Source organism: Protomyctophum parallelum (assembly GCF_964188405.1).
Source record: "Protomyctophum parallelum genome assembly, chromosome: 21".
Lineage (NCBI taxonomy): Eukaryota > Metazoa > Chordata > Actinopteri > Myctophiformes > Myctophidae > Protomyctophum > Protomyctophum parallelum.
Genome location: NC_139713.1, coordinates 33,187,255 through 33,475,612, shown reverse-complemented (window position 1 = coordinate 33,475,612; position 288,358 = coordinate 33,187,255). Strand labels below are relative to the sequence as shown.

The window sequence follows — 288,358 nt, the reverse complement described above, 5'->3', positions numbered from 1 at the left end:
TACAAAGCTACAATTCAAGTTGAGCTGCCTTGTGTTGTTTAACCACAGTTCCTGCTTTTAATGCGAAAAAAATGATTTCCGTCTGCTAGTTCCATAAGTCTTTTTAACCCCAGCCACGTGAATTCCTTTTATATTTTTCTTGCTTGTCGGACACAGAAGATGACGTTCTACGAGTTGTCGATGTCGATCAACGCAGCGACATACAGTATATGCTATCATCGCAGTCTCTTATCTCTATTTTCTAACTTAAAATCAACGCCCATACTTGATCGTACAATCACTACAGCATAACACAAAGGCATCAAAGGTAGCAGGTCTGCAAGCTTGAAATGTGGCGCCAAACGACACGTTTTGAGCTTGTAGATCTGCTACTTTTCCCACTCTTGAATTGGTATTTGGAATGCTGAAAAGTAACAGTTTTGGCCATAACAAAGTTTCCAAAACGACAGACTTTGTATCTTCGCCTCCATTGTAGCTACCAGTGTGAACTAGCCCCATATGGTACCTCAGTCCCTACGCTCATACTGTAGCTCCGAGATGAGGTCCCAGAAGTTGCACCCGCTGAGGCAGCGTTGGCGCCTCCCCTGGTCGAATGTCGAGTGAAGTCGGCTGCAACTTCCTTGCAAAAAATTGCTAAATAACTTAGCGATTTAAATGCTTGTTTCAATCCGTAACTTGGATTTTCTTGTCCGTTAATAAAGTAAAAATTGTTTAGCTCTTTATCCGATCTTTACATTTGGGATACGATGTGCAGAAAAGGGTAAGAAATGTTCCTAGTGGAAACCATACGCCGGTTCTGAAATACAGTGGAAGGCTAAGACGGTGGGACGCTACAGTAGGGACTGAGGTTCCATATGGGGCCAAGCGTGAACGTGAACACGGCATTATGTTGATTGGCACAGAGTGAATTGCAATTGCAAATCAGTGTTTATTCACTGACCAATAAATTAAAACAAATGTAAACTAAGCTACGATGACTAAAACAGAGACTACATTTTGCCAACAAACAAAAACTAGACTAGGGGAGGGACTAGTGGAGAAGAGATCCAGAAGTACTAAAATATGTTATGCTTGGTTTCTTGGTCTCAGTGTGACACGTTGTGAGCTTGTAGATCTGCTATTTTCAGTGTGCAACCAAGTGTAAAGTCGCTAAAAAGCATTACGACGCCATCAAGGCCTGCCAAAATAGATTTTAGTCAACAAAATCAAATGTAGATTTAGTCGACTTAAACTAGACTAACATGAAAACATTTCGGATGACTAAAATATGACTAACTAAATCAAATGTTACTCAAAAAAGTTTCTGTCAAAATCAACACTAATTGCAACTGAAAACCACTTTAGCTGTTTCTAAGATTGCATATTGCTTTCACGAAACAGTTTCCAAATGATATTGGCGACATGGATGTTCAGCATGTGCACCACTGACGCCACTGTCCTTCTCCTCCCCGTCTCGGCCTACCAGGGAACCTGGGTAACTTCCACAGCTGGAGAGCAGAGTACTCTCAGGCCCTGCCCTTCTACCAGCAGTACCTGGCCCTGTCCGCAGGCCTGCAGGACATGGAGGGAGAGAGCAAGGTCTGCCACAACCTGGCCTACGCCCACTACTGCCTGGGCCAGTACAAAGACGCTGTCAGGTGGGACATATCTATAGTATCATAGTGGTGGATTATGATAATACAATTTATTTCACGGCTTGGTTGAATGCTTGATTCTGACTGGTCGATTGCTGAATTCAGCAGTGTGTTATTTCTTGATAACAGACCGCTCCGCTCTATAACAGACCGCTGCCTAATCAAAGGCTCAGAACACCTGGCTGCGCTGCTTGGATTTTATGCTGTTTCCACACACACACACACACACACACACACACACACACACACACACACACACACACACACACACAATGTAATTTACAACTAAACGTTGCTCTCAAGAATGTATTTGAAAACATATGAAGTGAGAAATAGACGTTGCAGTACCCGAAATGTACTGTACACTCACTTCCTTGTTTTCCAAGGAGACTCTGCCTCTGCGGGGCCAACTTGGAATACCTTCATTACCATAAGCAAGGAAATACTTTATTTTGTTGTCACTTTTGGGTCAATTTATTATGTATTAAGTAGCCGTGTGAGAAGTGGGATAATGATTATGCCAGCTCCGCTCCACATCGGTGGCTAATACTGTCCAACAATTAGATAGGGAGGGAGTGCAAAGGCAGTTTCTACTGTCAAAATATGACTGATGAAAAACATGAAAAACACTTTGTGTTTTAAATAGACACTAGTGCCTTCTAAGGCGTGATTTTGGGCCCTAAGGATGAATACAAAATGAGTATCAACATCCTAATACTGTCCAATCGTTAGATAGGGAGGGGGTGAAATTATTATGCTGTCAAAATATGACCCCCCAGTCAAAACACCTATGTGTTTTAAATAGACACTTGTGCTTTCTAGGGTATGACTTGGGGCCCTAAAGATGAATACAATCAATATTAACATCTTAATACTGTCCAATACTATACAATCTGTATGGTTGAGTATGTTAATACTGTACAATATCATTTATAGTGGGTGGGTCTTTCAGTACCTTCATGATGCTCAGTCACATCATAGAAGGTAGGTTTGTTTCCCTGCCCACATCCCTGTTTTTTCTACAGGCAGGTGTTTGGGTGAATTTTACCCGCGTTTAGTTAGAGAAAAGTCCCATACACCCACAATGTTTTGTCCCAGGAATGGGTGGACCAAAGGAGAAGTTCCCAGCTCCATTATTATTGTTTAATTTTTTTGGAATATTTTTTTAATAATATACCCACATGTTTCACAGATTATGCCCCCCTATGATAGAGCCCCCCATGAAATCTATTTTTATTTTTATTATTTATTATTTTAACAGTCATGATGTAATATTAAAGAAGAGTACCTCAAGTTGGCAAGTATTGCTGTAGCGGCTCATCAAAATATATTGAAGTAGGCTACAGTGTAGCCTACTTCAATATATTTTGATGAGACATATTTGTTATGGAATATATTACATTTAGTTTAATTTACCCGAGTTTAGTGATGGATTGACAATAGCGTTGTAGATTAATTCAATATAATGTATAGCCTACATACAAGTTATTACTTGGTTCAATGCTTGATTCTGATTGGTCAATCGCTGAATTCAGCGGTGAGTTATTTCTTGATAATGACCGCTCCGCTCTATAACAGACCGCTGCCTAATCAAACCCTCTGAGCACCAGCTGCGCCCCACTTGATTTACTGCTGTTTCCAACATGACAGCCATGTAAACACACACACACGCAGTAAAAATCATGTGGTAACATAAGTGTATAGATTAACCCATTCTGAACGGGCACCCATTTTGGTGTTGGCATCATATTATGCTTTAGCTATTGAAAAATAGAAGATCTACAAGCTCATAGCGCGCCACCGAGTGGCGCGCTATGAGCTTGTAGGTCTGCTATTTTTGAAAAATCGAAGAACGACTGACATTTTTTTAATCTGATCTCAGGTCAGAATGGGTTAATAATGAAACTGTCAGGATGTAATAGACATTTTTTTAATCTGATTCTCAGGTCAGAATGGGTTAAGATACGGTATGCCTTTTATTTATTGTCCAGGTACTATGAACAGGACCTAGCCTTGGCTAAGGACCTCCAGGACAAGCTGTCCCAGGCCAAAGCCTACTGTAACCTGGGTCTGGCCTACAAAGCCCTGAAGGACTACGGCAAGGCGGAGGAGTGCCAGAGATATCTGCTGTCACTGGCCCAGGCTCTGGATAACAAACAGGTTTGATTGATTGATGGATTTCTTTATTAACAGTTTGCAGAATTACAGTACATTTCAAGTACAACTCAATACGAAAAAAAAAAACATATACAGTGATGGGGAAAAGGGGTGGGTGGGGGGGATTCAGATTTGACGGGGGCCAGTTTCGAATTTTAGGTGCCCTTTGAGAGCTGTTTTGACAGGTCTACGTTCCACATTTTGGTGGCATAGGAGCAAAATGTATTTTGTCCCTTGTTTGTGCCGAATCTGGGTTGCACATGGTTTGTTGAACTCCCTCTGGTGTTGTGTGTGTGTGTGGACTTTGTTGACATTAAGGAAGTATTTAGACAGGTACATGGGTATCTTGGACTGGAGGTGTAGCGATTCTTGTGGACCAGACCCATTGCATGATGCTGTACTCTGTCGCCAACTCTAAGCCATTCCAGCCTGTCAAAGTGGGCCACAAGGTCACTACCACTGATATCCACTGTCTGTCTGCCCTGGATAACAAACACATTTTATAAGTGTTATATAAGTGACTTGAAGAAGAGAGTCACTTGGGGTCCAGCCACTAGATGACAAATGACTCTTCGAGAGGGACTTAAAATAACAGGTCACTACCACTAATACTCACTGTCACTGGCCCAGGCCTTGGATAACAACCACTACTCACTGTACTTCCCTCCTTAATGCTCTCCTTCATCATACTACAGCGTCAAACAAAAGCATCAATAGTAGCAGATCTACAAACTCAAAATGCAAGCAACACATTTTGAGCTTGTCGATCTGCTATTTGTTGCTACTTTAGAATTGTCTGCGTTTTGGGGGGTTGACAACTTGACATTGATGTCAAGATTGCTGTCGACTAAATCTACAGTTGGTTTTATCGACTAAATATATATTTTTCATTACCTGAAGAATACAATAATTCTTTACTTCTCCCAATAGGGACTACACAAAGTGGTTTTTAATGCTTCCGTGTATGTGTGTTGCCAGGCAGTGTTCAGGGCCTTGGGGAACCTCGGGGATGTGTGTGTGTGTCGGGGTGACCTGCCCGGAGCTCTGAGGTACTACCACCAGCAGCTGACCCTGGCCCAGAAGGTCAAAGTTCAGAAGATGGAGGCTGACGCGTACTCGGCGCTTGGATCAGCTCATAGGTAACCGTTTTTCTTTTTGCTAAAAGGTAATTAACTTGTACAATGTTGAGGTGGGCCTACTTTATAGAATATTACATTTTTCATACTCTACTTCTACTTCCTTTCACCCCAAAGGCAAATATTGTACCTTTAACAATAGTTTTAGTTACCAATTTGTTATAATTTGATGATTGCAAAACATGCATTATTATGCTAAGCTACCCGGCAGCACACATTCATTGAAGTCAGTCTCACCTTTACCGGCTGAGCTGACCAGAACACCGTTTAGAACCAGCGGTTCTCAAATGTTTTAATTTCAACGACCAGAGTTACTGAGCTGTAAGGTTCTAACTAAGTTAGACCCTTGCCCTTAGGGTAAGCGTCTAACTTTAAATACGGTAATGTTGCTCGGGAAGACCCCCTCAAGAGCCCCTGAGTGTCCGCAGAACTTTAAGAACCACACTGAGTATCTAACTTTATTCTATTTCACATTTACATTGTAAGGCTATGGCGTGATGCACTTAGTATTTTCACTCGAAACAGCATCATTCTACAGTACTTGTATTGTTTGGTGTGGATGGAGGGGTGGATATACAAATTAAATAGGCCTACATTTGTTTTAATGTCTGGCGGCCTTTCACAGCCCATCCCTTACGGAATTATTCAGACACAAAGATCATAGTATTTCCAGTGCCAACATGCTGACACCACCAAGGCTTTATTACAAGTAAGACGCGCAAACGCGGGAAGCGAACGCAGCTCGTGTGTGTGTGGTTGTGTGTGTGTGTGCTACAGCTGCGCCCTGTGTGTGTGTGTGTGTGTGTGTGTGTGTGTGTGTGTGTGTGTGTGTGTGTGTGTGTGTGTGTGTGTGTGTGCTACAGCTGCGCCCTCTGGTGGCGGGCGGGTGGTGTAACAGCGTGACACACACACACACACACACACACACACAGACATTCAGCCCTTGCTGTCATAGTAAGTGGCTCACTGCGTTCGCAAAAACAGAACACAAATAAAACAACTTTAAAACTCACAAGTTAAAAGACAGAAGTTAAGACAGTAGGCATGAAACATGAAAGCACGTAAGACCATCTGTAAAAGCAGGTAATCTGGCAAGATACCTACAGTATAACAAATAAGGTGTCTTTTATCGTATACACACACCAAGTCAATTTGGGAGACGTAGAGGCGTGAGGGTCAGAGGCTTGCGGTCAGATTGCGTGCACAGGTATGGATGCAGACTCTCACCAAAGCTCTGGCCAAAGAATGTGTAGATGTGATAGTTGGCATCGACATCATAAAAGGAGACCTGTCCCATGTCGTGGTCTACAAAGACCCCCACCGCCTGTGGTTTCTCCTTCACAAACAGGTTGCATGCAGAATCCACTGAGCCATATGCTCGATATTGGCCGGCATTGATTGATTGATTGAAATATTTATTAACAGTTTGTAGAATTTACAGTACCATGACCCAGCATCCATTCCTAACGGATAGGCCGACTGCATTCTTTCTGTTAACGGACAGTCTCGCCACTCCTACAGCCCAGCTATTCTTCCCCTTTACCTGAACCTCATAGTAAAACTTCCCTGATGTGAACCCTTCCTTTGACAACACTGCGTGATATTTAAATCTCTTAGTCAGGGACATTCTGAGGAGTTGCCCCAAGCATCACTGCTTTTCCATCTGGGGACACTATGAGGTTACAGTGTGCGGTGTCTGGGTCAAGGGTCACGTCCACTGCATAATCCTTCAGCCTCTGCAGGTCGATTTCCTTAGACAGTAGAGCTGCACATCTTCTCACGCAGGTGGCGTCAGGCAGTTTGAAGTCCACCACGGTTTTCGTCCTGTCCTTGTTTAGCAGAGGGGGCAGGCTCGACAGGAACAGGACAAGGCGATGGGGATCCTCAGAGTGAGAGAGATGTTCCAACTCCTCACGTTTCTTCTCGAGCTCAGCGATGTCCGCGTTCAGTTCTTTAAAGAAACCCTCCGCTTGTTGCTCTGCCGTATTACGCCGGTCCTCGATCACCTCAACAAGCTCCGGCCCGGGAGCGGATCAACTGGCGGATGAAGACCCGCGTCTTCTTGGTTGAGCGTTTGATGTCACTGATCTGCTGTGACCGTGCATTTATCACACTCTGGAATTTTTTCATCAGCTCGGGCACTTCTGCTAGTTTGGCTTCATATTCTATCTCGAGCGGTACGACACTGTGATTTTTGTGGTGCGTTTTCACGCAATCAACACAAATGCAAGTCTTGTCCGTCTTACAATAGAGGTCAGGGAGCCTGTGATGGTTCTGGCACAGCCTGTCCTCAAGACCTGCTACAGGAGCAGTTAAAATGTGGCCTCTGAGGCCTGCAACTCTCTGGTGAGGCTCCAGGTGCATCTCACAGAAAGACGCCAGGCATACCAGACAAGACGCGACAGCCTTGCCCTTCGTCACAGAACAGCCATCGCAAAGAATCCTGGCAGTAGCCATATCTGGATAGAGAGAAGACAAACAAAAGCGTGCATTTACGATATGAATCTTAAAACATTTCAGTTGTAGATACATTTACCCCTAGTGTCCCTAACATTCAGTGAAAATGGCCAATCTACAAACTCACAACACATAGCGTTACAACACTTGGGAGCTTGTAGATAGCCATTTTCAACAATATGTAGGAAAAACATGAGGGGTCCCTAGTATAGAGCCTGTTCAACCGAGTATAAGGTTTAACCCATTCAGGACGGGAACCCCTTTTTGGGTACTTGTTGTCATGTACAGTATATTAGCAGCATAACATGTTTGAAATTTTTGAATGAATATTTAAACATTTTCAGAAAACTTAGTTCAGTATTTATAAGGCGTTTTTAGAATCAGCCTCATATCAGTCCTAAATGGGTTTTAAGTGGCTAAACCTTATATGTAGTTGATCAGGGCAGTGTTGTAATTTAAGTACTGTATTTCCAATGTTCAGTACATTTACTTCTACTCCATCTCAGCAGCAAATATTATACTTTTACTCCACTACAATTATTTGAAGACTTGTTACTTCGTAGGATTAAGTGCAGTGACAATCATTACCCTCCCCCGCTCGGCTTCCATCCCCCCCCCCCCCGAATCAATTAATTGGGTTCGCGTACACGCCTGACAACGGTGGATTCGAACCCACAACCTCCGCGGTGGAGCGCAGGGAGGGACTACTGCCCTAACCTCACAAACACAAACTAACCTTCTGCTAAAGTAAAATGATAATTGTGAAATGGGACGGTCTGCATAATACCAATCAACTTTTGGTACATTGATATCACGTACTAATACTTACTGTATGTACTTTTACTTGTAACAAGAGTATTTCTTATCTACATTGCAGTGTTGATAAGTTTAATTATGAGGGTACTTTTCCCCCCCATTACTACATTGGCACCCTTTTTTGAAAATAGCAGAACTACAAGCTCGCAACACAATGTCATGTGAGTTTTGCAGAACATTTGTCCCAGAAGAGAAAAAACACTGGGCTTGAAGTGGTCAATCAAACATGTTAGCACTGTAGCACACAATGAACAAGTGAAGAATTTTACATTTGATTAAATTAATAATACCTTTTCTTATCTCGAACTGTGGGGCAAAAACTTCTAAACTAAATTCAGGGTTCAGGCAGGGTGGCTGTTGTCATGTAGAATACCTGTGGAAAGTTTTCTGACTGAGCTTTTTGAAAAGTAAACATAGCTGAAAGTAATCAAATTAATTGCGGGTGTGTGTCATACAATTAACCTTCAGCTTACCTGTCTATACTAATAAGTAGCTGTGAAAAGGGCCCATGAGAAGCACTCTAGGGTGAAGTTAGCCAGAATGACCACAAATGTCAATGTTGTTCAATATTCTGGGATGTACTCTGGCTGATCTGTCATTTTGTCATAGCCTACATTTTTTTGTCCCCACTTTCTGTCAGAATGTGTTGCTGAGCGAGCCTTTTTCCAGAATTATTGTAGTTGATCTGAAGCACTTTATAAAAAACTACATATCTTGTACAAGGCTTGTTTTATGTTCAGTTGATTTTCACATGTGTCAAGCCTGACCCAGGTTTTGTTAGGCAACGCATTGTGAGCTTGTAGATCTGCTATTTTCAAATTATTTTTTTATACATTTGAAAACTTGCAATGGGACGTTCTGCATAATGAGTACTTTAACTTTTGGCACTTCAAGTATATTTTGACGCTAACACTTGTACTTTCACTCAAGTACATTTGGCATTCCGGAAACCTTTACTAACTGGAGCATTTTTCACAATTCTTCACCATTCACCATATTGATACTTTTTTACTCAAGCAAAACATTCAAGTATACTTTAACCCATTCTGACCGGGCACCCATTTTGGTGTCAGCATCATGTTATGCTTTAGCTATTTAAAAATAGCAGATCTACAAGCTCATATCGCGCCACCGAGTGGCGCGATACGAGCTTGTAGGTCTGCTATTTTTGAAAAATCGAAGAGCGACTGACATTTTTAGAATCTCATCTCAGGTCAGAATGGTTTCATCAGACCAGTGTGTGTCCGGCGGAAACCTCGTATGAATCTGATCTCAGGTCAGAATGGGTAAATTTTTTTCCCCCCACCCACAATCTCCGCAGGCACCTGCGACAGCTGGACTCGGCGCTGTCCTTCCACAGCCAGGAGCTGACCCTGCGCAGGGACCTGGGCGACCGGGCGGGGGAGTGCCGCGCCCTGGGCCACCTGGCCGCCGTGCACATGGCCCTGGGAGACTACGTCACCACGCTGCAGTGCTACCAGACACAGCTGGCCCTGGCCGTGGGGCTCCGGGACACCCGGCTGGAGGCGCAGGTCAGTGGGGGGCCAAAGTATAACTAAGTACAGTACATTTACTTTGTTTTTGTGCTGGGGAATTTTTCATGATAAAGGCCATAGAGTGCCAAGATGAGGCAGATTTTACTCTGGGAAAAGCCCCGCCTTTCATTATCCCCCCCTAAAACCGGGAGGTGAAATCTTCCATTACTACCTCGCGCTAATTACTTAGTCTGAATCCTCTCTTAGAAGCGTGAGATGCATGATCAAGTCAGAAATGTGTACTTATACTCAAGTACATTTTGAACTCCGGACTTTTATTTGTAACAGAGTATTTCTACATTGCTGTATTGATACTTTTACTTAAGTACACGTAACTTAGGAGTGCTTTTTCCACCACTGGTGCAGGTGCACGGGAACATGGGCATCACGCGGATGAACACGGGCGTGTTCGAGGAGGCCATCGGCCACCTGGAGCAGCAGCTGGCCACGCTGCAGCAGCTCAGCGGCTCTGAGAGCATGCTGGACAGAGGTACCGTGTGTGTGTGTGTGTGTGTGTGTGTGTGTGTGTGTGTGTGCACCGCCCTTCTGCCTTTGGTGTGGTGCCCGGGTGGCGCCTAGCAATTTTTTATTTTAGTTTTGTTCATAATCTTTTGAATAGTTTTCATTTAGCTTTAGTACATTTTAGTTACCTGGAATGTTTTAGTGTTAGTCGACTAAATGTCATAAGATTTTAGTCTACTTAATCTACAGTTGAGTACACTAAAATGTATTTTGGCAGGCCTTGACGCTGTCGTAATGACTGATTTTACACTTGCTGAAAATAGCCGATCTTCTGCTATTTTCAGCATGCAACCAAGTGTAAAATGACTTATATTGGATCTCTTGTCCACTAGTGACTAGTCCCTTCCTAACATCGGGACAACCCTACCTCTCTCCCAAACACTCCCTGCTGACAGGTGCCGGCCAGCCTGTAGGATTACGTGCAGTGACAATTATTACTCTCCCCCGCTTGGCTTCTCCCCCGAATCAATTAATTGGGTTTGCGTACACGCCTGACAACGGTGGATTCGAACCCACAACCTCCGCGGTGGAGCGCAGGGAGGGGACTACTGCCCTAACCTCACAAACACAATGCTAACTCTAACCTTCTGCTGAAGTAAAATGTTAATGTGTTTCTGTGATTGCAGGCAGAGCTTACGGGAACCTGGCAGAGTGCTATGAAGCTCTGATAGACTATGAGGAGGCCATCCAGTACTATGAGAAATACCTGACGGTGGCCCAGAGTCTCAACCACCTCCAGGACCAGGAGAAGGCCTACAGAGGACTGGGGAACGCACACAGGTAATCACTAAGGAAGTCACGTTTCGATCATCACCTCCTGAACTCCCCGTTCTGGCCATGTCATAATAGGGGAACATTCAAGCTAAACAATCTGCAAAAATGACCAATCTGCACTCTCACAGATCGGCTTAATTTCAGCAATAAATCTCTAATCTTTGCCTTAGCAAAATACTTGATTCCCAAGTATCAGCGCCAAGTAAATCAATTTCGTGACCTACAGATTATTTTTAAACCCAATGCAGCCAGGGTTCAGAACAGAACATGTCCATGCCTGTCACAGGATGCCTTTCTGTCTTAGATCACAACGCATGTGATCTTGTAGATCTACTATTTTAACACCTGCAACCAAGTCTAAATAGGGTTTAAATGAGTGGTTCACCTCCCCAAAAAAAAACGTATTTTCATATAAATTGCACACCCCATGAAGCAATGAATTCATTGAGAGTTTTGTGATCATGATTTGAAACATTTCTTCCTCAGCCTAGTGAGAATGTGCATGTGCCGTTTCACCGCAAACGGACGCTGCGTTCATGAGTTGTGGCATTTTGTTAAATGGGCCAGTCATGCAAACTGTCAATCTAAAGTTATTCAGGATGGAATATGAAAAATCAAGCAGATCCGTGTTGATCACATGACTAAAAAACAGCAGATCTACAAGTGCCGCACTATGAGTGGTTAAAAACGAAGGTGACACAGATGCGTTCCCGACCCCGTCATTCTCTGCATTGCGTGCACTGTGTGTCTCTCTCTCTCCAGGGCCCTGGGCAGTCTCCAGCAGGCTCTGGTGTGTTTCGAGAGGCAGCTGGTGGTGGCTCATGAGCTGGGCGGGGAAGGGGGAGGCAAGGCCCAGGCGTACGGGGAGCTGGGCACCCTGCACAGCCAGCTGGGGAACTATGAGCAGGCTCTCTCCTGTCTGGAGCACCAGCTCAACATTGCACACACTGCAGGGGTAAGGGTTCAGATGTTCACTTTTAATCACGTTGATTTTCATTTTGGCCATACAGTATGTTTTTGTCAGTACCGCCTTTGAATTCTCAATGCGTTTGTGGCAGGGGAGAACCAGGTACGATGATCACTTTATATACAATTTAAATGTCCAGAAACTAATAAAATAATTTGCTCTAATAAATTGTTAATACATCTGCTTTATTGTTTGCTATTATCCTTAAAACAAAATATGCCAGCATGGATGTCTGGCTTTAGCAACGTGGATTGACACACACAGTGAAGACAGTAGAGAGCATCAGGGAAACAACATGTTCTCTTATATAAAACAATGACTACACAGCTGATGAATACTGGGTAACAGTACAAAAACAAAAATAAACTTTACCCTATTTCCATGCCTGAACCTTGGTCCATATGGATGTGACATTAGCATGCAGAAATGGAATGTAGCAGAGAATATCACCTGTTTGTTTTGCCCTCAGGATAAATCACTAGAAGGGGAAGCCAGCAGTGCACTGGGAGGAGTGTACCAGCTCATAGGAGACAATGACACAGCACTACAGGTTAGTGTACCATAGGAGACAATGACACAGCACTACAGGCTAGTGTACCATATGAGACAATGACACAGCACTACGGGCTAGTGTACCATATGAGACAATGACACAACACTACAGGTTAGTGTACCATATGAGACAATGACACAGCACTACAGGCTAGTGTACCATATGAGACAATGACACAACACTACAGGTTAGTGTACCATATGAGACAATGACACAGCACTACAGGTTAGTGTACCATACATATGAGACAATGACACAACACTACAGGTTAGTGTACCATATGAGACAATGACACAGCACTACAGGCTAGTGTACCATATGAGACAATGACACAGCACTACAGGCTAGTGTACCATATGAGACAATGACACAGCACTACAGGCTAGTGTACCATATGAGACAATGACACAGCACTACAGGCTAGTGTACCATATGAGACAATGACACAGCACTACAGGCTAGTGTACCATACATATGAGACAATGACACAGCACTACAGGCTAGTGTACCATACAGTACATAGGAGACAATGACACAGCACTACAGGCTAGTGTACCATATGAGACAATGACACAGCACTGCAGTATGGTACACTTAGTGTACCATATGAGATGCATGATTATGATATGAACGTTCTAGGATAGACCCGCCTTACAATGTGTCTGACTGGCTCCTGGGCAGGCACAATTTTACTGGGTTACGGTTAAGGTTAGGCTAAGGCAGAGTTTTACTGAGGTTAGGTATAGTATAAACATAGTTTTACTGAAATTAGGTGTATGCTTACTTGCTTAGGTTTAGGCATAGTTGCAAAAATGAGAACTGTCAATCACAGTGACTATACTGGCCAATGACAGTAGGGCTTTCCTAGAACTGTGGTGGGATCCATAATAACGCAACAATTACACAACACTACAGGTTAGTGACAGGAAATGGGGTTAGAGGGGAATGACACGCAGCAAAGGTCAGCCTGTACGTGCCCAGAAGGTTTATACAGCACGCCAGTCTTTCGGGGCCAATATCTGACTACGTGTGACTATATAATCTCATGGATTAAAGTGTTTAACTGACTTGTCTTCCTTGCCAGTGGCACCAGAGGGCCTTGGACATCGCGGAGCAGACGGGCTGCGTGAGGAGCCAGGGCCGGGCGTACGGGGACCTGGGCCTGACCTACGAGGCTCTGGGGAACTTCGAGAGAGCCGTGGTGTTCCAGGAGCAGCACCTGAGCGTCGCCGCGCAGACCAACGACCTCAATGCCAAGACGCTGGCCTACGGCAGCCTGGGGAGGACGCACCACGCACTGCAGAACTACACGCAGGCCGTCATGTACCTGCAAGAAGGTATAGGAGCACCTGTCTGAGTTGCAGTGTTGATTTCGCCGACTAAATCTATTACTAGCCTTTTTCCACTGACGAAAACTAAATAAGAACTAAGCTACCGAAAACTATGACTAAACATACTGACAATTTTGTCAACAAATAAAAACGGGTCGTGGAGACTTAAGCCTTGTTTATGCTTAGTTGTACCATTATGCCGTGCACCGAAAATAGCCGATCTACAACCGACAGACCCCTGTGGGACTGCGGTCAGCCAAGTATACTGTGTGTACTGTGTAGTGGTAACGAATGCAAGATTGGACGGCATGGTCCTGCTGGTAGTGTAAGCGTTGATGGAATGAGCAGATATGACTTCTCAGAATGTATGTAATGTAATGTAGCCACGAGGCCTGAAAATAATATTCATATAGCGCCTTCATCCAAGGCGCTTTACAATGATTTACAATGATACACCGATGGTGGAGGAAACCATGCAAGGCACCAACCTGCTCATTGGGAGCAATTAGGGGTCCAGTGTCTTGTTCAATTAGGGGTCCAGTGTCTTGTTCAATTAGGGGTCCAGTGTCTTGTTCAATTAGGGGTCCAGTGTCTTGTTCAAGGACACTTCTACAGTAACTCTGGGGAACCTTCCGGTTCCCAAGTGACTCTTTTCCACTCCTTTCTAAAGCATGCTGTCAAAATAAAATATATAACAAGCTTTAGGCTCTAAGCTCCTCCTAAAGCCCAGTTTAGTTTAGTTCAGTTCAGAGATTTGCCAGTGCTTTTCACCCCTTTTTCTCCTAGGTCTACATGTGGCAGAGCAGCTGGGTAGGAGGGAGGATGAAGCTAAGCTCCGCCACCACCTTGGACTGTCTCTGTGGTGCAGTGGCAATCTGGAGGAGGCACAGCACCAGGTGTGTTCCTGTCTCTGTCCACGCGTGTGTGTGTGTAGGAATTATTCTACTGTACTATTATCGTTGTTGTCGGGCAGAAACCTCTTATCTCCATATTTTAACTTTTTGTGGGGTTTTTTTTTTGTATGAATGCCCTACTATGAATGAATGAACAGATTAATGCTTCAGCGTCACACAAAACATCCAAAATCGCAGATCTACAAGCTCAAAACACGACGTGAAGTGACACGTTTTGAGCTTGTAAATCTGCTACTTTTGCTATTTTTTTATTTGATTCCTGAGAAGGTAACGGTTTTGGACCTATGAAGTTAATTTCCACCCGACAGAGACGATATATATTGTCTGCATTAATTACAAGAAGTCTACACAATTAGACAATGTAGAAGAATTTAATTGTTATTTTGATCTGCATGATTTGCATGTTGTCTCTCCTAATGTTACCAACATCAATACAGCATGGAATTGTGGACAAAATCGTATCCAATGATGACAAAAATATTCTTTAGTTTTGGGTCTGAGAGGCTAAATCTCATCAAATGGCTCAAATGCAGGATAATTAATGGGCCTTGATATGAAAAGGGTTCAAAACCACTGATCTAGCATATTATGGTGAGAGTGATCTGGTCCGTTGTTTGTGTTTTCGACACGTTCCAGCTGTACAGAGCATCTGCCTTGTTCGAGACGATCCGTCATGAGACCCAACAGAACACAGACTACAGGCTCTCCCTGTTTGACCTGCAAACCAGCTCCTATCAAGCTCTCCAAAGGGTTCTCGTCAGCCTAGGTAAACATCATTTACAAATGTCGTGCCTGTTGTATCCACTTATTTTATTATGTAAATGTACGGTATGTAAACTACCAGTGAATCACAGCTCACAAAATGAAAACGGCTGGTCCGGAATTCGCCTTTAAAGATGGAGTGCCACAATTACTTTTCCAGTTGTGTGTGTATGAGGTGACAGCACTTCATTAGACTCCATATGGGTCGTTTGTGTGCATACTTTATCATACAACTACAGCTGTGGGCGCGGCAGTTCAGGTGGATCACCACCCATCACCACCCAACAGGCAAACCAGGCATACTTAATGAGCTGGTGGGCGTGTCCTGTCCACATAAAAACATCATTTTAACAAATACTGTACACCTTTTGGAAAAATGTCTTCCTCCTTATATAACAATAAGACCTGATGATCATGAATGAATGAATGAAAATGAATGAAAAACTTTATTCTGAACATAAGTCAAATAATTAACAGAAGTACAATATAGAAAAAATAATAATAATAATAATATTCCCAAAGTATAAACAACAAGAAAATAATAATAATAATAAACAAGCCACACTGGCCGCGTAAGTATAATTGTTTTTTTCTCTTCTTTTTTATTAATATATATATATATATATATATATATATTATTATTTATTTATTTTTTTAATTAACTTTTGTATGTTCAGAAAGGAGCATGTTTTAGGGTGGAAAAAATAATGGCACTCCATCTTTAAGTGGTTAAGGCATTCTCACTTTATCAAATATTTCTTTTTGTCACTGAACTCCACGCCACTTGTGTCTTTGACTCTCTGTCTCTTGCAGGCCGCCATGACGAGGCGTTGGCCATAGCGGAGCGAGGCCGCACGCGGGCCTTCGCTGACCTCCTGGTGGAACGGCAGACGGGAGGTCAGCAGGCCATGACCTCTGACCCATACGTCCCGGTCACCGTGGAGCACATGCTGGACACGGTGAACAGGGAGAAGGCTCTGGTTCTCTACTATTCTGTTGCCGGGGAGTTTCTGTACAGTTGGCTACTGGCTCCTGAGACAGGTACAGTATATATTTACAGTGTACGGTATACGACTGTCATTGTACTGCATGCCCAAAACACACGCTTCCTATGGATGCCAAAGCCGGACATCTGCCCCGAATTTATACAAAGGAAGGTATATACATGCAGAGAGGAAATCTTCATTATACATCATTTGATTTGGGTGTTTTAATCCAATAACCACAACATATTTGGCCAGGTTTCAGTTTATCAAAATTTCTCTACCAGAAGAGCCAATTCTCACCTTTGAATCTGAATGAAAAAAGACCCCCCCTCTCTGCTTTATAAAACTTTCAGTGGTCATCTTCATATCTCATCTCATCTCTCATCTCATATAAAGTGTTAAAGATGTAATCCAAATGTGGTTATTATTTGGGCATTTGAAGTGGTCAACCTAGCAATAATGTACAGAACCATCTTCTATAAAATCCTAATGCTCTGGGATCATTTCATAATAGTAAAACATAGTTAAAGCCTCAATCTGTGATTTCTCCTTTCACACGGTTTCTCTAAATGGGACACCATTTTTCAGTCGTGAGATGGACATTTCTCCTTTACTTCACGCGGCGCAGGTATTGTGAAGTTCCACGAGGTGTACCTGGGGGGAGAGGCTCCGGGACGGGAGGAGGACAGGGCTGCAGGAGCCAGTGGCGCTGCAGTGTCCCTGGAACAATACATGTGCAACGCCAGAGTGGCCCTGGGCCTGGACAGCCATCCCAGCAGGTACTGTGACCGCCATTACTGTATCAAAAGTCATCAACAAACTGTTGAAAAAACCTGCTAAAACATTGGCCAAATTTTCTAATAATAATATAAGAAAGAGGCAAATACATTTTGAACCGCGAGGCGGTGTGAGCTTGTAGATCGGCTATTTTCACAATATTTATCTGTGGAACCGAATCACACAAAATTGAATGCCTCAACTCTTACAAGTCCAAGTGCTTGTCGGGGTGGGTCCCCAGTTCAAATATGATTATTTTGGGGATTGCGGACCTAAAAAGGTTGAGAATCTTGTAAGATCGTAGACCGGCTATTTTCAGAGCACAACCAAACATATAAATGACTTGTCTTTTAGTTCTACTGGATCTCTTCTCCACTAGTTTTTATTTTGTAGATTAAATTGTCAGTATAGGCCTGTCCCAGTCTAAGTTTAAGTTCTCACAGCATAGGTTTCATTTGGTTTTCGTCCGCGGAAAAAAACGGTAGTTGACAAATCATCACGGGTGTGTGTGTGTGTGTGTGTGTACTTGTGTGTTCAACAGAGCCTTCTCCAGCAGCGAGACAGAGAGTGAAGCAGGAGATCTCTTAGAGCAGCAGCTGGACGACCCCACAGGATATGTGCGGATGGTGTCCAGAAACAACCTGTTCAACAGGTAAACGGACCTGAGATCAGATTCATACGAGTTTTCCACATGGACACACACTGGTCTGATCAACCCATTCTGACCTGAGATCAGATTCTAAAAACGTCAGTCGTTCTTTGATTTTTCAAAAAATAGCAGACCTACAAGCTCGTATCGCGCCACTCGGTGGCGCGATACGAGCTTGTAGATCTGCTATTTTTCAATAGCTAAAGCATAACATGATGCCGACACCAAAATGGGTTCCCGTTCAGAATGGGATAATCATATTCTTTGAGACACACATCCGAGTTTTTGCGGGGTCAAACATAGAGTCATGTGACGTTGATCGCCTGCCCCTATTCGCCCGTACTAGGACATGACGTACTTGTGTGTCTTTCTCTCTCTGTAGGAGTTGTCAGAGTATGAGCAGCCTATTCAGTTCGGCTGTATCTCCAGTGAAAGACAGCTCTGCTCCTCATCGACGCAGCAGCCCCGGCCAGCCTCCTCTACGAGCCCTCTATGACTTACTGATAGCTCCGATGGAAGGGGTACGCATCAGTGTTGATTTTGTCGACGACGAAAACAAGTGTGCTGACTACCTTTTGTCACTGACAAAATCGTAATAAAAACTAAGCTAAAAACTATAGACAAAATATATTTGACAATTTCGTCAACAAATAAAAACTAGACTAAAATATCAGGTAGGGACTTGTGGAGAAGAGATTCAATAGAACTTAAAAGACGGGTAATTTTTATGTTTTGGTTGCGCTCGGGGAGATGCACTTTGAAAATAGCAGATCTACATGCACACAACGTGTTGCGCTTGCAATACGTTGTGAGCTTGCAGATGGGCTATTTTCAAAGTGCAACCAAGTGTTTTCTTATTCCTTCTCTGTCTGAGCGGGGTTGTGACTCTGTGTGTTCCTCTACCGTCCCCCCACGCCGCAGGGCCTGATGCACAGCAGTGGCCCCGTAGGGAGACACAGACAGCTGGTCCTGGTGCTGGAGGGGGAGTTGTACCTCGTCCCCTATGCCTTGCTCAAAGGCAGCTCGTCCAACGAGTACCTGTACGAGCGCTTCAGTCTCATCTCTGTGCCCTCGTTGGCCAGCCTGAGGACCACCCACAAGGTAGCTCTATTGAGAAATCCACACAACAGAGAAAATAAGTAACGTAATGTGTAGCGGTCGATAATGCGATAACTGCAAATAACGCAATACCTGGCATAAATGTACGAACATATTTCAACATGGACATTCTTATGACGATTATACAAAATGATATGATTAGACTATTGTGTACTAATAATTGTGATAGGCCTACATACATGATGATTTGTGTAAACACAAACATTGAAGACCAAGGTGAGGACACAAATAGTGATTGGCCGGAATGAGATGATGTATGATAAGAGCGCCCCTCACTTCACACGTGTGTGATTTACTTTAATAATAAATACATAAATTGTGTACATTTTAAATCAAACAAACAAATCTAAGAAATTCCATGAGTAAAACAATATAATAATTAAGTAGTAGTGAAAATAGCTGATCTACAAGCTTTGCAGCGCTTGTAAATCATCTTTTTTCACTAGTTTGTGTCCTGGGTCTCTAACCCATTCTGACCGGGCACCCATTTTGGTGTCGGCATCATGTTATGCTTTAGCTATTGAAAAATAGCAGATCTACAAGCTCATATCGCGCCACCGAGTGGCGCGATACGAGCTTGTAGGTCTGCTATTTTTGAAAAATCGAAGACACTTTTAGAATCTGATCTCAGGTCAGAATGGGTTAATAATGAAACTGTCAGGATGTAATAGACATTTTTAGAATCTGATCTCAGGTCAGAATGGGTTTTAATCTCTCTTTTGGTGTCCCCATCCATCACACGCTCAGCCCCATCCTCGGCGTGGAGGAGGAGGAGGAGGAGGAGGAGGAGGAGGAGTAGGGCTGTGCCCCGGCGGCTCCATGGCCACGGTAGTGGGGGGAGGGGGCTCTCACATGCCCTCCAGCAGCGTGGTGGACCGCTGGCTGTGGGGACCCCTCCCCTCAGCGCAGGAGGAGGCACTGTGGCTGGTGGAGCAGCTGGGCTGCAACCCTCTGACCGGCGCCTCGGCCACCAAGGAGCGCGTGCTGGCGGCCCTCTCTCAGGTAGGGATGGAGCTCGAATAAAAAAAAAACTGAAACTAAAACAATAACAAGCTTATTGAGTACCCAATAAGCTTTGGGCTTATCAAGCCCATGACGTCATGTTTAAACACGCAAGACAAGAGGCGATCAAGAACTAAATCTAATCACCCATGCTGGCACAAACATGTCGGTCTAAAAGTGTATTGATACCTGCCAACCAGTGTTGCCCAGGTAAACAAAATTACACTTTTAAAGTGACGGTACACATATTAATTAACCAGTTAACAGTTTCTTCAATATTTTTTCCCAAAAGTAAAACATTCAATTGCCTTCCGTCTGTTAGAAAAGTACTGTATTTGAAGGCCCTAGTAAAAGATACTGGTTCTGTTCAGAATTTGTCATCTTTGTCAACCACAAAATGATAGAAAGTTCTCGATAGCGGGCTCAATAAGAACCTGGCGTCATAATAAGCCTGATCGATAAGGTACTCGTTATCAATAAAAAATGAACGATCTCCATCCCTACTCTCAGGCCGAGTGCGTTCACTTCGCCACCCAAATATCCTGGAAGCTCGCCGCCGTGGTCCTTGCCCCGCCCGCTGGCCAAGAAGACCACCCCCGCCGCTACCGCCACACAGGGGGAGAAGAGGCAGCAAGCGGCAGAGCCAAGCACACAGCGCCCCATGTGGGCGTTGGTTCTTCTGCGACCTCAGGCGGGACGATGGTGGATCGGTATGGCAAGGTATGGCAAGTATTTAAGATGGTCGAAATAGTGCCCTCAACCTGACTACAGTAGGCTACTTCTCCAAAGTGAGTGAGACCCGCACAGACACAACACTAGAGGGAACCCAGATTCGGCACAAACAAGGGACTAAATTATTTTCGCTCCTATGCCACCAAAATGTGGAACGCCCTACCAACAGTCATTAAGACATGTGAATCCCTTGACTCCTTCAAAACCGCTCTCAAAGGGCACCTACGGATGGCTGCAATTCGAAACTGGCCTCTGTAAAATCTGAATCCCCCCGCCCCATTTCCCCTCACTGTATATGTATCTTTTCCCTTTTTGCTTCCTATATGATGAATTCCTGTTCTGTTCTTTAGCTACATAGAAGTGTCTATTTGTATGTCTCTAAATGTTTTGATGAATTGAACAATGTGGACCCTGTTGTAAACAAGTGTAATGCTTAATTGGGTCGTCCACTCACAGTTAACAGTCTTTGTATTGAGTTTGTGCTTAAAATGTACTGTAAATTCTACAAACTGTTAATAAATATTTCAATCAATCAATCAAAACGACCATGATCTGGGACTCCCAGATTGGGAGCACCCAATTTAGAACAAACTTGATTTGTATCACTGGTTTTTGTATACTATGTTGATGAATTGAATACATATGAATACATGTTTGTTTTTTTGCGTTCTCCTTTTAGCCTGTCTGGCATGTCTTACTGCAACACGTGCTGTTGTATACATTTCTCACTAATAATAAGGTATTCAATCAATCAATCAATCAAAAGGCCTCGCTTACGATGGGAGGAGGAGGGGGAGGAGGAGCGGAGGAGGAGGAGGAGGAGGAGGAGGAGGAGGAGGAGCAGGGGGACAGCCTGTGTGAGGTGGACAGTGTCTGTGACGACAGTCCCCCGCTGCAGGACGTCCTGCTGACCGCCGCAGACATCCTGGGCCTGAGCCTGTCCGTCAAACTGGTCGTTCTGAGGTACCGACCGCCGTTAGCGCTGTCACCATTACAAGTTTAACCCATTCTGACCTGAGATCAGATTCTAAAAATGTCAGTCGTTCTTCGATTTTTCAAAAATAGCAGACCTACAAGCTATTAGCGCGCCACTCAGTGGCGCGCTATGAGCTTGTAGATCTGCTATTTTTAAATAGCTAAAGCATAACGTAATGGGTGCCCGTTCAGAATGGGTTAAGTTGACGATTCAACAATAATTGCGATGAAGGATTGAATTGTGTTTTTGGCATTGAGCATTGGAACATTATGAATAAATAATACATTTCTGTTTACCTGGTAATAAAAAAATGCACAGGGCAGATATGACAAATAACAAAGAAATGTACAATATACAAAGAAATTACTGACATATTCATTATTTTTATACTTGAAAAAGGCTGACAACGCGTCCCTCAAGTGACACGTTGTGAGCTTGTAGATCTGGTAATTCAGCTTTTTTTTTTAAATGTATGAAATCTTTTCAACATGGATGGAACGATTATGTCAATTATGACAATATAATTGTGATCATCACTAATAATTGCGTTTAGACGATTACGTAATAATTTTGGCAAAAAATTGTGTTAACGCAGAAACCTGTGGCATGTAGAATGACGTCACCATAGGTGCGAGTCGCTGTTTGATGACATTGCGTAGAGTGGTCCTAATGGGCAAAATATTTTTTTTATATTAACTGTACAATATGTTTTATATTAACTGTACAATATGTGAAAACAGTGAGGGCAGGCTAATGGATGCAGCTGGTGGGTGGAAATGACGCTCGCGCGGCGGCTGCAACCTGCAGTTGAGGCCGCACGAGAGCGTCATTTCCATCCACCAGCTGTTTGACTCATCCATCGCCACTAGGGGGCGCAAAAAAGGCCCTGACCGTCAGTTTCTATACATTTTTTAATTTCATTTTTAAAAAAGTTTTAAAAAGGCGTTAATGGCGTTGTTGGCAGTCTGGGAGATCATAAAAAATAAGTTAATTAAAGGTTTTATGACATTAATTTTCATTTATTTTTATTTTTTATTTTAGGTTTTATGACCTCAATTACACCCAAAAAACCTGAACTTTGAACATTCAGTGGATTTTCTGTGGTCTGAAGTTTTCTTTGGGGTTTTTTGGGCCTTTTGAGCTACAATGAAAACAGGCAACACAGTGAAACAGTGACATCTGCTGGCAAATCCCATTGACATATATGGGATTTGCAGTAAGTGACTTACTGCCGGCAAATCAGAGCACCTGTTTGAGCCAGAAAACCCCAGATCACAGAAAATCTACTGAATGTTAAAAGTTCATGTTTTTTGGGTGCAATTGAGATTAGAAAACCTAAAAAAAAACAAGAACAATTCCTAAACCTTTTTTTTAATGTCACAATCCCTTTAAGTCCTCGGCAGACATTGAGTAAAACCAGGAAGAGACGCCTGTGGACTTAGGCGCCTTCTTGACGCTTCTCGGTGCGTATGTGCCCGCGTCCTTACTGACGCTACCGTGCTCTCCTCACGCAGGTTGTTCCCAGAGTCCGGAGGCAGGGTGACGGCGGACGGCGTGGTGGGTCTCACGCGGGCCTTCCTGGCGGCGGGGGTCCAGTGCGTGTGCGTCTCCCTGTGGCCCGTGGCCGTGGCCGCCGCCAAGGTGTTCACCCACGCCTTCTACACGGCCCTGCTCAACGGCACCAAGGCCAGCACGGCGCTCACCGAGGCCATGAGGACGCTGCAGTGCAGCGAAGACTTCTCACACCCCTCCAACTGGGCTGGTAAGAAGAAGAACTCAAAGCCCAAACTATATGGATACTAAGGGTTACCACACTTTTCAGGCCGTATACCACAAGAAGAGGCCTCCTTTACACGCTGTCTTATTTCACATGTTGTCGTGCGGCTTATACGTGTTCTTTTTAGGTTACATGCTCGTTGGCAACGATGTGAAGCTCAACAGCCCCATGTCTCTTGTTGGCCAAGCCCTTACAGAGATCCTCCAGTACCCAGAGAGAGCCAGAGATGCTCTCAGAGTCATTCTGCACCTGGTAAGAGAACACCCACACCAGACATGTACTGCATCATGTAAGCCACTGGTTCTCAAACACTGGGTCGAGGGGTTGGATAGCACCACGCTGCATTGCGACGTGTGTGTGCGTGTGCGTGTGCGTGTGCGTGTGTGTGTGTGTGTCGTCAATAAAGCAATAATAGGGCTTTTGAAGTGTTACCTTCAAAATGAGACCATGGCCATGCATTATTCCAAATCTTTCAATAACAACAATTGATTTACTCCGGGTATGCTGTGCATTTTTTGCAAATGATACAGGACTGTCTTCCTCCTTTCTATTCTCGTTGCAGGTAGAGAAATCCCTCCAGCGTATCCACAGCGGTCAGTGTAACCCCATGTACACATCACAGCAGAGCGTGGAGAACAAGGTAGCGTGAGTGTGTCTGTTCATCGACTTGCCTCCATGTCCACTGCACTGTTGATTTTGACAGCAAATATTTATGTAGCTTTTGTCATAGTCTCTTGAATACAATTACATTTAGTTTCACCGGTAGTCATATTTTTGTCATCTGAAAGGTTTTTGTCTTGTTTTAGTCGACTAAATCTACAATTGATTTTGTCTGCAATCATGTATTTTGCCGGGCCTTGATGGCGTCATAATGCTTGACCTTACACTTGGTTGCATGCTGAAAATAGCAGACCTACAGAACGCGTCGCAGCGCAACACGTCCTCACTAATGTTCATAATATATGTCTGTGTTTCATAGGAGGGCTATGGTCAGTTCAGAAACCTGTCCACCAGTGACATCGTCAATGGGGAATCCAAGCTAATCGTCCCTCTCCAAGCCATTTCTTGTTTAAAACAAATCTGCCTAACGACGATGTCAATGGTGGACGGGTTTCTGAACTGCCCACAGCACTTCTATGAGACACAGACTGAGAATTGCGGTATTTTATCGTAGTGAGGACCAATTATATGAAGATGAAGTTGACAAGTGGTGAAGTCGTCCTTTAAGTACATTTTGATGCCGATACTTTTGTACTTTTACTCAAGTGCATTTTTAACCCATTCTGGGCGGGCACCCATTTTGGTATTAGCATCATGTTATGCTTTAGCTATTGAAAAATAGCAGATCTACAAGCTCATATCGCGCCACCGAGTGGCGCGATACGAGCTTGTAGGTCTGCTATTTTTGAAAAATCGAAGAACGACTGACATTTTTAGAAGCTGATCTCAGGTCAGAATGGGTTAATCAGACCAGTGTGTGTCCAGTGGAAAACCTGGTATGAATCTGATCTCAGGTCAGAATGGGTTAATACAGGACATAAGTAGACAGAGTTGGGTACTGTTTACACCACAGGTCACTAAAGGCAACGTGTTGCCCCCTTTCTTTCTTTCTGCATCAGGTTGGCGGGGTGCCAGGCTGGCAGACGCTGCTGTCAGCGGTGGGCTTCAGGTTGGACTGCTACGGTGGTAGTGGTCTGCCCGCCGCCGTCTATTTCCCCACGTCGGACCCCGCTGATGTCCTCCAGCAGTGCAGCACCACTCTGCAGTCCCTGCTTGGTATACATGCATACCGTACTTACAGTATACATACCGTACCCACAGCATTTATATTGTTCAGAGCACAGGGGTGGCCCTCTCTGAAGATGGAGAGGGCCACTATATAGTTCTACACTCACTCACATTGCATAATATACTGTCGTATCAAAAATAGCAGATCTACACGACACCTTTTTGAGCGTGTAGATCTGCAATCTTTTCGCTATTATTTGAATTGAAATCCTGAATTATTGTTTTGCTATTTCTTAATTGGAATCCTGATAAATCTAAATTTTATTTAATTTTAAATGCATTTAGTTACACTTAACTAAATGCATTTGTTAACTTTATTAGCTTAAATGCAAATTGCAGAGAGAGGGAGAGAGGAGAAAGAGAGAAATACAAACAACAATAGCAACAATGACAAGAATAACAATAATAGAAGGTTTATACATTGGACATTAAAAAGTAATTAAAGTGTGTCATGTTTGCATGTTTGGAATTGTAACAGCTGAAATCATTACTATAGCAGTATTAACGCGAATGTTTACTACCACCAAATTAGTATAATTTTCGCCAGAAACCCACTGTATCAAATACGAGTGACTGACTGTCGTAAATGATACAGAGCCATGTCCCCGAGAATATCGCAGAGACAGTTTGTTTATTTTCGGACTACAATTCTTGAGATTACTAAATCTACAGTTGATTTAGCCGACAAAAAAGTATTTTGGCCGGTCGTGATGGCGTTGAAATGCCTGATTTATACTCGGCTGTGTGCCGAAATAGCAGATCTAAAAGTAGCTTTTAGATCTTGTAGATCGGCTATTTTCAGAGAGTAACACCCGCACAACAACCATGCATAAAATGACTTGTCTTCTAGTTCTGCTGGATATCTTCTCCAGTAGTCCCTCCCTACATTTTTAGTCTCATTTTTATTTGTCGACGAAATTGTCAGTATATTTAGTCAGAGTTTTAGTCATCATAGTTTCATCATTTCTTTTTTTGTCAGTGAAAAAGGTAGTCGTTGACAAAATCAACACTGTTATGTACAGGTCTAATCATCTCCTGTATGTACCTACATTCAGGTCTTACTCATCCAGCTCTCCAGGCTTTCTGCAAACTAGTGACATCCTCTGAGGCTGGTGAACCACTCATTAACAAGGTAATTAACCTGGCCTGATACTGTTGTTGTCAGCACACTGTGCATGTGATATGGACATGGATGGGTTTTTTCACATTGTCCTTCCCCCAGCCTGGCTAAAAGACAGATTGCAATTTTCATACAGCCTGGAGCACAGAAGCAAGTGTGACGCATCCTCCTCCACTTTTCCGCTTTGTCTTTACAGTCACACAAATGTATCTGAATATAAAGCAAACATCATCTATTAAGCAAATATAGCGTGCTGCTCAGCAGAAATGGAAATAAAGCATTTTGATGTAAAGATAGACATAAACACACAGTAAAAGGCATATTTTCATGAACGGAAATTGACTGTTTTAAATTGATCAATTTGTAACCAAACCAACCATTTAGTTACATTTCTGGGTAGTTTACTGTGTAGCTGAAGTCAGACCTTGTTGTTGTTAATGTTAAACTATTTATATTTTAAAATATATGGAGCCCACAGTATTTTGGGCTTTCATAAATGTATTGCCAATATGGCACTGATGCTTGGAAAGTGTTTATCTGCTTAGGTATTTGGGGCCTCCTTACCTCTTATCTTAAATTATTATCCATATCTTTATGATTTTGGAAAAAAAATTCAACATAGTTCAACTAGCCGATCTACATCAATGCATTGTGAGCTTGTAGATATTTGAACTATTTAAAAATGTTTTTCAAAATTGTAAAAAATGGCAAAAGAATGTTTAGAGTATAATTTATTTATTTATTATGAAAGTTGCCATAATGACAAACTCTGATGCCGCAAACACTTCTAAGAAGGTTGAGAACCACTGACAGAATGAGAATAACCTCATATCTATGTGTTACATGGTTTTTGTTTCCTTTGCTCATCCTCTCTTCATGTTGAACTCGACCCCATCGCCTCCTCCCAAAGCTTCACCAGGTGTTGCAGTCAGGTGACAAGGAGCAAGACTTCTCATTGGCTCCCATCCAGGTGTCTATCAGTGTACAGCTTTGGAGACTGCCAGGCTGTCATGAGTTCCTTGCTGCTCTTGGTATGTATGTTACCAGTAGACTAAACCCATTTAGCTTCTTTTTTTTTAGATTGCAGATAAAGCATTGACTAGGTGCTTGAGTAGCACTGTGGTAAAGTTCCTGGCCACCACTGCGTAAACTAGAGCTGAATTGCAATACCCCAATTTTCTAACTCGCATGGGACTTAGATGCAAGGGCGGAGTGATCGACTGGCTTTGCCTCATAGGATCGGTATGCACTACGCTCACCCAGGGTCATTTCAAAGTGACGGCAAATTCCGCAATCACTTTGTGACTTGTCACACAGCTGGATCACTGGAACCAGAGCCGTGGAACACAACCAGTGGATGAAAATAGACACGCATAGAATAATATGCAGGTATAGAATAGTACATAATGGCAGAATAGACTATTCAAACTCGAAGAAGCCTCCAAAAATCAAATTACCAATTGGGATAAAACTATTTCCAGGTCAAGCTGGAGTGATCGAGTGGGCGAGATTTGGGGTATCACAATTGGCCGTGTTTGCTTGAGGGAAAAAACGAGCGACATAGGGGTGATCTCTGCCGCTTGATTGATTGATTGATTGATTGATTGATTGATTGATAAAAGAACGCACCAAGTACAATGAATAAGTATAGAGTGGTAAGTGGTTAAACTGAAGCGATATTGATCAATTCCAAATATCATCAAAGTAGTCACCTGGACTTGCATCAAGGCACCATAGGGTACCACGGCACCTACTTTGAGAAACCCTGGACTAGAATACACAGAGAATTACCATAAGGACTAAATGGGGAGGGAAAAGCTAATAATGGAAGCCTGATGTGGCATACAATAAATCCATGTTTCTCCTGCGTCTCTTTAGGGTTTGACCTTTGTGAGGTGGGTCAGGAGGAGGTGGTCCTGAAGACAGGGAAGCAGGCTACCAGGAGGACCATGCACTTTGCACTGCAGGCTTTGCTCGCACTCTTTGGTAAGACCAGGTTTTCATATAATCAAGGTCCATTCACCATTTGATGAGATTCAGCCTCTCAGACCCAAGACTTAGAATATTTTGTCATACGATTCTGTACACAATTCCATGCTGTCGTACGAGATATAACAGGCAAACGTTGATCAAAATAACAGCTATTCTACATTCTCTAATCGTGTAGACTACTTGTAAATTAAGTAGTTTAGTTTAGTTTAGTTTATTAGCATTTTTTCCCCATACAAAAACATTCTTAGTTCTTAGTTTTTTCAGAGTTTTGTCAGAGTAGACTGAAGCCTAAGCTTATTACGTCTACCCTTTTGTCATTGAACTTAAAAAAATAAAAATATGTATACCCCTTTTACAGGTTTTCAAACAAAAACAGTTAATGTGTCTCATTTCTACTGAACAATGTAATATTCAAGTAAAATAATAAAATAAAAGTGCTTACATGCTTTTTTTTTTATGTAGTAATGTAGGTGTTTAACAATAATTGAACTGAGAGCGTAATATGAAACAAAATGGACGCGTACATGTCTATTTGGTTTCATTTTAGAGTTAAAGATCTATGAGGGTCCATTTGTTTACAGTGAGCTTGTAGTTTTCTTGTATACCGGGGGCCCTTGAAATGAAGATGGTTGAAAATCACTGCTAGAGCTGTAAAAATATTTTCAAATGGGGGTTCCGCATGCTAATGAGTATCATTTTGGGGGTTCTTGACATTAAAACGTTTGAGAACCACTGCCTTATGGACCTTGTTCCCCTCCTTTTCTCCGTCAGACTCCGCGGAGCTCCCTAAGCGTCTGAGCATGGACAGCTCCTCGTCTCTGGAGTCCCTCTCGTCCTCCCAGTCCGTCCCCCAGCAGCCTCACTCCATAGCCTGGCCCCAAGGCGCTGGCTACCCGGCCCAGCATCGTTCCCTCGCGCCCCCCCAAATCTGCCCCGGCGACAACCTCTCCGGTGACGCCGTCTCCGTGTACAGCCTCAGCTCCCTCGCCTCCTCGCTCAGCTTCCTGTCCAGACCGGAGCCGGCGGGAAGCGACATAGAGACGGAGAGACGGCAGCACGGGCCGCGGCACCCCGGCGGCGGCTTGTCGAGGGGTCGGCCGGCCAATCACGGCGGAGGAGGAGCAGTGGGCGGAGAGGGGGAGGACGGCGAGTACGAGGGATTCTCCATCATCAGCAGTGAGCCGCTGGGAGCGGCGACGGGGAAGGAGTGTGACACACTGCCACTTCCCGGGGGGGGACACAAGCTCCACCGGAGGGGGGGTGGCGGGAGAGGGTCCGCGGGGAGTCAGGGGTCCGCCATGAAGGGGAGTGTCATCTGCACCCCCACGTCTCCGCTGAAATCTCCAGCGCCGCACCTCACCGTTGCCACCAGTCCCACGTCCAGGCCTGCGATGTAAGTTGGATCATTGTTGTTTTCTTCACTCTCCTAATAAATATCTTAACCCCATTAAGAACTGAAAACTGAGGCTACAAAATGCCCACATTGGAGGAAGAAAATGGCTAGGGTTGTGGTGCATAGTAGTGAAATACTGCTTCACCATGTTTTGTTCCAGCTGTGGGAACAGCTATAGTAGGCCAGCCCCAAATGACCTAAAGGTCCAGCATATCTAATATAAGATGTAGCTGGGCCAAATATACCTCTCTATTTAACCTTTACTTAACCAGTATAAAACAAATGAATAAAAACTGTTGCTGTGTTCATTTGTTCCAGCTCGTCCTCGCAAAGGGCCGGGGAAGGGAAGGTGAGCAGCTCAGAGTCAGACCAGTCCAGCACAGAGACGGACAGCACTGTCAAGTCTCAGGAGGAAACCTCCTCCTCTGCTGGGAAGCTGGACGCCCAGGAGCTGGCCCAGAGGATTCTGGAAGAGACACAGAGCCACATGCAGGCTGTAGAGAGCCTGCAGAGGACCAACAGTGTAGAGAAGACGTCGACGGAGGCTGAGAAGCAAGGAGGCGAGAGTGTTGTTAAGCAACCGCAACCCCTTCTCCCCGCACGCTCGCTGACCTCACCTCTGAACAAAACTGGTGGAGGGCTAGGGTTTCGTCCGTCTAAGACCAGTGCTTTCAGCAGGCCCGGCAGTGGAACGAGTCTAAAAGCCAGTTCGTCCCCCCTCCTCTCCCTCTCTGCTCATCTTTCCTCCTCTCACTCAACGCCTCCCCCGACTCTGCCTAAACCGCCCTGCCGTTCCTCGTCCTTACAGAAGATCAGTTCTGGCTGCAGCAGCCCAGCGCTCTCCGTATCCTCTCCTTCTCCTTCCTTCAAAGAGCGGAGCTCCCTGCATTCCTTGGACCCGAACGCCCAACCTTTGAAATTCGCTTACGCCGCACACAGCTCACCTTCACGCTCCTCCAGTAACCTCTCTGTCTCCACCATCTCTGATATCCCCTCTCCAGCCGGCAGCGCCCCTTCCCCCGCCCTCTCCATTTCCTCTTCCACCGGGTCCACCTCGGCATGCAACAGCCCCGTGAACAGTGCCACAGAACTAAGCCCGCTCAGACAGAAGAGCGCTCCTGGCAACAAGGTCCAGGCTATTCACAACTTGAAGACATTTTGGGCGAACGCCACCCAGAAACACGAGGTGCCCGACTCCGCCAGCATTCTCCGAGGGGATAACATGAAGATGAGCACGGTTCGGAAGGACGTTTTGGGTTTGCTACATCTCTCGCCTAGACTGGAGTCTGCCAGAAAGAATCAAGAGGGACCTCAGGATCAAAGCTCTGATAGCCAAACTAACGGGCACAGAAAACTGGAGCCAAAATCACCTCCGCCACCCCCGCCTAAGTCTGGCACAAACGGCAAGGGGAGTGGTTCTGGTGATCACCCTCATCCCGTCAGACTTCCCTCAGGGAATGGTTACAAATTCCTCTCATCTGGAAAGTTTTTCCCCTCTTCTAAGTGCTGATGGTTTCAATGCATGCCCTGTTGCTTTGGGAACCACTGTGTCCGTCTTCTGTTTGATGACCGGTTTATGTATTGTTAAATTTGTTATATGCATTTATTTTTCAGCAATCTACAGTACAAGCATATTGAAGCGATACCTGCTGTAGACAAGGAAGACATTTTTGTTAATCTTTGTTATTACACATGTTGTGATGTGCCTTCCTTCTCCTGGAGAAAACTGGAAAGAGAATATGTGTCTTAAAAGGGACGTTGAATGTCTAGATGTTATTCTGATCGTGTCTGACTAGAGAGCATTATGTTCTGCCTCCATCAACACTGTAAGAGTTTTTTAACTTAATATTTACAGAAAGCATTTAGCAGGTAATGAAAAAGTATTGATGTCTTAATTAAATGCTTATTATATTTGTGTTATTGAACTACATTGGGCAGATTTGGATTTATTGCGATAGTTAAATGCCCTCATCAATGACTGTTGTTTATATTGTACATTTAACTTTCCCATTGACTTATTACATTTTATATAAACTTGACAAGCAATTGAGTAATGAAAACATTTTGATATTTGTTATGGGTGTTGGGGACAGGTTAGACAGCTCGATGGGTTGCTATGGTTACTATGGTCACGTGGTGTTGGGTGGTGTCAGACAGGTAGTAAAGTCAGCTGTTCACCGGTGGCATTTCATGAATGGAAGGAGAGAGGGGGTGAACGGGGGAGGTCCAACTTTGTTGACCGCAAATCGCTTTTACGATGCTATGATGCACTGTGGTAAACTTTAACTTTAATAAACATATACCTAAAGCAGTACTCTGGCCTGGAGCAGTGATTCTCATTATAACAACGACTGAAGCAGCGAGTCTGACAGATACAACATTTCCCCGCTTTAGCCTCTCGGCGTCATACGCTATAGACGCCTTACATTGTCAACAAAGAGTGACACAAACGCAAGGATTGGAGCCACAGAAGGACCCGATAAGTCACACGTTATTGGACGCGGAGCAAACGAGCAATGCACGACATGCAAAGTGCAAACAATGGAATGATCAAACCGGAGCGCATCACAAATGACAAGCGGTAACGTAACACAACACAACCCGACCCATTTCGTTCTGCTGTTGACTCATATTGGCTTGGTTGGAACAATTGAGCTGGGCCCGCCGCTGAGGCGAAACTGACATTGTGTTGATTACGCTGTGTGGATATGTGTGTGTGGCCCGCCGGGCTAACGTGTGCGTCAACTGTCAAACAATAATAACGTGCGCTGCTGTTTGTTTGCGATCGCCGATCGCTGTGGCTGTTTAATGTGGCTAGCTGGCTCGCATTGGATTCTCATTGTGACATTGTGTGTCATTTGCCTGTGCATTCAAAATGAGTGGAACAAATGTTGATTCAACCGTTGGGAAACAGGACAAGGAAAAAAGGAAAATAAATCTCACTGAAAAAGCTCTTGCAAATAAAATTGAATCAATTCAAAAGGAACGCAAAAGGAAAGTGGATGAAATAAAGGCTCTGACAACCTCTATCAAAGAGCTCATGAAAAATGACAAAAACGAGTCACTGGTTAAAGCGCAACTTGACGTTTTGATACAATTGTCTCACACTTCGAATGAACTGCATGCCTCTTTAATGCCGCTTGTCCCACCTGATGAACAAGGAAGGCAAAACGAATGGTTCAAAAAGGTTATCAAACACACAGATGGTCTCATTGAGGATGTTAATGCCTGGTTCAAATCCTCACAAATCAGAGGACCTCAGCTTGAGGCTCATGGCAGCCCTAATGAAAGCCCCCTGCAGCATGAAGCTGCTGGGGAGGAAAATGAAGGTGTGGGAAATGTGGAAGTGTCTCAGTCACATCAAGTTGATGATGCTCAGGAGGATGTTAGACCATGTGACAGCATATCAAATATAAGCAGCAAAACTCATGGCTCAAAATCCATAAGGTCAAGAGTGTCCTCAACTGCTTCTGAACGTATCAGAGCCGAGGCCGAGTTGGCTGCTTTAATGGCTCGGCAAAAGTTGCTTCAACAAAAGCATGCACTTGAAGATCAAGAAGCCCAAATCAGAAAACAAAAAGAACAACTACAGTTTGATTCAGACATGGCCGCATCGGTGGCGAAACTGAATGTCTTAAGAACCTCTGGGTCAGGAATGTGGAGTGCCGCTTCTAGGAAATCAGGGCGGAGTGCCACGGACGGAATGGGCTCGTACTTTGAAACAGGCCTCAACATTAACGCAGAGCCATTTATACCACACAAGGATGGAAGAGGACAACCTGCTGCGTTTGGAGGCACACGGCCAAAGGAAAAACGACCTGATGGAGCCAGACCTCCCCAGAGGCCCTCAGCGCTCACACAGAGCATGGCCCCAGAGGCTACAGAGCATCCATTGCCTTTGTATAGAGACATACAACCTCTTTCTATGAACACCAGCAGTGAGCAGAACAACATGATGTCTATAATGAACAAACAAAATGATATAACTTCAATGTTGGTGCATCAGCAATGCATTGCTTCACTGCCCAAAAGAGACATCCAGCTGTTTGATGGTGACCCTCTGCAGTATCATGGCTTTATGCAGTCATTCAAGCAGACCATAGAACGGAGGACCGACAATTCCATCGATTGCCTGCACTATCTAGAGCAATACACCAGGGGGCAGCCTCAACAGCTAGTCAGAAGCTGTCAACACATGACTGATGGCACCGGATATGATACGGCAAAGGCTTTACTCCAGGAGCACTTTGGAAATGAGCATGTCATAGCATCCGCATATATGGACAAAATATTTTCGTGGCCAGCAATTAAGCCAGAGGATGGGAAAGCCTTGCAAGCATACAGCCTATTCTTGCGAGGATGCTGCAACGCAATGAAAGACATACACAACCTATGTGACTTGAACACCTCTGCAAACATGCTTGCTGTGATTAAGAAGCTGCCCTACAAGTTGAGGGACAGGTGGCGAACAGAAGCATTTAACATACAAGAAAAGCAGCGCAAACGAGCCATGTTTGCCGATATCGTGACTTTTATCGAGCGTGAAGCAAGAATCGCTACAGACCCTGTGTTCGGAGACATACAGGATGAAAGTGGAAGAGCCAAACCAGTGCCTCGTCTTCAGGCTAGAGGGAGTAGCTTTGCCACCACTTTCACAACTGTTGAAAGAGATGCTCATTGGGAGAACAGAGACGAGGACAGACCTGAGGAAACATGTCTTTTCTGCAGAAAGAGTGGACATGCACTGGAATCGTGTACTCTATTGGAGGGGAGAGCTCACAGTGAGAAGATGGAGTTCCTGAAGAAGAAGGGAGTTTGCTTTGGATGCTTGTGCCCTGGGCACGTTAACAGAATGTGTACGGAACGTCTGTCTTGCAAGACATGTGGCAATCGGCACCCGACCTTGCTTCACATCCACTCTGAGAATGGAGATAGGAACAGGAACAACTCAGACAGAGCTCTAGTTGAAATCAATACCGGTGGTCTCACTGGGGCCGGTGATCAAGACTGTAAGCTTGCCATCGTACCAGTTAAGGTGAAGGCAAGTAGAGGTCAAAGGTCAGTGCAAACCTACGCCTTCCTAGACCCAGGGAGCTCAGCATCCTTCTGTACAGTGGGTCTGATGGAGAAGCTTGGGCTTTCTGGGAGAAGAACAAGGATTCTTTTACGTACAATGGGTCAAGAAAAGGTGGTCGACAGCTGCATTGCATCCGACTTGGAAGTCGCTGGCTTGAACAGTGACCAGTACTGTGAAGTGCCCAAAATCTTTGCACAACAACAGATGCCCGTCAACAGAAGTAACATCCCACGACAGCAAGATCTGGAGAAATGGCCTCATCTGAAGCATGTCTATCTGCCACAGATCGACGCAGACGTGGAGATGTTGATTGGCTTGAATGTTCCCAAGGCCTTGGAACCACTGGAAGTCATCCGAAGTATGGATGGAGGGCCATACGCAGTCAAGACGATGCTCGGCTGGACCGTAAATGGACCACTTGGAGGAAATGGCAGTGATGATCCTGCTATCAGCAGTAACAAAATCTCTGCTGTCACGCTTGACGAGCTCTGGAACCAGAAATTCAAGACAGATTTCCCTGAAAACAGCCAGGATGAACTACTAGGACCGTCAAGGGAAGATTGCAAGTCTATGGAAATGGCTAACAAGGCCATGGAGCTGGTTGGACCGTCACTGATCGCCAATCACAATAATCAAGCATTAGAGGATGCTCGCCAGTGGCAGCTGGATGCCCTAACCCGGCAGCATGTTACTGCCCTGGACAATCTCAAAGAGACGCATAGAGCAGAAGTGGAGGCCTTCCTGAAAGAGAGAGACCTAGGATTCCAGGCACATGTTGAAGACATGAACCAGAAAACCTCGGAGAGACTGGACGTGAAGCAGACCGAGTTGGGAGAACTTTCTGCTGACCTGGCCGAGGCGTTTGAGAATATCCATCGGATTCATGAGCACTTCAGGGGAGGACTGGAGAAAACCATGAAGAAGGAACTCAACACTGGAATCAATGCTTTGAATATGGTTCCCCAGGAGAAGAATGAACACATTGTCATGAAAAAAGAGATTGCTCTGCGAGACCTATTCCAGTTTAAGGAGGTGGAGGATCTGCGGGAGAGTTTCTCTCAAGCCCAGTCTGAGAAGACACTGGAGAACGCGAACACTCAGTTGTGTGATGTCACAGATGACGACTTGAAAGATCTGGCGCACCAGCTGGGGAACACAAAGACGGGATGTAAGCATGAAAGGGAACTGCTTCTACAAGGTTTGAAGGGTCTTCAAGAAAGGGAGCAGCAACTGCAGCAGACAAAGAAGGAACTCGCAGAGAAAGAGAATTCACACATTGGAAAACTGCATACTAAACAAGAAGAAGAGAAGCAGTCACGGAAGTTGCTCGACAAGCAAAAGGCTGCCCATGAGAGCACCATAAAGGACATAGAGGTGAAGGTGAAAGCACAGACACAGACAAAGATCATCGGAAGGATTACAGAGACTATGCCAGACAGGTCCGGATTAAGACCAGCCTTCTTTGCAGATCCCTGACAACGATCTGCCTACAGGAGTCGTGAGGGCTTCGCTCCTTTTCCAAGGATTTGGATTTACTTTTTCCCTGACATTGGGGTACGCTTCACTCCTTTTCCAAGGATTTGGATTTACTTTTTCCCTGACATTGGAGTACTTGACTTTTTCATGACTTTGAATTCGTTTTGATTTGGCGTGGGGTTCTTTTCAAGACCGGCAACGAACTATGAACTTCTTGCGCACAAAAAAATCGCAAAAAAGAAAAGGTGTGAAAAATAATGTAATGTAATCGTTTTTTAATATGAATTGAATCTATGCATTGATAATTATTACTGTCTATTATGTAATAATTAGGGGCCGGAATGTTGGGGACAGGTTAGACAGCTCGATGGGTTGCTATGGTTACTATGGTCACGTGGTGTTGGGTGGTGTCAGACAGGTAGTAAAGTCAGCTGTTCACCGGTGGCATTTCATGAATGGAAGGAGAGAGGGGGTGAACGGGGGAGGTCCAACTTTGTTGACCGCAAATCGCTTTTACGATGCTATGATGCACTGTGGTAAACTTTAACTTTAATAAACATATACCTAAAGCAGTACTCTGGCCTGGAGCAGTGATTCTCATTATAACAACGACTGAAGCAGCGAGTCTGACAGATACAACATTTCCCCGCTTTAGCCTCTCGGCGTCATACGCTATAGACGCCTTACAATGGGCATGATTTAAATGTCTTATTTCATGTGACATGATTGTCAGCCTGTTATCCTATTGTATTTTATAATGTACATATTTGTTTTTGCACAACTGCCAGAGTCAGACTACCATTTACAAAATGCACCACAGCGGTATAATAAACATGACGTTTATAGGTTATAAGAACTTGTTTTTGTGTGTGTGTGTGTGTGTGTTTGTTTTTGTTTTTTTAGGACACCTTTAGTTTACAAGCCTGCAGGTACCGGTAGCTTGAATACAGGGAATGTGGTCACCTTGGAAGAGTGGGCACCAAGGGAAACTGGGCACTAGGAAGAGTGGTAAGTACTAAGTAAGCCTTGGCGAGCCCTGAGGCCCATAGGGCAGGAGCCTATCCACTGTGTCCTTAGAATGAGGCAGCTTGATGTACAAGTACAACCCCTGGACATGACGCTGGTATGTCTCAGGGACTTATACCCCAATCCAACTTGTGATGCTGAGTGCCAAGCAGGGAGGCATTTGGTATGACTTGGCCGGGGATCAAACCCTGACCTCCCTGCAGTCTCAGGGCGGACACTGGCAGAGTGGGCATTAGGGAAATGTGGGCACCAGGAGTGTGTGCCTGAAGGCAAATCTTTTTTTGCATTTGATAATTTTTGTATTCTGTATGTATTTATTTCATTCTTTTAAAACCTGGTATTCACCATTGTTTCAGCACAATTTAAGAGTTTATTTGCCAAAAATAGTAGTACAAGAAACAAATTGAGAAAATGGTCGGCTCCTACCCAAAGTGTCCACTCTTCCGGGTGCCCACATTTACCTAGCTGTGCCCACTGCCCAGTTTTCATGGTGTCCACTTTTTTCCTGGTGCCCAGCGGCTTTATATTGCTATATGTTTGTAACCGTTTTAGAAAAGCAATAAGCCACTTGAGGCCTCTCTCTGGTGGCTTATTGCTTAAAGTATAATCCGTACAATCAATCTCACGTGTCATTCACCAAAGGTTGCGTAATGGCTTCACTTGTGCGTATCGCGTCATGTGGGAATGGTCGTAAAAGTCCGTACGCTCAAAATATGAGTGTAAATTGCTTCCTGAATCTGTCCCTATAGGTGTTTATAAGTACAGTATTTTCTGTTCACTAAAGAGCTGGAGAGATGGCGAAACACATGTTATTATCTGAATATGCTGTTAGCTGTAGTACTAGTGTAGACTGTAGAGCATAAACCTTTTAACAGTTGACAGTGAGTTCACCCAAAAATAACACTTACACCACCTTTAACAATGGACTGTCCTCTTCACAACAATTAAAATAGAGGGCTCCTTACATGACGGTTTACAGTCAAATGCTGTAATGTATCGGCACAGCTTCTAAAGTCTGTAATCTTTAGTGTTCTCAGCTGTTACCACGTCAGTCGTATCTGGTTCAGTAATCTAATGAAATAACTCCACATACTAAATGTTTTGTTTTAGGAGTTGAAATGTCTATGGCCCTGGGTTTCCCCAAAGCACAGATCTTAGTCCTGAGGATCTATGCTGGGATTAGGATAATGATAACACTAAGGCTGAGAGCTCAATTCAGTTTCTATAAATCTTGTAATGTTTTCTCCAGCCCGGTAATCGTGTGCATATAAATGTACAGCTTATTATCAAGTCTATTTAAATCGTTACCTGACTGAACAAAAATGTTGTTTGTATATTATGATGTACAGACTGTGACCCTTGAACAGAGTGTTTTCTCTCTTTTTTTTCTCCAGTGTTTTTTAAGATGGATGAATGAATGGTGATGGAAGAGAATGTAGCGTGCATGTACTTGCACTTACGGTATATGTGTGTGTGTGTGTGTGTGTGTGTGTGTGTGTGTGTGTGTGTGTGTGTGTGGTATGTGTGTGTGTGTGTGTGTGTGTGTGTACGTACGGTATGTGTACACTTGTGCAGCTTTGTATGTTTGTGTCTATGCAGTGTTTGGTTGCAATTACACAGCAAACAAAAAACCCATGTGACTTTGAAACCTCTCATGACAGATGCCATATCTTCCAAAGGAATAAGTGGTTTCATCTTGTTTAAGCTCCAATACAATACAATGTGTGCCAAGAAAACTTAACCTCTGTAAATGCAGCTCACTCAGCATGACGGTACCCCCATGTCCCCATTGATGAATGTGTATATTATGGGCGTTGATGTGAATGTGAAATGTCATTTTCACTCTGATGATGAAAAAAGCAACAAGTGCCTCTATTCATGTCCAGTGGAAATTGCTCTATTTATTTGAGAAAAAAGAATTAATCTAAAGGATTTTGCCATACCATATTGGTATAAAGATATTTTCTTTTCTTTCTTTTTTCGTAAACTTTCATGAGCTTTTAAATTGGTGTTGATGATAACACTATATTTTGGCTTTAAAGTATTACAAATGTGTGACTTAATGTCTTCTGAAATACCTGATATACCAGGGAATTCTAAATACCATAGCATGCAATACGTAATGTCTTCAGACAAAGAAGGATTAGTTTTCCTTTTTTTTGTGCATAGCCATCCTAAGTCATTCTGAGCATGAATTAAACTGCAATCGCTGTCAATTGTCTGGAAGATTCAAAATGTTTATACGTTTACATTGATGGACAATAATCCAAAAGCAGAGCTTCCTTGTGAAATCCCTTTCCTAGAACATTCAATTCCAATTCCGTTCTTACAAGTCATGAAGCCAAATTTGTTTATTGGTAAAGAAGGACCAATCAACTTCAGCAATCAACGGCCAATAAAACAAAAGGAACATAATCGTTTTTTTTGTTTTTTTGGGAGGGGCTCAGTAGTTGTAAACCCAGTGTTACTCAGTTAATGATGTTTGATGTTGTTTGTTTTCTGAAAGTGTTGTTACTATACAGTTGTTATTGTTAGCTTCACACAGAAGTCCTCATTTTTGGTTTTATGCAAATGAAGTCGGTCTAATGTAACTATACCACAGTGCTCCATCAAATGTCATAAATGTCATCATCACTACAAACTAACTGCCACATTATATGGTTATTGTTAAAATGATACAACATCTTTCTATCTTTTTTATCTGCAATGTGTCAGGGTCTACACAGGCAAATTATTGGACAAAGGTTGTCTATAATTCTGACACATCAAATCTTTTATTTCTCTATTAATGTAATCACTATCACATTTTTTGGGAAGGTTTTTTCGGAAAATATATTTTATTTATGTTGTGATCAAAATTGTCAGAACAAAGACAAATAATGTAATAATCCTAAAACGGATATAGTTGCAGAGCTGCTAGTACGATTTGTAAGCCCTATATAAATATACCAGTAAGACGCCTTAAGTTGCTTGCACGCCAGTAAGTTGCTTGCACGCATCCGCCTCGTTGATGGCAGACTGCGAGCGCTGGCACTTTTGCATTAGGGGTCAGATCAACAACGTTTCAATCTATTTGATGTTCCATCAGGTCAAGTCACATGACCTGATGAAGATGAATATAGATCGAAACGTTGTCAGAATTCTCAATAAAGAAAGTCTTTTGTACCTGGTGTGCAGGCTCCATCCATCATCTACTGAAGTCTCTTTAGCCCAGCGCCCAGCCTGTCGATGTGCGTATTCTACGTCCACATGAATTCTGTACTGGCCATATAAGGAGCATGTCTTGAGTGTACAGGGTTTGATGAGGGTCGGGCCTTAATTTTCGGCCTGTTGAGAACGCCATTTGGAGGTTTGAGGTAAAAAAAAAAAAAAAGGTAAATGGTGCATTTATAATATACTGTAGCACATCAGGAGCAATTAGGGGTCAGATAGAGTTGCTGGCCAATAGTCAGGGATCTCCATATAGGCAGGTCGCATTTACTATGACATCAGGGATCTCCACAAGACCTGGGCACCATACAGTATATGGGGGCTTTCCCATGTATGGGGATTTTGAGTGACTGACTGACGGACAAAAATGTACTGTACAATTTCATGGTAAATGCGAGCTGCTGCGGTCACAATGAATGGCAGATCTACAAGCTCACAACGTGTGTCATCATGTGCAAGACACTAGCAGCGCTGGTGCTTGGTTCCAGTTTACAGCTTACTCTGTCTGGAGCTATCTTCTCTGCAAAACTATATATGACGGTTGTCACACATACACAATGATGGATAAATTGGATAGATATGTATACCTACATTATCTTGCTTTTTAACGAACTGAAACTGTTTTTTAGCTGTCTCAACCAACTGGAAATGTAGATTGTCCTCCCTAATAGGAGTATAATATTGTTTCATGACATGCATTCTATCTATTTCAAATAATGTATCTGCCCCAATTAAATTCCCTGAGCTCAAACTCATCTCTTTGTTTTGACAGTTCAGGTGTGCATCAGTGAGCACTGAGCATGCATAACTTTGGATATTTAAATTAACAACAATCCTAACCTTTTTGCCTCATGAATCATATGTTCAAAACTAAAATCTTTATTTTAGAAGGTAAGTTATTAAGTTAGGCTTAATGCTGACTTTGTGCAACTAGTCAAGTCAAGGAGGATCTACTCAATGCACAGGTGAATACCGGTATAATTGCAAACAGATGATAGGCTATCACCAACAAAGTTAAGAGGTGTGGAAACTCCAGAGGGGAGGAAAACAACAGGTCTTGTTTATGGTTGCTCCTGCTCTGCTTCATAATGGAAAAAACAAACAATGGTATGGATGGAGTCATTTGTGAGGACCTCAGACCTGAACTTAAATCAGTATGCCAGAAAATGCCAACTTTTCTGCATTTAACTCAAGAGTTACAGCTGAGCTCCACAATTGATAGCTTGGCAATACAAGTGACACTGAGTGTGAACTGGTTTACATGTATACGTAGCTACATAAGACTGCAAGGACTTTTATCCAGGACAAGGAAGATGGAGCTGTGCTGACCTCAGTGCTAGTATACAGGTATCGTGCACTGTGTGCATAACGGTACCTACAGTATGTAACCCTGTATGTGTACTGTACGTCTTGTGTTCATAGGAGACAGAGAGCACATACTGTACATATACATTTGATATGAGTAAAGCTGATTTGAGAAGGGCTCATTCACTTAATGGCACCTTGGCTAGGCCAAGAAGAGCCAAAACTAATGTTTGTGGCTCAGTTATGTGTTCATTAGCTTACTAACACTGGAAAACACATCACAAAGGCCTTAAAACAACTGACAGATTACAACTTGTCCAAAATGCAGCAGCCAGAGTTTTAACTAGAACTAAGATGAGACATGTTATTACTCCAGTTTTGGCATCACTGCACTGGCTTCCGGTTGTTTTTAGGATTGATTTTAAAATTATTTTACTTGTCTATAAAGCTCTCAATGGTCTCGCACCTTCCTACCTACATGACTGCCTGCCTAAATATGTCCCAAACCGCCCCCTAAGGTCTTCCACTGCTGGCCTGCTCGCTTTGCCTAAAAAAATGGCAACAAAAAAATACAGGGAAGCAGCTTTTTGCTTCTACGGGCCGTCGGCATGGAACAAGCTCCCACTGTACCTTCGTCAGGCAGCCTCTGTAGACATTTTTAAAGCTCAACTCAAGACCCACTTCTACAACATGCTTTTATATTGATCTTTTATTTTTTGTTATTCATGTCCTTACTGTATTGCATTACTTCTTGTTTTTTAATGTCGTTGCCTTGCTTTTCTTTTATTCTCCATTGTTCTGTAAAGCACTTTGAGCTGCATTTCATGTCATGAAAGGTGCTATACAAATAAAGTTTTATTATTAATTTATTATTATTATTAAAACAAATAGCCCCAGGCAGGCAGTGATATTGTCTGGCTAAGCAAGGCCCAAAGACAATAAGTGTTTACATAGCTACTGTAATGTCTGAAATTGTATATATACTATACGGCAACTGCATGCCACATATTTCAATAATAAACAAAGCATATGTTTAGGCATGATTTTATTTTTTTATTTTTTCACAATATGTAGAATGGGCCCATTTCAAAAGCACAAGTCAATACAAAAACTGCTACTTTGAGGATGAAACCATGAAAAGCACTAAGACTGTTTACATCAGGGGTCTTCCATTTTAGAGAGTGGTTTTGAAGGATTCAAGGGATTCACATTTCTTAATGGCTGTTGGAACGAAATCAGAATCTGCCATTGCAATTAAAACAAATTGGCACTGCAGGCAGGCAGTGATATTGTCTGGCTAAACGAGGCTATAGAACCTACCCAAAGACAATAATAAGTATGTTTACATGGATACTGTAATGTCTGAAATAGTATACTATACGGCAATTCCGCAATTGCATATGCCACAGTCATATTTCCATAAAGCAAAGCATAGGCTTTGGCGTGAAAACGTGTAGCCGCCCTAGCCTACTATCATTTAAGGCTACATAACATATGTACGTGGAAGTTAAAACGAGCTCGTAAACAGCTAGCCTAATAGCCTTGCAAGCTAACGGCAGCATTAAAAAAATAATAATAATAGTTATATTTCTTTCATTACATGTCAGACATCAGAGCACAAACAAGGCTAGTGACAAAAAAATAAGTATTTAACTGGAAAATAAACACTAAGTCACTGACTGGGTCTTTTTGACTAGTTCACACAGGAACATAAGAAGAAATAAGGTTCTCAAATAAATTAATCTAGAGCTATTTTCTTGGATCTACTAGCTACCTATCGGCGCAGGCGTTGAGCGGGCTACGTCATCACGGCCTAGAAGAACCAATGGAATGTGAGCGTTGACCTTGAACATTTCCTCTAACCAATGGGACGCGCGTATTTCGAATCCAATAGAATACGGTATGAAGGAACTACTGCTCGAGATTTATTACTTTGATGAACAGCCTAACAGGTAAGCAGCAAACTGCCGCGCTCATGTTAGAACAAACGTTAACTTGAATGCTAACTTCTCAAACGTTAATGCTAACTTGATTGCTAACTTCTTAAAGTTTAAGAAGTTAGCGTTGATGTTTCTGTCTGCATTTTACACCAACAATGTTCAGTAGTATTTAGTAGTTTCTGGATTTCCATCGACCAGTTTGAACACACTAACGTAATGCTTTTCTGTCTACATTTCAGCATGTCTTCTGCTCGTCAGCGTCAAGGTGATAGATGCTTCTTCATGGCTTCTCAACGTCAATGGAGTGATAGATACCGGTTCTCAATGAGGGACTCCACCGGGTCCAGACTAGGGCACGTTGGGCACCGTCTCAACGGTTCCGCCCGTCCGGCGCCGTTGATTCTGACCTCGACTAAAAACTCCTACGAGGTGATGTCTTTTCTTGGCCAAGGAGCGTTTGGGAAGGTGCTCAGCTGTAAGGACACGGTAACCAACCGGACAGTGGCCGTTAAGATGGTGAAGGACAGCACCACAGGATCCAAACGTGAGGTAGGTGATCTGACACTGACACCCCGAGACCAGGCAGTTTAAACACTAACTTGTCGCTAATAGCAAAAACGCCCGTTAACTCTTGATCTTATTTTTGGGGGCAAGCGACAGCGCCCGTTAGTGACTAACGGCTGTCGCTTGCCCCCAGAACATGCAGCCAATAGATCGGCTTACCATGGACTAACGGTTAGTCCATGGTAAGCCGATCTATTGGCTGCATGTTCTGGATATATTTCAATATGTTATAGTGTTTGGCATAATATTTTTTAAGGGATGGAGTGTAGTCTAAAGAAATTAACTTTTTTGCTGTGCTATGATTATGTCATAGCGCCCTGAGTTGTTTTTATAATCTGTCTGTTACCAATATTTGGGGATAAAGAAAAAGCGTCGGTTAATGATGGCGTACTGTGCATGTTATAAATCAAATATTCTTTACATTATTACCGACCATTTGGCATTTTCCAAGGCATACATATTTATTTATTTTTGAAATTATGTCATTATGGCAGCCAAATATGGACGTTTGTTTACAGGACTTAAAAGGGGTGGGGTGCAAAGTCTATGGACTTAGTTTTAATGTTTGCTACATGGGTCCAAACATTATGTGCAAGGCCTCTATTACATAATAATAACAACAATAGTAATTAATCAAGAAAAGAGATTAATAGCAATGAAATGAATACAAAAGAAAAACGTTTCAAGTTCTACACAGCATGAGCATAAACAATGTGGTTACAATGTAATGTTTACATAAAGACTGCCATCAAGTTACTCAGTTTCATGTGTACAAACGCTGTGGAATGTTGTTTACATTTACAATGTTGTAGAAATTTCTCTATCTACTGCAATAATTAAAATGTAATGTGATGATTATTATTAAAGAACTAACTATGCATAATTATGTCTTTAATCAAATAATATTTGAATGTGAACTTTTCTCACATCATCTAAACTCTCTTTCTCTCTCCACAGTTTGAGATTCTCAGGAGGCTGCAGCAGCAGCGTTTCGATCCAGACGAACACAACTTTGTACGTTGCTTCCAGTTCTTCCAGTTCAGTGGATCTGACTGTCTGGTATTCGAACAGCTGCATATGAGTCTCAAGGAATTCATTTCCCGACGCCAGCCGTTGTCCCTAGGAGAGATACGGCCAATAGTTCAGCAGGTATGTAACTTAACTCCAACTTAGCTCACTTCATCAAATATAAGAACCATATGGATAAGTGAAAACAAAATAGTACATCTACAAGCTCACAACGCAATGTGAGCTATTTTGTTTGTTTCAATGGGGGCATTTGTTTGCATGGAAAGAAGTTTGAAACCCTCTGTCCTCTACGTTGCAGGTGGCCACAGCATTACAGATGCTGAAGAGAGCTGGAATCATCCACACTGACCTGAAGCCTGACAACATTATGTTGGTGGATCACCATCGTCAGCCCCTCAGAGTAAAGGTCATTGACTTTGGCTGTGCCTGCACCACTTCTGAAGTCAAGTGTGGCGCCAATATCCAGACACCCTGGTACAGGTCAGTGAATGTTTCATTTTATCGCTTAATATTGTATCATATCTTCTCATTCAGCACTTTGTAAACTCTTGTTTTGGAAAAATACTACATACACGTTTATAACAATAATGTTGTTACTTCCCACCTTGCATCCCTATTCTGGGCATGTCATAATATTAATAATGGAGGCATGCATTGCAATATGCATAGACCCCTGAGGGACTCTAGTCAATGAAGTATATGATGTGGTTAGTAATATATGTGTGATGTTTCTCTTCTCTCAGGTCTCCAGAGATCCTGTTGGGACTCTCCTACACAGGGGCCATTGACATGTGGTCTCTGGGATGTGTGGCAGCAGAACTCTTCCTTGGCGCTGTACTGTTTCCTGGAACGAGTGAATACGACATCGTAAGTATAGAATTAGAAACATAAGCTCATAAGTTTTGGAGTTAACGTAGGGTCCCTATTCTCTGAATGTTAGGTGACCATTTTCACCAAATTGAACATTCAACAGAAATGGATTAACAACATTTGGCGAAAATAGCTGAGATTGTAGATTGGATATTTATATATATATTTGATGTACAACAAACTAAATGATAGTGTTTAAGTGGTTAATATATCCTATAGCGTAGAGCTAATTTCAGTAAGGTTTCCTATGCAAATGTAGTGTGAACGTTCATGGATTAAACATTAATGACTTGATGTTGTGTTGTTTCTAGATGAGATTCATCACAGAGACTCAGGGACTGCCACCAGCACATCTACTCCATGCTTCAACCAAGACCAACATGTATTTTACAAGAGACTTGACGGGTGTCAGGAGGCTCAAGGTACAGTACAAACACACTTCTGCCCTTAAGGTACTATATTCTTAAAATACAGGCTACTGTATATGTGATAAAACATGATTTTAATTAGTTTTCTTTTTTCTTTTTAGACACCGGTGGAGGCAAGCGTCCAGTTTGGAGGGACCAGGGTGTACACTTTATGCTCCCTAGATGGAATCAAAGAGGTAAGTGGTCTTTTATTTTACATTCATATTCATCATTTAGCACTTGTGTGAGGATGTTTCTCAATGTTGACCCTAACTAAACTTAATTCATAAAGAATCTGCCTTCATGGCTACATTTGGTCACATTGTACATACTAGTAGGGATGCAAGTAATTCATTCATGGATAATTGATAACCTTATCGATCCATTAAAAGTTGATAAGCTGTGTTTGTTTTGGTTTTATCTGAGAAATTGAGAATCTTACAGGGCCAGGCTATAGCATCTTTTATGAGGAATACAATTAAATGAAAAGTGCAAAAGTATTTTCTGTCACATCACATGCAAAAGCTGAGACATTTCTGTGGCTTTTTTAACCGGCCCACATGTGTGTCCCTCGGCTACACACTCAGACAGCATTACATTCACAGAAAGCCGCCCAATGATAGAACCGCAGCATTTTCAATTAATTGTTAACTGTTAAGTTTAATTAAATAATTTCCTAAAGCTGATTAATTAATTGTTAACATCCCTACTCAGGATGCAAAACTATTGACCAGGAAAGTGATTGTTTTTTCTTTTTTCCTATTTACAGATCCATCCGCTGTCCACCGAGCTGAAGTCTCAATACCTGAGAACGAAGGATCGCCATCGCTTCGTGGATCTGCTAAAGAAAATGCTCGAAATTGATCCTGGGAAACGGCTTGAACCAGAGCATGTACTGCAGCATCCATTTGTGACAATGAGCCACCTGGTGAACAGCTTGCAACATAACGCCTTGTAAGTGTGTGTTTAGATTCTGTTTTTGACCTGTGCTGAAATCTCTGGATATGAAATTGATTTTGTGATTGATTGATTAATCAAGTCATTCATTCATTATTGCTTTTCAGTGTGAGGTGTTGTTATGACAAGATGAGCGTCTGCCAGACACAGAGGGTCACAGCTCCCACAGAGAGGAAAAGGCCCTCATCTGAAGCAGCAGAAAGCAGCCTGGACCGAAAGAGGAAGATGATCGTCTGCCAGACACAGAGGGTCACAGCTCCCACGGAGAGGAAAAGGCCCTCATCTGAAGCAGCAGAAAGCAGCCCGGACCGAAAGAGGAAGATGAGCGTCTGCCAGACACAGAGGGTCACAGCTCCCACAGAGAGGAAAAGGCCCTCATCTGAAGCAGCAGAAAGCAGCCCGGACCGAAAGAGGAAGAAGTGACAGCGGACACCAGGAAACGGAGGATACATTCATTGCTGATTTGGTGGTTGGCTTATGCACTGGACAGGTCAAGACTGTTGCACCCTGTCGCTCGAGCATCTGATCAAGTACAACCAGATTCTCAGAATTGAAGAGGAGCTTGGAGACAAGGCTTGTTTTGCTGGGAAGGGTTTCAGAAAATGATATAGTGGATTATCATAGTTATATAGTGAATTATAGTGGCTTAGAGAACTTTTGTTAACTTGTAAACAATGACTTCAACAGACAAACAACAAAATGAGAGACAACGCTGAATTTAATTCAGAAATTTACTTCATAAGAGATTGCTCAACGATTATTGCATGTACCATTATGTTTGTTTGCTTGTTTCAATATCTCACTTGTGTCATACTGCCATGATGACTGTTGGTGTGTGTTCTTTATGATACACATCCCATGGATTGTTTAATTCTTTAGATTAATAGATTTTATTTCAGCACATGAAGCAAGATCCATTCTTAGTGGATTAGTGAATGTTAAACACCCCATGATTTTTGTCTGTTTATTGTGATTTATGATGATTTATTTATGATTATGATGTAATATTGCTTGTTGTATATATTGTATATATTTCGAATTTTATAGAGGTATATTAAACTATATATGTTATACCCTATGCAACGTTTTGTGGATTTAATTTATGTTAAACCCTGCACAAAGGTGTTGTGAATTGAATTGGCTTGTCCATGTAACTTCCTCTATTTACTGTTATCCAAATCCACATTTTAATTAATGATGTCAGGAGTGGTTTAACACACATTTGCTGTATAAAACAAATAGAATAATGGCATGAGACATTGATATTACCAATTTACAATTGATATTTAAACAGATTCACATAGACAAAGACACATTTCTTAAAGCTGCATAAATATTTTGTTTGGCTAATCTGTATGCTACATTATGTTCGTGCAGTAATGCTAGTGCATCACATCTGCAGTAGTTGGAGGTTATCTCCCTGTAGAATAGATCCTGTCCACTACTGGTTGACTAATGGCATTGCCAGAAACACCATTTCAGTTACCAGGTAGGAGCTACAATCACTTTCTGGGAGAAAAAAACTTTATAACCACTGGTAAATTGCTATAATGTTTGAAATATACCTCAAGAATGAACCAAAGACAAGCTATTTTGCCTGTCAGGTAGGAGCTTTGGTCAGGAGTAATGCATATTATGGCTTATAAGGCAATATTAGAGGTATGTCCTTGTCCACTGGTATATCCAGTCTATATACCAGCTCAGTGGTCTTGCAGTTAGAGTTTCCGCCCTAAGACTGGGAGGTTGGGGTTCGATCCCTGGCTAAGTCATACCAAAGACTGGAAAATGGGACCCCAGTGCCTCCCAGCTTGTCTGTATTAATACGATATTAGCCCATATCTAGTTTAACCTAATGTTATGTATGTCTTTGATCATTCATAGATTGATTATTTAATTTCTGGGCCTACACAGTAAAGTACTGTATACATAGGAAATAGGCTGTTAAGAGAAAGATGATCGTTGACAGGTTCATAAATGGAGCAGTGTCACGGCCCCTTGGCCTGGCTTGCAGGGCCTGCCCTATGCTGTCTATATATAATAGTGTACTGCCCTGTCTGTGTGTTTCTCCCAAAGATCATGTGGGCGTCGGTCTACTTGAGACTCCTCATTAGGTGCATCAGGACTCAGGAGCACCTGGCCAGTGCTCCTGAAACCCTATAAAATAGGGCTTCCCAGACAGTCTCTGTGTCCCTCTCCAGATGACAGCACCCTTCTGTTTGTTTGCCTTTGCTATTTGAGTTGCACACTACAACATCCATTCATCATATTAACCACACATCCACACTGATACCACTGATCTTACTGAATTCCACATCTCATACATTCTGTAAGCATTCTTTATATTAAGTTAATATTAGTTACCTTTTGTAAATACACTATTATTTTGAACACTGCTACTGCGTCCTCCTCAATTTGTCATGGCCCAACGGGCCGGGTTATGACAGCAGTATATGGAGAATGTGCTGTTTACTTTCTATGTAGTTTACCTTTAAGCCTTGTATGTGTAATGGAGACCAATGTTCCTTTGCCTAATTAGTAACTACTAACTCCTCACCTGGTAGCCTCGCCAGGGTAGTTAATGAGGTGATTAGTTTGGTCAGAGTCAGTTCAGTTCAAGCCAGCATGGCAGCACACTGTCAAGAGCTCTCTCTCTCACTGCATGTTGAGTTAACCCTTTCTCTCAGGCCCTGGACAGTCTGTAAGTTTGTGTGTTAAACTTCTTGGCTCTTAAAGCAATATGCTTGTAAGTTGGTTTGATCTTTTCTAAAATGTTGAATGCATTTAGTACAGTGAGTACAAGATGTTCTTTTTGTAATCTTGTGTGATGCATACTTGATTGATTGATTGAAATATTTATTAACAGTTTGCAGAATTTACAGTACATTTCAAGCACAAATACAAATAACAAATAACTAATGTTTGGTTTATTGATTGTACAGTGGTGCCCACTCCAAAAATATGGTGACCGACCACATTTCCCTAGTGCCCACCGTTCCTGTATTCAATACAATTACTGCAGTACTTGTGGAAAGCCATGCTATCTGACTATTTATTACTGCCTGATTGCTTCTCAGATCCAGCCCCCCTGTATTATATCCGGTTTACACACTAAACAGTGTAAAGGGTACGCCAACGCAGACTGTTTATGTTTCCGTATCCGCTCTAGGGACAGGATCTAACTACCGGTATGTGAATTGACCCATCCCTAAACTCAGTAATTGATCCTGCAGGGGTCACTGTTGGACACACACCCCTATGGACCTTAGACACACAGCAACAATAATATCTAAGCCAATGAGATATTTCAGAGGGCGGAACAAACTTAGGGTTGCCAGGTCTGCGTATTATAAGCGACTTTGGGCGACGTTGGGTTTTTCCTGTAAAGTTGCTTGTGCATATCAGTGTTGGGTGAAATCTTAATCAAATCTATCCCCTATTGGTGGTTGCAGGTTGCTTCTTTAGGGCTTGTTTGTAAAGTGCAGTTGCTTATAGGCTTGTTGCTACTTTCTAAATGCTTTTAAACAGTGGTTTCAAATAATTTCATAATTTTCATCTGTTCTTGAGAGATTAGACAAATAATGTGGGACCCCCACATTATTTGTGGGGGTTAACAGATTCCGAGCTGTGTGGCTGAATCTGTCGGCAGGGGCATTCATAATGCGTAGGCTACTGGGAGAAATGGAAGAGGAGGAAGGAATGGGTTCCCAGACTGTTTGTCTTACAGACCCTCATCTGAAAATCTGTTGTGCCAGGGTTGCCAGGCCTACAACAAAATTAAAGATTTAGATGTGTGTATTTATAATCTTTTAAAAGGTAGGCCTATTCAAAAAAAGATTATTTCAAGATTCTTTTGAAATAGATGCAACATGTTGTAAGCTTGTAGATCTGATCTGCTATTTTCTGCGGCCGCCGCTCTCACTGGACAGGTTCACATGAGTCGAGTATACGGCAGCTGGGATGAGGATCCGCATCTCTAAATCTGAGGAAATCGATGGATTGTGCAGTCCAAGTAGGGAATGAGCCATTACCCCAGGTGGTTCGGGCATCTGGTTTGGATGCCTCTCGAGCATCTCCCTATAGGTCTTTGACCCAAATGCAAGTCTCGCTGGAAGGAGACCCCGAGGCAGACCAAGGATGAGATGGAGGAATTATATCTCCAAAATCTGCCAGGAACGCCTCAGGATCTCCCAGAATGAAGTTACTGATGTTGCTCTGGAGAGGGTCTGGAGCTCTCTAGTGGAGCTGTTGCCCTCGCGACCAGACTATACGGTTAATGGATAGGCTTACTAGTTTACAAAATAGTACAGTGGCACAATTACAATGATGCTGCTAAAAGGATAACACAAGAGAAGTCTTAAGTTTCCATTGTGGTCCTGTGCATTCTTTTTTGTTTTCATTGACCTGCTGGTCGCTTATTATATCTCTCCATCTGGCAACACCGGTTGATATAATTCCGCCAGTCAGACGATTCTCAATGCGCAGTCGCAGGCCGGGAGGAGGAGCGCGAGCGGAGAGAGAGCGAGAGAGAGAAGATGGTGAACATTAAAGAATAGTGAGTCTGAATTATTATCATTACAAGCAAACAAACCCCCTGTTTGTATTCGACGCCGACGTGTCGCATTTAAGACAGCGGGCTTAAACCCCTTTAATGAACGGAATAAAATCGTATCTTTATCGCGTATTATATGCATTATATAAGAGCTTTTTTGTGACATGTATATGTCTTGTCCTTTTGACAGCAGCAGCAGCCTAGCTATAGCAGGCAGCAGCGTTCCAGGTATACATAATACACCGGCTCTGTCTCGGAGCCAGCAGGGCCTTGATGCTAATGTGGGATGCTAACGTTTAGCTTTATGTATACATTGGGAATAAGCGTTATCATCGCGTTATTACAGCTTTGTTACAATGACGATAACCGCCCCTGCTCTCATACAAAAAGCTGCCTAATATTTGGGCCTGTTCATTATCGGCTGTTGTCTGTTTTTGTTGGAGCATGAAAGGGGTTTGCTGTATTATGGGCTTAAGCCATGGCTTTGTTATACTTCGCCCGTACGACGGCCGTAAAATAGCAGATATACAAGCTCCACAGCGACGCTCTGTGAGCCTGTGCGACGCGCTGCTGTGAGCTTGTAGATCTGCTATTTGTACGACTATAGCCCCCTTGGAGAAGTCTAGTTAGCTGTTATAGCTGGGCGGCTAGCAGGCACTGTAAAATATGTGATTATTCCAGCTAACTGGGGAATTACAGAATTACAGTTAGCTGCAACGCAATGTGTGGTTGTTGTTATTACATGGTCATAAAATGTTTTATTTTTCATTCATACATTATCATCAGGCAAGATGCAGTTTATTTCTGCAAAGCTACATATATGTTTGTATAATAATATGTTCTATTAGGTATAGGAGATTTATATTTTATTAAATAGCTCTATATTCAATTATTCAGTAATCATTGCTATATAGAGTGTTTGTTCAGTAACAGGAGCCTCCAATTGTCTCCAGCTCAATTAGTAAACATAAAATGCATTTGTCATGCAATTTTGTCCAATCTGGAGAGAGAAACATAAAGACAGAAATTGGTTTACTAAGACTGATGAATATGTCCTCTCTCTCTCTCGTGAAATGATTGGCAACTCACCTAACGTCACCTCACGTATTTTCTGTTTAGAGCTGAGGACAACTGAACAAACACTCTGTAGCAGTGATTACTGTCTGTCAGAATATTGATAAAAATGTCCACAAAAAAGGTTTAACCTAAGAAAATCACTTACACTACCCTAACGACTCACATAAAAAGATCACTTTGGTTCCCTTACTATGCAGTTCCAACACAGCAAGGGAAAAACATAAAAATACATGTAATGTTGCTTTGCTATAATATAAGGGAGAAAATGTTATAACATGCCATCAAGGCTGTTCGTTCAATTTAATTAGGCCTAATTACATTATTATAATATATATATACCGGTACACACATATTACACCGGTAGGCCCTTTATATACTGGTGTATATATATATACACTGTATATACAGTATATATATATCGTCTCTGCATGTCTCTGTCTCAAAACAACAAAAGTAGCAAAAGTTTGCGCCGCCTTTCGAGCTTTTAGATACTTGTAGCTACTTTTGATACTTTTGTGCGATTCTCTATTATAGGTAGGGCCATTCTTTTACGACGAGATCACGAGAACAAAAATACACAAAATGTTAGAATACGGAGATAAGACGTTTCTGCCCGACTGCAACAAGATATACAAAATGTAGTGTTGCTTTGATAAAATACAAGCGTAAAAATGTACCATGTAACTATGATGCATGACATGCGTTAGACACAACTGATGGGACAGATCTAATTCAAAGCAGTCCTATAAGCCCCACTAGCACACAAATCAAAGAGGAAGCTCTGTAGCCTTTATCGGCAATTCAGCATGACAGACACACGTCCCATGGCTGTTTTATTGACTGTCGGTCATGCAGGCTAACTATCGACAAATACGTTAACCACATGAACCCTAGCATCCCTGTTCTGAGGTGAACTTAAGCCGGCAATAGCCGATCTACAAGCTGTAGGTCTGCTGTTTTCGTCAAAGAAGTTTGGTGTAGAGGGAAAAAAGAGCAGATCAAGTACAGAGTGAAATGTCAAGTTTAGTAAGTATTGAGGGTTTAAGTGCACGGTTAATTGTCTGAAAATACACATTAACGTGAACACACACTGATGATAGTGCTGGAAAAGAGGGGTCCCTTGCTTCATCTCTCTCTCTCAGCTAGAGGGTCCTTGGCCTGAAAAACATTGAAACCCCATTCAAACATTGTCCTTGAGCAATCAGAATTGGCCTACTGAAATTTGACCATATTTGTGCAACATGATATTGTTACAATTGCAACCTGCCATGATGACTTTTCTTTCTCTGACTAAGCCCTGTGTCAAATTGAACTACTTCCACTGTAATACATTTAATGTCGGACTCTTTGCTATAGCAGGGTAATTACATAATTAGACTTTTTCCTAAAAATATATATTGTCAATTTATGATGCCTGTGATGCCCTATACTGTACCTCTTAATACATATACATTAATAATCCACATAATGTATAGAATTTTGAAGAAGCACTTGATCAAATTCCAGGTCTCAATATATTATCCACTAGTAGTGCCCAGTGCACTAGTATTCTCTCTCAAACCAGACATGGTCAAAGGACGAGTATAGGAAAACTGCAATATTTCTTGATAAAACAAGTGGTTCTCATGCCGTTCTCATTGCCTTGCATTTTCTAATTTACTTTGAAATAGAATACCGGTAATTCGTGCCATAGCTACTAGCGTACAGTGTCAGACCTAATGCCCAAATACACCTTGCCTTTCAAGAAATGAAATGTGTATAACATCTTTTACCTCACCTGTTTTCTTTTTTGTAATACAATTTGCAATACCAAGCAATGCTGAGTTTCTTTTTTCTTTTTTGTAAGATATCTTTAAGGGCGTTTTGCCTTTTATTGATAGATCTATAGTAGGTAGACAGGAAACAAAGAGAGAGATGGGGGACACACAGCAAAGTTCGTCAGGATCAGGACTTAAACCCGAGACACACTGTCATGCTGGACTACCAGCCATAGTGCTAAGCCGGCCCAGGCAGCCATGCTGCTGAGTTTCACTCTCTGAAGCAGCTGTCAGATAAAAGTCCAATTGGGCCAACAGACAATACTTTGATGATACTGGCACTTCCAATAGACCTGCATAAGCATTTATACAAGTTTACGATTGTCCATGCTGAGATGTTTGAGTGCTGGCCACTATTATTGGGCTACTACTGTATTATTCAAAAAAACAAGCACAGCATAAACGAGGACATTTCACATAATGATGGGAGATTAATCGGCAAACACATCGGTATCGGCCGTTTTTAGTTGTTTTTTGATTAATCGGCATCGGTTCGATTAATCAATCAGACCGATTAATTCATCTTTACGATTAATCGGTCTGTCTTTACAGATAAACAAGCCTAAAGTAACAGCTTTAACAGATCTGCAAGCTTACAATATTAAATATAAAGGTATTTAAGTTCAACCTGACTTGCCTGAGAGCATTTTTCAGAATGGACAAAATTATTATAATTTTTCAATACAGAATGAGATCATATCGACATCGGTAATATCGGTTACCGGCCATAACAGCAATTAATTATATCTGATCGTGTTTAAAATACTTGTTTTTGCCTGTGAGCTCTGCTAGATTATAGCCTATTGGGCAGTGGGGGAGTGATAAGTCAATGTGAAACTCAGCATTACAATAAGCAGTGATGTAAATAAGTTAAAATGTAATGAGTCCCAGGATGCAGGGATGGTCTTTTAGAAATGAGTCCCAGGGACATTTTATGAGTCCCACTTCAGCGTCATTAGGAGTCATATTTTGCCATTTTTACAAATTGCCGCATTTAACTCCCATTTAATTTCATATGTTATAATGTGGTTATATCCATGTGGAAAACATCAGAAGAAATGATTATTATAACTAAAGCTAGCAAAATAAACTAGAATAAAAAACAGTACAGTAGTACAGTAGTGCATCCCGTGGATGCAGAGGTCGTTGTTTTATTAACTATAAACTGCGTTTTGGGACGCAAAATGCACCTTATTTTAATCCCTGAATAAGTGAGACAATCATTATCATATATGATACAAACAACTAGAAAGATAGGGTCCAGGTTGGGGGGTGGCTTATATATCAGTTTGTCAAAAAAAAAAAGCATTTCTTTGTAATTGTATATGGAAGGCAAGACAACATCATGCACTGCATTGAATAAGACCTGGACTTTGGCACATTGTATTCCTATTGTCTTTACAAGCCAATAGCAAGGACATCTTTATTTGTGGCACCATTTGGGTCAGGTGACTTCGAGTGTCACTTATGCATGTCATGACCTTTACATGTTGTTAACTGTAGTGTTGTGAACCATTTAAGCCCTTTAATATGCGTCGTAAGACCAATAGTGAACATAGCTGACCTACAAGTAAAGCTCACAACGCTTCACACAGTACGCGTTAGAAAGTTTGAAAATATGCTGGTGTTTTCAACATTTGGACAACATTCTCTGTCACACTACAGGCCTCAGGGCTGAACACTTTATCTGGACTTTAGCTGTGGTTTAATTTACCTTTTTTTTTCTTTAGGCAGTGATGCTGCAGTGGCATCTCTGGTGTGTGTGTGTGTGTGTGTGTGCGTGTGACTGCGCTAGTGTTGTGCGGACAGGGTAGAACATAGCATTAACCACTTGTCTTAAACCCTATCATCTTTCATTGACTGGGTCCACCAGGGGACTGTACTTGACCCCCAACGTCTACACTGCAAATCTCTTCGATGAAGAGATTTACAAGCTCACAACACGTCATTCTGCATGTTCAGCTAATACATTATGACATGCCCAGAATAGGGAAGCCACTGTTCATGAGGTTAAAATATCAATAGATGTTTTTAAATCAAAACAATTACTACATCAACCTTTTTTTTCCCCCTGTTCTAAGGGTATCTGGAAGTTGATTGTTGAAAAATAATAGCCTGCTCCCCAACCCTTACTGATCTGCAAGTCAGTGTTGATTTTGTCGACTAGGACGAAATGTTTTCGTAGAATACCTTTTGTCACTTCAACTAAATGAAAAGTAAGCTATGATGACTAAAACTACCGGTATACATATATTGACAAATAAAGACTAAAGTGTTAGGAAGGGACTAGTGGACAACTGGATAAGAGATCCAGTATAAGTAAAAGACACAGCCAAGTCATTGTAGTCGACTAAAATTGATAATAAATAATAAAACTAAAATCTAAATTTGCTATCAAAATCAGCACTACTGCAAGTGGGACTACACCTCCTTAGTTTAAATACTCGGTGCCTCAGTTTAGAGCGAGTGAATCCAGATGAAATTCTATTCTCTTTCCACTGCTTTAATTTCAACAACTCTAAAAACCCTTTCACTTACTCCATTAATGACTGATGCCATAACATCTGCACAATAATGTCCCCTTTTAAGAGAATAATATTAAAATAAGGACACTGTAGCAGCAGCAGAGGTTAGACTGTATTAACTAGATTAAAATCAGAGCCATGCGCACACCACACATTATTATTATCATCGCTGAATGGGCCCAGCAGCCAGTTCCTGACTGTGCCACTATTCATGGCAGGTTGAACTACACTCGAGCGGGTTAATTATTTGCCTCAGGTTTGACGACTCGAATGCTCGAGGAGAGATACATGTAAATGGGGGGGGAAAAGAACGAAAAAAGAAATAAATTAATCCACCAGCGATTTAGCCCATCGTCGAATCCCCATCATGCATTTGTCAAGTCACCCAACCCTACCACATGCATGCATAGCAACAGACCCAAAGCGTTAGCAGTGTTTGAGGTTGTTGCTATTGATTCTCAGCTTATTACCAGGGCTGTCATTTTGTTGACATCTTTTATCACTTGAACATGGCATGTCTTTTATACATGGCAGGAAGTTTGCAACATCCATCCAGCATCAGAGTCCCCCCTGTTGGATGGCAGAAGTGAAGACATTTACGATTTAAGGCTATCGCATCAAATCCTACATTAACAGCAAATGTGTGGATACTATGCATTTTCCAGAGACAAAATTAGAGTTCCATGATTTGCAATCTCTGTCACATGAAGCTCAGTTATGTTATGTTTAGTTTATGTAATTTGACATGGCCATTACAATCACATTGGACAGACCATATGCATTGTTTGAGCACATAGACACAATACATTAACAACAGCCTATTTCAATAGCCAGTCTATTCATGTGAGCCGCATGAGAGCAGCATGTTGAGGGGTAATATGATGAATCACATAACCTTTGAGTATGACTTTTATGTTCTATGAAGTCAGCACCGTAGTCAGCACCTTTAGGACTTTAAATCTTTCACCTTCCTTTGTTCCTTTAGGCTTTTACAACTTAAATCCTACACTGGTATACGTTGTTACGTCAATAGAAAGAATTGTGGATCTACAAGCTCACAAAATGTCGCAGTGCCTATTTTATGACATGCCCAGATAGGGGTGCTACTGTAGGCTTCATTCACGTCATTAATAATAACTGAACTGCCCTGTGGTGTGTTTCGTCCAAATGAGCTGTTTATGATTATTGATGCAACATTGATCTTTTTTAACTCATCTGTCTCTCTCTGCCTCCCATCCCATGTCTCCCTCCTTCCAGCCGTGTGGTCTTACCGGTGTCTGTGGAAGAGGTAAGTGTCATAACAACAGCACAACTCATCTCAGGAAGTAGCTCAGAAGTTCATTCACAATCAATAAGGATCATTTTATAATCACCCCGCTGCCAAAAGCTTGTTGCAGCTCTAACTTTGTGGCCTCTCTGTTCTCGATAGGTCACCACATTTGGCGTTCCTTTCATACCTAAAGTCCTCTAAAGAGCTCTGCATGGTGGGATCAAGAACCAAATGGTTACATTGTTGCATTCGGTCTGGTTTGTGTTCTCACCGTTCCTGTGTTAGTAACCACGATTTGTAAACGAATGACAGATGCTCGAACAGGCCGTTCAGAGCATTTCTAGGGACAATCACTACATTGCCATAGTCACTGCTCACTGGAGGTGAAAGCGGAGAATGAAATCCGTGTTAATCTCGTGAGAAAGTGGTGCTATTTTACTAAATGCACATTTCCTGCTACTCATTTCTGTCTCTCGATCGTTGGACTCTAAAGAAGACTATCGGTTAGTCTTCTATTATGACTAGTCTTAGTCATAATCTAACTCATAACTGTACTCAGGCGCGAATAGTTCTTATAACGGCAGTGGGTGCCCCCGCCCCAGATAGTCTAAAAATGTCATGATTTGACTAATTTATCTCCAATCTCGTACACCATTGCTCACGAAAGCCAGATCCTTGACCCAATTATAGTCACTGCATCTTACCTTTTAATTAAAGTAAAAGTATTCTGAGGAAAAGGAACAGTTCTGTTCCTCGGACATTGTTTTGGGATATTTTGGCTGAGATGGGTCTTTTTCTCAAGTCTCAAGTCAGTGTGGAGATTACCTGGAGGTGTTGCTGCCCCTCCCCTCCCTCTCGGCTCATGGCTCTTTCACAGACAGGCCGACGGCACACAGACAGCAGCCTCTCCGCTGACTGTGTCAGCGTAGTGTTGCTGCAGGAACTGACAGTGAAAGCCAACTCACAGCTTCTTCTGAATTAAAAAGACTGTAGGCTATATCCATTTTTTCTCAGGGAACAGGCAGCCCCCCGTAAAGGTGCAGAGTTGTGTGCCTACAGTACATGACAAAAAAGCCAGGGGGAGCCTGGGGAGGGGAGCTTCAGTCAGTGGGGTGCTATTGGGCACACGTTTGTGTGACACTCTTTATGAAATCATAAAAAGTTTAAATATGGAGGTACGAGGTTTCTGCCTGACAACAACAAAATGCTCCTGTCATATCGTCTCGGGTGGAAACCTCATATGTTACTTTTCAGGGTTTAAATTCAAAAGTATCAGATCTACGACTGTGCTGCTGTGGCAAACAGGCCACAGCAGCACAGGGTCAGATGATCTTAGACCAGTGGTTTTCAACCGTTTTCATATCGAGGCGGCCCATTATTTATTCAGCATTTGAGCCACGGACCACCATTTGATGAGATTTAGCCCCAAAACTAAAGAATATTTTGTTGCCATTGGATAGGATTTTGTCCACAATTCCATGCTGTATTGATGTGGTACCACTACCATAGGTAGGAGAGATAACAGGGAAACATTCTTCTACATTCTCTAATTGTGTAGACTTCTAGAACTCTTGTAAGGATCCGTTTGGTTTCATTTTTCACTCTCAAGAGTTAAAGATCTATAAGGGTCCATTTGGTTACCAACTCTCGATCATTTAGCTGGGGACCAACTGGAACCCCCTCAAGGACCACTGGTTGAAAACCACTGTCTTGACTTAGACGATCACTCCGCTCCCTCTAGCATCATGACTGAGTTACCAGCTTTATGCCTGTCGGTGTTTCCAAGCACAGAGCCTCCTGCTCTAGATGCCCCACTTTTTTGTTTTTGTCTATTTACCCTTGTTGACCCACATACAAATCCAGTGCAATCTAGAGGGTTTTTTTTCTTCCCATGCTGGTTCGTTTGTGTAATTCTTATCGGTGTCCATGTGCAGGCCAATATGCTACAGTAGCCGTTACATTGTGTAACTGTTAGCATTGACAACAGTGTTTGGTTTATACACCAAAAAGGCCCCATGTGAAAGACCAGTGGTGTTGATGAATCTGTGTTGAGAGCACATCAAAATTGAGACTATTTAGGCAATATGACCTTGTAGACCTGCTGTTCTTTTGCTGAATGTTCGCCTCCGAATAGAGCTAGAGTTCAAGAGGTTAATGAGCAGATTTGGTAATAGGTGGAAAAAAGTACTTGCATGTTTTACTTAAAAGTATCAATACTGCAATATAGAAATATTCAAAATTTTTTTTTTTACAAAATTAAAAGTACTCATTATGCAGAATGTCCCATTTCAAGTTTTCAAATGTATACAAATATTTTGAAAATAGCCGATCTACAAGCTCACAATGCATCACATCGCGATGCATGTAGCTCGAAATGCAGCGCAAAGTGATGCTTTTTGAGCTTGTAGACAAGCTACTTTTGCTATTTTCTTTCTCCTCCCAGTGGGACTTGCATCGTCTCCCTAGGGAGACGCTCGAGAGGCATCAATAGCCATCTTATGTTGGCTATTAAAAACTTTCAGATCCACAAGCTTGCAGCACGACACAAAGTGACATCTGCTGTTTTTGAACTTTTTAGAAAATCTGTTTTAGATTAGATTTAGTTTGATTTTTTCAAATCTTCTCTTTTGGGCACAAAACACTCTCAGATGGGGACCGCAGACAAAATTCATTTCGGGAGTAAGTCCTTGACGTGAGTAGCACTGATCTCTAAAACCTGTGTGGTGTGTTCTTGTGTGCTCTCAGTATCAAGTGGGCCAGCTGTACTCTGTAGCTGAGGCCAGCAAGAATGAGACCGGTGGGGGAGAAGGCATTGAGGTGCTGATCAACGAACCATATGAGAAGGAGGGAGAGAAGGGACAGTACACACACAAAATCTACCATCTAAAAAGGTATGTCCGAGAAATGACACAGCACATGTTAGGCCTGTCACAAAATCACAATCATTACATAATGTCCTACTAATCAAAAGTATTTGCGATCATTGAACTGGCTGATCTACAAGCTCACCAAGCTCAAAAGCTTGGTGCATATTGTAGAGACTAAACCAAATGTAGCACCCCGGTACCGTCTTAAAGGGAACAACGGGGCGTTTGAGTTCGTTAACTTAACCTCTGTATAACCCTGTATTTATAGAATAAACCACAAGGCTGATTAACTTGACTTTAACTGCAAACTAGCAGATCTACAAGCTCAGCATACCTATTTTAAAGAGATATACCAGACCACACTTTAAATGTAAATCAGATTTACTGATGGGGTTAATAGGTTATCTGTTTTTACAAATGTGTTTAACCCTTTTTAAATGTTAAGAAAATAATAAAAACATGAAATATACAATACAGTAGACAATACAATACAAGAATGGTAAACCCTTTTTTAGAATGAACCAACAGTAGGCCTTGTAGGCCTTGTAATATAACCAATTAGGCTCAAACCTTTAAACCAGTGAAACCAAATAAACCCTACCTTAATTACCTTCAATAAAACCAAACCAAACCCAACTCTCAAAATCTGTAAGACTGTAAGACAAATCTGTACAAACTCCCTTTTACATGACTTTAACCAAAATCTGATTACTATTCCTAAATAGCAAATACAAAATGCAAAAACTCTAATCTAAACACCCAGTGGGCCCACACACACACACACACACACACACACACACACACACCAAAAGGTGCAGGCCTGATCGTGGTGATGGTGGGGTGATGATGATTTACTCCTCAGTCCTTGTTGATGATGAGCAAAAGTCCTACTCACAGTTCTTTGTCAGATCTTTAGAACAGTTCGTGAGATGGTGAGATGTGATGAAGCCGAGCAGACTGCAGGAACGTCGAATCCTCGTCAGGAACACACTCCAAAACACTTATCTCTTAGAATGAGCCAAAGTCTCCTCTTGTTGAGAAACTAACTTGCTTTCTTCACTCAGTCCAAACACATGTTACATTACCACTCACTTAAGACTTCTTATAACTCACTCAAACAAAACAGACACAAGAATCATGCACTGTGCATCAAACTATCAAAAAACTTCCACTTCACTTCTGTGTCATGTCAACCTGTGTCAGGTCATACACTCTGGTGAATCTGTTCAGTACTTTTCCACTCACTCAATATTCTCTCTCCTCCCCACTTTTTCCACAGTCTCTCCTATGCATTTTACCCTTTAACTGCTATGAACGGCATGCATCGTTTTTAAACATAAGTCCTGTACTAAAACCTATTTATTTAGAGATCTATTTATAACGGACAACTTTTTATTAAAGGCATACATTTTTAACTGTTTTAGAATGACTTTTACTATGTATTAAAAATATAAGAATAGGACTAAGGGCATGAAATAACCACTGGGCTACACAAAAAACTCATTTTTATAATTCTGTCTTTTTTACCCTTTCTTAAAGAAATATATATTTTCACATTTGAAACGACAACGTATTATAGGGGTTGTGTATGTGTGCAGCTGTGGGGTTTATAAGGGTAATCTCACTTAACTTCATTTAACAACAAAAATACAAAGAAATTATTTAAGCAAGTACTTTGCTAAAAGTACTTGTTTACTTTGCTAAAATAAATGTTTATAAAGTTTCAAATAAATTTAACTTCTTGACTGGTGATGTCAAATATTTATCATTTAATAGTTCCTCTAGTCCATAACTGTGATCTGAATACTGTAATAATTGCTCTAGAATACATCTGACTTCTGCTTTTTTTAATGTATACCTCCTTAGTAAAGTCCCGGGTTTTGTGAAGATGATCGCACCGGAAGGAGCATTAACTTTTCATGAAAAAGCTTGGAATGCCTACCCATACTGTCGCACTAGTAAGTTACCAATACATTACTACTCTTGAGGTGCATATTGATTGATTGATTGATTGATTGATGTGTGTCTTGATGCAATTGAGTGGCATGATCCAATGCAGAATCCATTCAGAAAAGTAGCTTGTTGTTTGTTGCTGCTGTGTGCCAATTTCCTGATTGAGCTACAGTACATAACACAACACTGAATGATGACATACTGTCTAGTCTACAGACTCTGATCACCAGAATAGAGTGACATGCAATGCAAGGCCATGGGGCCTATTATTATTATTATTTGAATTTTAAGGATGATTTTGTATTTAATACGTCATATAAATCATCAGTTAAAGTACCTGGCATCCATGAAAGTGCCCTGGCGGCACATCACGGCTTCCGCAATTCCAGCAACGTGTTTATTTTGAATGCGTGGGGTGTGACAGTTCCGGTTGCTTGACCCGCTAACAGGATAGTCCTTACCCCATTCTGACCTGAGATCAGATTCATACGAGGTTTCCGCCGGACACACACTGGTCTGATTAACCCCATTCTGACCTGAGATCAGATTCTAAAAATGTCAGTCGCTCTTCGATTTTTCAAAAATAGCAGACCTACAAGCTCGTATCGCGCCACTCGGTGGCGCGATATGAGCTTGTAGATCTGCTATTTTTAAATGGCTAAAGCACGACATGATGCTGACACCAAAATGGGTGCCCGGTCAGAATGGGTTAATGATCAGCATGGACGTTTTGGCTGTAATACATATGCAGTAGTAGACGGTAGCCTGACTGTAAACAACATTCACTCAACTTTGTCTTTGTATTGAAATATTGTAATGCTAATGTATTCATTATGGCAACGTCATCAACGTGTTCAATATACCTGTTAAAGTTAGTCTGTAATTCTGGTAATAATAATGATATAAGTTTTTCTCTCGTTTCCTTTCCATGTCATCTATCTCAGTTGTGACGGTGAGTTGATGTTATTGTTGACACACACACACACGCACACGCGCACACACACACACACACACACACACACACACACACACACACACACGCGTGCGCACACACGCATGTCACACACACGCATGTCACACACACACACACACACACACACACACACACACACACACACACACACACACAGTTCAAACAGTGTGCTGCATCACGCTGTGTGTAAGCATTGTAGCAGTATAACGTTTTTGACTCAAGGCACCCCTGTAAATAACCTTTTCGTCCACGGCACCTCTAAATTACACAGAATCTTATGTCGTATTACTGTAGTAAATATGCAAATCTTAGGAAAAAAAAGATACAGTATGTCATGGAGAAAAACTTGAGAGAATATCAGTTTAGTATAGGACAGACGTTATACTTGACATTTAACCCCAGGATACCCCTATTCTATTCTATTCTATCTGCACTCAAATATGGAGATTAGAGGTTTCTACCCGACAGTATCGATACACAGTATGCCTGTTTTTCCAAGAGGCTTGGTGTTCCTCCGCCCCTTGCTTCCGAGACCGCTACGCGGGGGAACGGCAAGCCTCTGGGGAAAAACAGGCATGCATACAGCATCACAGACGATATGTGTTTTTATTGTAGTTCTTAAGCTCTGTGTTTCAGTGTTGCTCTTCCCTGTGTTTGCAGAACGAGTACATGAAAGACGACTTTATGATAAAGATTGAGACCTGGCATAAACCGGACATGGGAACATTAGAAAATGTAAGTCACTCACAGTAAGATCATAACCTGGATGTTGGCGTTGAACATGTACTGCTGATAAGGTTCCACAGGGGGGAATATAATAAATGCAATGGTTCAAATCGTCACCTTCCCAAAATAATGGGCCACGTCATTTTTCGATATGTGTGCCTAAATCGGCTCTTCAGGACACAGGCCGCCTCTGGTAAATTGGCTTAATATCATTATTGAAAAGATCATGCTGTTCCTGCCCCAGTAGTACATTGGCCTATGTCAAGAGAGTGACCTAGGCCATTATTTTTATGTTGTCTAAGTCGAAGAGAATGTGACTTAGGCCAATATGTTTTGGTCTAAGTCACATTGTCTTGTCCAAGTCAGGTTTACAATTGTCTAAGTCAAAACACAAATTGGCCCAAGTAATTTAATCCTCTTGTGTAACTGACAGACAGCGTTATTTGTATGGTGGCAATAGTCCTATATATCACATTTTGGGTGAAATGATTGAGAAATATCAGTTCGTTTTGGTTCAGTGTTTTCTGAAAAATGTTAAAAGAAAATCGCATTGGCCATTATCATAGCTTTTATTATGTAATAATAATGCAACTTTGTTTTAATGCTTGTGTCAGCATAATAAAAACCTGCCTCTGGCATGCTCACAGCTCGGCCAGAGGCATCCTATTTCTTCTCGAGTTGGCCACTCATACCATACGCCACTATGTCTGTTCCATTCTTGTGAACGTGATATCTACAGGAAAGCCTTCAGGGAATTTCTTCACATTTTGTTCAAAAAGCCACAGATTAAGTGATTGTGAATACACATCTCTTGAATACGTTATGTTGACAGTTGTGAGTGACAGACAGCTATTATTGTCGTTCTCATCACAACATTTCCATGGCTTGATGTGTAACAGGTGCATGATTTGGACGAAGAGACGTGGAAGCAGGTGGAGGTGGTTCCCATAGATATTACAGCCAACGAAGAAGTGGCCACTGCGGTGAGTTTTTAGCTGGAAACAACATCCTTTTTCACAGACTCAGTGTGGTGAGTGATGTTGAAGTACTACAACCATTGGAAGATTACAGTAGGATGTTTGTCTCCACCCTCAGGATGAGATCTGTCACTACACATTGAACATGCTCTAATCTTGTGAAGAAAACAAGACTTGATGTAGAACTACTGTGTTATATACATTATGTGTGTACGTATCACTGTAGAAATAATAATAATTAGAAAACAGATTAAGCTCATGGTGGGAAGAGTTAGATCGTGGGGAGCGTTTCACTTGAGTGCATGCATGTACAGCTGGTCACCTTTAATCCTTAGTTTCTTAGCAGTAGGTGCCGGAGATCTTCAAGGATGACTCAAATTAAAGCTGCAATCCATAGCTCAAAGCATAATATCTCCGCTGCCCAAACATGCTTTCCGTTTTAGATCAGTAGCAGAAATTGTAGTGCTCAAGTTATGAGGGAGACTCGGGTTCGAAACCCGAGTCTAGCACATGAATCAGCTTTAACTTGGAAGAACACATAACTCACTCAACTGGAGATGTAGACTTATAGATTATTGCTGAAAGGCTTTGAATGTCGGTACTATGCCGATACCAGCTTAGTGGCCTTTTGGTTAGAGTGTCCTCTGCCCTGAGACCAGGAGGTCAGGCTTCATTATTCCCCGGCCGGGTCAAATCAAAGTCTATGAAAATGGGACCCAAGTAAATATGCAAATCCTTACTCCTAAAATACAGTGTGTCGCGGAGGGAAACTTGAGAGAAGATCTGCTTCCATTAGAACAAACTGAAAATAACGTGTAGTGTATATATATTTCACGTTTAACCACTTGAACATCAGCATCCCTGGTGGTGACACGTTGTTGTGAGCTTGTAGATCGGCTTTTTTTTGGTGAAGAGAGTTAGTGTAGATGGAAAAATAACTAAGTGCAGTGCAACTCAGGTCTGTCTTACTAAGTCATGAGGGTTTAAGACAAGTCGTTTGGCTGAAGTAATATTGATGAATTCCTAATATTAGTTATTAAATATTAGAATTATTCATGTTAGGATACTGCAGCACCCACTTTAAGAAACCCTTCCCTAGGGTTGAAGTTGAAGACCCTGCTTTAAAGGAGTCAAGGACACCAGGCCCCCTGCGGATGGATAAGGACCATTTTGGCCCAGGGCTGCCGCAGACCTGTAGCGTTTCTCCCCACCAGCTCTTGTGCAATAATGACTTAAGTGGATCAGCATCGAGGCCGAGGGTTAATCCGTAGGTCCATCTGCCAAGGGTGTTTGTCACTCTTTGACCACAGTGGCAATGGATTAAAATAACACATTTAAGTAGAGAGGCCCAGTAGCATACTGATACAGTAACTGTCACGATCTGTCGGTCAGGTCCTGGGGATTGCATTGTGTAGATTTTAGAGCAGGTTCTCAGAGTTACTACAGGGAGGCCGGCCATCACATCTATGTGTGATAGGACTACTGGTATCTCCTATTCTGGAGGGATACGTTCACCGGAAATAGCTTCGTTTTGTGTTGCTGCTTTGTGAAATCCATTGTTAGTTGCTGCAGAGTAAGGTATAGCCAACACCAACTCGGGATTCCTGGATCGCTGCCCTCCACAATTTCCTATCCAACATCAGGTTCTTGAGCAGTGTTGTCAGCCAAAGATGTCGCGCCGCAGCACGTCTATATAGGTGGTACGCTTCTTTCCCCTCCTGGCTTTGCCCTGAGTTGGCTCCCGTAGTTTCAATTTACTTGCCTCAAGTTCTGGGTGCCTGACACAGTGCCCTGCCTGTCCGTGACCCGTGGTAGGTCCCCATAGAGGTCCACATTTCTGATATGGTCCATCCATGTGACACCTGGTGCCATTCGTAGCATTCTTGTGTAGACTCCATCCAGGGCTTTTTCCTGTTGTACTGTGAGGGTCCATGTCTCGGCCCCATACAGCAGTACTGACTCCACAGTACCGGTAGATATGAACAGCTGCCTCTTAAGGTCTTCTCCCATATCTGATTTCCACACTCTCCTCATCCCGTGCAATGCTTTCCAGGCAAGTGCTCTCCGAACCTTCAGATCCTGTTCAGTTGAGGCAGTCCAGGCCCCAAGGTACTTCAAGTCCTCGACTGGTTCGAGCACCGTCCCGTCTGCAGTGGCAATGGTTTTGTCCTTTGTTATCTTTGTTTTCTTGGCATTGAGCTTGAGGCCGATCTCCCTGCACTCTTTTTCTACTGCCAGTAGTAGCTCCCTTCCGTTCTCGACTGTATCCGAGATTAGGGCGATTTCGTCTGCATAGTCGAGGTCAGTGACCATGATGGGGTGTACTCGCCGAGAAATTCCAGACTCTGGCATTCTGGCAGAATGCAAATGTTGTCCAGCAGGGGGAGTGGTTTCACCAGGCTAGCTCCTCACACCAAGGAGCTCAACCACAGTCAGTATTCTTAGCATTCCTGAATCTACAGTAATTAGTTCATATGTGCTTCATCCTTGCAGGACTACAAAGAAACAGAAGATCCTACTATGTTCCACTCCACCAAGACAGGCAGAGGACCTCTGAGCCCTGAATGGATGGTAGTGTATGAAATAATTAACTAAAATCAGTGGTTCTCAGAACTTTTTCATTTCAAGGAAATGGTTCCATTTGTACGCTCTCAAAGGCAAAAATATGCATGTCTATCCACTTTACAATGTCTGTGGTAGTACTAGTAATACATTGGCCATGAGTAATTGAGCAGTTGTTCTCTGTTGTAACGAAAACAATTCTGTTTATCACCTCTTCACAGGATGAGCTGAAGTCGGACTGTCCATATATGTGTGCATACAAACTCGTCACTGTCAAGTTCAAGTGGTGGGGTCTTCAAAGCAAAATAGAAAATTTCATCCATAAGGTAAAACACTATTAACACACTGTACATCATATTGGAGTGGTTTTGTTGCTTTATTGCTGTATTATAATGCATGTGATACATCACTACATCACTGTGTATCTTTGTGTTTCTCAAGTTGGTTGTATTTAAGAACAATTTATTGTTGTTTTTAAACCAGTGATTCACAAACCTTTTTGCTCAAGACCCAAAAGATTGATTTGTCTGGGACCCAAATAGAGAAAATAGCAGACCTCCAAGCTCAACTTGTAGATCGGCTATGTTCACTGCTTCTTAAACTTCTTAAAATGAACTACTACTTCTTAAAATGTGTTCCCGGAAATTGAAAATTGTATCATTTTATTTGTCAAATACTTTTGAAAAATGTTGGAATAATTTTGAATTGATGGAAAGTTGTGATGATTTTTGTTTAAATAATTTCTACAAAATTTCTAACCCACAATCCCCGTCACTCTGACACGTCACCTAACTCAAATCCCCGTCGCTCGCCCCAGGCAAGCCCCCGGGTCACCGTGACATCACATGACATCAGTCCCCTGGTCACCCCAGGTGCCCAGGTCATCGTGACATCACTGGCTCTACCTGGGCCCTCATCAAACCCTGTATATTCAATACACTGCCCCCGCTGCCACCCTTAGATCTTCATATATGGAGCTGACCTGTTCTGACATTCCATATCTTGATCTGACCTCATCACACCCTGTATACTCAAGATACGCTCTCGCCCCCAGGCGTCTTACTGGTATAATATTTTACAATATTTCTTTTTTACATTTTACAACCCATAACATTGGTCCGCTTGGGAAACTGCCATGTTTAGTGTCTCCCATAAGAGCCGGGGACATTGTGGAGAATTTCACTATGACTTTTGAATCTTCTTTGAAATGGCATCCATAATTTCAACTAAACTAGTGTGGGGTGGCATGGTTTATAAAGAATCATAGGGCAGAAGGATTCTAAAGCTCCTTACAGAAAGTCCTGTTTTCTCCCTCCACAGCAAGAGAAGCGTATTTTCACTAACTTCCACCGCCAGCTGTTCTGTTGGATTGACCACTGGGTGGGTCTGACCATGGAGGACATCAGAAGGATGGAGGCAGAGACTCAAAAAGAGCTTGAAGAGGTACGATGGCCTTTCACACTTTGTTGCGCGGTGGGGCGGTTGGAGTGAGATTGTAGAATTTCAGCGCACGGTGAAAATATGTTTTAACATTTTTAAGTGTTACTGCCCTCCTGTGATACCCTTGGCTGTTGTTTTTACCAACAGGTTTTATTTTTCTACATACAGACTAGATACAGATACATTAGTGGAAGGTATCCAACATTATGGCTTTTCCATACAGATCTGCAAATGCCAATTCATCATATTCACATGGCGGCCATTTTGCTATTAAAGGTATATTCAGTGATTTCACTCAAAAAACCTTAGGTTTCGTTTTTGGCTGTGGGACCCAGCCTTTCGTCCAATCAGGATAGAGAGTCAAAAACGAAACCTAAGGTTTTTTGACCCCCAGGGGTTAACTGGGGACAGGGAGGAACTCCTTATATGGCCAGCACACTCTATAGTAGGGAGGATTATCACAACAAAACAAAAAAATAAGTGATATTTGAATTAAGTGAAATCACTGAATATACCTTTAAGTTAATGTATTCAGAAAAATGCACATAAATTGCACAAAGACCCGCACACCGTCTGCACTTGCAATACAAACTTTATTGCATTTTTCTGAATACATTGAGCCCTGCCTACGCACCCGCCTCAGAGCATACAGGTGTGCATAAGACTTTGTTGGCTATTAACCCATTTTGGGCGGGGACCCCTTTTGGTGTTAGCATTATGTTATGCTTTAGCTATTGAAAAATAGCAGATCTGCTATTTTTGAAAGATCACAGAACGACTGACATAGAAACATATAGCTTTTTCAGAAAACTGTCAGGATGTAGAATACATTTTTAAAATCTGATCGCAGGTCAAAAGGGGTTAAGTTAATGAAATGCTATTTCTTCCCAACACGCAAATATGACGTGAGAGCACAATGGCCACAGTGTGCATTTAGTCAATATGTTCAGTTCTTCTCTACAACAATGTAAATCGTCTCTGTCGGGTGGATACCTTGTATGTCCAAGACCTAATGGTCTCGCTTATTTCATAAGCAAAAGGTTAAAGCCTCAATCAGTGATTTATTCACCTGTTGTATGTAGGGAAAATATTACTAAACATTGTAATTTCACCCAAGTCATGTAACCCTTTTCATTCCTGAATATCAACATCAGATGCGTCAGAAGGGAGACGTGCGAGGCACCTCTGCAATGGAAGAGTAGATCCCGTCCCTGTAGGTCAAAGGCTAGAGACAGGCTGAGTAAGTCTAACCGAGAAAAGGAGAGGCGATGGATGGACGCTATGTTTGTGTCATTCTCTCCGCCACCGTCTTCATGTCCTCTCTGCCTCACCGCCATGTTATCGCTCATGTTCATTTTGTTTTCGTCTTGCCGCCGTCCCCAACTAACCAGCATGGTGCATGTTCAATGCATGTCCAATAACTGTCTGACTTTACCTCATACGAACATCTCAACATAATGGTTTCCATTCTTAATTTTTTTCGTTCTCTTTCCCTCTGTGTTTCTGTGTTGTAAGTTCTCTACATGAAACCTTTTGTTTGACATTATGACTGCATGTATGTCTGTAATCAGGGCAAATACAATCCAATAAGCATTCACTAATCCCTTGACATCAAACATTTGCAATTTGACAATACGTACGTTTTCCCAAAGCAACATATAAATAGTTATTAATGATCTTAATGGATTGTTTGTAAGCGTTGCCTCACTTGCCTGCGTTCTAATTAATTTTCTGTCCGTGTCTCTGTCTCTTTTATTCACTTTAACTTCTTGAAACGCTCATGTTGTGTTTTCAGTTTGTTGCATGCTGGTGGACACACTGGGGATGCATTGAGTGTTTTGTTTACTAGGAATGATCCTTCTGAAGGTAGCAGTATACTTCTGCTTATTGCTGGAACCGAGCAAGTTCACTGAGGACAAAATTGTTTTATACTCAATCTGGCTCCGCTATGATGAGTGTTGAATATGAAGTTAGACCGCGGTCCACTGTACATATACAGTGTTGGAAAACATGGATCTGATAGCGGAAATGAAACAAAATAGCATGCTGAGTTTCTGACTAATAACCATAAAAAGGTCAATCATGCATTGACTTATATTGTGCATTTATCTGAAGCGACTTTACAATGTGCGTCACATTCACACACTGACGGCTGGGGAAACCATGCAAGGCACCAACCTGCTCATCGGGAGCAATTAGGGGTTCAGTCTCTTGTTCAAGGACACTTCGACACTCTGGGATCGAATGGGCCAATACCCAAGCGGCTGCTGTACCTCCTGTGACAGTGGCACTCACTGTGTTTTCATTCATGTCTCTGCAGTGATATTCAGCCAGTTCAAATGTTTTGTTATTACCTTGCAGAACCTCATTTCGGCAAGAAGTACAGTATGCTGCATCCTTGAACGACTGCCTTTTCTTTAATATTTAATATTTGACTGAGGTGATGGTAGATACTTACACCAACCTAACCAGTAAAAATCAACCTACTGTGTTTTCACAGCTTAGCCATGTGAAATGAAATCCAATGTATTTACTAATTTAACCCTTCACACACTAAGGTCTATCGCATTAACCACTTAAACCCTCTAGACTTCGTGAAATGGACTTGGAGTTACAACTGTACTTTTTTCTTCTTTTTCCCCCAGCCAAAAATAGCCGATCTATTAGCTCAAAACCTGATGAGTTTTGAGCTCGTAGATTGTCTATTTTTGCTGCATGTTCCCCCCAGAATAGGCATGATTCAAGTGCAAGGTTCAAATTAATCATTATTCTTTTGTCTCTTTTTACTTAACAGTCAGGTCTATAATGCATTATAACATGCTTATACATCACTATAACACATGTTTATAATCAATAAAAAAAATTATGACAACTTATAACACAATGTTTAACTTTTAATGTATTATAAGTGCTGGTCATAATTACATTATAAGCTCAGTGGAACAGCAAATTATTATAACTACCTCAACTTGGCAAAAGTTTGCTTTGGCTTTGTTATAAGTTGTTATGCATAATTATAAACAAGTGTTATAATGCTGTATAAGTGAATTATAACGCATTATAAATGTGTTACCTGGTAGTTATAATGTACCACTGAGTTTATAATGCATTATGCCCAGCACTACTTCATAAACCTTGTTATAAGTTGTTCTGCATAAGTATGAACAGTGTTCTAAAGTGTTGTAATGTCTTATAAATGCATTATAATGCATTATATATGTGCTTATAACGCATTATAAATATAAAGTTCTGTCTATATCCTGTTTTTACTGTGGTTTCCCCCTCTTCCTGTCTCGTCTCTCCAGCTGCGTATCAGAGGTCCGGTTCGTGGCATGAGTGCTGCTCATGAGCAATGAGGCAAATCAACCAATCCCTGTCAGGATGATGTCATCACCCTGTGACATCATCCGCCATGATGAGGAAGTGGCCCTGTGACATCATCCGCTGTTCTGTTCCTGTCTCACATGATATACTGGAGGGTTGGACATGATTGGTTAACAGTACTCTACAGACCATTACCCAATCACAAACCTCCATTTCACAACAAAACCTTTTTCATATATATATATATATATATATATATATATATGCAAAATATGTGTGAAATGGGGGGGGGGACTCTTTGCACAGATCGTAAATTGCCTGTAATTAGTTGATTATCAAAATGGGCTTTGTTTTCATTCAGATGTGTACACTGCAACTCTGAAAAGTCAAGCCTTTTGCATTAGAATGTTGTTCGTTCGTTTTTTTTTATTTTTTATATAACGGTTTTCCTCCCAAAAACAATTATGAAATCACTAAAGCAGGTATTGGACCATTAATGTCCTCCCTATAGATTTATCCTATTGTCTCCACCTCTAATTATATCCATCTCCTTATTACCCTGAGTAGTGTCTACTTTATTGTCCTTATTGCAATTTGTATAGACCGCCGCCCCGCCCCCACTCGTTTCACTGGCATCTCAATAAGGCAGTTAGGTGTGAATGATATTCTGTTTTTATTTCTTTTTTGTTCTGTTTTTGAGACTCATCCATGCCTGTTATTGCAGTTCTAGGGACAATGTAAGGCTTCTGCATGATCATGTTTTGCTGATATGATGAATGATATACTACACCTCCACACATATGCATGTGTTGTGGACCAACAACAACTGCCATTGCAGGGGTGTACAACAGCAATGCAGCTTTACTGATGTCCGTTGCGACCATTAGAGAGAGAGAGGGTTAGTTTGTGTCTTATTGACTGTATGTACGATTTAGGCATTTAGTAGATGTATGAGAGATTATGTATGAGAGTGTGTGTGCACAATTCATCTGTGTATATATGTGTTAGCGCGTGCATTCCTGTTGAACTTGCCTCATGCTGTCGCTGCACGCTCTCTCACTCCATTGGGGCTTTAGTGAGAGGGCTTTGTTGGACCTTCAAAAGGTTTTATTTTTTTATACTAAAACAGAGATGACACTGAGAAGTCGTGTATGGGGTTAATCAACCAAGGCAGTTTGTATTTCAGTTTCTCATACTGCCTTTTCTCGTCTCTGTCTCGCTCCCTCCCTCCAATTGGTCCAGGGCAGAAAATCAACATGCGTAGGGTATTGTACAATATGTATTGACAATTTTTAACTATTCCGCTTGTTTGTGGTGTCATATAATATTAATGACTAATGTAATAATAACCCCTACAATTTAGGTTTTGGTCAGGTAAAGTGATTTATTTTTAACCATATTAACCCTGACCAAGGGTGTCCCTATTTTGGGCATGTCACTATAGGCAAACATTCTCAAAACTATGTATACTTTATACATGTATTGTGCAGCTAAAATCGTCAGTCTGCAAAGTCACAACTTGCTGTGAGCTTGTAGATCGTCTATTTTCTTCGTATTATGGTGACTGACGGGCTTAATTGGTTAAAGATCCATTGTGCAATTAAGCTCAGTAGCGGCCCCCAATAAACATGGGGAGTTACGGTAATAACAAGCCTTTGCATTTCAAAACAAGACAGCTCTTCCCCTTCCCCTATCTCTGAAACAACTTTACACAACCAACAGATTACAGCAGCCAAAGAGACAAACTTTGCTACTACTGGCAGGCAGTTTTAATTTATGTTATCATGTCCAGGGGTAGGTAGGTAGGTAGGTAAGTAGGTAGGTAGGTAGGTAGGTAGGTAGTTAGTTCTAAATGTCATTTTACTTGCCAAGCAGCTCGGCAAGGGAAGCCCGAAGTCTTAGTAGGAGCTTAGAGTTGGGTTGGATTCTGACAAAACAATGTGACTGAATTTGAGTGCTGACTCAATGAAATCATGCAGTGTGCATTATTTTCCACACAATGCAGCTTTTAACCTCATCATATTCCACCCTTCTTTGTTTTTGTCTGCCTGTGGTTCTTCTGATTCCATATGACTTCAGGTTTGTAGCTTATCATAGCAAACATGCATTGTTTTTATTATGTCCACTTTGTTTTAACTTAAGTTCAATGCAGATTATTTTTTAGGTAACAATTATTTGTGATGTTTTTTATTTAATGTTCTTTTATGTATCTTAGTATTATAACTGTCAAAAATCTCTCTAAAGACACGACACAGCTTGGCATCATTGTGTCTCCAAAGTTCCTCTTTCATTGGCGCCTACAGTATACATGTTATTCTTGTTTGACCAAGGTTTAAAGGCATTGTCGTTGTATGCACTTCTAAATACTGTAGGTCCATTATATTTTACAAATGTGAATTTGAGTTTTGTATTTTACAACTTACAAGCATTTTCAGGTGTTCAGTTTCAGTACTGTACAAACAACTGTATAAATTCAGTAACTAAAGTATTATCAGAGTATGTGTCAGCTCTGTGTAATACTTGTGTAGTAAAGCTATTCATGCGTTCATAGTATGGGTTTTAACCGTACTTTCAACCATGCCTGTGAACGTACAGGTTTGATCTATGAGGAAGATGCACGAGTCACAGTGTCGGACTATGCAGGTCGCTTCTGAACTGTCGGGATTCGGGAAACAGACATATGTTTTTACAGCCCCTATGTTGACATGACATTGATATTGACATGGTATCACACCAGTTTTGAGGACATGTCCATTGCTTTTCATTATCACTTGCATGCTCAACTTTGTTTTTCTCCCTGCATTTTCCCCATTCTGTTTGTCAGTTTTAGGCAACTTACTTTTGATTGGCTCTTGAACTGCATTCACAACAGAAGGGAAACACTTTTTTTTTCTCCTCGTTTTGAATGGAGGGTTTGTCCTTCGGCATCAAACTGTGGATTTAGCTTTGACCTTGTCGCTTTTGGTGGGGTGAAATTGTCTGCTCTAAAGTTGCGACACCATTGTGTGACTAATCATACATTGGGCCTAAGTTTGATGGTGATGAGAATCTTCCTGTAGACTAGAACAGAACCATGTGATGTGATGTATACTTTTTTTGTAGCATTACCATGAATGCCAGCCAGGGTATTGTGTTGACGGCGGGTTAAGGGAACAGATGTGACTCCAGAGAATTAGCCTACTGTACCTTTTTCTTGTAATCATGATAAAATAAGCACTTGTAAAATCTACTGTTAAATATTTTTCTTTTTGTTTTATTTTTTAACATGGGGGGGGGGGGGGGGGGGGGAGATTCAATTGCATTCAAGTTTCTCATTTCTGATAAATTCAGGGGAATATTAGTAGTGAATGTAATACAACTAGGTTTTTTGTTGGTTTGTTTTTTGTTTTGTTTTTTCCACAGCTCTATGGCTGTGTGACTGAAGGTCTAGAGACAATGGAACATAACAGAATATCTAATAAATTTGAATGAATAAAAAAAAGAACTCTGCTGACTTGTGTTTAATTTAATTTAATGTATAAATTAATTAGATTTGTTTTTCGATTTGTAAATGTATTTGCTTTAATATGTCTAAACAAATGCACTGACCATGTTATAAACTTATAATATTAACATCATTGGATGTTGAATGATGGACACGTGTTGGCTCGCCCTGTCTAACAGTAGGCCTACAGACTGGCATCATGATTTGCTTTAGTTTACTTTAGAGTAATCTGAGTTCCCAGAAGTTTTATTTTTCGCCACTAACTTTAAAGTAACCGACTAGGATCATTATTTTGCTTTGCAGGATTGCGGATACGGAAACTGTCTGTGTGGTGGGCACACATAATAGGCGGGATCTAGACCGGATCTGAGCCTTGGAGGTGCAGCAGAGCTGTGAGCAATCCCCTCCGCAGCCAGCAGATCCGATATGGAGCGGATACGGAAACGGACAGTGTGCGTACCATGTGTGTGTGCGGGGCAATGTCCGGATACAGTAGGCGGGGCGGGGCTCTGCTCTAGACCGGATGTGATCCCTCAAACCCGTAAAAAAGTTTTTTTTTTCTTTTCGTTTCGTTCTGTGCGACCCATAGAGCTGGCGCGACCACCACCATTAGCTTAGCTTCGGCTACCGAAGCGAACGATGTGGCATTGTGCGCATGCCCAGAAACATTTACCCAGGTAAACTCCAGCAGCAGCACCATGGCGGCGGCGCGAGGCCATGTGCAGGATCCCAACGACAGAAGACTCAGACCTATTTACGGTAAAGAAAACAAAACAAATCAAAGAGGCCAGATAACGCAGCGAAAATGACACGTTGCTTGTTTATCCGCGGCGTTGTCAGAGCGACCTCTCGGTCGCGTGTTGTTTGCTCGTTACATTGACGCAGTTTCCACTGTCAGTTAGTAGTGTGTCGGGTACTAGTATTATCTCGAGCGGCCCCTCGAGCGGCTAACCATCCAACCGCTCGAGCCGCCGCTCGCGCTCACATATACGTCGAACGTAGGACGGTGTCGCGCTCCCGAAATCAGCAGACCTACAAGCTCACCGAACGTCGCTTCTGCGATGCGCGGTGAGCTTGTAGGTCTGCTGTTTTCAGCGCGAGACTGTTGCGCGAATGACAGTGCACGTTATAATTCCCCTCTCACACGCAGCACAAGACAGCAGAGTTGACAATAATCTCATTTAATAGCACAAATGCCTTCGTTGTGTTCTGTCGCGTTAATAAATTGGTCAAAGTGTTTTTAAAGTGGTATAATCTAACGTTGCAGCATGCATGCATGCAAAGCCCTCTCCTCTCTCTAAGCTAACGTTAGCTAGCTATTTGACAGCTAGCTTTAGCTATTATTAGCACTGTCTCTGCCTTAGCAAGCAGCATGCTAGTTCAGTCCAGTTTATTTTCAGCACGTTTGGACATTCAAAATACATGTATGTGCAATGTACAACAGTGCATTTATAACGAGGCACAATCTCAAATGGTCCAAGGTAAAATTTGTCAAATCCACTTGACATAAAGTGTCCAAGATGCCTAAAAAGGGGACAGGGAGAAGGTGTGTGTGTGTGTGTGTGTGTGTGTGTGTGTGTGTGTGTGTGTGTGTGTGTGTGTGTGTGTGAAAGAACTGCATCAATATGCAGCAAAGAACAAAAGACTACTACTACTACTGTTGGGTATTAATTTAAATGATTGTTTAACTGCTAGTGGGTTAATGTGTGTGCCCCATGCCTATCTCCGTTTGGAACCTCTATATCTACGTAGCAGCATAGATATAGACAAACGGAGCTAGCCCATGCCTTAAAATCAAGTGTACCGGGTAAAAGTTTCAACATGATATAATAATGGACCAAATATTTAGATGCACAACAGCAGTGAAGGGCAATAGTTTCACGTCAGGCCTTTTGTAAAGACTTAATAATTGTATTAAAATAAGTATTTGTATTATATTGAGCAGTTTTGGTTAAGCAATAGCATATTGTGTGACAGTCAAGTTCACTGGAACAGCTCCTGTGTAATGGCCCACCATGCAGCTGCAATAATGTTCTGTGTCTCTATATTCAGACAAATGAAATTGTGATGTCACAGAGAAATGACACCTTTGTTTCTCGGAGGGCGATGTTAAACAAAGGGCAAAAAAAACAAGGGCAAGTGAAAACAGGGTTTTGTAAAACAAAGCATTACAGCCCATGCCATGCAGCATAATAATCACATGATCACACACCAACTGTGGGGTACAACTTAATTTATTTCCCTCTCTACCAAAGATGGCACGGCAGTGAATGCCAAAAGCAATATACAGACAGAAAGGTGCAGATGAACTACTGCTACTAGCCACTTGCAACGTTACAACGTTACAGAAAGGACAGATTGTTAGGATACATACCGGTAGGCACGTAATGTGGAAAAATATGAAATGATAACAGCTGTCTCAGGTCATACCTCGCAATTGGAAGCAATACTGCATGGCCAATTTCTGGTGACAAGATTGCTGGTTAGAGGAGAATTTTGTTCATTTGGAATAGCCAGATAGCTTTTAAACATTTTGGCTAGATTGGGTCGATCGTGGGCCACCTGAGTTGTCTTGGCTTGCTTCACAGTTTTGTGAATGTGGGGATGTACCGTGTTTGCATTTGCAATGGATATAACCACCCCTGCCTCATCCGTCCTGTAAGGGTAAGGTCATGTCAGGTGTTCCCTGTGATTTCCAAATGAGGCCCAAAACACAAGGCATTTTCCTTGCTGATGGCATTCACATTGTTGAATGTACTGTACTAGTACTGTGTACCGTAGCTCACTGTTATTGCTGGCTAGTAGCTGCTGTTGCTATTTCAGCTGGCTGGGCATTGTCTGACTCTGTCTGCCACTACTGTTGACCTTAAGAGTGCTGCACACGCTTGATATGAAGGTGACAGTAATTGTGTCCTTACACTTGGAAGACAAAACTATTCTAACCTCATCTGATACATTGCATTGCTTGCGAACCACCTCATAGCTGATATATATGCTTAATTGCATGATTCTGAAGAAGAGCTTTACAACCCATTTTTGGGGGGGGGAACCCCTTTTGGTGTTTTAAACATTATGTTATAATTTAGCTATTGAAAAATAGCAGATCTACAAGCTCACAAGCTTGTAGGGTTAAGCAGTGTTTTCACATTGCATATGGTCAACATTATGGTCAAAGTTGAGGTCACAGAAGTCTATCTCATTGTCTTTAAGTTGCTATCTATTAAGGTCACTGCTTATGAACCCCAAGAAAGATTTATTTGCCCGCAAGCTTGTGAGCACTAGGGTTGGGATCCTTCTGATTTTTACGATTTCAGTTCCTAAACGATTCCCTCTTAACGGTCCAATTCCTTAACGGTTCCCTTTAACGATTCCTATAGGGGGTTCGAAATGGTTCCTTACAGGTCTGTAACTCTGATAATGTACAGATGGAACCAAATGGAGCATGTATATACACACAGAGTTATTATAGTTGTCCTTGAAATTAAACAGTTTTAGAACCACTGGTATTGTAACTGTATAGCAGAGAAACAGACATGAATTCCACATGCAAAGCTTCGACAGTGTGATGATGAAACCGGTTCTGTAAACTGTTTCAAATGTGATGGAACTGATTCCTGGTTCCTCTGGATTAGGATCACATCCCTAGTGAGCACCCACATGGAAGACTAATTGAGTAAAAGTAAAAAGACAGAATGGTCTTGGTACTCTCATTATCATATAGGTAGCATTGTGTTTAGAGTCTAAAAGCCAACCTACTAGTGTAGTGCATTTAGGCAGTTATGCTATTTATGGCTCTGGCACTATCAATGTTCACACACATGGCTCACTTTAGCGCATCATTAGTGATGTGATGTGTAAGTATTATTCAAGGTACAGACACTAGACTATGATATCACCACTGTAGCACAACAACATAAAAGGATGAAGGAAAGCACTACCATTGAGATTGAAGAAGGGTAGAAAGGCCATCTGTTAATCAGAAGGTCACCAGACGGTTCGCCTCCTGATCTGCTCAGCAATATGCGTTAAAGTGCCCCTGAGCAATACACTTAGCTCCTAAGTGAAGTGTCTGTCTGTGACACTCTTTCTGTGTTCAGTGTGTTGTGCTGTGTGCTGCCCTGTTAACTGTGTGCAGTATTCAGCAAAGGCTTCTTTTGCATTTACAGACATATTATTTATCGATGTGATTAAATTATACTCTTAATAGCATAATGATAGTGTAGTCTTGGACCAAAACAGACAGATATTGTTTGTTTTTAATCTAGTCTGACATTTGTGTATTTATGTACAAAGAAGTCCAAAGTGTTTCACCCAGTTAAAGGTAGAAGGGACAAGGGATAATCAATGGATAGGAGGTCTTTATTGAGAAATGTACTCTATCTGTGCAGTGCTAAACACTAAACACAGATGGAGATATCCAGTGGATATTTGGGAGGATCGACAAAGACTGACGGACATAAACAAATCTCGGTCAATATTCGTCCAAGCTTGAAGATGGTGTAAAAATTGTAACATGATGGTAGACTGCTCACACTATAGCTCTCTAATCAAATCAGGGTGATGTGACCCGACATCTCTGCATAGTGCATACATTTACATATACACTCCATAACATGATCAACATTTCTCAGTAGCAGAGTAACACGGCACCATACAGATAAAATAACCATTTATTCATTCAAATTAATCATGTATTGGAGCCAGTGATGTAAATAGGTTTTCAATGTAATGAGTCCCAGGATGTCCCAGTCATATTTTGCCATTTTTACAAATTTAACTCCCATTTAATTTTATATGGTTATAATGTGGTTATATTCATGTAGAAAACGGAAGAAGAAATTATTATTATAACTAAAGCTAGCAAAATAAACTAGAATTAAAAACAGTACAGTAGTGCATCCCGTGGATGCAGAGGTCGTTGTTTTATTGCGTCACTTAACTATATACTGCGTTTTGGGATGCAAAATGCACCCTGTTTTAATCTCTGATTGGAGCTTTATGCAGCATTTTGCCGGAGACGGTATTAAATGCAGCGTCAGCCATCACTAGCAGCACCGTGCTGTGGTAGAGAAAGCAATGTGTCCATTGAACCAAATAATTAGGTCTAAACTACTTGTGATTTACGAGTGAGATCTAAGGTATTATCGAATTGTTTGTTTGCAAACTGTATAATTCTCATAGGATTTGACACTACGATGACGATGCTTTGGGCTGTATCACCTTTTAGTTTGAACTTTGAAATTGAGTTTTTAAGTATTTCAGCTTGAGTCAGCTTGTTTTTCTGGGTTGTTGTTTGGTAGCTTAAAACATGATCCAGGTTCCATCCAGACCGGCCAACTTGAGCTCTGCTGCACCCGAAACCTTTCTGTGACAATGGTTGACTCAGACACTGACACCAGTTTGAGTTATTTCATTGACACAATTGTATAACAAAAATCACACCCGTGTGAACTGAGTGGTGCAACTCCCCTCTCCCCCTGCCCCCCCCCCATCTCTCTCTCTCTCTCTCTCTCTCTCTCTCTCATTCTCTCATTAGCAGGCAACAGTGCAGCACTATCTCTCTCTCTGTGTTTATGGCACAACAGCCCCACTTTTGCCCCTACTGCTACTCATAGTCACATAGGTTAACACGGACATTGCTGTTCCTTGGAGTGGTTGCACCACTCAAAAATACGAAATGCATGAAAGGTACGCAACACGAAATCATTATGTCTCAAACTGTAGGGTACATGCTGAAAGCCAGGCAAGCGTTTTACAGTGTAACACAATCAGTTCCTCAGTTCTTCTATTATTGGCCACAAAGAGTGAGCTCAGATCAGTGAAACCATGTCCATATGTCGCTCTGATATCGTCTCTGTCGGGTGGAAACCTCATATGACAAACTGTTACTTTTCAGGATTACAATTCAAAAGTAGCAGATCTACACGCTCACAACTCGTTTTGAGCTTCTACTAGTAGGGCTGCCAGGGCGTTAATTTACGTCAAAACACAAAGTTGAAATCTGGAGATAGGTGGCAGGCGGTTTCTGCCTGACCGCAACAATATCTTGTGTGTGTAAGGGGTACCGGTACGTGGTGTTCATTCTGTATGCCAGGCTCACGCCGACAGAAAGCTGGTGTACAGCTCTACCTTCCCCTCCTCTCCACATGCAGCCTAGGAGAGGACGACTGTCTGGAACAGTCTGAAGGTTATCCTCAAATACAGTCGCTGTCGGGGCAGAAACCTCTTATCTCCCTATTTTAACTTTTTGTGTTTTTTGTCCTACTTCATCATACTACAGAGTGCCACACGAAACCATCAAAAGTAGCAGATCCTACAAGCTCAAAACACCGCGTAAGCGACAGCAAAAATGGTGGTGGTAGGTGGTGCTATTCTGGACATATGAGGTTTTATTTCCACCTGACACCGACAGACGATATACCAAACAGCGGCTGTACATCTACAAACACAGTGATGGTGGTTGAATATATATATATATATATTTTTTTTAAATATATTATTTATAGTTACTTTTGACTTCATGACTTTATTTGATAAGAGTGGAGATTGACAGGGAATGGGGAAAGTGTCGCGTTGCGTTTTATCGTTTTCTTGTGTACAGGTACATAAGATTAACATGTTTTTGTTCAGCTTACTTCCGACAATGCAACAGCTTAGCTAATCATAATAAGTATTATAATAAAAGTAAAATTAGAACAAGGGAGGTCGACGCAGCAATGGTCCGCCGGACCCGGGAATCGAACCCGAGCCTTGCTGACACTAGGCTGCATCATTCAGAACCTATATGGTATTAAAGTGGCCTTAACGACTCCGCCATTGTTTCTTGTCACATTCCTAAGCCAATAATTTGATGACATGGTCATCGGTCAATAGCTTTGAATCTTCCGCCGGTCATCAATTTATTGCCTTTAGGAATGTAACAAAAACCTCTCCATGAATTCAAGGCTTCATAGGGTGTGTAATTGATAGAAAATAAGTAATTGTTTCTGTGAACTACTCCTTTAATGTAAAAGGAAAACAAAGATTTGGCGCCCCCCCTGTTTAAGTAAGGGTTCATAAACAAGTTGATGTCAAAAGTTCCAACGGAGAGAATCGACAGGATGAGAGACAAATATATTTTCTTTCTGGCACAGTTAATTTGGGAACCCAGCTGGCATGGAAAAAGAGGCATTCTTTGTGAAGATGTAAGGTTTATATCATTGACATAATATAGCTTAATAATCAATCTACTTGGAAGCCACACTTTCACAAACATAACAGTATGCTTCCTGAAATGTAAACGTATGAATTGCATGTGCAAATGAACACAAATTATCCTCTTTAATGTTCCCTTCATTTCCTCAGATTCTCTTGACAATGGAAACAACAAGATGGCCATCCAGCAGGCAGATAAACTGCTTAAGAAGCACAAGGACCTGCACTGTGCCAAGGTAAAGTGTGTGTGTGTTAGATCAAAGTAGAAACAAAAATCACGTGTGTGTGTGTGTGTGTGTGTGTGTGTGTGTGTGTGTGTGTGTGTGTGTGTGTGTGTGTGTGTGTGTGTGTGTGTGTGTGTGTGTGTGTGTGTGTGTGTGTGTGTGTGTGTGTGTGTGTGTGTGTGTGTGTGTGTGTGTGTGTGTGTGTGTGTGTGTGTGTGTGTGTGTGTGTGTGTGTGAAGTGAGGGGCACCCACTGTGGCTGCCATGATGTCACTGCTTAAAGCATGTTAGCGAACATTAAAAGTCCATAGACTTGGCTGGGGATATTAAGATAAGTCATTCTGGTACTTGAGGAAGTCTTGACAGCGAAACACGTCTGTGTATTCGGAGTGCTAGCTATTATTTTCTTATTGAAAGTGTGTGAGATGTATGCTTTTGCAATGTATTGTGGTTCAATCTTTTCAAGCTGTGGCCAAAATAATCACATTTGAACTTGGGGGGGACCCTGATGTGCACTTGGAATGTAGGGGTTGAGGCATTGCTATCTGTCAGTCAATGAATTGACCCACCTTAACACATTTACTGTTACCATTTATTGAAAAATTAGGATCTAATTACTGCCAGCATTTATTGAAAAATGAGGATCTAATTACTGCCAGCATTCTTTTTTTATTTGAGCTCTTATTTTGAAAAGCCGCCATTTCCTGTCAGTTAGCAGTAGAAAGCAGTTGAAAGAAATGGATAGGTGATCTAAGATGGACGATCCAATGTTGTGCTAACAACACAGCTAGCTAACAGGCTAACGTGAGTAGCATTATGGGTCGCTCGACCGAATGCACTATAAAAGTGCAATTGACTGAGATCTCAGTCAATGGCGGTCAGGGTCAGTATCAAAATTAGGCTTCAATTGACTGAGATCTTAGGCAATGGCAGTCTTAATTTCTGGTTTCCTCCCCTCTGCTCCCCAGGTCCTCAAGGCCATCGGACTTCAGCGTACGGGAAAGCAGGATGAGGCTTTCACTTTGGCCCAGGAGGTGGCCACGCTAGAACCAACCGATGACAACTCACTACAGGCCCTGACTATACTGTACAGAGAGATGCATCGACGTAAGCGGCGAGCGCACACAACACTCCTTAGGTCCCGTGTCCACGGACAACACGTGGATGAAAGTTCTCAGTCACTACGGCCGATTTCAGTCATGAATCCACAGATTGATTGATTGATTACTTTATTAGACAGAAATGTAAACGGTGTTACAGACCTGGTAGTTTCCGGTTCTATTATCTCGCACCTCGGGTCTGTTTATCATGACTAGCCCTTACCCGTTGTGAAATAGTTGTTAAATTGGAAAAAGGGCTTCGTTAAGACCTCCATATCATTATGGTCAATGCCGGTGTGAAAAGTGGGAGTGATTGGTGCAGGCAGTGAGGAGCTACGGCAGTCAGAGTGACACTCAGACATTCAGACATTGTCAGAATTATAGTATGATGATGTATAATACCCGAGTGGATCCGAGAAGACCCATGCTCAGTGTTGATCGGTAGAGAAAAGCATGAAGTGTTATGATGGTTATTAATCTGACCTGGGATCAGATTATTGCAGGGCAATATCAATCTATACCTCCACGGAATCAAAATGCTCACATGGCGTGTGAACCTGGTCTTCTTGTAGGCTGCTACATAGCTAAGTTTCATTATAATTAGTATAACTAACATCCAGCCTGTCGCATTTTAGATATGTCGGGTCTGCAATATCTTGGAACAAATGGATCTCTTTAAAAAAAAATGTTGGGTCCGCTCGGATCTCAGAACCAATGTCACTCGTGCATCCGAGTGTCATTGTCAAATACTCAGTCGGGTCTTCGGAAAAAAAACCCAGGTCCATTAGGGTTCAGGTCAGAAACGAAATGTTTTTATTTTCTTCATTTTTTATTTTTTATTTTTTAGTTTCACACTATTTGATGTTGTGGACAACATCCTGCATAACTAAATTCAGGACATGTGCGCTGTGCGGTGCAGTGGATGTAGACAGACACTAGTTCTGTCCACCTCGGCAGGTTCTGTGTTCTGTCGCTGGGTCGGCGGCAGGTTTCAGCGGCAGGCTGGCATCGCTGTTACATACAAAGACAAATTGTGCGACCTGGCGCGGTACAAACGGGACGAACCGAGGCGAATATATATATATATATATATATATATATATTCGGGTCTAATTCCTCATTGGGGCTGGAGCCCGGCCGCCCCCACAGAGACGTCACTGGTTCAGGTCGGTAATTTTGGACCTGTGAAGAGTTCTACTACAGAGTAACAAAGGGAGTCTACCAACGTGCCTCAAGCCTGAAACCGCTGATCCGGTGTTTCACAGGTACAAGGACATGAGTTGCATAAGGAGAAGAGACTGAATCAGCACGGACATTTAGAGCCTTTTATTAGGTGCTGAGTATACAAAAACGTTTCGACCTTGCGGTCTTCATCAGAGTCATGAGTCACTCTGATACAGAGTATTTGTGTGAGCTGAATTTTCTGTTTTCTTACAGCGGAGTTGGTAACCAAGCTGTATGAGGCTGCAGTCAAGAAGGTCCCACTCAGCGAGGAGTACCACTCCCATCTCTTCATGGCCTACGCTCGTGTGGGGGAGTACAAGAAGATGCAGCAGGTGGGACAAATTAAGTCATTTAAACACGCATAATGCCCATTGCCCAGCTCTAATGATGTTTAAGATTCAGTGATTACATTTGATACACAGTATGATAGACCAGTGGTTCTCAACCATTTCAGCCTGTGACTCTCCCAAAATAACCCATTCAGGCCTGACGTCGAAATTAAAAAAAAAAGTTTTCTAAATCATGACAATTTTCTGAAAGATTTGAGGCACATTTTAACGATTTTTGCAAAAATAGCAGACCTACACGTTCATAGTTCATGAGCTTGTAGATCTACTATTTTTCAATAGCTAAATTATAACATGTTTAAAACACCAAAAGGGGTTCCCGCCCAAAATGGCATGATCTTATGTGAACTGGGGACACCCCCCCCCCCCCCCACCCTGACAAGCACTTGGAATGAATTGTAGGAATTCAGGCATGAAATTATTTTTCACTCTGTTCCACAGATAAATATTAATCATAAAATAGCAGATCTACATATTGTAGATTGTCTATTTTCACAATTCTTGCCTCTTATATTATTTAAAAATGTGGCCAATACTGTATATGGTCCTGTCCAAAGTTGATGGAATTTTGGGGGAAGGTCGGGCAGGAAATACAGAAGATTTTGTCAATACATATTGTACCGTACCAAAGTTCTTCCTGCTCGGTCTATACCCAGAGGGACAGAAGATAAAGCGTAATGAACACATATTTATAGATATATGTCTTTTACAAGCTAAGAGAATGATAGCATTGACCTGGAAGAGACCAGACAAACCAAGTATTAATTTACACAGTGGTTCAGGGAATTGTCTATATGTTTACCTTTGGAAAAGATTGCATATATTCTTATGGACAAACAAGAAGTGTTTCAGGAGGTGTGGGGCCGTTTTATTAGATACATAAAGAACAATAATTTGTCACATTTAATGGATGGAGCTGAAGAGGAGTAGTGCTGTTGTTTTTTTGTTTTTTGATTATTGTTGTTTTGCTTTCTTTATAGTAATTGTATTGTCTTGTAATGTTCTTTGTTGTTTTCTGTATGTTTGTATTGTCATTTGTGTGTAAAAAAGGAAAATAAATACATTGTTAAAAAAAAAAAAAATGTGGCCAATGTTTGACCAGCACGTGGGGACTGGGGAACCCCCTTGGGGTCCAGACCTACAGGTTGAGAACCACTGGGGCTTGACACGTCTAAAGAGTATTGACGATCGTAATCTTCTCCTTGACAGGCAGGAATGGCCCTCTATAAAATAGTTCCCAAGAATCCTTACTACTTCTGGTCAGTCATGAGCCTGGTGATGCAGGTAGGTTTTCGGCACACAACTACTGTACAAGTCATTTTATGCTTGTTTGTGTGCAGGTGTAATAGCCGATCTACAAGCTCACAACATGTCACAACGCGACACATTGTGAGCTTGTAGATTTGCTATTTTTTTGCACACAGATGAGTATAAATCATGAATTTCAGCAGCATCAATGCTGCAATGATGCAATGTATTTTGGTGGCAAAATACACTTTAGTTGACTAAAACTAGACTAAAACATTTCAGATGACTAACATGACTAAAACAATATTTATCGACAATCATGTTTTTTCTTTTTTAGGCCATCTCGGCACAAGATGAGAAGCTGGCCCAGACCATGTTTCTTCCCCTGGCAGAACGCATGGTGGAGAAGATGGTGAAGGAGGAGAAGATAGAAGCGGAGGCAGAGGTAGGTGGAGTGTCTACATGTAGACATACCGTCCATGTTTGATGCACATAGTTTATTGTGACAAATGGCCAGTCTCAGTTGCCTCTGTAGTATTTACCTTTGTATTGTTTGTGTCTCTCTAGGTGCAGCTGTACTTTATGATCCTGGAGCGACTGGGGAAATGTGTAGAAGCTCTGGAAGTGATCAGAGGCCCACTTGGGGGTATTTTGTGTGTGTGTGTGTGTGCGCGTGTGTGACTGTGTACACTTGTATTAATACTATACTTGCGAGGGCTTGTAGTTTATTTCGAGCAATAGACATTGTGAGCACTCGTTTAGGCTTATGATTAGGAAAAGATTCAGGTTGGGCTTAGGGTTATGATTAGGCGTTTAGAGGGTCTGGGTTTAAGAGGTTAAATTGTGGTTTAATTGTGTTAATTGCTTAGGAAACAGTGCTAGTGTGGAGGGCTCCTTTCACACTGTTCCACAAATCCCAGACTAGGACTTGTTGGCCATACATATTTTATTCAGTCATGAGATTTTATTTAGCTTTAATCCATGCATGTGTCGCCGAAGTGAGCCGCAAGGCAAGTGAGTTGCTTGCATTGAGTAGCCAATGGCCAAGGGTGTTGGTTCGTTGGTTGGACAAAAATCCTTTCTCTCCATCCACTACCACTGAAAATAACATGTTTTTCAGTTGCTTTGTATTGATATTCTGTGTATACAATTCTTATTTTAATCTTGGTGTCAGTAAAAAGGAACATCACAGGTGCAGCATTGTGACTGGGCATATCATGTTTGTTTTTAGTTTTTTCCAAAAAAAAAGTTTTAGCAAATTCAACGGGAACAAGGCAGAACGAGCCTGCTGGTTAGTCAGTCGTGGACCAATCAGAAGGCTGACAAATGGTGAATTAAAAATGATTGGTGCATGGTTTGCATAATTTGTCAGTGGAAAAAGCATAGATGCGTCAAAATGGCTTCATTAATTCTATGGATTGTAGCTTCTAATGAATCCTCAACTTTGTCTATCTTATACAGTATGCCTTCCTCATGTGTCGTATGTGTCTTCCCATAGAGAAACTGACCAGTGTGTCTTATCTTCTTCCCATAGAGAAACTGACCAGTGTGTCTTATCTTCTTCCCATAGAGAAACTGACCAGTGTGTCTTATCTTCTTCCCATAGAGAAACTGACCAGTGTGTCTTATCTTCTACCTATAGAGAAACTGACCAGTGAGCTACAGAGTAGAGAGAAGAAGTGTATGATGCTTTATGAGCGACTACAGCGCTGGCCTGAGTGTAACGCTCTGGCCCACAAGCTCTTATTGAAGAAGTAAGTCTATAACCGAGCAATTACGTATCGTATACACCCACCATGGATATGCTGTATCCATTATGACAGATAATATATATTTTTACCAACACTTGTATCTCTCCATCTGTCTCCCTATTCAGTCCAGATGATTGGCAGTTTTATCCTATGTACTTTGACGCTCTCTTCCAACTCATTGACCAGTCATGGAACCCCCCAGGCGAAGGAGACCAGTGAGTAGAATCAAATTATTCCATTAGGTTGGGCATGGGTTCATGTGGTTCCATTTGTACACTCGGAGTTAAATGAACACAGGTTTTTACAATATAAATTCGGGTCCCAGGAATGCCCAGGAATGCCGTTAAATTGGCGCCCGTAGCTTAACCCATTCTGACCGGGCACCCATTTTGGTGTTGGCATCATGTTATGCTTTAGCTATTGAAAAATAGCAGATCTACAAGCTCATATCGCGCCACCGAGTGGCGCGATACGAGCTTGTAGGTCTGCTATTTTTTTTAAATCGAAGAACGACTGACATTTTTAGAATCTGATCTCAGGTCAGAATGGGTTAATCAGACCAGTGTGTGTCCAGTGGAAAACCTCGTATGAATCTGATCTCGGGTCAGAATGGGTTAATGCATGTCAAACTGGGGGTCCTTGATATGAAAACGGTTGAAAAACACTGCTAACGCTGTACAAATGGGCGTCCGCAGGCTTATAAATGTCAATTTGGGGCTCCTTGACATGAAAAAGTTTGAGAACCACTGTTTTTCTGACACCACAACTACGTGCACGTCTCTCTGTTTCTCTGCAGGTCCATAGAGGGCACGGTGCATTACTCTGTGGCCGAAGTGATGACTTTTGTGGAAGAGAGGATTAAGGGGGAGGACACCAAAGAATCCCGTCAGCTCAGAGGCCCTTATCTAGCCCGTCTTGAACTCATACACAGATTGAGAGAGAGGGGCTGTCCTGAAGCCAGCCAGCTAGGTACAAACAAACACACACTGTGTAACAATGTTTAAAGATTCTGTCAAATTCCTTTGGTTGCCCCTCCTGATGAGAACGCTGCGTTTCCTCATTCAGATCGGCTATGTTTGTGAGGACACACACAGCCGCTTGTTACGTGGCAGAGCCGCAGAGAAAACTGTTATGAGGGTCGACTCGGCACTTTTTGGCACATTTTGTTGCCCCCCTTGACATGTTGTGCACATAATCATATACATAGCGATGGCACTGTTCAAGGCCCACAGAATATTTCGCTCCACGACAATCGACACACGAGTGTCTCAAGACGGAGCCCAGTCTCTGCTGTCATAGGGGGGGGAAAGTGTGCCATCGCAAATTAATGCTCCGTTGCCTCTTGTTATTGGCAGTTGAATGTAGCTCGTTTTCACCAAAATTGCTGTATAGCAACAGAAAGCAGAGACATTTTTATTTGTATATATCCTTGTATATTACAATCAACGGGCTTGGAAATGTTGTGATGACGTTGACTCGCATGTTGTGGGAAGAGTGCCCTCTATCATAAACACCATCATATGTGGTGGTCTGTGCGTTGGATTGACACTTTTGTGTATATGTGCAGGTGAGCCCTTAGAGCTGATGGTGGAGTTCTTTGGGAAGTTTGGAGACAAACCCTGCTGCATCACTGACCTGAAAATATACCTGCATCTGCTGTGTCCTGACCATCACGTTCAGGTAAAGTGTGTGTGTGTGTGTGTGTGTGTGTGTGTGTGTGTGTGTGTGTGTGTGTGTGTGTGTGTGTGTGTGTGTGTGTGTGTGTGTGTGTGTGTGTGTGTGTGTGTGTGTGTGTGTGTGTGTGTGTGTGTGTGTGTGTGTGTGTGTGTGTGTGTGTGTGTGTGTGTGTGTGTGTGTGTGTGTGTGTGTGTGTGTGTGTGTGTGTGTGTGTGTGTGTGTGTGTGTGTGCGTGCAATCAATACAATCGATTCGTTTTTGTGCAAGTAGGGGAAAATGCGGGGAGACGTGGAGCAAGGGGAAGAAGGAAAAATCAAACAAAATATCTTCATATATACTGTACACAGCATATCATCACAATTATGCACTTGAGGTTAGACATACAGTAAAGTCCATGAACGTAGCATTAGGTATATACTGTGTACATTATCAGAATATCAGCGCATTGTACGAGATTAAACTGGCAAAGCATCTGTGTCATTTAATTTCTTTGGCTATTCAAAAATAGCAGATATAGAAGCTCATAGTACGTCATTCGTGTCGTGCTATAAGCTTGTGGATCTGCTATTTGTTTGTAAAATCTTGAAGATTTGCGCTAATTTATCATGGTCATTTATCATTTGACATGAAAAAGTTTGAGGACCACTGAAAACCTTTTTTCAGAAAACTGTGAACTAACTATCACTCTGCGTTTCTTATTTTCTCCATGTAATGTTTCTTTCAGTTTATTAACCGCCTGGGAGAAGCGGTTCCATTGGGCGAGGAGGAGGGTGAGGGAGGCTTCGCATTTCCAGGCGACACCAAAATTCTACAGAGACATTTATGTGTGTGTCAGCTGAGCCGCGCACTCGGACTGCACCACCTGCTGGACGTAGAAGGAAAACTGCGGCTCATCAGAGAACTTAAAGCTCATTATCGTCACGGGTTACAGTTTGGTAAGAGAGGTTACTCTCTTTCAAAGTTGCGCAGAATTTAATAAAATGTTTTCTTGACATGGATGAATTTCATGATGACTTTCAGTCATTTGGATTCCATAAGAAGTCAGCATGTCTGTGTCACGCACCGAATCTTATGCTGCGTTCACATTGGCAGATAGCTTTGTATCATTGTAGCTGAAGTTGAAACCAGCTCAATCTTTTTTGTAGCTGTTGTTAACTTGTATCTTTTGCAGCAGCTACAAACTTTGGATGTATCTTTGTATCGTCATGTCGCTGGCTTCCATTGAAAATTAATGGTAGACTGCATCTTTATATCTGCCCGTGTGAACGCAGCTCGCAGCATTTCAAGCTTACAATGTGTCTATTTTCGGTTATTAGCGCCACGTTTCCAGCTTGTAGATCTACTTTTGATGCTTTTGTGTGATGCTGTAGTTTGATCAAGGGCGTTAAACTATGGAGAGTTTTCTGCCCGGCAGCGATATTGTTTATGAAACTCAGCGTGCGTGTGTGTCTGACAAAGTCTTTCAGTTGTGAGGTTTTATTTCTGCTTGTATATAAAACATAAATATATATCCATGTCCACTAGGAGAGACGGCTCTGAAGACGGAGCTGCAGTTCTCAGACATGTATTGTCTCATGGCAGCTCATGTATACGTTGACCTCTGGACAGACACGGGTAAGTCTCACCCCCCCCCCCCCCCCCCCCCCCCCCCTCTTTCTCTATCTCTCTCAGCACTCTTTCTCTGCTCTTTATAAGTCTTTGTATAATTCACTGTCAGTAGAAAACCACCTAACTCCATTTTAGGCCACTAACAAAGTAGCAGATTTATATTGTGTATATATCAATGTTGTGTTAAATGGACAAAACTAAATGAATAACTAACAAGGTTTAGTGATGTGTTTTGCAGGGGACGTAAGCATGGTGTGGCAGGGTCTGGGTCTCCTCCATGAGGGTCTGTCTCACAGCCCCTCAAATGCCCAGTTCAAGTTGTTGCTGCTGCTCCTATACTGTCGCCTGGGAGCCTTCGAGCCTGTGGTGGACCTGTACTCCAGTCTGGATGCTAAACATGTACAACACGACACCATCGGGTCAGTCCCTGCAACTCAAATTCATTCTTAACCCATTTAGGCCTGACATCGAAATAAATTAAAAAAGGTCTTCTGAAAGAATATATGTTCAAAGATTCTTTCCGCATTTTCACAATTTTTCAAAAATAGCAGACCTACAAGCTCATAGCGCGCCACCGAGTGGCGCGCTATGAGCTTGTAGATCTGCTATTTTTCAATAGTTAAAACACCAAAAGGCCGGGGTTCCCGTACAGAATGGGTTGCATTGCCATTGGTCATAAAGAATAGCCAAGTAGTTGCCCACCACAATCTGTCTCGGTTTTTCAATCCACAGTCTATGCGAACACAGTCAACACACGCCATTTTGGAAAGAACGTGGGCCCCTTCCCTACTTCCTTCACAGGTGTTACCGATGATACTAATGAAGGCTCTGTTCCATTCTGGTCATTCAGAGTCAGGGTGCTGCTATTGTGCATGTTAGCTCACTGGGAAACACTTTGCTACACCAGTCAAAGTGGGTTCCAAATGGCCCCGTACGGGTCTGTAACTCTGAGAGTGTACAAATGGAACCAAATGGACCCTCACTGGCAGGCGAGTCACTAGGATATGACAGCAGTCCACAAATGTGTGGGGGAAGGAAATAATTGACTACATTGGGGAGGAAAAGGAAAGCTTTTAGATTTAAAATAATAATTCAGGATATATTTGGATACATTGTTCTCTCTCTTGCCCTCAGGTTTGTGTTGACGCGCTATGCAGAGTCTCTGGGTCAGTTTGCTGCTGCCTCCCAGTCGTGTAATTTCTCCCTCAGGTTTTTCCACTCGAACCAAAAAGATGTAAGTCCACCAAATGTCTACGTACTAGTAACACTGGTATATTGATTATTAGGTTTTGTTCGGACTGCAGGCAAATCCAAATAATGACATAATCAAATTGGAGATATAGGATTGACTGTCCACACTGTTATTTGCAGGTGATCGTCAGATCAAGTTTCTGTATTCATACGTCGCCGACCTATAATCTGCATTGGTTACGGCGGTAATGATGTAATGATGACATAGGCGTGAGTAACGCTTCATTTATCCTCTGCTGTACGACTGCGTCGCTTGGCAAAAGAAATTCAGATCTACAAGCTCACAACGTGTCACCATGCCATGGGTTGTGAGCTTGTACATTGGTTATTTTTGGCTTGTGACACCATCGTACAACAAAGTCTAAATCAGGCTTCAGTGTCCACAGACTGAGACACTTGTTTAGGAATGGTTGTGGTCTGGCAGAAACCTCTAATCCCCATATTTTAACTTTTTGTGTTTTTCCGTAAATGAACACTCTACTTCATCCACAATTACAGCATCACACAAAAGTAGCAGATCTGCATGCTCGAAGCGCAGCACAAAACAACGCGCTTTGAGCTTGTAGATCTGCTACTTTTGCTACTGTTGAATTTAAATCCTGAAAAGTAAAAAGTTTGGACATAGGTTTCCACCAGAAAGGGATTAAATCACATTTGGATTTTATTTCTAACCACCTAAGAGGAGTGTGTGTCAAATCGGATGAGCGTGTGGATTTGTTGCTGCTCAGATTTGATGAAACCAATTTGGTTCCAATCTGGATATAGGCCAAAAATGTGATTTGGGGTTTGTCTGAACAATGTAGCTGTTCTTCTTATGTCTTCATCATTAATGTCCCACTTTGTTAAGTCTTCCTGTCTGAAGTCTCTTTGCTTCCTTCACCTTTTCCAATTAGACCTCAGAGTATATCATCCAGGCGTACAAGTATGGAGCATTTGAGAAAATCCCAGAGTTCATTGCGCTCAGGACCAGGCTCAACCAATCACTGCACTTTGCCCAGGTGCGCACGGAGAGGATGCTGCTGGACCTCATCCTAGAAGCAGACATGTGAGTGTGTAGTGTGTGTGTGTGTGTGTGTGCAAGTACATGTACTCAAGTACTGCACTTAAGTGCACTTTCAAAGTATTTTTACTTTACTGGAGTGGCAAATATTGTACTTTTACTCCACTACAATAATTTGCAAACATTTGTTACTAGATACTTTGCAGATTTGTATAATTATTACAAAACATAGATTAACCACTTCAGTTCAGCCTACCATTTGAAAATCGTGACGCGTTAACTGATCTGCTGTTTTCATAGACTTTCTGCATAATGAGTGCTTATACTTAAGTAAAACAAATGGAGTACTTTTTCCACCACTTGTACACAACAGAACACTCAATCAACACATGAACACTTTGCACGTAAAGGATTGCTAACCTCTGTGTTCTGTGGCTCTGGCCAGTGTGTTGAGTTTGGAGGAGAGTGTAAAGGCCATGGGTTTGTGTCCAGAGGAGGATGACATTCCCTGGGCTCGTATGAGAGACAACAGAGACCTGACCGTCTGCACCAGCTGGGACCCTCAGACCCGGTGCGTACATACTGTAGACCAGTGGTTTTCAACTCTTTTTCATATCAAGAGACGCTCTTATTTATTCAGCATTTGAGCCACGGACCACCATTTCGGATTTAGCCTCACAGACCCAAAAGTAAAGGATATTTTGTTATCGTTGGATACGTTTGTGAACAATTCCATGCTGTATTGATGTTTGTACCATTAGGATAACAGGAAAAATCAAAATATCAAATTCTCTACATTCTCTAATTGTGTAGATTTCTTGTAAATTTAAGTGATTTCTAACAAAAATGTAACTCTTGAAACCAAATGGACCCATAAGAGTTTCATTTTACACACTCAAGAGTTAAAGATCTATAAGGGTCTTCTTTTGTTATCAACTGTCCATCATTTAGCTCGGGGCCACCAGGAACCCTGGACCACTGGTTGAAAACTTTATTGAAAAATGAATCATTCACACAATTAACCCCAGGGGTCTTCAACGTTTTTCAGCCCCCCCTCCCCCACACACACACATTATATATATATATATATATATATATAATGTGTGTATATTCATGCACGCACACACACACACACACACACACTATCATTGACAGCACTATCATCAGTGTTTTTTTGGTTTCTTTACATGCTATCTTTTCTATTAATGTGCGGGATTCATGTTAATGTGTGTTTTCAGAAATGTTACCAATACTACTTATGCTTCACCTCTGGCTCTGTACTTGGTCTGCTGTTTTATCCTTCTACACCCGACCTCTTCGTTGAATATAGCAGATCTACAAGCTCACAATCAGTTTTTTTGCTTTATTCCACGGACAGAACTTTAACCGAGGAGCACAGGCGCCTGTCTCTGGAGGAGGAGTCTGTGTGGCTCAGGATACGCTCCCTGACGCTCCGCCTCCTCGCCTCATTGGCCCTGCTCGGACACGCCCCCCTTTCTTCACAACAGCAGAACTCGGATACGACCAACGAGAACGGAGTGGGAGACAAGGCCTCGCTGCTCGGCAGCTTGCTCTCCCAGCTGGAGCAGACTCTGCAGACCGCAACGCACTTATCAAAGAAATGCACACAAGTATGTTTTTGTTTTTGAGGGGTGCTAGGCTAGCCCCTCCTATGCCCAGCTTTGTGTGTTTGTGTCTGTACCCCATAGCGATGATTTGATTGGCTGAGCGAAGTACGTATTGAGGATAAAAAGTGAGGATGCAAATTGTGATTGGCCGGAATGAGATGATGTATAATGATAAGAGTGACCCTCACTTCACACGGGTGTGATTTATTTTTTAATAAGACTGAAATTATGTCTTCATTTATATACCGGTACTTGGTTTGCGGAATAGCAAAATAGCAAATAGCATAGTGAGCTGTGAGGCTTGTAAATGTGCTATGTTCGGTGGCTCAACCAAGTTTAAATTATGCATATGATCTATGTCGGGTGGAAACTGTAATGCCAAAACTGTTACTTTTCAGGATTATTATAAAAAGGTTTGCGTTAGCTTGCGGATCTTCTACTTTTGATGCTTTTGTGTGACGCTGCAGTATGATCAAGTAGCACGTTAATTTACAAAACAAAAAAAACACCAAAAGTATAATTATATGGAAATAGAAGGTTTCTGCCTGACAGTGACGATATCATCTTTCACAAGCTGTGTGTGTGTGTGCGTGTAACAGACACTGCTATTCTTACTAATATGCTATTTGCTACGATGCAGTATCCATTCCTGGGCCCTCCCTCCACACGCCTGGCCTCAGCCCTGTCCAGCGGGAGCTGTCAATGCCAGCTGGCTGCCCTCCAGTTATCTGTTCACCTGCAGGAGCTGGAGACCGTCGGACTCGGTAACTAATCTGAAAAAACTATAGATAGATAAAGAAATAAATACTAGCACTGTCCAACAATAAAACAACATTTGCATGATTAATCGCATAGTAATCACATATTTGTTTATTGGCACAAACTTGAAAACAGTGCATTGTGTATTGTATACGGAGCAGGATATATACTGTACTTTTATACATCCAATTATAAAAAACAATGCTATTTATTTAATTGTCTTATAAATTATATCCTCTGGTGTACATAGACAAACAGTGCGTTTTAACAGCGGGTGAGCGTCGGGCGACACATCGCCTAATTGCCTGCTATCGGGCGAAAAGATGAATTATTTGTATCTTTTCGGGCGGCGTTCCTCCGCCCACTTTTTGACTATTAGCCGTTCGCCTGTTATCGGCGGTAGTCGCCGGGTCCCATAGACAGATTATGCACTTCATCTGGCTGTCGCCTGCTGTTAAAACGCACTGAAAGAGACGCCCTGTATTTATTTCTCTCTCACACACACTCACACACTCACACACACACACACACTCTGAGGCCAACATTTCTGTTGCGTTCATGTAACGTTATCGCCCAACATGTGTCGTTAAAGAGCTGAAGAGACATGGAGACTCCTGTTACTGAACAAACACTTAATGCAATGAGTAACAGAATATAGAGCTATTTAACCAAAGAAATTCACTTACCCAACCTTAAATATACTGTACTGTATATACTGTACGGTTCTGACACAACTGTTTTCTTTTCTCCAGATGAGTCGTCAGAGCTTCAAACCCAGATCTGTAACGGTTTCAAATCATTAATAGTACAGCTTCAAGGTAAGTAACCACTGGTTAAGACCCACTGTGATAGATTGTCCATTTCGACATCAAATCAAAACTTTATTTATAAAGCACATTTAAAAACGACTGTCATCGACCAAAGTGCTGTACAGGTTAAAAATAGGAAAGGCAACACAATACAATCAATACGATGCAATAAAATCAATACAATCAATGAAATCAATTATAACAGAACAATCGGACAGGGGTGGCGAGGTTACGAAATGAAGCTTGGCTAAAAGCCACATCGAAAAAAAGCAAAGACTTAAAAACCTCAATGGACGTAGATCGTCCATTTCGACATGCCCAAAAATAAGAATGCCAGATTGACCGTGGTTAATATGTCGTTATATCATCATGATTTAGGAAGGTTACAGATGTTTAATTCTTTTTTTACCATCCCTCCCTAATACCCTCAAATTGTAGCATTAGCATTCCAGCTGTACAGGGTGATTATTATGTTTGTCTGTTTGCCTTATATATCTCCATTCCTGTGTCCCCAGAAATATTGAATAAATCCAAAGGAGATCTATTGGAAACGAAAGACAACAGATTAAAAACGCAGCCCTCCTTATTAGAAAACTTTGTTTTCTTTGTTGAGGTGAGACGTCGGTTTTTACTACACATACTGTGATTAATCCTTTATTTGGTATTTTATTGTTTCCTGGTGTTATTGTTTAACGTGCAGAGACTCCCATCAGCCATTATAGGAATTAGTGAAGTTCTGAAGTTGTCTGTTTTCCTCCACACACAGACTTTGAGCATTGTTTTCTGGGTGGCCAGTTACTGTGCCAAGGTCCTCCGACCACTCAAGTCAAGCCTACAGAAGAAGAAGAAGAAGAAAAAGGACACCAATACCACTCTGGTATAGTAGCTGTTCCCATGGATTAAAGTCACGGCTGATTTCAGTCATTTGGATGCCATAGAAGCATGTCTTCTATGTATGGAAGCATGTTGCGCAGAGAAAGTAGCCGATCTACAAGCTCTCAATGTGCTTGTAGATCGGATATTTTCGGTAATTAGAGCATTTGAAGTGGTCAAACTGAAACATGATTATAAAATCTTAATAGATTTCTTTACCTGGTTGGCAGTATGTAGAACAGCAGGAACAATATTACTAAAACATCCATCATTTTACATATTGTGCTAATTGTTTAGGAAACGGTGCTAGTGTTTCCTAAACGCTAGCGCTGCTTTAAAACATTTTGTTCCCCCAGTCGTGATATCTTATTTTGCTTGGTTTAATCCATGCGCTAACATTTGTCCAGACTCCAAAACAGCACAATGAACCAGTTTGTTTCTCCTCCTCCATCCAGCCAGCGGTGATGTGTGGCTTCCAGGAGCTGACAGGCAGCTTGCAGGAGCTGCTGACTCAGGCTGTGGAGGACATAAAGGGACAGGAGATCACTGTGACCGCTGTCCAACTGGCCAGTCTCACCCTGGACGGGGACTCGGATGTAGGTTATTCTCATCTGTATCTAGTAGTCCAGTGATCTTTGGGAGACCCCCCGATGACAGTATAAGTGTATACAGGGTCTACAGTTGAAACCCTCTAAAATGAAAAAAAGAGACCAAATATTACTGTGGAACAGCTATTCTTTGCAAAATGCCCTGCCTAGCGGTCCGCGCACCTACAGTATGTCTCTTTCCTTGTTTCCTCTATTAATAAAGACAAAAAGCCCCAAAAATATATTTTAAACAAATGAGATATTACCGGTATGTAAGAATGAGGAAATAATTGGGAAAATTGTCTATCTACAAGTGTTGTGAGCTTGCAGATCGGCTATTTTCACAATATAAAATATATCTGTGGAACTGAGTCAAACTAAATGTAGTGCCTCGGGGTAGGGGATTTCCAGTTCAAGTCTGATTTATTTTTGGGGGCTGTGGCCTGAAAAGGTTTGAGAGACAGTCGCATTTGGTATTCCCGCTCACTTCCTGCTTGTGTGTTTGCTTTCTAGGAGATGTCGTTTGCCAGGTCTGCTATGGACAAGGTGCACAGCAGTTATCTGCGCTCGCTGCAGGAGGTTGGAGATCTGCTCAAGAAGAGAGCAGAAACTATAAAGAACCTCAAGATCTGAATAACCATCAACATAAGCGAACATTTAGTCATTGTACCACACCCACCCATCACCCCAATGGTGCCCCCCCTCCACACACGACCGCCTGTCAATCCCACCAACAAACCTACAAAAGACATATTTTCTCCCCAATTCCCCCATTTAACCCATCAGTTACCTTTTTCCACTTTGTTCTACACTCACTTTGTTTTTTTACCATATTCTAAGTCTGGAATGGATTTCATTGTGGATTTCTAATGCCTGATGCATACTTGTGGTTGTGCGCCAGTGTCACGCACAAAAACAGCCAATCTACAAGCTACATGTCTTGTAGATTGGCTGTTTTGGGTGTGAGACACTGGCTTGTAACAAAGTATAAACCAGGCTATATTCTCAGTCTATCATGCTGTCAAACACACTTGAAACGTGTAATCCAGTTTCAGCACAGAACCTTGTCAGTCACTCATTAATTTATATAGTAATTATAAGTGAAATTGAGGAAAAATATGTGCTTAAGAGTAGAAATAAATAAAAAAGAGAAAGTATCTAGACAAATTAATAAGCAATTTTAGGCTATTCCTGCAACGATTAAAGAACATCAGCTACCAAGACGATACATTTAACGAATGAAAAGATAAAACAAAGTACAATAAACCACTATTCCCTTTTTGTTTTTAGTTGTGTTTAAGCCTTCCGCTGTCCCAGAACAATGGGGGGTCTCTGTAGCAAACACAGAAACGCCCAGATGCTTGGAAGTGTTTTTTTTTCTCACTACAGTCCTTGTAGACTACTGCGTTTTACAGAAAAACTGCGGGGGGGTGGAAACGGCGGACCAGAGATATTGCTCCGATATTCGCGTCCGAAAACGCAGCAGTCTGTAAACTCCTTTACTGTTTGGACATGAGGAGGATTCTCTGTTTGATTTGAGTGCACTGCTGTACCAACGTCTGTACGAACAGAGCAGATGTCACTCTATGGAAATAATGGACAAGCTGACAACGGGGCAGAAACTGTAGAAAGCACTTGGACTGGACTTTCCCCAATGAATTGCTGGGTCTATTTTATTTTATTTTATTATCTTATTTTTCAGCTTTATTTTTATGCTGTGTGCTTGTGTGAGTGGAGCCACCTCTGTAGTTGCAGTATTATGAAACAAAATGCAGTCATGGGATAAGTTTGCCACTTCCAACCTGGTGTACCTAGTTTGGGCATGTCATTGTATACGCCAAGATTTCAAAATAAATAGTGGAAATAGCAGATCCGCAAGGGTCGTGAGCTTGTAGAACAGCTATTTTCGCTATTCCTCTACAATGCAGTATATATATATATATATAGATATATATATATATATATATATGGTCATAAGTGGTTAAATCAGCAGACATTTACGTCCAACTTTTGGAAAACTAGGAGTTGAATTTCCTGTCTTGGTTCTCATTTTAAACTTGCCTGACATGTTCTTTCAGCACACTGAAAATGGGGCATGGGTTTTAAAAGTAAGTCGGACTGAAACTATTATTAATCCAACCCTTGTAAAGAATGTTCACTGATGTTTCTGAATCCAGTGCTCTGTTATAAAATGCACCCTGTCACTTGTGATACTGCAGGTATGAACAATCAACTTTTGCCATGATTCCTTTTTCTTTTCTTTTTGTCCAAACAGCTGAAAAGTGCAAAAGCAAAACAACTCTTGGTCCATCTACATGAGTATTGATATTTGTCATCATGGGAAATTCCTTATGAAACCAGTAGTACTCTCTGGACATGAGCGACTGCATCGATATTCAAAAGACAGAATGTAAAGGGGAAAAAAAGAAATGCATGTTTCCATAACACTTTCCTGTTCTTCACAAGAATGCCAGCCATAACCTCAAAACTAAAATACATATACTTATTATTTTATAAGTGAATAAAGCCTGATTTATATTTAGTCGTACGATGCAACGCTTTCTGAGCTTGTATAGACTACTGTACAGGCATGTCATTTATGGTCTCGGAATGGCAATTGTGACCCCCTAGTGTTAACATTTAACCTCAAATTCAGTTATTTAATCCAGTGGTTCTTGAACTTCTTTCATGTCAAGGACCCCCCAAAATGCATCTCAAAAATATGTTCCAGGAACCTCCGGAAGCACAGATCAGAGTAAAAAATGTTCAGTTAAAAAATACATATTCAAACATTTGCACAAATGTTAAGAGTTTTCAAAAATTGCACATCTACATGTGCTGCACTATGTGCTTGTATATCTGCTATTTTTGAATATCCAAAGTAAAATGTAGATAAGTGGCTAAAATGATTGTTGGTGTATTAACTACTTTTACTGGGAACCTGCCAAGGACCCCTGGCCTTGGGGTTCCCCGGACCCCACTTTGCAAACCAATGCTTTTTATGCAGGTTTTCCCCAATTTAACATGTTTTTAGCAGATTAATCAGATTTTCTCAATCCATGCCCGTCCATCTGCGTACATGTATGTGACGCATGTTCTACACTAGAGATAGGCGTTTTCTTGTCTGCGACCCTACATTTAATGTGTTTGCATAACTATTTTCACCATAGGCAAACATCTCTCTTTTGCCCCTCCAATTTTTTTATTTTATTTTGCTATTATCAGCTTTATTCAGCAACCAACACCATTGTACGACAGAGCATAAATTATGCTTAAATACTTTATGGAAAGTGTCCAGACAGACAGAAATGGGGGGCAGTTGCTCTAGAAACATTTAATACAGGGATGGATGGGATGGCTCTTTTCCTGTCAATCAATCCTTGAGAGAGATTTGTTTTTGACCTATGGACCTAATTGTAAATAAAATGTTGAGGTGTGAGTACGTAGGCTGAACAATAGATGCTTTTGAAAACCGCTGTGGTCGTTTTCAGATCAGCCTTTGGATAATGTTTGTTTTATTTTTTTCATTGCCTTTTCCATTCTCAGTTTGCTTACAAATTATATAACAAAACCTTTTGCTTTTGTCAACGCATTTCAACTTAAAAACTAAATGTAGCTGCAAGTTATAGCTCTACATTTCATTTTGCGTTTGCGTGACACAGTATAACGTGGTTATCGAAGTGGTTTCCTGGGAACCCCAGGGGTCCTTGAGGGGTTTCCAGGGGCAGTCCTCGGCCACGTGATTGATAGTTGGGGAACCTAAATGCAATGGTTAAGGTCCATTTGGTTCCAATTCAAGAGTTATGGGACCCTTCCGTCATGCATGTCATGGGGGGAGGGTCTTGCAATAATGTTTTGAGAACCTGAACTACTGGTCTATACAATTCCAATGAAAGGTCACCAAGACTAAGGTAATGCAGACAGAATGCCATACTTCTTCCAATAGCCTGAGATCAATTTACCAGTGATACCTATAGGCATCTGTTCTATTGGGTTTATCTGGGATACTTCATATGAAGTTGAAGACCCCACCCACCCAACATAAACCACAGACCCCCACCCATCTGATAATGTTCTGTGCCAGGGACCCCACAGAAGAGATTTGTGTTAAGAAATTCTACATTATTCAATATTTTTCAAACCTTTAAAAAAATGTTCAAAATTTGCAGATGTAGGCCTACAAGCTCCCAGCTGTGAGCTTGTATATTTGCTTTGGATGGATAATGTCTGTGGTTAAGATGATTATGCTTAACATATTTTGCTGGGGACCCTCTGGAACCCCTCCACGGGCCTCCCCGGACCCTACTTTGACAACCACTCCCCTATACACATTGGGAAGATCCCGACTGGCCATAAATGGAACCAAGACTGGAAAATGTGATCTGACTGTAGATTAGAAGCCAAGGTGTTTGAGTCTCTCAAATGTGATCTCACCTTTTTGGTTTGTGTTGAAAATGGGGCAACAAAAACACTGGAATGTTTTTTTAAATAAAAAGTATTCAATTTAAATTGCATTTAGTCATTGGCGTTATCTAGTTATTCTAATCTAGAATATGTTATTGTCTGTTCTTTATTCTCACCAGTGACCAGAAGATGTCGCCATTCCTTTATTTTATTTTATTATTTATCCCAAAGGCAATGTTACATCCATATAGACCTAGACCCTACTGACTGGACTGAAATGGATTTGTTATACAATTAATAATCTCATGGATTAAAGTTCTCAGCCACTACGACTAATTGTGTCTGATAAAAAAGAAATAATACAAAATGCTCCATAAGAGGAAGCACACCAAATCTGTCATTTGATTGATTGATTGATTTAAATATGTATTAACAGTTTGCAATATTACAGTACATTTCAAGCACAAACTCAATACAAAGACTGTTAACTGTGAGTGGACGACCCAATTAAGCATTACACTTGTTTACAAGAGGATCCACCTTGTTCAATTCATCAAAACATTTAGAGACATACAAATAGACACTTCTATAGCCAAAGAACAGAACAGAAATTCATCATAAAGGAGGTAAAACGGGAAAAGAAACATATACAGAGAGGGGGGAAAGGGGGTGGGTGGTGAGGGACATTTGAGCTGACTAAATACTGCAGAAGACAAGACTAGGTTACTGCAATGTAGAACTACTCCGTTACAAGTAAAAGTCTGGATTTCAAAACTGTATTGGTGTCAAAATGCACTCATTATGAAGAATGTAATTTCACAAGTTTTCAAATGACCGAAATGTATAGGCCAGGGCTGAAGTGGTTAATGTATGTTTTGCAGTAATAATAATCAAAATCTACGAAATACTAACCATCCTTTGTGGGGCTCTGGATATTTCTGTCAGAAGCCGTTGAGGGCCGATTTTACGCGTTTTCACCCCAACCTTTCCTGATGTTTCTGTCAGAAGCTGTTGAGGGCTGATTTCCCCCTTTTGCGGCTCTGGCTAAAGTAGCCTATAAATCACCAGGCAGACTGCGCATGCTCCGTATGTCTCCTTCATTGTGCCCTACCATCACCACCAACCAGTGTGCTAACAGCAGCAGCATCTCTCTCTGTCTCCTCTCCTCTCTCTGTGTCTCTCTCCAAGGCTGTGTACACCCGGCTCCTCCTCGCCAAACAACATTTGCATTGGTATGAACCTGAAGTGTATTTTGTATCAATATTACTTGTTATAAAGCTCGCTAGACCGACATGCTAGCTTGTAATTTTTTGACTAACATCATGCTTAGCCCTTGCTTCTGTCCAAGCTAAAGGAAGGATGTTACGCTATACTAGCTAGCGAATAAAGAAGTTATGTAATATGATGTATAATATCCTTTAATGCTACAGGTTAATCCCCTGATATTAACTGTTTTATGGAAATTCATGTTGTGTTGGGAATTTTAGGTTCAGATTCAGATACAGGGGTGGTGGGGTGTCATTGTGGCTGGTGCTGCAATTTACTCGAGCAGTCGAGTTTATGCTCACAATCTGCTATAATTGCCAAGACCTGCTGCAAGAAGCCAAGCTAGCTGACCAACTGAATGAACAATTACAACCCTCACTCGCCCCCATTGAAGCAACTATAACCCCCCACCCCTCCCCCTTCTGTCCTTTTGTCCACATCCATGGCTGCATGTCATGCATGGCCCCATGCAGCAGGGTTGGTCAATCATTTTATAGGTATGATATGTTAATCCACTTAATTCGTCTTTTCCTAGGCTGGAGAGATCTAGTGCAGTGGTTCTCAATGTTGTCAGGCCCCACCAAGATAATCATTATTTGAAGTGGGGAGCACCCAAAGGACGACCCAAAATAATCATATTTGAACTGAGGACCACCCAAATCACATTTGAACTGCAGGGAACCACCCAAAAAAATATTTCAAATTAGTTTTAGTCTTATAATAGGCTGGCTGCAGTGCTTATCAGATAATAACATAGAATAAATAACCTATTCATGTTAATAGTATTGACCATCAACGGACAGACAGACAAAGCTGTTATCAAATGTATTATTACCAGTAAGACGCCCTGAGGGCGAGGGCGTGTGCACGCATCTGCCTGGGTGACAGCAGACCACTGGGCGAGCGCTGGTGCTTTGGAATGGGTGGTCAGATCAACATGGAATGAATTCTCTACTGGCCATATATGGAGCGTGTCTTGAGTGTACAGGGTTTGATGAGGTCAGATCAACATATGGAATGTCAGAACAGGTCAGCCCCCCCCCCCCCCCCTCCCCAAAAAAAGAGAGGAAAAAAAAAAGCATTCCGTTACCTGCTCTCCTGTCTCCACGACTACTACTCCTGCTGATTAATATTGGAATGTAGCATTTTATGTTGAAAGAATTCCCCTCTCGCTCGCCCCTCTGAGGCTCTGAACGTGGCCGTCATCAGCGCAATGAGCGCATCTGCAATAAATCTTTCTTAATTGAGCGCGTGCCGTGCAGGCATGGAAGGTGCGCACGCACAGAATTATAGCAGATCTACAAGCTCAGAACGTGTCGCCATATGTTCATTCAAATAATTTGTTACGACTTGCGCTGTCCTCTCTCTCTCTCTTGGCAATCAAGCATATGCGATTATTAATAACAGCAAAGCAAACAACTGCTCATTTTACTTTGATAACCAGTAGGCCTAATTTGGCGTGTTGGGATACTTTAGGATTTTAACGATAACGATTCCTTAACCCATTTTGACCTGAGATCAGATTCTAAAAATGTCTTCTACATCCTGACAGTTTTCTGAAAAAGCTATGTTTCTATGTCAGTCTTCGATTTTTCAAAAATAGCAGACCTACAAGCTCGTAGCGCGCCACTCGGTGGCGCGCTATGAGCTTGTAGATCTGCTATTTTTCAATAGCTAAAGCATAACATAAACACCAAAAGGGGTTCTCGCCCCAAAATGGGTTAATGGTTTATTTTAACAATTCCTATAGGAGGTTCCAAATGTACCCTTTGCTGGTCTTGTAACTCTTGAGAGTGTACAAATGGTTCCATTTGTACTCTTTCAGAGTTATTATGGTCTGTGAAATTTAAGAGCCACTGGTATTTTAATTGTATAGCAGACGTGAAGTTCCACATACCAGCTCTGACGGTGTGTTTAAACCTGGTTCTGGAAATGGTTCCAAATGTGACAGAACCGATTCTGTTTTCTCAATGTCTGATTCCCCTGGTTTCCGGATCCCAACTAAACCCTACTTGTGCTATGAAACGGTCTCATGACTTCTGTCTTTCTCATGTCCTCTCTTAGCATAATGGCTGTCCCTCCTTCATACGCTGACCTGGGCAAGTCTGCCAAGGACATATTCAACAAAGGCTATGGTGGGTATTTGAACCACAGCCATAAACACCTAATCAAATGTTCCTGTCAGAATAGGGATGTAAGGATGGGGGGGTATCTCACAAATATTTGGTAGTAACTGAGGACCCCTTTGGGGTCCCGGACACCCTGTTGAAGGCCCTTGTCCTACAGTATGTCTGAGAAGCACTGGACTGTCTCATGATGTGCAGTGGTCAATCGTTCTAGTGCTAATGTATTTATCTTTTTAATTAGATTTAGGCTTCGCCTCCTATCGGTACTTCCAAGCGTTCACTTTATCTGTTCTTCAGTTTCTTAGCAGCAGCAGCAGCAAGAAAAGTATCTTAACAGTTCATAGTACTGTAGCACCTCTGTTCCAATTCAGTTTAAGACTTCAATTAATTGCCTGAAAATAATTGAAACATCGTTTTTATACCATAAAGATACTAGTACATCTGTATGGTAGAGTATGTTAATACAATATAAGTGATACAATTGGGGTGGTTGTATTTTATCTCCCGGCTCTTCTATTGATATGCCGTGATTATGCAATAATTGTGACAGGCCTAACTGTATCTTCTTTCATCAGGGTTTGGTGTTCTGAAGCTGGACCTGAAGACAAAATCACAAAATGGAGTGGTGAGGAAACTTGTCCCTGTTTTTCATTCACCTGGTGTACCCTGCTCTCCATCTGTGTGTCTAGATAAGGCCAGACAAGGAAGGATCCTGGTCTGGCCTTATCTCTACATTGCTGCCGGGAAGAAACCTCTTGTCTCCATATTTTAACTTTTTATAAGTAATGCTCCTACTTGATCATACTACAGCGTCACACAAAAGCATCCACAATATAGCAGAGCTATGTTTGAGCTTATCCGTTTTACTCAGGTTAAGGTTAGGAATAAGATTACATTTAGGCATAGTTTTACTGAGGTAAGGTTACGTTTAGGAATGAGGTTAGATTTAGGCATAGTTTTACTCTGGTTAAGGTTAGGAATAAGGTTAAGTAATTAGTCATAGTTTTACTGAGATAAGGTTACGTTTAGGATTAAGGTTGGATTTAGGCATACCGGTAGTTTTACTGAGGTTAGGCTTAGGCATAGTTTTACTGACGTTAAAGTTTATGAGGCATATCTTTACTAAGGTTATGTTTAGGAATACGTGGTGGGCTGGTGGCAGTGGCGACCATTCCGAGGTCGCTGGATTTGACCCGGGGCGAGCATTCTTGTATTCAACTATGTACCCCAGTCCTTGCTGTAACTTTTACTGGTTGACCATAAAGATTTGCAGGTTGCCACAGGCGCTTGTAATGCTTTTCTGCTCGGATTGAATTGAATTGAATCCTAGAGAATGCGTGTCTCTCTACTGCTCCTGCTAACCCCAGCTCTGTCTCCATGTTGCTGACTCCTTGCCCCGGACCTCTCTCACTCTCATGTACATAGATGGTAAGCCCTGGTACCTAAAGCCTAAAGCCGTTCATTTGTGCTTGTGGAACGTGAAACGGATGTTTTATTTCTTTATTTACTTCTACCCACGCTATGTTGCATTCTTCCCTTCACATGGTCACTCACCACCACACAATTTCATTATTTTTCTGATTTTCTTTTTTGTGAAGTTACCAATTGTTATAATGTATTTCTATTTGTCATGCATGCTTTTTTTTTTGGTTTAAAAAACAAAAACAAAACTCATTTTAAATAATTTCTAACCACTTAAACCCCTTTGTCTCAAAAAAACCAAACGTATTCAGTGAAAATAATCCAATCTACAAGCTCTCAATGTGTCTCAACGCAACACATTTAGAACTTGTAGATTGGCTGTTTTTGCACGATGTTCACTTAGATGGTGGGAAAAAAGTGGAAAAGCGCAATTATGTCTATTTTAATGTAAATAATTAGTTTTAGCTGTGTTAGAAATACTATTGAACGGGGTGATTCTTATTCATAATGTCATCACAGCTTTCAAACCTTTTCTTTTCTAAAAGGTTATCAAACACGTTTTAATGAAATAATATTATGAAACTCTTGGATGGAAACGGTTCTGGGTCAGGACCGTCGATTGCACATACTACTTTTGTCTGAACAGTTTACATTTCTGAGAAATTACTTCTATACAATCTAAAATAGAGAGACGACTGTACTGTATGCTTGCTCTGGGTATTTGCAGTAGATAATGAGTTGATAACTAGGCAAATACTGTTATCATTAAACACAATGGTCAACTACATTTTTCCCTCTTTCTCTCACATACTTTGTAGTACCTCTGCATACCACTAGGGGGGCCCATTTATAAAACAATGTTCTACTGCAGTGGTTCTCAAATTGGGGGTGGGGAATCGGGATGTCCCCAGATGATTGGCTTTATGTCAAACGCTTTTTCTTTTCTTTTCTCACTCAACAGTAAACAAAGGCGTAGTGAAATGAAAAAGACGTTTTTCACACTTTTAGACCATATCCGTGGTCATCATTATGGGCATACCTAACAATGGATGCCAAAAAATGTTGAATTCTCATTTCTGTGTTTTTATATCAAAAGTCCATAAAAACGATTGTATTATTTATTAAAACGAAAACGTGCTGCGTGATGACGTGTAGAGATACACATCGATAAAAGCCAATAAAAATGAAGCTCACCCGTTTAATTCCCCATATTTGCGCATCCATCCAACACAGCTGCTTCTGATTACAGAAATCCTCCGTTTTTATTTCCATTCAAGATAACATTCAGACAGTGTATTACTCGGTTTCAACTTAATCATCACGCTAAAATATGTATCTGAAAACATTATAACTAGAAATAAGCCACATAACAGTAAACTGGTTGTGCTGGCCAACCATCTGATTTGTAAACAAACACATACCAGTCTTTGTATTGAGTTTGTGCTTAAAATGTACTGTAAATTCTACAAACTGTTAATAAAGATTTCAATCAATCAATCAAAACCACGCTGTTGCGCATAGCATAGCTACCGTCCCATCGCCAAGGGATGCGACGCTCTGATTGGTTCAGAAACTTCAGACCGGTGTTTCATGTTGAAACTTCAAAATAAATTGATCACCATTTCCGTTTCCCTACACCTTTAATAACAGTATAAGTGTATACAGGGTATCTGCACATTTCTAAAATACACTACTATAACATACAAAATCTGTAGAACAAAGTCAAACAAAATGTAATGCCTCAACCAAGTGCTTGTATGGGTTGTTAAAATGTGATTATTTTGGCCAGTCCTCGGTTAAAATTAGATTATTTTGGGGGGAGGTCTCAGTTAAAATCTAATTATTTTGGCAGGTCCTAATTTAAAATGAGATTATTTGGGGGGGGGGGGGGGGGGGTGGTCCAGAGTTAGTGTGACTTACCCCAGTTAAAATGACTTAAAATATGAATTATTTTGGCATCTCATGGCCTGAGAAGGTTGAACGACGAAGGCCAATAACCCTTATTATTTTACATCTGTGTTAAACTGCAGTATCTGTTGTCTACTCATAAAAATCACATGCTTTCTGTATGCAATTTTATGTTCACGGTTGTCTTGCTGTCCAGATATGTACAATGTTGCATGTATCATTGTCTGATTTTTGTCTGCTTAACGTTGTTTCACCTCATGTTCATTCAATAATCAGTTCTGTTCACAAGTTTGCTCATTAATACTAAAAGTAATCTTCTTCCTTTTTAACTAACACTACTATTGAATGCCTTTTTCCAACAGCCTCGCCACTTCTAACACCATGTACACTCCCTCTCTTAGAGTGTAGCTTTTTCTTTCGAATGATGGTGGATATTTTCCACCAATTAAACCCTATATATTTTGTAGCAGAACCAATGGCTAAATGTAGCTGATCTACATGTATGCTCACAAGCTGACAAGGTGTGTCCCTGCTAGCCCCTCCTATGATAGTATGTCCAAACAACACAAATATTGAAGACAAAAGTGAGGACGCAAATTGTGATTGGCCAGATAAGAATGAGATGATGTGTGATAAGAGCGCTCCTCACTTCACACGGTGTGATTTTTAAATAAAGAATAATTGTGCTTCATGCACTTTAAAACGAAATTGTTAAATTGAAATGGTTTGATATTATCAAACTGAAATTTGAAACGTATCAGACCGTTAACTTTTGGAACATGTAGTGGTGTTGTCCCCCCCCCCCTCAGCAAAACTAACCCTGAATATAATGGTCTATTAAAAACCCACACTGCGTCGGGACCCATTTTACAGTTTAATTTCCTACATTTTTCTTTTTAATTCAAAAAATATTAATGAATGAAAAGAAAAATATAACTTTTCAGACATGACAATCTGTTTATTTTTATTTTTTTAGTATTAGTGAAAATAGCCATTCTACAAGCTCGCAATGTGACATGTTGAGAGCTTGTAGATTGGCTGTTTTCACTAGTTGGAGTTCCCGGGGAGACATCAAATTCTCCTTTTGGTCTCGAGCTAAAACGTTTGTGAACCAGGGGTCTACAACTGGTCCACCAGTGTCCCTCATGATGTGACTCTCTGGCGCCCTCTGTCAGGAGTTCAACACGTCAGGCTCCAGCAACACGGACACAGGGAAGGCTGCAGGGAGCATAGAGACCAAGTACAAGATGACAGACCTGGGCCTCACCTTCAACCACAAGTGGAACACAGACAACACACTGGCTGCAGAGGTCACTGTGGAGGACCAGGTGTGTGTGTGTGTGTGTATGTTTACTATAATTTTGAGTCCCATATGTAGTAGAATTTGTAGAATTTGAGAAATGGATTTGGGCATTCAGAGATTGAGTTTAAAGTCACTGAAAATTGCGGATTAGATTTTCTGTTGCCTATTCAGTGCATGCATGGATTTAAAGTTCTCAGTCACCACGACTGATTTCACTCATTTCTGGACTATAAAAACCATGCATGTTTTTTTTAAGTAGGTTGTGCAGAAAAGAGAGTCTGTCTACAAGCTCTCAAGCTTGTAGACCGGCTGTTTTGAGTTGTTTTAAGATTAGAGCATTTTAAGTTTTTAGTAGCGATATGTTCAGAACAATCTTCCATATGGTTTCCCAATGGTCCCAATGGTTTATTCCCAATGGTCTTGAATATTTAATAACGGCAAAGGTTAAAGCCACAATCTGTGATTTCTTCTCCTGGTTGGCTTATGTATGTTTATAAATGGGAAAATAGTTCATTCATGCACCAACCTATGGGAAGGGTTCTTAACTTCTTAGATGTATTGCCTTAAACGTTGTACTGTGAGTTATTCACATTATACAATGTTGAGGTATTTAAAGGTTTGTTTATTGTTGACGCTTTCTTTCTTCGCCCACAGCTGACTCAAGGATTGAAGGTTGCAGTGGATACCTCATTTGTACCAAACACAGGGTGAATAATCTAAAGTCATTTGTAATCTAAAGCAATTTGTAACGTTTCACGAATCGCACATTTAGGACTTGGCCATGCAACATTTTTTGCTTTAATTCATGAAATAACCACTGCCCTGGTCTCTTTGTCAGTAAGAAGAGTGGCAAGCTGAAGACTGCCTACAAGCGCGACTACGTGAACATGGGCTGTGACATCGACTTCGAGGGTCCCATCGTGCACGCCGCTGCGGTGCTGGGCTTGGAGGGCTGGCTGGCGGGCTACCAGATGTCCTTCGACACCGCCAAGTCTAAGCTGGCGCAGAACAACTTCTCCCTGGGATACAGGGCCGACGACTTCCAACTGCATGCCAGCGTGTAAGCACTTTCACCCAGTGGTTCCCACACTTTTCATAATACTTGACTTAAAAACCTTTGCTGTGAAAGAATATATATTCACAGATGCGTTCCAGTCCTTAATGGGTTAAACCAGTGGTTCTCGTCGCCAGATGTGTCCATTTAAGGACTTTTTAATGCCTCAAAAGAAAATAACCATTACTTCATCAAACGTAATCAACAAACCACTATTAAAATTTTCAGGGCAAGACCTCGCGCGTGCCGACTCGGCCCCCAGCCTGGTACCCTAGTCAAAATATGGCCCTTGAGGAAAATGTATTGGGGAACCCTGCTGTAGCACTTGCCCTAGCCTTGTGCTTCTGCGATTGTTTTCTTTTGCTTTCTCCCTGCCGTTTGGTGCCCTGTGCTGCAGCACCTAAGCCTACACTGGCCCTGTCTATGCATTACCATGCGTTTACCTTGCTTACTGTCAATCGCTCTGGTCTGCTAAATGACTGCAATGTCATCGTTTCAGAAATGATGGGACAGAGTTTGGTGGCTCCATCTATCAGAAGGTGAACGATCAGCTGGAGACTGCGGTCACTCTGGCCTGGACGGCCGGCAGCAACAACACTCGCTTCGGCATCGCCGGCAAATACAAGCTGGACAACGACGCTTCTCTGTCTGTAAGTTCAGTGGTTCTCAGCCTCTGTCATTCCAGTGACCCCTCAGTTTGATGAGCATTAGGTCAGTGGTTCATGTCAAGGACCAATTTGATATGTATTTGGCCACGGACCACCCATCTGAAAGATGTTTGTGCCGGGGATCCCCAGAAGAAAACAAAATCCAGATCATTCATTTTTTAATTATTATTATGGTGATGCAATATGAACTACTTTTGCTGGGGACCCCAAAATTGTTTGTCCAACTATTGGGTTTATGACTGTTTGTCTCTGTTTTTTGTCCGTTTTCAGGCCAAAGTGAACAATGCCAGTCTGGTTGGAATCGGCTACACCCAGAGCCTGAGGGCAGGTACGGTTACGCTCATCACACATACAGTTCACACCTCTGCATGGAGAGCATTACAAATGACACACGTTTTGTCTATTTTAACCTTCTGACCTGAGATCAGATTCATACGAGGTTTCCGCTGGACACACACTGGTCTGATTAACCCATTCTGACCTGAGATCAGATTGAAAAAATGTCAGTCGTTCTTCGATTTTAAAAAAAATAGCAGAACTACAAGCTCGTATCGCGCCACTCGGCGGCGCGATATGAGCTTGTGGATATGCTATTTTTAAATGGCTAAAGCATAACATGATGCTAATACCAAAATGGGTGCCCGGTCAGAATGGGTTAAGTACTTCAAATAGCCGACCCACAAGCTCACAATGTGTCGATAGTCTATTATAAGATGTTTTTAAAAATGGTAAATGCCAAAAAAAGCATAAAGGCTAAGCCATATACAAATAAATGTTTGTTATTATTTTTATTTATTTTTTAAGATATTTTTTTGCGGCTTACGCCTTTTATTGATTTTTGAAGGGACAGACAGTAGGCTGACAGGAAACGGGAGAGAGATGGGGGGATGACATGCAGTAAAGGCCGTGTCGGGTCCGGGAGTCGAACCCGCGGCACACTGCGACTGGATTACCAGTCCGGTGCCCAGACCGTTACGCTACGGCCTGGGCCAATGTTTGTTATTTTTGTATTATTTCTTTAGTTCGTAGAATGCTACTGTAAGTGTATAGTTTTAGACATTGAATCCTCATTATGGGTTCAATACTTGATACATGAACCTAGTGATCACATTGCAGCCAGGAGAGCAAAGCGTGTTGCAACTCCATTTCAAAGGCTCTGGATTGCAGCACACACTGACCACACTTGGAATTTTGGCCTCATATTTATATTGTCTGACCACAAAAAACCCTGGGGTCGATACACGGTCTCTTCAGATGGAACTTTTTGAGTTTGCATACTGGTCAGTATAAAAGTTTTCAAAAAGGTAAGAAACTGACACAAAACAAGAGAAATGTACAGTATTTAGAGAGACACCCCCCCCCCCCAAAAAAAAAACAAACAAACAGCACAATGACTAATAATACAGTGAGTTGCACTAGAATTCATAATACAATATATTGTATTTCTATATTCTGTAAACTTATATCGCTATGCTGTAAAATATGATTTTCACGTGTTATGTCTGTTACACCAAGCAAACTTTTGAGAATTATTCTAAGTTTGTGCTGAAAATGATTCACTTTTCTCCCCTCGTCTTTTCTAGGTGTCAAGGTCACCCTCTCAGCCCTGATCGATGGGAAGAACTTCAACGCTGGTGGACACAAAGTGGGCATGGGCTTTGAATTGGAGGGATGAGGGTAGAACCAGAGCAGAACCTACACGTTCCCCACCCGACACAACAGTCCAACCAACACCACACAATCACACTACTACTAGCCCAACAATTTATCACCTTAAGTAGCTGCTGCTTTTTGCCCGAATTATACTTGGATTGCACTCCAGCGTTGTGCACTGAAAATGACAGATCTACAAGTTGAACTAGAATAAATAGGTTGTTTCAACTTTCAACACAAGATGATAATCAACCAGGGGAAACTATGTTTATTTTATTTGGTCATGTTGATATGGTCACACTGTAATGTGATTAGTCTGCTCAATGTCCTTGATTAGAATGATCTGTCCTGTCCTTGATTTGTCTGTGATTAGCTCATGTCATCAACTGAGATGGCTTCTTTTTTTTTGAGGGGGGGGGGGCAGCAGGCAGGCATGTTTTACTGTTCACCTCTAAGACAGTGGTTCTCAAACTGTTAATTTCAAGGACCTCACTATGAGAGTACAAATGGACCCATAGGTGTCCATTTGGAACCCCCTCAAGGAACTCCTGAGGGACCCCACTCTGAGAACCACTGATGTAATAGCTCCTCCCTTGTATCAATACTTGCATTTTGAGCATAGCCTTTTCCACAAACCGTATGTGACCAGCTCTAAACTTGTAGATCTGCTACTTTCGGTGTGCAGCAACGTATCAAAAGAGAAACATGGCTCCTCTGTCCTCTAAACCTATACTTAACAGTTGGTCTCCATATGCAAATATTGAATGAGTATTTTGGCAGTAATAAGTCAATTTGCAGCATCATTGCAAGTGGCGATTGTGAGCTTTGTTCATTCCTTTGACTTTTCACTGTAAGTTTGTGCATTATTCATGTTCTCTTGGTTCAGGGAGTGACGTTTATTTATTCCAGTATGTTTCTTAAGTCCCACTGGTGTGAATGTTCTGTTCCTTTTCAAGATTCTCTATTTTGTCCTTTCCTGCTTCCCGGATGCAGAAAAGAGTGCTTGTTTTAAGTGATTCTTTGACTTGATTTTCTCTTGTGTTTTGTATTGTTTTGTGCATGAAACACATTCTTGGTTGCATCAAGGTCATGTGTTGAACATGCATTTAATAATCCAGTTTTCTTTTTGTATTACCGTTGACTTTGAGTTGTTGCTGGTTTAGTCATGATGTCAAAATGAAGGTCTAACTTCTGTTTTCAGCACTACGGGCATTTGTGGGGAGTTGAGATTTTAGTATCATGTTGTCATATACTGTAGTTCTTCCAGATCATTGAAAATCCAAATAGTGATAAATATTTTCTCCTTTAATAAGTTATTTGTGGCTATTCATATAGTGAAACTAATATACTGGTATAGGAATATTCCGTTAGATTAGTTGGGTGGCATTTCTGCAATGTTTTCAATCTATTTCATCATGGCAGTCGCAAAATGAAGAAACGAGATGTCATTTCAACTAATTTGAGAATAAATAGTACAGTACTGCTTTTGAGCCATTATGATGTCTTGGGGATTAGCTATAAATTGCTGCATAATAATCCCATTTGATGGATGTTTCACATGTTGACCGGGAAGTTGGCAACCAATGTACAAACTGGGCCTACTCTCAGTTAATCTGAACAATCCAGCATTTGATATGTTAAAATGAGAGGTTCTGTTGTACTCTTGTACCCCTTTTCATTTTGATAATTTGTCATATCAAATTGCCTTTTTTCCTCTCATCACGTCATCTTATGTCATTGTGTGACTTGTCATTAGACCAACTGGCCCATATGTTTCAGTGAAGGGAATTATAATAATAAAAAAAATGTCTTGAAGTTGGTGACATTTCTTTTTCATACAAACGGTGGTTCTCAAACCCTTCGTGCCAACCACCCCCAAGCTGATGTATGATTAGTCACAGAACCCCATCTGAAAAGGTTTTGTACTTTTTATACTTTGTCTGAGTCTGATCAACCTTGGCCGGGTCACCTGTTGTAAGACCCAGAAACACCCAATGATCCCAGGTTTACCGTTTACAACACTGGTGATGTGTCCAAGTTCACGCATCAGTATAGATGTTTAACTGTGCCAGACCCCCACAAGAGATTTGTGTTAAGAAATGATACATTATTCAAAACATTTCTAATGCACACAAATAACGATTAAATGGATAAAGTGGCTAAAATTATTGTGAATGCTATACATTAACTACTTTACAGTAGTAAAGTAGTGCAGCTACTTTAGTTAAGCTGTCCTGTAGGGACGTAGTCCAAAAATGTTTAAACATGTTGCACAATATGTAGGCCTACCGTGTGGTAGTCCAACACCGTGTCGTATAGAATGTAGATGCTGACACACTGTAGGCCTATTATTTTTAAGCACAGAATTAACATTTATATATATACACACACACACATATGTGTTGTGTCTGTGTGTGAGTAAAATGGTTGATAATTTGTCAAAAACATTCCAAACGTTTCAGAAATGGAGACAATAAGCAACCCCAAGCTAAGAGGGCGTCGCAGGCCTCCCCGGGCCTTCGTCCCCCCAAGTGCAGACGGAAGGGGCATGGCCAACTATAGTCAGTATTTTCCGTTAACATGCCTGAAAAACGTGTGTGTGTGTGTGTGTGTGTGTGTGTAATCAACCGAAATAAAGGTTAGATTAATATGTGTACGAAATTTTACTTGAAAACATTATAAAATCAGTAATTATATTTTAGTATTGTTTAGCTAGGCTAAAGCCTGGTAAAGTAGCCACTTGAACAGCTTTTAAACATCAACAAGGATGTTGGACCATGGGCTGAAAGTTTGAGAAAATATGGAGATGACTATTTATTCTGGGCATGTCACAGCCACTAAACCCTTCCTCTAAGCAAGATTGTTGATTGTGGTTGGTTGTCTTGGGCACCAGAAAAAAAAAGAAAAAGAAAAAAACCAGATACCGTATACGGAAGAACTTAATTGGCAGCTCCTTAGTCTGGGGAGATCAAGTCTCGTTCTTTACGTCTTCATTCTTGTGCTCCGCAGAAGAGGAATTGAACAGCTCAAGCAAAGCCCCGACTGCTCCGAAGTAGCCCTCGTGCTTCAGGAAGAGAGCTTTTAGCTGTCCCTGGGACCAATAGTCCATGGAGTAGGCCAGGATCTTCATGGAAAGGGTGTTCCCCCGAAGGAAGTTCCCCACGAACACCACCCTCTCCATGTTCTCGTTGAGAGCACACATCCGGGAGATGGACCCGATGTTGTTGGTGATGGTGACCAGCGTGGCCCGGGCCAGGTCTTCTTTTGACACCGACTCTCGCTTGTCCTTGAACATCATGTTGCCGAAGCTGGAGGCCACGATCCAGCCTGGCAGTCCGAACCTCTCGTAGTCACCGCCATAGATGTCCCGCACCAGCTTGTCCACGGAGTTGCTCTCGCCCTGAGAGGCCATCCCCAGGGCCTCTTCGAAGCTGGAGCATCCGGTCAGCAGGCTACACAGACCCAGGAAGGTCCCACCACCGAGGCTGCTCCCGGTGATCCGCTTGTAGTCGGTTTCAGAGTAGACGGCCATGATGCTGACCCCGGACCCTATATTGACCAGCAGCAGAGGAAAAGGGTTCTCAAGCGAGAAGGGCCTCTGGACGGAACGCTCCTTTTCTGTCGGTGTCTCAAAGTAGAAACACTCCGACGAGCGGCTGGACATCACCGAGTCGATGTACAGCACCCCCCTGACGAGACAGTCCAGCTCGTCCAACTTGCGCAGTTGCAGGTCGACCATTTTGCGGAAGTCGGCCTCGAACTTGTGTGCCCCACCGCCAGTGGCGCAGAGCGTGGTGTGCAGGCCGGAGAAGTGTTTGTCCCTGCCCATCTGGAGGAAGGCCGGGAGGTCGTGTGTGGGGAAGCGGATGAAGTGCAGGTTCCCCGTCCGGCCGCACATGGTCAGGTCCTGCAGCTCCAGGTGCACGTCCCTGATGCCCGTGGTGCCGTAGGCCGTGTTGGAGGTCAGGTACCGCCGGATGCTCTTCAGGCTCTCCACCTCCTCCTGCTCCTCCTCCGCCGTGATGTCCTTCGGCTCGAAGTAGACCAGCTTCACCAGCGTGCCACCGATATCCATGCCGAACCACGGGAACGGCGGCCTGTTCTTTCTCAGCGGATCGACCCGGTGCGGTGCCGATGGCGCCGCGGCACGTCCAGCGGTTGCTGCGTTGGTGTCATCGTGCACCGGGTCATTTAAGACGTGACTGAATGTGTGCTTCTTGGACATGTTCAGTGGGAATTTCTTCGCAGGCATTTCGTACCCATCAGTGGTATCGATGTTGCTGGAGGTCACTGAACACCAGCGAACACATAACTATGGGCCAGTGGCCCTCGCTGACACATTTATTTATATCCCCAAATTTGGTGCACCACCTTCATGAGAGTGTGCTGACATCACGGTATGTGGTATAACAACCCTTATTAGAACCCTATCCTGTTAAACACTAGGCCAGTGGCCGGTCACATTAAAACATCTTATGGTTTGCATAATATCCACTTTTTGAGGGTGGGGTGCAAGCCCCTCCAACATCTGGCTTTAACAAATTGTCATGTGGAAGCAAAATCTATGGATAAAAGTATCACAATTTGCGTCTTCACCTTCGTCATCATTGTGTTACGCAATGTTTGTGTTTACACAAACATCCAAAATTGTCCATTCATTGTCAATGGCATTTTAATGTTTGTGTAGGACAAAGTTTGTGCACACACACTAAAAGCTATAGCACCCCTCAAAAAAAATCACACCCGTGTGAACAACTGAATTTGTGTGATTGGTTAGCCGATTTGCTCGTCTACATATGACGTACATTTTCCCTTCATTTCATTGTCAATAGCATTTAATGTTTGTGTTGCCACAAATGTACATCATATTTGAGGCACATATGACCTAATTTCTCCTTCACAACCGTGTGAAGTGAGGGGCGCTCTTATCATCGCACATCATCATGACGTAAAATTCACACTATGGTGTAAAATTGTCTATTCAATGTCAATGGCAATTTAATGTTTGCGTAGGACAAAGTTTGTGCACATGCACACACTAAAAGCTGGACACAAAAAGCACCCACGTGACATCATGTGGCAGCCAAGTCTATGGATTAAGGGGCACGTCTGGCTTTCAGACATGACATGACGTCATGTGGCAAGTCTGCAGACCTTTACTGACGTCATGTGGCAGCCCCAGTGGGCGTCACTTCACACAAGTGTGATTTTCTTTTTAATAGTGGAAGTCAATGAGACTGTCGGTCCACGGCTAATCTGACACACCACTGGACCAATCCAGTGCCAGATGTGCTGTGTTGGGTTAAGATTAGATTCCCGTCTATACGTTTTGAAATGTTTACATTTACTTTATTACACAATGGAAGTCAATGGGGCTCAGATTGGCACAGATTAGAGCCTGGTCCCAGCCCTTGAATCACTGGCCGTACACGGCCATTAAAAAAAATGTGTCGAGAAACAAAGTGTAAATTCATGACGTTATCACTTAAAGCCAAGCCATAAAAGGAAGTGGATATCACTTGAATCAAGTGGAAACCTATGCCCACATATGGAATCATACAGTAAGTCATAGATAGGCCTACATCACGGTCCATTTATGTTACTGAGTGAAAAGAAAGATAGGGGATCAATAAAAAAAAAGATCAACTGTTTCAACCTTTACCACTTAAACCCCAACATTCGTATTATAGGGAAGCTTTTGCAGATGGTGAATATATACTTTTTTTTAACATTTCACTATAATGTCATGGGTGAAATACCTCACAAATCTCAGAAATAGATTTTAGTATTTTACTATTGTTGTTGTTGTTGGTGTTAGTTTGGACTCTCTCCTGATGTGACTAATCGCAGGCAATAACAGCAGATCTACAAGCTCACAAGAATTCATAAAGGGGGGTCTTAGAATTCAAAGTGTTCTTCTGCCATGTCAATAAAACAGGCAAACTTGTCCCGCTGGGACTTGTTGTAGATCTTCTCAATGGGAACGTTGAAGCTCTTACACCAGGCCACAGAGATCCGTGGGTCCAGGTAGTTGAGCTTGGACGTGCTCAGAGCGATCTGCTTGTTCTCCTCGCGGTCGGTGGCCTGCAATTCTAGCTTCATCAGCTGCTCCACTATCCTCAGGACCGCCTTCTTCTTGGACTCCGCGGACCTCCTGAACTGTTCGGTTTTCTTTTCCTTGAAGACGGCCTTGGCCCTCTTCGCCTCTTTCTTGGCGGCGGAGAGCTGCTCCCTCTTTGCGTCGATCTTGGCCTGCAGGGTCTGCATGGACGCTTCGAAGGTCTTGGGCGCCGCCCTTTGATGGTTACAGAGGATGGCTACTGCTCTGTTGGCCCTGTTGTACGACAGGACCTTGGCATCGACATTGTCCCGGGGCTCGCTGAGCTCTTTGAGCTGCTGCTGCAGGGTGATGGAGGCGTTGTAGGTACGGAAGACTTTGGCCGTCAGACCGTCCATCAGCTCCTGGAGGTGCTTGTTCAGGATGTCGGTGGTGACACGGTCAAACAGGTCATCATGGGGCTGTTTATTCTCCAAGAACCTACGGAGGTTTTTGAATACTCTCTTTTCCACAGGGATCGCATTGTAGTACCGGATGCAGTCTTTACCGAGGAAGTCAAACTCTACCACGTACGGTTCTCCGTCTTTCTCCTGGTGGAGGGTGATGTGTTCCACTCGGAGGGAGCAGCAGCCCACCGTGTCTGCTGTTTCTCCTTCTTCTTTCTCGTTACCGGCTCTCAGGGCGAGCTTGTCGATGAAGTAGAGTGCCACGGCCCTCTGTCGGACCTTCATCTCGTTGGACTTCCAGTCGTCGCGGTACTGGGCCCTGATACGGTCCACACACTTCTTCAGTTTACGGGCCGTCTCAAATTTCTCCAAGTCTTTCTCCCCCTTGACCCTGGAGCTGGAGTTCAGCATTATGTACTTCATGGAGCCTTTGATGTTATCTGCCCAGGACACAAGCCAGGTTACTTTGTTGTCGTGACGGACCTCCTTCCACCCTTTGCCTGGAGGAGGCTTGGGCCACTTGGAGTCTTTGCTGCAGTTAATGGTACAGTCCTCGGGTTTTATCCTACGCTTCAGCATGCCCATCTTGGGGTGATCTCCTCTGCCCCGGAAAAGACCAGGCGGCTCAGTGCGGAAGTTAGCAATGCGCTCCTTCTGCTTGTCCATGATACAGAAGCCATACTCCTGCAGGAGGCGCTCATTCTCATCCTTGGTTTTCTGTTTCTCTTCCCTCGACAATGCCCTCCTGGCCTCCGTTTGAGCCTTGAAGTAGTCGCTGATCTCTCTGAAGTCACAGTTGGCCAGGTCTTTGATTTTAGCCTTCTCCTCCTCCGTCATATCCTTCTGCCAGTCGTTGAAGAAGTTTTTCCGGAAGATATCATTTTTTACGTAATCGTGGTCCAGCAGTTTTGCAAAGAAGGTGGCCACTTCCTCAGCTCCCGGGCTAAGCTTCATGTGCTCCCCATTGTAGTAAAACTTGACATGGTTGGGAAGTGGTTCGTATTCCGGGTCAAACACGGGTCCTTTGTGCTGCAGAGTGGTCCACTTGGTGCCATCAGTGTACCTCTTCTCCTTCCACCACTTGTACGCGTCTTCTGGCTCCTTGGTCGCTTTCTTCTTTCCATCAGAGTCTTCCCCGTTTTGGTCTTTTGCCTTCTTGGGCTTGACGACGTCCTTGCAGTCGTCTTGCTTCCTTTTCCTGGAAATCTTTTCATCACGTTCAGTCTTTATCTTCTTAAGCTTGGAATCAGAGCTATTGTCGTCGTTCCCTTCCATTTTCAGAGTATGCTTGTGTTTAGGCACGGTGAGGTGGTCACTATCAGGCTCATACTTCACCTCTTTGACGAGGACTTGAAGCCCTTCGGGCTTCTCCTTGTCATCCCTCTTCTTCTCTCTGTGCTTGTGCTTATCCTTGCTGCCGTGTCTGTGCTTTATCTTGTCCTTGTCCCTGTGCTTTTTGCCAGACGAGTCCTTGTGCTTGGCAGACTTCTCCTGTTCCTTCCGTTCCTTTCTTTTCTTGTGGTCCCTGGGCTTCTTGTGTTCCCTGTGCTTGTCTTTGTCCTTGTACGAATGGTTCTCCCAGGAGCCACATTCAAACTGGACAGCGCCGTTAGAACGATGCCCACTCATATCCTATGCTTTATCTGATCGAACAGAACAAGGTTACAAAAGACGAAACATGAGATTAAAACAACGACAAAGAATGCATGCACAATGAAGAAAGAGTATGACAATCTTAGCCTTTAAAGACTTTAAGGACCCTACCCTACGTCACTCACATGCAACCCCTTTGACTGACACAAGTCACAAATGAGTTCAAATGCAATATGGCAGGCATAACACCGCGAAGAGGTGAGCCCATCAGTAGTGTGATGTCAGTACCGTGACGTCAGTGCCATGACATCATGGATCATCAACACTGTGTGTCTTTCCATCTTGGGACCTGTCCGCAATGGGCAGAAAGTATTTGCCATTCTATGCTTCACACTGAGGGTGAAGAAAACCATGCAAGGTACCAACCTGCTCATCGGGGGCAGTTCAGTGTCTTGCTCAAGGACACTTGGACACGCAGCCAGGAGGAACTATAGGGTTCAAAACGGCCGGTGTTCCATAATAATGAGTTTATTGAATAAAGTTATGTTTGGATTACATCGTTGTCAGTCATGCTCTACTGAATTAGGTAGGTCCTCATTATGGGTGTGTTCGGATATGCGCACCGGGAGCGCACTCACGTATTAGTTTGTATTGCACAGTGTGCACAATGTGCTATATCCGAATGCACCCTATACAGAATGTCCTTGTCTGACTGAACCATATTAATCGAATATTACATTACAGATTCTAATTCTAATTTCAAAAATCACACTTACATCATCATAGACCATCTCATGAACAACTGAATTTATGTGATTGGTTCGCCGTTGCTTGTCTACATATGACGTAAGTTTTCCCTTCATTGTCAATGGCATTTAATGTTTATTGCCACAAATTTACATCATATTTGACGGACATTCTCCTTTTATTGTCAAATGTCAATGGCAAATATTGAGACGTGTGTGAACAAAAGCTGTATATATGAGGGGCTATCAACCCTCAAAAATCACACCTGTGTGAAGTGAGGGGCGCTCTTATCATCGTACATCATCATACATCATCTCATTTCGGCCAATCATATTTTGCCTCCTCACTTTTGTCTTCAATGCAACATATCAATGTCTGTGTTACGCAATGTTTGTGCTTACACTATGATGTAAAATTGTCCATTCATTGTCAATGGGAATTTAATGTTTGTGTAGGACAAAGTTTGTGCACACACACTAAAGCTGGACATAGGAGGGGCTATAGCGCCCCTCAAAAATTACACTTGTATGAAGTGAGGGGCACCCGGACTGTGCTACTTTAGCAACTGATCAGAGCACTTGAACATTTGGAAAGGTTATATAAAAATGTATTGTTTATTTTACACTCACTCTTTCAATAAATGTGAGGTTCTACCTATTCCTTGCCTGTAGGGGGCAGCGATGCCACCGAGAACAAAGCTCTCAAAAAATCTCACGCGAAGAACAGTTGGCAGACAAACAAACCTATTTTTTTTATCAGCATTGAGCAACGTAGAGAAGAAGAGACGTGCTGCTGTTGTTATGATGTAATGAGTCTAATTATTATCATCAATGATGCCAAAACATTAACAATTAAACCTCTTATCAGACCGACGACCACGGTGTAACTAAACCTCCCGTCCCGGAGGAAGACATTACACATTTAAACCAGGTATTAACTTCTAAATGTGGAAGCTATATAGCTGTCGTTAGCCTACACCGGCTAGCTTGTTGATTAGCATGATGCCTGCTGACTGCTGACTGCTTGTTATGTCATCCGTAGACCGTTTGTTGTGGTTTTCTCTTCTCGTCGTTGTTTTTAGGAAGTGTGTCATCTCACGGGGAACACATGAGCGTGTCGCTGGTGGTCATCCGTCTGGAACTTGCCGACCAGTCTCCTTCTCCACAGGGCTTCGAGTATTCTGCAGGTGGTGACTTATTCACATTGTATTGTCATTGTTGTCACTGGTGGTGGTGGTGTAGCCTGGACCAGGGCTAGTGGTGGTGGTGGTGGTGGTATAGCCCAAACATTTAGTGGTTCTCAAAGTGGGGTCCAGGCAGGTGGTCCTCCGCTAAATGATACCAAATTGACCCTAAGTGTACAACAGTGTACGAAATGGAACCAAATGGACCCTTACAGCTCTGTAAAAGTGTACAAGCTAGTTACAAAGCTATTTTACACTAACCATTGACAGCCCATACATCCAAACAGAAGATTCCTACCTGAGTGTCTTAAATAATGTTGAACTCGCCCCCTTCATTTTGAATCTTGAATTGTCATATTTCTATCGGCAAGTTTTTGTTTAATAAAAATCCACCGTAGACATTTGCATATAGGCTACTGTAATCATTCCCCTGCACGGAATTTCTTGACAGAAACTAGCTTGTAGTTGTGTAACATGTGTATTATGCAGTGTCAGCAATAGATGCTTCTAGATCCATAATTTGAAGGTGTAGTCACTGTGTGTCAACCTTGCCCTGTGTTTACATAACAAAACAATACATCAAATTTTTTACCCATCATTTCCCTCTATAATGGTTCCCAAACTGGGGTCCCCAGATGATTAATGTTAATGATTAATTCATGCAAATATTACATAAGAATGAGGCAACCATGCCATATGCGAAAATAGCCAATCTACAAGCTCACAATGCGTCACACTTTGGCTGTTGTAACAGTAATCTGTGGAACCGAGTCTGGGTTGGGAGGGTCCCCAGTTCAAATAGGATTATTTTGGGAGGTCGCAGGCTGAAAGGAGCCCTTGCTCTATACAGCAGCAGTCTTCAGCCACTGGTGTAGTGTGGTGGTGGTCACCTGCAGAAACACACTGCCATCTCGCCGTATTGTTGGTGTTTTCACTGTTTGGTTTGGTTAGATGGGGATGTTTTTGGGGGCAACCAAAACAATCACCAAAATACAGCCAGAGACCAAACCACCCCAATGTAAGTTATATTGTGTTGACATACTCTTAACTCTACCATACCATTTATTCACAAACAACAGTGCCATAATAGAGCTTTAATACAACTTTGAGTAGCGGAGTATAAGTAAAAGTACTGACATTTGGAAATACTCCAGTAAAGTAAATGTACCTCAACATTTTACTTAAGTAAAGTACTACTAGAGTAAAACAATAAATAATAATAATACTTAGTTACTTTCCACCAGTTGGTTTGTTCCAGTTGAGTTATTATTGGAAACAACAATCAGAACAAAATGTATTGTGCCATTTCTGTGACAATGAGAGCGTGTGGTTGTGTGTGTAGTGAAGAGAAGGGAAGAGAGGGAACTGGAAATGAACAGTTGATTGACCAGGCTTTACAGTATGTTCAGTTCAGTGCTGTTGTATTCACCGCAGTGGAAGGCATGTCCGAAGAGGAGATGCAGGAGAAGGCTCTGGGCCTCGCCCAGCTGTCTCTGGCGGGGAAGACGGACCTAGAACGAGCCTCCGTCCTGCACCAGCACATCGGCAGCAGAGCCATGGGAGACATGGTCATCGAGACCTTTGAACCCAATCCAGATAAGGACCCGGGGGGTAGGCCTGTTCCAATCATTATTATATAATTGCCTTATATCGCAATTATTTGAGATAATCACTTTTTAGCTCGAAGATCGGCTATTGCCACTATTCATGAATTAATTTGATATACAGTATACAGTATAGAATTTTATTAAATGTAGTTATTTGTGATATCTGCCCTGTGCAACCTTTGTTTACGAAGCCTAAAAGCCAAACGGAAATGTAATTTCTATTCATAATGTTCCATAATGTTCAACGACAGAAACGCAATTCAATCGTTAATCGACAACTTCTCGTGTCATAATCGTGTACATCATCTAGGACTGTCACGATTATTGGTATTGCAGAATGGAATTTAGTTACATGTGCTGTAACTATGTGCAACAGCAGCAACATACAGTAGATTTAGAACGATAAAACCTAAACTTCATTAAACTTTCAGTCGCAAGATTTTACTCTGCTGTATTTTATGTGCGTCTTGAAATTTGAATCCCTCCATGGTTACTGTAAGTCACAGGAGGGGTCGAGGACGACACGCGGGGGGCGAAAGAGCAGATTGGCGAAGCCGGGCAGTCGCAGGCCAACGGGGACGATAAGGAGGAGGCTCACGAGGACACGGACACAGCCAACAGCAGCACAGACACCAGCGCCGCTCCAGACTCTCCATCCAAGCAGCTGCCAGACCAGATCTCTTTCTTCAGTGGAAACCCCTCTGTGGAGATAGTCCACGGTATCATGCACCTCTACAAGACCAAGTGGGTTACCTTTCCAAGCACGTTGATCAACCCATTTTGACCTGAGATCAGATTCTAAAAATGCCTTCTACAGCCTGACAGTTTTCTGAAAAAGCTATGTTTCTATGTCGGTCATTCTTCGATAAAAAAAAAAAAAGCAGACCTACAAGCTCGTAGCGCGCCACTCGGTGGCGCGCTATGAGCTTGTAGATCTGCTGTTTTTCAATAGCTAAAGCATGACACACCAAAAGGGGTTCCCGCCCAGAAAGGTTGTTGGATATTTCCGAAATGTCATAAAAGCAAAGGTTAAAGCCTCAATCTGTGATTTCTTCAACTGGTTGGTTGGCTGTACGTAGAACAGCAGCAGCATAGGTTTAGATCGAGAATACCTAAACATTGTTCCGTTTTCAGTCAAGAGATTTTACTTTGCTTCATTCCAAATAAGCAGCACTGTATAGCTACTAGGAAATACAGTGTTGTCTTTTGCAACGGAACCTAGTCAGACAGTTGTATTCATTATTCACTGGTGATGTTTCAGCAAAATGACGTCGCTTACCGAGGACGTCAGACGAAGTGCCATGCTGTGCATCCTCACTGTCCCGGCGACCATGACCTCCCATGACCTCATGAAGCTGGTGGCGCCTTTCAACGATGTCATGCAGCACATGAAGATCATCCGTGACTCCACCCCTAACCAGTACATGGTTCTGATCAAGTTCAGCACCCAGGTAAGGGTCTGAACACAATGGACTGTTTTCATGGGTTCAATGTGTTTTCATTTCCCATTTACAGTAGATGCGTTGTTAATTATGGCTTTCAATCTGGCAGTGTGATTTAGTTTTTGTGATTGAAATGTTATTAACACCCCGATCGCCCAGGACGAAGTTCACCGTCCTTTATATTAGTAACACCCAGCGCCCAGGACGAAGTTTTATCCAAAAGACGCAATTCATTGATATGAAAACCGATCGCATCGCTCCACAGCCTAGGAGCGCCTGTTGCGCAATCCTCGATGTTGCACAACAGTGGGACGTCATCGAAAACGTTAATAACTCGCCATAAGTCATCCCGTCCAATTCTAAGAAAAGATCCTGTGTTAGACGGCCCCCCGCTGTCCAGTCGCTAGTCGCGTTCGATTTATTCATGCCTCCCGTTGTTGTCGATCACCTTTAGAGTGTTTTGGCTACATTTAGCTGCTCCAGCCACATCCGGTATAACTTCCGGTCCATCGGTAAAAGTGCTCTGTTGCTATAAATCGATTGGGCGCTATGATTTAATGGATTAAATAACCCCGGGCAAACGGAGTGTTGACAGTTTGTAGAATGGGTACAGTTCAACGAAAGTACAGGTCAATACAAAATCTGCTATGAGGATAAAACCAGAAAGACTTGTTTACATCAGGGTCCTCCATTTTCAATTCACATTTAAAGACATACAAATATACAGGGTCCTCCATTTTCAATTCACATTTAAAGACATACAAATATACACTTTTTTTACAGAGGCCAGTTTCGAATTGCAGCCGCCGGTAATGTTGCGTTCACACGGGCAGACGCAACGACACAGTCTAGTCTACCATTCATTGTCAATGGAAGCATATGCCCCGCACAGTGCAGCACAGTGGTACTGTGTATTAGTATCGCACCGCGAGGCTAGCTGCTCCTGGCGGTGTTACTGCGTCTTAGCTGTTAGTATTTCTATCATTCATCAAATTAAAATCACCCAAAACGGTCTTAGCGTTTAACCACTTTTTTGTTAGTTTTTAAAGATATTTTTGGGGCTTTTTGCCTTTTATTGATTGATTTACAGTAGTTTGATAGGAAAGGGGGGGGGGGTGACACGCAGCAAAGGTCCTCGGGATCGGGACTCAAACCCGCGACACGCTGTCAGGCTGGATTACCAGCTTAGGTGCCTGGACCGCTCGGCAGGCCCAGGCCACATTTAACCACTTTAACCATTATTTTTTACTTTAGCTGTTGAAAAATAGCAGATCTACAAGCGTGGCACTCGGAGCTTGTAGATCTGCTATTTATTTTTTATCGTGAATATGTGGCTCAATTATTTGAATATGTATTATTTCACAGCAACGTTTTTTTTTAACTCAAATCTTTGCTTTTGCTTCTTTGCACAAAACATTTTCAGATGGGGGTCGGCGGCCAAATACGATAATTTTGGGGGTCCTTGACATTAAAGTTTGAGCACCACCGACATAGAAACAGGATTTAGGAGGCATTATTTTGTAGAATCTGGTCTCAGGTCTTGGGTAATGGGTTTTAATCTCTCTCACTTGTTCTGTCTGTCTCTGGTTGGACTAGGCGGATGCGGACAGCTTCTACACGGCATGCAATGGCCGCCAGTTCAACTCCATAGAGGAAGCCGTGTGCCAAGTAGTCTATGTGGAAAGGGCTGAAGTCATAAAGTCTCAACAGGTAGGCCCCAGCATACAGTAAAGTATCTTTATGCTCTATAATTAAAAAAATATATATATATAATTATAAATAATAATAAATAAATCCTGCATTTATGCTTTCTCCAGAGATTTAATTCATGGGAATAATATTGTTGTTTTTCTTTTGTGGAGCTGTTCTATTGTTAACCTTATCGTTCTCTACTCCAGTGGTTCCCCTCGCGTTTTTCACAGTATTTGTCTGTGGAACCGAGTCAAACTAAACGTAATGCCTACAATTCAGGGTGGCAACTTCCACAGTTAAAATATCATCATTCTGCGCACGTCGCAGCCTGAACGGTTTGGGAACCCTTGGCAGTAAAGTATGCCCACTTGATATTTCTCTCTTGTGTTCTGCTCTTGTGAATACCGTTTGTTTTTCTTTTGTGGGGCTGTTCTGTTGTTAACACATTCTGACCAGGCACCCATTTTGGTGTCAGCATCATGTTATGCTTTAGCTATTTAAAAATAGCAGATCTACAAGCTCATATCGCGCCACCGAGTGGCGCGATACGAGCTTGTAGGTCTGCTATTTTTGAAAAATCGAAGAGCGGCTGACATTTTTTTAATCTTATCTCAGGTCAGAATGGGTTCATCAGACCAGTTTGTGTCCGGCGGAAACCTCGTATGAATCTGATCTCGGGTCAGAATGGGTTAACCGCATCGTTCTCTATCCCCCCCCCCCCCCCCTTTGCTCCTGGCTCGGTGTGTTTTCAGGGAGCCAGTCTTCCGGTGATGCAGCTGACGGAGCTCCCTAAGTGCACCGTGTGCCTGGAGAGAATGGACGAGTCTGTGAACGGCGTGCTCACCACCCTCTGCAACCACAGCTTCCACAGCCAGTGTCTGCAGCGCTGGGAGGACGCCTCGTCAGTACCGCACACACACTCCCCCCTACACATAACACCCACCCACTTACGGCTCGACACATATTCGCAACCAGAGGCGGTCAAATAAATAAAGATTTTCGTCTCCACGTCACACTGGTTAATGGATTGGATACAATTACAAACATCAGATTATGGTAAGAAAAGCACTAGTCTGGAATTCTCTTACAGAATTATCTCTTGGCCCTACTGGCTACTGGCCCCTTAAGGCCAGTAGCTGCAAGAAACGTAGTCGCTATAATACTATCTGCGTCTAAGTGGCAAGCAACCTGGGCGCTATAATGCTATCTCTATCTAAGTTGCAATACCTGTACAGCCCTTGGCATCCCATTCATAAAACGGAGAAGTCCTGAATGTATTGAACAAATTAAAATCCCCGATATTGCACCTCGTTTCATAACAAAATCCACTGTTATGTTGATGTTATGAGCGCCAGCACTTTTCTGTCAATAAAATCTGTGCAGAGATGCCTCCTGCATTGTCAGTATCAAACTCGGTAGTTCTCAAACCCGGTAGTTCTCAAACCTGGTAGTTCTCAAACTCTGTAGTTCTCAAATCCGGTAGTTCTCAAACAACAGAGGTTGTGTGGCAGCAGTGTGTGTTGATGACAGTATGGTGTGTGTGTTTGTGTGTCTGTGTGTGTGTTTGTTTCAGGTGTCCTGTGTGTAGGTATTGTCAAACACCGGAACCTGTCGAAGAGAACAAGTGCTTTGAGTGTGGAGTGCAGGAGGTAGGCTAAACCAGTGGTTCTCAAACATTTTCAAGTCCCCTAAATTGATATGTATTTATTGGTCAAACTAGCTACATGTTCAGAAGCATCTTCCACAAAACCCCAATGGCCTTCTGCTGACCATTTCTTCAACCGGAATGTAGAACATAGCTTTATAAAAATGGGAACAAAACATCATAATTCTACACATATTGTGTTGTTTAGGAAACACTCAATTTCAGAAATCACAGATTGGGACTTGGCCTAAACAAAGGTTTTCAGTCGTGAGATATTGTTCTTTTGCTTTAAACCATGCGTATCGCCCACTTTAATTAATATGCCCCCACCCCTTTCTTTCCATTGATTAGAACCTGTGGATCTGTTTGATCTGCGGACACATCGGTTGTGGGCGCTACGTCAGTCGCCACGCCTACAAGCACTTTGAGGAGACCCAGCATACGTACGCTATGCAGCTGACCAACCACCGCGTCTGGGACTACGCAGGAGGTTTGTATCAAATATGGTTGATTTTAGGAATATGGACCATCCCTAAAGGTTCTGGGTTAACCTTCCTAGTTAACATTTTAGTTTAGCTGTATTCTGCTCTGTAAATGTGAGCTGTAGATCAGTGCTTTTCAACCAGTGGTCCGTGGACCACCAGTGGTCCTTGAGGGGGTTCCAGGTCCCTCCCCTGCAGCTAAATCATGGAGAGGTGGACCCTTATTAGATATTTAGCCCTTATAAATCTTTAACTCTTGACTTGAGAGTGTAAAATGAAATTTCACACTCGAGAGTTAAATTATTCTAAAGGTAAACATCTGCATTACTTAATTAACAAGAAGTCTACACACAATTAGAGAATGTAGAAGAATTGTTATCAATATATACAGCATGGAATTGTGGACAAAATGTAATTCAACGATAACAAAATATTCTTTAGTTTTGGTTGTGCAAGGCTAAGTCTCAATGGTCCGTGGCTCAAATGCCAAATAAATAATGGGCCTTGATATGAAAAATGGTTGAAAACCACTGTTCTATATTCCAGATAACTACGTGCATCGCCTTGTGGCCAGTAAGACGGATGGAAAGATGGTGCAGTACGAATGTGACGGAGACACGTGCCACGACGAGAAGATAGACGCACTGCAGTTAGAGGTGACTTTTTTGTGGCTTTTCTGCCTTTATTGATAGTATCAAGTGAAGATAAGACGGGAAAGAGCGAGAGAGAGAAGGGGAGAGACATGCAGCAAAGGTCGTTATGAACGAGACTCGAACACACGATGCGCTGCCAGGCCAAAGCCTATTGTGGCATGCGCTTGAACCACGTGGCGGGCACCCACAGAGGTGACTGTTCTGGTTGCCTTCTTTGTTATATATCTTCGTTATATTTTAATATATTATATATATTAGGGATGCCGCCGATTAATCGATTTTTTTTAGTCTCCGAAAAATAGGCTAATAAGTAAGGCTGCATGATATATCGAACATGTACCTTCATCAGAGTGGAGAATATAAGTATAAATCAAGTTGAGCAAAGCCACTCTTCTCTGCCCCTCGGACACAGTTAACGATCGCTTGTTAAGTGCCTGCCAGACAGACAATCAGATGAAATGAAGGCAGGTGTAGAGTAGAGTGTAGACTAGTGAACTGAACATGTTCTCTTTATATTAAGTACTTCATGCCAGCCCCTTATGAAACTACTTCTCCCCAAATCCAAATGGATTTAATTTTCCATCCTGAATGGCAGTAACTAGCATACAATGAGAACTGAGAAGATCTCCACAAAGGTTTACTCATCCAAACTGATTATAAAACTGCAACCATCAAAGCATGCACTCTCTTGCCAAATAGACAAACAAAGAGAGTGGAGTTGGAGGAGTTGAGCCGGTTCTATGCAGTAGAAATGTGCTTAACTAAGGTGTTCCTTTTGTCTGCAGTATTCCTACTTGCTGACGAGTCAACTCGAGTCCCAACGGATCTACTGGGAGAATAAGATTGTTCATCTGGAGAAGGACACTGCAGAGGAGGTATGAGACATGCTAATGGAAGCCATTTCGCTCGTTTTATTCAGAGACTCCAGCAAAGCAAAATGCATATTAAGTGAAACATCTGAGATCTTCATTAACCCATTCAATCTGTGTCATTTCAGGATAAACTGGTAGGATTTAGAAGGCATTTAAAGAATTGGCCTCAGTTCTAAACAATCCCGCATGCACTCATATGGCTCATAAACTAGTCTGCTACATAATACCATCTGCCTCATTGACAAGGCATATTTATTTACATCAGATCCTGTGTACTGGAAATAAAAATGTAACTGGTCCCATATACTCTGAAGTCATACTGGTATCCGTTTTGGATTAATAACATGAAGGCTAATGGATTCATTCATGTATTTGTTTCAGATTAATATCATGAAGGCTAAGTTTAAGGAGACGCTGGAACGCTGTGATAACCTGGAGCGACGGCTGGGAGAGCTGAGCAAAGACAAGCAGAGCATGGACAAGAAGTAGGTTCTCCTGCTCTCACACAAGAAAGCAGTGGTTCTCAAACATTTTCATTGCAAGGATCGGTGTAAATTTCACAGATAACCCACTCCTTCAATCACTTTGTATCATCCTGCAGCCTTGTAGCTGAACTGGGGAAGGGGAGCGCTTGATTGCTTTACAAACACATGCCGCGTGGGTGTCTAAGCACCGCCCGGCTCATACGACTGTGAATGTGTGGCTCCAGGCAGCCCCGTAAATACATCAAGCGCTATTCTCCCGTCACATAGGCTACTTGCCGAGCAAAACAAGGAAGTGTTGTGGCTCTGGCTCGCTCGCTCGCTCTGGTGGTGCAAAGCGTAGCTACGTTTCTAGCTTTTCTGCCTACGCCCCCAGTCAGTGTAAAATACCCGGTAACCTGAGACCTCTCGTGGCTTATTGCACAATTATCTTATGTTTGGTTGCGCTCAGGTGTTGCACTTTGCAAACAGCAGATCTACAAGCTCACAACGTGTCCCAGTGCGTCCTATTTTCAGCATGCAAGTATAAAAAGATTTAGCCGACTAAAATCTTGTATTTAGTTGACTAAAGCTAGCCTAAGACTAAAACATGTCAGATGACTAATATGACTAAAACCAATACGTTCCAGATACAGTCAGATGAACAGTCGTATGAGCAAGCTGAGCCTGGAGCTGAGGGAGGAGCAGGAGATGAACCGCTGTCTCAGGTCCAATCAGGTGGAGCTGCAGGCCCAGCTGGCCGAAGAAAACCGCAAGGCCAGGGAGACCGGTGAGTTGGTCGCTTGTAAATGTAAATGGTGGACATTTTATTTTGAAGTTTCAGCCTGAAACGCTGGTTCTGAAGTTTCTGAACCATTCGGAGCGTCGCATCCCTCCAGGCTATGGGGTCTCAAAGTCTGTGACTTCCTGCACGTGAATTTTGTTTGTAAACAAAGTAACAGGGAGACATAGGGGGAAAGCCAGCGGATTATTTCTAACCTATACACAACCTATACTGTATACATATTTTATTTCATGTGTGATGATTACGTTTAAAACAAGTAATACACTGTCTGGATGTCATCTTGAATTGGATTAAAAACGCAGTAGTTCTTTAATCAAAACCAGCTGTGGAGGAGGAATCAAGAAGCATGGGAATAAAACTAGTTCATTTTTATTGGCTTTTATCGAAAACAATATCTTTATGAACTTATGATATAAAAACACACAGAAATGAGAATTTGCCCATTTTTTTTTGGCATCCATTGTTAGGTATGCCCATATGATGACCACGGATATGGTCTAAAAGTGTGAAAAACGTATTTTTCATTTCACTACGCCTTTAACACCAAGGCACAGAGCCGCTCCATAGTCCCATCTTTGTTCTTAAGATATTTTGTTTATTCCATTAAGACCCGACAACAGATTCTACAAATGTCTTCAGTGTCAGTGGTTCTCAAACTATTTCATGTCAAGGACCCCCAAAGTGATTGGCCACCGACCGAAATATTTCAGTTAAAAGCATTTGCTGTGAAAGAGTATGTATTCAAAGATTTGCACACGTTTTCACGATACAAAAAAATAGCAGATCTACAAGCTTGTAGCGTGGCACTCGGTGCCGTGCTATGAGCTTGTATATCTGCTATTTTTCAATAGCTAAAGTTTAAAATAATGGTTAAAGTGGTTCAAAGCTAATGTGACACACGTCCTCAGGTCTAAATGGGTTAAAGATGTTAAAGAAAATCAGCAATGAGTTCAATATAAATCTAATATAATAATGTAATATATCGGTTGTGCATCTCTAATTGTAATTGGAAGGAATGTGACCAGCCCTTCTAGTGTGGTGACACAGTTTCATATTTGCCGGCATAAAGTTTGAATGTCATATTGTCTCTTATTGTAGGCTGCTACATAGCTGCTAGCTTTACCTTATGGATTATAACATTCTAGCCTGTTAGAACAGCATTTTTGGTATGTTGATGAAATTGTCAATATATTTAGTCTCAGTTTTAGGGACCATTTTTTTGTCATGGTTTTAATTATCCGAAATCAACACTGATGTTGTCTCATTGTCCCTTCCAGGAGACAATATTGTCTCATTGTCTTGTTATCTCCCTTCCAGAAGACGATATTGTCTTTGTCTTGTTGTCATTTCCAGGAGAGCACGAGGACGAGATGATATTGTCTCATTGTCTTGTTATGTCCCTTCCAGGAGACGATATTGTCTCATTGTCTTGTTATGTCCCTTCCAGGAGACGATATTGTCTTGTTGTCTCCCTTCCAGGAGACGATATTGTCTCATTGTCTTGTTGTCTCCCTTCCAGGAGACGATATTGTCTCATTGTCTTGTTGTCTCCCTTCCAGGAGACGATATTGTCTCATTGTCTTGTTGTCTCCCTTCCAGGAGACGATAATGGTCTCATTGTCTTGTTGTCACTTCCAGGAGAGCACGAGGACGAGACGATATTATCTCATTGTCTTGTTGTCTCCCTTCCAGGAGAGCGCAAGGACGGGACGATAGCGGAGCTGCAGGAGCAGCTGAGGGACGTGATGTTCTACCTGGAGGCCCAGCAGCAGATAGAGCACCTCCCTCCGGAGGCGCGCGCCGAGATCCAGGAGGGACAGATCAACATCGGCGCCGGCCCCTCCTCGGAGGGCGGCCTAGGTATGGCGGGGGAGGGTCCCTCCTCTGTCCGAGGCAGGCGGGGCCGTGCCAAGAGAAGGAAATGATAAAGGACGGGACAGGACACGTGTATATGTACCATGGCTTTTTGGGGACTGTTTCATACAGTATACTGTGTTCAATGCCGTTGGCGCACGGCCGGAAACGGCCGATGTACAAGCTTCACAACACAGCATTTACACGATGGGAAACGTTCAGTCTATATCTGGAATATCAAACATTGTCACGTCAAGGACCCCCAAATTGATATGTATTTGGCTGCGGACCCCCCATCTGAAAATGTTCTGAGCCAGAGACCCCCTAGAAGAGTCGATTTGTGTAAAAAAAAGAAGGAAAAAAAAGAAATACCGGTAATCAAAATTATTCAAAGAAATGTCAAAAATAGAAGATGTACAAAATATGGTTATAGTGATTGTGATACTATATTAACCCAGCCAGAAGTGAAACAGAGCCAGCCTCCATTGGCTCGAGGAAAGTGAAACGAGCAGATGGGACCTGATCCAGACCGCTCTGGATTAAGAGCATCTGCTAAATGCCTAAATAGTAAGGGACATATAGCTCTGTATAGAGTCCACGGACCCCCCCCCCCCCCCCCCCCCCCATCTATAATTATAATTTGTGCCAGGAACCCCTGTACCAGATTTGTGTTGTTTAAAATGTTTCAAAAAAAGAAAAATCCCATATTCCAAGGTTCAAGGCTGCACTTTATTGTTACATCTTGTGTACAGGTACATAAGAGTAAAACTTATTTTTGTTTGGCTTCCTTCAGACTCATGCAGCAGCATAATATAATATAACAGCAAACCAAGGGATAGAATATAGAGTGCAAAAAACTGCGAAAAATATGGAAGACATTTTGTTTAGAAAGGTGCAATTCGAGCTTAATAGTGCGAGAAGAGGGTGAAGGTGGGGGGGGGGCTAGCGTTTTCTTTTTCCCTGTTTTGCTCTGGTTCTTATCAGTTCGTTCATGTATCTGAATGCTTCGGGGAAAGAAGCCTTTTTTGTAGTCTATTTCCAGTGACTTTGAGACTGCGAAACCGCTTCCCATGCTGCGAAACCGCTTCCCATGCGGCAGCATCTCAAACAGTCTGCGCTTGGGATGGCTTGACTCCTTCATGAATCATGATTACCCGAGGGGGTTATAGTCTGTGAAGTTTTTCAGTCCTTTCCACAGCTCCTTGCTGTTATTTGAAGCGAGGTGTTCTTCTACCTTCCTAGCATATTCCCTTTTGGTGGTTTTCAGTGTTTTGCGGAGGTAACAGTGAGATCGTTTTTCTTATCTCCAGATCTGAATGCTATGTCTCTCTGAGTTATGGCCCCATGCACAGTACTGTTTAACCATGCCTTATTGTTTGGTCTTTCCCTCTGCAGCCTCTTTAAACATTGGTCAGTCCGTTCATTCAAAACAGTCAGAGAGACTGTTTTCGTCACTGGAGGTGCCTGTTTGACCTTTTGTCTATAAGCAGGGACGAGGACCCAGAAGCATAGATTTGAGTTAAAAATGTTGGCTTAAAACAATAATAATTTATATAATCTGCTTATAAAATGTTTCCATGTCTGGGCCGGGTGAGCTTCCCCGTGTTGAGTCAAATTAAGGCTCCAAATTAAGGCCTGTGTTAAGTCAAATTAAGGCTTCCTTCCGTCAATTCCTTTAAGTGTATGTAACAATGAATTAATGAATTGCATTTTAATGAATTGCATTTTTGCAGCGCTTTTCCATTTTAAAGTATTTTATTGAATTTCCACAAAATTTTACAAAGTATCACTAGCGCTTTTCCAAGTACTCAAAGTGCTTTACAATGGTTCATTCATTCATAAATTGGGAGGTGAAGCGGCGAACAGTCGATGCCAGCGTCCTCACTTCCCACATTCACACACCAATGGTGGCAAGCTTACACGGACAAACTCATTGAAGGCAATGTAGGGTTCAATGTCTTGCCCAAGGACACTTCGACATGTGGACAGGAGGAGCCAGGATTCTAACCCCCAACCCAGGGATCATTGGATGACCTGCTCTACCTCCTGAGCCACAGCCACTATAGTATGTATAGTTATTTGTTATTTTGATATTTTTATTTCTTTTTTTAAAGATTTGCACACATTCTTTTTTTTCTTTCTTTTTTTTAAATTACATTCATTAGAGTCTAATGAAGCCAAAGATGCAGCTATTAAACAAAAGGGGAAACAAAATGTACAGGTCACAGAAAAGATCTCAAACCCACAACTTTGGGTGCGCCTTCTTGTAACTCACTTTCTAGAGCGTGTATCATCTAGCTGGCCCGGTTCTGACCGACACCCTTTGCTGCATGCCTCCTTTCTTCCTGTCTCTCTACTGTGGTGGGTTCCCAATTGTTTAACCCTGACCTGGGATCAGATTCTAAAAATGATTATAAAAATAACAGTTTTATGAAAAAGGTATGTTTTTATGTCAGTGGTTCTTGAATTCTTCAAAAATAGCAGACCTACAAGCTCGTAGCGCGCCACTCGGTGGGTTAATCTCTGGCCCAAACTAGTGAGAATAGCCGATCCACACAGCTCACAACACATTGCAATGGGACGTGTTGTGTGCTTGTAGATCTGCCTTTATATATATAGCTAAAATCTAATATGACACAGATGCCTTCCTGGTTTTAAGGGGTTAAAATATAAAATACCTGCAAGCTTGTATAAGGGCTGTTTTCGGCATTGTGTACTAGTCAGACACCATGCGACAGCTACGTCTAAAAATGGAGCCTTATTCGGTGGTGTGTCCACTTTGTTCTGGAAAGTATATTTCCAAAGTTTATAATATTTCAGGTACCTCAGATTGTATTTCGAGGATGAGGCCGATCGCCAAAGGGTCAAAATGGATGTGAAGAATAACGACAAAACAGTCATTTTGTATAGAAGGAAGAAAGAGAACCATATGAAGAGGAACTGGAGTTAGGTGGTTTATACAGTATATATATATATATATGTGTGTGTGTGTGTGTGTGTGTGTGTGTGTGTGTGTATGAAATTTGTATAAATAATGTTGAATCAGAATGACAAGGAGCTGTGGGGAATGAATTGACTCGCATGCATATATCGCTCATTCTGACCAAATCTGGTTGAAAAAGATTTCCAACGTGAGATCTGTCAAAAGGCATATGTCGTTGCTGTCGGGGCAGAAACCTTTAATGTTTTTTTTGTGTAAATTAACGTCCTAGTTGATACTACAGCGTTATCTGCGTCACACAAAAGCATCAAAAGTAGTAGCACCACAAGCTCGAAACGTGGCAAGCAGCCACGCGTTTTCAGCTTGTAGATCTGCTACTTTTGTAATTCATTTTCAATGAGACCTGTGTTGTTTCTTTCTGTACGGGTGGAGAAGTCGAGGGGCGACAACGTAAGCGTATTCACGTGCGTGCGGTCCCGTGAAATGTCGCGCTTGCGTGCTCGTTTCGTGCACATGCCCGTGACTGAACACACCTGAATTCTGTTTTTGTCGCGCTCCTCATGAGCAGACCTGTCGTTGATCCAGGTGACAACGTGTGCGTTAATCGCTGCCCGTTTGAAAAGGACCAAAAAAGGACCATTAAAACGGAAAAGTAACCGTCTTGGACATAATGAGGTTTCCACCCGACAGAGACGATATATTAAATACAAATTAATTAATTACAAAACAAAACAAGGACGGAGGTTACTGAGAACTGTTCATTTCAAAAAGGTTTATAAAATAACGTATTATCCGATTTTCAAAATCATGTCCTTTACAAAATCTCATTACTGCCACATTCCAAAACAACAACATAATTATAAAGATAAATTATGACAGTCAATAACCGGGGAGGACGTGCTGCAGTGCACAGTCTGCACACCCTATCTATGTGCAGACTTTAAACAGATCACAGGAATTCAAAATAGGCTTAAATTAACTTTAACACACCAACCAAACTTCATTGGCCACATACACATGTACATACAGGTCTTCATTAGCATCTCTGTTGGGTGTAAAACCTCACTATGTCCAAAAGATTCAAATTCAGAAATGGCAAAAGTAGTAGATCTACAAGCTCAAAATGCACCATGTTTCGAGCTTGCAGATCTGCTACTTTTGCTTCTTTTGTGTGACGCTGTAGTGTGATCAAGTAGGGCGTTTGATTCACATAAAAGAATAACAACAAAAGGAGTTAGAATATGGAGATAAAAGGTTTCTGCCCAACAACAGTGATATGCTACGTGTTCGGTGCTCGGTGTGCTGCCTTGCGTGTGTTTAAACGTTGCACTGTTTGAGCCCAGCTGTAGCGTTATGCCCACTGAAAATAAAAAATATTCGGCCATATCTGTGATTCAAAATCGTCCTTTGGTTTTGCGCTGAGTGCACGGCACGCTACTCTGCCTGTGTCTCTCACAGGGTACATCCAAACAGTCGTGCCAGGAGGCACCAAGAAAAGGCGTCTCTTCCGGGTTTTTAAACGGCTGGTGGAGGGAAATGACGCTAGTTTGCGGCTTGAACTTGTAGTGTGGGCAAAGCATGTCAGTTGTGTTTGCCCACACTACAGTAGCTGTACCTTCACAGGTGCACGTCTAAAGGAAGCCAGACCACAGGCATTTGGGGGATGATGAGTATTTGAGAAACCACTGTCTACTAACCCCCCCCCCCCCCCCCCCGCATATTTCGAATTGTAGGAGTCTCAGTTGAGGCATTATGTTTAGGTCGACTCCTTTCCACAGATGCATATTGTGATTGTGAATGTACTATAGCAGATCCACAGGTTCACAATTCCTTGTGTTGCAAGTCGCTGTGAGCTTGTCGATCTGCTATTTTCAATATATCTTGCCTCTTATATTTATAACAATGTGGCCAATGTTTGACCAGTTTTTATAGTATAGTTTGTTGATTACTTTTGCTGCAGTAATGGGCATTTAATTTCATTTATTATACTTTTTTTCCCCTTTGTTTCGGTATTGGGTATCAAGTGTCCTTAAATTATCAATTTTCTGTCACCCCCCCCCCCGCCACACACACACACACACACACACACACACACACACACACACACACACACACACACACACAAACATACACACATTTTTGGGTTGAACTACTCCTTTAAGGCTTTAAGACATCACAAAAAAACCTTTCCATTGTGTACTGTGTTTTGTGGATTTTGGAAGCCTGTGTGTTTGCTTTTGGAAGAAGGTACAGTACAGGAAGAAGATTTTTCCCTCTGAAACGTACATGTGTTTCCTGTAGCGCTGTTTGGACACAGGTCTGTGATAATAATAAACCCATCCCTCATTGTGACAAGGCACTGACCTGCAGAGTGGACCAGGACATGTCTTTGTGTTCTAAAACTGCAACCTTTTGAATGATCTCGCGTATAAAAAACAGCAGTCTTGGTCGGGTGGAAACCTCATACTGTACTGTATGTCCAAAGCTGTTCATTTTCAGGATTCAAGCTCGAAGCGCGTCACTTCGCGCCGCGTTTCGAGCTTGGCTTGCTGATCTGTTACTTTTGTATGACGCTGTAGTCTGATCAAGTAGGGTGTTAATTTATGAAACAACACAAAAGGCTAGAATATGGAGATGAGAGGTTTCTGCCCGACAGTGATGCCCAAATAAATGCAGGTCCTGTGTGTGTTTTGAGAGAGAGAGAGATCTTTTGTTGTGGATTAACCCATTAGAAGCTGACACCGATTCTGCAAATGCCTTCTAAATAATAGTTCTCAAACCTTTTCTACTATAGCCCAACGTGTATTGTATTTGGCAACAGACAACGGCTTAAGACAGTGCTACTTTAAGCTACAGTAAGAACAGTACTTTAAGTACAGTACTTTAAGCTACAGTATGCAATTTCAAAATGACAAATTGTGGAAAGGTCTCTGTCAATAAAAGGTAAGTCTTCTATAAGAAGGGATTTAATAAGCTGACGCTCATTGATTGATTATTTTAGCTGTGGCAATCTGCTAGGCTTGTCATGATGCGAGCCAAAGTCCTTCATAAGTCACACCTGGTGTACACACCCATATATGGGTACATTACAATCTCAAAGAAAGTACAACCACAGTGATTCAATTCAAACCTTTTATTTATTCTCAAAGGGACATTTGCAATGTCGTCACGATGCAATACAATCTTGACGTTGATACGTGGTGGCCTACGTGCCTTAACCCATTCGGCCATCGGAGCTCCCGAGCCTGTGTTTGCAGGCTGTGGTGGAAGGTGTCGTCTGGCCAGTTCAAGAGGCCATGTGGATTTGGGAGCGTCTGCAGAGTTGACATCCTGGACATCCACGTCGGTGCGTCCATGGCGATGCACGTGCATGCGTCTTCCAAACGGCGGCATTCCCTTCAGCAGCAACACAACGATGGGTGGCCTACAGTGAAGCTGGAGAACCACCACTTTCGGCAAGTTTAATTTTTCTCTTTACTTTCTTCGGTAACATATTTCGTTTTTCTTTTTAGAAAAAGTTCAAAAATAAAAATAAATTTTCAACAGGATTTTACAGTAAAATGGGCAAAACTCCAACATCTTTCTGTCCACATGGGGGGAGAGAACATTGGTTAACAGGTTAGAGGTGGTCATCGTCTTCTGGGAGCGCTGTTTCTGATGCAACTTTGAGGTCATGCTCGTTCTGCGCTGCAAGAGGGGTCCATCTGGATCTCTGGTGGAGCTAGTGCAGGCATCTCCACAAACTCCAGGTTGGGGTCACCGACCAACTTCCTTCCTAGCCACAGGAATGGCTTCTCAAAATTGTAGTTACTCTTGGCAGAGATGTCGTAGTACTGCAGGTTCTTCTTGCGGTGAAAGACAATGCTCTTGGCTTTGACTTTCCTGTCTTTGATGTCGCCGCAGAGGACGATGGGAATGTCCTCACAAACGCGCACGAGATCACAGTGCCAATTGGGGACATTCTTGTAGGTTACTCGAGAGGTGACGTCAAACATGATGATAGCACACTTTGCTTGAATGTAGTTAGGGTTGCCACCTTTGAGATCTTGAAATAAGGGACACTCTTTACGCCTGCCACGGCCTTGCGGTGCAGGCGTGTGCGGCAAGGCCGGCAATAAGTTTAAGCAATAAGTTGAAGCAATACGTTGAAGCAATAAATTGAAGCAATACGTTGAAGCAATAAGTTGAAGCAATACGTTGAAGCAATAAGTTGAAGCAATACGTTGAAGCAATAAGTCGAAGCAATAAGTTGAAGTTTCCCTTCAACTTATTGTTTATGGTATCCACAACTTTTGAAGTAGAATTTTGTTTTCCAAATGAGCATAACAACATCAGCAGCCCATTATAAAATATATGCCATAAGAGAAGATTTTTACACAGTGATTTTCAACCCATTTAATTTCAAGTACCAGTTTGACATGCATTAGTATACAGACCCCCATTTAATGGCATTTCTATCTCTGGGACCCCCAATTCATATTGTAAAATCAATGTCAATTTAACTGATGGTCCATTTGGTTCCATTTGTACACTCAGAGTTACAGACCCATAAGGGTCCATTTGGTTCCAAACTATAATTTAGCTGGGGACCCCCTGGAACTCCCTCAAGGACCCCTGGGGGTCCCCGGACCTCACTTTGGGAACCACTGGTTTAGGCTACTTTAGGTAGTGTGTGCCTCCCGCTAGAACAATTGTGCTGACTTTAATATTTCCTGTGTTTTGTTTTGTTCATTATTGTTAAATTCAGTGTTGACGTGTAGGGGCTATTTAGGAAAATAAGGAACAAACTGCGTTCCTTATTGGTTCAATAAGGGACGCATCATTTAATTCTCAAATAAGGGATGATTCTGTATTTTAAGGGACGGGTGGCAACCCTAAATGTAGTACCCATCTCTGAGACCGCCAAACTTCTCTTGTCCAGCTGTGTCCCAGACATTGTACTTGATGGCTCCTCTGTTTGTGTGGAAGATCAGAGGGTGCACCTCCACTCCAAGGGTGGCCTCATATTTCTTCTCAAACTCTCCTGTTAAATGTCTCTTCACAAAAGTAGTCTTTCCCGTACCACCCTCTCCAACCAACACAAGCTTGAACTGTACATTTGGCTCGCCTTCTGCCATTGTTGCCATCGCTGTAGTTATTTCATGTGATCTGCAACAAATTTAAATGTGAAGCATTTGAAGGTATAAGAAGAACCGCTGCTGAGAGTCACGCAGTGTTGCACCGGTAGACTGCTTTTATACTGGGTAATGATGTCACGATGAGTCATCTATAACCAAATATGGAGTCTTGTACTCTTGTCATGTCACACCAACAGCAGTGGTAACCATAACCAGGACTCACTCAAACACAGTGAGTAACTAAAGGCCTATTCATAGTCTGGATTTTCGGTGGTAAGGTGACCACCGCTCCGGTGGTGAGCTGACCACCGGAGCTGAAATAACGTTGAGCGGTGGTGAGTAAAAACAGAGAGAAGGGCTGGAGCGGTGGCGGTGGTTTGCTCTTCACCGCGGCTCGTGACGTCATGTTGTAGTTCGGTGGTCACCCCACCACCGTAAAACCAGACTATGTATGAGCCTTAAGACCCACCCAGCGTAACCCAACAAACCCGATTGACGAGGGTAGACTTGAGTTGCCATGTTCTTATAAGGGTGTATGAGTGACCATGTCCATATATGGACATATTGATGTCATCAGGGATCTCCATATATGGGAAACAGTGACACAGATACAGTGATCTCCATATATGGGCATATGGTTGTTTTGGACAACCGCCTCCTTCAGGTCCTCTGTGGTACTGCAAGAGAGTGTGTACTGCGATTCCATTTGTACACTCATACAGATTCTGAGGTGGTCTCTGGACTCCATGTGTAGAGCCATTGGTCCAGGGTGAAGTGAATGAATGCTCTGATTTGAAACAGCTGTAAAACTCCCTCTTTTAGCCCATAAAGTTTATGGGCTAAAAGAGGGAGTTTTACAGCTGTTTCAAATTAGCTTGGTTTACGGTTTGTTTATGGCATAAACAAACCGTAAACCAAGCTAATTCAGATCAACATGTCGTAAAATAGACACTATGGATACTATGGATACTGTTACTTTACCCCCGTTACTGTAATCCAGATTACACATTTTAAAATGTATACTGCAAGACGTTACAGTTACCGTTTCTTCTTTCTTTCTTTTTAATTTTTTTAAGGGGCACTAGCCCCTTCTATAAACGGCTTTTGTCCTTGACAATGAAAGGAGAATTCAGGTCAAATGTCCGCTAAATCTTGTCCCCACACGTCTCAATATTTTCCATTGACGATGAATGTAGGAATTACATCAGAAATTCGCTAAATATGACGTAGATTAAGCATCAAAACATCAAACGGCATTGACATTGAAGGGAAAACTTGCGTCATGTAAACGAGCAAATCGGCTAACCAATCACATCTTGGTGGGAGTGCTTGGCCAATAGGGGACCTTTATGTAGCAATGTCAAATGTCCGCTAACACAAATTGATGTACGATGACAAGAGCACCCCTTATTTCACATGGGTGTGATTATTTTTTTACTCTGGTTACATGTAATCTTGTTTTCTTCCCAACCCTGATGGGTGTGCCCCATTTTGTACCCATACTGTATAGGGAAATCCCTTGTATCATTATGTACTTATCTAAATATAGGCATGCCTCTTTTGTACCCATATGGAGCTGACTTAGCCTATTTGTTTGTGCCTTGTGCCTCGATGACACATTGAGGTTAGACAACATAATCCATATTTGCATTGGGAACTCCTCATATGAATGCACAATCACAGTGATTCAATTCAAACCTTTTATTTATTCAAAGGGACATTTACAATGTTGTCAATATGCAATACAATTTAAAATAATGGTCTCCATTCACACAGAAAGAAATATTAACAGAATAAATGATACAATCAATTCAAAAAGATTGTAAGAGAGGGTCCATTTCCCCTGTAGTTCCCCGGAGTTCCTCCGCGGTCCTGGTTGGCCTGGTTTTTGCCTCTTCTTTTTCTGCCGGTGCACGCCCAATCGCCCATGCATCTTGTTTTGTTGGAATGGTCCATCTTGTTATGGGGATGGTGACTCGTCACAGCGTGACGCGTTGCTACGTGGGACGTGGCGGCCTACGCGCCACAACCCACTCGGCCATCTGCGCTCCAGAGCCTGTGCTTGCAGGCTGTGGTGGAAGGTGTCGTCTGGCCAGTTCAAGAGGCCATGTGGATTGGGAGCGTCTGCCGAGCTGACGTCCTGGACATCCACGGTGCGTCCATGGCTGAGGTGCACGTGCATGCGTCTTCCAAACAGCGGCATTCCGTTCAGCAGATCCACGGCGTACGGCACGGACACTTTGTCTTTGTAAAGCACGAAGCCGAAGGCTCTCCGCTTCCCCTCGCCGTCGTTGTCTCTGGGGATGGTGGTTCTGACGAGGGGTCCTGCCTGTAGGAACAGCTCAAATAAAAGCTCTTCCGTCACTCTCTGGTCGAGGTTTCCCACAAAGAGAGTCCGATTCGGCTCGTCATCGAACTGATCCGCGTGCTTCCACTCCACGCAGTGCGAACAGGAGGACATCCTCTTTGTCGTGGTTGATGGGGGGGGGGAAAGAAAATGGATTCTGGTGAGGTCTGCAGGTCACAACTGAACCAGATTGGTCTGCCCCTGTGTGGCAGTGTAAGTCTGGATGATCCTGGTTGGTACTGATACAGAGGGCCGCTGTTGAAAGCCCTGAGAGATACACAGATGCAGAACTTTCAGGTTGGAGATTGAGTTGAGGTCAGTACCATAGAGCGTGAGTGGGTGGAATGTGGATGCCTGATAGACCTATACTTCTTTTATACTGTCCGGCTCTGTGTACTGGCCACTGGGTGATGATGTCACGATGAGTCACCCATAACCAAATATGGAGTTTTGTTAGGTCAGACCAGCAGCTGTGGTAACCATAACAACCAGGACTCACTCAAACATAGTGAGTAACTATGACGACCCACTGTAAACAAACCTGATTGACGAGGGAGTTATTGAGTTACCATGTCCATATATGGACATATTGATGACATCAGGGTTCTCCATATATGGGCAATTAAGTATGGCGGAATACAAGCTGTGTTTTGCCATTGCAGGCACACAGATTAATAATGCCACGTTGATGTTTGTGTACCACGTTGCTATGGTTACCACAAACATACACAATATGTTTTTGTACCACGTTGCTATGGTTACCCCGCTGTACACAATACGTTTGTGTACCACGATGCTATGGTTACCCCATGCTGCTGTACACAATACGTTTGTGTACCACGATGCTATGGTTACCCCATGCTGCTGTACACAATACGTTTGTGTACCACGTAGGGATGGGTCAGATTAAACGATTAATCGATTATCGTTGATAGGACCCGAAATCGATTATGAAAATTAATAATCGATAATCTTTTTTTTTTTTTTTTTTTTATGAAAATCTGTTGGAAAGGCAATATTGTCATCCAAACAGGACAGGGCTATAGGCCTACCAAAGTGTGCCTGGGATGTGTCTGTGTAGCTGCATGACTGAGTGGAAATTGATTCCAATCAAGATACAGGTTTGGAGGATTTAGCAGGTGTTGGGAATTTACCTAATCAGGCCTAGGCTGGGGTTGCTATGGTGATCAATTGGATCAACAGTGGTCCAGGGACCACCAGTGGTCCTCATTTTAAAAGATGGAGTTAGTAACCAAATGGACCCTTATTAACTCTAAAGAGTTACAATTATTGTTAATCAACTACATCAGGGGTTCCCAAACTTTTTTGACAATATGTTTGTGTACCACGATGCTATGGTTACCCCATGCTGCTGTACACAATATGTTTGTGTACCAGGTTGCTATGGTTACCGCTACTGCTGTAAACAATATGTTTGTGTACTACGTTGCTATGGTTACCCCATGCTGCTGTACACAATAAGTTTGTGTATCACGTTGCTATGGTTACCGCTGCTGCTGTACACAATATGTTTGTGTATCACGTTGCTATGGTTGCCCCATGCTGCTGTACACAATACGTTTGTGTATCACGTTGCTATGGTTACCGCTGTTGTTGATCAGAATACTACGCACACCATATTTGGTGATGTCACTGCTGGAGAGTTTATAAGGCTCAGCTTTCAGTCTCAGGAGATCAGAAACCACTAGGAAGCCCACAGATCAACATGTCTCTGCTATCAGGACTCTTCACTACCGATCTCCGAGACTCTAATGGAGAATCTTCACACTGGTTGCCGTGTGATATGTTTCAGTGGACAGTGCATCAGAAAGGAGGCTTTAAGCGGGACTATCATGCTGCGGTGGCAGTGGGACACATGGTGTACTCCTTTGGAGGGTTATGTAAGCGGGAGGAGACCCACATGGGTCAGATTGATGTCCACGTCTTCAACACGGTGTCCTTGCTGTGGGTGAAGTTGCCCCAAATCGTGACAGCTGGAGAAGAGGAGAATGATGCCCTGGAGGTGGTTCCCTCAATGCGCTACGGACACACAGCTGTTCTGATAGACGATATGATCTACATCTGGGGCGGGCGTACTTACACAGGTGAGTACTCTGACGAGCACTGCAACGAGCTTTATGCCTTTGACGTCAACACCCACACATGGTTCAAGCCCAGGATGTCTGGGAACGTGCCAGAGGCGAGGTGGCAGCACTCAGCCTGTGTCCTGGGGAAGGACATGTACATCTATGGAGGATCTGGCGAATCCAGACACAACTTCAGTGACATCTACAAGTTGGACACCACAACAATGGTCTGGACTTTAATCAACACCAAAGGACCTATGGCACCTGGTTCACAGGAACACTCTGCCACCATCATCGGGACAAAGATGTTTGTATTTGGTGGCTACAGCTACAACTACTTTGGCAACAACTGCAGTGTTTTTGACATGGAGACCAACTGCTGGGAGACCACAACTGCACAGCTTCATCCGGAAAGACGTTGGGGTCATTCAGCCTTTGCCTACAATGGAGAGCTGTACATTTTTGGTGGACAAAACATGTACCGGCACTTTGATGACTTTTGGAAATACAATCCACGGACATTCTCCTGGACAAAGGTCGAGCCCAACGAGGAAGGGTCCCCTTGGGCCCAAGGGTACTTCAATGGTCCGATGTCTAGGATGTGCTGTTGCATGGTTGAGGATTCTATCATCTTCTTTGGAGGACGTAGATCTGATGAGCTGTACATCTTAGATTTAAGTCCTACAGCCATGACGACCCACAACGGCAACAGAAAAACGAGGATTCGAAATGGAATCTCATACTCTCCACCACGATGGTTTGCTGCAATCCAGGACTTTTTCAAGAGTATTAAAGCCAGTAGAAAAATACAAGATGTTGTCTATAAACGGTTTCAGTGATCTCCATATGTATATATACTCCTGTAACCTGATGAAGCCCTTGCATGGGTCAAACCTTGTTCTTGTTGGTTCATTAAATAAAACGTGGGAGAGCAGTTATCATGTGTGGACATTCCCTTACATTGGATAAAACGTTATTGCAGGGCATGTGTTCCCAACTGGCATCGGCCTTGTCAAATTAAAGGTAAATGTTGATCATGACAGACCATAATGGCTCGCCATTGAATGGGAAAATGCCATTTAACTACAGTATGTAATCGTAAAAATCAAGTGAAGGGCGCTCTTCATCATCTCATTCCGGCCAATCACAATTTGCGCCCTCACCTTCGTCTTCAATGTTTGTGTTTACACATACACTCAAAGCTGGCCATTAATTGTCGCTGGCATTCAATGTTTTTGTTTACACAAACCCTCAAAGCTGGACATACAGTAGGAGGCGCTAGTGCCCCTCAAAGATGTTGACAAATGTTCTTTGTTCTTTCTTCAAGTAAAAACTTCTTAAAGGCACAAAAGGTATTCATCATTAATGTTTACCATAGAAACCCCTGATTTTCCTTAGCAACCATCAATTTTTACCTTAGTAACAATTATTGTACCTTAGCAACATCATCAACTTATCAACTTCATTGTATTGTCAATGGCATTTAATGTTTGTGTTGCGGATATTTTGTGGGGCCAAAAGCTGTATAAAGGCGCCCCTCAAAAAACTATAATTGCCTACCTATCCTTATATACAATTGATATAATTCCACGCCCCCCTTTTGCCTGTATGTCTGTGACAGTCTGTTGATGTGATGTGTGTGCCGTGCGTAGTGCCCAATGTCGGGTGTCCAATGTTAGAGCACTAAAGTGCGGCGTAAGAGTTGGTGTCAAACCTCTTCTGTGTAAGTTCCGTGACCTTCAGTTTCATTAATTCATTGTGCATGAAATAATTAAAAGATTACAATAGCACCTCAGTGCTTCTGAAGAGTTAGTACCTTGGACTGTTTCTGCTTTGTTGCTGTTGTCACCGCGAGAAAGAGACATGAAAGGTCGGAGTGGGTGACAATTAGCAAAAACCCTCGGGTCAGATTAAAACCTGGGTGGGGCTCCAGGAAGGCTTTTCTGTAACTGTAGAGCCTCATTTCCATTGTGTTACGCGCTCCTACTTGTTTTACTTACTTGAAACTCATTTAATTCTTCCTATGAAGTATAGTGGAATTCTTTGAGATGAAAGACTTCTATTCACTTCTTTGTACTGCTTAGACTAATTCCTATATTATACACTATGATACTTTTATTTTCATTTCTCTTCACTGCTTACACGGTAGCCTACAGTATATGCTATACACAATCATCCTATTGGCAATCCTGAAAAAAATAAGAACTCTGTGGATGGATGGTTCATGATATCGTATACAAATCAGAAATGTATTTTGTCCCTAAACCATTTAACGCATTGTGAACTTGTAGATCTGCTATTTTTGGGCGACTGTTCCTCCCCCAGAATAGGCATGCTGGGCTCAATTGGTTATAAATAACACACCTGAAACCTACATGTCCACATTCTATGTACCGTTCAACTGACAGTTAACTAGCTCAGTCGGTAGAGCAGTTTCCTCTTGACCACAAGGTCATTAACCTGGAAACCAGACAAAGACTTCTCAGTATGAATTACATTTCGCTCACCCCAGAGCACCGAAGTCTGACATCAATATCGGTAGAGCGCACCAAGTCCACGGGTTCATGTACTTTTGTATTTGCATTGTAATCCCCATAGGAGGATTTTAGATTTCCTCAAATAAGAACTGTGTTTCAAAAATCACTGAGAGAAAACGCCAATTTTACTGCTGCTCAATTATTTAAACTTTCGCTAGAAACGGGCTGTATCACATGACGTAAACGATAAAGAGACACCTCCCAGACAATACCGCCCCCCTCCTATACACAGGTTTAAGGTTTGTCTTTAGTTCAATGTTTGTTTTTGTAAACGCATTGACAATGAAGGGAAGATTTACGTCATAATGTGTCATTTACGTCATATTGTCTCTTCATTGTTAATGGCGTTTAACGTTTGTGTTTGCACCATTTGTTTTATATCACCATTACATCACCTAATCAACATGAGATAGACTTTAATATGTTAGCAACCCTCACTTCACATGGATGTCAACATGAGTTACACGTAAAACATACCTGATTGTATTAAGTCTGAGTCGTTCTATTGTCGGGGAAACAGGAAGTGACACTTCTTTTTCATTTTTGATATTAGGCAAATGGAACACTAACATGCAAATGTTTGCTATACCGCAGTGTCAGATTCAAACCTGGGCCCCAGCTACAGGAAGGCCTTACTGTAACTGTAGACTGAGACTCATTAACATGGTGGTACGTGCACCTACTTGTTTTACACCGTTACTTGGAAGTAAAAAACAAGTGAAAAATGTATCCTTCCCATTATGTTATGTTTTATTTGTTATAAAAAAGCATTATCTGACAATTGCTTTTCTGCCAAAGAAATTATATATAAATCGTTTAGGCATAAGGGGTAAGAGTCAATTCATCAACAGAATTTATACAACAAATCCAAAACACTATACATATTCCTATCCTATTCAAGGCTACCAATGTATAATATGCTTTAGTTTTAAATATCATTTCAACTTTGAAATGGCCACTATATGAAGCAAGTGTGGTATCCCCCAAGAAAAGTTGTATTTAAAATGAAGAGAAAAAAGAAAGAAAAAAAAGAGAGGGGGGAGGGGGGAGAGGAAGGAGGAGGAGCCTGCAGATGACTGGGGAGGTGAAGATAGAGAGATAGGAGGAAGACAAGTCCTTCCTGACTGACTTTACAGTTAACTCTGAAAGTTTTACTTAACTTCTCTCTTCCTTCCTCCCTTCCTTCACTAAAAACCATGGAGCAGTTATAAAAAGAGGACCGTAATCTGACGCCTTTCTATTGAAGGTAAGCAAAGTGCTTCATGCATGTTTTTGTTCCATTGTTACTTCCCTCTCCTAGGCTTTGCATACACACACACATGCAGTGCGCGCACACACACACACACACATTCATACACACACAGGCAGAGAGGTATGTGCAGCTATGTACAGCTGGCTGCTCGTCCCTCGACCAGTGTTGCCACGTCCGCTTATTATAAGCGACTTTGTGGGCTTGTTTTTTTTCTGTAAAGTCACGTAAATAGTGGTAGCTGCGGGTTGCTGGTCCCCCCCCATCTGAAAATATTTTATGCCAGGAGAGCAGTACCAGATTTGTGTGATTACACGTTTACAAAATATTCCACATGTTCTTCAAATTCTTAAAAAAATAATAGCAGCTCATGTGTCGTGTCACGATGCGTTGTGAGCTTGTATATCTGGCATCTGCTATTTTCAAATAGCCAATGTGTATATGCTGTAGGTTTAAAGTGCTCATGTGGCTTATAGAATAGTTGCTTTTTGGGGTTTGTTTTCACAGACCTGGTTGCTTGGGTTCTCTCGCAAAACTGGCAACACTGAACTCGAGCCAGGTTCATGCTTCACTGTCTTTCATTCCTTGTGAAGAGAAGAGGGGGCATTTATTTGTAATGGAGCAATATAATGCAAAAGACTGGATCCAATTCATTCTCTTATGTTGTGTGGGTGGGTGGGGCGGGACACTGAACAGAAACTAAGGTCTTAAACTTTACTAGAATGTGGTGGAAGGTTTCTAAAATGTTAGGAATGTAAGCCTCTCTCAGCCAGAAACTACCAGCAGGAAAGCAGGAAAGATGGGAGATCAATTTCATCCTTCCTCAAACAGTGGTGCTTTTGTGTGAACCATTTTAGGCACTAAACAATGTAGCATGGACAGTGGCCTAGAGATTACAGAAGAGATTACAGTAGCCTAGATTACCAAACTGATTCTTGGCACCAGCAGTTACAACATGGTCCCTCGGTCTGTCCAGGATATGGTGGAAGAAGAATACTCACATTTTGTACCAATACCACAATGTAGAAATGCATTGTGGTATTGGTACAAGTCCAGAATTCAAAATAGACTTAAAATAGAGAGTAGAGAGTAAAAGTAAGAATCAAATGTATTGGTATTAAGATGTGCGAAAGTAGATCTGCTATTTTCAAATAGTATAGTTCTGAAGTGGTTTCGTAATAATAATAATCAGGATCTACAAAGTAATTGTAGTGGAGTAAAAGTATAATATTTGCATCTGAGATGAGATGTAGTGGAGAAGTAAAAGTACTGACAATTGGAAATACTCTAAATAAAGTAAAAATACCTCAAAATTGTAACGCTAATATTCTTAGATGACGGTAAGAATCTGAGTCATGCTGTGATGACGATATAGTGAATCATGACTATGACCTTTCACTATAGACCCACTCATATGTCTCATCACCACAACCAAAAATGCATCAACAAATAGAAATTAGACGTTGGGAAGGGACTAGTGGACACCAGGTCACAATGTGAGCTTGTAGATCTGCTATTTCAGCAAGTGTAAAATCAGCCATTACGACGCCATCAAGGCCTGCCAATACATACACCGGATTTAGCAGAGATGCTAATTTCCATCCGTAGTCCCGGGACATTGAACACTAAACAAAACAGACAAAAGACATGAGAGGACAGCATACAAAAACATAATACATTTCAAACACGGTAAGAAGACAAAATAAGAGTTGAGAGAAATGAGAAAAGATTAAATCTGTTGCTAGGGTATATAGGCCTACTCTATTGTGGACTGAGAGTCATACATGATCACAAGTTTTTTTTTATCCACTGTTTCAATTGTCCTTTAAAAGCTGTGAAAGTGACATTGAAAGCAACAAATCCCTCCTGTTCACTCAGGCTGTCAGAACCTTCCCTAAAACATCCGGGACAATGCTCCACACGACTCCCTTTCTGGCTCCCAAACTTGTGGAAGCAGTTAGACCTGCAGGCATCACTCTCAATTTCCCACCATAATCTGAAGACTCACCTCTTCAGACTCCGCCTTAGCACTTGACCTAGCTTTGACAGCCTTTGCAATGTTAAAATGTAGACAGTATGTAGACGGATGACAGGTTAATTTGTTAACATGGCACGCTGTCCCTGACCCTATAGTTTCATTGTACATATTATTCTTGGTTTAAGAATTTCTTGGTGTATGATCCTAGATGACGTCCAAGGCACACAGTCTTTGATGAAAAGATATTAAGGGTTTATTTTGAGCAAGGCAACAATTAGGACCATAATTTGTTACCTACTAGCAGAACTACATTGAAAACCCTTTATAGACATAGTTAATTTTCTTTATGTTGTGAAAACATCAGACATTTATACCCCGAAATACCCGTTTGTACGACCCGTTTGTAAGACTACAATGAACAGTAGCTTCAGGTTAGGAAAGGACTTTGTTCTTCGTCTACTGTGTAGATAAGTGGTTCCCCCCCCCCCCCCTCCCCCCAAATATAATCCTATTTGAACTGGGGACCCCCCCCCCCCCACACACACACACACACACACACACACTCATCGTACACACACACACACACACACACACACACACACACACACACACACACACACACAGACGAGCACTTGAAATTGTAGGAGTTGAGGCATTACATTTAATTTGACTCCATTCCACAGATACATCTTGTGAAAATAGAAAGCGCACGCCTCGCATTTTGAGGCTTTTAGATCAGCTATTTTCAACGTTTTTTCCTCTTTCTAATATTAATTGACAATTTGGCTAATGTTTGACCAGTTTTTTATAATATAGTTTGTTGATCACTTTTGATGCAGTCACGCCCCTATGGTCATGCATTGTGACATCACGTGATGTCATGAATATTAACCCATTCTGACCGGGCACCCATTTTGGTGTTGGCATCATGTTATGCTTTAGCTATTTAAAAATCGAAGAGCGACTGACATTTCTAGAATCTGATCTCAGGTCAGAATGGGTTAATCAGACCAGTGTGTGTCCAGTGGAAACCTCGTATGAATCTGATCTCAGGTCAGAATGGGTTAAGCCCATATATGGAGATCTCTGATATCATCAATATTGACCAGCAACTCTACATCTCACATCAGACCTCAAACTCTTAGATCTCCATATATGGAGCTGACCTGTTATGACATTCCATATGTTGATCCTTCCCCATCTATCCTTCCTCTTCGACGTCTCCCTTTAGTTTTGACTGATGCCTGTCCATTTCAACTTTGGACGGGCCTGCCCCAAAGTTATTAGTTCAGCCGCACCCGGTGAAAACTACAGTTCTCAACAGGCCCTCATCAAACACTGTACACTCAAGACACTGCCCCTGCTGCCACCCTTAGATCTCCATATATGGAGCTGACCTGTTCTGACATTACATATGTTGATCTGACCATCAAACCCTGTACATTCAAGACACGCTCCATATATGGCCCGTACAGAATTGACTTGATGAAGATCAAATAGATCGAAACGTTTTCAATAAAGAACGTCTTTCTTGTACCTGTGGTGTGCGGGCTCCATCCAATATCTATACCGTACATAATTCATCCCATATGTTGATCTGACCCCCCATGCCAAAGCGCCAGCGCTCGCCCAGTAGTCTGCTGTCACCTAGGCGGATATGTTGATTTGACCCCCAATTGCAAAGCGCCAGCACTCGCCCAGCAGTCTGCTGTCACCCAGGCGGATATGTTGATTTGACCCCCCCCCCCATTGTAAAGCGCCAGCACTCGCCCAGCAGTCTGCTGTCACCTAGGCGGATATGTTGATTTGACCCCCTCACCCAGCAGTCTGCTGTCACCCAGGCGGCGGATATGTTGATTTGACTCCCCCATTGCAAAGCGCCAGCACTCGCCCAGCAGTCTGCTGTCACCCAGGCGTTTGCGTGCACGCGACCTCAGGCATCTTACTGGTACTAAATATTGTATGATAAATTGATAATGCATGTGGTGCAGCTTGTAGGAAATACCCAAAACAACCTGCCGCTTATTTTCATTTCATGCGGTTATGCAATGAATTAAGTCTTCTGTTCAAACAGGGATTTTTATGGCCGGAGGCAATATGTTTTATCCACGCCTCTGTTCAGACTGAATTACCGGTAAATATGTTGGTAAATATCTTGATGTAACAATTTAATTTAAAAAAGTGTTAACCCTGGCACTACTACTTGGATTAAAAAAAATCTAAATCTTACCAATTTGTGTTTTAATCACAGCGGATCACATTGTGACAGGCTGTGATCTTGTAGATCGGCTATTTTTTTAAAATATATATTTGTCGTATGAAGTAGGACTTAAGAGGTTCTACATTCCAATGTGCTCCGAGGGATCACAGGTGAACATAACATTTCCGCCCCTCAGTTTTGCAGTGCTGTGGTGGTGGTGTGCCCATAACAAGGTAACATCCGTCTAAACCACTTTACCCCAAACAGTGGGTCAGGACCCATTTGTGGGTCACGGACAAGTTGTTATCGGTCACTGAACTCATGACTCGAGTAAATGTCCCATTTTCTTTTTCCTACATATAAAAAATATATATTTAAAAATAAAAAGATCCCACAAGAATTCATTTTTTATATAAAATATAGAAGAATTTGCTGAATTTGAAAACAATCAATCAAACAAATCTAAGATATTCCATCAATTACAACAACAAAAAAATCCCTTGTGTGTATCAACCCACTGAGATGGCCCTGGTTATGAATGGTGGAACAATGCCGACAGCCACACAATAAACTACCCTGTAAGACAGCTGTGGTGAGAGTACACGCTAGAATATTGGCATTGAAGACTCATCAGAATAACCCGGTCACAGCTTCTGTGGTGGTAGCGGAATTTCATCACAACTTCAGAAGAAGCATTAAACTGTCTCCCAACTATTTCTCTTAAAGGGATCGTTCAGATTTTTTTAACTTGAGTTGTATGAAATACTTGCCATTAATATAGTGGTTGCAACTGTATTAATTGATTGCCAGAGTCCTGTGGTGGGAGTTCTGCTCTGGTTTTGGTGAAACATCAAGTAGTTCCGGTCATTTTGTGGGGGGCACTGGGGGCCACGCAGTAAAGGTAAATGAATCCACAAAACTAACGTTATTTGTATTGTTGGCCTATTTCTAAAATATTAGTGCAACTTTCGTTATTTTTCTACCCCTCCATCACACAGAGCTATGTGTCCATATCACTACGCCCAAAAAATAGTTCCATGTGATAGAGGGGTCAAAGTTGAACGAAAGTCGCGCTAATATTTTTGAAATAGGTCAACAATACAAATTATGTTCGTTTTGTGGATTCATTTACTTTTACTGCGTGGCCCCAGTACCCCCCACAAAATGACCGGAACTACTTAATATTGACCAAAACCAGAGCAGAACTCCCACCACGGGACTCGGGCAATTAATTAATACAGTTGCAACCACTATATTAATGGCAAGTATTTCATACAACTTAAGTTAAAAAAATCTGAACTATCCCTTTAACTCTTATGTTTACTTTGTTTTATTCCTTTTTACAGATTAATTCAGACAGGCAATTCATGCAAAACAGTTACATTTTTGTACCCCGCCCCCCTCCCCCCGTCCAGAAACAAAAAACTAAAAGTAAGGTGGTGCACTCCGTGTGGGGGTCCCCGGGGGGTCCGCAGAAGTTCCAAAAATAGCAGATCTACAAGCTCTGCGACGCGTTGTGAGCTTGTAGATGCAACTAAGTGTAAAATCAGCCACAATCTGCATGAGAACCCAATGCACCACCAAGGCCCGCCAAAATACATTTTAGTCGACTAAATCAACCGTAGATTTAGTCGACTATATTTAGTCGACTAAAACTAAAACTTTTCAAATTACTAAAACATGGCTAAAACTAAGCAAATGTCTTGTCTAAAAGACCACAACTATAACTCGACATTATAATTCGATAAATCGACGCCGATAGCTGTGAACCTGCACAGCTATCGGGACTAGTGGACTGTAGACACTGAGACACTGACCTCGAGCTGACCTTGTGATGCACTGTGGAGGATGTTCTGTCTGTGGCCAGGGGGTAGATTGGTGGTGGTGGTGAGAAGGATTTGGGTGTGTGCCCTGCCAGAGGTGTGAACAAGCATTGACAGTCATCGACAGTCATCAGAATGCGTTTGATGGGTTGGCGTGTGTGTGTGTGTGTGTGTGTGTGTGTGTGCTCTATAAGAGGGTGTGTCTGGAGCTACTCTCGCTAACCGCTGGACAGCTCAGTGACAAACTGCTTGTTCACATACTGCCAGTAGGCCACGCCCACACCAATGATATGATTAGTTAATTTATCTATCCATAAAGCACCACCTGTTTTGTGTAGCTCAGTCATTTTCTTCTAGATGTGTACTGTGTTATTTGGAGAGTTTCATGGCAATCATTTCCAAAATGACAAACGCGTACTGTAACTAGCTTCTGCTGCCTGTTATCCTGAAAAAGAGCTAAATCCTGTTTCCTTCACCTAGAACTTGTCCCAAATGAGTACAGAGGAGGACCCAAAAGCAGGCGACTGGAGACAGAACAGGTAAACTTCAAGTGTTTATTAACTAATCAGAGGTTCTTCCATAAATGGGCAAACATATTCAGATAAATACATGCAGACACAGGGGAAACATATGGCTTAACCCATTCAGAACGGGCACCCATTTTGGTGTCGGCATCATGTTATGCTTTACCTATTTAAAAATAGCAGATCTACAAGCTCATATCGCGCCACCGAGTGGCGCGATACGAGCTTGTAGGTCTGCTATTTTTTGAAAAATCGAAGAACGACTGACATTTTTTAGAATCTGATCTCAGGTCAGAATGGGTTGATCAGACCAGTGTGTGTCCAGTGGAAACCTCGTTATGAATCTGATCTCAGGTCAGAATGGGTTAAAGGGCCACACCACGGCCCGAAAATGTTATGACATCACATGGTCTCAGTGAAAAGGTTGAAAACTCCACTCTGCCTCTCCGCCCCATCTCGCACTTGCTACTTGTAGCAATGTTATGTTAGACTAGCAGTTTGCCGTTGACATTTGCCGTTGTAGTGGCAAAATATGGCATTAAATCATTCAGAATTTCTAGTGTTTTGTTGTTTGGGTAACTGACTGACTGTTGCATAACGGGTGGGGCCTTAGAGAGGAGATTACATAGGGATAAACGAAACAATAGGACTACATTAGAAATGGGGGGTATTGTATAATATAAAATGGACCCCAGGCGTGACGTCATCATAACGTTTATTTAATCAGATTAGCCGGAACATTGGCTGATGATTGGCTGATTACCCCATAGCGAAGATTTGATTGGATGAGCAAAGTACATATTGAAGATAAAATTGAGGGCAAAAAAGTGAAGACGCCAAGAAGTGATTGGCCGGAATGACATTTGTGATGATTTGATTGGCTGAGCACAGAATGTGATGTATGATGATAAGAGCGCCCCTCACTTCAAATGTGTGATTTTTGCATGTCATAAGGTCTTTAAATAGACAGGGATTGAGAGGACACAGGTGAACTCAAAACACAATCAACAGGGTAAGCTAATAGGCAAAACAGAACACAGGTGACTGTAATCAGCAGGTTGGGAAGACAGAACAGGGAACAACAAACAAGGGCAGGCAGGAAGGCACAACAATGCTACAAACAAAATAAGATATACAAAACCATGGCAACAACAGAATACCAGACATACAGGAATAAAACAGCCCTACAGTATGTTCCGTCAGCCCCTATGTAAAACACTGTTCTGCTCCAGCATTGTGTGCCTGCCTGCATAGTGTAGCATAGGCTTTGGGAAGAAAGGAAAGAAGTAATTCCATGGGGAAAGGGTGTGTGAGTTTTTGGTGTATGATGTAGTCTAACACTTAATCTGAATTTTCATTTCGTTTCACAGGAGTGACTGGCTAGCAATTCCGGGCTGGGGCCAGTCTAGGTATGATGAAGAATATGTTTGAACCATGAAAAGTGATGGTAAACAAGAGGGGTGCTCGCAACTCACTTTTAAATGCTCAATACTGCAACGCAGAAATATCTCACAACTGGTAAGGACTAGTACTATAAATACCCATTGGTTTGGGGGAGTGTGAATTACATTGAGTGACAGAATCAGTCTGGTGTCTCTACTTATTGGCAAAGGTATGTGTGTAATGGTATAATAAATGACTAAAGCATTCATCATTATAGACATACATAGTATTTAGAATGATAAATTCATCAAATCTTTATTTTATTAAGATTATATGGCCATATCTTTTTGGGCTTGTTTAGGCTTGTTTTTGGAGCCTGGGGGTGACACCACAGTGAGAGAAATGCTCTAACTTAGTTAGCTCAGGATACAGGTCCTCTACTCTTGAGCTTTGGGGAAATAGGACATGCTTGTGTTTGATGCTGTCGGATTTCACAAATTAACACATTTCTATATATTTTTCCCCATAACAATCGCTGAGTTGAACCCAACCATGGCGCGCCGCATACGTTGGTCCGACGTACTAACAGTCCGACATATCGCTGGTTAAGACTCAATGGGCTGTATTTTGCGTGTCTTAAGTACCATGTCTTATTCCCTAACTTGAGTAAACTAAAGACCTGGAGGCGTGATCAATGCCATTTGGCTATTCTGAGTGGCCAAAGAGCATTGATCACGCCTCCAGGTCTTTAGTTTACTCAAGTTAGGGAATAAGACCTGGTACTTAAGACACGCAAAATACAGCCCATTATGTGGCCGGTTAAGACTCAATCATGGCTCCCCTACATGCGTGGCCGTTTAAGAAACACCTGTGGCTCCTAGACATGCGTGGCCGGTTAAGACATCAGTGGCCGGTTAAGACTCACCTGTGGCTCCCCGAACATGTGTGGACAGTTAAGACTCACCTGTGCGGTTAGTAGGGATGCCACCGAATAATCGATTTTCCAATTAATAGTTGCAGTCTCCGAAATCGATTTTAATATTTCATAATTGAAAAAACAAAAATAAAAAAACGTATTTTTTTTTGCCAAAATATTGGCTAATAAGTAAGGCTGCATGATATATCGAACATGTACCTTCATCAGAGTGGAGAATATAAGTATAAATCAAGTTGAGCAAAGCCACTCTACTCTGCCCCTCTCTCTAACAGACACAGTTAACGATCGCTTGTTAAGTGCCTGCCAGACAGACAATCAGATGAAATGAAGGCAGGTGTAGAGTAGAGTGTAGACTAGTGAACTGAACATGTTCTCTTTATATCAAGTACTTCATACCAGCCCCTTATGAAACTACTTCTCCCCAAGTCCAAATGGATTTCATTTTCCATCCTGAATGGCACTGAGAAGATCTCCACAAAGGTTTACTCATCAAAACTGATTATAAAACTGTAACCATCAAAGCATGCACTCAACATATAATGGTTATGTGACCATGGCATGTGCATAATATAAAATCTTAAAAGTTTTATCTGATATTGATAAAAAAAGAATATATATATATTAATCGCCAGAGCTGTAGATTATTCGATTGGGCAAATGGTCACTTTGTGGCATCCCTAGCGGTTAGGGTTCGGGGTAGGGTGTCAGGCTTATGTCGGCGCAAAGATATGCACCCAGCGCAACCATAAAATGACTTGTCTTTTCATGTCTTTTCTTTCTAATCTATACTGGAGCTCTTCTCCACTAGTCCCTCCCTAACATTTTAGTTTTTATTTGTTGACGAAATAGTCAATATGCCGTTCTTAGTTTTCGTCCTCATAGCTGAGTTTTCATTTAGTTTATATTTAGTTTTCGTCAGAGGAAAGTCGATGAACATTTCTTCCTCGTGGTTTCAGTCGACAAAATCAACACTGATTGCATGTCCTCTCCTCTCTCTCTCTCTCTCTCTCTCTCTCTCTCTGCAGATGAGTGACCTGTACAGCAGCGACAGGCTGTCCCACACGGACGGAGAGATGGAGGAGGACGAGCAGCAGAACCACGACAACAACACCTTCCAGAGCCTCTCCGCTGTGTCGGCCTCGCTGCGCGCCGTCATACGCATCCGGCAGAAGTACCAGGCCCTGAAGAAGCGGCGCCTGGAACTGGCGGGGGCCGGGCTGGGGGCCGCCGGCGTAGGGGGAGGTGCGGAAGGAGGTGGATTCCAGACGGGAGCCCCGACACGCACCAGCCCCAAGATCTTCACCTTCGACCTCACCTCGTCAGGGGCGCCATCCGCCTCGGCCGCAATGCCACAGAGGAGGAAGAGGAAGAAGAGGAGAGGGGTGATGTACCCCACGGGAGGGAGCCGGAGAGCTCCACCCGTGCAGGCACAGAGCAGAGCCAAAAGCTGCCTCTATCTGCTCTGCGCTATCGTCTGTCTGCAGGTATACACTTGGAATAATGTTAGAGATGTACCGATTTTTCCCTTCATAAATAATCATCATAATTACCCGAAATAATTCCCCATGATCAAGGGCATCATGATGTTGGGGCCTACCAATAAAAGCCTTGATGCAGCGTATGAAAACTATGAATCCGACAAGTTTCAGTGTTCCTTGAGGGGGTTACAAATGGAGGTCTGTAACTCTGAGAGTGTGCAAATGGTATCATTTGGTTCAACCCCTCGCACTGCAAGGTGGGGAAAATGGAACAACAGGAAAACTGCTCTTCGACCAATAACAAGACATTTAAAACATCTCCATTTCTGCCAAGCAGCTATAGCTTGCTAGGCTTTGACTAAATTGATTTTCATTAGGAGTAATGTAACTTCTAAAGGAAGAGAGAGTGATCAAAATGTAATCTCCTGCACCAATTTCATGACGTCAGGGAAGCTTGATTGTTTGTCACTGACTTTAAGGCCTTTATTCAAGTTCTTATGCCTTTTGACTAAATAATCTGTGTATATCAAAGGAAAAACAAATCCATATACTCCAATATCCCCCTGATTACCAGCAATGTGGCTATACTGAGCAGGACAAGTTCAATCTAACCTAACCTAGTCTCACGTTGTAGCTCATTCAATTAATGAGCTACAACGTTTCCTCTGCTGTTATAGTCCTTACATTGAATTTGGACTTCCCCAGATCTTTCAGTTGGACGGGATCTTTACCATATAGATCTATGATCTCAGATCCATTCATGATGACCATCCCTGTCCCTCTGGTTTCTGTGTGCAGGTGTACAACGCCATAGAGAACCTAGACGACCACGTTCTCAGATATGACCTGGACGGCTTGGAGAGGACTCTGAGGAGGGAGGTGTTTGGCCAGCAGGGTGCCATGGAGGGTCTGCTGGGCCACCTGAAGGACTACCTCTCCACCTACGTCCACAACAAGCCCCTGGTGCTCTCGCTGCACGGCCCCACCGGCGTGGGGAAGAGCCACCTGGGACGCCTGCTGGCCGGACACTTCCGCTCCATTGTCGGAGAGACCCTGGTGCTCCAGTACTACGTCCTCCACCACTGCCCGCTGCAGGATGACGCCTGGCAGTGCGCACGCGCCCTCTCCACCATCATCTCTGAGACGGTGACGCTCGCCGAGGAGGAGGAGAAGATACCGCTGTTCGTCTTCGACGAGGCCGAGCACATGCACGGCGAGATCCTGGACGCGCTGCGGGAGCTGGTGGTCTCCAGGCGCTCTCCAAACGAATACTTGAACGCAGTCTACCTGTTCCTGAGCAACCTTGGCCACGAGCACATCACCAAGCACCTGTTGCGTAATGCTTCGAGCGTCGCCACCGCCGCGGGCCGCCACGGCGTCCTGGTCAGAGAACTGACGCCGATACTGCGCGAGACTCTGTCGAAGATTCACCCGCTGTGGGCAGAGGCGGAGCTTGTACCGCTAAGCCTCCTGGAAAAAAGCCACGTGACGGAGTGTTTCCTCGACGAAATGACCCGAGAAGGGTTCTACCCTGATCACGCTAACATAGAGCGTCTGGCCGGCGAGATCGAGTACTACCCGTCCGTAGGCAGCCGCCAGTACGCACAGAGGGGATGCAAGGCGGTGGTGGCTAAGGTCAATCTGTTGTGAAACCCTCTCCAGGAGGTAATGTCTGGATGTTCCAAGATTCTTGATTGATTGATTGATATATTTCACACGTAACATACAGCTGTTTCCATTGAAGCATGGGATCCATTTCCGTAGGACCATGGGAATAACATTTGGAATCGGTATGAAGGAATATTGACGGAAAACATTGACATTCTGCACGAAATATGTTTCCGACAGTAACAGAAGGAATGTTCTACAAACGCACTCGGAGAGACACTCCTGAGAACGTTGGGTTGTCATTCCTTACAGAGTTTTATAATAAGACTTAACTCCCTTAAACCCTAGCATCTCTATTCCGGGGATGAACATTCTACAAAAATAGCCAAGCTATTGCATTGCAAAAGACATGATTGTGCCTGTGAGCTTGTAGACCGGCTTCTTCCGGCTCTGGAGCGTGAGGTCTCCAGAGGGGGCAAAGTTTTCCTGAGATTCCTTGCGAAGCATATAGCCGTATAGACAGTTTTACAGAGTCTAAAGCCTACTTTCCCTAGTGGGAGTACTCTGAGCCCCCACCTCACATCTAACATTATACATGTTTCTTTTGGCCAGAAATGAAAATATTTCACCGAAATGAAAAATCTGGTAAAAAATAATTACAAAAAAATAAAGTCCATTGACCAGATCTGTAAAGGGCGCAGTGGAGTGACCTTTTTTTTTTTCTTACGCTGAAATATTCTGTCTGTCTGTCTTGAGTGATCAAAATGTAATCTCCTGCACCAATTTCACGATTTCAGGGAAACTTGATTGTTTGACTTTAAAGCCTGTATTCAAGTTCTTAAGTCTTTTGACAATTTAATTGAAAATATTCTGTGTATATCAAAGAAAGAAATCCAATATCCTCCTCATTACCAGCAATGTGGCTGTGTGTATAAGTATAATATGAGCGTGGATTTCAATGGGAATAGAGCTGTTCTTTTTGCAGAAAGCCACAAATGGCAGCAAACCGCCCCATTCCCATTGAAATGCATTGGCAGAATCTGCCCTCATAGGTAGAATACAAGTGCAGTGTGATGTGACCGTGCCCTAAAAAGGAACCATGTTTCTTGCATGTGTGCCTAGACTGTCATACGTTCCGTGCAGGGCACCAGATTTATTTTATAAATGAGGGCCAAATGCATACTATAGGCTATAATATAATATGTTTTAAGGCGCAATATCTTTATAATATGGCTCCAAAACCTATGATATCCAGTAATTTCGGGGATAAGCAATACATTGAAGCGTTTATATGTTATTTTAATGATGTACTGGTCAGGCATTCAAATCATAAAATGGTAAATGCTGCATTTTTATGCTTTACTGCATTACATTCACACACACACACACACACACACACACACACACACACACACACACACACCCCGATGGCGGAGGCACCAACCTGCACATCAGGAGCAATTAGGGGTTCAGCATCTTGCTAAAGGACACTTGGACACTATAACCCTGGATTGAACTTGGAACCTCACATGCTATCCGGGCTCTACAGGCCACTCTACCCTTGAGCCACTGCCACCGTGACCCCCCCATGGATGGATGGTCCTCCTGCTCAGCTCAATCACCAGGACCAGAGCACGAACGCACGCATTTCTGTTTTACATCGTGAATTTTTTCAAATTTTAAGCCTGGTCTATTACATTTTCTTCCATTTTAAGGTTCATATATACACTCAACAGATCGTCTTGGTACAGAGTGCCTTGTGGCTGTAGACAATATGTTCTATCTATGACACCTGCAGTTGAATTTAATGTCAGGGATCAATGAATTAATTAATGCATTTCTTATATGTAGCCTCACTGTACCAGCTGGGGCAGAGCTGGCCAATGTTCAGACAGAGGACAGTTTCTGTCGTTTGTAACATACGCAAATGATTAAAAGCTCTTCCTTTTGAGTTCAATAACAGATGCTGTCTCAAGTCTTTAGAAAAGGGTGAGAGGTCCTTGGTTTGATTCCATTCAGTGGTGATAAATACAATATTTGGTAATGTTTAATTGGAATATGAACTTTCCAATTAATTATCCTTCTACCCTAATAGACAGGGGGTACACGAGCACACTTTATCCGTGCTCCTTCTACCAAACCACACTGTTAGCACACATCTCTCCATGCAAAATAAAATCTGCACGCTCCCAGAATCCAGATGCACTACATTGCATCCACGCAACACATATATTTACTGTACAAATATTACTTTTGTCAAACACGCTGTTATTGCGCAACATTTTGCTGCGATGCAAATTGCATCACAACGTTCTCATTCCCCGGCACCTCCCTGTTCACTGCACACACACATACACAAGCATGTGCGCACACAATGGTTCCAATTGAAGCATAAATAACTGCAAAGAGCTGAACAGTTTGAAGTTTGAACTAAATTTCTAGCATAAAGTATGTGGAACTAGTAGGAAACCGAAGTTTGAAATCCAAGGGTAACAATAGTGTGCTCGCTGAGGCGAGCCCACAAATATAAACTGAGAGTAACTAGTGTGTGCCCACAATAACTCAGAAACTACAAAACATTTCAAAGTAAAAAGTTCCAGCATGTGTCTCCACAGTAAGCTGAATAATAAAAAGTGTGAATGTAGTTTCTAGGTGAAAGTTATTTTTTACTCTCCTCCTGCCTGGGGCCCCCTCGCATACTCTCCTCCTGCATGACCCCCCCTCGCCTACTCTCCTCATGCCTGGGGCCACCTCGCCTACTCTCCTCCTGCCTGTTCCCCCCTCGCCTACTCTCCTCCTGCCTGTTCCCCCCTCGCCTACTCTCCTCCTGCCTGACCGGCCCTCGCCTACTCTCCTCCTGCCTGACCCCCCCTCACCTACTCTCCTCCTGTCATCCCACTAAGTATTCTATGGATATTATCTGATTTATCCACCAGGGCTCTTAACTGCACACACCTACTCAGCATCCTACTAGTACGGTATGGGCTATAGCCCATGGTCAAAAATGATGAAAAACGAGGATAATTTTTTTTCATCATTTTTGACCATGGGCTATAGCCCATACCGTACGGCATACTATAGCACGCCGTTTTTCATCATTTTTGAGGATTTGAAAAAAAAGAAAAAAAAAACATGGGTTATAGCCCATCGTTTTTTGAAATTTTGAAAAAAAATAATTACCTCGTTTTTCATCATTTTTGAACATGGGCTATAGCCCATACCGTACGGCATACTATAGCACGCCGTTTTTCATCATTTTTGAGTATTTGAAAAACAATGAAAAAATGAAAAAAGATGGGTTATAGCCCATCGTTTTTTGATTTTTTTTATTGTATAGCAGTGGCTCACAGCCTCAGCCTGATGACCTCAAAAGTCTCATATCTCCCCTGAGCCATAGGCAGTTGCTTTGGCTTAGTGGTTAAGATGTTGGCCTTCAGTGGAGGTGACCTGTGTTCGATTCCTGGGTGTTACACTCTGATGAACGTGATTCTATGTTCAACTCTTGATTATTTCAACTTTACTATCTGAAGGCTAACATACAAAAGATCGCTTCAACAGTACAAAGAGGGAGATGTTACTGAGTGATGGTGTAGTAGGGGTTATTCCGCACAGAGAGTTCATTTTCAAATCCCACTCTTCCTAAAGTTTAATGCTAGTTATTGAGCTTCATTTACTGCTATTCTAGCAGTGGCTCACAGCCTCAGCCTGACTACCTCAAAACTCTAATTGTCGTAGTGGTTAAGATGTTGGCTTTCCACGTGGGAGACCAGGGTTCGATTCCCGGCTATTACACTATCATACAAAAGAAGACCTCAACAACAGCGCTAAGAAACATCTGATTAATATGAGTCTGTGTTATTTAAACTTTACTGAAGGCTAACGCACAAAAGATCACTTCAAAATTACCAGGAGACTTTGCCTGAGAGTGTCTGACTGATGGTGCAGTGGTCTAATCATCAGGCTTTCAGTACAGACATTCCATGTTCAAGTCCTGTTCCTCCTACAGCTCAATGCTGCAGTAATTTGAACTTTTCAAGGCTTGAATAAAAAATAAAAACTCAAAAGCACCAGGAGACATCTACTGATTGCCCAAAGGTGCCTTGGCTCAATGGTGTGGAGCGCTTGACCCGTTGCCTCTGCTACAGACAGTTGGCAGGTTCAAGTCCCATGTCATGACATCAAGGTGCTGGAGGACCATCGGGAGACGGTGCTCTCTCCCCCTGTTTCCTGAGATGTAATGGTTGGGGCTTATGTCTGAAAGAACCCTGTCCAGCTAACCTTTTACCATGAAAATGTCCAATTTAACATAAATGGTAAATGGTGCATGCACAATCTCTGTAAAGCACCTTGGATAAAGGCGCTACGCGCCTTTATCCAAGGTGCTTTACAGAGATTGTGCATTACATTCACCCATTCATACACCGATGGCAGCGGAAACCATGCAAGGCACCAACTAGCACATCGGGAGCAATTAGGGGTTCAGTGTCTTGCTCAAGGACACTTTGACAGTAACTCTGGGGGAGCCCGGGTTTGAACTGGCAACCTTGTGGTTACCATCCAGGCACTCTACCCCTGAGCCACTGCCGCCCCACAAGGCACCTTGGGGCATTCAGCAGATGTCTCCTGGTGCTTTTGAGTTTTTATTTTTTATTCAAGCCTTGAAAAGTTCAAATTACTGCAGCATTGAGCTGTAGGAGGAACAGGACTTGAACATGGAATGTCTGTACTGAAAGCCTGATGATTAGACCACTGCACCATCAGTCAGACACTCTCAGGCAAAGTCTCCTGGTAATTTTGAAGTGATCTTTTGTGCGTTAGCCTTCAGTAAAGTTTAAATAACACAGACTCATATTAATCAGATGTTTCTTAGCGCTGTTGTTGAGGTCTTCTTTTGTATGATAGTGTAATAGCCGGGAATCGAACCCTGGTCTCCCACGTGGAAAGCCAACATCTTAACCACTACGACAATTAGAGTTTTGAGGTAGTCAGGCTGAGGCTGTGAGCCACTGCTAGAATAGCAGTAAATTAAGCTCAATAACTAGCATTAAACTTTAGGAAGAGTGGGATTTGAACATGAACTCTCTGTGCTGAATAGCCCCTACTACAACATCACTCAGTAACATCTGCCTCTTTGTACTGTTGAAGCGATCTTTTGTATGTTAGCCTTCAGATAGTAAAGTTGAAAGAATCAAGAGTTGAACATAGACTCACGTTCATCAGAGTGTAACACCCAGGAATCGAACACAGGTCCCCTGCACTGAAGGCCAACATCTTAACCACTAAGCCAAAGCAACTGCCTATGGCTCAGGGGAGATATGAGACTTTTGAGGTTATCAGGCTGAGGCTGTGAGCCTTCAGTTAATACATCTCTAAATGTTCAAATCCCTGTTCTCCTATAGCTTTATAATGCTGGAGTGTTTCAACTTTACCAACTGAGGGCTAACACACACAATTACCAGGAGATGTTCACTGTGTGTCTGACTGATGGTGCAATGGTCTAATGATCAGTCTCTCTGTACGGACATTCTATGTTCAAGTCCCATTGCTCCTATAGCACAATGTTAATGTTTCTCATCCTCCGCAACACCCATTCTCATACACCGCTATACTTTTAAGTATGTTGCGGTAGAGAGAACGTCATCATTTTGGACCATGGGCTATAGCCCATACGATCATACGATAGCACGCCGTTTTTCATCATTTTTGAGGATTTGAAAAAAATGAAAAAATGAAAAAAACGATGGGTTATAGCCCATCGTTTTTTGAATTTTTGAATTAATTTTTTTATCCTCGTTTTTCATCATTTTGGACCATGGGCTATAGCCCACATCGTACGGCATACTATAGCACGGCGTTTTTCATCATTTTTGAGGATTTGAAAAAAAGTGAAAAAATGAAAAAAACGATGGGTTATAGCCCATCGTTTTTTTAATTTTTGATAAAAAAAATGTATCCTCGTTTTTTATCATTTTGGACAATGGGCTATAGCCCATATCGTACGGCATACTATAGCACGCCGTTTTTCATCATTTTTGAGGATTTGAAAAAAATGAAAAAATGAAAAAAGCAACTGCCTATGGCTCAGCCATAGGCAGTTGCTTTAGCTTAGTGGTTAAGATGTTGGCCTTCAGTGCAGGGGACCTGTGTTCGATTACTGGGTGTTACACTCTGATGAACGTGAGTCTATGTTCAACTCTTGATTCTTTCAACTTTACTATCTGAAGGCTAACATACAAATGATCGCTTCAACAGTACAAAGAGGCAGATGTTACTGAGTGATGGTGTAGTAGGGGCTATTCAGCACAGAGAGTTGTTCAAATCCCACACTTCCTAAAGTGTAATGCTAGTTATTGAGCTTCATTTACTGCTATTCTAGCAGTGGCTCACAGCCTCAGCCTGCCTACCTCAAAACTCTAATTGTCGTAGTGGTTAAGATGTTGGCTTTCCACGTGGGAGACCAGGGTTCGATTCCCGGCTGTTACACTATCATACAAAAGAAGACCTCAACAACAGCGCTAAGAAACATCTGATTAATATGAGTCTGTGTTATTTAAACTTTACTGAAGGCTAACGCACAAAAGATCACTTCAAAATTACCAGGAGACTTTGCCTGAGAGTGTCTGACTGATGGTGCAGTGGTCTAATCATCAGGCTTTCAGTACAGACATTCCATGTTCAAGTCCTGTTCCTCCTACAGCTCAATGCTGCAGTAATTTGAACTTTTCAAGGCTTGAATAAAAAATAAAAACTCAAAAGCACCAGGAGACATCTACTGATTGCCCAAAGGTGCCTTGGCTCAATGGTGTGGAGCGCTTGACCCGTTGCCTCTGCTACAGACAGTTGGCAGGTTCAAGTCCCATGTCATGACCTCAAGGTGCTGGAGGACCATCGGGAGACGGTGCTCTCTCCCCCTGTTTCCTGAGATGTAATGGTTGGGGCTTATGTCTGAAAGAACCCTGTCCAGCTAACCTTTTACCATGAAAATGTCCAATTTAACATAAATGGTAAATGGTGCATGCACAATCTCTGTAAAGCACCTTGGATAAAGGCGCTACGCGCCTTTATCCAAGGTGCTTTACAGAGATTGTGCATTACATTCACCCATTCATACACCGATGGCAGCGGAAACCATGCAAGGCACCAACTAGCACATCGGGAGCAATTAGGGGTTCAGTGTCTTGCTCAAGGACACTTTGACAGTAACTCTGGGGGAGCCCAGGTTTGAACTGGCAACCTTACGGTTACCATCCAGGCACTCTACCCCTGAGCCACTGCCGCCCCACAAGGCACCTTGGGGCATTCAGCAGATGTCTCCTGGTGCTTTTGAGTTTTTATTTTTTATTCAAGCCTTGAAAAGTTCAAATTACTGCAGCATTGAGCTGTAGGAGGAACAGGACTTGAACATGGAATGTCTGTACTGAAAGCCTGATGATTAGACCACTGCACCATCAGTCAGACACTCTCAGGCAAAGTCTCCTGGTAATTTTGAAGTGATCTTTTGTGCGTTAGCCTTCAGTAAAGTTTAAATAACACAGACTCATATTAATCAGATGTTTCTTAGCGCTGTTGTTGAGGTCTTCTTTTGTATGATAGTGTAATAGCCGGGAATCGAACCCTGGTCTCCCACGTGGAAAGCCAACATCTTAACCACTACGACAATTAGAGTTTTGAGGTAGTCAGGCTGAGGCTGTGAGCCACTGCTAGAATAGCAGTAAATTAAGCTCAATAACTAGCATTAAACTTTAGGAAGAGTGGGATTTGAACATGAACTCTCTGTGCTGAATAGCCCCTACTACAACATCACTCAGTAACATCTGCCTCTTTGTACTGTTGAAGCGATCTTTTGTATGTTAGCCTTCAGATAGTAAAGTTGAAAGAATCAAGAGTTGAACATAGACTCACGTTCATCAGAGTGTAACACCCAGGAATCGAACACAGGTCCCCTGCACTGAAGGCCAACATCTTAACCACTAAGCCAAAGCAACTGCCTATGGCTCAGGGGAGATATGAGACTTTTGAGGTTATCAGGCTGAGGCTGTGAGCCTTCAGTTAATACATCTCTAAATGTTCAAATCCCTGTTCTCCTATAGCTTTATAATGCTGGAGTGTTTCAACTTTACCAACTGAGGGCTAACACACACAATTACCAGGAGATGTTCACTGTGTGTCTGACTGATGGTGCAATGGTCTAATGATCAGTCTCTCTGTACGGACATTCTATGTTCAAGTCCCATTGCTCCTATAGCACAATGTTAATGTTTCTCATCCTCCGCAACACCCATTCTCATACACCGCTATACTTTTAAGTATGTTGCGGTAGAGAGAACGTCATCATTTTGGACCATGGGCTATAGCCCATACGATCATACGATAGCGCGCCGTTTTTCATCATTTTTGAGGATTTGAAAAAAATGAAAAAATGAAAAAAACGATGGGTTATAGCCCATCGTTTTTTGAATTTTTGAATTAATTTTTTTATCCTCGTTTTTCATCATTTTGGACCATGGGCTATAGCCCACATCGTACGGCATACTATAGCACGGCGTTTTTCATCATTTTTGAGGATTTGAAAAAAAGTGAAAAAATGAAAAAAACGATGGGTTATAGCCCATCGTTTTTTTAATTTTTGATAAAAAAAATGTATCCTCGTTTTTTATCATTTTGGACAATGGGCTATAGCCCATATCGTACGGCATACTATAGCACGCCGTTTTTCATCATTTTTGAGGATTTGAAAAAAATGAAAAAATGAAAAAAGCAACTGCCTATGGCTCAGCCATAGGCAGTTGCTTTGGCTTAGTGGTTAAGATGTTGGCCTTCAGTGCAGGGGACCTGTGTTCGATTACTGGGTGTTACACTCTGATGAACGTGAGTCTATGTTCAACTCTTGATTCTTTCAACTTTACTATCTGAAGGCTAACATACAAATGATCGCTTCAACAGTACAAAGAGGCAGATGTTACTGAGTGATGGTGTAGTAGGGGCTATTCAGCACAGAGAGTTGTTCAAATCCCACACTTCCTAAAGTGTAATGCTAGTTATTGAGCTTCATTTACTGCTATTCTAGCAGTGGCTCACAGCCTCAGCCTGCCTACCTCAAAACTCTAATTGTCGTAGTGGTTAAGATGTTGGCTTTCCACGTGGGAGACCAGGGTTCGATTCCCGGCTGTTACACTATCATACAAAAGAAGACCTCAACAACAGCGCTAAGAAACATCTGATTAATATGAGTCTGTGTTATTTAAACTTTACTGAAGGCTAACGCACAAAAGATCACTTCAAAATTACCAGGAGACTTTGCCTGAGAGTGTCTGACTGATGGTGCAGTGGTCTAATCATCAGGCTTTCAATACAGACATTCCATGTTCAAGTCCTGTTCCTCCTACAGCTCAATGCTGCAGTAATTTGAACTTTTCAAGGCTTGAATAAAAAATAAAAACTCAAAAGCACCAGGAGACATCTACTGATTGCCCAAAGGTGCCTTGGCTCAATGGTGTGGAGCGCTTGACCCGTTGCCTCTGCTACAGACAGTTGGCAGGTTCAAGTCCCATGTCATGACCTCAAGGTGCTGGAGGACCATCGGGAGACGGTGCTCTCTCCCCCTGTTTCCTGAGATGTAATGGTTGGGGCTTATGTCTGAAAGAACCCTGTCCAGCTAACCTTTTACCATGAAAATGTCCAATTTAACATAAATGGTAAATGGTGCATGCACAATCTCTGTAAAGCACCTTGGATAAAGGCGCTACGCGCCTTTATCCAAGGTGCTTTACAGAGATTGTGCATTACATTCACCCATTCATACACCGATGGCAGCGGAAACCATGCAAGGCACCAACTAGCACATCGGGAGCAATTAGGGGTTCAGTGTCTTGCTCAAGGACACTTTGACAGTAACTCTGGGGGAGCCCAGGTTTGAACTGGCAACCTTACGGTTATCCATCCAGGCACTCTACCCCTGAGCCACTGCCGCCCCACAAGGCACCTTGGGGCATTCAGCAGATGTCTCCTGGTGCTTTTGAGTTTTTATTTTTTATTCAAGCCTTGAAAAGTTCAAATTACTGCAGCATTGAGCTGTAGGAGGAACAGGACTTGAACATGGAATGTCTGTACTGAAAGCCTGATGATTAGACCACTGCACCATCAGTCAGACACTCTCAGGCAAAGTCTCCTGGTAATTTTGAAGTGATCTTTTGTGCGTTAGCCTTCAGTAAAGTTTAAATAACACAGACTCATATTAATCAGATGTTTCTTAGCGCTGTTGTTGAGGTCTTCTTTTGTATGATAGTGTAATAGCCGGGAATCGAACCCTGGTCTCCCACGTGGAAAGCCAACATCTTAACCACTACGACAATTAGAGTTTTGAGGTAGTCAGGCTGAGGCTGTGAGCCACTGCTAGAATAGCAGTAAATTAAGCTCAATAACTAGCATTAAACTTTAGGAAGAGTGGGATTTGAACATGAACTCTCTGTGCTGAATAGCCCCTACTACAACATCACTCAGTAACATCTGCCTCTTTGTACTGTTGAAGCGATCTTTTGTATGTTAGCCTTCAGATAGTAAAGTTGAAAGAATCAAGAGTTGAACATAGACTCACGTTCATCAGAGTGTAACACCCAGGAATCGAACACAGGTCCCCTGCACTGAAGGCCAACATCTTAACCACTAAGCCAAAGCAACTGCCTATGGCTCAGGGGAGATATGAGACTTTTGAGGTTATCAGGCTGAGGCTGTGAGCCTTCAGTTAATACATCTCTAAATGTTCAAATCCCTGTTCTCCTATAGCTTTATAATGCTGGAGTGTTTCAACTTTACCAACTGAGGGCTAACACACACAATTACCAGGAGATGTTCACTGTGTGTCTGACTGATGGTGCAATGGTCTAATGATCAGTCTCTCTGTACGGACATTCTATGTTCAAGTCCCATTGCTCCTATAGCACAATGTTAATGTTTCTCATCCTCCGCAACACCCATTCTCATACACCGCTATACTTTTAAGTATGTTGCGGTAGAGAGAACGTCATCATTTTGGACCATGGGCTATAGCCCATACGATCATACGATAGCGCGCCGTTTTTCATCATTTTTGAGGATTTGAAAAAAATGAAAAAATGAAAAAAACGATGGGTTATAGCCCATCGTTTTTTGAATTTTTGAATTAATTTTTTTATCCTCGTTTTTCATCATTTTGGACCATGGGCTATAGCCCACATCGTACGGCATACTATAGCACGGCGTTTTTCATCATTTTTGAGGATTTGAAAAAAAGTGAAAAAATGAAAAAAACGATGGGTTATAGCCCATCGTTTTTTTAATTTTTGATAAAAAAAATGTATCCTCGTTTTTTATCATTTTGGACAATGGGCTATAGCCCATATCGTACGGCATACTATAGCACGCCGTTTTTCATCATTTTTGAGGATTTGAAAAAAATGAAAAAATGAAAAAAGCAACTGCCTATGGCTCAGCCATAGGCAGTTGCTTTGGCTTAGTGGTTAAGATGTTGGCCTTCAGTGCAGGGGACCTGTGTTCGATTACTGGGTGTTACACTCTGATGAACGTGAGTCTATGTTCAACTCTTGATTCTTTCAACTTTACTATCTGAAGGCTAACATACAAATGATCGCTTCAACAGTACAAAGAGGCAGATGTTACTGAGTGATGGTGTAGTAGGGGCTATTCAGCACAGAGAGTTGTTCAAATCCCACACTTCCTAAAGTGTAATGCTAGTTATTGAGCTTCATTTACTGCTATTCTAGCAGTGGCTCACAGCCTCAGCCTGCCTACCTCAAAACTCTAATTGTCGTAGTGGTTAAGATGTTGGCTTTCCACGTGGGAGACCAGGGTTCGATTCCCGGCTGTTACACTATCATACAAAAGAAGACCTCAACAACAGCGCTAAGAAACATCTGATTAATATGAGTCTGTGTTATTTAAACTTTACTGAAGGCTAACGCACAAAAGATCACTTCAAAATTACCAGGAGACTTTGCCTGAGAGTGTCTGACTGATGGTGCAGTGGTCTAATCATCAGGCTTTCAGTACAGACATTCCATGTTCAAGTCCTGTTCCTCCTACAGCTCAATGCTGCAGTAATTTGAACTTTTCAAGGCTTGAATAAAAAATAAAAACTCAAAAGCACCAGGAGACATCTACTGATTGCCCAAAGGTGCCTTGGCTCAATGGTGTGGAGCGCTTGACCCGTTGCCTCTGCTACAGACAGTTGGCAGGTTCAAGTCCCATGTCATGACCTCAAGGTGCTGGAGGACCATCGGGAGACGGTGCTCTCTCCCCCTGTTTCCTGAGATGTAATGGTTGGGGCTTATGTCTGAAAGAACCCTGTCCAGCTAACCTTTTACCATGAAAATGTCCAATTTAACATAAATGGTAAATGGTGCATGCACAATCTCTGTAAAGCACCTTGGATAAAGGCGCTACGCGCCTTTATCCAAGGTGCTTTACAGAGATTGTGCATTACATTCACCCATTCATACACCGATGGCAGCGGAAACCATGCAAGGCACCAACTAGCACATCGGGAGCAATTAGGGGTTCAGTGTCTTGCTCAAGGACACTTTGACAGTAACTCTGGGGGAGCCCAGGTTTGAACTGGCAACCTTACGGTTACCATCCAGGCACTCTACCCCTGAGCCACTGCCGCCCCACAAGGCACCTTGGGGCATTCAGCAGATGTCTCCTGGTGCTTTTGAGTTTTTATTTTTTATTCAAGCCTTGAAAAGTTCAAATTACTGCAGCATTGAGCTGTAGGAGGAACAGGACTTGAACATGGAATGTCTGTACTGAAAGCCTGATGATTAGACCACTGCACCATCAGTCAGACACTCTCAGGCAAAGTCTCCTGGTAATTTTGAAGTGATCTTTTGTGCGTTAGCCTTCAGTAAAGTTTAAATAACACAGACTCATATTAATCAGATGTTTCTTAGCGCTGTTGTTGAGGTCTTCTTTTGTATGATAGTGTAATAGCCGGGAATCGAACCCTGGTCTCCCACGTGGAAAGCCAACATCTTAACCACTACGACAATTAGAGTTTTGAGGTAGTCAGGCTGAGGCTGTGAGCCACTGCTAGAATAGCAGTAAATTAAGCTCAATAACTAGCATTAAACTTTAGGAAGAGTGGGATTTGAACATGAACTCTCTGTGCTGAATAGCCCCTACTACAACATCACTCAGTAACATCTGCCTCTTTGTACTGTTGAAGCGATCTTTTGTATGTTAGCCTTCAGATAGTAAAGTTGAAAGAATCAAGAGTTGAACATAGACTCACGTTCATCAGAGTGTAACACCCAGGAATCGAACACAGGTCCCCTGCACTGAAGGCCAACATCTTAACCACTAAGCCAAAGCAACTGCCTATGGCTCAGGGGAGATATGAGACTTTTGAGGTTATCAGGCTGAGGCTGTGAGCCTTCAGTTAATACATCTCTAAATGTTCAAATCCCTGTTCTCCTATAGCTTTATAATGCTGGAGTGTTTCAACTTTACCAACTGAGGGCTAACACACACAATTACCAGGAGATGTTCACTGTGTGTCTGACTGATGGTGCAATGGTCTAATGATCAGTCTCTCTGTACGGACATTCTATGTTCAAGTCCCATTGCTCCTATAGCACAATGTTAATGTTTCTCATCCTCCGCAACACCCATTCTCATACACCGCTATACTTTTAAGTATGTTGCGGTAGAGAGAACGTCATCATTTTGGACCATGGGCTATAGCCCATACGATCATACGATAGCGCGCCGTTTTTCATCATTTTTGAGGATTTGAAAAAAATGAAAAAATGAAAAAAACGATGGGTTATAGCCCATCGTTTTTTGAATTTTTGAATTAATTTTTTTATCCTCGTTTTTCATCATTTTGGACCATGGGCTATAGCCCACATCGTACGGCATACTATAGCACGGCGTTTTTCATCATTTTTGAGGATTTGAAAAAAAGTGAAAAAATGAAAAAAACGATGGGTTATAGCCCATCGTTTTTTTAATTTTTGATAAAAAAAATGTATCCTCGTTTTTTATCATTTTGGACAATGGGCTATAGCCCATATCGTACGGCATACTATAGCACGCCGTTTTTCATCATTTTTGAGGATTTGAAAAAAATGAAAAAATTAAAAAAGCAACTGCCTATGGCTCAGCCATAGGCAGTTGCTTTGGCTTAGTGGTTAAGATGTTGGCCTTCAGTGCAGGGGACCTGTGTTCGATTACTGGGTGTTACACTCTGATGAACGTGAGTCTATGTTCAACTCTTGATTCTTTCAACTTTACTATCTGAAGGCTAACATACAAATGATCGCTTCAACAGTACAAAGAGGCAGATGTTACTGAGTGATGGTGTAGTAGGGGCTATTCAGCACAGAGAGTTGTTCAAATCCCACACTTCCTAAAGTGTAATGCTAGTTATTGAGCTTCATTTACTGCTATTCTAGCAGTGGCTCACAGCCTCAGCCTGCCTACCTCAAAACTCTAATTGTCGTAGTGGTTAAGATGTTGGCTTTCCACGTGGGAGACCAGGGTTCGATTCCCGGCTGTTACACTATCATACAAAAGAAGACCTCAACAACAGCGCTAAGAAACATCTGATTAATATGAGTCTGTGTTATTTAAACTTTACTGAAGGCTAACGCACAAAAGATCACTTCAAAATTACCAGGAGACTTTGCCTGAGAGTGTCTGACTGATGGTGCAGTGGTCTAATCATCAGGCTTTCAGTACAGACATTCCATGTTCAAGTCCTGTTCCTCCTACAGCTCAATGCTGCAGTAATTTGAACTTTTCAAGGCTTGAATAAAAAATAAAAACTCAAAAGCACCAGGAGACATCTACTGATTGCCCAAAGGTGCCTTGGCTCAATGGTGTGGAGCGCTTGACCCGTTGCCTCTGCTACAGACAGTTGGCAGGTTCAAGTCCCATGTCATGACCTCAAGGTGCTGGAGGACCATCGGGAGACGGTGCTCTCTCCCCCTGTTTCCTGAGATGTAATGGTTGGGGCTTATGTCTGAAAGAACCCTGTCCAGCTAACCTTTTACCATGAAAATGTCCAATTTAACATAAATGGTAAATGGTGCATGCACAATCTCTGTAAAGCACCTTGGATAAAGGCGCTACGCGCCTTTATCCAAGGTGCTTTACAGAGATTGTGCATTACATTCACCCATTCATACACCGATGGCAGCGGAAACCATGCAAGGCACCAACTAGCACATCGGGAGCAATTAGGGGTTCAGTGTCTTGCTCAAGGACACTTTGACAGTAACTCTGGGGGAGCCCAGGTTTGAACTGGCAACCTTACGGTTACCATCCAGGCACTCTACCCCTGAGCCACTGCCGCCCCACAAGGCACCTTGGGGCATTCAGCAGATGTCTCCTGGTGCTTTTGAGTTTTTATTTTTTATTCAAGCCTTGAAAAGTTCAAATTACTGCAGCATTGAGCTGTAGGAGGAACAGGACTTGAACATGGAATGTCTGTACTGAAAGCCTGATGATTAGACCACTGCACCATCAGTCAGACACTCTCAGGCAAAGTCTCCTGGTAATTTTGAAGTGATCTTTTGTGCGTTAGCCTTCAGTAAAGTTTAAATAACACAGACTCATATTAATCAGATGTTTCTTAGCGCTGTTGTTGAGGTCTTCTTTTGTATGATAGTGTAATAGCCGGGAATCGAACCCTGGTCTCCCACGTGGAAAGCCAACATCTTAACCACTACGACAATTAGAGTTTTGAGGTAGTCAGGCTGAGGCTGTGAGCCACTGCTAGAATAGCAGTAAATTAAGCTCAATAACTAGCATTAAACTTTAGGAAGAGTGGGATTTGAACATGAACTCTCTGTGCTGAATAGCCCCTACTACAACATCACTCAGTAACATCTGCCTCTTTGTACTGTTGAAGCGATCTTTTGTATGTTAGCCTTCAGATAGTAAAGTTGAAAGAATCAAGAGTTGAACATAGACTCACGTTCATCAGAGTGTAACACCCAGGAATCGAACACAGGTCCCCTGCACTGAAGGCCAACATCTTAACCACTAAGCCAAAGCAACTGCCTATGGCTCAGGGGAGATATGAGACTTTTGAGGTTATCAGGCTGAGGCTGTGAGCCTTCAGTTAATACATCTCTAAATGTTCAAATCCCTGTTCTCCTATAGCTTTATAATGCTGGAGTGTTTCAACTTTACCAACTGAGGGCTAACACACACAATTACCAGGAGATGTTCACTGTGTGTCTGACTGATGGTGCAATGGTCTAATGATCAGTCTCTCTGTACGGACATTCTATGTTCAAGTCCCATTGCTCCTATAGCACAATGTTAATGTTTCTCATCCTCCGCAACACCCATTCTCATACACCGCTATACTTTTAAGTATGTTGCGGTAGAGAGAACGTCATCATTTTGGACCATGGGCTATAGCCCATACGATCATACGATAGCGCGCCGTTTTTCATCATTTTTGAGGATTTGAAAAAAATGAAAAAATGAAAAAAACGATGGGTTATAGCCCATCGTTTTTTGAATTTTTGAATTAATTTTTTTATCCTCGTTTTTCATCATTTTGGACCATGGGCTATAGCCCACATCGTACGGCATACTATAGCACGGCGTTTTTCATCATTTTTGAGGATTTGAAAAAAAGTGAAAAAATGAAAAAAACGATGGGTTATAGCCCATCGTTTTTTTAATTTTTGATAAAAAAAATGTATCCTCGTTTTTTATCATTTTGGACAATGGGCTATAGCCCATATCGTACGGCATACTATAGCACGCCGTTTTTCATCATTTTTGAGGATTTGAAAAAAATGAAAAAATGAAAAAAGCAACTGCCTATGGCTCAGCCATAGGCAGTTGCTTTGGCTTAGTGGTTAAGATGTTGGCCTTCAGTGCAGGGGACCTGTGTTCGATTACTGGGTGTTACACTCTGATGAACGTGAGTCTATGTTCAACTCTTGATTCTTTCAACTTTACTATCTGAAGGCTAACATACAAATGATCGCTTCAACAGTACAAAGAGGCAGATGTTACTGAGTGATGGTGTAGTAGGGGCTATTCAGCACAGAGAGTTGTTCAAATCCCACACTTCCTAAAGTGTAATGCTAGTTATTGAGCTTCATTTACTGCTATTCTAGCAGTGGCTCACAGCCTCAGCCTGCCTACCTCAAAACTCTAATTGTCGTAGTGGTTAAGATGTTGGCTTTCCACGTGGGAGACCAGGGTTCGATTCCCGGCTGTTACACTATCATACAAAAGAAGACCTCAACAACAGCGCTAAGAAACATCTGATTAATATGAGTCTGTGTTATTTAAACTTTACTGAAGGCTAACGCACAAAAGATCACTTCAAAATTACCAGGAGACTTTGCCTGAGAGTGTCTGACTGATGGTGCAGTGGTCTAATCATCAGGCTTTCAGTACAGACATTCCATGTTCAAGTCCTGTTCCTCCTACAGCTCAATGCTGCAGTAATTTGAACTTTTCAAGGCTTGAATAAAAAATAAAAACTCAAAAGCACCAGGAGACATCTACTGATTGCCCAAAGGTGCCTTGGCTCAATGGTGTGGAGCGCTTGACCCGTTGCCTCTGCTACAGACAGTTGGCAGGTTCAAGTCCCATGTCATGACATCAAGGTGCTGGAGGACCATCGGGAGACGGTGCTCTCTCCCCCTGTTTCCTGAGATGTAATGGTTGGGGCTTATGTCTGAAAGAACCCTGTCCAGCTAACCTTTTACCATGAAAATGTCCAATTTAACATAAATGGTAAATGGTGCATGCACAATCTCTGTAAAGCACCTTGGATAAAGGCGCTACGCGCCTTTATCCAAGGTGCTTTACAGAGATTGTGCATTACATTCACCCATTCATACACCGATGGCAGCGGAAACCATGCAAGGCACCAACTAGCACATCGGGAGCAATTAGGGGTTCAGTGTCTTGCTCAAGGACACTTTGACAGTAACTCTGGGGGAGCCCAGGTTTGAACTGGCAACCTTACGGTTACCATCCAGGCACTCTACCCCTGAGCCACTGCCGCCCCACAAGGCACCTTGGGGCATTCAGCAGATGTCTCCTGGTGCTTTTGAGTTTTTATTTTTTATTCAAGCCTTGAAAAGTTCAAATTACTGCAGCATTGAGCTGTAGGAGGAACAGGACTTGAACATGGAATGTCTGTACTGAAAGCCTGATGATTAGACCACTGCACCATCAGTCAGACACTCTCAGGCAAAGTCTCCTGGTAATTTTGAAGTGATCTTTTGTGCGTTAGCCTTCAGTAAAGTTTAAATAACACAGACTCATATTAATCAGATGTTTCTTAGCGCTGTTGTTGAGGTCTTCTTTTGTATGATAGTGTAATAGCCGGGAATCGAACCCTGGTCTCCCACGTGGAAAGCCAACATCTTAACCACTACGACAATTAGAGTTTTGAGGTAGTCAGGCTGAGGCTGTGAGCCACTGCTAGAATAGCAGTAAATTAAGCTCAATAACTAGCATTAAACTTTAGGAAGAGTGGGATTTGAACATGAACTCTCTGTGCTGAATAGCCCCTACTACAACATCACTCAGTAACATCTGCCTCTTTGTACTGTTGAAGCGATCTTTTGTATGTTAGCCTTCAGATAGTAAAGTTGAAAGAATCAAGAGTTGAACATAGACTCACGTTCATCAGAGTGTAACACCCAGGAATCGAACACAGGTCCCCTGCACTGAAGGCCAACATCTTAACCACTAAGCCAAAGCAACTGCCTATGGCTCAGGGGAGATATGAGACTTTTGAGGTTATCAGGCTGAGGCTGTGAGCCTTCAGTTAATACATCTCTAAATGTTCAAATCCCTGTTCTCCTATAGCTTTATAATGCTGGAGTGTTTCAACTTTACCAACTGAGGGCTAACACACACAATTACCAGGAGATGTTCACTGTGTGTCTGACTGATGGTGCAATGGTCTAATGATCAGTCTCTCTGTACGGACATTCTATGTTCAAGTCCCATTGCTCCTATAGCACAATGTTAATGTTTCTCATCCTCCGCAACACCCATTCTCATACACCGCTATACTTTTAAGTATGTTGCGGTAGAGAGAACGTCATCATTTTGGACCATGGGCTATAGCCCATACGATCATACGATAGCGCGCCGTTTTTCATCATTTTTGAGGATTTGAAAAAAATGAAAAAATGAAAAAAACGATGGGTTATAGCCCATCGTTTTTTGAATTTTTGAATTAATTTTTTTATCCTCGTTTTTCATCATTTTGGACCATGGGCTATAGCCCACATCGTACGGCATACTATAGCACAGCGTTTTTCATCATTTTTGAGGATTTGAAAAAAAGTGAAAAAATGAAAAAAACGATGGGTTATAGCCCATCGTTTTTTTAATTTTTGATAAAAAAAATGTATCCTCGTTTTTTATCATTTTGGACAATGGGCTATAGCCCATATCGTACGGCATACTATAGCACGCCGTTTTTCATCATTTTTGAGGATTTGAAAAAAATGAAAAAATGAAAAAAGCAACTGCCTATGGCTCAGCCATAGGCAGTTGCTTTGGCTTAGTGGTTAAGATGTTGGCCTTCAGTGCAGGGGACCTGTGTTCGATTACTGGGTGTTACACTCTGATGAACGTGAGTCTATGTTCAACTCTTGATTCTTTCAACTTTACTATCTGAAGGCTAACATACAAATGATCGCTTCAACAGTACAAAGAGGCAGATGTTACTGAGTGATGGTGTAGTAGGGGCTATTCAGCACAGAGAGTTGTTCAAATCCCACACTTCCTAAAGTGTAATGCTAGTTATTGAGCTTCATTTACTGCTATTCTAGCAGTGGCTCACAGCCTCAGCCTGCCTACCTCAAAACTCTAATTGTCGTAGTGGTTAAGATGTTGGCTTTCCACGTGGGAGACCAGGGTTCGATTCCCGGCTGTTACACTATCATACAAAAGAAGACCTCAACAACAGCGCTAAGAAACATCTGATTAATATGAGTCTGTGTTATTTAAACTTTACTGAAGGCTAACGCACAAAAGATCACTTCAAAATTACCAGGAGACTTTGCCTGAGAGTGTCTGACTGATGGTGCAGTGGTCTAATCATCAGGCTTTCAGTACAGACATTCCATGTTCAAGTCCTGTTCCTCCTACAGCTCAATGCTGCAGTAATTTGAACTTTTCAAGGCTTGAATAAAAAATAAAAACTCAAAAGCACCAGGAGACATCTACTGATTGCCCAAAGGTGCCTTGGCTCAATGGTGTGGAGCGCTTGACCCGTTGCCTCTGCTACAGACAGTTGGCAGGTTCAAGTCCCATGTCATGACCTCAAGGTGCTGGAGGACCATCGGGAGACGGTGCTCTCTCCCCCTGTTTCCTGAGATGTAATGGTTGGGGCTTATGTCTGAAAGAACCCTGTCCAGCTAACCTTTTACCATGAAAATGTCCAATTTAACATAAATGGTAAATGGTGCATGCACAATCTCTGTAAAGCACCTTGGATAAAGGCGCTACGCGCCTTTATCCAAGGTGCTTTACAGAGATTGTGCATTACATTCACCCATTCATACACCGATGGCAGCGGAAACCATGCAAGGCACCAACTAGCACATCGGGAGCAATTAGGGGTTCAGTGTCTTGCTCAAGGACACTTTGACAGTAACTCTGGGGGAGCCCAGGTTTGAACTGGCAACCTTACGGTTACCATCCAGGCACTCTACCCCTGAGCCACTGCCGCCCCACAAGGCACCTTGGGGCATTCAGCAGATGTCTCCTGGTGCTTTTGAGTTTTTATTTTTTATTCAAGCCTTGAAAAGTTCAAATTACTGCAGCATTGAGCTGTAGGAGGAACAGGACTTGAACATGGAATGTCTGTACTGAAAGCCTGATGATTAGACCACTGCACCATCAGTCAGACACTCTCAGGCAAAGTCTCCTGGTAATTTTGAAGTGATCTTTTGTGCGTTAGCCTTCAGTAAAGTTTAAATAACACAGACTCATATTAATCAGATGTTTCTTAGCGCTGTTGTTGAGGTCTTCTTTTGTATGATAGTGTAATAGCCGGGAATCGAACCCTGGTCTCCCACGTGGAAAGCCAACATCTTAACCACTACGACAATTAGAGTTTTGAGGTAGTCAGGCTGAGGCTGTGAGCCACTGCTAGAATAGCAGTAAATTAAGCTCAATAACTAGCATTAAACTTTAGGAAGAGTGGGATTTGAACATGAACTCTCTGTGCTGAATAGCCCCTACTACAACATCACTCAGTAACATCTGCCTCTTTGTACTGTTGAAGCGATCTTTTGTATGTTAGCCTTCAGATAGTAAAGTTGAAAGAATCAAGAGTTGAACATAGACTCACGTTCATCAGAGTGTAACACCCAGGAATCGAACACAGGTCCCCTGCACTGAAGGCCAACATCTTAACCACTAAGCCAAAGCAACTGCCTATGGCTCAGGGGAGATATGAGACTTTTGAGGTTATCAGGCTGAGGCTGTGAGCCTTCAGTTAATACATCTCTAAATGTTCAAATCCCTGTTCTCCTATAGCTTTATAATGCTGGAGTGTTTCAACTTTACCAACTGAGGGCTAACACACACAATTACCAGGAGATGTTCACTGTGTGTCTGACTGATGGTGCAATGGTCTAATGATCAGTCTCTCTGTACGGACATTCTATGTTCAAGTCCCATTGCTCCTATAGCACAATGTTAATGTTTCTCATCCTCCGCAACACCCATTCTCATACACCGCTATACTTTTAAGTATGTTGCGGTAGAGAGAACGTCATCATTTTGGACCATGGGCTATAGCCCATACGATCATACGATAGCGCGCCGTTTTTCATCATTTTTGAGGATTTGAAAAAAATGAAAAAATGAAAAAAACGATGGGTTATAGCCCATCGTTTTTTGAATTTTTGAATTAATTTTTTTATCCTCGTTTTTCATCATTTTGGACCATGGGCTATAGCCCACATCGTACGGCATACTATAGCACAGCGTTTTTCATCATTTTTGAGGATTTGAAAAAAAGTGAAAAAATGAAAAAAACGATGGGTTATAGCCCATCGTTTTTTTAATTTTTGATAAAAAAAATGTATCCTCGTTTTTTATCATTTTGGACAATGGGCTATAGCCCATATCGTACGGCATACTATAGCACGCCGTTTTTCATCATTTTTGAGGATTTGAAAAAAATGAAAAAATGAAAAAAGCAACTGCCTATGGCTCAGCCATAGGCAGTTGCTTTGGCTTAGTGGTTAAGATGTTGGCCTTCAGTGCAGGGGACCTGTGTTCGATTACTGGGTGTTACACTCTGATGAACGTGAGTCTATGTTCAACTCTTGATTCTTTCAACTTTACTATCTGAAGGCTAACATACAAATGATCGCTTCAACAGTACAAAGAGGCAGATGTTACTGAGTGATGGTGTAGTAGGGGCTATTCAGCACAGAGAGTTGTTCAAATCCCACACTTCCTAAAGTGTAATGCTAGTTATTGAGCTTCATTTACTGCTATTCTAGCAGTGGCTCACAGCCTCAGCCTGCCTACCTCAAAACTCTAATTGTCGTAGTGGTTAAGATGTTGGCTTTCCACGTGGGAGACCAGGGTTCGATTCCCGGCTGTTACACTATCATACAAAAGAAGACCTCAACAACAGCGCTAAGAAACATCTGATTAATATGAGTCTGTGTTATTTAAACTTTACTGAAGGCTAACGCACAAAAGATCACTTCAAAATTACCAGGAGACTTTGCCTGAGAGTGTCTGACTGATGGTGCAGTGGTCTAATCATCAGGCTTTCAGTACAGACATTCCATGTTCAAGTCCTGTTCCTCCTACAGCTCAATGCTGCAGTAATTTGAACTTTTCAAGGCTTGAATAAAAAATAAAAACTCAAAAGCACCAGGAGACATCTACTGATTGCCCAAAGGTGCCTTGGCTCAATGGTGTGGAGCGCTTGACCCGTTGCCTCTGCTACAGACAGTTGGCAGGTTCAAGTCCCATGTCATGACCTCAAGGTGCTGGAGGACCATCGGGAGACGGTGCTCTCTCCCCCTGTTTCCTGAGATGTAATGGTTGGGGCTTATGTCTGAAAGAACCCTGTCCAGCTAACCTTTTACCATGAAAATGTCCAATTTAACATAAATGGTAAATGGTGCATGCACAATCTCTGTAAAGCACCTTGGATAAAGGCGCTACGCGCCTTTATCCAAGGTGCTTTACAGAGATTGTGCATTACATTCACCCATTCATACACCGATGGCAGCGGAAACCATGCAAGGCACCAACTAGCACATCGGGAGCAATTAGGGGTTCAGTGTCTTGCTCAAGGACACTTTGACAGTAACTCTGGGGGAGCCCAGGTTTGAACTGGCAACCTTACGGTTACCATCCAGGCACTCTACCCCTGAGCCACTGCCGCCCCACAAGGCACCTTGGGGCATTCAGCAGATGTCTCCTGGTGCTTTTGAGTTTTTATTTTTTATTCAAGCCTTGAAAAGTTCAAATTACTGCAGCATTGAGCTGTAGGAGGAACAGGACTTGAACATGGAATGTCTGTACTGAAAGCCTGATGATTAGACCACTGCACCATCAGTCAGACACTCTCAGGCAAAGTCTCCTGGTAATTTTGAAGTGATCTTTTGTGCGTTAGCCTTCAGTAAAGTTTAAATAACACAGACTCATATTAATCAGATGTTTCTTAGCGCTGTTGTTGAGGTCTTCTTTTGTATGATAGTGTAATAGCCGGGAATCGAACCCTGGTCTCCCACGTGGAAAGCCAACATCTTAACCACTACGACAATTAGAGTTTTGAGGTAGTCAGGCTGAGGCTGTGAGCCACTGCTAGAATAGCAGTAAATTAAGCTCAATAACTAGCATTAAACTTTAGGAAGAGTGGGATTTGAACATGAACTCTCTGTGCTGAATAGCCCCTACTACAACATCACTCAGTAACATCTGCCTCTTTGTACTGTTGAAGCGATCTTTTGTATGTTAGCCTTCAGATAGTAAAGTTGAAAGAATCAAGAGTTGAACATAGACTCACGTTCATCAGAGTGTAACACCCAGGAATCGAACACAGGTCCCCTGCACTGAAGGCCAACATCTTAACCACTAAGCCAAAGCAACTGCCTATGGCTCAGGGGAGATATGAGACTTTTGAGGTTATCAGGCTGAGGCTGTGAGCCTTCAGTTAATACATCTCTAAATGTTCAAATCCCTGTTCTCCTATAGCTTTATAATGCTGGAGTGTTTCAACTTTACCAACTGAGGGCTAACACACACAATTACCAGGAGATGTTCACTGTGTGTCTGACTGATGGTGCAATGGTCTAATGATCAGTCTCTCTGTACGGACATTCTATGTTCAAGTCCCATTGCTCCTATAGCACAATGTTAATGTTTCTCATCCTCCGCAACACCCATTCTCATACACCGCTATACTTTTAAGTATGTTGCGGTAGAGAGAACGTCATCATTTTGGACCATGGGCTATAGCCCATACGATCATACGATAGCGCGACGTTTTTCATCATTTTTGAGGATTTGAAAAAAATGAAAAAATGAAAAAAACGATGGGTTATAGCCCATCGTTTTTTGAATTTTTGAATTAATTTTTTTATCCTCGTTTTTCATCATTTTGGACCATGGGCTATAGCCCACATCGTACGGCATACTATAGCACGGCGTTTTTCATCATTTTTGAGGATTTGAAAAAAAGTGAAAAAATGAAAAAAACGATGGGTTATAGCCCATCGTTTTTTTAATTTTTGATAAAAAAAATGTATCCTCGTTTTTTATCATTTTGGACAATGGGCTATAGCCCATATCGTACGGCATACTATAGCACGCCGTTTTTCATCATTTTTGAGGATTTGAAAAAAATGAAAAAATGAAAAAAGCAACTGCCTATGGCTCAGCCATAGGCAGTTGCTTTGGCTTAGTGGTTAAGATGTTGGCCTTCAGTGCAGGGGACCTGTGTTCGATTACTGGGTGTTACACTCTGATGAACGTGAGTCTATGTTCAACTCTTGATTCTTTCAACTTTACTATCTGAAGGCTAACATACAAATGATCGCTTCAACAGTACAAAGAGGCAGATGTTACTGAGTGATGGTGTAGTAGGGGCTATTCAGCACAGAGAGTTGTTCAAATCCCACACTTCCTAAAGTGTAATGCTAGTTATTGAGCTTCATTTACTGCTATTCTAGCAGTGGCTCACAGCCTCAGCCTGCCTACCTCAAAACTCTAATTGTCGTAGTGGTTAAGATGTTGGCTTTCCACGTGGGAGACCAGGGTTCGATTCCCGGCTGTTACACTATCATACAAAAGAAGACCTCAACAACAGCGCTAAGAAACATCTGATTAATATGAGTCTGTGTTATTTAAACTTTACTGAAGGCTAACGCACAAAAGATCACTTCAAAATTACCAGGAGACTTTGCCTGAGAGTGTCTGACTGATGGTGCAGTGGTCTAATCATCAGGCTTTCAGTACAGACATTCCATGTTCAAGTCCTGTTCCTCCTACAGCTCAATGCTGCAGTAATTTGAACTTTTCAAGGCTTGAATAAAAAATAAAAACTCAAAAGCACCAGGAGACATCTACTGATTGCCCAAAGGTGCCTTGGCTCAATGGTGTGGAGCGCTTGACCCGTTGCCTCTGCTACAGACAGTTGGCAGGTTCAAGTCCCATGTCATGACCTCAAGGTGCTGGAGGACCATCGGGAGACGGTGCTCTCTCCCCCTGTTTCCTGAGATGTAATGGTTGGGGCTTATGTCTGAAAGAACCCTGTCCAGCTAACCTTTTACCATGAAAATGTCCAATTTAACATAAATGGTAAATGGTGCATGCACAATCTCTGTAAAGCACCTTGGATAAAGGCGCTACGCGCCTTTATCCAAGGTGCTTTACAGAGATTGTGCATTACATTCACCCATTCATACACCGATGGCAGCGGAAACCATGCAAGGCACCAACTAGCACATCGGGAGCAATTAGGGGTTCAGTGTCTTGCTCAAGGACACTTTGACAGTAACTCTGGGGGAGCCCAGGTTTGAACTGGCAACCTTACGGTTACCATCCAGGCACTCTACCCCTGAGCCACTGCCGCCCCACAAGGCACCTTGGGGCATTCAGCAGATGTCTCCTGGTGCTTTTGAGTTTTTATTTTTTATTCAAGCCTTGAAAAGTTCAAATTACTGCAGCATTGAGCTGTAGGAGGAACAGGACTTGAACATGGAATGTCTGTACTGAAAGCCTGATGATTAGACCACTGCACCATCAGTCAGACACTCTCAGGCAAAGTCTCCTGGTAATTTTGAAGTGATCTTTTGTGCGTTAGCCTTCAGTAAAGTTTAAATAACACAGACTCATATTAATCAGATGTTTCTTAGCGCTGTTGTTGAGGTCTTCTTTTGTATGATAGTGTAATAGCCGGGAATCGAACCCTGGTCTCCCACGTGGAAAGCCAACATCTTAACCACTACGACAATTAGAGTTTTGAGGTAGTCAGGCTGAGGCTGTGAGCCACTGCTAGAATAGCAGTAAATTAAGCTCAATAACTAGCATTAAACTTTAGGAAGAGTGGGATTTGAACATGAACTCTCTGTGCTGAATAGCCCCTACTACAACATCACTCAGTAACATCTGCCTCTTTGTACTGTTGAAGCGATCTTTTGTATGTTAGCCTTCAGATAGTAAAGTTGAAAGAATCAAGAGTTGAACATAGACTCACGTTCATCAGAGTGTAACACCCAGGAATCGAACACAGGTCCCCTGCACTGAAGGCCAACATCTTAACCACTAAGCCAAAGCAACTGCCTATGGCTCAGGGGAGATATGAGACTTTTGAGGTTATCAGGCTGAGGCTGTGAGCCTTCAGTTAATACATCTCTAAATGTTCAAATCCCTGTTCTCCTATAGCTTTATAATGCTGGAGTGTTTCAACTTTACCAACTGAGGGCTAACACACACAATTACCAGGAGATGTTCACTGTGTGTCTGACTGATGGTGCAATGGTCTAATGATCAGTCTCTCTGTACGGACATTCTATGTTCAAGTCCCATTGCTCCTATAGCACAATGTTAATGTTTCTCATCCTCCGCAACACCCATTCTCATACACCGCTATACTTTTAAGTATGTTGCGGTAGAGAGAACGTCATCATTTTGGACCATGGGCTATAGCCCATACGATCATACGATAGCGCGCCGTTTTTCATCATTTTTGAGGATTTGAAAAAAATGAAAAAATGAAAAAAACGATGGGTTATAGCCCATCGTTTTTTGAATTTTTGAATTAATTTTTTTATCCTCGTTTTTCATCATTTTGGACCATGGGCTATAGCCCACATCGTACGGCATACTATAGCACGGCGTTTTTCATCATTTTTGAGGATTTGAAAAAAAGTGAAAAAATGAAAAAAACGATGGGTTATAGCCCATCGTTTTTTTAATTTTTGATAAAAAAAATGTATCCTCGTTTTTTATCATTTTGGACAATGGGCTATAGCCCATATCGTACGGCATACTATAGCACGCCGTTTTTCATCATTTTTGAGGATTTGAAAAAAATGAAAAAATGAAAAAAGCAACTGCCTATGGCTCAGCCATAGGCAGTTGCTTTGGCTTAGTGGTTAAGATGTTGGCCTTCAGTGCAGGGGACCTGTGTTCGATTACTGGGTGTTACACTCTGATGAACGTGAGTCTATGTTCAACTCTTGATTCTTTCAACTTTACTATCTGAAGGCTAACATACAAATGATCGCTTCAACAGTACAAAGAGGCAGATGTTACTGAGTGATGGTGTAGTAGGGGCTATTCAGCACAGAGAGTTGTTCAAATCCCACACTTCCTAAAGTGTAATGCTAGTTATTGAGCTTCATTTACTGCTATTCTAGCAGTGGCTCACAGCCTCAGCCTGCCTACCTCAAAACTCTAATTGTCGTAGTGGTTAAGATGTTGGCTTTCCACGTGGGAGACCTGGGTTCGATTCCCGGCTGTTACACTATCATACAAAAGAAGACCTCAACAACAGCGCTAAGAAACATCTGATTAATATGAGTCTGTGTTATTTAAACTTTACTGAAGGCTAACGCACAAAAGATCACTTCAAAATTACCAGGAGACTTTGCCTGAGAGTGTCTGACTGATGGTGCAGTGGTCTAATCATCAGGCTTTCAGTACAGACATTCCATGTTCAAGTCCTGTTCCTCCTACAGCTCAATGCTGCAGTAATTTGAACTTTTCAAGGCTTGAATAAAAAATAAAAACTCAAAAGCACCAGGAGACATCTACTGATTGCCCAAAGGTGCCTTGGCTCAATGGTGTGGAGCGCTTGACCCGTTGCCTCTGCTACAGACAGTTGGCAGGTTCAAGTCCCATGTCATGACATCAAGGTGCTGGAGGACCATCGGGAGACGGTGCTCTCTCCCCCTGTTTCCTGAGATGTAATGGTTGGGGCTTATGTCTGAAAGAACCCTGTCCAGCTAACCTTTTACCATGAAAATGTCCAATTTAACATAAATGGTAAATGGTGCATGCACAATCTCTGTAAAGCTACGCGCCTTTATCCAAGGTGCTTTACAGAGATTGTGCATTACATTCACCCATTCATACACCGATGGCAGTGGAAACCATGCAAGGCACCAACTAGCACATCGGGAGCCAAGGTTTGTGCTATTGCCATAGAGAATGCATTGGGCGTTTAAGTTAAATAACTCATAAACTACAAAACATAAAAATAAAAAAAAGTTCCAGCATGTGTCTCCACAGTAAGCTGAATAATAAAAAGTGTGAATGGAGTTTCTAGGTGAAAGTGACTTTTGACGTGCCTATAGAGCTGCCATTGAGCCCCATGTTAAATGTCTCAAATTTGAAAGCACTATATTTCTAAAACTATGACACCTTTCAAAGATTCCTTTTCAGGCAAACATGTCCACCGTAAGATGAACCTAAGTAGGCTAGAATGGGGTTGGTAGGTTTAAGTATGTAGGACTAGTAGCATGCCATAGTTTGTGCTATTGCTATAGAGAATGCATTGGGCGTTTAAGTTAAATAACTCAGAAACTACAAAACATTTCAAAGTAAAACGTTCCAGCATGTGTCTCCACAGTAAGCTGAATAATAAAAAGTGTGAATGGAGTTTCTAGGTGAATTTTTTGACGTGCCAAAATCTGCCATTGAGCCCCATGTTAAAAGTCTCAAATTTGAAGGCACTATATTTCTAAAACTGACACCTTTCAAAGATTCCTTTTCAGGCAAACATGTCATATTTTGGGGGAACCACTGCAGGTAGTAAAAGGCAATGATTTGAGCCAGACAAAAATAGGTGAACACATTTAATCTGTGACAGAGATTTAAAGACATAATAAAATAATGCCAGAACATGTACAGTTACAGTACTCTCTATAAACAACTGACTAATATCTGATTTATACGTAGTTGTGCGTGGCTGTCCCAACTCCCTGCACCACAAGTAGCAGATCTACAAGTATACAAGCTCATAGCTGGTGTGAGCTCGTATAGATCAGCCATAATGTATAATGTATGTAATGTAACTCACCCATGCACAACTACAGTAACTAATCAGAAATAATGGGCAAGTTAATTTACCCATAATCACAGACGAACGTGCACAAAGGTACGTAAACACACACACACGCTCATAAACAGTGTACACAACCAAATGAGCACAAAGTATTTAGGTGTTCAACACACATCTTAATCTTAGAAATATACAGTATTGCTGTAGTGGGGTCAATTAGGGGGAGGGTGATCTTACCAAGAAATGTCAACCATGATAATGAATACAGTAGTAAACTAATAACACCTCCCACCTCCCCCTTTTTCCTTTTGTACAGGCAATTCAAATATGTTTTGAATACCTAAATGAGTAGTTCACGCCAAAAAGTACTTATTTTCTATCAATTACACACCCCATGAAGTCATGGAGATTTTCTTTGTTTTGTCACATTCCTAAGCCAATAAATTGATGACCAGCACGTCCGTCATTGTATCATGGTAGGAGACTCAAAAGAGCCTCCATTGAGTCTTTAGAAAAATAGTCTTCGTTTTGTGAACTACTCCTTTAAAGGGTTCACCTCTAAATAAGATCATACACTCACAAACATGTGGGAATTTATAGTGGTTCACACAGGATTGAGTAAACCTAAAGTCTGCTTTATACTTCCGTCACACAGCAGACCTACAAGCTCAAAACACGTCACGAATGTGAGGTGTTGTGAGCTTGTAGGTCTGTTATTTTTGACACGACAGAGCATAAATGAGTCTTTAGAAACCATATTTGTTGTACACTACACACATGGATAATTATGGATCATATACAGTTATATTGCATAGGGTTGTGTTGTTCTCAAGTATAACACTATTGTTCTTCCGTTTGTGCCAAAAGTTAAAGAGAAATGGCTTTTAGGTATAATAGTCATAAATTTTTAGTAACAAGAGAAACGAACAAAACCCCCAAATCTCAGAGCTTCAAGTACAGATTTGGACATGAAGTGATAATATTATTAATGTCTCTGTTGTGCACAGAGTGGAATGTCTCTAAAACAACATCCGATATAATAATAGTAAAGGGTAATAACGCTCGTATCCGGACGAAATAAACTTTTCTTTCATGATCAGCTAAAAACAAGACCTATACTGTTAAAAGACATTAAAGTTAAAAGCCTGCCTGAATGTCGTAGGCTATACGAAAGAAACAGCCGGTCGATCGACAAGCGCAGCTTGAAGATCTGCTATTTTCGCTGTGTGACACCAGCGTGCATTTAAATCAAGTATATACTGTTAAGACCTAGTCTATTTTGTTGTAAATAATCTCCACCCACACAGATGTGATTAATGGGGTGATACTGCAGCTGTAATGGGGTGGGGGGTTTGATCACAGCTCTATCAGAAACAACCATCAGACAGGGGGGGGGGGGGGGGGAGAGCCTGATATGTCTGACTTCAAAAGTCAACATCAGCAAAAAACAAAAAGCCGTCTATGTTTTCAGTCAGCATTCTAACGTAGAATATCATCGCAGTCAGACAGAAACCTTGTATCTCTCTCTCTCCATAATAAACGGTGTGTTATTAAAGGGTTGAGCAGTGGTTTTCAACCAGTGGTCCTTGAGGGGGTTCCAGGTGGTCTCCAGGTGGTCCCCAGCTAAATGGAGAGTTGGTGGTAAATAAATGGATCCTTATAGATCTTTAACTCGAGTGTAAAATGAAACCAAATGGACATTTTACACTCTCAAAGAGTTAAATTATTGTTAAACTTTATACTTCATTTACAAGAAGTCTATAGGGAATGTAGAAGAATTGTTATTTTGATCGTTTGCCTGTTTTCTCTCCCATGTTTATGTGTATTAAAGGATCTCCATTAGAGAGAGGTCTGACAACTATATAGCCCTATGTACCCATCATCAACACAGCATGGAATTGTGGACAAAATCGACGCGACGCGTTTCAGCGGGTATCAAGTAGTAGGTCATTCGTTTAGTAAAAAAAACTAAACGAGAATATGGAGATAAGAGGTTTCCGCCCGACAACGACAATACGTTTTGTTCCATCGTTACCAAAACAAAGGTGGCATGATAACTTTTGATAGTCATGCGATTAGAAATTATATAATAATTGTATTTGATTTGATCAATACGCTTTATATGTAAACTGGAAAGAAGAAAATTGATTGTGTACTCGACTAAATTGGAGATAATTAACCACTGAAATCCTATATAGGTAGTTGACCGGGGTATACGACAAGGACATATGCTAGGTACGCTTAGTATTTCCTTATACACCCAAAAGCGACGTATCGTGAGCATGTAGATTTTCCTGCGAAGATATTTGATGTCGATCAGTGGTTTTCAAGCTTGTAGATCATTAACGCTTGAGTGTAAAATGTTTGCCTGTCATCTCTCCTATTGTACCAATACAGCATGGAATTGTGGACAACATCTTATCCAACGATAAACTATCCTTTACTTTTGGGTCCAAGAGATTAAATCTCATCAAATGGTGGTTCCGTGGCTCAAATGGCGAAAAAAAATAATGGACCTCGATATGATGAAAAGGGTTGAAAACCACTGATGTCGATCGAAAACAGACAAGTCGCTAGCATAGAGCCCTGAGGGACTCCGGTTCTAAGTGTAATACAAAGATATTATATATAAAGTGCTTAAAAGTGAATGACAGCATCATTATAAATAACAATATACTGGAAACTGCATTAAACAAACAAAAAATATATGTAATAACGACTAGTCGCCTCATGGTCAACCTTACCTAAACTGTGACACAGCTGTCTGTGTAGGCCAGTGGTCTTCAACACTGTTCAGAACAAGGACCCCTTGCGAGAGATGATGCAGGGACCTCCCACTACGTATTGTATAAAGTTCTGTTGCAGATCCACGTCGATGATGTGCATTTTCAGACAGTTAACCACTTAGACCCTCAATACTTGATCTTCTCCTCCTCCTCCCCCCCCCCAATGTTCCACCCAGAATAGGGACGCTAGGGTTCCCTGTAGTACCTCTGAGGACAACACTAGGGATCCCGGGCCCCCTGTTGTTGAAGACCCCTGGAGTAGGCTTCTGTTGTGTGACAAATTAACAACTTTTTGTCACAGATTAATGACAAAAAGTAAACAACAAAGCTAATGACGATAAACTAAAAGCTATAAAAGGGCGTGCAAGTGATATGTCTTCTTGTTAAAGTAAGCGTTAAGTAGCTCTACATTCTAATAGTAGTAATTGCCATATTAGAGTGATTATTCGTTAACAATAGTCCTGACCATTTCTCCAACTCTTTAGTAAAAGAGAACATTTTCAGATCGCGATACCAATTTTGTCCATTCAGGAGAGAGACCTCAATTCAGTAACAAGGATAGGCCTATACAGGATATAAAACAAGTGAAATTGGAAGTACTTAATAATACACTAAAAGAAAACAGAACTTTATGAAAATGTAAGGAGATAAATGAATGCTCTTTGTGAGGTTGTTCTCTCTCCTGATATCGTACAAAGATCGGTGTCCGCACCACCTGAAAACGTAATTTTACAACAAAAAAAAAGACAAAACAAACACTCTCTAGTAATGACTTGCTATCAGAATATCACCAGCGAAAACATCACTTAATAAACATATTTTCCGTTCTGTGATAGTCAAGTGGTTCTTTGACAAACTTGAATTATGTTACAAGTTACACGTATCACCCGTAACATGATTGTTTTTTGTTTTTCCTGTTTTTCTTTTAATCCTCTACACTTTATACAGAATTTCATAACAATCAAACTGCGCTGGAGGATAATGTCAGATTAACAGCGACAAAGTGTGAAATTATTGTAAGGAGGCAGTTTGAACGCAATTTTACCAGTGGTTATTTAGTCCTACTTTGTGAGGGTTCTTTTTCCTTTCTTTTTTTAAATCGGGAAGACCAGGATGACATTGTAAAGTACCTCCAGTACGCAGTTGACATTGTCTGTGTTTTTGATCCATTTCTAACTCCGATAGGGGTACCAAATGGACCGCTGGGGTTAAACACTGATGATGATTTGACTGTGCACTCTGCGACCTAGAAGAACCTTCCCAACGTTGGACCAGAAACAACTGTGCGGTTCCTGTTCTGGTGTGTTCTGTACAGCGTGTGAAGGGTTAGTAGAGAGGAGGACGACTACCCCCGGAAGATCTTCAGTATGGAATCTGGTTCTGGTAATACTGGAGCATGTCGTACGTTTTGCTCCTGTTGAAGAAAGGAAAAACAATGCAAAACTAATATTTTCTCATCCGTTTTCCAATCTGCAAGCAGCTTCAGAAAAGAAAATACGACTATGTTTTTGTTTCTCCTACTCAAAGACAGGAAATATCTATATGTTGTGCTCTTGGATATTTTGTTATTGAGGGGCCCTAGCCCCTTCTACTGTATGCAGCTTTGAGGGTTTGTGTAAACGCAAACAATGAATGCCATTGATAATGAATGGCCAGCTTTGAGTGTTTGTGTAAACACAGACATTGCATAAACACGAACATTGAAGACAAAGATGAGGACGCAAAATCTGATTGGCCGGAATGAGATGATGTATGATGATGTGTGATGATAAGAGCGCCCCTCACTTCACATGAGTGTGATATTTAGTATTCCAGTGTCAATGCCACAGCTCACTGCCGTAATAGGAGCTTAAACAGAAACAGTGAAATTGAACACTCACTCAGTAAAGATAAAAGGACTTGTGTATCTTACCTGCTGCTAAGGAAACAGCTCTGTATGATTTTGATGATGTAGGCTGCCGCTTCCTTCTCACTCATCTGAGGGTTGAACCGTCCTCTGGAAAATAAACATAATGTCGTCTGTGTCCACTAAAGCCCCATTTATACTTTGTTGCGCGATGGCGTCACGTGTCCCGAGAAGAGAACGGCCTAGACTGAGCTTGTGGGTCTGCTATTCTCGGTGCAAGACGCGCTCGCGTGATGGAAGAGCCAATCCGTGTGCGTCAATCACAGGGCCATGAGCACAGACGCCGATTGGCTCTTCCACTTTTTGGTGAGAGAGAGACAGAGAGAGTTGCTCCTGCTCCAACTATCGCTTGTTCATTTTTACAGCAAATTCTGATTTAGTCTTAGTCTTTAGAGTAACACGCCATTTAGTTTGAATCCTATTTAGTCACCTGTAATTGTTTAGTCTTAGTCTAGTCTTAGTCGAATAAATATAAAAAACCTTAGACTTTTAAGTCAACAAAATTAACACTGGCTTGGATTCTTATCAGTCTTTCATCAACGCTGCCAACAGATTTGTTTTGATCACAGGTGTGTGAACCATTCGCTCTACAGTAACACGCACATGCACATGCATACAGTTGTATTGTACTACTTACTTGAGGAGTTTAATGGTTTGTCCCCTGAAACAAGGCAGTCCGGTGTCCAACATGAGAGTGACTAGAGAAACCACTGCATCCATGTAAGGCCTGAGAGACACAGGACACACATGATGTCAACAACAATGTTTAGCAAGTTAGCATTTTGTTTTTGGCGTTCCCCCTTTTGTGCCAGGGAATGCAAGTAACATTAAAGAATGTAAGCTGACACAGTGACACACACAAAGTGACTGGTTAAAAAAGAAGGACATGATAATGTTTACTGTGATTATGGTAAGCTTACTTTTCACATTTTACATATCACCAAAGAGTAAAAACTCCTGTAACTTTAACCAGCAATTTATTTTGGCCGATACGAATATGCAGCCGATACGTCGGTCTAACAGATCTCACCGTACGGCCGATACCAATATGCAGCCGATACGTCGGTCTAACAGATCTCACCACAGATACCAATATGCAGCCGATACATCGGTCTAACAGATCTCACCACAGATACCAATATCGATACGTCGGTCTAACAGATCTCACCACAGATACCAAAATGCAGCCGATACATCGGTCTAACAGATCTCACCACAGATACCAATATGCAGCCGATACGTCGGTCTAACAGATCTCACCACAGATACCAATATGCAGCCGATACGTCGGTCCAACAGATCTCACCACAGATACCAATATGCAGCCGATACGGTCTAACAGATCTCACCACAGATACCAATATGCAGCCGATACGTCGGTCTAACAGATCTCACCACAGATACCAATATGCAGCCGATACGTCGGTCTAACAGATCTCACCACAGATACCAATATGCAGCCGATACGTCGGTCTAACAGGTCTCACCACAGATACCAATATGCAGCCGATACGTCGGTCTAACAGATCTCACCACAGATACCAATATGCAGCCGATACGTCGGTCTAACAGATCTCACCGTACAGCCAGGTATCCTCGGACACACATCTCCATGAACCACTTGAAGGGCGTGGCCTCCATCTTCCCGCCCATTATCATCACCATCTCATCGGTCAGCTTGATGTCTGGCTCCCAGCCCAGGTTACCCCCAGGAGAGCTCTCAAACATGAAGCCAAAGTCTACGCACGCACACACACACACACACACATGCACGCACACACGCACACACACACAGTTGATTTTGATTACGTTTTAGTCATCAGATTTGTTTTTGTCTAGTTTTAGTCAACAAAATACCATAACATTTTAGTCGACAAAATCTAGTTGATTTAGTCGACTAAAATATATTATGGTTGGCCATGATGGCGTTACTTGTTTTACATAAATGGATGAAAGTACCCTTGCTGTGATGTACAGTACCTATATGGATGAGATGGCCCTTGTTGTAATAATGTACAGTACCTACAGTATATGGATGAGATGGCCCTTGCTGTAATAATGTACAGTATATGGATCAGATGGCCCTTGCTGTAATAATGTACAGTACCTATATGGATGAGATGGCCCTTTCTGTAATAATGTACAGTATATGGATCAGATGGCCCTTGCTGTAATAATGTACAGTACCTATATGGATCAGATGGCCCTTGCTGTAATAATGTACAGTATATGGATCAGATGGCCCTTTCTGTAATAATGTACAGTATATGGATCAGATGGCCCTTGCTGTAATAATGTACAGTACCTATATGGATCAGATGGCCCTTGCTGTAATAATGTACAGTATATGGATGAGATGGCCCTTGCTGTAATAATGTACAGTATATGGATAAGATGGCCCTTGCTGTAATAATGTACAGTATATGGATCAGATGGCCCTTGCTGTAATAATGTACAGTATATGGATCAGATGGCCCTTGCTGTAATAATGTACAGTATATGGATCAGATGGCCCTTGCTGTAATAATGTACAGTATATGGATCAGATGGCCTTTGCTGTAATAATGTACAGTATATGGATCAGATGGCCTTTGCTGTAATAATGTACAGTATATGGATCAGATGGCCCTTGCTGTAATAATGTACAGTATATGGATCAGATGGCCCTTGCTGTAATAATGTACAGTATATGGATCAGATGGCCCTTGCTGTAATAATGTACAGTATATGGATCAGATGGCCCTTGCTGTAATAATGTACAGTATATGGATCAGATGGCCCTTGCTGTAATAATGTACAGTATATGGATCAGATGGCCTTTGCTGTAATAATGTACAGTACCTATATGGATGAGATGGCCTTTGCTGTAATAATGTACAGTATATGGATCAGATGGCCTTTGCTGTAATAATGTACAGTATATGGATCAGATGGCCCTTTCTGTAATAATGTACAGTATATGGATCAGATGGCCCTTTCTGTAATAATGTACAGTATATGGATCAGATGGCCCTTGCTGTAATAATGTACAGTACCTATATGGATGAGATGGTCCTTGCTGTAATAATGTACAGTATATGGATCAGATGGCCCTTGCTGTAATAATGTACAGTACCTATATGGATGAGATGGTCCTTGCTGTAATAATGTACAGTACCTATATGGATGAGATGGCCCTTGCTGTAATAATGTACAGTATATGGATCAGATGGCCCTTGCTGTAATAATGTACAGTATATGGATGAGATGGCCCTTGCTGTAATAATGTACAGTATATGGATCAGATGGCCCTTGCTGTAATAATGTACAGTACCTATATGGATCAGATGGCCCTTGCTGTAATAATGTACAGTATATGGATGAGATGGCCCTTGCTGTAATAATGTACAGTACCTATATGGATGAGATGGCCCTTGCTGTAATAATGTACAGTATATGGATGAGATGGCCCTTGCTGTAATAATGTACAGTATATGGATCAGATGGCCCTTGCTGTAATAATGTACAGTACCTATATGGATCAGATGGCCCTTGCTGTAATAATGTACAGTACCTATATGGATCAGATGGCCCTTGCTGTAATAATGTACAGTATATGGATCAGATGGCCCTTGCTGTAATAATGTACAGTACCTATATGGATGAGATGGCCCTTGCTGTAATAATGTACAGTATATGGATCAGATGGCCCTTGCTGTAATAATGTACAGTATATGGATCAGATGGCCCTTGCTGTAATAATGTACAGTATATGGATGAGATGGCCCTTGCTGTAATAATGTACAGTACAGTATATGGATCAGATGGCCCTTGCTGTAATAATGTACAGTATATGGATGAGATGGCCCTTGCTGTAATAATGTACAGTACCTATATGGATGAGATGGCCCTTGCTGTAATAATGTACAGTACCTATATGGATCAGATGGCCCTTTCTGTAATAATGTACAGTACCTATATGGATCAGATGGCCTTTGCTGTAATAATGTACAGTATATGGATCAGATGGCCCTTGCTGTAATAATGTACAGTATATGGATCAGATGGCCCTTGCTGTAATAATGTACAGTATATGGATCAGATGGCCCTTGCTGTAATAATGTACAGTATATGGATCAGATGGCCCTTGCTGTAATAATGTACAGTATATGGATCAGATGGCCCTTGCTGTAATAATGTACAGTATATGGATCAGATGGCCCTTGCTGTAATAATGTACAGTATATGGATCAGATGGCCCTTGCTGTAATAATGTACAGTACAGTATATGGATCAGATGGCCCTTGCTGTAATAATGTACAGTATATGGATCAGATGGCCCTTGCTGTAATAATGTACAGTACCTATATGGATGAGATGGCCCTTGCTGTCCAGCATGATGTTTCCATTGTGTCTGTCTTTGATCTGCAGAAGGAACAGCAGCAGACTGTAGGCTGCCATACTGCGGATGAAGTTATAGCGTGCCTGTCGGAAGATAGGATGACAGTTAGTACACATGATTTAAGGTCTTTAGACACCGGGGGTCGTAGCAAATGCATAAGTCTGTAAATGTTGTAGTAACTTAAAGTTTAGATTTCATATGTAATACCAGGAAAAGGTATAGGCCTGAAGCCATAGCTTATTTCGCCTACCCTTTTACAAAATAAAGAAAAAAGGACAAGACACATGTATATGTACATTATGTACATGTTTTCTTTTATATTTTATATAATTATTTATGATCTTTGTGTGTGCGTGTGCGTATTAACGGTACCTATGGAGAGAATATTGTGTTCCCATTATAAGACAGGCTGAAAATAACTTTTATAGTTGCTGTTTAACCACTTAAACCACAGCATTCATATTCTGGGAGGAACATTCACCACAAATAGCTGATCTACAAGCTTTGGTGAAGAGACTTATTGGTGTACTGTAGCCTGTAGGCTGAAAAACAACGCATCAAGTACAGTTTAACTCGGGTCTGTTTTACTAAGCATAAAGGCTCCAAGTGGTTTAAACTGAAGTGTCATTGATGGATTATCAAAGTATTCTGAGGCACCCCTGGATTTGCTTCAAGGCACCCACTCTGAGAAGCCCGGACTTAGTGTGACTTGGTGTGCAAGTGGCTTCAGAGGGTACAGGTTTGGGCTTAGAGGTGATTGATAATACTTTCCACACCTTCTGAAAGGCCAGGGTGGACTCGTCTCCGTACTGGTTCCTGAAGTAGTCGTACATGCCGAAGTCAGTCTGTCTGCCCAGCTGGTCCCGAGACTTGCAGTCTGGGATGCACTCAATCACGCCACACTGAAACACAAACCGGTACATCATAAGCATCATCATTCTGTACATTGGAGAACACACCACAGATAAAGTAGAAATCCAGACCAAAGCACATGTACCCTGAATCAGCCTATAATCCTGTCCCGACAGACATGTTGGGACATGATTATAGACTGTCCCAACAGTCTGTCCCAAGTGGGAGCTTTGCAAAGTTAGTGTACAGACTTATATTTTTATATAACCATCTTCTTACCCCCGGGGCGGTACTAAAACATGTACTATGCTGACACATAGCGTTCTCCTTACCCCCGGCGCGGTGGCCACCACTCTGTAAGGGAAGACGAACAGGTCCAGTCCCACCAGCTGGAAGATGTTCTTGAACAGACCGATGATCTGCAGAGCCAGCATGTCCTGTAGAGGGCGTGAGCGAGACAGACAGTAAGTAGCAATGGGTTCTATGCACACATAATAACTCTTCCTACTTCCGGGCTGCTTCCCTTTACACTCCCATACTGGGCCATTTGGACTCCATTGGGGTAGCAGAGTGTTTCCAGTGAGCCAACATGCACAATAGTTACATTACATTAGTGTGTGTGTGTGTGTGTGTGTGTGTGTGTGTGTGTGTGTGTGTGTGTCTGTCTGTAGGGCGTTGCTGAAAATGAGCACTTGTGCTCAGCTACTACCCTGGGTAAATGAAGGATAAAGAAAAGAAATCACACCTGTGTGAACTGAGTGGTGCAACTCCCCCCTCCCCTCTCCCCCTGCCTCTCTCTCTCTCTAATTAGCAGGCAACAGTGCAATACTATCTCGGTTTCTGGCACAACAGCGCCACTTTTGCCCCTACTGGTACTCTAAACATAGTCACATAGTCCCATAGTGACGTTGCTGTTCTTTGGAGTGGTTGCACCACTCAAACCAGAGTGGAACAGACAGAGCCTTCATTAGTATCATCGGTAACACCTTGTGTCTCCATATAGGGAACTATCCCTTTAAGCTAGTCATTTGAGGACCCCCCCCCCCCCCCCCCCCGCCCCCAAATAATTTGGGGACGCCCAGTTTGAGAACAAAATGATGTACGATGAGAGAAGTGAGGATTGAAGTATACCTGTCTGCAGTCATCGCCCACTTTAAAGATGGCCGCCTGCCAGATGACCCTGCGCGCTGCGTCTGTGTTCTCCTCGGAGTCTTCCAGAGAGTCCGAGGTACAGCGCATGCCCTCCTTCTCCAGCTCACTCACCCCGCAACGCTTCACCTTGAACTTAGCCAGGTAGGGAGCTTTGGCCGCACTGCATGACGGGAACACGTGGATTAAAGGAAAATGTTTTCTCTCACGGCTGAAAACTATTTGTATGGCCATGTCCTAATGTGTGAAAGAAGTCCTCCACACTAGCGCTGATTCCTAAACAATTAACACAATATGTAAAATGATGATGTTTTAGTACCCAATTGTTCCTGCTGTTCTACAGTACATACTGCCAACCAGGTGAAGAATTCAAGGACCGAGGCTTTAACCTTTGCTTTATTGAAAATTATAAGAGACCATTAGGCTTCTGAACACATTGCTAGTTTGGCCCGCTAAAATGCTCTAATCTTAATATTATAACCAAACATAGCCTATGCATCACAGACGCGTTGAGAGCTTGTAGATCGGCAACTATTGCTGCGCAACATGCTACCATAGAGGACAATACATGCATGGCTTCTATGAAATCCAAAAGGACTTGTTGTGTGATCAAGCAGCCTAACACAAGAGCCAACAACATGTGAGCTTACCTCTGCATAGGGGTTCCAGACTTGTAGTCGATGTCCAGGACTATGGCTTCTGGGTTGCTGGGGAGATAGCAGCCTAGAGACAAGACAGACACACCAAAGTGGTTCATGCACAGAAGAGTTTCAATGGCATTATAGTGTTGTTGTTGTTGGGCATCTCCATATTTGAATGAGTTTTATTTTTATACTCTACTTGATCATACTACAACGTGACACAAACGTATCCAAAATAGCAGATCTACACGCTTGAAGCATGGTGCGATGTAGCGCATTACATAGGGATCTGTGAAAATAACATGTGGATATTTATCAGACTTATGAGAAGTATGGTTACCTGGCTGAACTTTGATTTCTGCCAGGGCCTTGAGACAGGCTCGCTTCCTCTCATCACCCTTTGGAATGGGTCTGAAAATAATTACATTTTAAATTAAACACCAGGGACACATATCAAATATCCAGAATAGTTGTTATTTCCATCTGGACCTAGCTTGGTAAACCCCTCCCTCTTGAAAACATTTCATTCATTCTGCGAGCAGAATTAAATCTTTGTCTAGCGAGGTTTACCAGGCTAATCTGGACCCCCAGGGGATCCCAAATTAATTTTGGGCGGTCCCCAGACAATTAGCTTAATGTGCAACATTGTTTTCTTACTCAACCCTAAACAAACCATTCATTTCTAATGTGACCTTTAAAGGTATATTCAGTGATTTCACTTAATTCAAATATCAGTTATTTTTTTGTTTTGTTGTGATAATCCTCCCTACTATAGAGTGTGCTGACCATATAAAGAGTTCCTCCCTGTCCCCAGTTAACCCCTGGGGGTCAAAAAACCTTAGGTTTCGTTTTTGACTCTCTATCCTGATTGGACGAAAGGCTGGGTCCCACAGCCAAAAACGAAACCTAAGGTTTTTTGAGTGAAATCACTGAATATACCTTTAAGAACTTTTTAATACCAAATTGGCCAAATTGTCTACAATTGTCTCGAAGTGTGAGGCGTTGAGCTTGTAGTTCGGCTACTTTCACCATGTTTATCTGTGGAGCCAAATCAAACTAAATGTAATGCCTAAAATTGACACAGACATCAATGGTGGGTTCAGCCCTCGCCCTTTTACCCATCTGTAAAAAAAACAGACCTCTCCAGATGTGAATGCAGCATTTCTTTACTATCGTGAAAGAAACGCAAATGCCCCACTTTCCATGCCGTACCCAAAAAATGCATTTAGGAGAATAGCTTTTTTCCGAACTTTCCGAACCTCTCCGGCATAAACTGCTGTGTGAAACAAACGTACTTGATGATGGCAGACACGTTGGTGATCTTGTTGAAGAAGTCAAACTCTCGCGAGTAGAAGTCCTTTGCTGGACCAGACAGAGAACCAGTCATTTCCTCCACCATCTGCTCCAACAGCTCCCCAATGTCGGCTAGACACAAAAACATGTACAGTTAAACTCAGATCAGTGTAAATTTTGTTGACTATTTTGTTAAAACTATGAAAAAAAAATCCGCAAACTACCTTTTTTCACTGATGAAAACTAAATAAAAACTAAACAAAAACCAAGCTATGGTGACTAAAACTATGCCACGCCCTGAAAATATCGCAAAATCCCATCCTGATCCGCTATGCTTTTCCAGAATCCGATGAGGCATGCCTTTTTCGCAAGCTCCAAATTGAATATTTATTTTATTTCCCAAATGAACACAGCACACGTGTCCGTAACCTCGGCCTGAAACCAGCGTTGATTTTGAGAGTGCAACACCCGAGCGCAACCAAACATAAAATGACGTTTCTTTGTAGCTCTACAGTATCTCTCCTCCAGTAGTCCCTCCCTAACATTTTAGTCTAGATTTTATCTGTTGACGAAACTGTCAATAGAAGGTAGGCCTGAAATACCCTGAAGTTATGCGGGAACGACTACTGAGTGGCAAAAAAACGACAGAAAAGTCCTATCTGATTGCATTAAATGATGAAAAACGACATTAAAGGAGAATTCCATGCTAGAATGCGTTCTTATCTTTCTTACCTTTCTTTGTAGTTGTTACGTCCCCACCAAAGAGGTCCAGGTGTTTTTTTGTGCAAAAACTCCTTATTGGCTATTTTCCCTACCATAAGCCCTCAATGAATTGCATTGCATTGAATGGGAATTGAATGGGGCTATGGGGTGTTATGCTAATTCGCTTATTTCCATCGAAAGAAGTAGTAAAGTGTGCCGTTCGGGATATTATTTACATTATGAAGAGAAGATATATACAAAGAAATTATAATTTTGAGCGATGGAAATAAGCGAATTAGCACAACACCCCATAGCCCCATTCAATTCAATGCAATTCATGTAGGGCTCATGGTAGGGGAAATAGCCAATAAGGAGCTTTTGCACAAAATAACACCTGGACCTCTTTGGTGGGGACCAGGGGGGCAGTCAGCCAGATATTTCGTGAAGCCTCATTTGAAATCGGTAGTTCATATAATGGCCTGTTGTGGCGCTGGACTGGACCCAAAAAGCCCCATAGCTCCATAGAGGCCCATGTATTTTGGCCCAACTTCACCTAGACTGTATTACCTTAATAAACATGGTCATGAATACTTTCTTCTTCCAGTCACTAGTTTAAAGTCTCATTTCTAATGTCATAATATTCTTTTTGGAAAATTATGGTCCCATTAATTAAAAAAATGACCATAAAGAAAAAAAAACATCGCGTATGTTCTGAGGGGCGTGGCTACCGTTACAGTCTATGATCGGGATTCCCCTCCCACTCGAGTCAAAATAAAAACCAACGGAGAAGAAGGGGGGAAGTCCCGCCTCGTTGTCTGGGCAGCCAATGGCCAGCTGGTCCAAAACGGAGCCAGCCAATGGCCAGCTGGTACCAAACGGATCTAGAAAGATGGCGACTTACAGTGCAGGAATAACAGGCTTCATTTTACGTCCATGTTAGACCCGGCGAACGCTTTGTCCATATTTTTTACAGTCTATGGTGGGGACGTAACAACTACAAAGAAAGGTAAGAAAGCCTTTTAGTATGGAATTCTCCTTTAAACTCACTTTGGCACTCGATTTGCCACTCACTTTATGCATGCGTAACCTCTACCACATATACAGTATTTAGTCTTAATTTTAGTCATCTTGGCTTCGTTTTTATTTTATTTTCGTCAGGCGGGAACCCATTTTGGTGTTTTAAACATCATGTTATAATTTAGCTATTGAAAAATAGCAGATCTACAAGCTCATACGAGCTTGTAGATCTGCAATTTTTTTTTTTATCGTGAAAATATTTATTTCAGAAAACTGGAGGATTTAGAAGATATTTTTTTATTTCGACACCGGGCCCTAAATGGGTTAAAAAAGAGGTAGTCTCACGGTCTTTGTGGTGCGCCTCCTCGTCCAGGTAGATGTTGGTCTTCATGTTCCAGATGAACTGGTGGGCCAGCAGCTGAGAGGTCTGGGCCGCCCACAGGATGTACTCTCTCACGTAACCCATCTACGGTGGTGGTGGGGAAAAGTATGTTTTATGTTTTACGTTTATGTTGAGTAAAAGTAGCAATACTGCAATGTAGAAAAGAGTACGCCGTTAAAAGTAAAAGTCCGGAATTCAAAATGTACTCGAGTACAAAAGTATTGGCATCAAAATGGACTTTAAAAGTACCAAAAGTAAAAGTGCTCATTGTCCCATTTCAAGTTTTCAAATGTATACAAATCTTCGAAAATAGCAGATCTCTGTATATTGAAAATATACAAACTAGGGATGTTGGCTTACTTTGCCGATATGCAATTTTACAATATTGTCCAACTCTTAATTTCCGATTCCGATATCAAATGGTCAGGTAGCAACATCACCTGTCATGGAATTAACACATTATGCCTAATTTTTAAATAGAATTACGCATGTGAAAACCGATATTGATGTTTTACGATATTACATTTAATTTAGTTAATATAACGTCTGATGATAATGGGGGGGGGGGGCAATATTATCTGACATCTCTGCAACAAACAGTTGATTGAACTTAATATTAAACGTATGTTAAAATGGTACAGTATGTGTGATGTACAGTATGTATGTGAACATCGATCTTTAATCACCTTATCATAGCGGAGAGCCTGGACGATCTGGGGGATATAGAACAGGATGGCGTCCTAAAGAGAAAGAAACGTTACAGTATCTGAAAGCAATCTTATCTATCCATCTATGTCTGTGTGTAATCCACGTAACTCTTGAACCGTTTGTCCCACTGACTTCAAATTCGACACAAACGTTCCACACGCCCGCAGGGGATGCAGTGCCCGGTGTCGAGTCGGTCGGACCCACGGTTGTCCAGAACCGCTCTAAAAAGACCTCTGCCTGGGCTCTGTAACAGGGCCCCGGAATGCCCAGGGTCCATATATGGAGCTGGCCTGATCTGACATCATTCATCATTCAGCCTACATACTGTAGACTCCATATTTGGGCATGCCTGATAAAGAACTCCAAATACGGGCATAAAAGGGACACAGACAAAATATCTGGGTGGGGGCGTGGGACATGCATTTCCAACTTGCATCGTTCCAAGTAGGAACGATGTGCCCAACGGGCACCGCTATAGAGGCCCCACGGGCACTGCTCTAGTATAATTTAAGACAGTGGAAGATTTAAGGAGGAAAATTAAGCTGTTAACTTCAAGTCATGCTACAAAGGTCCCCTTTGTAATGGAAGTACCTTATAGGAAGAGATTTATCCAAAGATACGAGTTGCAACACCCTTCATTACTGAAATATTCACACACCATTTGCAACCAATACATCTAAGCCCCCAGACAGACTTGCCAATGTTGAAGCTGCGAGACGTAGTGGTGAAAGCTAGAACTGCAGGCGGGCCCCTGAATTTAGCACGAGGAAACCCCACGCCACTGGGCGCATTTGAAAACATACGTTTAAACAGGGTAACTTCCCACCCCCTCACCCCCTAAAACTTAAATGTAGTTTTCCCTGGCAATAGGAAAGAAATTATCTAAAGAGACAAATAAGATCACTCTTCATTTCTAAAATATATGCGTTTAAAAAAATGGCCGCCGCCATATACAGCATAGTGCCATAGCTCATATCTTTGCTTTTGTTAGAGATATAATGATAACATTTGTGTCAATTCGTGTACATTTCTGGGGTCAAGTAATCCAATTCAATAGGATTCCAGGCAAAAAAAAATCCAATCATTTTCTCACTGCCATGACAACAGGGGTAAAATATGCTAATGTCATTCTAAAAAATAAATTTTCAGAATTGTAACTCTCTCCCCAAGATGGTAGTCAATCAGTTATGGAGGTATTTTGGATCATCAGGCATTGAGGCAAACAAAGACAGAGACACGCAGGTATTTCTAAGATACATGTTCATGAATTCATAGGAAAGGTACATTAAAACATAAATCCAAAAGCCGAGATTAGACTAGTTATACACATGACAGAGGGAAGGTTGTGTCATGGGGCCACGCTGTCAATACCAGGCCTGCATGTCACGCTAGCCTGTTGCACTGTCTTGATTTTATAATACTCAGGTGGTCAGAACATACTGTATAAGGCCAAGGATTATTCTCCTCTTACACATTATAATATAGACCGTACAGTTTTAATGTATGAAGATATTATTCAACACAGTGCAACACCGACGACTGAGGTAATAAATCACTTCGGCGGCATCTTCAGTTTCATCTTCAACTAGAAGTGATTTTTAGCAGGCCTACTGTGGCAGCGAGCACTCATCGGTTGCCATCAGTAGTCATGCATGCCAGTTCCCACCTGACGCCACGTGTGAGTCCCGACCGCTCCGACCATACTGAATAACTGCTAGCTTTAACGTCTTCAGACTAGGACTCACATCTAAGAGGTACAAATCACCACCGTGGTGGTTGAATCCTCTAAAGAGAATGATACGATCTCCCACCATGCAACAGCATGCAGTAAATCCGGGTCTTTTAGAAGTTTACTGGATTGAATTTCCACAGATCATTGAAGGTCTTCCGCCAGGTTTGGCCGCCAAATATGTATAGCTCTCCATTGTATGAAAAGGCACAGTGACTCCAGCATACTTCTGGAGGCACTATAGAAGGCCTGCTCAGCCAAGGCGTGTACACGCCATGGCATCAAATGTCACGTAACTTGATAATGGACAAAGCAATGTCATGAGTCAAAGTCCTAATCTGTGATTTGTGAAACGGCGTCAACGTGCTTAGATTGACTATTTAAAAATGTTTTTCGAAATAGAAAAAAAGGCAATGAAGTTTAGGGAAAAGAATAGGCAAAAATAGGACCCATAGTCTTTAAGCTTTGCATACATGAAATATAAATGGAAAAATAAATGGTAAATGGTCTATTTTATATAGTGCTTTTATCCAAAGCGCTTTACATAGATTCACACACACATTCATACACCGATGGCGGAGGAAACCATGCAAGGCACCTGCTCATCAGGAACAATTAGGGGTTCAGAGTCTTGCTCAAGGACACTTCGACACTAACTCTGGGGGAGCCCAGGATCGAACTGGGAATCTTGCGGTTCCCTTCCAGCCACTGCTGCCCCATATATCTGTTAGCATTAGGGTTTTGTGGAAGATTGAACATCTACAAGCTTACAACTGTGTCGTAGATGGACTTTTTCGGCTTCATAGAAGACATGCTGACTCCTATGAAATTCAAATGACTGAAATCAGTCGCGGCGACTGAGAACTTGAATCGCTGCTTGATGCTGTGCATTGTGCACAACTGCACATGCAGTGTTGTATTACCATCACATCATTGAGCCCCCCTACTATTGTATGTGAGTGTTCAATGAATCCAACAGCTGTCCATACTTACAGGAGGAAAGGAGCGCAGCACCTTGACGCCATACTGAGCGGTGAGAGGATGAGGAGGGTACATGCTGCTGAAGTAGGACAGGCCGGTGGGAGGGTCTGCCGGAGCCCAGCACAGGATGTGGCTCAGCTCCGGAGAGTCTGCATCGATGGTGTGCCACGTCACCAGGAACTGGAGGGGGTTACACAGAGAATGCATTCTTTAAAAATAAATCACACCCGTGTGAACCAAGTGGTGCAACTCAACGCATTTAGATATTCATATATTAATTTGAGCGGCCCCACCCCCTATGCAAACCTATTTCAAACCTTAAAAACTTGATACTGCCCTCCTAATACGTGAGGTACCCGTGTTTTATTATTATCACTTTTTCCATTTATTTGTAATACTTTTTGTTCTTTCCCTGATGCTTTTCATTTTCAAAAATATATATATATTAAAAAATAAAAATAAATGACAAAACAAATGACAAAAAACAAGAGAATTATTAGGTGGCATTGTAAGAGAGTGTGGTGAGCCTCGTCAAGCCAGCCGTACCTTCACAGCCTCGGGTACGTCGCTCACCGCTCCGGGGTCCAGTCTCACTAGTCTAGTCACCTCTGCAACGATGGCCTCGTTCTTAAACCTGGTTCACACACACATACACACACACACACACACACACAACGCACCGCTCACATCTGATTCTGGTCACAAGCTACGGTGCTATGCTTAGGGATGCACCGATCCGGCTTTTTGGCATTCGATACCGATTTCGATACATGGGGGTCCAGTATCTGCCGATACAGAGTACCGATCCGATACCCCCCACAAAGAAACGTAATAACCTATTAAGCTGTATGCCTCACTGTGTGGAGTCTGGAATCATTATTTTGTGTAAGGCAACATCAAGGCTTGACTTAAACATTACTTTCCCAACTTTGTAAAACAAAATGTAACAAACACAGATATAAATGCACTGAATTATTTATTAAATAACTGTGCAACAATTAGACCAGGTTAATGTGTGCGCAGGCTAGCCTGGCTGCATTCCACATGTTATACTGTCAATACTACACTGCTGTGTCACAGAGGAGGTAGAGTTGTTTTCATACTGTAATTACACATAATTATCGGATCGGATAATGGATCGGCCACCGATCCGATACCCGATCTAGAATTTTAGCCTGGATCAGCGCCGATCTCCGATACGAGTATCGGATCGGTGCATCCCTAGCTATGCTACCTGGCTGGCAGCTGCATGGCCACCAGGTACGGTGCTATGCTACCTGGCTGGCAGGCGCATGGCCACAAGGTACGGTGCTATTCTACCTGGCTGGCAGCTGCATGGCCAGGTACGGTGCTATGCTCCAGGCCAGGTTGACGTTGTCCTTCCACTGCTTCTCCGTCAGACTGATGTATTTGGACCTCCAGTTGGCGATGCTGGTCTCCACCGACTGCTCCGTGGCGATGTCCAGCTCGTGCGCAGAGAGCGGGTTGTACCACGTTGTCAGACGCTCAATCTCACTGGCCTGAGAGAGAGATGGTTAGAGAGAGAGAGAGAGAGAGAGAGAGAGAGAGAGAGAGAGAGAGAGAGAGGCATGTAGGGGAAGGAAAACCGTTGCAGAGTTTGAATGTGGTGGTAAGACACACAAAAAGAAAACACTATTGCGCGTAAATTGACAATACTTACGCATAATTTATAACCTAGATGTGCACCCCGAAAATTGCTGATCTACAAGCTCACAACGATGTGTGTGTTAAGTTAAGAGTTAAGGGATGCCCACACCAAGTAAAGTACACAGTAATAAATAAATAAGATAGCTCACATCATATCGGCATAGTTATCTTACCAGTTATCATTCTTGGTGTGGAAAAGGCCCTTTATGCTTTACTTGGTTGTGCAACCAACTATTACTACTATATTTAAAGCGGTGAGGAATGAAAAATGATTAAAAATCCATAATTGTCCATGTCCTCACTCACCAGTAAGGCCAGCAACAAGGTCCTTCGTTTCATGTAGTACTTGTGAAGCTGGGTCCCTCGGTTACTCTTCTTAGACATACCTGCATGGGAGCAGAGAGAGAGAGAGAGAGAACACTTTGAGACCCACTGGTGACAGAGGCGGCAAGATGCCGCCTAGAGCAGGTGACTCTTCTGGGTTTTTAAACAGCTGGTGGATGGAAATGACGCTCATGCTGCAACTTGACACGTCTGCAAAGCCTTCAGTTTTTTTGCCGACACGTCAAGTTGGGTACACTCTATTTGACTAGAATGGAACAGAGCTGTCATTAGTATCATCGGTAACACCTGTGAAGAAAGTAGGGAAGTGGCCCAAGTTCTTTCCAAAATGGCGTGTGTACATATAGCCCATTGGCCTCTCTACTCCGCTCTCACTCAGCCACAACCACCATAGAAGAGTGACCTGTGTGTTAAGTTAACAGACCCTGCCCTGTACTGAACGTTCAGCGTTGTACCTGATTTCTTGGATGTGGTGGACACGCCACTGGACAGAGGGTACGTGTTGATCCAGCCGCCCTGGCCGCTCTGCTGCGAGCGCGAGCTGGAGTCCATGTTGTTCCTGAGGTCAGCGGCGTTCATCACCGATAGGCTGTTCAATGACGGGTCCTGATTATCTACACACACACACACACACACACACACACACCGTTGCTGTCGGGCAGAAACCACTGTGTTTTCTTTGTAAATGAAATGCCATACTTGATCATACAAAAGTAGCAGATCTACTAGCTTGAAGTGTGGCGCAAAGCGATGGGTTTCAAGCTTGTATATCTGCTACTTCTTGAGTCCAAGCGGATCTCTATCTGTACCTCTCTCACACAGTCTCTTACAATGTCCTCTTCTGCCTCTCTAGCAAACTGGCAGAACCAGTTTCTGTGGCTATGGTACGCATTTAGCTCAATACTTTGTTGCGCGCCGGTGTCCCGCACCAGATATACAGTAATCTACAAGCTCACAGTACAACATGTTGTGAGCCGAGGTGAGCTGGCTGACCGACTGACTTTCCTTGGTGTGCTACAGACAGACAGTAATGTCTTGGTATCCCATTTCTTCATACTACTTCCGCAACCAATTAAACACAAATGCACCGTTTAAATAAAGTGAGAAACTCCCACGGGCACAACACCAGAGGTAGCTCCACTGATCTCATCCCCACGCAGATTCGGCACAAAATGGGGATGAATTCATTCTACGATCATGCCATCAGAATGTGGAGTGACCTACCAACAGCCATCAAAAAGTGTGCCCGTCTGCAATTTACAACTGGACCTAGACAAGTCTCTAGTATCGATGATTTATTGTATAGTATTATTGTATATCTTTAAATGTCTGGATGAATTGAATACATACGTAGGACCACAATGCAAACAACTTAAGCCCCCAGGGCCTGGTTTTATCCTTTTAGTATTATTATATAACTGTACAGCTGTACTTTTTGCAAACTGTTAAAGTATTCAATCAATCCAACTGCATGCATCTTATCTCCATTATCCGACAGCTAGCCATGTGCAGGTATTTCATATTTGACTGAAATGCTAACGGCTTAATTCACGTTGTTTTCTTGAGTGGATCGGATCTTTTTCTGCCATTTTTCAGTATTTTGTCTCCCTGCTCTTCTATTGAGACATTTAGAGTCATGTCTCAGCTAGACACAGGATCTGGGTTACACACCGGCATTCCGAAGCCCCGATTTTCCGACGCATCGCCATTCCGACGCGCCACATTACTAACCCTGTCCCTAAACCTAATATGAATCCAAAACACACGCGCAAGCCATGTAGTCGGAATGGCGGCGGTGCACCGGAACGTCACTTTGTCCCCGAGGATCTGACACAAATGTTTACCTAATGGTCAAGATTAAATGTATCCTCTTAGCAGGCTGTATTAGCATAATCGTAAAACATTTCTGCAGGAAACCAGGTTCAAATCCGGGGTATAAGACTTTAGCAGAAATCGCAGATCTACATGTTCTGCTTTCCACATTCTGTGTACAACAGCATACATTTACAAATCACAATGACATATTTGGCGGTGAGGGGCATTCTGAGAAATGAGATGGTTTGACCTGTGGAGTTGAGATGGTCATGCGTTTAACCCATTCTGACCTGAGATCAGATTCATACGAGTTTTCTACTGGACACACACTGGTCTGATTAACCCATTCTGACCTGAGATCAGATTCTAAAAATGTCAGTCGTTCTTCGATTTAAAAAAAAATAGCAGACCTACAAGCTCGTATCGCGCCACTCGGTGGCGCGATATGAGCTTGTAGATCTGCTATTTTTAAATAGCTAAAGCATAACCTGATGCCGACACCAAAACGGGTGCCCGGTCAGAATGGGTTAAAAGGAGGGACATCCAATAGGATTACATATACAGTAGATAGAGGTGCTGTAACTCATTCAGATCCACTGATGCCGGAACAGATGTAATTTATGGCACGGTTTCCCAAACGGGAACGCGTTTCAAAAGTATTTCAATCGAATAATTGCCGGAGAAGTACTAGTTTCCCGGGAAAACGTCTAATTTCCATTTTGGGTCTTGAGCTAGAAAGTTGCCACAAAAGGAACCACTTGTGTCTGGCGATGACGGCAGGAGGACCAAGACGAATCTGATCCAGGATCTGTGGTTAAAGGACTTCAGGCAGAGAGTGGTGGTGAGTATGAAAGTGAGACGATGATTCTCTGGGTCCTCGGGAACAGAGAACAGAGGAGTATCTGGGTGGTGGAGGAGGTGGAAAAACACACGTTTTCAATTTGCATGAGCTTTTTTCTTTTTTACCAAATTGAGGAGAGGGGGCGGGTCGATGTGATGAATACAGTAAGTCATGCGTTTTAATACAGGTGACAAATTTGTGCTGTTCCTCACACCTGGAAAGAATAAGAAATAAATTGTGAAAAGCAAAGCAGTGAGATTAGTGTGACAGTTGGAAAGAGGGTAGCACTTTATAATACATTAGTCATACGTAACGTTAAGCATTAGTAAACAGTTGTACATGTTTCAGCTATATGCTAGCATTAGTTAAACATGTTCCATATCACTGCTTCCATCTCATTTATACTGTAGAATTATAGATGCTTCATAAGGCATAGAAATAGTCCTCCATACTTTAGATCACATTGGACGAACCAGATGCATTGCTTGCAGAAACGAATAGTTTTCATAATCCTCATTGGGTGCAATATTATATACAGTATGCTGTAGCACGAGTGCTAGTTTTCAACACCTGTCCACGGGTGTGATTTTGCTTAAAGATGGGTGCCATGATTTTTGGTGTTTATGAGGTGACTTACTTCATTAGACCCCTTGGTATGGTTGTTATGTGCAATGATGTCTTCCCTTTGTATTTAGGGTTTCTTCCTGGTATGGAGGCTAAAACCTTTACAATCAAACGTGACAATGAAAAAAACTGTTATATCCGATAGTGACATCACAATATCATCGCCTCCCCTAACCCCTCCCCCTTTATCATACAACAACAGCTGTGGGTGCGGCTTCAGTTCAGGTGGATCACCACCAGGGGGGCAGTCAGACAGATATTTTGTGAAGCCTGAAACTCCTGAAAGTTCATATAATGGCCTGTTGTGGCGCTGTCATTGGACCCAGAAAAACCCATAGCCCCATAGAAGTCCATGAATACTTTCTGCTTCCAGTCACTAGTTTAAAGTCTCATTTCTAATGTCATAATATTTTTTTTGGAAAATTATGGTCCCATTTATTAAAAAAATTACCATAAAGTCGCGCATGTTCTGAGGGGCGTGGCTACCGTTACAGTCTATGATCGGGATTCCCCTCCCACTCGAGTCAAAATAAAAACCAACAGAGAAGAAGGGGGGGAAGTCCCGCCTCGTGTCTGGGCCAGCCAATGGCCAGCTGGGCCAAAACGGAGCCAGCCAATGGCCAGCTGGGCCCAAACGGATCTAGAAAGATGGCGACTTACAGTGCAGGAATAACAGGCTTCATTTTACGTCCATGTTAGACCCGGGGAACGCTTTGTCCATATTTATTTACAGTCTATGATCACCACCCACCAGGCAAACCAGGCATACTTAATGAACTGGTTGGCATGTCCACATAAAAACGACATTTTAACAAACCTTTTTGAAATATATTATATAATAATAGCATGATCATGTTTTAGGGTGAAAAAGAAATCACGGCACTCCATATTGAACTAACGACTTAAATCACGAGTTTGAGTATGAATAAGTTGGATTAAGTATTTAATGCTTAAAAGTGCATCTTTATTATAAAGTGCTACCAGAAATAGATGGGTGAATTCAGCCACAGACTCATGGTCCCCCAGTGCAAGAGCAACACAAAACCACGTCCTTTATGCCTGCAGTTCTGGGATTACCGACGACTCCTGCTCAACACCATTTCCACATGGACTACTACTACTCTACACACTACAGAAAATGTTGTTAATGGACAGCGGGAACAGCTGGGGAGTTGGGGGAGGGGGGTAAGCAGCGTCTTTAGAGGCAGTATGACTTGACTTCTGTGAAAATCCTGTCATGGGCCACATTGTAACCCTCCGTGGGCTGCATTTTGCCAACAGGTTGCAATTTTTACACCTCTGGTTCAGTTCACCACTGTTCTCATTCTCATCTCTCTACTATTACCTGTCCCGTTATTGTTTTTGCTGCTACCAACACCTGAATTTCCCCCACAGGGATCAATACATTTAAACCAGGAGTTCTCAAGTGGGTGTCGTGACACAAGTCCAGGGGTGTTTGGACTTTATTTATTTAGTTTAACCACTTAGATAGACCCTCCATACTTCAAGTATGACGTTACTTTCAATCTGTTGTAATGGAAACTACTATTTACGTACCGCAATATGACATAAATGTAAGGTTCTATAAAGTAACATGATGAAAAGGTCATTTACAGGGGTGACCCGACAAAAAAAGAAAAATAAAAGTTTGAGATCCACTGATCTAAACGTATATTATCTGGAAAAGGGCCATCAAGGGAAAGACAGAAAAGAGAGGTGTGAAGATGAAGTGAGAGCAGGCATGTGAGAGGGCCAGCGGGATATGAAACAGAAAGAGAAGAGACAGATGGGTGAATCAGCACAGCATACACGTGTGAGGATAGAACAGCATCAAATTTGACATGCTTTAAAAAAACATGCTATACTGCGCCGCAGGTTTCCACTGCTTTCAGCTTACTTAGGAGCGATATCGGAGAAGTGCTGGACACGATAAGCGATCCGAATATCCCGGCAGAGAGGCTGCTCGGTGCTGGGGTGGTACCAAGCTCACCGGGTGGAACCAGCTGGCACGCCGCCAGGTACTTCTTGTCGGACAGGATGCTGGCGTAGAAGCGGATCAACATGCTGATGTCCTCGCGCAGCCGCTTGTCGCCCTGGGTGGGGAACTTTGGAGCAGCGCTGGAGAGACAGGAGGAGAAAACGTTAAGCTCGTAACCCATTAAGATCCGAGGACCAGATTCTACAAAATGTTGTCGTCTAAATCATGACGGTTTCACCTATGTTTCTATATCCGTGGTTCTCAAACTTCCAGTATGTCCCCTAACAACATTATTGGCATGTAATGTTAGTTCCTACCCTAACTAACATGACATGTAAACGCTAGGGGAACTGAGATATACCGTAATTTCCGGACTGTAAGGCGCACCTGAATATAAGCCGCACCAGCCAAATTTAGGGAAAATCCCAAATATGTACATATACAAGCCGCACCGGACTATAAGCCGCAGGTGGCCCCCTAGTGGCCGTTTCGTTAGCTCAGAGCCTTAGATGGCTCTGCGTTAGCTGTAAAACTCCATAGATAAGCCGCACCGTTGTATAAGCCGCAGGGTTCAAATCATGGGTAAAAAGGTGCAGCTTATAGTCCGGAAATTACGGTACTATAGCCCGATTGTTACTGGTATAAGAAATACCAATAGACACTTTTACTATGGTACCCTATTGTGATATGAAGTTATATGAAAATCATTTTATTTATTATGATTATGAAAAACAAATAAAATAAACCATTTGCTTTATAAAGAACCAGATTTTGTCTTCAATGTTTTTTCCACAAATGAGTTTTGAGTCCTGCGCTACGAGCTTGTAGATCTGCTATTTTTCAACAGCTAAAGTTTAAAATAATGGTTAAAGTGGTTAAACGCTAAGCTAAGGTGACACAGATGCGTTCCAGGTGGGTTAAGCCCTATGAACCTCTTCACTCTTCATAGGACTGACGGCAAAAATAGTGGCACGCATCCGCTGTACTCATAAATCAGCTTTAATTGACAAAAATCGACGCACACCAAGGATCTTCTGTACTTGTACTACTGTATCTAACACAGTAGGCTCTGACCTGGACATTACAAGGAACAGTATAAATAGTAAATACCATTATTCCTGCACAAAGCACCTGGTACTGAAAACAGGGCTCTGATAATTACTCTTTATTACTTTTTAGTCTGCCTAATTTCACAAATAATAGTTAAGACTGTGTTGGCATTTTGTACCTGAAGTAATCAAAGGCGGTGGAATAGATCTTCTCTCTGAGGACGTTCCTGATGGTGGTGTTGGTGACAACATCCGAGTGCAGCAGAGACAGACCCAGGGTCAGCAACCTGTGGTATACAGTACAACACATTGTATTCACAGAACATATCCACAATCCAGGGTCAGCAACCTGTTGTGAGTTCTCAGACTACGGTGGAAGACTGTAATGTGCCTCTCCAGACTGCACCTTAGCCCGTAGCACTTGCCGTAGCACTTGTCCTGGTCTTGACGACCTTGCAGGTGTATGCAAAGGCTAAACACTCCTCTCCATATTTTAACTTGTGGTGTTCTTTCGTTAAATCAATGCCCGGCCTACCTTCATACGACAGTGCCACACAAAAGCATCCAAAGTAGCAGATGAGAAAGCTGGAAATGCGGACCTGAAGCGTGGTCCAATGGCAGCGACGTGACGGTTGAGGCTGCTCTTAGTTCCGCCCACGCTGAGGGACAGAGAGCGTTGCATCAGACTGCAGAAGATCTCCACCTGGTCTTCACTGGAGTACTTGGCTATCTCAAACCTCTGGACCAGGAACTGGACAGATGGATGGATGGATGAAGAGAAGCAACATCTCACACTGTACAATACTGACTTTGGGAAAGCATGAATGAACGCTTCACACACACACACACACACAATTTAGGCATCTAACAGACGCTCTTAATACAGAGCGACTTACAGTAAGCAAGAAAGGAAGATTATCTAGGATCATAGGTAAACCAAGAACATTTCATCACGTACACACACACACACACACACACACACACACACACACACACCTCTATCCAGATGTAATGTGGCGTGACGTCTGGAGGGCAGGGGACCGGCTGACTCTCTTCCGAGGCGGCCAGAGGGTCGGCCTCCACCTGGGCGTCAGAGAACAGGCCCATCTTCAGCTCCACGGTCATCTGCCACGCCCCCGCCATCTCCCGCATGAACTGCAAACAGAGGCCGAGAGAGGATGTCTGATAGACGCTGGTGTGTGTGTGGGGTCTGTGTACAGCTTGTTGATTTTGACAGCAAATTTTGATTCAGTCATAGTCATTTGAGTAGAATTGTATTTAGCTTTACTCACCGGAAATGTTTTAGTGTTACTTACAGCGCGTCTTACACTTACTGAGCTTGTAGATCTATTTTCAGCATGCAACCAAGCGTAAAACGACATGCCTTTTAGTTCTGCTGGATCTCTTCTCCACTAATCCCTCCCTAACATTTCCGTCTAGTTTTTATTTGTTGAAGAAATTGCCAGTATATGTAGTCTTAGTTTAACCCATTCTGAAGGGGACCCATTTTGGTGTTAGCATCAGGTTATGCTTTAGCTATTGAAAAATAGCAGATCTACAAGCTCATAGCGCGCCACCGAGTGGCGCGCTACGAGCTTGTAGGTCTGCTATTTTTGAAGAATCGAAGAACGACTGACATTTTTTTAATCTGATCTCAGGTCAGAATGGGTTAATCAGACCAGTGTGCGTCCAGTGGAAACCTCGTATGAATCTGATGTCAGGTCAGAATGGGTTAAGTCATCATAGCTTAGATTTGATTTAGTTTCCGTCAGTGAATAAAGGTAGTAAGTTGACGAACATTTTCCGTCGTGGTTCTAGTTGGCAAAATGAACAATGGTACGTACAGGGACTTCCACTCCGGTGCGTGCAGCCAGCAGCCATTCCCAGCAGGCGATGGCCGTCTCCATGCCATTCTCCGTGAACATCCTCAGAGGAGACCAGCACAGATGGTGCAGGAGCTGAGGGTCACATTCTACACGGCAAACAAGAGAAAGAGGACGGGTCAGGTAAATGGAACAAACAAGATCATTCTTATTAAAGTTTAGTATATTTACACAATAACTTCTCCAAGCCATGGTATAATGCGATACAGCTAAGGATCATTGATCAACGACCCCCTTAGCTGTGATATAATGACATACTACACACAATGGCTGGGAGACAGTTGTTGCTGTGTTTTTATTAATGGTTAGCAAAGGCAATATGATGATAATAAACACCTAAAAACCTAATTACAATTGATCTTTCTTTCAATTTAGAGTAGCCAATTATTTTTCACCTCATTTTTGCACCCAATTGAGTCGTTTCCCACTGCTTTACCACTGCACCGCCTCCACTCCATCTCCTACCCTCCTCACAAACCCTTGTGAGCTTGTACTGTAGATCTGATATTTTCTCGCGAATGTCGGCCAAGAACAGAAACGCCAGGGTTCATGTGGTTAAAGCGCACGGATGACGGAGACAACCACGGACGAACGGACCTTTGGTGCTGATGAGCAGGGCAGCCAGTTTGAACATGGCCTCGGTGAAGGTCTCGGGGTGTCCACCGTCCAGGGCCTCGCCCATCTGTTTGATCAACAGCCGGCTCAGGTCCGAGTGGCCTCGCACCGCCTGAGAGAAATTGATCATGCCCGACACCTAGAAACAAGAGGATGGAAATATGAGCAGGAATGAGTCAAGCAGCACTTAGTGCCGTGATCTTTGTACTTTTTCTGTTTTGTATTTATCTATGGAGTTAACATTACTCTAATAGACACTAGGGCTTTCACTTCTAGTGATTTATACAAGTTGCCTAGTCAACTAGTCAACTACGGTAGTACCAACGAGGTCAACTAGTGGTTTTACTAGTCGACTAGTTGAATAGTCGACTGGTTGCTGAAAGCCCTAATAGACGCCTGTGTGTAATATAATATACAGTATGTCTTCCCTGTGTATTTTTGATTTCTTCCTGAAAGCTGAAAGCCTTCGAGTCAAAATCGTTTATCTTTGCATCAAGTTTTGGCTTAGCGATAGCTTCATTCAGTAGAGCTTCGGTGGTGTGATTGGGTGGGCGGGCTCACCTCTCCGGCATATCTGTTCCTGAGGTTGAGGGAAGCCATAAAGTTGGAGTAGTCCTTCTTCACACAGGCTGGTCTCTCCATCAACTGGGTGGTCTGCGGATACAAACGCATTTAGAAGGTTTGATAAGAATTGTTAATATATTTGAGATTAAAAATGTATTGATGTATCTGGATCACGGCGCTCTGTGCGTACAGAAGTCAGGTGAGGCGACCCCCTCAATGAACCAGACAGAGAAGTTCCTTTTCAATCCCAATGTTGTATCACAGTTTTATTGGTACAAACACACTCAATTTACAAGGCAACGTGGGAACAACGGCCCACAAGAAAATGGAGACACACACGACAAAGTCCACTCAAATCAATTTGTATCTGTCTGTCACATCGTATAGACAAAAACGTATTGCCTTTATACTACAGAAACTTTAGAAAGTCAAAGAGTCCCTCCTCCGGATACAAACAGACGACCTCTGCTTGTGTTAGCCAATCAAAACGTTGTATTCACAGGATCTGCCTGTGAAAGATAGGCGGGACATGGCCTGTAGCTGCATGTCTCATACTAACTATATACGGTTTATACCAATAGGAATAATTAAACATCTATACTATATCTGAAGTATTACCGAACCTTATTTAACACCAGTAACTATAAGAATGAAATGTCAGAGGAATACATTTTAACTGTTCCTGAGTCACAGTAAACTTTACCAATTAAAAGATAAACCACATGTTAACTGAATCTTACTTCTAAGACTAAAGGCTCATACATAGTCTGGATTTTCGGTGGTTAGGTGACCACCGAACTACAACATGACGTCACGCGCCGCGGTGAAGAGCAAACCACCGCCACCGCTCCAGCCCTTCGCTCTGTTTTTACTCACCACCGCTCAACGTTATTTCAGCTCCGGTGGTCAGCTCACCACCGGAGCGGTGGTCACCTCACCACCGAAAATCCAGACTATGAATAGGCCTTAACTCAAATAGGCTATATACTCACAAATAATGAGTAGCTCAATAATGTCCTACATTCAAATAACTTTATAGTTCAATCTTAAACAAACGGAATATGAAACTGAGTAATGAAATAGGCAGAAAGTATTATCAACGGTTTAACTGATTAAACACAATTTACACTTTAGGTTAAAAAGGAGTGGCTTTCACAGTTCCCCAAAACCCACCCTCACAGCTGTTGCAATGTAACTATTATTTACATGTGAGATAAGGCCGTCTTCACCCCCCTGGGGTGACAGGAACTAGCTGTAACAAACACTGTATGCAGTTCACTGTTCTATATAGATAACCTCATCAAATTGGAGTGGTTTAACTGATTAAACTAACAGCTGACACTAACCATACAGTAGATAAGAGTTCACACAGACCGTATTATGTGTACAATTATGACATGTGTTAAGGAATATGCTATCGAAATATACATCAGTATTCATATTGTTGCCCTTGGGGTATATTTTAGGTTAAAAATGTATTAATGTTCTTGCCCTCGACACCAATGACTTTCTGCTGCAGATATTACAGTATTTAATTTTTCAATAAACAAAAGCTAAATGAAGTGAACGAGCTTCGGTGTAAAGGATGACCCACCCCTAGTGTGGTGCTCTGTCTGTTGTAGCCAGCAAAGTGAAGAATGCTCTCCGTGGCCATGGCCAGCCCTGTGTGTTGAGACAGACCCGAAACCCAGTTCTGATGCTTGTTCAGATACTCCTGAAAACGACGAACACACAAACGGTTAGAACAACAACTTTAGGCCGTAATGTGAAATTACAGTTGTTATTACCAAAGTGATCAGGGACCAATATGAGTACGATCAAATTGATTGAACTTTATACTTGTAGGTCAATGCTCTGTCACACAGGTTCTGTCTGGGCAGTGGTTTTCAATCAATGGTCTCGGGACCACCAGTGGTCCTTGAGGGGGTTCCAGGTGATCCCCAGCTAAATGATGGAAAGTTGGTAACCAAATGGACCCTTATAGATCTTTAACTTTGGTTTTATTTTACGCTCTGTTTTGTTAAACATCTGCATTACTTGAAGAAATTTTGATCAACGTTTCAGTACAGCATAGAATTGTGGACAAAATCTTATCCAATGATAACAAAATATTCTTTAGTTTTGCGTGTGAGGCTAAATCTCATGGCGGTCCGTGGCTCAAATGCTGAACAAATAATGAAAAGTGTTAAAAACCACTGCTTCAGCGGTGTCCAAATTGCAAGTCTGTAACTCTGACTTTGTACAAATGGAACCAAATGGACCCATTAGCGTCCGTTTGGTTCCATGTGTACACAGTCAGAGGAATTAGGAGAGACCTTGAAATCTATACGTTTGTGAACCATTGCTCTGACAGATCAAAGCATCATACAGAAGATAGCCACTACGAAGTCAGGAATCTCATTAAAAAGGAGGACATTTACCTCCTTTTTATTTACTCTGTCTCTCTCTCTAGCCTTGCACCAATACCCGATAGCAAGTAGCGAACAGGCCAGTAGATGGATTACCTGCAGGTGAGACTTGGTGACAGACGGTGCCCATTTCATGGCCTCTTTCAGGATCTCACCACACCGAGCAGCAAAATCCTTCACTATGCTCTGAAATCACACAGTATTATTGGTTACATTAATTGCACAGGTAAAAATGGAACAGCAGTCGCGTTCAATTCAGCACAATCCAGTAATAAATGCAGTTAATTTTGACAGCAAATTCTGATTTAGTCTTAGTCTAGAATAACACCATTTAGTTTTAGATCTATTTAGTCATCTGAAATATAGATTTTCAACATTAATGTTGAACAGCTGTTCCTACCTCTCTGGCCTCGTACGTGTCAGGGACGGTCACTCTGTAGGGCGTGTCTGGAATGTCATAATAAGGCTGGTCTTTGTGAATGTCCTGCAATATGTACAATCAATAGCATCACGTTGACAATCGATCCACTGTTACAGGGACAAGTAGATTACCACATGAACGCAAAAAGGTCTATATGCTAAAAGGTGAAAATATCTACAAGCTCAAAGCTTCATTAACTAACATTTCTGTGTGTTGTCACACACCAGAGGCGTCAGGTTCCTATAACGGCGGTGGGTGCAGCCCCCCCCTCCCCCACTCGTTGGCTATAACATCCATGTCCAATTCCTGCACCCCAACCCCCCGTAAAGCCAAAGGTATGTGACTACGTGCATGACAACATGTCCACTGGGGAAGGGACATTTCAGTCAGGACAGTGGGTGCATATACTGCATATTGATATTGGCGCCGCTTATTATTTTGCCTGTGGGTGCTTCTGCGCCTGAGCACCCGCGGAGTTGACGCCGCTGTCACACGCCAACCGGCTTCCCTCCCCCGAGTGTTCGTGTCCGTTGAAGCTCGACAAAGCCTGATGCACCATGATGGATTTGAACCCGCGACCTCCTCATGGTGGGCAGACACTTCTGCGCCACCAGAGCGAGATTGGCCATTTTCATGCAACGCCATCGTATGACTAAGTATAAAATAGGGTTTTATTAAGTGGATAATTGAAGCAGAGAATGGTTTTAAAGCACTTACAGCACTGAGGGAGAGGGAGAGTGTCTGCAGTATGTCCAGCATAGTCCTCAACACACGACCGCTCCACAACAGATGAGGGAAACTGGGAATATTAAAAAAATACACTGTTATTACTAATGATTACAAGATTCCACATTTATGATTATTTCCAATATATTCAAAGTGTCGTTGCAAAGAGTATTTTGCTTTGCAGTTTCTATTGCAAAAAACTCTCTTTTAGACATTACTACATTGAAAGTTTTCAATAATATTATTATTGAAAACTGGTATGTGATTTCAGCGAGATTTGGGTGTAAATTGCAACTCTCACGTTTCAGCCAGTCCAGAAAGATATTTGTCGGCCACTCTGCGGATCCTCTTATGAATGTGGTTGAAGTTGACCAGCAGGAACTGTGCATGGCGTTCCAACTCCTCCTCATGGGCCTTGGTCTTTGGCTGTAAAAAAAGAAAAAGAAAAAAAAAGGGAAAAAGAAGTTTGCATTATATTAATTTTTGACATTGCTTCTTATTATGGGCATCAAAATCAGAACACATGATGATACAATTTACAATTTACAATTTAGGCATTTAGCAGACGCTCTTAATCCAGAGCGACTTACATTTAAGCAAGAACAAAAGCATGGGAATACATCACATAAAAGCATTTATCAATATCATGAAACATGCGTAAGCTAAGAAAGTAACAGTGGAATATCTATATAATGAAACTATACATACACTATACATATAAACTATACATATTTACTACTATGCTATACATATGTACTATGGCGTGCTATAACTATATACAATACAATTATAGTGCTGTCTACATAACATGCTATAAGTCTGTGTCAAATGCTATCTAAGCCAACAGAAATGCTATCTAAGGGGTTAGGGTAAGTGCTATGGGCCATGATGGAGTCTGAAAAGGTGGGTTTTCAGGCTACGGCGGAAGATTGGGAGTGATGCTGCAGTTCTGACTGCAATGGGAAGTGCATTCCACAGTTTTGGAGCCAGAAGGGAGAAGAGTTTGGGACGTGTGGAGCGTTGGCCCGGCGTTTTTAGTGAGGGTACTTCCAGTTTCCCTGCGTTGGCTGATCTGAGTGCGCGGGAGGGTTTGTAGGGTTCAATCATACTTGTAAGATATGGGGGAGCCATACCTTTGGTTGATACAAAGGCTATGTGTTATTAAGCCATTAAGACCAGATTCTAATGTCTTCTAAATCATGACAGTTTTCTGAAAAACGTATCAGTGGTGCACAGGTGGCTCAAACTATTTCATGTCAAGGACCCACATAATTATCTGAATTTGGCCACGGACCGCCATCTGAAAATATGTTGCTCTAGGGACAACCCCAGAAGTAAATATTGGAGTTAAAAACGTTCACAGTAACTGTTTTTAGTTTTTTCTTGTTTATCACATTTATATACCTTTTTTATTATATATTGTATTTGGAACATTTACACTACCTGTCACTATTTATTTTTTTCATTTTATATCACTTAATTACTCATTATCTGTCAATGATATTCTTGTTATGTCATATACAAAATGGCTAATAAAAACAGTATTAAAAAAAACGTTCACTGTGAAAGAATATACATATTCAAAGATTTGCACACATTTTCACGATTTTTCAAAAATAGCAGATCTACAATATCGTACTCTGTGCCGTGCTATGAGCTTGCAGATCTGCTATTTTTCAACAGCTGAAGTTTAAAATAATGGTTAAAGTGGTTCAAAGCTATAAGGTGACACAGATGCGTCCTCAGGTCTAAATGGGTTAATGTGCATCCCCCTCACTTTATCAGCCATCATGTGCAGGAAGATCTCAAAGACCTTATCGCCGACTGCGATGACACACTGCATCATACCTGCAGAGAAGAGGTCAATCGTTTCAAGGAAAAATGTAGCGGGATAAAGTACGTACTCACAATTTGTACTTAAGTAAAAGTATCAATACTGCAATATAGAAATACACTGTGACAAGTAAAAGTCTAAAATATTCAAAATGTACTCGAGTAAAAGTACAACAGTAACTTTGAATATTCAATTACCGGTATATGATATACTATAATACCCTCTGTTTGGTGGCTTAATTTATTTTATGTTTTGTTTCTTCACAGAGTCAAACGTTTTATTATCATGAATAATCAGGACACTGGATGGCTTGATTCTAGGCTTAAAATAATTGATATAAATATATTTGGAAATGAAAAATGAATGAGGTCTGGAAGGATGGAACCAGAAAATGGTCACGGCCACTGCTATGCCCCATTATGTCTTTATACGTGTTGATTCATTGATTACACAGGACCACAATGCAAACAATTAAGCCCTCAGGGCTTTTTGTGTTATCCTTTTAGCATTATTGTATTGTATAACTGTACCCGTGTACTTTTTGCAGACTGCAAATAACGTCTTAAATTAAATAATCAAGCAAACTCTTACCAGACTTGTCCTTCTGTATAGCCCTGTCCTCAAAGTAGCGGAACATGACCTGGAAACGGTCGGAATCCAAACAACGAAGCATCCTAAGAGATAAGAACAAAGAAAATAAATCTGGTTACCGCTGACCAGAAAGTGGATACTGTCTTGGTTTGTACCTCATGTACTCCAGTCTATACACTGATAGTAAGTATCTTCTTATACCTCATGTACTCCAGCCTGTATACTGATAGTAAGTATCTTCATGTACCTCATGTACTCCAGTCTATACACTGATAGTAAGTATCTTCATGTACCTCATGTACTCCAGTCTATACACTGATAGTAAGTATCTTCATGTACCTCATGTACTCCAGTCTATACACTGATAGTAAGTATCTTCATATACCTCATGTACTCCAGTCTATACACTGATAGTAAGTATCTTCATATACCTCATGTACTCCAGTCTATACACTGATAGTAAGTATCTTCATATACCTCATGTACTCCAGTCTATACACTGATAGTAAGTATCTTCATATACCTCATGTACTCCAGTCTATACACTGATAGTAAGTATCTTCATATACCTCATGTACTCCAGTCTATACACTGATAGTAAGTATCTTCATATACCTCATGTACTCCAGCCTGTACACTGATAGTAAATAGGTGGACATGGCGAAGTCCAGCTTGTTGACCAGAGCGCTGGCTTCAGGAGGAGGGTCCAGCAGGTTTATAATGGTACTGCGCAGGTCATTCAACTCGGCCTGAAAGACAATGACGAACCATTAAACCACACCATTAAACACATAAAGAGCTAGGCTAGCCCTAAAAGACTGTGGCAAAAAATGTCCAGCGCAAGCCAGCGTGGTGATGAGGCCTGCCCCCTGTCTGGCTCCCTTCCTCACCGCAGTGACGGTGTCGTTCTTCAGGGCGGAGTTGTATTGCAGCTCAGAGCGGAGGGGCTCTCCACTGGGAAAGGTCAGGAGCGGAGATTTAGTCGCTATCTCACATACTCCCTCATACCACTCCTCTGGCCACAGACCTGAAAGGGTTAAGATTAAAAAAAAACACACATTATCAGGATGATTATGTGTGAAATTATTTTGTAAATGAGCCCGATATGTTGTCCAATTAAAAACACAAGGGCTAATATTTCAGTGGATGGACTCAACATGGTGTCTTTCAAAATTGTCCTGAAAAACATCTATCAGGAGACCACAGGGGAGGTAAATGTACTAAATGTCTCTTTTTGTACATAATAGGCTAGTGATTGTATTTGTTGATGACATGTATTATTGTGTTAATTCATCATGTTGATGAATTTAACAACATAAGACCACAATGGAAACAACTAGTACACAGGGCTTTTTTGTGTTATTCTCTTAGCTTTAATGTCTTACTGTACCACCACCTGTGGTTTGCACTTCTGACCAATAAAGTAATCAATCAATGCACTGAAGCGACAACTGAATGATAAATTTAGTTGAACAAAATAAATGCTTGTCCACCTGATCCCTCCACGGCAAAGCCCATGACCACCGAGTAGAGCCAGAAGTCCCTGAACAGCTTCTGCAGACGTGGCTTTGCTTCTTTGATGACCGGCAGCCTCTTAGTGAGCTACCAAGACACACACAGAAGAGTTCAGCTTGATTTATACGCAATAAAGAGGCACAAGAAATGTGGTGCTTATCGGTTAAGTGGTTTCCAAGATGAAACATATCAGGAAGCCGTTATGAGCAGCAGGTCAAAACTATTCAAAGAAGGTCAAGTACTTACTACAGCAATAACTGGAATTAACACGCCCAGGTTCCCAGCACTGCTTGATGCCTAGAAAATGGAGAAATACCATACAAGAAATATTAATATGCGATTAAAATGTGATTAATTTCGACTAATTAATTACAGTCACAGTCCTAATTGTAAGGGGGGGGGGGGGGGGTGTCCCCACATGACAATGAAGTGACAATTTAAGGACTTTTAAGACATATTTAATAACTCATAAAAGATTACTGCATCAAAGGTTATGAACAAACTATAAATACTGGTCAAACATTGGCCAAATTGTCAAATGATATAAGAAAGTTTCTTTTTTTAAATGGCAGATCTACAAGCTCACAACACTCACAAAGCCCAAACCACACCAGTTCCTTGAAAATCCTGTTATAAAGGAGGCTCAACGGAGCTGAATTAAAAAAATTCCATAGACGGTGGGGACGGAGGCTCTCCATATTAACCGGAGCAATGCTAAAAGGTAAATAAACGGTCAGCGCTTTCATATATTGAGTATATGGTTGTCTACGAACATACGCGTAGATAACACCAGTAGGTACCGTTAGCCTAGCTACGTTTATGAACGTAGATGGCAGATTTGCAGCTTGTTTGGCTTGAGACTTTAGGTTGAGAGGTGCTGCATTCGAGTACCTTCAGTGCCGGACCCTTGTCGGACGCTCTCTCACTGGCTCTCTTGCCCTCCAGTCCCAGCTGGACAAACAGCTCCAGAAGGTTGACCAGCAGCTCGTCCACCATGTGCTCGGCCTGCAGGTTGGCTGCGATGTTGGCCAGGGCGTTGATCACAGCCAGCGAGCAGTGTCTGATAGACCAGGACAACAGAGAGACAGCAAGGTCAACACCACATGAGTGCACATGTTCAGCTGCTATCAATTTGAAAAACGGGCTTCGCAATTGGGCGCATATATGCTAATGGTCAATGCCCGACCCGTGAGCAAATTCAGAGCAATTGCTCCAGCCACCAAGGAGAGCCGGGCAGAACAGACCGATTTGGTGATTTGCAAAATTCTAGGTAGATGATAAGAAGCTCTCACCTGTATTCACGGTCTTTGGTACAGTAGACCATGGAGCTGGCCAACACTACTATAACCATAAGTATGATAAGAACCATAGAGTGGGAGGACATCACCTGTATCCATGGTCTTTGTAGTCTTTGTTAGAGTAGACCATGGAGCTGGCCTTCACACTGATCTGCTGGAACAGGTTCCACACCTCCTGGTAGATGTATTGCTGGAAACACAGTGAGAGATGTGACACGCTGTGAGCTTGTAGATCTGGGTACCGAGGCTATAGGAAAGTAGTGAATATTATATACTGACATTGCCTGTGATGACCATGCAGCCCAGCTGGTCAACGATGAGGACGTCCAGCTGGGACGGAGGCTGGCAGAACTTCTGCTGGAGGATCTGCAGGATGGGTTCCATGACCCGGGGAGTGTCCCTCAGAGACACGGCGATGTGGCCCAGAGCTCTGATGGTGTGGTCTGGAATCAGATGGGCGTCCCTACAACAAAGGACACAGACAGCAGAACAGGCTGAACAGAACAGACGTTGCTCGTGTCTCCATGATGCAACTTAATTTCACAACAAGCGAAAAAATAGCTACTTGTATGTATATACTTGTAGGTCAGCAATTTTTGCTATAGCATTTTGAAAAATGAAAGTGGTTATGCGTGTCTGTGAGTTTCATAAATATGTAACCAATGAAGAGTATTAACAAGAGCTTGTGACTCAATAATATATAACTGCATTGGATCCACTGTTTTTTTCCTGTAACGTAACAGTTTTGGATTTTGATTCTGCTCGACATCCACGATAAATATTACAATTCCATTTCAATTCCACATTGCACAGTAGGCAAGCACAGACAAAAACGGTACTTTAGAGACAGTACCCATGCTTTGCTTACTTGTCGTTTTCCTGGTAGATGTAGAGGCGGTTGGAGAGACTGGCAAGAAAAGCTTCAACGATGACACTGTCCATCAACAGCCCTGCTTTCAGACACCTGAGGGAGAAGGACACACAGTGAATGATACCGCCTCCATCCTCTGCTTGCTCTCAACCAAGGCGGTCGCACTTTTCTTTTCTCTCCCTCCCTCCCTCTTCACGCACACCTGTTGTTGTGACTCTGGAGTGGACTAAGGCCACGATCAAGGACGTCTCCATAGCAACTTGTTGCTATGCTATCGCATCTCCCACCCGCAGACTGAGATAACTGACCTGGCATACATTCCAGAAGAACTCTCCGGGCTAACTCTCACATATACTGTACATATGAACTCATGGACTAATAAGTCGCCGTCCCCCCGACCCACCCTCCCCCCGCTCTGTCTGGGGCTCTCCTTTTTTTCCATTCTTTCATGTCGTGCCTTCCTATCTGAAGGAAGCAGTGTTTTGTTTTTTGTTCTTCTTATGGGGTCATGCCTATGTTCCCTCAGCCCTATGTTCCCTCAGCCCTATGTTCTCCCATTCCAAAACAGACCCTATGTTCCCTCAGCCCTATGTTCCCTCAGCCCTATGTTCCCCCATTCCAAAACAGACCCTATGTTCCCTCAGCCCTATGTTCCCTCAATCCGATAAGTGCAAGTGTAATAAATGTAATAGTGTAATAAGTATAATAGTGTAATAGTGTAATAAGTATAATAGTGTATAGTGTAATACAGACAGCATTTTTTTCCCAATGAAATTGGCTGACAGCTTGTCTTGTCTCGTCATAATAATAGGTTCATAATAATTACTCAAATTAATTAACTTATAATTATATCGGTCGGCCTCATGGTGGCGCTATAACAGCCCACTTTACGTTTTGGCTTATAACTCTTGAACCATATTGTGTGTACGGTTGCAAGTTGGTCATCTCCGTCAACTTTTTGCAAGATTCTATAACCTGGACGTGGCAGAGCTTGCTATGACTCACGTAGTCCTGGGTGTCGCCTCTAGACGAGGCAGGTCACGTACATAGACTTTTAGGTTCGGGTAACTTATGTGAGTTGACCCTGGTATACCTATAGGGCATACCCCGGAGCATTTAGGTGGACCAGGACTGTCAGCTCAGTTAGCCTTTGGAGCATATAAGGGCAAGAGGGCACGTACTGTGTCATAGCGCAAAAGGCCCATTCATAGTCGAATGAAACTGTGTGCCTGTGGCACCCAGGGGTCCCTGGAAGGGCCTCTGCTGTGTTTATATGCTGGTAGAATCTAAAGCAGCAGCATCAAATATTTGCAAGAAAAACTAAATAAATCAAAATGGGCAGATTGTTTTACAGCCCAAAACACGCCTTCATTGAGTTGAGTGACAGCTGACATGACAGGCCTCTGTTACGGCACTCCTTATAGGACCCCAGAGAACCAATGGGGTAGAACACTCCTTATATTTGGACCCCAGAGAACCAATGGGGTAGAAGACTCCTTATATTAGGACCCCAGAGAACCAATGGGGTAGAACACTCCTTATATTAGGACCCCAGAGAACCAATGGGGTAGAACAAACGTTCCGTCCTCACTGCATGTTACACTTTGCTAGTGCAATTCATTCACAGTATAAAATGTAAACCTTCATAAAACTAAATTATTAAATAATTAAACAGACTCTTAGGTTAGGTTTAGGTGTGCTTCCCCGTGGGAGGTTAGGGTGAGGGTTTCAGATGGTTAACATCGGTAGACTGTAGACAACTTGACTGCGTGTACTGTACGTGCGTTTGATTTGTGAGTTCTCTTGGCACAGTACCATGGGTGTGTACGCATAACAAAACCATGATGCTTCTATGCAATGATTGGTATGAAAATCATCATTGAAGCTGAGAAGTGTCGGCTATGTGGTTGACACGCACTGTGAGAAGATGAGTTCAGATATGTACCAGTGCCACTGTCTGCTATTTTGTTTAAAGCTGCATTACACCTCAAGCAGACTGAAATTATGAACCCTTTTGGGTGTTATTTTGTCCATAAAGTGATGCTATTCTTGTGTGATCCTCAACACAGGATTTTATATATCCAGACTAATTGTCTCCACCAGGCCGAAGGCATGGGGGGAGAGTATGTTTTGCACTCCGTCCGTCCGTCCGTCCGTCCGTCCGTCCGTCCGTCCGTCCGTCCGTCCGTCCGTCCGTCCGTCCGTCCGTGAGCAGCTAATCTCGGCCACCGTTAACCCGGTCGATGCCAAATTTTGCACACACACTCCCTGGATGCCAACGATGAACCTCTGCCCCAAACTTTCCAGAACGGCCTGTTATAGCGCCACCAGGAGGCCGCTTTGTGCAAAACAAGTTTTTGCACAGTACACCTACAGATTTCGTCCAAACATCACGCAAATTGGTACACACTCTCTCTAGAGCCATTCAACGAAACCAGTCTTTCAGATTTCTCAGACTCCATCCTGATTGGTTAAGATTGGCTTCCAAAGTTCACAGGAGTGCTCAGTTTCAAACAAAATGCTGCAAATCATGAACACATCGCGTGATTTCCGTGAAATTGTGCACCCACATTCCCACTAGGCCGAGGACGAAATGCCACATGAACAATTTCAACTCAGCCTCAAGGTGGCGCTATAACTGGCCGAAAACTGTTTTCACCTCTAACTGCACGGATCTGTGGATAACTTTGTATGCCAACTCCCTAGAGGCCAAGGAAAAACCTTTGCCTGGAATTCTTCACATCTGCTCATCCTGGTGGAGACCTGTGCCCAGAAGGGCACTTTTTCTAGTTAATATTGCCGCCACCACCAATAACCATGATAATACAGCAGCTATCTGCACCACCACGGACATGCAAAACAAGTGATCAATGATATTACCAGAACACAAATGTATAGCCTATAGTACTAATTTACTCTTGACGTGTCATAGTGTCTACTCTATTCTACTGCGCTACACATAAAATAAGTAATTTATCAAAACTTATTTTTGGGGAAAAGCCGATCTACAAGCTCACAACACATTACGGCATGTTGTGACCTTGTAGATCAGCAATTGTCCTTTCTTCTTAGCCTATAATGACATGCCCAAAATTGGGATTTCAGGGTTAAAGTAGCTATATAGTTACCCAACTTACCCAGAAAGACTGGGAAGTTATCCACTGTATACTGGTGGCCGTCCTGAGACAGGCATTATATGTGGCATAATACATGGTCCAAGTATATTCCATGTTTGGGATTTCAATAAATGGGTCTTATACAGTAAGTAGGCTACAGTTGCAGTCCGAGAAAGGGACACTTAGCTGCAAAGGTGAATGGGTGCGCAGTATACTATTAGGTTATTGCAGATGGCCTTTCAGAGGACAGTGTTACTTGGGGACATGAGGAGACAGGAAGTTCTACAGGCTAAACTAGTTTTGTTTGTCAACGTAGCTTAAATAGTTGGTGTCAGTTCATTAAAGTGTGTACTCTAGGTTGTTGAGACAACTATGCAATGGAAACATACCTGAGATTCAAAACAGATAATTAAGTACATGATGAGTGATTCATCATTCACTGCTCACTGTTTCACTGTGTTGTTGTGGAGCATTTGCTATAACAAAGTAGATAGACTAGACCCCATGCAGTAGTGTCATTGCTGTAACTTGGTATCTGTAATGTGTTCTGTTGCTGCAGGGTGAACTACTGTATGGGTAGCATTATAGTATAATTGATGCCTTACAGCCCCCCCCCCCCTGTCTGTTTTGGAATGAGGGAACATAGGGCTGAGGGAACATATAGGGCTGAGGGAACGGTCCCCTTCTTATGCCCCGGTTGAACAGCTAGCGCCAGATGTGTGAAGGACAGCCACGCATCACACACACACACACACACACACACACACACACACACACACACACACACACACACACACACACACACACACACAGTAGGATAAAACATAGGGCTGTTCTTCTCACCTGCAGATGTTATCTATGGAGATGTCACGTAGCTGCTCATACATGGAGGGCTGGCTCTTCCTGCTGGAAAGGGAACTGAGGGTGGACTGGGAGTGTTCGTTGGTCACATGGATCTTTATCTCACCGCCCCCTTTGAAACAATGTGGAGAAGACAGCATTTACTGCCGGTTCAATTCAAAGATGTTTGTCTTGTTTTATTCTGATTTAGGGGGCGTGATGTTCACAGACAGTTGTTTTATGAGCGGAAGAGCACATTGGAGATCATCTCTGCATGGATTAAAGCAAAAATAAAATCTCCCAACTGACATTTTCTTGTTAGGCCTAGTCCTAATTGTGAAACATTGTGATCAAATTATGATCACAATCATGTACAGTTATGATGTTTTGTTAATTGTGCTAAGCCTATGCTCTGGCTGTTCTACATACAACTTACCAGTTGAGGAAATCACAGATTGACGCTTTAACCTTTGCGAGATCCCTTGGGTTAGAGCAGGAGTGTCCATACGTTTTTCAAAGAGATTGGAAAATATGAAAATACCGTCAACTAACTATCTCCTGTCATACAATACATTGATGAAGTAAAAACAAAACATTGTATTTAACTAGAGTGCAAAATGAATGTTTATTTTTTCTGTTGGCAGTGTATCTAAATGTAAGCCACTCATCTGTGCCATTAACAAAACAGAAGTAGCTGTTATTTCCTCCTTCCACTGCGAGAAGCTGACGTTCCTGTTGCCAATTGACCCTTTGTCAAGTCCAGCCTGTGGGTGAGCCCCTCTATTACGTTTTGTTTAAGCAAATTCAACAAAACAAACATATGGCGGAATCAGGGCAGAACGAGCCTGTTATGCTGGTTCATCAGAATGACAATGGGCCAACTGACTGCATTCATACTTGACCTTCCACACTCCCTCCAGCCATTCATAACTTAACCTTCCACACTCCCTCCCCCTTGTTGTCCTCAGGCTCACTGACAATCCTGTGCTCCGAACCGCAGAGTATGGTGAAGGACCCCGTATGCCTCGCTGTTACTGACATCGAACCTGGGACCCTCGTTTTCCCGTGTCTTCTTACCTGTTGTGTATTGGCTGTGATATTTGTAGAGCTTGACCAGGACAGGAGACGGCACCACAAGGAAGTCCCTCAGTGACGTTGTGACCGAGTGGGCCACCACGGGGAAGCGCTCACATAAACGACCCAGGCCCTGAACATGAACACATCAATTTATACTGTAGTTGTGGTGACATTTGGCCCTCACAAGTGTAGTAGTATTACAAATGTGTGCACGCGCGCACACGCGCACACACACACACACACACACACACACACACACACACACACACACACACACAGTGTCACAAAGGGCAGTCCACTTCCCTGAAGAACACTTCAGTGGGCGTGCCCTTTTTGAATAATTTACAGGGGTGACTCACAGCGGATATCAGGGGTGACTTACTCCCGGGTCCTTGAAATGAAAAATGTTGTGAATGGTCGGTGTAAGAGGCCTGTTACCTGTAGACAGCAGATGAGCAGAGGCATGTGAGCGATGATAACTTTGCTGGACGTCTTGGACTGAAGCTTCTCTGACAGCTTGGTGCACAGGTTCTCAGCTCCTGGTGACAGGAATGCAGGGGTGCAACAGTTAATCAGACTTATACAGTCGTCTCGACGTTTCCCCCCTGCTTCTGTCAGAATCAATAATGCTCTATTCAAGTGGATGGGTTTTTGGCACTAGTTTAAAGTCTTCTTTCAATCACCATGATATGCGTTTTGGTAAATTATCGTTCCACTTATTTTAAAATGTATGATAAAATAGATTCTACAACAGGTCGTTAAGAGGAAGCAATCTGATTGGTTGAAACAGCCTTCTAGCCAGTGGTTTAACCAACACACACCACCACCTAATCAAAACAAAGAATTCAGCTGCTCTGTTCTCCCAGAGTGCTAGCAAACTCGGTGGCTAGGCTAGCTAGTTTCTTTGGACATTTGTGGTCGTAGTGACTGCATCTGTCATTAAAAAAAAATATTTTTTCAGCGATTCTCTTTGTTTTAAGGGTAACTGTTGTAGAATAGCAATATTACACGAGAGGGTGTTGTTTAACGTGATTATTGCCACTTCAGTGATGCTTGCGGAACTCGACTTCGTCTCGTTCCTGACCGCATCACTGTCGTGGCAATAACCACGTTAAACAACACCCTCTCGTGTAATATTGCTTAAGTATGCTGCAGGAGGAGCGGGCACACCCATGTCCCAACCAATAGCATTAATTTCCGGTTCTTGAAATCTCTGAAGAACAGGCTTCATTTACGGTCTGCACAAACCAATGGCGTGCCGCTCGCTGTCCCTATTTTTTACGGTCTATGGTTGAGAATGGATGATAAATAACTGTATTATACGGTAGACAATATGAACGTAACATGGCGTCTCACCCTGCTCCTCGGTGACGGCCCACACCATGAGGTCCACACAGGCAGCGTTGGCCTGGCAGCGCAGCTTGAGGGGACTCAGGTCACTCTGCAGGTACTCCACGTCGTGTAGGATCCTCTGCAGCTCCGACTGGCTGCTGCTGAACTGCTCCAGGACAAAGTCGTGGACGTCCTTCACGTAGCCCGTTGGGAGGTCTGACACAAACACACGATATATAGAGGGTATGCTATGCGCGTGACATCATCATCATCATACCCGGAAGTTATGCGGGAACACCTACAAAAACTACGTTCTGGCCTTGACAGCCCATACATCCAAACAGAAATGTTCTATCTGATTGCATTAAACAATGTTAAACAATGTTAAATTAATTTTGCCACTCGAATTATCTTTATGCATACACCCTATTGTCATCGCTGGCAGGCATGAACTTGCATATTCCGTCTCCATATTCTAACTTGGTGTATTTTCGTAAATTGATCATACTACAGCGTCACACAAGCTCGAAGAGCGGCGCCAAGCAATGTGCTTCGAGCTTGTAGATCTGCTGCTTAGAATTTTTAGCCTTAATGTCTTAGTCAATCGATCAATCAATAAAAATACTAGCCAATACAGGTAATTACTAGGGATTTGTTCTTACCTTTCAGGTTATAGAGAGTGTCTCTCAGCAGTTTGAAGACAGCCACATACATTGGATCGCTGAATGTTTTATAGTACACATGGACGCCAGGGTTCAACTACAAAACAAATAAATTGCTCATCAAACAGTGAACTTGAACCGTTCCAAAACAAAAGGCAAATTTCAAACTTTGTTGTGCTGTGACAGAATATGTTCAAATACCTCTATAGCTTCAGTCAAGGTGTCATCCAGAGATTTCAAAAATGTTTCAGAGACAAGCTGTTCCACCTGTTCAAAGGGAGAAAATATAAAAATCACACTTGTGTGAATTGAGGGGCACCATACATCATTATACATCATCACATTCCGGCCAATCACAATTGGCGTCCTCACTTCTTTTTGAGGGGCGCTGGTCCCTCCTATATACAGGTTTAATGTTTGTCTTTAGTTAAATATTTGTTTTGTAAACGCCATTGACAATGAAGGGAAAATGTACGTCATAATGTGCCTCATTACGTCATATAATGGCGTTTAATGTTTGTGTTTGCACCGTTTGTCAATCAACATGAGTTAGACTTTAATATATTAGCGCCCCTCACTTCACACGGGTGTGATTTGTATCCTCAAGTCCAATCCGGCTAATCACTTGTGGTGTCCACAATTTTCTGTCCTCACTTTTTATTCTCAATACGCACTCAGCCAATCAAATCATCGCTATGTTTTAGCTTCACCGATGGCTGCTCAGATGCTCAGGGACACTTCGCACCAGGTCTACACACCTCTGCAGAGTCTACACACAGATCTACAAGCTCCATAATGTTTGTTGAGCTCGTAGATTGGCTATTTCCGACGCCAGGGACACCCGGTCGAAAGTGGCTCATGGAGGAGAGGACGAATAACACAAGCACTTAAACATCAGATTTTAGAAGCCTTCCGGTTTCATATTTCTCACACACACAGCTCAGAGTGCACACAGACAGTTCCGATTTCAAACAGAAACCTTAAAAGAATGTTCCACAGCACTCTCAGAATGGGTTTCAGAGCATGTACTGCAATTATGCCGCAGCAGCATTCATTGAAACAGAAGGCAGTTGCAGTGCCTCCGTCAGCATTGAAGCGATGACGAAGGAAGGCCTGAGGGGCAGAAAATGTGTCGGTTTCAATGACTGCTGCTGTTGCATTAAATTATCTAAAACCTATTCTGAGAGCCGACTATTCTCTTGATGTTTCTGTTTAGTCTTTTTTTTTCTAAGTTCTGTGGGTTGAGCGCCACCAAGCCTTGGGACTACTCCAATTTCCACCATGAGTGTGGGAAGTTTATAATAGATTGGCCTCCATCAACTGTCATATATCCCCTGGCCCAGACATGATCCCCTTCCAAAAAATAATATTGAAAGAGTTGCATGTGAGATCAGTATTCCTCTTTGTGACATCCTCAACAGTTCATTTGGTGAAGGGTACTGTTGTCCCTATACCAAAATCTTCCCCATGCAATATAGATGCAGTTAAAGGGGGAGATTTCCGTTGCCACTCTCGCAAAATTGCTTGCTCAGGGTGGGACTGTCGGGTCTCTGCTCTACATGTAAAGTGTCTTGAGACACCTCATTGTGATTTGACACTTTGAACTAACCATGGACAGGAGTTGCCGGAGCATATCGATAGGGACGTCAAACTCTCCAGTGCTGCTTCCAGTGAACAGAGGGGAGACAGAGAAACTGGAGCTGATGGTGGAGAAGTAGTAATCAGGGTCTACAGCACTGCCATCAGGGAGGTATGAACCTGAGGAGGAAAAAAAAACAGATACTGATGCCGTACTGCTTGGTGAAATAAATCTGTCAAACGCAAGAAGAGCTACCTGTGTGTTTATGTTATCATTGGGGCTGACACACAGAACAAACAGTATGGAATTAGAACAGCGCGTCAGCTCTCACAAAACCTATAAAGTAACAGTTTTGTACATACTGTATGAGGTTTCCACTTTCCACCCTTCGGGCACTATATGTTTTTCATCCTTTTAGACTAGAGCATATCAGCGAGGTCATGATGGGGACTATACAGTAAATGCCACACACATACAGTTGTCCTAACCTCAAAATGCCCAAGTGTTGAAGGACTCTTCCTCTTACCTTCAAAGTATTGTGCAGGATGGTCAGCTGGAGAGCTGGGAGTTAGACCGACCCTTTCTGGACTGCCCTGAAAAAAGGAAAAAAAATGTTATCAAATCTACGACTCCTCCCCCACCGAGAGGAAGTAGCGCCTCCATCCTACTCCCAACATTCCATGCTGAGATAGGGTGACCAGACGTCCCGGTTTTTGCCGAGAGTGTCCCGATTTGAAGCTGCGTGCCCAGAGTCCCGACAAACACTAAAACACTAATATGTCCCGGTTTTCAACATTCAGTACAAATTAATCTCAAATTATAATAAATATATACACAAAGGAAAAAATATCTAAATTATAGTGGCAATATTATCAAACATTGATGAGCAACAACCATAGGACTGAATATATAAAAAAATTAATGGGAGACAGAACTTATATATGATAAATATGTGGTGAACGCATCAAACATCCACAAATTCACAAAATTTCTTTTTTTAAATACCATCATTGTGGGGGGTGTGGCTGTGTCTGCATAGCGTACCTGCTGTGATATGGAGGAGACGGAGGAGCCTTTGCGTCTCCCAGTGGCGTCTCCCACGCATGCGCTGAGCAGAGAGCTGGGCATGATGGAGCGGAACTCGTTGAAGGACCTCCGGCGCGCCGTGTCGCCGTCCTCCCCCGCAGAGCCCAGCAGAGGAGCCTGGGGCCTGGGGAACAGCTTGGAGAGCAGCGCCTCGTCAGTGTTACTGTAGCGGCCGAACGCCCGCGCCACGCCCAGCAGGCAGGGCACCGTGTACCGACACAGATACTCTGTGTAGGGGAAGACATACGTCACACATTCATAAACCAGTAAGCAAATCTAGCAGCGTCCACTATGGGTGTAGATCAACACAGTCTTCAATGTTTTGCAGATTAAACTTTTTCATACATATCATAGATAGATTCATAGACTTAACTTGTTTGACAGCACTGTCAGTCTGTCACAATGAATGTTTTGTTTTGTTGATTTTTTTTTCTTCACATGATCTTTTCTATCATATGTTTGTGTGATTCATGTCCATGTGTATTTTCCAGACATTTAACTACTTAAACGCTCAATACTTTGTTAACTTGACATAATTGTACTTTTTCCTCTTTGCCAAAAATAGCCGATCTGCAGCGTGTTGACATAAAGTGTTCAGTGTTTGTAGTTGTACCTTTATCATCATGGTCCTCTGCATTCTTGCAGATGTCCTGTAGCACCTGCATGGTGTCCATGATGGCCTCCAAGATCTACATGTAAGATGATTAAAAAGTGGTATAAGTGATGTGTGGAAACGGTCTGGAGTCTATGATGGCGGTAGCCAACAGCACCCAGGGGTTTTAGTGGCGGGCTATGAGTTAAAAGCTCTATCTTCCCTTAGTAATCATAGCTATACTTTGTTCAGTAACAGCTATTTAGAACAGAATATACCTTTTCAGGTAGGGATACAAATGTCATCCAGTCAGGTGAGAGAATTCCACAACGACTATAAGCTTAATTTGTATGGTGTTCCAGTTCCAATTTTGCCTGCTAGTTTTTTGTTTTTTGTTTCACCACTTTCAATTGTTTATCCTGTATGTAGAAAGAGTTATCTCTCCTGATTGGATCAAGTTGGAGAGACAGATCCATGATACTGAACGAACACTATATAGCAATAATGATTGGGAATATACAGTAGGGCTGACAAGATCACTTACGAGTCCCTTTAACTAAACCAAAGGGCAAGATTTCTTACGTCATTGCACGCACGCACACGCACATGCACATGCACATGCACACGCACACGCACACGCACACGCACACGCACACGCACACACACACACACACCTGTCCACGTAAGGTTTCATCCCGCTGGGCGACATCAGAGAGTAGTGTTACTAGAGAGAAGCTGAAGTTCTCTGCTACAGGGAGTGTTTCTGCATGACAGGAATACCAACAGTCATTATAAAAACATACACTCCAATGCACTAAAACATAATGGACTTCATGGTGGTAGGACATGTATTGATAGTTACGGGATATCACCACTTTTAAACAGCCTGCTCAGGGACTACAGATGAAAATGAGCTCTCTCTGGCTCAATTATGTACATGGAGGTGAAAACTAAAATGTTGTCAATATGCACTGTCCCTGGTAAATAAATAGTAGGAGCACACAGTATACATGTGGCTATGTGGCAACTCTAGTACAACTGTAAAAAATAAAATAACAGTAACAGTATCTTAGGTAACTTTACCCCTTCCTTTGTGTTCAGAGCTTTCTTCAATCCACTGAACTCTGGTAAGCCCCTTAAGCAGCGTCAGAAGGTAGGGCAGAATGCTTTCTATGTGCTGCAACACAACAATTACACGTTAAGACATTGTTAACACCCATGTTTACACATGGATGAACCAACGTGTTGACGTGTTGGGAGTACCTGCAGCTCGGACTCCACCAGAAAGATGCCCAGGGCGATGACCGCATCCCTCCTCCGCTCGTCCAGCTGGAACACTCCCCTGAAGTCCACAGGGCACATGCACTGCAACTTCTGGACCTGTTAGGGACGGGACCATAATGGGAATGTCATGTCGCGAATATTTGTTGCCAACATGTTCGTGATTAATGTATGTATTATCGCAATAATCAACATATATGCTTAAAATGCCACTTTTGATAAACTACATTAGCCAAAATATTTTTTGTTTTTTAGTGGGTAAAAAAGCCATACTCTTTAGAGGTCCATTGTACAAAGTACAGAGGGTTTAAGTGGTATAGAATATGCAGCTCGGCAAATGTGAATTGATGCCAGTGTATGATGAAGGACAATTACACGATACACTTTATCCACAGGCAGCATCGGCACGGGTGGATACAAAATCTGGCGCTGATTGGTCCGGCTGCACGAGCGCACGCACATTTACCTCTCCAATTTAATAAACTAATGGGTTTCCCATTTAGACCTGAGGCCGATTCTAAAAATGCCATCTAAATCCTGACCTACCGAAGGGTAATTCAAAAATGTCAAAAACATTATGTTGCTATATACTGTATACTAGCAAGCCCAAAAAGGGGTTCCTGTCCTAAATGGGTTAACAGTACTTAATAAAGCCGTCTTTGTCCACAGAATTAAAATAAATGTTATTTGATGGTGTGTTCCATTAGGGATAGTAGTGATTCAGTCAAACTAATGTGTTGTCAGGGAAGGAGCCAGGCAAGCACAAAGTCCCTCCACCATTAATTAGCCCAACAATAACGAGTATAAGTTAGAATACTCAGGGGGATTAAACCCTGTAAACGCGTAAACACTTCAATATAGTCAGAATGAGATGCAGGGGAGATTCAATAAATCACAGACTACAGTACTTTCTCTAATTCTGATAATTAAATGTTGTTGTAGAGCACAGTAAGCTCAGTGGTCCCTGTTGTGTGAGTCTAGCAAACTGCAACACTGACTGAAACCCTATTCCTGCATTGGATTAAAGCAAATTAAAATCTTGCGACAAATGTTTTGCGAAAAATGTTTGTATGGGATTTGTGAAACCGGGTGAAGAAAGGATTCCGAAACAATTAACAGAATATGTAAAATGATGTTTTAGTAAGATTGTTCCTACTGTTCTACATGCTGCCAACCAGGTGAAGAAATAACAGATTGCTTTTATGTGATTAAGATTTTATCTTAATCGTCCTGAACATATTGCTAGTTTGACCACTTCAAATGCTCTAATCTAAAAACAACAACCGATCTACAAGCTTTCAATGACACAGATTGAGAGCTTACCTATTGGTAATGAAATGTCCACCTGTGAGTGGGGAGTGTTGGCTGATGAATGAATATCAACATCCTAATACATCCTGATACTGTCAAAATATGACCCCCCAGTCAAAAAACTGTATGCATACACTAGATGAGGAGAGTGTGGAAATCAGACATGGGAGAAGACCTCAAGTGTATTGCTGTATGGGGATGAGACATGGACCGTCACAGCACAACAGGAAACTAAAGGGCCCTGGATGGAGTCGAATGGCACTAGGTGTCACATGGAGTCTACAGACGGACCACATGAGAAACATGGACCTCTACGGGGACCTACTGTACCATGGCATGGGTCACAGACAAAGTCAGTCAGAGAGAGAAGGATGAGGCTGGCAGGGCACTAGACTACATACAGTAGAAGCACTGCAGCACGGCAGGTTAGCTAACAACACTGTTGAGCTCAGAGACTCTTTCCTTGGTGTTTCGCCTACTGATCACGCTTAAGTTAACCGCTAACATTTAACTCCACTAAAACTATGCCTAAACCTAACCCTAACCTCACAAACACTATGCCTAATCTAACGTCTGATGTACAGAGCTGTGAATTCCCCTTGCATATGGAGGATCAATCTTTATCAATAACGCACGCACGCACACATATACAAATTTACGAGTATAAGTTAGACACACACACCCCTTTTTGACATCTATGAATTCTATGAATCTATGAATTCTGCCTGTATACCGAGTTTCTTCATTTTCTCCCCGTCTACAGTGAAACCCCAGGCTGATTTAGCAGTTTGTTTTAAAAACTACGGCAGATTTAAAAAAAAGCAGACTAGTAAACAACAGAGCTGCACCAAATTAAATAAATGAGTGAGTTAGATTTTCATAGGTGTGTCCAGAGCCACGGGCATGCCAATGTGATGATGCATGATAGACAGTATTGACACACCTAAAGAAAACACCCATTATTAATGTGATTAGTTGCAACAGTGTTGCTTCCATCACGGTGTACTATGCACTGTGTGATGCAGTCTGCCATGTTTTTACCCTGCTGTAGTTTTTAACCTGAAATGGAAAACAAACTACAAAATCAGTCTAGAAAAATCAGCATTTCATGCCCCTTTAATGCACAAACCACTGCATATGGAATCAACAATGCTCTGTTGGTGCTACTGGTTTAGTGTCCACGGCCTGGCAGTGGCCAGAAATTATTGTGAAAAGTCGGTGGTGCAAATTTTTTTGGTGAACTTCCTCTTGTTCTTCCTCTTCCTGCTACCATCCTGTTAATCATCATCTGCCTCTCTGGCTGGCGCTGCCTGCAGCTACACCTTTTATTTATGACTTCACATGATGTTCACAACCTACTGCTGCCGTGCTGGCTGGCTGCTTGCCTGGCTGACACAAACACACACACACATCCATAAATCGTCACTCTCTGCAGTAGGTGCAAGGTGCAAGCCATGAAGAAATGATCCTGTTGTTGAATGTTACTTTTAAACAAGTATAGTTTACTAAATTAATTGCCCACATTCGGCACAAACATGGGGGTTAAATTAGATTTACTTTATGCCACCAAAATGTGAAATGCCTTACCAACAGACCAAAATGTGACTCCTATCCTCCTTCAAAACCACCACAAAAGAGCACCTGTCTGCAATTTGTCTTCTACGCTTGACACCCGAAATGACCTCACCCCTGCCAATGTTTTCTGTACATAGACCGATATTTGTATCACTCCTATAGTGTTGATGATTTATTGTATGTTATTGTTTGTCTTTAAATGTCTTGTTGACGAACTGAATGGAAACAAGCCCTTAGGGCCTTGTGTTATCCTTATTAGCATCATTGTGTACCAGTAGTTTATGCAAACTGTTAATAATATAGTACAAGTAATCAATCAAGACACCATTAGGACCCTGTGTAATTGGAGAATTGCACTGGGTTACAACTTACAGCAGAGCCGCTTGTTGACACCCGACTTTATACTAGTTTCATTCATATATTGTAGGCTACTGCCCTGTAAGATATTGATTTGAGGACATGTTTGAGTAGTACGATCGATTGATTGAAAAATGTATTACCAGTTTGAAGAACAGTTCAACGAAAAATACAGGTCAATACAAAATCTGCTAAGAGGATAAAACTTGAAAAAGCACTAAGACTCATAAGACATAATAATTATGCAGACCAGACACTAAATACAAGTGGGAGGGCTCCTCCAGTCTAAACAGACAATGGTTAAAGTTGCAAAATATGCAATATAATTTTTATTTCACACAAAAACCACCAACAACTTTGTAATTACTTCACTATAGGCTAATACTGACAAACTATATAAATATAAAACTAAACACTTTAATTAATACAATTATATATTGATGTCCATGTTTCATGTTTCGAGTTGTCTAATCCACTCGAGCGTTACTTACTTCGCAGCAAGTAGCCGATCTACAAGCTCACGCGCAGTGCCAGGGCAGTGAGCTACTGAGCTTGTAGATCGTCTATTTTCAGGTCAAGCTAGTAGTAGTAGCTATAGTTGTATGTTGGGCTCACTCACCTTGTGTATGGGCGCGGGCCGGTGCGCTGCCAGGGAGCGAGCCAGAGACAGCACGGTGTTGAAATAGAACCCTCTCGACGCCCCTCCGTATAAAGACGACATGTTTATGAAGCGTTTAAGATGCTATACTATTGCTACGCTAAACTGGACGTTAGCATGGTTATCTGGTTCAGTCATTGAGGACAGACAGGAGAGGACTTGACAGGACACAGACCTGCTAGCTGACATCAACAACTATGCGTACGGCGAGCACCGAGGGTCAAACAACAGTGAGGAGGAGGGTGGAATCATAGACATATGGGTGGAATCATGGCTCATAGATTATCATCACCTCACTGTGGAAGAAAGAAGTAGTAGCAGTACCACAATCAGTAATGCAGGTCATTGCACGTGCAATACCATGCCGTCACCCCATGTGTTTTAGGAGCACGCACATGCATCGATTCGATTACAAACAACCCTTAATTTCGAACAGGAACAACGTTTACAAAGGCGTGCCGAGTGTCACACCAGCGTGAATTAACCATTAACATAGGAATGAGCCTAGATGGCCCAGTCACACAATCGGTCTCAATATTGACTGATTGATTTGTCAATTAATGTCCTTTTGAAGGACGTTTTCTCACAATTTGTATTTCAAGGTAGAACACTGCCATCCTGTGGCTGTTTCATGTATCTCTACAAAAGGAAAACTGCATGCCTTGTATTGAAAGGTAACGAACTTGTTTTTGTTTTTAGACAAATCTTGTTAATTAATGTTAATAGCCTAATAAACCTATGGATATGCCGGTAGATAAATATATTTTGAGTGGTCATATTTGGTATAAGCAGTTGCCCGGGGTAAATATGGAGACAAGTGAGAACTTGTCGACCACAACATCAAGGTAATCAAGACACCACTTTGAGCACCATGGATAGCTCTTCTGGTCAGGTGTTGCGTGACCGTGGAAAGCTCAAGTCAGGGTGTGTTCAGCACCATGGATAGCTCTTTTCAGCCTTCATGTAGAATTTACCGTTTACTCCCCCTGTCTGTCCCCAGTCTAAGCCAGGATTGGGTGCATTATGTCCAGTGCCATGTGCTGATTTTTGTGTTAACAGTAGATCATTTGACATTTGGCAAGTTTCAAAAAAGTCCAAACTGATGAGAATGCATGAATTATGTTTATCCTTCTGGTGCACAAACCAGACGATTACCCTGAAGCTTTACATGTAATACAAATAATACATTTTAAGGTCAACGTACATGTTTTATTAGAGTGTTATACAGTATTAGTGACACCATACTGTCAGACTATAGTACTGTTGTCTGCTAACTGGAGCAAGGCTACAGAAGGCACATAACATCCACAGTGTGATGACCAAGCTAGGTTCAGCTATTGGCATTAATCTCTCAATAGAACATTCTTGGAGAAGCATTTATTTATTTATTTTTTGGCAAATCATCATTAGATTGCCCTTTTTCTTTTTAACAAGACGCAATCCTGGAATGGAAATTTAAAGAGAAGGCAATTAAAAGCAGTCAACCATCATTCAAAGTAACAGAATAAAGGCATTGCTTTGCTTAAAACAATTTTTCCCAAACAAATATTTGGAAATCTGTATTATAAACCTTTAACATGGCATGAGACGAAAATAAAAGCACCATTCCTTGGCATTTCTTTAAGGCATAGAAAGGAATTAAAAAGCAGAAACCACATGAAAATGTTAATTATATAAGTAAAAGATAATCAGAAATACTGCAGATTCTGTCTTGCATTAAACAATCTGAAGGTGCTATAGAATTGTGTTGCGCCTTGAACAGTGTACATTCAACAATAATTACCATATTTGATCTATAGAAGTCTTTGTAAATGAATCATACAAATACATACAGTAGGCACTTGTATAAGAGAACGTAAAAGGAAACTATAGTTTGATCTACAAGCTCACAATGAGCTGTGGAACATTGTGAGTCGGGTAGGGATCCGGAATCGGAGGAACCGGATCCACCATTGAAGAAACCAGGAATCAGTTCCATCACATTTTGGAACCGTTTCCAGAACCGTTTTGATCCCACTGTCAGAGCTGGCATGTGGACTTCATGTCTGCTCTACATACAATTACTATACCAGTGTACCAAGTTCTCAAACTTTTAATTTTAAAGGACCAAAATAACTCTTGAGAGTGTACAACTACAACCGTAGTGGTCCATTTGGTTCCATTTGTATACTCTCAGAGTTACAGACCTGTAAGGGTCCATTTGGTTCCATTTGTATACTCTCAGAGTTACAGACCTGTAAGGGTCCATTTGGAAACCCCCTATAAGAATCGTTAAAGGGAACCATTAACAAATCGGACTGCTAAGAGGGAATTGTTAAGGAACCGGAACCGTTTAAACACTAATAAAAAGGTTCCCATCCCTTATTGTGAGTGATCTTCGGTGAGCGACACCTGCGCACAACCAAGTATATAAATCAGGTTTTAATACATTTCTGCGACTGGAAAATGTAATCACCTGACAGCATTTCTACAATCTCAATTATGTCGATTTGCTTGACAAATCGTTGAATATAGAATCTCTATTCAAAATACAATCTTAATAAATGCTTTGTGAATGTGAACATGAATGTAAGGCATTTAGGTTTTAATTGCATGTTGATAGAAATCAACCAACAATCATACTTCTATTAGCATCGATAGCCTATCATTTCTTTGTTTTATGAATCCACTACTTGCATGGTCCATAAAATAATTAGTTTGTTGACCATCTCTTCTCTCTTTTCAAGTATTAGCTACTGTACCTCACATTAAGTTGGAACTGTTGAATTATGGATTATTATTATTATGAAATATGTACAACATGAGATAAAAGTCTGTGGTCACATTCTCAGGTCTAGACCAAAACAAATCATTCATCCCCTTGACCCCTTCCCTGAGCTCTAAAAGAACGTCCTCTGATTAGAAATTAAAGATGAGAGGGTAGGTGTAAACAATTAACGTTGCAATTGGCGGCCATTTACCTATTCCACAGACTTCGATTAGACTTAAAAGTGTCTGGCTACAGGAAATTAATCACTTTAACGTTAGTTGTTATGGAGGTAGATATTACAACCTAAAGAGTAGCGTTGTTGAGGAGGTGACAGGTTTGGAGGTCCTTAGCTTGTCCTGCTTGTGTACTCATCACTGGGTAGGGGTGGGTGTGTGTGTGTGGGGGGTCCACTTCAATCTGTCTTCCAGACCTTGTTGAGGATCTTCACTACTTCCTCATAAATAATGAAGACGATGGCCACATCCAAACACACACGACCCAGTCGAGGTACGGTTCCTTTGTAGAAGCTGCATGGGACAGAGGAAGGAAGAGAGAGTTTATGTCCGTTGGGGATACTGACATACTGTAGCATTTGTCCATTCCATTCATGGGATATCGACAACCCATTTAGACCTGTTACACCTACTGTACAGACTGTTGTTGAAGCTGGGAACGCCTCTAAGCTTGTAGATCTACTACTTTTGCTATTTTTAAATTTGAATCCTGAAAAGTATTACAGCTTTGGACATGAGGTTCCCACCCGACAGAGACAATACTATATAGCAACATAATTATTTTGTATTTGACGTTTTGGCCTCAGGTCTAAATGGGATAATGTAGCATTTGTCCATTCCTGACACTTCAATTGTGTTTTGTTGTTTCTGAATGCACTACTACTACTACCTCCAAACACGATGCATATCGCATGAGAACTACTACTACCTCCAAACACGATGCATATCGCATAAGAACTTACGCAGCAGGTCCTTCATGCTTCATGATCTGTGTGGCACAGTCCAGCGTGCTTTTGTACTTGTGAGCTTCAAGACCCTGTTGAATAACAAATACACTTTTTAAGCATTTTCATAACATCGTTTTTACTACTACTACTACTTTTGTGTAGGCTTTTACCCCTTTTCTCCTCAATTGTTTTATTTATTATGCCAATTGATTCCTCCCCACACACATTTATGTTTGTTGTCACTGCTGTTGTATCCTATTGGCTCACCTGCTAGCAGGAAGCACCCTCCCGCCCCAACACTCCCCACTGACAGGTACAACCCCCCCCCCCCCCACCCACACACACACACCAAGCCCGTAATAGTATGTGTGTAGTGACAAATATCATCCTCCCCGCCCAACTTCCCTCCTCCGAACAGAACACGAGCAAATTGTCAATAATTAGTCATAATAAATACATGTCATCAACAGATACAAACGTTTACCTCTCCTTTTGGTATCCTGATAGCCAATCATGATTATTATTAATTATGATATGTCAGCTGTGGCTCAGAAGTTAGTGTCATACTGTACCTGCATCCTAGTCTTTACAACATCCAAGGGAGTGTTTCCAAACACACTGACAGCTCCAGCAGTAGCTCCAAACAGTCCAGTTATCAACATATTGGGAGCCTTGTTAGGATCGTCTCCTAGATGATTCACACATAAAGAAAGCCATGTTATTGAGTTGAACATGAATGTGTTGAACATACTATACTAGTCTTCAAGGTTTTTCAGGTCAAGGACCCCTTATCTGAGAGAGAGATGAAGCAGGGACCTCCCATTATATATCGTATAAAGTTGTGTTGCAGATTACACTTTTTCATAGATAGCTTCAGGCTTGTTTTGCAGCACTATCATCACTGTTGTGAAAAATCTATGTTTTGTGTTTACATGTTATTTACACATTATCTTTTCTATTTAATATGTTGGACTTGATGTTAATGTGTATGGTCAGACATTTAACCACATAAACCCTCAATACATGGTTCTGTACTTGGTCTGCTCTTTTTCCCCCTCTACACAAAACCTCTTTGCCAAAAATAGCAAGTAACTCTGAGGACCCCCTATGGGTCCCGGACCCCCTATTGAAGACCCCTGTACTGTAGTATAACCCCCCCCCCACACACACACACACACACACACACACACACACACACACACACACACAGTCACACACACACACACACACACACACACACACACACACACACACACACACACACACCTTTGTACCAGTTCCTCAATCCAGTCATGACATAGAAGCGGATGGCCTGGTTTGAGCCCTGCTTCAGGACTGTGGCTGTCAGTCCCTGGTACGTCCCCTTCAGCCCTGAGGACAGCAGTTAAACAATGTAATCATTAAAATAATACATTACAATGTATATAAAGTTTTTCTAGATACACAATGTCACTTTACAGAAAACAGATACAAAATAAGATAACAGCTTTATTAGGAGAAAAATAGTTTTCTCCTCCTGAAATAAAGACGGGTGAAATTTAATTTAAGATAATTCGGGCATTTTAGTTTCAGCCTCAAACACTAGGATCTGAGTTTCTGAACCAATCAGAGCGTCGCATCCCTCCAGGCTATGGGACATCTCTCTGTCTCATGCACGTGCACATCTTAGAGTATATATTAATAGAGACTGCACCCGAGTTCTCCTCCCATCAACTTGCATTAAGTTGCCCAAAAGCGCATGAGGCGATTTCACTCCTCCTTCCGGGTAGGAACAGAGTGCATTCTGGGATGGATTGGGCCCAAACACATGAACGCGCTGCTGTTGACTATCATTGCACGAGTTCACGTGCGTTCATGTATGAAACAGCGTTCACGTGTCATCATGAACGTGCGCAATGATAGTCAACGGACCAGTGCGTTCATGTGTGGCCAGTGCTGCAATATCAAATTCGGCCACTATGTCCATTTTGCCTCAGGGTTTCCTCCGGGTGCTGTCTCTATTAATATATACTCTAAGGTGCACATGCAGAGTGGTTTGTTTACAAAGTGACAGAGAGATGGCAGCGAAGCCAGTAGGGGCTTATCTCTAACCTATACACAACCTATATACTGTACATATTTTAGCGTGATTATTAAGTTTAAAACGAGTAATACACTGGCTGGATGACATCTTGAATGAGATTAAAACGGAGTAGTTTGAAATCAAAACCAGCCGGTGTTTGGAGGACGATGCAGCAATGGGAATCAAACAGGTGAGCTTATTTTTTTATTGGTTTTTACTCGACATGTCATCACGCATGTTTTCATTTACAGGAAGTAATTAAAATTCGATTTTATGGACTTTTTATATAAAAATAAACAACTTTCTTTCCCCCCAAAAAAGCACAAAAATGAAAATGTTCCGATTTTTTTTGGCATCCAATGTTAGATATGCCCATATGTCCACCACAGACGTGGTCTAACTAAAAGTGTGAAAAACGTATTTTTCATTTCACTAGGTCTTTAAAAAGGTTCAATACTTGGAAGGTTCAATAGAGGGTATGCGCATGCATAAAGTGAATGGCAGATCGAGTGGCAAAGTGAGTGGCAAAGTTAATTTAATGTGTTTAAAGTCGTTTAATGCGATCAGACAGGACTTTTCTGTTTGGATGTTGGGCTGTCAAGGCCAGAAAGTAGATTTTGCCACTCAGTAGGCATTACCGCATAACTTCCGGGTATGATGATGATGTCACGCGCATACCCTCTATACTAAGAACACAAAAAGTAGAAAAAGGGGAGTTGGATTAGATAGGGAATGCAAGTGTGTTCGGGTGAGGGTAGCTGGGCAAGGAAGGTCACTACAGGCATATACACGGGCTGGGGTGGCCAACATGCACAACCTGAGTCTTACCCTGAGTTCTAATAATCTCCTTCACCCCATGGAAGAAGCCCTTGTACTTTGGGTTTGCTGATGTCTGGTCATGGATGAATTTGACCTAAAAAACAAAACACACACACACACACACACACACACACACACACACACACACACACACACTTTGACTGCCATGTATTAATTAATTAATTATTCCGTTCTGCCACGGTCTTTGCAGTACATACTCTTTTGAAGACCAAAAGGTCCCGGGTCGTAAACCGGAAGTAAACAACATGTTACAATGTGGAGATAAGAGATGTTTCTGTTCGACAGCAACGATAATGTTAATGCAAGGGTGTACTAGTGTGAACCCGGGCTGACCTTGACCGTCTCCATGGGACAGACCACAACAACAGCCTCGGCCATGCCGGCCCCCAGACCACAGAGCAACCCTGAGGTGCTGTTCAGATTACCATTCTCATCACGCATCTTATTAGCCAGGAACTCAAACACTCCAAACCTGACGAAGACATGGAAGATCATGGAGACACATTTCAAAATGACAACACACCCAGCCAACGGTTACAGTACAGTATGATATGGAAATAGGTATGTGTAAGTGTTAAGGCTGCAACTAACGATTATTTCCATAACTGACTAATAAGGCGATTATCGAAACGATTAATCAGATTATGGCACATATTTAGCAATTACCTTAGAATTTAAAGGTTGATTTAGGCATGTTCTAACAAACAAAGATTAATAATTAATTAAACAGTAGTGTATAAAATGCTATACAATTTTGCTCAGCTGCTGATTAGTGTGTGTGTGTGTGTGTGTGTGTGTGTGTGTGTGTGTGTGTGTGTGGTACCTGACAGCTGCTTTTGGTATGGAGCCATACACAAGTGAGCTCAGGCCTCTGTACAGACCAGCCACCCCATGACTCCTAACTGTCTGCCCCACACAGTCACCTGAAAGTAAGACAGGAGGGATACAGGTCAAAGGTGAGAGAGCAAGGCAAGGCTAGGCAGTTTTACTTGTATAGCACATTTCAACAACAAGGATCATCTTGAAGCAAGATGCAATGTGCTTTACATAGAACAAGCAAAGGAAGCACAATAACAGTTACAGTGCAGAAGACAAAGGAGAAATAAAGGAAAGAGTAACTCAAATCAAAGGCAGTGGCAAGCAGAAAGGTCTTTCGTTGTGTTTTAAAAGAGATAAGAGACCTGTAGTTTTCTGGGAGTTTGTTTCAGATATGTTGAGCATGAAAAACTAAATGCTGGTTCCCCAAGTTTATTTTATTTTATTTTTTTGGGACAGAAAGCAGAACTTTCACAGATAGACAGTACTATTTTGAAATAACTTATTTGACACACAGGGAGCCAGTTTAAGGATTTAATAACTGGGGTGATGTGCTCCAGTTCTTAAAGGTCAGAGTAAGTAAGACAGGAGGGTAATGTTCAGAGCAAGGTGAGAGAGTAGGAGGTAATAAATGCCTAAATAAAATAATAAAGAGTCAAACAAGAAGAGCAAAAGTGCCTTATCTTGCTGCACCTTATTAGCGTTGGACATTTTGCAGTCATCACAAGAATATGTTAAATATTTACTGCACTGACCTTACAAAAGTATATAATTCATGAGTCTATTGTCTTAAAAGTGACCTGAAGCATAGGATACAAGTTAACTGGTGAAGGAAATGTCTATTCTAGAGAAAGACTATACGTTGTTATACCCTGTTATAGAAAGGCCTAACCAGGGACTGGGGTTGCAAATTGGCCTTGGCTATAAACCCTATATGTACAACGCAATGGTTTCATGTTTTTACAAACTTGATACATTTGTTTTTGTACTGTCCCTGTTAAATAAACATATAAATAAAATAATTAAATAAAAAGGTAGGGCGCAGACCATGGCCCTGTCTTTCTCTACAGCAGAGTATGCCTGCTCAAGCTGGAGCCGATCAAGTCACACCAAATTGGTCGACACAGCCTTCAACGACACCTGTCGCATCATCACATGCGACAAGAGTAAGACAACACCTGTCCCGTGCCTCTATACACTAGCTGGCATCTCTCCCTCGCACATCAGACGAATGTGTATCGCTCAAGATGAACGGTGAACACAGGAGACAGACATTAGACACCCCTTGCATGGCCACGTAGCACCCCCACGCAGGCTCCCATCTAGAGCCAGGTTCGTGCAGACAAGCAGCAAGGGCCAACATCTGGCAAGATGAATCGCAAAGCGCTCATGAATGGCTGGACAGAGGAATAACACCAACAGAAAGCCTTGCTAGTGGCCACGACCTTGGCTGGAAAACCTGGAAGTCACTCAATGGACTGCGTGTGGAATAGGGGAGGTGCAAAGCACTCAAAGTCTGGAACTACACAACAGAAGACACGTGCACCTACTGGAATGTGCCGACCACCCGGTGCAGTCCAGAAGACCTGGCAGAACCTACCCCATCAGCTGTGGCCTGTGCCGGATATTGGCAGAACGACATCTGAGATTGCTACAGACTCGAAGAAGACCCTCCATCCGGGAAAGCTATGTATATAGCATAGCAACATTACTTTTCTTGACATTTTTTGCAGGTTTTTCTGAAAACTTTGTGTTAGTTTTTAGAAGGCGTTTTTAAAATCGGGCTCAGTCAAGAAAATGGGATAAACCGTGCACTGAGATGAAAGCAGACAGGGCGGCAGACAGACAGACATAGCAAAGTCCAGCAACTCTCTGCTAACAGATAACAGTTAGAAAGTGGGTCAATGCATCTGCACAATGGTTCATTCAAGCTGCGGATATTAGTGATTCAGGAGAAAGAAATAGAGTCCACAACACTGGTAAAGGAAAACTCAGCTCCATTTGGTTTATTAATTCAATGTTTCGATCACTGGGATCTTCTTCAGGAATGAAGAAGTGAGGGACGATCTTAGCTCAAAAATTTATCGTGACCTCCCAGTTAGCGTATTAGCGTTTCTACACGGGGAGAACATGCAAACTCCACACAGAAAGGCCCTTTAGCCAACCCCACGGTGGGAATCGAACCTGGGACCTTCTAGCTGTGAGGCACGACACCCCTCTGTTTACATTTCTGACTAATAAAACTAGTAGAAGAAAATGGGGGCAGAAGTTTTTGTTATTAAGAGAACAGATGTTGACAAAAGACTCACCAACGCCTTTAAATTTGGGAGGGTTGGCCTTCTCGTCCAGCTGCAGCTGTGTTTTGACGTACTCAGTGGGGAAAGTAATGCAGATCTCTATGCCTCCTGCAAGCCCACCTGGAACAGCACAGCAGATAATACAAATCTCAATCACAGACCAAGCAGGACACATGATACAAGCATATTATGGTGAGATAGTCAGTAACACAGCAAAGAAAACAAATCTGTTAATCCTCACATGCCCAGGCAAATGCAAAATGAGCATAATCTGCATTAACAGACTGGTAGGTAATTACCATAACAACACTATACAACTACACAAAAACAGATTAAATCTCTGTGCCCTTAACTTGGTCTCTCTCTTTCTGCGCGCGCACACACAGAGGATTGCATTAAATGTTTACTACACATATCAATATCCTTTTTGTTTTTTGGTGTACACATTCTTCTATAATGGAACGGTTCCGTTCCACCTTAAGAGGCAGTGGGTTGACACATCTGGCGTTCAACTGCAAACAGAATGGCAGCAGCCGATTGGCTTAGCTGCTGAGCGAGTGATTCTGCCCACATGATGATACTCCCCCTAGGACTAGATCCTGTTCCAGCTCCAGGGGGGAGGTTACCTTCCAAAACACTGCATAGGTAACATCTATACTTACTGTAGTTATAGTTCAACTAAGAAGTTAAAATATAACTACAGTATGCCCGTAGCACTTGCCGTAGCCTTGACAACCATTCAATCTTATGCAAAGGATAAAATTAAATTTAGATAGCATAGTTATGTTAACTTATGTAGACAGATGCCAGGTTCATTTGTTGAACTCCTGGCATCCTACAGTTTGTATAGTTTCAATGAAAATATGATTTGACATTTGTCATGCAGTGCAATCCAACACATGTCTGCACACAGCATGCAGGGTCAGGCCAATGTTTTAGGATTCCTTCTTAACAACATCATAACATTTTTTTATTTGTCACAGACCCACTCAACAAAACACAGCTTTTTCAAAAACATTTTTGCTGCCAAGAGATGATCATCATGGTCAGTTTGGAAGGGTGACACCAAACCCCAGCATTCTTTGGTTAGAAGATGTCTTTATAGCCAAATGAAGCAAAACCAGAAAAACAAACAGAGCATGTCATCACCTGCAATCCCAAGCCTTCATCCAGCTAGTACCTTCATTCCTAACTGGAGAAGAGATGCAACTATTGCATAACAATGAACACAATATGTAAACTTATGTTTTAGAAATAATTTGTTCCTGATGTTCTACATACAAACCATGTGAAGAAATCACAGATTGAGGCTTTAACCTTTGCTTTTATGAAATATCCAAGACTATTAAGGTTTTATGGAAGATGCTTCGGAAAACATGTTGCTAGTTTGACCACTTCAAATGCTCTAATCTTAAAATAATAACAAATGCAGACGCATTGAGAGTTTGTAATTCAGCTATTTTCTCTGTGCAACATGCTTCCATAGAAGACTTCTAGCTTCTAGCTTCTATGGAATCCAAATGACTGAAATCAGTTGTGGCGACTGAGAACTTTAATCCATAAATACTGTGTGTCATGGTGTGTGTGTGTGTGTGTGTGTGTGTGTGTGTGTGGGGGGGGGGGGGGGGGGGACGACTATAAGAAGAACAAGGCCTAATTTATATTACTTAGTTGCATGCTGGCGTAAAACGACAGATCCCCAATGCTGTGTGCAACACTGCACACAACCAAGTATAAAACTTGGAATAACAGTTCAAATGATCTACTTTCTTTTCTACCTCTTCCCACCTTAAAGATATAACATTCTGTATTGTGTGTGTGTGTGTGTGTGTGTGTGTGTGTGTGTGTGTGTGTGTGTGTGTGTGTGTGTGTGTGTGTGTGTGTGTGTGTGTGTGTGTGTGTGTGTGTGTGTACAGACTTGTGCCGAGGTCGACAGAGCAATGTGCTTGGTCATCGTGCTTCATGGAACTGAGCTAAAAAAGTACTCAATCCTCTTTCTGACCATAGGGGATCTGGGTCATTAGCAGTGTAGGAAAGTAAAATAATCAATCCTGCAATGTAGAAATACTCTGTTACAAATAAAATAATGGAATTCCAAATTTACTTGAGTAAAAGACAAGTATCGGCATGAAAATGTACTTAAAGTACCAAGAGTCGAAAGTACTCATTATGCAGGATGACCCATTTCACAAGTTTTTAAATGTATAAAACTATTCTGAAAATAGTAGATCTACAAGCTCGCATGTGACACATTGTGAGCTTTGCTATTTTCAAATGGCCAAAATGTATACAGTTACAGTATAGGGCTGAAGTGGTTAATCCAAATCTACAAAGTATCTAGTAAAACTGCCTGCCTTTGCCTACAGTAAATCCACGACTGGTTTGGGGTGGTTGTCTTCCTGCTCTTCTATTGAGACATTCAGATTGTGTCAAAAGGTCATGTCTCACCTGACACAGGATCTGACATGAAGTTTGACCTGACCAACTTATCCCCTGAGCAAGCAGGCAGGCTCCATTAGCTCAATGTTTTTTTTTTAAAGAGGAGATTGTCCATATTCATAACAACCTTAGAAATGTGTTCATTCCCATCAGGACATTGATCATTAGACTCAGAGCAATAACCCCACCTATATCTCCCAGACACCCTCCCCAGTCCAAGTTATAGGAGGTTGAATTGTAGAATTGTGTGCAAGATGTGATTTGCATAGAGATGTGATGGGATTTAATTGACAATATTTTGTTGTATTAATTTTAAAAGCAAAAAATCCTCTCACACAATTATGCCAGTGTGCCAGGGATCACCCTGCCTCCCCTGTGCCAATGTTGGCACCCGTGCCTATGTAGGTTGCCTACTCCCTATGCAAATGCATGTACTGTACCAACTGTACTGTACCAACTAACTGTGAATGAATGAATGAATTAATTAATTAATGAACTGTAAAACAGAGTAACTGCTGCTGGGCACATGATGAAATGAAATAACAAGAGAGGTTTAAGTTCCATTCCATCTTAAAAGCATCGAACCCCCTCAGGCCAGTACAAGCCTGAACTTCCGGTGTCAAGATGACACAAACATGGCATGCACACCCCTTTCCTTTTATACACACACGCCGTTGAGTATGCTTACTATGCTAACTCTCTTATCAGAAATAAATGTACACTGGTGTTTAATTTAGTTATAATAAAAACGGTCAGATCCCGACTGACGAGAATGATCAGCTGAATGCTTCCTTCCAACGGCCAGCATGCAGCACTAAATGATAGCAAAGGAGCTAACCTTACGACTCCGATCAGTACACTGAAATGCACGAAATAGCTAAATATATTATGTTCGGTACAGAACACGTCAGACATTAGATCTCATACTAAAGTTCAAACTGTTGGAAATATCTTCTAATGCACTACTTTGTGAACAATGTTACGTTACACACTGTTATTACAATAACAGTGACGAGTCACGACTGTTAAATAACTTTGTAGTAGGCTAAACTAAAGTTACTAAACTTACCTGCCAAAATAGCTTTGCCAGGATGAGTAAGTTTGGTTTTCCCTGCCGGGGCTGCAGCCGCCAGACACCGGGGTCTGTGGAAGGGACTCACGAACAGAGGGTTTCCAGACATTTTGGTTGCAGTGTAGAGCTAACCCTAACCCCGATCAGATACAACTACTATTTATTTCATCAGACGCTGCGAATCAGAGCCACCATCTATGCAGCCCGGTGCTTAGTGCAGAAAGAACGCTGCTAACTGCCTCACCACGCAAAGGCACAGCGATGTTGAACATTGGACTTGGTACTAACTGTTCAGAGACTGATAAAGAATGGAAGCCTGTGTACTTGTGTACAGTGGAGAGCCCCCTGATCTCGTCACACTCGTCCAGATGCTGATAGTGTGGACTCTGGAGTCAGGCAGTAGAGTGCACGCAGAGCAGGGGTGGTATGTTCAGGGCGCTGAGGGCGGGGCTCAGTTGGTTTGTAGCCGATGTGACTGCGGGCGGCGCTAAAGCTCAACTTGTTGACTCCTGACTGTTGACAATAAACACAGTACACTACATCCAGGTTCCAGTGTACTGTGTGTTTACTGTCAACAGTAAACACACATCAAAATAATAATAATAATAATAATAATAATAATAATAATAATAATAATAAAAATGCAGATATCTACAATTTTGGGAATGCCAAGATAAAGTGGTTATATGATGCTGTATTAACTACTTTTGCTGGGATTGGGTCTGGGAACACCCTGGAATATCACCTCAAGGGCCCCCAGCCTAACCCTAAACCTAACCCTCACTATTGTTTTCCCTTTTTACCTCCTCTATGATGATTTCCTGTTTTGGGCTATATAGAAGTGTATATTTGTATGTCTCTAAATGTTATGATGAATTGAAAATGGTGGACCCTCTTGTAAACAAGTGTAATACTTTATGGTGTCGTCCACTCACAGTTGACAGTTTTTGTATTGAAATGTACTGTAATTCTGCAAACTGTTAATACATACTTCAATCAATCAAACATGCATTCAGGGCGGGGCATGTGTTTCAGCTCCACAAAAGCTTTGAAATGTGAGTGTGGGCAGCACTGCTATGAAACAATATTTAATTATAGTGTATGCTGCCCATGGCCATGCTGATAGTGTTGTGTGCACGTAGCAGAGCATGTGGATCCTGATAGTGTTGTGTGCACGTAGCAGAGCATGTGGATTCAGCGTGGAATCCAAATAATTATATTGCACAGCATAAAATAATAAACATTAGAGGTAATGACTTGAGTGTAAACTATTCATGAGGTTTAAATGTAGTCTTACACCAGCCATGTTGAGGACCAACAGGTGTTGCAAACAAATTAATTAGTTATTGTTTGACGCCAATCAGACGGTTCAGACAAATTGAAACACCTGTGTTGGTCCCCAACATGGCAAGTGGTTGTTAATATTTCAATATGGCCTGTTTATGAGAAGAGCTATTGTTGTTTTGCGGTAACATCATCATTATTCTGACCTCCCGTTAGTCAGATTACTAACATTATCCCACACCCTAACCCTAACCTCAGTCTTAACCAGCCACGTATAGTTGCTAACCCTAACCTCAGTCTTAACCGGCCACGCCTCTCTCTTAACCGGCCACGTAGATCGCTAACCCTAACCTCAGTCTTAACCGGCCAAGTAGGTCAGACTCGGACTAATGGGATGTCATGTCAGATTTATGGGCAGTCCCCATTGTGACAGACTGCCTAGCGGCAGCCCACCACACCTAACACCCAAACACCTAAACCTCACGTCACCAGACTTTCCACCTCAGAGGAAAGCCTGGTGTTTGTTCCAAACTGGCCCACGTGATCCAGTCTAGGCCTCGGGTGGACTGTTTTTAACCCTAAATCTAATATTTATAAACCCTGGGCCCTGACAAATCTGTAGCATAATGCTTACTGAATATATATTGCTGACACTGGACTAGGATCTGCACTCAGAAGATAGGTGTTAAATGAAGGACAATTGCACTACTACCCTAACCTCACAAACACTAAACTCACATAATAATAATCTCAAAATGGGGCCATTGGGTAGAAAGGTCCAGAAAAGAGTGAATCTCATAGCCTACTATTGACAGTGTCTTATTCTGTCTCATGACGATTCTCATGAAAGGTAAAAAAAATATATATAAATATAAAATACAATTCACAAGACATATACTATAGTAAAATAGCGCTTCATTCATTGGTTTTGTTCAAGTTTGGCTAAATTCAGTCTGAGCTTCAATAATGTTTTTTATTAAAAACGATGTAAACTTTGCATATACTGTATACACAGGCACGTATATAGGCATGACAAATGTGATTAATCACAGACCAGGCTTATGGCAACAACAACAATCACTACATTTATGTTTAGATATGTTATAGTGATGTGAGGTAACAAGAACAAACAGACTCGGGTCCAAGATTTCTCTATGAGGAACTTCTATGAGGAAAATACTTCCGTGACCCAGGGGTAGAGGGAGTGATGTCAAGACTTTGGTACTCTATTCAAAAATAGCAGATGTACAAGCTTATAGCGCTTCATTTCGTGCCACGCTGCAAGCTTGTACATCTGATATTTTTGTTGTTTGAAAAATATCAAAATAGTTTAGAAACTTTTGAATAATGATCATTTTTAGTGTTTAGTTTTTTTTGCATAACGTTGCTGGGGGTCCCTGGCACCAAACAGTTTCAGATGGGAGGGTCCACGGCCAAATACATGTTGGGGGTCCTCGGCACAAAAAAGGTTGATGTATTCATTGGTGTTCAAGAGGCCAGCGTGTGCATTCGCAGGTGGCTTATGAGGTTGCGCTGCTGCGTGAACTTCCCGCCGCACAGCTGACACGTGTAGGGCTTCTCCCCCGAGTGGACGCGCGCGTGCTCCGTCAGGCGGTACTGGCGCGTGAAGCGCATGCCGCACTCCTGGCAGGCGAAGGGCTTGAGGCCCAGGTGGCTGCGCATGTGGCGCGTCATGGTGCCGCGCTGCGTGAACAGCTTCCCGCAGAGCGCGCAGGGGAAGGAGGCCCTGGCGGCGGTGGCGTCGGCGAGCCAGTGGTGGCTCCTCTCGTGCTGCCGCAGCGAGGCGGCATCCTCGCAGCGCTGGTTGCAGACGGAACACACGTGGTGGTGCAGGAGGTGGTGGTGCGGGTGAGAACGTTCCACCGCCGTGTCCTCTTCGGGGGGATCTTCCGGCTGGTTCTCGGCCGGGTCCGCAGCTTCGTCTTCAACCTCTTCCTCATCCTTTACACTGGTGTTTAGTGACCTGGAGTCTGCTGGGCCCCCGGCCTGGTCCGCTGGGCCCCCGGCCTGGCGCCAAATATCACACGAAGGCTGTGAGGACGTCGTGTCTGTTTGGAGGTAGTAGTATGACATTTTATACACTCTGCACAAAATCATAACTTGCATCTTTGGGGGGTAATTATATTATCAATTTAAAACTGTGGGACTAATATCGAAAAATGTGTTGGGCTAAAATCGACCTCCTGGTGGCACTATAACAGGCCGATGTGAAAATGCAGGGCCAAACGATCAGGCCAATGGTGCCAGAGATTAGCTGTTCACAGACCGACGGACACACAGACAGAGCCTATAGGGACAGATATAGTCTCGGCCTTCGGCCTGGCGGAGACGGTTAGATTCTACATATTTCAAGATTCCAAAAGAAGTTTCAGAACTAGCTAAAATAGCTAACCTACAAGCTCACGCATTGGGACGCTTTGTGAGCTTATAGATCTGCTATTTTCATGGTATGAAAAGTATACCGGTGGGTAACATGTTTGACAAATGTGTTTGTTTGTGTGTGCGTGTGCATGGTGGGGTCTCAGCTTATAAAGGGTCAGATGCAAGAAAGGAAGGGCCTCCGAGGTTTCAGACACTCACCATTCTCTTCTTCCACCACCTCGACGTTAATGTAGAGCTCCTCTGCAGTGTGTGACTCTACGTGAGCGTTGAGCTGTTCAGAGCTGGAGAAACCTCGTCCACATGGGATGCACATGTACAGGTTGTCACCTACAGGAGGCTCGTCGTTGTAGTCATCCCCCCCTGGTGGGAACCGGGGGTAACTGCAGGTAGTGGCCCCAACCTCCTCGCTCTCCTTCTGGATGCTGATGATGTCACTGCAAGGCTCTGTCTGATTCGCTGAGACCTGCTGCGAGGCAAGTGGACACATCAACAGAGAGCAGGGAGAACATAATTATTTACAGTAGTAGTGCCTTGAAAGAAACGTTTAACCCGGAAGCTTCCAGAACCTGAAACTTTCTCAAAACCGCAGAAGTTCTGTGATTTTCTTTTTGTTTTCCATGTGGACTTGGTTTCAATTGAAGGGAATGTTGTACTTGTGTGACAACCCACAGACATAGACAGAAATAGTTTTAAATTGTGTTTATTTAGAAAACTAGAGGTTCGAGCCGCTCCTTGCCTACATCCCTGTACCCTTGTGCTCGGCTGTTGCACTCTGAAAATACATTTTCAGTATGCAACGTTTGCAACAAAGTGTAAAATCAGCCATTTCAACACCATCAAGGCCCGCCAAGATACATTTTAGTCAACTAAATCGACTTGATTTAGTCCACTATAATCTTATGATATTTAGTCGACTAAAACTTCTCAGATGACTCCAACACTTATTCAAATAAAGTTGCTCTTTACCATGCATGCAGTTGGAGTACCTCTCTGTACGGTTCCATTTCTACCACAACCACCCCGGAAGGGCGATAGGTATGCCCGTATGCCGTACATTTCAAGTCAATCTACAAGCTCACCACCATGTTGCAAGTAGGTCATTTTTGAAATATCTTTGAACATAAAAATAAAAGTTGTACCACGCAGTGTTAATTTTTACAGCAAATTCTGGTTTAGTCTTTTGAATAATAACACAACATTTAGTTTTAGTCCTATTTAGTCATCTGAAGATATTCAGTCTTAGTCGACTGAATATCTAAAACCTTAGTCTTTTAGTCTTAGTCAACTTAGTCAACAAAATTAACACTGGTACCACCTCCTCTTGAGCCAAGCCTAGATCTCCTGCTCTCTCCTCCAGGGACAGTCCATCATCTTCGCTGGCCTCCTCCTCCAGGCCCCTCCCGTGTCCGTTGAGAAGCGCTCTCTGCAACAAGCTCTGGTCGCCGCCGCAACTGGCTCTGGGCCTCTTGCGATGGGCCGCTCTCTGCTGCCGTTCCGCGGCGGTCGTCTTCGACCGTAGCGGGTCGTGTCTTTGCCCGGAGTTCTCCCGCCGCCTGCGGTCGGGTGAAGCCGAGCCGGTGGTGTTGGTAGGAGTGTTGGAGGCAGGAGGGCGAGATGGTCCCACACCGTTTAAAAAACTCACTTCTTCTGTAGCTGCACCACTGCCTGTTGGTAGGCATGTCACAATTATTACATAATTGCAATTCAGTCAGAGAATTCTTAGAATGAATTTAGAATATAATATTTATTGAGCATAAATATAGAAGTTAACAGGCGAGGCAGGGAGGCAGCAGCAACAGCAGGAGAGAAGCCAGGAATGAGCAGATAGGCAGAGAAGTTTAAATAGTAACTCTGATCAGGCAAAGAGTGACTAGAGCCTGATCAGGTGGGCGCTCTCTTGAGTTGTCTGCCTGAACTAGCTACACATCATATATTATTTGTTTGCATAATCGTTACCATGTTGAAACATTTTCAAAAATAGTGGATACAGCTGATCTACAAGCTCAAAACACGTCACATTGTTGCAATTTTTGAGCGTGTAGATCGTCTATTTCCACTATTATTTCTTTTTTTGTATAAAGTAATACATTTTTTAAGTTATGCGTCATATCTGCCCTGTACATATTTTGTTTACGAAGCCTAAAAGCACAAACGGAAATGTAATTTCTGTTCATAATGTTCAACGACAAAAACCTAATTATATTGTGAATCTCAATTATCTGTTCGACAATGAATCATGACTGAGTAACATTTCATAATGGTGACACAACAGCCCTACCTGTTGGACTCTTCCTGGTCAGGTCCAAGCCCAGGTCGTGCATCACCTCAACAGTGCTGTCCATCATATTTACCGCTGCAAAGGGATGGCGTGACGCCCACCGCGAGCCGAAGCCCTCGCCCTGTGCCGTGTCCCTGCTCTGGTGGTGTCCCTCCTGGGCTGCCGCTCTAGTCTCCGCTCCCCTGGCACGGTGGCCGTGGTGGTGGTTGGCTCTGGGGTTGGAGAAGGGATAGGGGCCGAGGGATAGATGCCCATTGGGGGCTTGTAAAAGGTCAGAGGAGGAGGAGGAGGAGGAGGAGGAGGGTGGAGTCCTGCCGGAGCTTGAAGGTCTGAGTGTTCTGTGGCAGAAGGCTGCTAGGTGTGACACCTGGAGGTAGGAGGCAGCCGTCAGGAGATCAGCAACACCTTGGTCACTGATGTGGTCGGGACTGGCTACGCTGCCCGTGTAGATGAAGTCTAACACCTGGAAAACATGAAGAGATTAGGGAGTCAGGGCATAGAGTAAGGTCCACTGTCATTGAATGGCTGTTGAATCTGTTATTAAAGTAATGCAGCGTTTTATTTGCTACCATTTAATTCAATGCCTGCATTTTCTCCGGTGAAGTGCATAAGTTTTGCAATTTAAAAGAAAGTGTTATTTTGGGTAAATTTATCACAATTGAAAAAAATAAATCAAACAATTTGTCACGTGTCGTGCGAAGGACAATGTTGTCTCTGTCGGGTGGATACTAGGTGGAAACCTCATGTCCAAAACAGTTTATTTTCAACTAGATTCAAATTCAAAAGTAGCAAATTTACAAACTGAAAACATTTTTGATGCTACTTTTGATGCTTTTGTGTAACACTGTATGATCCAGTCAAGGAGAGCTGGAGAAACGATCAAATCCTTGCTCACTTGTTTAAAGACAGAGGGGCTGATGATCTCTGTGTCCAGGTTGAGGAGGTTGTCGTGCAGAAGCAGGGATTTAAAGTAGCTGCTGCTGGCTGACAGGATGTTCTTGTGGGCTCGGAACAAGGCGTTCTCCACCACTATGATCACATCACACAGATAGCCTTTAGACCTCTGCTGGTTCAACTGCACCAGGAGCTGCTTGGCATAGTTCAGCTGCTCCATCTCACCACACTCTGTGGAAGCCAGAAAACACACAAAATAAGCACGGATAAAACTGTAAAACTATAAAGTCCCACTTTTATACCTTGGCTTTTGATCCCGTTTCAGAGAGTTCTATGGTGTTGTTGTTTCACTTTCACTTCCCGGAGAAGATTGTGTGCACTTCTCAATGCCTATATTTAGGCCAGGTGCTGGAAGTCAGGCATCAAGGCAAACATCAAGGAAGAGAAAGAACATCCGCACACTAGTAACGTTTCGTTACATTTGCACATTTGCAACGTTTCAACCTACAAGGTCTTCATCAGGCAAAATCCTTTCATCATTTTGCCTGATAAAGACCTTGTAGGTCGAAACGTTGCAATTTGTTGCCTCTAAATATAGTACGTCTCGGAGCTCTAGAAACTAGTGTGCAGATGTTCTTTCTCTTCTTTGCTATTGTTTCACTGTCTGTTGACGCTGCTGCGCCTTGTATTCTATGGTGATGTGTCTCCTTGTGTTGTTTATCGATCTATTTTTATATTACCGTGTTTTTGCTATTGCTTTTCTGTGTTTTAGGCTGTGTTGATTTTGACAGCAAATTTTAATAGTTTTCATTGAGTTTTAGTCACATTTTAGTCACCTGGAATAATTTAGTGTTAGTCTAGTTTTAGTTATCTCATAAGATTTTCGTCGACTAAATCTAAATTTTAAGTAGATTAAAATGTATTTTGGCAGGCCTTGATGGCGTCGTAATGGCAGATTTGACAATTGCTGAAAATAGCAGATCTACAAGCTGATCTTGTAGATCAGCATGCAACCAAGTGTAAAATGACTTGTGTCTTTTTACTTTAAATGGATCTTTTATCCACTAGTCCCTTCCTAACATTTTAGTCTAGTTTTTATTTGTTAACAAAATTGCCAATATATTTTGTCTTAGTTTTAGTCATCATCATAGCTTAGCTTTCATTTTGTTTCCAATTAGTTTTCGTCTGTGAAAAAAGGTAGTCAACGAACATTTTCCGTCATAGTTTTAATTAGTTGACCAAATCAACACTGGTTTTAGGTCTTATGTAGTGTATTTAGCTTTTTAAGATGGTCTGTGCAGCACTTTTGTAACCTTTTGGATTTCTATCACAAATATTTCATGAGAAATGCTAATAGATGCTAATTATATAAATCTCACAAACCCTAGAATTCAAGGTAAATTAACCTTTTGGTTCATGTAACTTTTTTGCTCTTATTACTGAACAAACACGCTATTGCAATGAATACCATCACAAGAAACGTTTAGTTTTCACCAAAAACATCAGTTACCCTAGCTACAGTAGCCTACCTTTAGTTGTATTTCATACTTACCTTTTTTGCATATCAGATATTTTAGCTATTTAAAAAAATGATTTTCCCGCCTATAATGCCCGTGCCCAAAAATAGTGAGGCAAGGTTTCCAGTGTAAAATGATGGAAGGAAAGATGATAAAAATAGACAGACAGACAGACTCCACCTCTCTGCCACTGATAGATAGCAGCTCTGATAGTTATCCTGTTATTATCACTGCTGCCAGCCTCATCCAAGTCTTACTATATTTACACTTACTCTGTTTCACAAACAGTGTAATTTTTGGGGGTCGCGAGAAGAATATTATAACTTTATTTTAAAAACATATTTTATTTCAAAACGTTTAAACAAAGAAATAATAATAATTTCTATATATATAAATAAATACAATTTAATAAGATAAAAAAAGAATAATAAATTCCCGATCTACAAGCTCAAAACATGTAATTTTGCTGGGGGGACTCCCTGGAACCGCAATTTGAGAACCATTGATCTATAATTGTTTTATGATTAATGCTTTATTATTTCCTTACCAAGATAACACATAGCAACACAGTATTACAAGGACTGATAACTGACCAATTATAGCGAAAAGCAACAACAAACCAAACAAAACAATACTAAACTAACACCCAGGAGACCACAGCATCCCCCATCAACCAACACTGTCCACACCTGTCATATAGTACAAACGGTATTGCTCCATTTCAAATCATAGATTTCTAATCGTGTCTTTCCGTCTTGTCAAAGCATTCTATACTGTATGTGACAATCACTCCAAGGCTGCCAGGTGCCCAGGAGAGTACCACAGAGACAGACAGACTCAGAGGTGTGCCAACGGGACAGCGCAGGTGCAGATATGGCTTTCCCGTCCTTAATTCCTTCCCCACATGATAGTAATATTGTTATTGTCTAGGTAATATTGTCAAATGCTACCTAAGAAATGTGCAGACATTGTGAAAATAGCCAATTTCATGCTCATAACGAGCAAAAGAATAGAAACAAAATAACAAAATCTTTAGTCTTCAACTATAGACCATCAGACCTGTTTTATTTTGGTACCTTCTGAGACTAAAATGCCATGTGTTTGACTGACAGTTTCATGGACACATTTTCTTTTAAACCAACATTTGCTGCCCACTTACACTTACAGCACAATAAGGCTTTAAACGGTCTGAAAGTCCTGTGATTATTTGATTTCTTCTTTGGTGGTTCTTTAACGTCTCTCTAAAGTTCACCCATAACTCCATTCAGCAGCCACCAGCCCTAAAATATGATATTTTTAGTATTTGTTGCAAGGTTGGTACAAAGATAGAATATTGTGTGCTGATAAGGAGCAGCAACGTATGTTTTTTGCCATACATAGATATAGAATAGCGTATCTCTCTTGCCCCCCAACTCCTTCTAAAAATATCCACACAACGTTTGAGCCCTCCATCTATCAGAGGGCTGCAGCCCCTCTACCCCCCTGGCCCGGCTTTGTGCGTGCGAGCGGACACACACACACACACACACACACACACACACACACACACACGTGTGTGTGTGTGTGTGTGTGTGTGTGTGTGTGTGTGTGTGTGTGTGTGTGTGTGTGTGTGTGTGTGTGTGTGTGTGTGTGTGTTCAGGATAAGTAATAGGATAAGTATTTGGGCCAGGGAGGTGTGTTTGACCTGAGGCCGATTCTAAAGAAATGGCTTCTACAGTTTTCTGAAAAACCTATGTTTCTATGTCAGTGGTGCTCCTTTTTTTGGAGGACCAGCAGAATGATCTGTATTTGGCTGTGGACCCCCATCTGAAAATATGAAGTTCTAGGGAACCCCCGGGAGATTTTAGTTTAGGAGCTTATAGGAAGGGGGCATGTCTGATATAATGAACATCACACATCTAAATATTAAAAAAAAAAACTACACAAAAGCCATGTTAAAATGACCCTAGAAGTGAAGCTATTTTTGGGCCTCTAGGGTTCATGTGGTTAAACAAAGTATTCCATGTTGCCGTAATGATGCCTACAGTTGGCCAGACTGTGATTTGTTTAATTTATATTTTGTTTTATATCTTAGTAGCCATTGTCCATCAATTTTGTTCACTCGCACATTGCATAGTGACAGGCTGTTAACATTGGGTCCAATAAACATCATGAACTTAGTTTGCTGTCGTTATTTTATGAATTAACCCTGCATATGCAATGCATGGTATTGTAATTGTAGGCTTTTTTGTGAGAAATGTGGTTATTTTGTGCAAAGGTAATGCCAGACATGAGGTGGAGAACTCTTGTCTGTACTAAGCAAAGATTATATGGGTCATTATTCGCATTAGACAATGGTGGAAAAAGTAGTCACATTTAAGTAAAAGTATCAATACAGAAATACTCCATTTGAAGTAAAAGTCCGGAATACAAAATGTACTTAAGTAAAAGATAATTTGTATATTGACGAAAAGGCAACATTGTAGCTTACTTTGTGTTACAAATTTCACAAAATCTAAAAACAAAAATGACTTGAGTGTCGCTAGCCTATTCATGAGTCATGTCATCAAATTTGTACAATAATGTATGAATTAAATATGTATCTAGTATCAAAAAGTCCATAATAAAAGCCAAACAATACAGGACACACATTTTTTACTTAAATAAAAGTTTCAATACTGCAATGAGCTTGTAGATCTGCTATTTTCGAATGGCCGAAATGTATATACTGTAGGGTTGAAGTGGTTAATGTATGTTATCTATTCTAAATTTAAATATCCAAAGTAACTTGTAGTAACTTAAAGTTTTCAGCTAATTGTAGTGGAGTAAAAGCACATATTTGGCTCTGAGATGTGTTGGAGTAGAAGTAAAAGTATTGGAAATTGGAAACACTCAAGTAAAGTGCAAATACCTCAGAAGTGTCGGTACAGTACTTAAGTAAATGTACTACTAAGTACTAAGTTACTTTTCACCACTGCCTATATGACACTCAAAACACACACACACACACACACACACACACACTCACGCACACACACACACATACTATGTATAAAAAGGTGTCTGCTCACCTCTCAATCGATGACAACCCTCTGTAGACAAGACAAGAAACGATGTGCCAGTGTGCGTTGACATTGACACTGTGGGGTGTTCACCTCATGGACTTGACACCCATCCTTTTCACTTGGACCAGTCACCTTTCTGCTAGAAGCCCGCATGTTAGTAGTAGTCAACTACAATGTACATTTTTAGTGCCATCTAGTGCCAGACTGCCATCATGAACATTTATAAATTGCATTTGAATGTCTGTTGCTCCCCATGTCCCTCTGCCTTGTAGCTTAAGAATATCAATGATCTAAAATAGGCCAATTTTATTGTATCCCACTAACCCAGTCTGTTACAGTCTGGCTTAAGGGCTTGCAACACAGAGTCCACACACTGGTTAAAAAATAATCTAGATACACAAATACTGACAATGTCAGTAATCAGTAGTGGTGTGTGTGTGTGTGTGTGTGTGTGTGTGTGTGTGTGTGTGTGTGTGTGTGTGTGTGTGTGTGTGTGTGTGTGTGTGTGTGTGTGTGTGTGTGTGTGTGTGTGTGTGTGTGTGTGTGTGTGTGTGTGTGTGTGTGTGTGTGTGTGTGTGTGTGCGTGCGTGCGTGCGTGTGTGTGTGTGTGTGTGTGTGTGTGTGTTGGGACTCGGGAGGGCCACAAATCAATGGCAAGGGCCATGGTTATGAAACATATTGGCTGGTGTCAGAGAGAGCTGCTTACCTTAATACATAGGGGAGAAGGGCAGGCAGAAAGCCATTCCCTAATCAGATGGGAAACACACAGGCATTAGCAATAATTATCACCAAATTATACATCAATCTGAAGGATAGGAGAGAGAGAGAGAGAGAGGGAGGGCCATCAGTCCCATTGCTATTTATGAATTAAATATGACAGATTTCTTTTACATTTCATTCTCAAACACAACTTCAAATCTAACTATTTCACTATAGAACTGCCTTTAAAACGTTTATTTGCCAAACCATGTTGTGTTCCACGACCAGGTCATACCAAAGACTAAAAATGAGAACCAATGGCTCCCTGCTTGGCACTCCGGACTCTCTCTTTTCTCTGTGTTTTGCCCAGGTCGACATGGTTTTGAGGTTAGGTTTATGCATAGTTTGTGTGAGGTTAGGGTTAAGGTTACTGTTAGGTATAGTGTTTGTGAGGTTAGGGTAAGGTTAGGAGGAGACAGGCTCCTGCCTTAATGGGCCACATGGCTCGGCAAGGCTTAATGCGCTATGTCGGGTCATGTCCGGGGTAATTTCCTGCTTACTGAAGTGTGATGACAAAATTGAGATTCGAGGGCAGGAAATGATTGAAAACCACACTTCTGTTTCTTGCACAGCATGACTCAAAACACCACAGACTCTGCAGGGGTATCAATCTAGCGATCCACAGGCCCGTGTTTCTGTAGAGTCTACAGAAACGTAATCTGCATCAACCGATTGTTCACTGGGAGAAAGAATGAAGAGCACCTCGTGTCAACCAGTTCGCTTATTTGACTTTCCACGTAAATTCTTACCAGGCGTTTATATCACAGTACTGATCATTGGTCTGATTGCAAATGGCTGGGGATTGAAATCCTTGTTCCACAACTGGAAGAAACTGGGGAACGTCAACGTTTTTGTCTTCAACCTTGGAATAGCAGACATGTTGTATTTACTCACACTACCATTTCTGGTTGTCTACAATGCTTTGGGGAACGATTGGATCTTTGGAGACGTATTCTGCAAGGTAACAAGATTCTGTTTCAACATGAACTTGTACGGCAGCATTGGGTTCCTTACCTGTATAAGTGTTTATCGTTACCTGGCTGTGGTCCATCCGATGAGAGTGATGGGAAGAATTACTCAGACCCACTCTGTGATGATAACGGTAATGGTCTGGGTCTTGGTGTGTGTCCAGATTGTTCCAGACATGTTCTTCACTAAAACATCAACTAGAAACCAAACAAGGAAATGTTACGAAACTACTCACGAGGATCAGGTCAAAGATTACCTGATGTACAGTCTTGGACGAACATTGACCGGGTTCTGCATCCCATTGCTCATCATACTGGGCTGCTATGGACACGTGATCGTGGTCCTCTGCACCAAAACCAACATCGACAGGTTGCTGAAACGGAGGTGCCTGAGGCTGCTGTTCATTCTGATGGTACTTTTCTCTGTGTGTTACATCCCCTATCACGTACTTATGAACCTCAACCTGAAGGCAAGGATTTTGACAAAGGAACGTCTGTGCCAGGAGTGGTTTGATGGAGTCTACATTGCTCATCAGACAAGTCGTGGACTTGCGTGTCTGAACAGTGCCATCAACCCCCTGCTTTACCTCCACGTGAAGGAAGGGCTCCACCGTCAGCTCAGGCAAACCTTCAGGCGCGTCCGGCGGGGTGCCACGGGAACACCCAGCTCCCCAACCAGGGAAATACTGATACTCACCACAGGTCTTTAACCCATTCTGACCTGAGATCAGATTCATACGAGGTTTCCACTGGACACACACTGGTCTGATTAACCCATTCTGACCTGAGATCAGATTCTAGAAATGTCAGTCGTTCTTCGATTTTTTTCAAAAATAGCAGACCTACAAGCTCGTATCGCGCCACTCGGTGGCGCGATATGAGCTTGTAGATCTGCTATTTTTCAATAGCTAAAGCATGACATGATGCCAACACCAAAATGGGTGCCCGGTCAGAATGGGTTAAGATGAACACTTACAGTGACCATTTTAATTCTCTGATGTTTCTAATAATATTGTGTGTTGAGTGAGAACAGTTTTGCAAAAAAAGAAAAGAAAAAAGAAGATATATATATATCTTTATTTCATTTTGGATTATTTTGAGTAGATTATTGCAAAAAGGCAACATACTATACCACATACACTATATAGTATATAGCATGTCAAAATTAAAGCTGGGGAAGGTGTCTTTTTTTACTGGGACAATGCTTGCCGAGTGATTGGTGTGTATAGCGTCTATAGTACAGCGGCTAACAGCCATATTGTGAGAGAACCTTTCACTTGGTGATACAAGCGTGAAATTTGGCATGAACATGCCTCTGGGTCAACTCTTTAACTTTTTTAACCGAGCCAGCGAAAAATCCAATATGGCGGTCATTTTTCAAGATGGTCGCCAAATAAAAAAGGCCTTTTGTGGCGGTTCTGGACAACCATGGGTGCGGCCGACTCGAGACCGGGAACAGCACTCCCTGTGGGTGTGTGGAACGTGTGTGTCGAATTTGAAGTCGGTGGGGCGAACGGTTCTCGGGTTACGTGGATTACAGATGTACACACGCACACAAAATTCGTGCAATATAGCAGATCATTGGAACGGTTGTTCGCTTGGTGATACAAGCGTGAAATTTGGCATGAACATGCCTCTGGGTCAACTCTTTAACTTTTTTAACCGAGCCATCCAAGAATCCAATATGGCGGTGCTATTTCAAGATGGCCGCCACATCTAAATGTTAGCCTATGTCTACATTTCTTACAAATTTTAGGAAAAATTTCACCATTATAGATAGATGGATAGATTTCTTTAATTTCTTAAAAAAAAATTATATATCTTTTTTATTCTTCTATTCCATGTTAGCATTAACTTAGCATTAGCATGCTACCATTTTCAGTATGAAAACTAAAAATAATAACAAAAAAATAAAAATAATATAAAGAATATAAAAAAAACATTAAAAAAATTTAAGAAATTAAAAGAAAACTATCTATCTATCTATCTATAATGGTGACATTTTTCCTAAAAATTTTAAGAAATGTAGACATAGGCTAACAATTAGATGTGGCGGCCATCTTGAAATAGCACCGCCATATTGGATTCTTGGATGGCTCGGTTAAAAAAGTTAAAGAGTTGACCCAAAGGAAGGTTCATGACAAAATGTCACGCTTGTATCACCAAGCGAACAACCGTTCCAATGATCTGCTATATTGCACGAATTTTGTGTGCGTGTGTACATCTGTAATCCACGTAACTCAAGAACCGTTCGCCCCACCGACTTCAAATTCGACACACACGTTCCACACACCCACAGGGAGTGCAGTCCCCGGTCTCGAGTCGGCCGCACCCATAAGGCCCAAAAGGCCTTTTTTATTTGGCGGCCATCTTGAAAAATGACCGCCATATTGGATTTTTCGTTGGCTCGGTTAAAAAGGTTAAAGGTGACCCAGAAGCATGTTCATGCCAAATTTCACGCTTGTATCACCAAGTGAAAGATCGTTCCTATTATCTGCTGTACTACTATGGATGCGCTGCACCCGATCAAGTTCAGGAGTGAGAAAGTAATGAACATTTGAGTGATAGGACTATAAATGTTCTTATCAGGCTGTGAATATTAACATTTCTTGTTTTAAGTTTTTTTGTTTTGTTTTTTTAAAGCTGCACTATGCAGCTTTCCTCTCCTAACCCGCATTTGAACCTGGTATCTGCGCAAGTGCTTTTCACCATTGAGCCTATAGTAGACAGGGGGTAAATTCAATTTGTACCATCATGTCAAAATTTCTGTCACGCTCATGACCTTTGACACAATATAAATGTCTCAATAGAATAGCAAGTATTAACATACAGGTATTAACATACTCTACCATACAGATGTACTATATTATATTAACCATACAGATTGGACAAAATACAAATTATGTATCAATTAAAAAAAAGGAGCATAAGGAGAAAATCTGTTAAAGAATAACATGATCTAAGTATCTGAGAGACTGCGACGAGAGAGGACCCATAGTTATGCTACTACTACAGTATAATCACTGGTTTTGTACTACAGTAACGTTTCAGCTGGGTATGGCACACCCAATATGTTCACTCACTACTCACACATTACATTGCAGCAAAGGCAAAGCTGTTCATTTTGTCTAATTTTACAATTGTTGGTTAAAATTGTTTAAGAGTAGCCTAGATTTATAGTTTAAATACAGCAAGCGGGAACATCTCATGTTTAGCATTGATTGAGACTCATTCCTTTTACAAATATCACTGATCCCTGCATATGCATGGTTATTGTAATGTGAGAAATATGGTTATTTTGTGCAAAGGTTAAGGCCAGACATAAGGGTTAGGGCTTTTCAAATAGAAATTGAAGTTGTATTATTGTCTGCAGTAAGCAAAGATTTATTGGGTCACTGAGCTGTTTAGAAACGTTAGAGTGTTGCCGACATACTAACATTTCAGTTGGGTGTATGGCGCAACCACAACACATCCTGCTGCTGCTGGTGAAAATCATTATGTCATACTGTGTGACCTTTTCAATTAAACAAAAAGGTGACATTTCTACCCGACAGATACAATATACTCCAAATATGCCTTGTTGTCAATGGGTCAACGAATGAATCATGTTCCACTGGGATTCAGTCACATCACTGTAGGTTGTGTAATTACAGGTGGATACATTTCAGAAGTAGAAAGAGGTGATCAATTTAAGTAATCAATTTATTACACTGAAGGCTTCACAAACAATAAAAGTACATTCCATCAGTTAAAAAAAAAACATTGCAAATGAAGTACTGCACTTGTTCTGTCTGCGATAAAGAATTATTTAAGAAAAATACCATACAAATACCGATATGTACATTAAAAACATAATTCTGTGATCATCATGCAATCTCATATTTCTAGGAAGACATGTACAACATGAGTATCAACTAATAGCGAACAATACGAAAACAAGTTAGTATTAAAAGAATAAAACCAAAGATTACTTTGAAATAATCCATAATTAAGCAGTTGAGATGAATCCTAAATCCATAATAATTACAAACAAAACTGCTTCTATATTCCTTTGTATTCACTCCAGTAGAAATCATATACTGTACCATTATACACTGGCCAAATAAATACAGTACAAACAAACAATAATCCATGACCACTGACATTCAAAATACAAATATTGTCTTAAAATCAGACATGTAATTTAAAGGCACCAATCTTAGATAATCCCACACCATATTTTAGCCATCATCTCCAAACTCCAAACACATGACAGCTTCTGCGTTTACGTTGAAATAGTAGATCTCCACATCATCTACTCTGTACTCAGTAGTCCTTAATGGGATATTTCTCTTTCAAAGAAACATTTGGTCATTTTATCGTCTACTTAGGCTTTTGTGAGCACCCCAGACAGTGTTTAAGTTACTCAATTCAGTATTTAGATATTTGATATTCATTTTAGCTGCCCCGCCCCCTTCCTATACAAACACATTGTAACTTCAAACTCCATTTTAACCATGTTAGATTCATAGAAAACACCCAAAGATTTTGTTTCTGGTAACTGTGGTGTCTGTGTTTATTTTCTAAATTCTGAATCAAGCACCTTAAAAACTGTCCCAGGTGTTCACAAAAGCCTGAGTAGACGATTAAAGGAGAATCCCATACTAGAAGGATTTCTTACCTTTATTTGTAGTTGTTACGTCCCCACACAGAGGTGCAGGTGTTATTTTGTGCAAAAGTGCATTATTGGCTATTTCCCCTACCATAAGCCCTCAATGGGGGTTGGGTTTTTGTGCTAATTCGCTTATTTCCGTCTAAATAAGTAGTAAAGTGTGCCGCTTGGGATACTATTTACATTATGAAGGGAGGATATATACAAAGAATATATATTTTTGAGCGATGGAAATAAGCGAATTAGCACAACACCCCATAGCCCCATTCAAATCAATGCAATTCAATGCAATTCATTGAGGGCTTATGGTAGAGGAAATAGCCAATAATGCGCTTTTGCACAAAATAACACCTGGACCTCTTTGTTGGGGACGTAACAACTACAAATAAAGGTAAGAAAGCCTTCTAGTATGGAATTCTCCTTTAAACGATATCCCTTTAAGCCTGAATTATATTGTTGTACGACAGACGCATGCCGAAAATAGAGCTCACAGTGCATCACATTGTGGCGCGTCGTAAGCTTGTAAATCTGCCATTTCATGCACGTGACTCCTCCGTACGACAGACTATAATTGATGCAATAGGTTGTGTAGCTCACAGTTAATAGGCAGAATAAAGCCTATTTTACACTTTGCCATACGACCATGACGCTCACCGAAAGTAGCGACTGAAACACAGATATTTTCGGTGGCATGTCAACGTATTATATTATCCATAAAACCCCCAAAATGCTGGGAACAATGCCAGAGCGGATGCAATCCTTACCCCGCTGTAGAATCCCACAAAAGGCTGTTCAGGCCCTACGGTCAAACTCACTGACCTTCTTCTTGATGTGGGACAGTTTGGACTTCAGATATTTACACCTGCGTTTCTTCATCTGGTAATCTGCAGACTGTGGGAAAAATGGAACATATATAAATGAATGACGGGCGCCGTTACAGATACAGACTTAAAATGCATTATTATTTTCAGCATCATGATAAGTGTCCTACATACCCTTTTAAAGTCCTTTAGCCTGTTGTACTCATCCAAAGCATCCTGTATTGTAAAGATAAAATAGTTTATTTAAAAGGAGGTTAGTGACATGCAGGATCCTTAGTCCTTACACACATTTACACAATATATATTCTTTCTATTGTGTCGCACAGCGACACAATAGATTTTTCACCCCAAATAAAAGGTGTCATGTGAATGATGTGTAAAAATACTAATGACCTTTAAAATGAGTCTTTCCAACGTCAATGATTCATCTCATATTATCCATCACCAGACATCATCAGGCAATTATCATGGCACATTATATTCAGAGACAGACCCAGGGATTGCCTCAGCACTACTAAAGCCAATTGTCTTTTTTTAAGTCCTCTGCATTTAACCCATCCTAAAGACCTTGGAAGTGATGCTATTTCTGTCATTTAGTTTAGCAAATAAATGGGCATGCCCAAAAATGTATGAATGTATGGTATTCAGGAGGTTAAGAATGTGAAGGCTAGATTGCCACACCGGTATGCTTTGGGAAATCATGTATGTGTCAAGTGCAAAGTGTCACTACACTTTGTTACATGAGCATATAATGTGTCTGATAGTGATAGGCAAGTACTAAAGTAGACTAAATTGTGCAAGTCAGAGAAATCATTTTAAAAATGTTTTACATTCATGTTGAAGGATCCGCTCAATAAAGCACAAAGTGTTGATATGAGAGTCAGTGTTATCTGCCTACGAATTCTAGATCCCATACCTGGGCCGATGTCTGAAATAATAACCTTCTGCATAAAATCTCTTCACCAAAAATAGCTGATCTACAAGCTCAGAACATGTGTGGAGACACGTGGGCAAGCTTGTAGATAGGCTATATTCGCCAAATGTTTGCCCCCAGAATAGGGATGCCAGGGTTCATGTGGTTAAAGTATGTAAATCCCTTCACTCCATTTTTTACTGAGCATGAATTCAATCATACAGATTTATGGAACAACAGATAAAGCGGCATTTCAACAGGGCGATTATCGGCCGATTGCATCCCCACATGCATCACTGTCACCGTGTCACATTCCTGTGTGTGGTTCTCGTTTGTTTTGTACTGAAAGTCAAGTCATGGCTGAGTCACAATCTAAACCTGACAGTTACTGACAGATCTCCCCTTAAGGAACCAGGAAACTGTTCCTATTAACAACAGGGGTTACTCTGAAGTAGCTAGTAGACTTGATAGAAACCTTGTCAACAGTGAAGTGAATTTGTTAAACCAGGAAAGCATCCGCGTCATTTTAGATTTTAGGGCTGAAACTATTATTAGATATGGGCTAAGTTTTAACCACTTTAACAATAATTGTATACTTTGGCTATTCAACAATAAATAGCAGATCTATAAGCTCATGACGTGTCACTTAGTTGCCACGCTATGAGCTTGTAGTTTAAAGCATACATTTTAAACTAAAATCTTTGTTTCTGGGGGTCCCTTGACATGAAAAGGTTTGAGCACCGGTATCAGGCCTTAACCCGTTTAGACCCGAGGCCAATTCTAAAAACACCTTCAAAATTCTGACCTACGTTTTCTGGAAAAACGACAAATATTTATTCAACAATTACAAAAAAAGAATATGTTGCTATATACTGTACATACCACCAAAAGGGGTTTCCGGAATGAAAGGTATAGTTACGTACAGTATAAGGGTTCACGGACGGTCTAAATGGGTTAATGCTGTTTGGTTCCCAAATTTTCAGGTCGAGACCCATGTGTGAGCTTGTAGATCGGCTATTTTCAGTACATTTTAATTATTTATTAATTTTTATTCATGGGATTTCTTAGATTTGTTTGCTAGTTTGTTTTAAAAACGTAATTATTGTTATTAAAAAAAGTCTCTATTTTTTCTTTTTTTTATGTAGGAAAATAAAATGGGATTTTTTACTCATGGTTACGGACCAATGTTTAGGGGTCACGACTCACTGTGGTTAAACCAGTGGTTCTCAACCAGTGGTCCACAGCTAAATGATGGAGAGTTGGTAACAAAATTAACCCTTATTGATCTTTAACTCATGAGAGCTTAAAATGAAACCAAATGGGCCGGTCTAAACAATCAAAGAATGTAAAATAATTATTATTTTGATTATCTCTCCTATGGCACCACAGCATGGAATTGTGGACAAATTCTTATCCCACGATAACACAATTCTTTAGTTGGGTCTGCGAGGCTAAATCTCATCAAATGGTGGTCGGTGGACGGTGGCTCAAATGCCGAAAAGCGTAATGGGCTCATCTCACCAGGTACTGTGGGCTCCCGTTCTGGAGGTCATCCAGCTCTCTGTCCACGTCGGACAGCTGTTTGTTGGCGGCGTCCAGCTCCGCCTGCAGGTCCTTGTACTCCTGGTGGTCATGGTCAAACTCACGCTTGTAGTCGCTGCGCTGCTGCTCGCCGGAGATGGGCGGAAACTCACTGTTGACAGGGAGAGAGAGAGAGAAGACTGTTAAATGGCAACGGCAGCACATCCCTGCCCTTCCAATGTCAACAGCTGGGGTATAATAAAACAATATAATGTAAGCTTAAAGGCAGGGCAACAGATAAGGGACTTCAGATATTTACATAACACAACATATCTAGACAACAATATCAGTTATATGGATATGAAATGTTCTGAGAAGATGACTGTACAGGTAGCAGAATGGAACGTAATCATGAATGGACGAAGTTACATATTTTATTGAATGTACAATATTGGCCTTTAAACTGTACAATTTAAATGTCTAGGATTTAAAAGAAGCTCTATTTGCAATGTTCTGGAATCCTTTCTACTGTTATATATGACATTTGTTTTTATTTATCACTAGACGCGTCAGTCGCTGCCCGTCTGATCATTCACACATTCCTCATATCAGTGTGATTGACAGGAGAGATGATCAGAGGGGCAGCGTTTATACCATTTTGGTTCGAACATGGATTGAAGTATTTGAGAGTCTCTCAGTGAAGGTGCAGCCAGTGGAAGAGTAGAGATTTACTCTCGTCTCCACATCATAAAAGGAGACCAGACCCTCCTCAAAATCCACAAACACTCCCACTCTCTGGAGCTCCTCTCTTACGGGGAGAAGGACATTATCCCTGTACACATTTCCATTCATCAACCCTATAGTCCAGTAACCTTCATCAGGATCCAGATAGATGATTCCATAGAGGGACCCGCAGAAGAGAAGATTTGTGTTTAGAAATTCAAAATATTTGAAAACACTTTACCACTCCTAGGGCTGTATTTTGCGTGTCTTAAGTACCAGGTCTTATTCCCTAACTTGAGTAAACTAAAGACCTGGAGGTGTGATCAATGCTCTTTGGCCACTCAGAATAGCCAAATGGCATTGATCACGCCTCCAGGTCTGCCATAACAACCATCCAAACAATTCCTGATTAGATTGTTGCCCTGTCTTTGAGCCTGATTTATACTTTATAAATGGTAAATGGTGCATTTATACAGCGCCTTTATCCAAGGCGCTTTACAGAGATTGTGCATTACATTCACCCATTCACACACACATTCATACACCGATGGCAGCGGAAACCATGCAAGGCACCAAATAGCACATCGGGAGCAATTAGGGGTTCAGTGTCTTGCTCAAGGACACTTCGACAGTAACTCTGGGGGAGCCCGGGTTCGAACTGGCAACCTTACGGTTGAACTGGCAACCTTACGGTTGCCATCCAGGCACTCTACCCCTGAGCCACCGCCACCGCCGTCATACGATGGCGACACTTGCTGACAATAGCCGATGTACAAGCTCACAACACTTTGTCTTTGCGATGCGTTGTGAGCTTGTAGCTCAGCTATTCCCGGTGCATGACAAGCGGTGCAGTCAAACATAAGAGGGTACCTGTCAAAGTTATCGTCGTCCAGCTCATCTGCGGAGGAGGCGTAACCGTCGGTCTCGTAACCATCACCGTTAGCCCGTCTGGCACGCCTCTTCTTGGGTCTTCCGGCGGAGCTGGGGATGTCGGAGTTGATGCTGGCTGGGACGCTCTGCCTCAGATAGTCTTCTGGTGGCCTGAGGACGTGGGAGGATGAAGAGAGAAACCATTTAGAAGCAAGACTAAAAAGGCACCATTCACATTCAAATCCATTGAAACCGGGAAATCATCCGTGTCTTTTTAGATTTTAGACTTGGCTATCTACAATCTAATCTTGTACATCTGCTTTTGTCTTTTTTAAATCTATAAAGTGTTTTCAAATATTTTGAATTTCTAAACACAAATCTTCTCTTCTGCGGGTCCCTAACTGACACAAAACATTTTCAGGTGAGGGGATCCCCGGAAAAATGCATGATTTTGGCCTCGGGTCTTAATGGGTCACTCGTGCACATACAAGGCTGCTGCTGTGTGCTTGCTGCTTTGTTGTGCCCCCCCCCCCCCCCCCCCCTCACACACACAGTGCCCCCCCCCCCCCACACACACACACACACACATAGCATTGTAACAAATAAGTAGTACTTGAATCAGGAGCCAATGAAGTGATCTATTGTGGGCTTTTCTGGTCCTTGTGAGAAGGAAGACTCCAGCTTCTACATACAGTAACAGTCCAGTGCCGTGAAGGGACCTTAAAAGGCCACCATTCTGAGCCTGCGCGAGAGGAAATAAAATGTACTGCAGGGAACTTCAACAGGGTGTCCGGGACAGGACAACTAGGGGGTCCTCAGATATTCTGCAAGGGGGCCACCAAATATTTTACAATGGTTTACATTAACCACTAGCCACAAATAGCAAATATACAAGCACAAACGCGTTGTGAGCTTGTGGATCTGCCATTTTCTGCAAAGCAGTTCAAGGGCCCCATCTTGCGCGGCGCCTTACCCCTAAACTTATTAGCCATATTTTACTATTTTTAAATACATTTTTAAATAGTTCAACTAACCGATCGACACGTTAAACATGGCAGAAGTTCGATTTGCGTCCAGCAGGTGGCAGCCATGTCACATACTTCTCTCGTTCCAATTTCACGCATGCACACACCACTCGTGCTCTTGACTGACTGATACACACGGACATTCCTGGTTGTAGGAGTGGTTGCACCACTCAAAAAGTATCTTTCCTTCATGTTGTACTACTAGAGTCTACTTTGCACACAGAAGGTCGCAAACACTCTACACATGTTCCACGAGTTCCTTTGCAGAGGAACAAGTTCCAGCAAGTCAGCAGCTGTCTGAGGTGTAGAATCCTCCGCTAGCCTACTGTACATCATGGAGCAACAAGGACCTCAGTGTAACAACCAGGACTCTACAAAGAGGCCTGCTGTCATACGATACAATGAGAAATTGAGAATTAACCACTTAAACACCTACCGGATATATGTAGCCCCCAGGGCTCTGTACTAGGTTCACACTTTTTCACCCTTAGCACCAAATCTCTTTTTCATGGTCGATTTCTTTGGGACGAATGTTCAACCGCAGAAAATGAACGGACACCAGGGTGGTTAAATGTAGGCTGCGTTGCACATTCATGTGTCGTTGGTATGAGCCAGTTTTCAAAGTAGGGTTCAGGGACCCTTAAGGGTTTACAGGTCTGGAACTGTAGGAGTGCACAAATGAAACCAAATGGACCCCTGCAGGTATGTAACTTTGAGAGTCCATTCCATTTGTGCACCCTCATAGTTATGGGGGTCCT

At 42.3% G+C, this 288,358-nt stretch overlaps 12 protein-coding genes and 1 pseudogene across 19 annotated transcripts in view; 7 read left to right on the top strand and 6 right to left on the bottom strand.

Annotated features, from left to right (window-relative positions):
- The window catches only part of ttc28 (tetratricopeptide repeat domain 28), a 58,602-nt gene extending 26,658 nt beyond the window's left edge, over positions 1–31,944 (top strand). For both annotated transcript variants that reach the window (XM_083793970.1, XM_083793971.1), the window contains 28 exons: positions 1,466–1,637; positions 3,626–3,794; positions 4,770–4,930; positions 9,522–9,732; positions 10,102–10,225; positions 10,884–11,037; positions 11,794–11,986; positions 12,468–12,548; positions 13,636–13,888; positions 14,669–14,778; positions 15,433–15,562; positions 16,372–16,599; positions 17,173–17,323; positions 17,863–17,973; positions 18,353–18,491; positions 18,892–19,071; positions 19,837–20,091; positions 20,602–20,811; positions 21,590–21,786; positions 23,314–23,561; positions 23,704–23,828; positions 24,139–24,216; positions 25,196–25,352; positions 26,420–26,496; positions 27,395–27,515; positions 28,363–28,470; positions 29,248–29,869; positions 30,188–31,944. In XM_083793970.1, the coding sequence (XP_083650096.1) occupies positions 1,466–1,637; positions 3,626–3,794; positions 4,770–4,930; positions 9,522–9,732; positions 10,102–10,225; positions 10,884–11,037; positions 11,794–11,986; positions 12,468–12,548; positions 13,636–13,888; positions 14,669–14,778; positions 15,433–15,562; positions 16,372–16,599; positions 17,173–17,323; positions 17,863–17,973; positions 18,353–18,491; positions 18,892–19,071; positions 19,837–20,091; positions 20,602–20,811; positions 21,590–21,786; positions 23,314–23,561; positions 23,704–23,828; positions 24,139–24,216; positions 25,196–25,352; positions 26,420–26,496; positions 27,395–27,515; positions 28,363–28,470; positions 29,248–29,869; positions 30,188–31,379 (5,957 nt within the window). In that variant the 3' untranslated portion in view covers positions 31,380–31,944. The remainder of the gene's footprint in view (positions 1–1,465; positions 1,638–3,625; positions 3,795–4,769; positions 4,931–9,521; positions 9,733–10,101; positions 10,226–10,883; positions 11,038–11,793; positions 11,987–12,467; positions 12,549–13,635; positions 13,889–14,668; positions 14,779–15,432; positions 15,563–16,371; positions 16,600–17,172; positions 17,324–17,862; positions 17,974–18,352; positions 18,492–18,891; positions 19,072–19,836; positions 20,092–20,601; positions 20,812–21,589; positions 21,787–23,313; positions 23,562–23,703; positions 23,829–24,138; positions 24,217–25,195; positions 25,353–26,419; positions 26,497–27,394; positions 27,516–28,362; positions 28,471–29,247; positions 29,870–30,187) is intronic.
- Positions 31,945–52,213: 20,269 nt separating this feature from the next.
- LOC310879386 (phosphatidylinositol transfer protein beta isoform-like) lies at positions 52,214–77,258 on the top strand. Its single transcript, XM_083794011.1, has 12 exons — positions 52,214–52,282; positions 58,956–58,986; positions 61,714–61,859; positions 63,702–63,793; positions 64,733–64,740; positions 65,422–65,496; positions 66,387–66,470; positions 68,958–69,035; positions 69,248–69,352; positions 70,347–70,469; positions 71,621–71,706; positions 73,772–77,258. Exons 1-11 carry the CDS (start codon positions 52,263–52,265, stop codon positions 71,666–71,668), a joined length of 810 nt encoding a protein of 269 aa, XP_083650137.1. The 5' UTR covers positions 52,214–52,262; the 3' UTR covers positions 71,669–71,706; positions 73,772–77,258.
- Positions 77,259–77,920: 662 nt separating this feature from the next.
- naa25 (N-alpha-acetyltransferase 25, NatB auxiliary subunit) lies at positions 77,921–101,466 on the top strand. Its single transcript, XM_083793434.1, has 24 exons — positions 77,921–78,033; positions 84,619–84,704; positions 85,660–85,798; positions 87,229–87,347; positions 88,572–88,646; positions 88,948–89,055; positions 89,178–89,256; positions 90,253–90,364; positions 90,487–90,576; positions 91,158–91,330; positions 91,929–92,041; positions 92,763–92,973; positions 93,563–93,652; positions 93,885–94,065; positions 94,781–94,880; positions 95,791–95,942; positions 96,343–96,468; positions 97,276–97,528; positions 98,166–98,289; positions 99,037–99,102; positions 99,609–99,706; positions 99,860–99,970; positions 100,422–100,562; positions 101,067–101,466. Exons 1-24 carry the CDS (start codon positions 77,973–77,975, stop codon positions 101,184–101,186), a joined length of 2,928 nt encoding a protein of 975 aa, XP_083649560.1. The 5' UTR covers positions 77,921–77,972; the 3' UTR covers positions 101,187–101,466.
- Positions 101,467–106,063: 4,597 nt separating this feature from the next.
- Positions 106,064–116,756, top strand: LOC310879492 (non-selective voltage-gated ion channel VDAC2). The gene is made up of 9 exons (XM_083794223.1): positions 106,064–106,189; positions 108,288–108,358; positions 108,925–108,974; positions 112,855–113,007; positions 113,637–113,689; positions 113,821–114,042; positions 114,536–114,686; positions 114,975–115,032; positions 116,288–116,756. Exons 2-9 carry the CDS (start codon positions 108,292–108,294, stop codon positions 116,377–116,379), a joined length of 846 nt encoding a protein of 281 aa, XP_083650349.1. The 5' UTR covers positions 106,064–106,189; positions 108,288–108,291; the 3' UTR covers positions 116,380–116,756.
- Positions 116,757–119,157: 2,401 nt separating this feature from the next.
- Positions 119,158–120,609, bottom strand: LOC310878952 (pantothenate kinase 3-like; the record flags this gene model as incomplete). The annotated part of the gene is made up of 1 exon (XM_083793368.1): positions 119,158–120,609. One exon carries the CDS (start codon positions 120,607–120,609, stop codon positions 119,326–119,328), a length of 1,284 nt encoding a protein of 427 aa, XP_083649494.1. The 3' UTR covers positions 119,158–119,325.
- A 1,646-nt stretch (positions 120,610–122,255) lies between these two features.
- Positions 122,256–124,490, bottom strand: LOC310878951 (DNA topoisomerase I, mitochondrial-like; the record flags this gene model as incomplete). Its single annotated transcript, XM_083793367.1, has 1 exon — positions 122,256–124,490. The coding sequence occupies one exon, from the start codon at positions 124,488–124,490 to the stop codon at positions 122,256–122,258; it is 2,235 nt and encodes a 744-aa protein (XP_083649493.1).
- Positions 124,491–125,965: 1,475 nt separating this feature from the next.
- LOC310879230 (BRCA1-associated protein-like) lies at positions 125,966–139,641 on the top strand. 2 transcript variants are annotated; one of them, XM_083793752.1, is made up of 14 exons: positions 125,966–126,131; positions 126,283–126,387; positions 127,819–127,995; positions 128,498–128,735; positions 129,253–129,442; positions 131,030–131,143; positions 131,878–132,026; positions 132,699–132,774; positions 133,122–133,260; positions 133,799–133,908; positions 134,691–134,780; positions 135,159–135,262; positions 135,889–136,028; positions 137,736–139,641. In XM_083793752.1, the coding sequence occupies exons 2-14, from the start codon at positions 126,309–126,311 to the stop codon at positions 137,966–137,968; spliced, it is 1,839 nt and encodes a 612-aa protein (XP_083649878.1). In that variant the 5' UTR covers positions 125,966–126,131; positions 126,283–126,308; the 3' UTR covers positions 137,969–139,641. The 2 variants fall into 2 exon arrangements, with proteins under 2 accessions (XP_083649878.1, XP_083649877.1); XM_083793751.1 differs by having other exon boundaries at positions 128,492–128,735.
- A 4,816-nt stretch (positions 139,642–144,457) lies between these two features.
- On the bottom strand, positions 144,458–145,984 carry LOC310879263 (GTP-binding nuclear protein Ran-like; annotated as a pseudogene). The gene is made up of 2 exons (XR_014571107.1): positions 145,712–145,984; positions 144,458–144,850 (listed from the first exon to the last, which is right to left on the bottom strand). The product of XR_014571107.1 is annotated as a GTP-binding nuclear protein Ran-like (transcript).
- An 8,041-nt stretch (positions 145,985–154,025) lies between these two features.
- Positions 154,026–167,982, top strand: tor4aa (torsin family 4, member Aa). 3 transcript variants are annotated; one of them, XM_083793551.1, is made up of 5 exons: positions 154,026–154,172; positions 160,657–160,715; positions 162,071–162,109; positions 164,046–164,504; positions 165,297–167,982. In XM_083793551.1, exons 4-5 carry the CDS (start codon positions 164,046–164,048, stop codon positions 166,146–166,148), a joined length of 1,311 nt encoding a protein of 436 aa, XP_083649677.1. In that variant the 5' UTR covers positions 154,026–154,172; positions 160,657–160,715; positions 162,071–162,109; the 3' UTR covers positions 166,149–167,982. The 3 variants fall into 3 exon arrangements, with proteins under 3 accessions (XP_083649677.1, XP_083649676.1, XP_083649678.1); XM_083793550.1 differs by lacking the exon at positions 162,071–162,109; XM_083793552.1 differs by lacking the exons at positions 160,657–160,715; positions 162,071–162,109.
- Positions 167,983–199,417: 31,435 nt separating this feature from the next.
- On the bottom strand, positions 199,418–250,849 carry pi4kaa (phosphatidylinositol 4-kinase, catalytic, alpha a). Of its 2 annotated transcripts, none has more exons than XM_083793869.1 (54): positions 250,655–250,849; positions 246,775–246,891; positions 246,595–246,688; positions 246,186–246,274; positions 245,533–245,608; positions 244,878–245,146; positions 244,360–244,426; positions 243,864–244,012; positions 242,456–242,521; positions 242,255–242,351; positions 241,617–241,808; positions 240,699–240,799; positions 240,261–240,390; positions 239,187–239,316; positions 235,225–235,320; positions 234,636–234,819; positions 234,446–234,546; positions 233,950–234,118; positions 233,305–233,355; positions 233,037–233,145; positions 232,434–232,570; positions 232,159–232,292; positions 231,544–231,626; positions 230,896–230,966; positions 229,420–229,544; positions 229,110–229,191; positions 228,372–228,455; positions 228,068–228,157; positions 227,158–227,277; positions 225,561–225,653; positions 224,982–225,138; positions 224,346–224,473; positions 223,498–223,656; positions 223,101–223,252; positions 222,681–222,788; positions 221,372–221,592; positions 216,650–216,808; positions 216,159–216,238; positions 215,505–215,704; positions 214,731–214,818; positions 214,197–214,364; positions 211,453–211,506; positions 210,730–210,850; positions 208,668–208,797; positions 207,713–207,783; positions 207,382–207,454; positions 206,714–206,894; positions 205,915–206,019; positions 205,507–205,632; positions 204,693–204,813; positions 201,929–202,088; positions 200,987–201,076; positions 200,356–200,439; positions 199,418–199,857 (listed from the first exon to the last, which is right to left on the bottom strand). In XM_083793869.1, exons 1-54 carry the CDS (start codon positions 250,754–250,756, stop codon positions 199,806–199,808), a joined length of 6,396 nt encoding a protein of 2,131 aa, XP_083649995.1. In that variant the 5' UTR covers positions 250,757–250,849; the 3' UTR covers positions 199,418–199,805. The 2 variants fall into 2 exon arrangements, with proteins under 2 accessions (XP_083649995.1, XP_083649996.1); XM_083793870.1 differs by having other exon boundaries at positions 221,465–221,592.
- A 2,446-nt stretch (positions 250,850–253,295) lies between these two features.
- On the bottom strand, positions 253,296–264,313 carry slc25a1b (slc25a1 solute carrier family 25 member 1b). The gene is made up of 9 exons (XM_083793474.1): positions 263,927–264,313; positions 260,431–260,538; positions 258,129–258,228; positions 257,639–257,777; positions 257,294–257,378; positions 255,670–255,774; positions 254,976–255,091; positions 254,419–254,492; positions 253,296–253,969 (listed from the first exon to the last, which is right to left on the bottom strand). Exons 1-9 carry the CDS (start codon positions 264,036–264,038, stop codon positions 253,855–253,857), a joined length of 954 nt encoding a protein of 317 aa, XP_083649600.1. The 5' UTR covers positions 264,039–264,313; the 3' UTR covers positions 253,296–253,854.
- Positions 264,314–276,730: 12,417 nt separating this feature from the next.
- On the top strand, positions 276,731–277,786 carry LOC310878950 (P2Y purinoceptor 1-like; the record flags this gene model as incomplete). Its single annotated transcript, XM_083793366.1, has 1 exon — positions 276,731–277,786. Exon 1 carries the CDS (start codon positions 276,800–276,802, stop codon positions 277,784–277,786), a length of 987 nt encoding a protein of 328 aa, XP_083649492.1. The 5' UTR covers positions 276,731–276,799.
- A 3,972-nt stretch (positions 277,787–281,758) lies between these two features.
- oclna (occludin a) overlaps positions 281,759–288,358 on the bottom strand; it is a 15,138-nt gene continuing 8,538 nt past the window's right edge. For both annotated transcript variants that reach the window (XM_083793801.1, XM_083793802.1), the window contains exons 7-10: positions 286,576–286,746; positions 284,983–285,154; positions 282,723–282,764; positions 281,759–282,618 (exon numbers count right to left, since the gene is read on the bottom strand). In XM_083793801.1, coding sequence (XP_083649927.1) covers positions 282,520–282,618; positions 282,723–282,764; positions 284,983–285,154; positions 286,576–286,746 — 484 coding nt within the window. In that variant the 3' untranslated portion in view covers positions 281,759–282,519. The remainder of the gene's footprint in view (positions 282,619–282,722; positions 282,765–284,982; positions 285,155–286,575; positions 286,747–288,358) is intronic.

Bases quoted from the DNA above. Each gene is read 5' to 3' on its own strand.
- LOC310879386 (XM_083794011.1), top strand. From the start codon at position 52,263: ATGGTGAACATTAAAGAATA. The intron at 52,283-58,955 runs GTGAGTCTGAAT...CCCTCCTTCCAG, and splicing joins ATGGTGAACATTAAAGAATA to CCGTGTGGTCTTACCGGTGT. The intron at 65,497-66,386 runs GTAAGTCACTCA...GATGTGTAACAG, and splicing joins ACATGGGAACATTAGAAAAT to GTGCATGATTTGGACGAAGA.
- naa25 (XM_083793434.1), top strand. From the start codon at position 77,973: ATGGCGGCGGCGCGAGGCCATGTGCAGGATCCCAACGACAGAAGACTC. The intron at 91,331-91,928 runs GTACAAACAAAC...GTATATGTGCAG, and splicing joins TCCTGAAGCCAGCCAGCTAG to GTGAGCCCTTAGAGCTGATG. The intron at 92,974-93,562 runs GTAAGAGAGGTT...CATGTCCACTAG, and splicing joins TCGTCACGGGTTACAGTTTG to GAGAGACGGCTCTGAAGACG.
- LOC310879492 (XM_083794223.1), top strand. From the start codon at position 108,292: ATGGCTGTCCCTCCTTCATACGCTGACCTGGGCAAGTCTGCCAAGGAC. The intron at 108,359-108,924 runs GTGGGTATTTGA...TTCTTTCATCAG, and splicing joins CATATTCAACAAAGGCTATG to GGTTTGGTGTTCTGAAGCTG. The intron at 114,043-114,535 runs GTAAGCACTTTC...TCATCGTTTCAG, and splicing joins TTCCAACTGCATGCCAGCGT to AAATGATGGGACAGAGTTTG.
- LOC310879230 (XM_083793751.1), top strand. From the start codon at position 126,309: ATGAGCGTGTCGCTGGTGGTCATCCGTCTGGAACTTGCCGACCAGTCT. The intron at 126,388-127,818 runs GTGGTGACTTAT...TATTCACCGCAG, and splicing joins GGGCTTCGAGTATTCTGCAG to TGGAAGGCATGTCCGAAGAG. The intron at 136,029-137,735 runs GTGAGTTGGTCG...TCTCCCTTCCAG, and splicing joins CCGCAAGGCCAGGGAGACCG to GAGAGCGCAAGGACGGGACG.
- tor4aa (XM_083793552.1), top strand. From the start codon at position 164,046: ATGAGTGACCTGTACAGCAGCGACAGGCTGTCCCACACGGACGGAGAG. The intron at 164,505-165,296 runs GTATACACTTGG...TTCTGTGTGCAG, and splicing joins GCGCTATCGTCTGTCTGCAG to GTGTACAACGCCATAGAGAA.
- pi4kaa (XM_083793869.1), bottom strand. From the start codon at position 250,756: ATGTCGTCTTTATACGGAGGGGCGTCGAGAGGGTTCTATTTCAACACC. The intron at 244,013-244,359 runs GTAAGAGGAAGA...TTTCCTCCTCAG, and splicing joins TCCTGCACAATACTTTGAAG to GTTCATACCTCCCTGATGGC. The intron at 234,820-235,224 runs GTAAGCAAAGCA...CCTTTGTTGTAG, and splicing joins ATCTACCAGGAAAACGACAA to GGACGCCCATCTGATTCCAG.
- slc25a1b (XM_083793474.1), bottom strand. From the start codon at position 264,038: ATGTCTGGAAACCCTCTGTTCGTGAGTCCCTTCCACAGACCCCGGTGT. The intron at 260,539-263,926 runs GTAAGTTTAGTA...GTGCTGTTCCAG, and splicing joins TGGCAAAGCTATTTTGGCAG to GTGGGCTTGCAGGAGGCATA. The intron at 254,493-254,975 runs GTACAGTATGAC...GTTATTCAACAG, and splicing joins TTGTAAAGACTAGGATGCAG to GGTCTTGAAGCTCACAAGTA.